The sequence below is a fragment of the Myotis daubentonii genome, chromosome 4, assembly GCF_963259705.1.
Source record: "Myotis daubentonii chromosome 4, mMyoDau2.1, whole genome shotgun sequence".
In the NCBI taxonomy this organism is placed as follows: Eukaryota; Metazoa; Chordata; class Mammalia; order Chiroptera; family Vespertilionidae; genus Myotis; species Myotis daubentonii.
The window spans coordinates 81746299-81990091 of record NC_081843.1 but is presented as its reverse complement, the minus strand read 5'-3'; the positions used below and the strand labels follow the sequence as shown (position 1 = coordinate 81990091).

At 42.6% G+C, this 243793-nt stretch overlaps 1 protein-coding gene, 1 long non-coding RNA gene and 1 other non-coding gene across 6 annotated transcripts; all 3 read left to right on the top strand.

Moving 5' to 3' along the window:
- The first annotated feature begins 8270 nt into the window (after positions 1 to 8270).
- SREK1 (splicing regulatory glutamic acid and lysine rich protein 1) lies at positions 8271 to 56633 on the top strand. Of its 4 annotated transcripts, XM_059694470.1 has the most exons (14): positions 8470 to 8554; positions 18612 to 18639; positions 18717 to 18745; positions 21441 to 24474; positions 24761 to 24876; positions 30242 to 30406; positions 30525 to 30703; positions 31871 to 32001; positions 32871 to 32985; positions 38995 to 39114; positions 39775 to 40161; positions 47407 to 47502; positions 50588 to 50732; positions 51837 to 56633. In XM_059694470.1, exons 5-14 carry the CDS (start codon positions 24814 to 24816, stop codon positions 51984 to 51986), a joined length of 1551 nt encoding a protein of 516 aa, XP_059550453.1. In that variant the 5' UTR covers positions 8470 to 8554; positions 18612 to 18639; positions 18717 to 18745; positions 21441 to 24474; positions 24761 to 24813; the 3' UTR covers positions 51987 to 56633. The 4 variants fall into 4 exon arrangements, with proteins under 4 accessions (XP_059550451.1, XP_059550450.1, XP_059550453.1 ...); XM_059694468.1 differs by lacking the exon at positions 21441 to 24474 and having other exon boundaries at positions 8271 to 8554; positions 18612 to 18745; positions 50591 to 50732; XM_059694467.1 differs by lacking the exon at positions 21441 to 24474 and having other exon boundaries at positions 8272 to 8554; positions 18612 to 18745.
- Positions 56634 to 73050: 16417 nt separating this feature from the next.
- Positions 73051 to 180690, top strand: LOC132232438 (uncharacterized). The gene is made up of 4 exons (XR_009452427.1): positions 73051 to 73340; positions 174978 to 175048; positions 179959 to 180080; positions 180289 to 180690. It is a non-coding gene; the product is annotated as an uncharacterized LOC132232438 (long non-coding RNA).
- Positions 155681 to 155817, top strand: LOC132233964 (small nucleolar RNA SNORA8). The gene has a single exon (XR_009452804.1). It is a non-coding gene; the product is annotated as a small nucleolar RNA SNORA8 (small nucleolar RNA).
- Positions 180691 to 243793: the final 63103 nt, after the last annotated feature.

The window sequence follows — 243793 nt, the reverse complement described above, 5'->3', positions numbered from 1 at the left end:
AACATTGTGCTTTTCTCATTGGAGAGGAATGCTGAAATATCAAGGATGACGTGTCAGAGTATCAAATGGTTCAGCAAAAAAAAAAAAGAAGTCTGAAGATAAAGCACATGTAATAAAACTATGACAATGGGGAATCTAGGTCAAGAATAAATAGGTGTTGCTTCTCCCCTACCCCCAAGTAAACAAAAATAAAATTATCTCAGAGGTCCAGGGTGGAGCAGTCTGACATTTGCCAGAGTGGCAGTTCTAGGACAGGCCCAGGCTTGGGAAATTCTGCTGGGAGATTCATAAAGGATGTAACACTATGGCTTTTGCTTCTCTAAACTGGTTCATGTAGCTTTTTCTGCGGGGGGGGGGGGGGGAGAGGGGTCTAAATAGTCACATTATATCTATCAATTGACACATTTTATCCCTGATTTTGTCATCTTTGCAGAATTTGACACTTTTCGTCATTCTCTTCTGACCACTTCACTTCTTCTTTAAACTTTGCCTCCCAGAATAATCAATGGAAAACTCACAGGAGAGAACCCTGATATCCAAGGACCAAAGGTGGAGACCGCACAGAGACTGGTAGGAGGGGTGGAGTCATGAAAGGGCTGCCCAGGCACCCACAGATGGTAACCGCAGTCCCGAAGAGATGTCTCAGCTGTGGGGGGTGGGATGCCATGAAGAACTCTGGGATCTAATCCTGAAGCTGGGCTCCCGGGCAGAGAGCACCAAACTGAGGAGGGTACCCACATAACATCTAGCTGTGAAAAGCAGTGGGGTGCTGTCTGCCAGGGAGTGGCAGCTGAAAGTTCGGGCACCCTCTGAAAGGGCCAACACACAAAATTTCCCGTGGAGCCACCCACTTTGTGCTCTCGCAGAAGGAGGGTGAAGTGGACTGGAGCTGTGAGAGCAGAACTCAGGACCGGAGACTCAGGGGACAGAGCTCAGAAGGCAGACACCCCAAGTTTCCTGGGCTGAGTCATTCCCTAACACAGCAAGGCTATTATTAAAAATAAACGGTCAAATAAAGAGCTTCCCAGATGAAAAAAAAGGCTAAAGGAGTTCATCACCACCAAGCCAGCATTACAAGAAATGCTAAAGGGATTTCTGTAGGGATTGCTGAGAAGAAACAGAGAAACCTAGCCATATGGAATTAAAATGGCTATAAATAAGTACCTCTTAATAATAACCCTAAATGTAAATGGATTAAATGCTCCAATCAAAGGGCATAGGGTAGCTGAATGGATATAAAAACATGACCCAACTATATGGTGCCTACAAGAGACCCATCTCAAAACAAAAGACACACAGGATGAAAGGGAAGGGATGGAAAAAAGTTTTCCATGCAAATGGAAAAGAAAAAAAAAGCTGGAGTAGCAATGCTCATATCCAACAAAATACACTTTAAAAGCATCATGCTAAGTGAAATAAGCCAGTTGGAGAAAGATAAATAGCATATGCTCTCACTGATTTGTGGAATATAATGAACAATATAAACTGATGAACAAAAATAGAGCCAGTGGGAAAAAATATTCTAAAATATAATGGAAGTAATCCTGTTATTTGCAGATTTTTAATATTTCCTGCAACTTTTGTGATATCATTCTATGTTAGTACAGTTTTGGTAATATTATTATACTTACAATCCTTTTATTCATGAAATATTAATGTTTATTGCATGTAACATTATTATATGTAAGATAATTTTTCTTGAATAATTGGTGTTTATTGCATGTAACATTGTTATATTTAAGATCATTTTTCTTGAAATATTAAGGTTTATTGCATGTAACATATTTAAAATTGTTTTTCTTGAAATAAAAAAACTTGAAAAAATCCTATCTAATAAAGAAGGAATATGCTAATTGACCTTCACACCATTGCAAAGATGGCGGTGCCCACAGCCAATAAGGAGGGTATATGCTAATTGACTGCCATGCCCTCAAAGATGGCAGCGCCAACAGCCACAAGATGGAGGTGCCCAGTCCCCTCAGCCCCATCAGGGTGGCAGGCGGGCAGCAAGCCAGGCCTGCCCCCAGGCGGGCCTGGTAGCTCTGTGTTCCTACCTCTGGAGTCCCCCAGTCCCCTCAGCCCTCCAGCCGCCCAGGGCTGCCTGAGGCGCAGGTAACCAGGGCCACCCAAGGTGCAGGTAACCAGGGCCGCCTGAGGCTCAGGTAACCAGGGCCGGCCGAGGCTTGCGCTGCGGCAGTGGCAGCAGCAGAGGTGTGATGGGGTGTCGCCTTCCCCTGATCTCCGGGTTGCCTCCTGCCCCTGAGGGCTCCCGGAGTGTGAGAGGAGGCTGGCTGGGCTGAGGGATTTTCATACATTGGGCCTCTAGTAAATAAATAAAAATGCAAAAAAAACCAAAAAAAAACCCCAAAAACTTTTCCTCCCCTTACTTTTGTGACTGTCCTCCCTCCTTGTTTGGTTTTACTTGTATTTGACGATTTGTTTCTTTAATATTACCCACTGCACTTCTGCTTATGTGTGCCTGAAATAGCTGTGTCTACCCTCAAGCTTAAATCACTGTATCTTAGTGCTAGACACTTTCCTGACATTTCTTTCCCAGAATGTGTCCATAATGGATCTCAGTAGTTTCTGCTCCTTCCTCACAAAGCTGCTCTTCTTATTTTTAGGCCTAAATTATAGCACTATTATGCAGTCCTCCAGGGCCAGAAACATAAATTCCTTCTTCTGCTTTAGCATCAATAGTAGATTACTAAATTTACTAAGTACTGCTTTTAGAACCAGTGGTTCTCAAAGTGGGGTTCTCAGATCACCACCAGTAGCAGCAATATGTGGGAACTTGTTAGAAATTAAAATTCTCAGTCCCGCTCCAGACCTAATACGAAACTCTGGGGATGGAGACAGCAATCTGTGTTAACATGCCAATGAGGTGATTTTGATTCACCGTAAAGTCTGAGGGCCAGTATTCTAAAATAGAAGTTTTTAATCCTAGGAATCCATTTAGGAGGAACAAAAAGCATTTGTAAGTGTGTCTAAAACTGAATGTGTATCTGTATATACTTCTCTGAATGAATAGCTTCTACTCCTTCTATTTTCAAACTAGAGGCCCGGTGCATAAAATTTGTGTGCGGGGGGTGGGGGGCGGGAGGAGGTGTCCCTCAGCCCAGCCTGCACCCTCTCCAATCTGGGACCCCTCGAGGGATGTCCGGCTGCCCGTTTAGGCCCAATCATAGTGGATGGGATCGGGCCTAAACAGGCAGCTGGACTTCCCTCTCACAATCCAGGACTGCTGGCTCCCAACCGCTTGCCTGCCTGCCTGATTGCCCCTAACCACTCAGCTGCCAGCCTGATCAATGCCTAACTGCTCCCCTGCTGGTCTGGTCGCCTCTAACTGCCCTCCCCTGCCAGCCTGGGCGCCCCTAACTGCCCTCCCCTGCAGGCCTGGTCCCCCCCAACTGCCTTCCCTTTCAGGCCTGGTCCCTCCCAACTGTCCTCTCCTGCTGGTTTGATTGCCCACAACTGCCCTCCCCTGCCAGCCATCTTGTGCCCACATGGGGTGGCCATCTTGTGTGTTGGAGTGATGGTCAATTTGCATATTATTATTTTATTAGATAGGATGATCAAGTAATCCATATTTAGGACTGTCCCTTGCTTTCCATTACCATGATCCAGTCCCTTCACTTCTGATTTGCACCCTTTTCAATGTATTTCCATGCTGCAGAGACAGTAATTCTAACACATGATTTTGATCATGGTTACTCTGCTGCTCCAGGGACTTCAATAGCTCCCAACAGATTATGATTAAGTGATCTATTAGTATGACAAACACCACCTTTTACCAAGGCTTATTATTTTTATCCATTTCTAGTCATTCTCAGCCTTTGGTCTAGCAATAGTAAATCTGAATATTCTGGAACTCATTTAGGCTCTCAGACCTCTCTCTCTTTGTATATTCTGCATGCTTATTCTGGAAGGCCCCTCACTACTCCTCCCTCCTTGCCTGGCTAATTCCTATTTATTCCAGATTCAGTGCAACATCTCTCCTGGGAAGTTTTCCAGTAAGACTAAGTTTAAGTGGCCCTCTTAGGTGCTCCCGTGACCTGTGCTTATCCCCCTGGTAGTAGTTCTCAAACATCTTTATACTCTTGAAAAATATTGAAGACCCTAAGAGATTTATGGGTTCCAGAGATCTTCCCAATATTCACATACTTATACTAATAAAAGGGTAATATGCTAATTAGACCGGGTCAACTGGTCATCTTCTGGATATCTGCCTTCCTTCCGGACAAAGCTATGGTGGCGGGGGCCGAGGCAGAGATGGTTATGGGCAATCAGGCCAGCAGGGGAGCAAGCAGTTAAGGATGCAATCAGGCCAGCGCAGGAGAGCAAGCAGGTAGGGTCGATCAGGCCAGCAGGGGAGGGCAGTTAGGGGCAATCAGGTCGGCAGGGGAGGAGAGGGCAGTTGGGGGTGATCAGGCAGGCAGGCAGAGGTGGTTAGGGGAGATCAAGCAGGCAGGCGAGCAGTTAGAAGCCAACAATCCTGGATTGTGAGAGGGATGTCTGACTGCATCCTGCGGGATAGGGTCTAAACTGGCAGTTGGACATCCCCTGAGGGGCCCCAGACTGGAGAGGATGCAGGCTGGGCTTAGGGACACCCCCTTCATCACCATGCATGAATTTTGTACACCAGGCCTCAAGTCTATAATAATAAAAGGATAATATGCTAATTAGACTAGACGTCTTCCGGACATCCTTCCTGGCAAAGCTGGGACCAGAAGGAAGCCAGCAAGTCCTGGTGCCTGCCGGCAGCCAGAGGAGGGAAGCCCGGGTCCCAGGTGCCAGAGGGAAGCCCGGTGCTGGCAGCTGGGGGAAGGAAGGTCTATTCTTGCATGAATTTTCATGCATCGGGCCTCTAGTCTACACTAATATAAGAGAAAAATGGTAATTGGCGTACGGCGATACCCTTTTCATTGGCTAATCAGGGCTATATGCAAATTAACTGCCAACTAAGATTGGCAGTTAACTGCCAACAAGATGGTGGTTAATTTGCATATGTAGGCACAATGCAGGGAGGCGAAAGGGAAAGCAGGAAGAAGCCCCCTGCCACTGACAGTGATCGGAAACCCAGGGGGGAGCTAAGAGCTGGGGGGCAGGGCAAAGGCGGCCCTGGGGCTGCCTTTGCCCTGCCCCCCAGCCATGATCGGAGAATCAGGTGCCCTGGCCAGTGATAGCAGGAAGTAGGGGTGGAACCAGCGATGGGACCTGGGCACGGTCGAAGCTGGCAGTCCCAGGAGCTAGGGGTCCCTTGCCTGGGCCTAAAGCAAAGCCCACGATCACGGGGCCGCTGCAGCTGCGGGTCCCCGCTGCCCGGGCCGGACGCCTCAGCCAGAGGCATCCTGCAGGGGCAGGGGCGGAGCCCGCGTGATTGCAGCACCCCCCGCTGCCACTACAGGTCCCCGCTGCCCGGGCCGGACGCCTAGGCCAGAGGCATCAGGCCTGGGCTGGGGGCAGAACCAGTGATGGGGGGAAATGAGGGTCCCCTGCCCAGGCCTGACGCCTCTGTCAGAGGCGTCAGGCCTGGGCAAGGGGCCGATCCTGCGATTGGAGGGTGATGGGGGTCAACACCTGAGGGCTCCCAGTATGTGAGAGGGGGCAGGCTGGGCTGAGGGACACTCCCCCCCGCCCCACACCCAGTGCACGAATTTCGTGCACCGGGCCCCTAGTATTATTATAAAACTAGAGGCCTGGAGCATGAATTCATGCACCAGTGAAGTCCTTCGGCCTGGCCTGTGGGATCGAGCCTAAACCAGCTCTCTGATATCCCCCCAGGGGTCCCGGATTGCAAGAGGGTGCAGGCCAGGCCAAGGGACCCCACTTGTGCAGGATTGGGGCCGGGGAGGGATGTGGGAGGTTGGCCAGCTGGGGAGGGACCATGGGAGAGCTCCAGGGCGTGTCTGGGCTGTCTCGTTCAGTCCTGATCGGCCGGACCCCAGCAGTAAGCTAACCTGCCAGTTGGAGTGTCTGCCTCCTGGTGGTCAGTGCACATCACAGCAAGCAGTTGAGTGACCTTAGCATATCATTAGCATATTATGCTTTGACTAGAGGCCCGGTGCACAAAAATTTGTGCACTGGGGGGGAAAGGGGGGTCCCTCAGCCTGGCCTGTGCCCTCTCGCAGTCTGGGACCCCTCGGGAGATAACGACCTGCTGGCTTAGGCCTGCTCCCGGGTGGCAGAGGGCAGGCCCAATCCCTAGGTGCAACCCCTGGTCAGGCTCAGAGCAGGGCCGATTGGGGAGTTGGGGCACCGCCCCCTGTCACGCACAGAGCAGGGTCGATCAGGGCGGTGGGGACTTCCCCCTTGTCACACACAGAGCAGGGCCCATCAGGGGGGTTGGGGCGCTCCCCCCTGTCACGCACAGAGCAGGGCCCATCAGGAGGTTGGGGAGCTCCCCCCTGTCACTCACAGAGTAGGACCGATAGGGGAGTTGGGGCACCGCCCCCTGTCACACACAGAGCAGGGCGGATCAGGGGGTTGGGGCACCACACCCTGTCACACTCAGGGCAGGACTGATGGGGAGGTTATGGCTCTACCCCATCACACACAAACAGGGCCTGTGGGGGCGGGGGTAGGGGCGCCGCCCTCTATCACCCACAGAGCAGGGCGGATCAGGGGGTTGGGGCGCCGCCACTCTCACATTCAGGGCAGAGCCGATGGGGAGGTTATGGCTCTACCCCGTCACACACAGAGCAGGGTCCGTGGGGGGAGTTGGGGTGCTGCACCCTGTCACACACAGAGCCGCAGGGCGATCAGGGGGTCTGGGCGCTGCCCCCTGTCACGCTGATCCCGGTGCCGGGAGGTCTTGCGGCTCCGCTGATCCCGGTGCTGGGAGGCATATTACCCTTTTACTATATAGGAAAGAGGCCTGGTGCATGGGTGGGGGCTGGCTGGTTTGCCCTGAAGGGTGTCCTGGATCAGGGTGGGGGTCCCCACTGGGGTGCCTGGCCAGCCTGGGTGAAGGGATGATGGCTGTTTGCAGCTGGTCACACACCCTTCAGGGTGGGGGTCCCCACTGGGGTGCCTGGCCAGTCTGGGTTAGGGGCTGAGGGCTGTTTTCAGGCTGGCGGGTGACTGAAGCTCCCAACCGCTCCTTTTTTCTTTTTTTTTTTTAAATTCTGGGCCAGCTTTAGCTCTGGCTCCAGCTCTGAGGCCTCTGCTGCTGAAAGTAGGTATCTGGTTTGTTTCGGTTCTATAATCGAGACACTGTATCAACTCCAGCTCTGAGATCCTGGCTAGCTGAAAGCAGGTTTATGGGGTTTTGTTTAGCTTCTATATTTGTTACATAGTTGCTTAGAGTTGCAGCTCAGAGGCCTGCAGCGGCAGGTGGGGAACGTTGGAGTCCTCTGTCACTGAAGCAAGCAAGCCTCATGTTCGCTTCCAGCTGCCTGGCTGCCGGCCGCCATCTTGGCTGGCAGTTAATTTGCATATCGCCCTGATTAGCCAATGGGAAGGGTAGCGGTCATATGCCAATTAGCATGTTTCTCTTTTATTAGATAGTATTGGTTGAATGGACAGCTGGACAAACGGACACTTAGCATTTTAGGCTTTTATTATAAAGAATGGTTTGACCTTGTGGACCCACTATAAGTTGCCTCTAGGACCCTCAGAGCTCTGGGGATAGCATTTTCACATACTACTATTTCACATACTACTGTCACTTTCTCTCATTAGGTTGCAAGTTTTCTGTGGACCATCTGTAACTGTTTTCTTTGTGCCCCTAAGTGGTGCATAAAACAATAAATATTAATACCTGCGGAATGAGCGCATAAATGACATTATAAACAATGACCGCACAGCCTTGATCTTACTACCTCTGTCCTTAATTTACACGTTTTGTAAAACTTTTCACATTTTTTCCTTTACAATTATGAGGCCGGCCAATTTTTTTAAATAGTTGGGGTGAGGGAGCCACCTGTATATTAAAATGTCGCGTTTATGGTTTGGTCAAGTGTTTATGTGCGATGTCAGCGTCATTCCTCTCCAGCGACAGCAGGCCGGGCTTTCCGTTCCCTAGTCCTATCTAAAGGCCGGAAAGAGCTGAGTTTCCTACGTTTATAGGAGCACAAGTGCTTGGCCCAGTGGCATCCGGGTAAACAAAGGCGACTAACCCCTTGGGGGAGAAGAGGAGCAAGGGCCACTGCCTCGCAGACAGTGAGCCAGGCCGTCGCCTCGCGAGATCTGCCGCGTTGCCCGAGCGACGCTTCCGGCGGCGCGCGCAGCCCCGGGAGCAGGCGAGTTGGGAAATGAGCGGCTAGACCTGCCCGCCGCCGGGAACTCGCCGGCGGGAGCGCGCTCGCGGCCGCGCGTGCTCCGCTTTCCCGGCTCCGTCGCTGACGCGTCGCAGACGTTGGGGAACTGAAGGGAGCAGCCGTGGGAGCGGGATGAACAGCGGCGGCGGCTTCGGTCTGGGCTTAGGCTTCGGCCTCAGCCCTACGACAGTGATTCAGGTGACGAACCTGTCGTCGGCGGTGACCAGCGAGCAGATGCGGACGCTTTTTTCCTTCCTAGGAGAAATCGAGGAGCTGCGGCTCTACCCCCCCGAGTAAGTGCTCGAGCTCGGCGGGGGGAGGGGCGCGGGCGCCATGGGGACCTGGGGACTGGCGCGGGGGAGCGCGGCCGGGGGCGCGCGGTGCCCGTCACGTGACCGCCCGGCCTTACCTGGGTGCCCACGTTTGATTAGGGCGGCGCGGGGCACCGCGATCCCACCTTTTTTGTGAGCCGGGCTTTGGGGGCTTAACCTCTGCACCGAGCTCTTAGAAAGGCTGCCTTTTTTCCGTGCCTCCAGGACTATTGCTCGCCGCCGAATCCTGCAATTCGGGGTCTCCCCCTCCCCTTTTTTCCAGAACTTAAGATGGCCGCAGGTGGGCCCCGAACTGCCCTCCCGGCGGACGCCTGGTGCGCGATGCGAAAATCGCGGGGATGCGCCTGCGAACTGTCTGGTTCTTAGGGCCCGGTGCCAGGCCGCTGTTGCCGCCGGGAAGCCTGGGATTGCAGGGAATTGGGCTGTTTGTTCTCGGGGCGGTGCTCGCGAATTCAGCATCTTCTCGGTCCGCTCGGCCGAGCCCCTCCGGGTGGTTAAACATCACGTCCCGTCACCCGCTCGGCCGCAGATGAGTGTTTCCTCCTGGAAGGTCACGCTGTCCCGACGCCTCCAGAAGAAGTATTAGTTGGTGCGGGATTCTCTCTGCTGCTTGTTCTTCCAAGTCCAGATAGGCCAGGTCGCGGACACTCCTGAGTAGTTAGTGTGTTTTGAAGTAAGATTTCCCTTTTACAGTAATACTCTCTACTCAGAATTTGTCAGGGGTTTGTGGGTGGTTCAAATTCTTATACGCATAACGTGTTTTGTTTTTTTAAACGATAGAGCTTAGAATCTTAAAATCCTCAATATTTTGTTTATTCTGTCGAAATCCTGTGAAAGAAGGGAGAGGAGTTGTCGAGTATTTTTCTTTTGAAAAATATTTGTGCCTTTTTGATTTATTTCACTTAAGTCTTTCTTTAGGTTTTCTGTCTGTCTATCGCATTGCTACTTCCTAGGTATTGATAAAAGCTGGCCCCAAAAGCCCTCTGCTTGTTGTTGTGGGGTAATTCATGCGTACAGGAAAGTTGAGAGAACGCCCAGGTCTCCTTCACCTGCGTTCATCGCTTGCCTCGGTGGATTTCTTTCCGCCTGTCTCCCCTTCTCATCGCCCCCTCTCCTCTCCCACCTCCCGGTCCTTGGGAAAGTGCGTGCAGTAGTTGTAGACACTGTAGCCATTCATCCCTCAACATGTCAGTATGTATCTCTGAAGACAAGCACAGCCTCCTACAATGCCACACTGTTTACATGCCCAAGGAATTTAACATTGATAAAGGTAATACATGTTTATAGTAAAAGTCCCCCAGATATTCTAATGTTTTTTTTTTCTTTTTTTGACCTAGATTGTCAGACTCTACCCATTGCATTTGGTTATCTCCTTTAATCTAGAACAGCCCCCTGTCATCGTTTTAAGAGTCATGACATTGATACTATGTCTTGTAGTTTGTTTTTGTAGAATGACTCATAATCTGGATTTATATAGATTACTTCTGCATGAAAACATTCAGGTAATATTTTATCGAGCGTACTTCATAAGTGTACGTACACTCACATCTTTGACTAGCTGTGACATACATAGCTTTGAACATCTTATTTAACTTTCGAAAATGCTTTCTGCTATCCATTTAAGCATTGGAAACTTCTTAATAATTGAGAAGTGCTTGGAGGAGTGCTGTATCCTGCAAGAATTGGAATCATGCAGTAAAAATATTTTGTATTTAAATCTTCGTAAACTGACCTTGCTTGTAAGGTTGTGGTAATAAAGTTTCTTGTAGGTAGAACTACATCACAGGACAGTCTTCATTGGCAACATAGTACCACTTATGTGGTACCACTTATGTAGTTGAAATGTGGACTTGGGTGGCAACACGCTGCCAGTAATTATCTGACACTTGGTAATGAACTGTTTTTTGAAATCAAGTGTTAATTACTTGCCCTTTAAAAGTCAAAGAGAATTAAGAGCTCTTTATTTAAACATTGTACATTAATATGAAGTGAGTGTGTCACAAACTGTAATATGTTTAATGAAACTGTAACATAAATATAACACATATGGGCCAGGCAAAATCCTTAACCAGTTTTTCCATAAGTGCAATCCCTTATTCCTGTTTTTAAAAAATATTGATATACTTTTGTTCTGCTCTGTAATGAAGTTGTTATATAATATGGTCGATATATTACAGATGTGTTTGCAGGTTTGGGCTGAAATGGATAAAAATGCAATAGTAGTAGTTGTATGGAAGATATACATTTCAGTGTTAATGACAGTGTGAAATTTTTGCAGCAAGCTTTTTATAATATACTTTTTATAATATGAGGTATAATGTGCAATAGAAGAGTGCATGGATAAGTCTATTTATCCCAAGTGAACATTTCTGTGTAACCAGCACCCAGATCAGAATTGTCTACACCCTAGAATTGTGCTTCCCTTCAAAGGGTGATCCTGTCCCTGATTTCTAATACCATTTCTAACATCAACACTGTTGATTTTTTGCTTGCTGGTTTTCTTTTTCTCTCTGGTCTTCAAAAGTACTAATAAGGCAAAATCTGTCAACTACTTAAGTTTATTTAGTTAAAAAAATATAACTAATATAGTCACTTTATGAACATTAGAGAAAGAGAAATACCACCTCTCCCACCACCCTAACAAAACCTCTCTCCATTTCCATGTCTTTTCTTCAAGTCCTTTTTATATGTGTTTATTTTAATATGGTGTGATTAAAGGATTTATACAAATAAGCAAAGCATTTTTCAGTGCTTTACTTATAGCAGTGGTTCTCAACCTTCCTAATGCCACGACTCTTTAATACAGTTCCTCATGTTGTGGTGACCCCCGATTTCATTGTTGCAAATTGAACATAATTAAAGCATAGTGATTCATCACAAAAACAATATGTAATTATATATGTGTTTTCCGATGGTCTTAGGCGACCCCTGTGAAAGGGTCGTTCGACCCCCAAAGGGGTCACGACCCACAGGTTGAGAACCGCTGACTTATAGTAATATTTACAGACTAATCTATCCTTAGTGTTTGTGTCATTGAAATTATATCATTGGAGATGTATTGGCTGCCTGTTTTGCTTTGGGGTGTGTGTGTGTAAGTGGATTTTAGGGAGAAGCAAGCATTTGAAATGTGTACTTTTGATTGTCAATAATGATTGGAGGGCCTTCTGGCATTTATTGGGTAAGTGTCAGTCATTCATATTAGAAAGGCTTATACAAGGAAGAATTGTGCCATACAGAGTATCACTGGAGTCCTACTGAGAAACCCTATTATAATTCATGTGTCAGTATTTTCATACATAAAACTATGTACTTTGTCCATGCTTTGGTGATAGATCCTCAAAGGGTATGTAGTAATATAATAAAATATTAGATATATTATTACCAACTTGTCTTTTAAAAAATTGTGCAGTGTCATCACCATGTTTAGTGAAAGACAAAATAACCAGTTAGGGCTCAGGAAATTTAAATTATGCTCAAAAAGTTGGTTTGTGATTTCTGCATAAATCCTCAGAAATTCTGACTTAAAAACAACAACAATTGTAGAAAGTCTTATATTTTAAAAAACAAAATTCAGCAAATGAGGTCAAAGTATAATTTGCTATTTGGATACTGTTACTTTCTTTAGAGGCATACATTTAGACCAAATGAAAAATGTAACCCCCTTTCAAAAAGTAAAAATTTCATTATAAAATGATAATCCTATTAAATTAAAGAAAATCTATTTAATAGCTTAGAAAGCTTTACTTTTTTATTTTTTTATTTAATTTAGTAATGAACTGTTTTTTGAAAGCTTTACTTTTTTATTTAATTTTATTTTTTCCGTCACCATTAATTCTCTCTTCCACCTAGAGAGAAAACTTTAAATATAAGATTTGGAAACATCCTGATTTATAAGTAAATATAAATACACATTTGTTTACTGAGATACTAATTATCTGTACATAAGCTTGCTACTGTATCATAATTTAGCCTATCATATTCAAAATAAAAGTGTTACTACCTCTTCTGAAAAGCTCACATGTTTACATTTGTATAAATAACTATAAATTGGTCTTTACTCTCTGTTTTAAGGAAGGTAATTGGAGATAAAAGTGAAGAAAATGCTTAAAGCAGTGGTGTAGCCATGTCGACTATCCATGCTCCTGTGATAATGCTGTTCAGAATAGACCAGAATTTTTTCATTTGTTCCTGGACTTAATCTTGGTGGCAGTTTTAACATGTAGTTGCTTTACTGACCAGGCTCACATTTTCTAGTGACATGGGCTTTTGAAGTGATATGGGTTTCAAACAGAGTATATATTTTAGTTTTCAACAGTGATTATTTAGGTTTTCATTCTTTCCCCAAAAGATCTGTCAATTTGGAAAATGTTTCAGTGGTGGTTTGTCAGATTGTAAATTTCAGTCCTAAAAGAGAGTATACTGGTACTTGTTGCAGTTGCTAGGACTTTAGTAGCTGATTGTAATCAGGTTTTTTTGTTGTTGTTGTTGCAAAAGACAGAAACAGTGCTATGCAACCTACCTCAAGAAAGAGACATTGAAAAAAATGGAGGTTTCATTAAATTGAATAAAGACTAGAGTACAGCCAGGCCTCATGAGACCTGGGGCTGGGAATCAAAAAGGTTTCAGCATAAGGTTTAAAGCCTCCTCTTAGAGTCTGTGAGCTCAGTTTGTTTCTGTGTATTTGCTCAGTTTCTTTACAGACCTATTCTCTAGTCATCTGGCATCTGATTCAAGCCCTGACTCAAAGTGACTTTCCAGGCAAAAGAAAGGGAATCTGATTGTTGCCAGTTAATTGGTCAAGCCACCCAAATTATAGGTTGCTGGCTAGCCAGTGAAATGTGGCTAATCAGTTGTGGCTTAAAATTTACATCTGTTGAGGGTTTCACATCGGAAAGGCCTGTGCTGAAAGTATGTAGAATGTTTTTTGGTAGCACATATAAGATGGGTATCTAGCCCTGGCCGGTTTGGCTCACTGGATAGAGCATCGGCCTGGGGACTCAAGGGTCCCAGGTTTGATTCCGGTCAAGGGCATGTACCTTGGTTGTGGGCACAACCCCAGTGGGGAGTGTGCAGGAGGCAGCTGATCGAAGCTTCTCTCTCATCGATGTTTCTAACTCTATTCTTCTCCCTTCCTCTCTGTAAAAAATCAATAAAATATATTAAAAAAAAAAAAGATGGGTATCTAATCACTTCGATATCTTAAAAAGGCTTTCCAGGAAACTTGAGCCTTGAAGAAAAGTGGAATTACCATTCAAAAAGGGAGTTACAGAGACATCATAAACAAATGGAACAATATGTACAAAGATGGCCCAGATGTTCTGGATGTGTGCTGGGAACCACAAGTAATTTTATGCCTGGATTTCTGGGCGCATTTAGATGATAAACAAGAACAGAGGGTGTCTTTGAAGAAATTTAAGCAGTGGAGTGACACGATGAAATTTAGGGTTTAGAATGATCACTGGAAGCTTTTGTGAAAGACCATTAATTAGGAGTTAAGATGTAGGCAGTATGATTGGTTAGGAGTCATTGTAGTAATACAGATGAGAAATGATGAAGCCTGAATTAATGCGACACAGGATTTAATGAACAATTGTATGAAGAAGAGGGAAAGGTCAAGGAGGGAAACAATCCCCAAATCTCAGGAGTTTGATTAAAAAAAGATTATACTACCCTGGCCAGTTTGGCTCAGTGGATAGAGCGTCAGCCTGCGAACTGAAGGGTCCCGGGTTCGATTCCAGCCAAGGGCACATGCCTGGGCTGCAGGCTCGATCCCCAGTGGGGGGTGTGCAGGTGACAGCTAATCAGTGATTCTCTGTCATCATTGATGTTTCTATCTATCCCTCTCCCTTCCTCTCTGAAATCAATAAAAAAAAGTTAAAAAAAAGATTATTTCTTACACTAAACTGGTAAGTGGGGAACTCATTGTGGTCACTCCTTCTGGGATGAAGCTGATGTATCAGCCACTCATCTCTCCTTTTTTTTTTTTTTTTTAATATAGTTTATTGATTTTTTACAGAGAGGAAGGAAGAGGTATAGAGAGCTCGAAACATCGATGAGAGAGAAACATTGATAAGCTGCCTCCTGCATACTCCCTACTGGGGATGTGCCTGCAATCAAGGTACATGCCCTTGACTGGAATCGAACCTGGGACCTTTCAGTCCACAGGCTGACGCTATATCCACTGAGCCAAACCGGTTAGGGCAGCCACTCATCTCTTGAATGTTGTTGATCACTGTGGCAGAAGAAAAGAGCTGAGCAATGGCCCTTAAACTACTGAATAGTGACATGGCAGTTATGCTTGAATTTAACTGGCCAAAGCAATTTGCATGGCTACATTTAACTTCAAGGAACAGAGAAATAGAATGTTACCATGTAGCCAGAAACAGATTTGGAAATATTTGGTGAATAGTGCTAATGGTGTTCACATTAGTGACTCCCAGATTTCTGATTTGGGTAATGTATCTTTAACTGAGTTGTGAAGTACAGGACAATGGGCAGGACTGGTGAGGAAGGAGAAGGATGAGTTTTAAGACTGAATAAGGGTAGGCCCAGTGACTATCTAGGTGTAGTATTTCAGCAGGCTCTTGGATCTGGGAGTCTAGGGCTAAGAGAGACCTAAGTTGGAGACTTGGTAATGTAAAGGAATTAATTGTGGATGTGTGTATTTAACCTCAGTGACAAATACATGAAGTGATTGGCTTAGCTGTTGAGTTGGGGGCTGGAGGAGGGCGAATTGGGAGTGGGCTGGCCTGAAACCTGAATTGGATGGCGTTAGGCAGGAGTGAGTTAAGTTAGGTGGGGTGAGAAAGAGGTAGCTCTATTTTTATTTTTGCAACTTCAATTAGCCTAGTTATGTTAATAATATGAATAGTTTCAAGTTCCAAGTACAAATATGTTTTATCACATTTTATATTATTTTAAAAAATATTTTTATTGATTTGAGAAGAAGAGAGAGGGAAAGAGATGGAAACATCAGTGATGAGAGAGAATCATTGATTGGCTGCTTCCTGCACACTCCACACTGGGGATTGAGCCCGAAACCCAGGCATGTGCCATGACCGGGAATTGCACTGTGATCTCTTGGTTCATAGATCCACGCTCAACCTCTGAGCCACACCAGCTGGGCTATCACAGTTTTTGATCAACAGCATAAATATGTATATTTAACCAGTATCAAGGGATTTGTTGCTATATCTGAAAGACTTTTTAAATTTAAAAAATGATGAATATTTACTAATAGTATGTTAAGATTGTTTTAAAATTATTGATTAACTGAATGGTAAAGGTTGCTTGAAATTTGGAATTAGATGATTAGACTTTTAAGTTCTGTCTTGCCATTTACTAGATTTAGGATTATGTTAAATGTCCTTGACCTGTTTTATAACTAAATTACTGTTATTGCACAAGGGATATCTGATATTTTCAAATAATCTCTTCTTTTTGAGTCTGAAAAACCTTCATGTTTTAAAGTATTGTACATTTATGTTATATACTAGGTATACCAGGTGTACCAGGTAATAATGCGGATTTCGTAATCAAAGAAAACACGGTAATTTCAAGAGAAACATCAAAAATGCTTTATTCAAAGTAATGTCTATCACTAGCTACACATTTCCCCCATCTTTCAGGTAATTTGTGGATTCCATCCCAATAGAACTTTTTTTGTTTTGAGGCAAACCATTCAGAGACCCAATTTTCCACTTCTTCATACGTTTTGAAGTGCTGCTCAGAAAGTGCGTGTGCCATCGATTGGAACAAGTGGTAATCTGAAGGAGCAAGGTCTGGTGAATACGGCGGGTGGGTTAATACTTCCCAGGCAAGATCTTTTAACGTGTCTTTAACTGGTTTTGAAGTGTGTGATGGTGCGTTATCAAAGCAAAATTACTTTGCCTTGTCTACTGGCACATTCTGGTCATTTTATGATCAAAGTGTGGTTCAAATTGATTATTTGTTGTCAGTAGCGATCAGTATTAATGGTTTCACCTGGTTTTAGAAGCTCATAATACACCACACCTTCCTGATCCCACCGAACGCAGAGCATTGTCTTCTTTCCGAAGCAATTTGGCCTTGCAGGCGATGTAGATGGTTGACCTGGATCAACCCATGAGTTTGTGCATTTGGGATTCTCAAAATAAATCCACTTTTCACCACCAGCCACAATTGGATGCAAAAAAGACTTTCTTTCGTGCCCTTGAAGCAACATTTTCTGATGACTTTGTGGTGGTTTTCCATTTGTCTTTTGTTCAGTTGATGTGGCACCCATTTTCCTTCCATTAAAGTCTTTCCCACTGCTTGTAAATGATCGGAAATTGTTTGCTGATCAACGTTTAATCTTTCTGCAAGTTGTTTTTGAGTTTGACAGGCATCTTCATCCAAAATGCTTGTAATTGTTGGTCTTCAAACTTTTTTGGTTGACCTGGACGTTCTTTGTCTTTCACATTGAAATCATCATTTTTAAAGCGTTTAGACCAGTGTTCACAAGTATCTTGAGATGGAGCATGATCACCATAAGCTTCTCAAAGTATATGATAACTTTCAGCATTACTTTTCTTCAAAATAATGAATTAAAATTTCCCACAAATACTCTTTTTTTGGCACAAAATTCGACATTTTTAAGTGTAAAAATACCTATGATGTTAACACCCTCAGCAAATTTACCTTATGAAGTTTTGAAGCTTGCTGTCAATGCAACAAAATAGCATACATATCAAATCACATGTATATCAACATATGTGTAACTCCATCTATTGAAAAAAATCTGCATTATTAACCGGTACACCTGGTATATATTTTGTTGGGGTAATTTTTTTCCTTGTTAAAGATAATAATTAAACACTTTAATTAAACATAATTATGGGCAGGTTGATAAAATGATCATCCATGAGTATAGTGTATTTTGCAAACTAACAAGAGTCATAATATTAAAAAAATGCTTTAATCTGTGCCGTTTCCTTTTTACTATAAGCTTGCCTAGATTGAACTAAATCTAGTAGGACTTGTAAGAGCCTTTGCTCTTTTGCATATAGTAATATGTAACATTTTGTTTGTGACATCTTTTGTCTGGAAAATCACAATGCCTAGCCTGAAGTAGTCTACTGTATACAAAAGACTTTAATTCCATGTTATCTCATTGTTTCTAAGATTGTTAATGAAGTTTTTAGAAATTTAAATGTGCCAGGGAAGGCTTAGATGTAGTTACAAAATTTTAAGTTTTGCAGATTGGCGCTTTTATAAAGGTATTTTATAAAGGTATTTATGTGGTTCAACATCTTTGGATTAAGTAGTTGTTTTCACATTTTGCTCAGATTAATAATTTAATGTAAAGTTTTTTCAGACTTTTAAAAAAATTTATTGATTTTTTTACAGAGAGGAAGGGAGAGGGATAGAGAGTTAGAAACATTGATGAGAGAGAAACATCGATCAGCTGCTTCTTGCACACCCCCTACTGGGGATGTGCCCGCAACCAAGGTACATGCCCTTGACCGGCATCGAACCTGGGACCCTTCAGTCCACAGGCCGACGCTTTATCCACTGAGCCAATCCGGTTAGGGCAAGTTTTTAAATTTAAAGTTTTTTTTTTATTTTTTATTTTATTGATTTTAGAGAGGAAGGGAGAGAGAGAGAGAGATAGAAACATCAATGATGAGAGAGAATCATTGATTGGCTGCCTCCTGCTCGCCCCCTACCGGGGATCAAGCCTGCAACCCAGGCAGGTGCCCATGGCTGGAATCGAACCCGGCGACCCTTCAGTTTGCAGGCTGACGCTCTATTCATTGAGCCATACCAGCTAGGGCAAATTTAAAGTTTTTAGAAGTAAGGCTAATGGCCTGCTTAGTTATCACTAGTCTTTGCAGACAGATCATCACTAAAAGAGTAAGTTTTGCTATTTGATGTCTTAATGATCTTTAGCATTAAAACTTTGTAAGTCTTGATTCTGTAAAGTTCTCAGAAAATTTTTTAGTGAAAACGACAGAACCAGCCAAATGTTTGTCTAATTGTTTTTCTTTTTATCTTGCAGCAACGCACCTCTTGCTTTTTCTTCCAAAGTATGTTATGTTAAGTTTCGTGACCGATCAAGTGTTGGCGTGGCCCAGCATCTAACTAACACGGTTTTTATTGACAGAGCTCTGATAGTTGTTCCTTGTGCAGAAGGTTGGTACTTCACATGTTTTCTTCTATTTTAATCTCTGTTCTGTCTATTAATTACCTTTGACTTTCTTAGAAATTGGCAAGTAGATAGTGCTCTGGCATGTGTGTATGTATGTGAGAATGAAATTTGGAGAGGGAAAGCATTTTTACTAATAAAACATATTAAAATGGTTAATTTGTTACTTAATGTAAGTTTAAAAAATAGTTAAACATTAAACAATTTTATAAATTATTTGGCTTCTCTAGTTTACTTTGGCTTTCTATAGTTAATTTGCAAGCTGTAAAGAAAGCTTCCAGAAATAAAAAAAATATATAAAAAAGGTTGTTTGGGGAAATTATTTTAAATGTGTAAATGAGTAGCCTCTGTGTATACAATATTAGTGATATTACATCAATAAAAAAATGTGCACATTTTGCCAATTTGGGGTTAAGTGATATTTATGGTTATAAGAAAACATTTGTAATTGAAGCTTTAAAATATTCTCTTAAGGTTGCTATGCAACTGGAATTTACTTTTCTCTTCTGGCTTTTTTTGTGGCGGGGGAAGGACTAATTGAAGAAAAATCATGACAAGTAAATTTCCTTCATCAAAGAAATAGTTGTTGAAGATGGGAACAAGGCTGAAGCCTTATAGTTACTCGTTAAATTTTATGACTTAACCTGCTTTAAGAGCAAATTATTACTAATATTTTTTAGTAACTTCTATTTACAGAGCCACTCATATAATAAGCTGTGCCGAATTTGACAGTTCTGGTGTGTAATTAACTTTTATCTAGAGCACTGACTATGGCATGTATACATGGATTTTAGAATTGGGTTACTTAAATGTCTTTAAAACGTATTTTTACTGGTGGGTGGTGGTAATTTTGCAACATAATAATTTTACCTGAAACAATTTAATGTACTTTCATATGTAATATTTTAAAACCTCTTTTAAATACCAGACCAACATTAAAATAATGTATACTAAACAATTTGCCATACTTTTAAGGTTTTATGCTTACTTCAAAATGCTATTCTGAGATGTCAAAAACATTAGTCAGATACTGCAAGTATCATTCTTTTATTTTTGAAGTCCCAGAATAAAACATTCTGGATTTTTTCAGATAAATTTGAAAGTATTTTTCCTATGCCTTGGGGTTAGAGTGGGGTGGAGAGAATAAAAATGGATTAAAGTTATTTAATTATTTGCTAACTCTGTCCTTATCTACTGTAAGGAGATAGTGAGCCTAAAATTGGAGAGCCAGGTGAGGAAAGAGCTGGTAATGGTTTAGTTCTGCAAAACAAGTTCATACCAATTTCACAGGAAAGAAGGTTTATTAAACGGGAATGTTAATTATATCATAAAAACGAGTCATTAGCAGCACCAGGTATTGTATCATGTTGGCTCATTACTGAATTAGAAAGAATTTTACCAGTTGCTGCTTTGTTGGAACCTTACTGTAGTCCCATAAAACCTTTTTTTTTTTTTAATAATATTATATTTTATTGATTTTTTACAGAGAGGAAGGGAGAGGGATAGAGAGAAACATTGATGAGAGAGAAACATCGATCAGCTGCCTCCTGCACACCCCCTACTGGGGATGTGCCTGCAACCTAGGTACATGCCCTTGACCGGAATTGAACCCAGGACCCTTCAGTCCGCAGGCCGACGCTCTATCCAGTGAGCCAAACTGGTTAGGGCCCATAAAACCTTTTAATATAGTATTTGAGAAACCCTGGCTCTAATTTGTCATAAATGTTCAAAGTTATGGGCAGGTATAGGTTTCTTATTTTGTTTGTTTTATTTGATAGAGATGAATAAATGCATTTTTAATATCATTTTGAGGCAAAGTTTCACCTTTTTGAACATGAAAATTTAAATATTTTTATTCAATTTAGTTACGTGTTTTAGAACAGTGGTCGCCAACCAGTGGTCTGCAGACCACTGGTGGTCCGTGGGGTCCGAAAGGTTGGCGATCGCTGGTTTAGAATACTTACCTATAAAGAATTGGTAGTAGGAAAACATTCAGACACACATTTTTCATTAAATAAAATACAACTGAGATAAATTTATAGAACCTAAAGAATGTCATAGTGAGCCTTTAAATATCTGATTATGCACTGCAAGCAAAGTAATAAAGTATTATATATATATTGTATCAAAAAAAGATAGCAAAGTGAGTTTGAAATAAACCAAAGAAGGAGTTCCAATGGGATAAGTTCTATAAGAGAGATGTACTGTGGTGCTGTAAGTAGTGTTCTATTTATTTCATATTGCATTCTTTCCTTGATGTTATAGAAATAGCATTATGAAAGAAATGAGAAAACCATAGAAAAAAATTTTAGTTTCTTTCAATTTGCTGGGTTTAAAAAAAATAGACATTATTGTAAGGAGATTCTAAGCTGTATATGTAATGTTTGATGTGTAATAGTTTCATACATATTAAGCATTAGCTATTGTCAATGAAACATGCCATTTCAAAATAAATATACTTTCATTATGCTTGTCCAAATATGACCTCTTTTTGTTGTTGTGTGCATCTCAGATTTATTTTTATAAATGTTAACACTTAGAAAAAAAAGAAAAGGTCAGACATAACAAGATTGTCAGCCTAATCATCAGTCATAACTTTATGTCCACATTTTCTGGTAGATGGATTTTGACTATTAATTTGGTTTTGTATGTTTTCTCTATGTGATATTTGTGCATTATTAGATGACTAGACTGGCCAAGGCAGACCTGTTACACTTGCCTGACACTTGCCTGAGTTAGGCATTGTTTGCCATGCCACTAAACCTGCCGTCAAGTGAAACCTTCATTGGGGAAATGAGATCGGAGTCTGAACCGCAGAAGATGGACGCCCTGTCTCTGTTTTTTATTGTTTTACTTTACTTTAATTTCTTTTTCTTTATTTTGTCCCTTTTTTGTTTTTGTTTTGTTAAATCTCTTTCACTTTAACTTGTGAGCTGGTTTTCCAGTTCTTTGTAAATGGTATTCCATTAAGGATTCATAACATTGCATTGCAAAATATATGGGGAGATGATCAGAGCTCAATTTTAAGATAAAATAAATTTTCACAGTAAATTAGGATGTAGTGAGTATTAGGAGGCTCAGTGGGAATGTTAATTGGTGTTTATAGACTGATCAGGTACATTTGTTCTTGAAACACTGATATGATTATTAGAAACATTTTCTGACCATAGTGCAACATTTTGCAGTTTTTCTCCCAAATGTATATGTCTTATAAAAATCAACTGAATGCATCTCCCTGCTAGAATTTTAGCCATACAGAATCATGGAAAATAAGTATATTTCTTATAACAATCTGGGGTAGAGGACACAAAGAGACTTTCACTTTAATGATAGTTATTCATTATAGAAAGTAACATTTCCTTATAAAGACCTTGTTGCCTGTGAGGGGAATGGATATTTGAGAAGCTATTAAATACTTATGTGTGTGTGTTTTTCTGTTTTCTTGAATTTTTTGTTGAGAAATACTCAGAGTTTACTAGCTTCTAAATGGATTCTGAGATTTAGGACTATTTCATACAGTGAGAAACATTGTTCTCTCAGTTGTCATTGAGTATAATTTGGGAAAAATGCTAAATGTTCATTTGTTTTATACTTTTATATGCTGTTAGTATTTAGAGGGTAAGTTTGATAAAATTCTGTCTTGGAAGTTAACTAATGGAACTTTCTTTAAGTATCTTTAATAATAATTAGGATAAGAAAAAATTAGTGTGCTTACAGTTAGACTTTATAATAGTTTTTTACTACTATGAAAAGCAGTGGGAGTCAATCTACTGATGCTTTTTTTTTTTTTTTTTTGAAGCCCACAGTGAAAGGCTTTATAATATTAAGTATTCAACTTTTGGCCTGTGTTGAATACTCTTATTGTTTGTGTATCTTTTTACATCTCTTGTATGGATAATTTGGCTTATTTAATTGACAAATAATATATTAAATTGGGACTTTAGATTGGAACATTAGGGTAGCAGAGCACAGAGTTTATAACCGTAGGACTTAAGTTGATTTATCAAGATGTATTTAGGTTTTACAAACATTTAAAAATAATTCCTATTTATAACAAAACATACCTAATAGCAATATAAATAGTATAGTATATTTGTGGGTATACAGATATATGTATTAATACTAGTAACTATTAAATATAAAATATTGTTATTTGATATTTTCAGTAAGGCCTACCTTTCATTTATCTTTATGCATGTTAAAAAATTTATGCTTATGCAGAATTTACACTAATAAAATAGCTGTTTTTGAAATTAGTAGATTAAAGTAATATAGACTTAGATGTTTCAAAGATTAGAAAAAAGTAGGCATTTATTGAAGCTAATGTAATTTTTTTGTTCCTGTAAATAAGGTGTAACCATTATTAAAAGCAAGTTTTAAAATCCATCTTGAATTCCATTCATATTTAGAGATATGTTTAAATAGTATTGTTTAGAGGTTTATCTCTGCATATCTGGTTGCTTTAAATAAGAGTTTTTACCACTAAAACCTAGCATGGTGCTTTTGAAAAATTTACTCCATGTGCTATTTTCAGTTTAGCATGATTTATAAACTGTTTTAAATTATTTTTGAACTCATAATGGAAATGTGTAGCTAACTAATTATGAGCACTTCTTCCAAAATAGCTACATGTAGTCAACTTTTTGTTGTTGTTAATCCTCACCCAAGGATATTTTTTCATTAATTTTTAGAGAGAGTGGAAGGAAGGGTTGATACAGAGAGAGAGAGAGGAAAAAAACACACCCATCTTTTGGTTGCCTCCTGCACCCACCAGGGATCAAGCCCGTAACCTATCATGTGCCCTTGACCAGAATTGAACCTGGGACCCTTCAGTCCTCAGGCCGATGCTCTATCCACTGAGCAAAACTGGCTAGGGCACTGTAGTCAACTTTTTTAGAAGTAAATTTTTTGGCGGGATGAGAGAGGACCAGGAAAAATGCATGGAGGTTGAAGTCCTTATTAAAATTAATTGATTAGAATTCAGTAATTAAATATCACAAATTGATGGACTTATGTCAGAGTAAATTTTTAGTTTTAGTCAGGAATTTTTTTCTTAGCATCTAAGGTTATTTCAGTGTTATTAGGAGATGTTTATAAGCAACACATTTAGGGATCAGCTACTCTTCAGATAAGTATACATAAATTGGTTCTAAAAGTCAATGATTTAAAAAGTTTCCTGAGATTAGGGAAGTTATTTTGTTAGTTATTCTAAAAAGTTTTAGCAGTTTCCCAAGGCATATTCTTTGGACCTGGGTTCTTTTGAGCATTCCTGACGTTGGGAGGTGACTTACTAACTGAATGGGTGTAAGCTTTTTTTTAAATTGAAGCTGATTTCATGCAGTAGGTTTTTGTTTTTTTCTGTCTACTTGAAATTAAATGGAATTTATTGGAAGGGTTATCAAAATTGTTTGCATCACAAGTAGGTAGTTTCAATAACAGGATAGGGGCACTCAGTAAGGAACAAATTTCAATTCGCACATACTTGTTTTTTCTTTTTCTTTTTTTTGACTAATTTGGTTATTTGCCATTTCTGGGGATTAAACTTTAAAAAATGTTCTTCTTTTCTGTATCTGATGTTCTGTGTGCTATTAGTGATGCAGCCAACACGAACGGTTGTCATGTGTAACACAACTTTCGATCACCGCGAAAACACCGTCCTGGGAAAGCGTCCATGCTTGATATCGTTTGGTTCATGAACATTAAGTTTCCAGTACAGGTGACCCATAGCTCAAAGTGTTAAATAATTGTCTACATTATTCAATTTTTAAAATAATATTCCATTAATGAGATTGTTAGTCTTTGAAATTTTGCTCACTTTTATTTTTCCTAGTAGAGCAGGATAAAAGGAAAGACTTAAGTTGTAATTTATTTCTTTATATGGATCTGATAGATAGATTCATTTATTATTATTATTTTTTAAGTACAAGGGTAATTGTAAAATCATAGTGTAAAGTTTGTGTGGTGTTTCTGCTTTCTGTAATGTTTGAAACTTGCCTCTGCAGGTAAAATTCCAGAGGAATCGAAAGCCCTCTCTTTATTGGTTCCTGCTCCAACCATGACAAGCCTGATGCCTGGTGCAGGCTTGCTTCCCATACCGACCCCAAATCCCTTGACTACAGTAAGTATTATATACCTTCTTCTAAAAGGGATGAATGTTCAACTGTTTAATCAGTTGAATAAAGAGCTTAGAAAATTTTTATCTTGAATCTTTTTTATTTTAATGGAGTGATCCGAAAAATCGACTTAATTTTTCCCCCTCAATTGTCAATTACTGTACTTAAACTACTTTTGGAATTCTGAAGTAATTGAAGAGTCATTTAAATTTAGAACTTAAATTAATTATTCATTAGCAAATCAGTTATTGAAATTCAGCATTTTAGACAGCATGGTGAATTGAAGAATCTAGGTAACAATATTTCCCAATTCATGAGTACTACACTTATTTAAAAAATATGAACTGATTTACAACCTGATAATGGGAAAAAATATCTCAGAGAAGGATTTATCTAATTGAGAAAATGTAATAAGGTAAAAACATGACAAAATATTTTTTTATGAATTCTGTAGAAATAATAGTAATTTAATATCTCCTTTGTGATTTCTGAGTGGGGTTAAAAAAAGATACTGTTGTTACTGTACTCTTGGTTTTTATGTAAAAGATTCAGGTCATAATTATTTTACAAGAGTGGTCCTGGGTTCTATTCCAATCAGGGGCTCGTGCCCAGGTTGCGAGCCCCGTCCCCAGTGAGGGGCATGCAGAGGGCAGTCAGTCAATGATTCCCTCTCATTGATGTTTCTCTCTCTCCTTTCTTCCTCTCTGAAAGCAATAAAAAAAATACATTTTTTATAAAAGGGTCATTTTTCTACGAAAACAAACCCAAGACAAAATATAAATCTCACCTTAAATTGAAAGTTTTATCTAGCTTTGTGGTACTGGATTTTTAGGGAGTGAACTCATGTTTTATGATTATAATTAATGTGTCCAAGTTAGAAAAGTGGGTTCTGAAACTGAAGTGCAAAATTTTAGGTCTTTTAATTTTACATGACATAGTTCTGATGGAGATCTTCATTGTGATTTATAGTGGGAAATGCTTTTTAAATTCAATAGTTGATCATTTGTATTGAGCTTTCTAGAAATTTTATTTTGGGTACATTTTGGTATGTTTTAATTCCTTAAATCCCCCCCCCCCCCCCCCCGCCACCCTCAAGTATTTTCTTGCTAGTTTGAAAACCATTAGGGTTTATTTATCAACAATATAAAGTTTTTATTGTTTAATTTGTTGCCCTTAGGGAGAATAGTTTCTTCTTAATTCATCTGTAGAGAATCTGTTGTTATAGAACTTAGTTTATGAAGAATAATTTTAGTTAGAAAATAGAAAGGTGGCCCATTGTGTTTTAGCTCCTGGTTACCTCTCTGACTTTTTTTCCTGGCTCACTCTACTTCACCTTTGCCATTTCTTAGACATGTCAAGTACATTTCTGCCTTCGGGTTTTTGTACTTATTTATCCTCTGCCTAGAACTTTATTTTCCAGACATTAGAAAGGTTTACTTTTAAACTTTTTCATAACAGTGAAACTGTTCATCAGGTTTCTATTTAAAAGGGAGGCTAAAGTTTCTGAATAAGAAGGCAAAATGTATTACATCTGGAGACCAGATCATCTTTAACCCATCAAAGACCAAAGGGCAACTAAATATTTAGGTTCCTTAGCCCAGGGCTAGAAAGTAGATTAAGCTAAAGAAGGGCAACTTTAATATTACAGAGCAGGCACATCCAATAGAACTTCCTGCCATGATGGCAATGCCTGTTTGTATCTGTACTATTGAGTGTGGTAGCCACCAGCAGCCGAGCTGTTAGGCCCTTGAAATGTGGCTAGTGTGACTGAGGCACTGAATTTTAATTAAAAATCAAAATCAAACTTTATATTCAACAATATAGAAAATATTTAATTAAGGTATTTTCTACAACTTTATGATAACTTGAAATGGTGATGGTGAGCTACAAATCTAAGATCTGTTAGTAGCAAGATACCACAGATTATAATAAACTAGAGGCCCGATGCACGAGTTCATGCATGGGTGGGGTCCCTCTGCATGGCCTTTCGGGATTGGGCCAAAACCCGCAGCTCCTGCTCATCCTGATCCCACTATGCCTGCCTCAGGCTCATGCCCAATCAGTCCCAATCGGGAGAGGTTCGCGCTGCTGCAGCAGCGCTTGCCAGCCATGAGCCCTGCTCACCAGCCATGAGCCCTGCATCTGGTGCCCTCCCAAGGGGAGTGGCCTGCGGGATCGGGCTGAAACCAGCTCTCTGACATCCCCCAAGGGGTCCTGGATTGCAAGAAGGTGCAGGCCAGGCCGAGGGGCCCCACTGGTGCACCATCGGGCAGGGAGGGACTGCGGAAGGGCTCCAGGGCATGTCTGGCCCATCTCGCTCAGTCCTGATCAGCCAGACCCCAGCAGCAAGCTAACCTACCCATTGGAGCATCTTCCCCCTGGTGGTCAGTGCATGTCATAGTGACTTGTTGACCAGTTGACTTTCTGCCCCCCTGGTGGTTAGTGCACGTTGTCCTAGCTAGTGGTTGAGCAGCCTTAGCATATCATTAGCATATTACGCTTTGATTAGTTGTTCAATTGTTCTGCCGTTCGATCTATTTGCATATTACCCTTGTATTATATAGGATACTATGAAGGGAAAAAACCAGTCATGTGGTAGAGAGTAAATGAAGCTTCATATAATAAGGTCAGGGAAACTGACTTGGAGCAGATGATTAAACTGATACTGGAAGAATTCATCTGGCAGAAGCGGGGAGAAGAGCTTTCAGGGCAGGAGGAAGGAGCACTATGTGAAAAGCCCTAAGGTGGACCCGGGCTGGGTGGCTCAGTTGAGTGGTGCATTATCCCGTACTCCAAAAGGTTGTGGGTTTGATTTCAGGTCAGGGCACATAGGTTGTGGGTTCAATCCACATTTGGGCCAAGTATGGGAGGAGCCAATCGATGTTTCTCATATGGATGTTTCTCTCCCATTCTCTAAAAATCAATGAACAAACATATCCTCCGGTGAGGATTTTTTAAAAACCCTAAGATTTGAAAAACTTGTGTGTTCAAGGTACAGAATTGCAATCAGTGTGGTTGAAGCATAGTGAGTGAAGGGAGGGATAGTTAGGGCTTTTTAGGTCATGGAAAGGAATTTACCAGTAATTTTTATTCAAAGGTAATGAGAAGTCATGGATGAGTTTTAGACAGGGGTAAGACATGATTTGACATGCTTTTAAAAGATCGCAAGCTGGCTGTTTTGACAAGCATAAGTGATACTTTTTTTCATCAACTTGTATTTTCACTTTTAAGAAGTGTTATTAACGGTTGTTAAGTCTTAGTAATTTTGCAATAATATATCCGTATGTAGTCAGTGCTCAAAATTTTCTTAAATTGTATAAGTGGAAATGGAAGTGGTAGTGTTTTTGTCCTTGAAAGGGTTTTTTGTTAATTCTGCAAAACTTTTTCATTTTCAGATTCTGAGATTTCCATCTTTTCTAGTTTAAGTATACATTAAAAATATGTTCTTTAATGCTTGAACTAAAAACTGAGTGTACTAGTGTTATTAAAGATCACTCAAAGGTTGTTGTCCTTTTCCTGCAATAGTATAAATAAGGGTTTAATATTTTAGGGGTTTTTTCCTTAGGTAAACTTTGCCCCTGTTTTAATTTTAGTCTGTAAATGATGGGACCCTGCTTTAATCATGTGTTAGCTGAGTATCTTTGGGAAAATTATTTAATTTCTCTCAGTCTTATCTGTGATAATAGTAATAATAACGGTCTCCTAGGGTTGATATGAGGATTAATAACCCAGGAAAAATTAAGTACTATGATATTGTTAACTAGTGCACAGTCGGTGTTGGTGAATGCCCAAGATCCAGTCAGTTCTTATTGTTTGTAAATTCACCCACTAGCTAAAATTTAGAAGACTCAAAATCAATACTTGTGCTTTTGCAGTCATTCATTGACACACACAGAATCATGATAAATTTGAGTTTTTGATATGTACATTCCCAGATGAAGTCAAACAGAGGAGTGCTCTTTTTTTAGATTTAATGCTGTTCAAGTGTACCTCTTTTTTGTTTTGCTTTGTTTTGTTAATTCTCACCTGAGGATATTTTCCCATTGGTTTTCAGAGACAGTGGAAGGGAGGGGGAGAGACAGGGTGAGAGAAACATCGGTGTGAAAGAGACACACTGATTGGTTGCCTCCCACACACGCCCTGACCAGACTGGGGATCAAGCCTGCAACTGAGGTACATGTCCTTGCCCGTAATTGAACCCTTGACCCTTCAGTCCACGAGCTGATGCTCTATCCACTGAGCCAAACTGGCTAGGGCCAGATGTACCTGATTTTATTGCACTGTGCTTATGTCCTTACATGTGTTTTTTTTTTTTTTTTTTTTTACAAATTGAAAGCAATACCCTGCACCAGCAAAAAGATTACAACTCGCCCTGTTGCGGTGGTGCAGTGGTCTGTAATTGAAACGGCAATATCTCCAGGGTATGCCTATAAATAAGAGTCCTTGTTGTGGTCTGTTTAGTGCCATGTTTTTCACATTTTTTACTTTTTGTGAATGATTTCACCATTTTAATAAGCTCCCAAGTGTAGTATTAAAGTGCCGTCTAGTGTTTCTAAGGGCTGGAAGGCTGTGATATGTCTTACAGGGAAAATATGTGTTAGGGTTCCTTCAGGAATGAGTTGATAGTGCTTCTGACTATGAGTTCAATGATAATGAATCAAAAATAAATGTTAAATAAGGTGTCTTTAAACAGAAACACAACATAAAACAAGGTTATGTGTTGGTTGATGAAAATATTATGACCAGAGACTTGTTAGGAACCTAGCCTTCTATTTTCCCTAGGAACAGTGATTCAGTATTCAACAGTTCAGTGTTTGTGGCAACTTGGTAGTACATAACTACTGCAGATAATGAGAATTCAGTAGGACATAACTACTGCAAATAATGAGAATTGAGTGTTTTTAGTGTTAAGATTAAGAGTAGATAAAACATCCAGATAGTCGCCCTAACCGGGTTGGCTGAGTGGATAGAGCGTTAGCCTGTGGACTCAAGGGTCCCGGGTTCGATTCTGCCAAGGGCATGTACCTTGGTTGCGTGCACATACCCAGTAGGGAGTGTGCAGGAGGCAGCTGATCGATGTTTCTCTCTCATTGATGTTTCTAACTCTCTATCCCACTCCCTTCCTCTCTGTAAAAAATCAATAAAATATATTTAAAAAAATCCAGATAGTCAAGAAATATGTGGCATTTCGAATTACATTAAAAACTTCTGTGACCTCCCTCTTAATAATTCAGACATATCCCTGGCTTAAAGCTAGGAGCCCCTAGTTTCTTCCCATTCTTGTTGAGTTGATCAATTCTTTTCAAGATTAGATAATGGTAATTTTTGATACTAACCAAAAATGTGCTTTTTCCCCCTTCTTCTTAATAGCTGGGTGTTTCCCTTAGCAGTTTGGGAGCTATACCAGCAGCAGCACTAGACCCCAATATTGCAACACTTGGAGAGATACCACAGCCACCACTTATGGGAAATGTGGATCCTTCCAAAATTGATGAAATCAGGAGAACAGTCTATGTTGGCAATTTGAATTCCCAGGTAATGAAGACACTGATTCTTTCCCCCTTCTTAAAAATCATATAGATTGATAAAGTAATATTTACCTGATTTAAAAAAAAAGAATATACTTTATTAAAATGTTACTTTGTTTCTTTAGACAACAACAGCTGACCAGCTACTCGAATTTTTTAAACAAGTTGGAGAAGTGAAGTTTGTACGGATGGCAGGTGATGAGACTCAGCCAACTCGGTTTGCTTTTGTGGAATTTGCAGACCAAAATTCTGTACCAAGGGCCCTTGCTTTTAATGGAGTTATGTTTGGAGACAGGCCATTGAAGTAAGAAACCCTAAACAAAGAAATTTTAATGATTTTGGAAAACTTTAAAGTATTTTTGATGTAATTAAGGCTTTTTGTTTTTTCTTTTTAATAGTAATTGGCAATTTGTGGAAAGGAAGACTTTGTGTTAAGTATACTAAATGAATACCTGAGATACCATTTTAGCCTTTATGGTTGTATTTGAAGACATCTTATTTTCTATTTTATAAAGTTTAATTTAATGTTAGTGTTGGTTAAATATCCTATATAATGATCATAGGTATTTTTCCATAAGTTTTAACAGGTCATGTGGGTTTTGCATTATGACGGGACTAATGGACAATTTAACATATGGGTTGAACTTCTTTAATAATACAGTAGTAAGAATTTTGGTAAATCCAAAATCCCAGGAAGAAAATAATATTAAGCACTCAGAAATGATCTGAATCATACATTTTGAGTTTTAAGGTTGGCTCCTATCTTTGTTTGCAAAATGAGAAATTGATGTAGCCTATCAGATACTCTCTTTTATGCAGAGTATTGAGGTAATTACCTTAGTTATACAGTTTGATAAGGATTCTGCTATTAAAGGATAAATAACTGTTCCTAATGAAAGCTTGTCTTGTATTGTGGAAGGGGTGAGACTGAAGAAATTCTTCTATGTGCATCAGAGAAACCACTGTTGCCTGGCAGATAAAGAGTTTTATCAAATGCCTCCCACATTCAAAGCTGTGTTTGACTCAGCTGTGGTCCAGGGGTGATTAAAATAGTGTACAGAATATACAGCTTCCCTTGCTCTTCCTAGGGTGAGAGGTTACCAACAAAATCTTATAATCTAAGAATAGAAGTGATTGATTTTAATATTGTTGTCAACATTTTAATTTATTATAATTCTAAGGTGTGCAAGGGAAGTAGTTGTCCTGGCCTATTAAAGTTGTTAAAGATGTCAACTAACATCAGAGTTTTTTTCTCCTCTTGCTTTTGGCTTTGTTAGCAAGAGATGATGGCAGGTGGAAATGAGATTCATTATGGTTTTTGAGGTTGGTTGTGGTTATTCTGTATTTAGCTATATTACTCTCAATGTGCTTTCAAGGCGTCGATTCATAAATATATGTATCATGTAAGCAATTGTTTTATGTTTTGTAAAAGATGGTGTGTATTTGTGATATGCTAATGTTTTTAATTTAGAATAAATCACTCCAACAATGCAATAGTAAAACCCCCTGAGATGACACCTCAGGCTGCAGCTAAGGAGTTAGAAGAAGTCATGAAGCGAGTACGAGAGGCTCAGTCATTTATCTCAGCTGCTATTGAACCAGGTAAGGTCATAGTGTTGTTACACAGGTAATAGTTTAAGATCATAGAATTTTAGAACTGCAAGGAATTTTAGAAATTAATCTTGTTCAATTCCTTCATTTTACAAACAAGAAGACTGAAACTCAAGAAAGAGTAAGTGACTTACTAATGTCAAAGGTCAAAGAAGTACTTAGCACATTCTTTTCCCGTGATACTGAATTGAGGCACATTAGCCTGAGTTAATCAGTTTTATACTTTAAGAGCAAAATTAGTGCTCAAAACTGACTTGCTTAAAGCAACGTATAAATGTTATTGTGAGACCAAAAACAAGAATAAATATATTTAAAATGTGATGATTAGGCAGACTTACTTTTCATCAAAGTTTTAATTGTAAATATAAAAAAGATTCTGTGAGTTAGGGAAAATACAGACACTGTTTTAGCAAGGTAAAAGAACACTTCAAACTTTTGTGTTGCTAACTAAAATTTAAGAATCCAATTTAAAACTGTCTAGATGGTTTACATTTGAGCAAGTTTTCTAAATTAGCACTCAGAATTTAAGCCTCAATTCTAGCAAAATAAATGGAGAAAGATTTAAAATCACTGTTATAGGAATTAGAGACATGTTATAATCGTACATTATGGCAGCAACAAAATATTACGAACAGCTGTTTATAATCATCTGGTTTATATGTACTGCTGCAGGGTGGCTGCACTCAACGAGTTTATGCAATGACTTTCTTGGATGTTTCTGAAGGATAATTGCACAGGAGGAGGATGTACAGAGAGTAGGCCCCTTGCACTATATGTGGTACATTCCACTTGTGCCTGATTATTAACTGGGATCTTTAATTGTTCTGAGCTTACACTGCAAAGTGGTTTTTTCCTCCCAGAGTCTGGAAAGAACAATGAAAGAAAAGGCGGTCGATCTCGTTCCCACACTCGTTCCAAATCCAGGTCTAGCTCAAAATCCCATTCTAGAAGGAAAAGATCACAGTCGAAACACAGGTGAGAATTTCTGCTATCACTTTAAATTTTTTTGGTTTTGTATTAAAAATAGTTAAGATTTCTGAGTTTTTGTCCAAATGTCAGAATTTAGAAATTTCATAGAGTTCACCAGAAAGTATGGTTACCATGAAATATTGCTTTAATTATAATTAACTGTAGTTAAAAATGTAATTTTTAATAATACATCATTTTTATTTCAATGAATTTTTAGTTTTAGAAGTTGGTTTTCTATCTTAAGATGCAATGTTTCTGATTTTTCTAAGCGTAAACGAGTGTTTATACAGACTGGCAGAAACTTTGCATATTGAGAAAAGGGAACCGTGTATGTGGTGATGCTCATGGCTGATTGCTGAAGTTGCTGCCCCCTCCCTCTTCCCAGTCCACTCAGGTGTTGGAAGTACCATCCCAAATCTTGCTTTCAAGTCCTTCTTCTCTTCAGTACTTTGGTACCTGAAACAGGAGTGACTTCCAGCTTTAGTTCCAACTATTGTATTGTGCTTAAGCTCTGTTTGTGTTTTGTTTTATTTTTGAGCATAGCTCTGTTGTTTTAACTTTCTTTTTAAATCTGTTGTGTTTGACTCAAAGGGGATCTCAGTTGTCTTCTTTAAGATGTAGAGGGACTGTTACTGAAATGTGGAAATGTATATAGTGGATTCTAACTGTATGCTGTATGCACACACATACCTAGGCCTGAAGAGAAGAGGTAGATAACAGTGTGTGCATGTTTATTTGTGTGAGATGTGAGGGCATTAGAAAAGGAGGGGAGAGTTTTAGGGGAGGGAACCAGTATGCTGCAGTATGTTGAACCTCACCAGCAAACTCAGTTTAGTCTGTTTTTCTGTGTTGTTCAAGGAGATTGAAACAATGAGATAGGAAAATATTTCTTTGACTCTAATAGGGTATACTTCTTGCTATTTACTGGTTTATACTTCTCTGTTATTCTTAGTTTGCAAAATCTCCTTTGGCATGTGGTTTTACTGTATTCTTCCATCCAAGGTCTTACAATAAAGCAAGTTCAGATCCAAGTGAAGGAAGTTGTTTCATGTAAAAGGAATGACCAGTGCAGCAGAAGCCAGAACTGGAGAAGGAAAAGGGTATGGAAGCAGTGGTGCTAGATTGTTGACATTAGTATAGGTTGACAGGATGTGGTGAACATAAAGGAGGTCAAGGAAATACAGAATTGAATTGAAGAGTTCATTTTGTGTTGATTACAAGAGCCAGGCTCCAAAGCCAGGCTTAGTGGTTTTCTAGGCTAGAATAAAACCAAACTTAATGATTGACATCATTGTTTCCTTGATAATCTCTGGGAAGCTTTATCTGTTGGGGCAAGTAATTTAACTATCCTCTTTAAGGTTTTTGCTCTCATCATTTTAACTATATTTGGGTATTTTCCCTTTGTAAGGGTTAGTGGGGAGGAGGATTATTCAGTCTAAACTGAAATTTGTTAATTGTTTCTCATTCATGGGACTGCTTTCATGTAGGCCTAACTGTGTAGTGTTATAAATTACTTATTCTTGGCATGCATACAATTGACCCTTGAACAACATGGGTTTGAACTGCATGGGTCCACCTATATGTGGATTCTTTTCAGTAAATATATAGCTCTCCATATCTGTGGGTTTAGGGTTCATGAATTCAATCAACCACATATCGAAGACAGTACATATTGTCGATCTGCATTTAGGAATCCACAAAAGTGAGAGGCCTACCATATGCATTGTTCCACGCCATCCTATATAATAAAACCCTAATATGCAAATTTACCAATGGCGGAACGACCTGCCGCTATGACGCACACTGACCACCAGGGGGCAGACGCTCAATACAGGAGCTGCCCCCTGGTGGTCAGTGTGCTCCCATGGAGAGCGCTACTCAGCCAGAAGCCGGGCTTCCAGCTGGCGAGCACAATGGCGATGGTGTGAGCCTCTCCTGCCTCCGTGGCAGCGCTAAGGAGCAGTGAGCAGACGGGTGGTAAGGACGAGGGGTCCCAGACTGTAAGAGGGCGCAGGTCAGGCTGAGCGCACCTCTCCCCCCCCCCCCCCCCCCCCCCAATTCCATGAGTGTCGTGCACTGGGTCTCTAGTTTTGTATAAGGGACTGGAACGTTTGCAGAATTTGGTATCTGTGGTGGGAGGGGTTAGTTCTGGAATCAATCTTTTTTGGATTCTGAGGGATTACTGAAGTTTTGGGGGAGTTAGAAGATTTTTGACTGTCTGGTGGGTCAGCACTCCAACCCCTGCATTGTTCAAGGTTCCACTGTATATATACACACATACACATATCTACATATATACACACACATATACATGAATACACACACACATTTTTGGTAAGCATATACTATTTTTATACATGGTTTATAGAAACATATAGCTTTTACTAAGTTCTTAAATACATAAGAGGATAAGTTATGTTTAAAGGGGGTGGGGGGAAAAACCCCTTACCCAGAAAACTTAAGGATTGCTAGCTCTGACCTGCTAGACTTAGCAGGAGTGTGGGTTGTAGGAGCCCTTTCTCTTGAAAGCCACCTTTCTATGTTCTCACTGTCCTCAGGTGCTTCTATGTCCCTACCCTTCTTATTCCTTCCTCTTAGGAGGGAGGAAGGGGTTTTTTGTCACTGTGACCTTGGTTAGGACTGGGATGATTTGTTCCCACTTTTTGTTTCCAAATTTTTATGTGTTCTCATCCAGATAGTGTTAGGAAAGATGGGTGGCACTCTAATTATTATATTTTAAAGACCAGCATAGGACTATAAGACATTTAATAACATTTTATGGGAAACAACTGACTTAAATTTTTGCAACATGATGGTAAATTGCCCTTTATTCACTTTAATTTATAAATGCAATTTTGCACATTACTCTAAAGTGAGAACAGCTAACAATAATTCAAATCTTATCTTTGCTTGGATTAGATTTACTCTTGATTTGAAGCTTTTAGCATTCCTAGTTAAAAAAACTTGTAGGTGACTAGAAGGTGATGTAGAGACACGAAAATATTTAATGTCAAAATTAAAATACAATTATAATTCTTGGGCAGTAACTTTCAAACTTAAGGAGACCTACAAGGTAAGGTAGGAAGCCAAGTAACTTGTATCTATCAGGGGTCTGGTTAAATATTTTAAAGGGTTTTCTTTGCTTAATTAAGGTGGAAAGCACTGTTTGATTAAAACAAATTATTTACATTTTTAGTAAAGTTAAGAAGTCTTAAGATTTTTTATTAAGTACAAAAAGCAAAGGCCCTTTATCCTATGTGGATGTCTGTAAATGGACTAAAAATGTTCTCAGTTTTGCATTTTTGCCTTAATACCTATTAGCTGATCCTTGTATCTCTTAGGCTATTATTGATAAAAATTTCAACAAACTCTGACTTATCTTCTTATATTAAAAACGTGGTATGAAGATAAATGTATAATTTTTAAAGACATAATAGATGAGTGGTTCAGTTGAAAATTAGCTGTTGAAAAACAAATTTTGACTTAAAAAGGTGTTTAAAAAACAAGATTTCATTATTAATCGAGGGTTGTCTGATTTGATAGTATACCACAAGCATTTAACTATATGTATTTCTTTTATAGATATTTGTTTTAATTCATGAAAACATGACTCTCGAAATGAGTTTTAATTATATAAAGCATACTTATGAAAGCTCATTTGACCTCTTTGGAATAAATAAAGATAGAATGTAAAGTTTTCATATATATTGTTGATGGTGATGACAGTGACAGTTAGGAATTTTAAGCATTTACTCTGTGCCAGAGACTGCTAGGCAGTTAATTTTCCATACATCATCTGATTTAATCCTCACGACAGCCCTATAATTCTTACTCCATTTACAAATGAAGAAACTCAGGATAGAGAGGTTGACTAGTCAAAGTTCTCACAGCTAGTGTGTGGCAGAGCTGAGTGTTAGGCTCAGATTGTCTGACTCCAAAGCCAGTTACTCATCAGTTTATTATTAAGGTTGTGTGCATTCAGTATTGTTACATTTTAATAGTTCCTAGGATATTTCATTATAAAAAACACTAGAGGCCTGGTGCACAGATTCGTGCACCTGTCGGGTCCTGCAGCTAGGCCTGCGGGCATTGAGCTGAAACTGGCAGTCCGACATCCCTCGAGGGGTCCTGGAGTGCAAGAGGGCACTCTGCAAAGTTGCTGTCACTTGGCAGCTCCAGTGTTGAGCATCTGCCCCCTGGTGGTCAGTGCGTGTCGTAGGTACCAGCCAGTTGGCTGGTCGTTTAGGCCTTTATATATATAGATATTACATAAACAGTTATTTCAGTGGGAAAAGAAGCCTAGAGAATTTCACAATTGGAAAAACTATTGTTTTTTTCCTTCTAGAATTTCAGTAATAAGGGTTTCTTTTAATAGCTACCTTTATCTATATATATAAAAGGCTAATATGCTAAGTGTATGTCCAACCGGTTCAGTTGAAAATAAGACGCACACTGACCATCATGGGGCAGACGCTCAATGCAGGAGCTGCCATGACATGCACTGGCCATTACAAAGAAACGGTACCGTGGACCTGGCACCAACAAAGCAACACTCGGCTTCCCCCAAGTGGGAAACAGGCCTTGCCACCTTCCCAGAGCGACACCCCACCAAATCGCAGCCAATGCTGCTGAGACCCCATGGCGCAAAATGTGGCCCACAGCCCAGCTTGGAAACAGTCGCTGTGGGTGCCACATAATGACGTCACGTAGGAACGCCCGGCTTCCTCTCCCTAGCATCTAGCCTCCTTGGAGTTTCTTCAGCCCAGGAACATGACTTGCTTTATAGCCACATGCAAACATTTCACACTGTAACCAAATGTCTGTGAAGCGTTTTCCTATGCCTCATCTCATTTGATCCTCACAGAATCCCTGGAGTAGGTAGATAGGAGACTTGAGAAAATCCTGTTTTCTTTTCATTAGCCGGAAAACAGAGAGTTAGAAAGTTTAGAAACTTGACCTGACTGAAAAGAATAAACGGTAGACTTTGAAATGACTTTAGGTTTTCTCATTGTACAGAATATAGTCAACACTGCTGCAGTTAAATATTTTACCCTTTGTTCTCCCTTCGTGATCAACAATAATAATCAGCGTTGTGTTGATATTTACTGCTGTGTTGCTGACAAGAGAAGTTGGGGTGCTTCACTAGGCTGGGAAAAACTTAGCTAAATCAGAAAGCAGGTCTAATTAAGCAAGTTTATTCTATATATATAAAAGGCTAAGTTGACTCGCACATGCACAATACATATAAAGCTCTCACTGGCACCAATCACTAGTATAGTTATAAAATCAGGGCCTTACAAATCCAACGTTTGGTTATGTCTAGCTTTAACTCAAGTGATGATGCTTATTTTTCTGTCACACTAGTACTGTCACTAGTACTGTCACTAGTGCTATGCTGCTTATATCTTCATAATATGTATTTTGATAAACAGCACACAGACATTTATAGAAACTATTGAACTGTGTAATCACTACTCAAGATTACAACTTGTCAAGATAAGTTGTAGTTCCAAGTAGTCATTACATGCAAGTCAAGAGTTAAAGACAATTTGTGATATGGAAACTTGGATCATAGGAGAAGTCATCTATATTAAGGCACGTAAAAATTAGCAAAAGAGATTCGCATGAGAAGAAGAGATAATGCACAGAACTAGCATTATTTTGTCTTCTGTTTTCACAGAGGTATATTCCGTTTTGTGAGATATTCTGGAGGGGGGAAAAAGGGAAAATAAGTTAGCAAAAGAAAGCCACACCTGAGAAATGTTAACTTAAATCTGACACAGGAAATAACTTAAATTCTTTCTCTGTTTTTATCTTGGTGTTCTGAATAATGATCAATCTGATAAAGTTTCCATAAATAAAGTATTTTAGATAATCTAACTAAAGCACTACATATTTTAAAATATTGATACATATTTTGGGATAGTTTTTAAAATTCTCTTATTTGAAAGACATCACTAAAAGTTGAAATTCTAAGAAAAAGATTTGACATTCTAACAATTTGTTTTTCTTTAGGAGTAGATCCCATAATAGATCACGTTCAAGACAAAAAGATAGACGTAGATCTAAGAGCCCACATAAAAAACGCTCTAAATCCAGGGAAAGACGAAAGTCAAGGAGTCGTTCACATTCACGGTGAGTTTGGGGTGAAAAAAAAAGGCTTTGTTAAAAATCTGTTGTGAGGTAAAGTAAACTTTTTTTCTGATTGTTTTAGTAATGATTAATATTGATTGCCGTTGATTTGGATCTGATTGCCATTATGACTCATGAGGTTTCTGTACTTAATTCCAACTGGTATTTGTTTTTATTTTACTAATTAATCAATTATTTTAATCCTCACCTGAGGTCATTTTTTTCATCAATTTCTAGAGAGAGTGGAAAGGAGGTAGGCAGGGGAAAAGAGAGAGAGAGAGAGAGAGAGAGAGAGAGAGAGAGAGAGAGAGAGAAAGAGAAACATTGGTGTGAGAGAGGTGAGAGAGACACATTGGCCACTTCCCGCACACACCACAACTGGTCCAGGGATTAAACCTGCAACCCAGGTAAGTGCCCTTGACTGGGAATCAAACCTGCAACCCTTTGGTGCATGGGCTCTAATGATTTAGTAATACTGGACAGAGTGATATTTGTTTTATTTAGTAGCTTCAGTTACAACTGAGTTATGTAGAAACTTGTTATGTCTTATAGCTATTATAAATTGTTTTGTATTGATAATTATTGAAGAAAGAGAGGAAGGTCCTTTTGGGGAGTAGAATTATTTCAGTTGTGAATTTACTTTCTTATTTTTCTTTTTTAAAGGGACAAGAGAAAAGACACCCGAGAAAAGATCAAGGAAAAGGAAAGAGTGAAAGAAAAAGATAAAGAAAAGGAAAGGGAAAAAGAGAGAGACAGGGAAAAGGAACGTGAAAAAGAAAAGGAACGGGGTAAAAACAAAGATAAAGACCGGGATAAAGAACGGGAAAAGGACCGGGATAAGGATAAAGACAAGGAAAAGGACAGAGAAAGAGAGCGGGAAAAAGAGCATGAAAAGGAGCGAGACAAAGAGAAGGAAAAGGAACAGGATAAAGAAAAGGAACGAGAAAAGGACAGATCCAAAGAGATAGATGAGAAAAGAAAGAAGGATAAAAAATCCAGAACACCGCCCAGAAGTTACAATGCATCAAGAAGATCTCGAAGTTCCAGCAGGTTTGATATGCTTAAAATTTTTACCAAGGTTTTTACTGATGACAAATGAAAATAAGAATTTTAACTTAGGGGGATAAGATTTTCTTTACAAGTGGAATCAGTACAGTAATATCAAAACATTTTCCTTTTCAGAGTAAGCATTTCTCTAAGAGGGCTTGCCACAGGATTGAATCTGTGAGAAGGATGGATGGTATTGGGCAAAATTATTTGAAAAGTTTTACTTCTCTTTTGTGATCCATTATTTTAACGTGGTGGCAGCACTAGCAGATGGTGCTGCTGTGATTTTCTTGGAGGGTGGGATGGCAAGGGCAAGTTTTTATTTTTTTAATTGGGGTGACATTGGTTAGTAAAATAATACAGGTTTCAAGTGTACAATTTTATAATATAGTAGAGGCCTGGTGCATGAATTTGTGCACCAATGGGGTCCCCCGGCCTGGCCTGCGGGATTGGGCTGAACCGGCTATCCAACATCCCTCAAGGGGTCCTGGATTGTGAGAGGGCGCAGGGCAGGCTGAGGGACCCCACCAGTGCACAATCAAGGCTGGGAAGGGACGCAGGAGGTTGGCCAGCTGGGGCGGGACCACGGGAGTGCTCCAGGGCGTGTCCGGCCCCTCTCGCTCAGTCCCGATTGGCTGGACCCCAGCAGCAAGCTAAGCTACTGGTCAGAGCGTCTGCCTCTGGTGGTCAGTGCATGTCATAGTGACTGGTCGAGCGGTTGACTGCCCCCTGGTGGTCAGTGCACGTCATAGCGAGCGGGTTGAGTGGCCTTAGCAGATCATTAGCATATTACGCTTTGATTGGTTGAATGGACGATTGGACACTTAGCATTATTAGGCTTTTATTATATAGGACCACCTGGATATTGCATTGTGTGTTCACCACCCAAGTTCAAATCTCGTTTCACCACCATATATTTACCACTCTTTACCTTTGTATCACCCAGTCTCCTTTCCCTCTGGTAACCACCATACTGTTGTGTGTCTGAGTTTTTGTTTGTTCATTTTTTGCTTTCAGTTTTATATCCCACATATGAGTGAAATCATAGGTTCTTGACTTTTTCTGTCTGACTTATTTCGCTTATCATGATATTGTCAAGGTCCATCATGTTGTCGCAAATGGCAGTATTGCATTTTATGGCTGAGTAGTATCCCATTGTATATTTGTACCACATCTTCTTTGTCCAGTCATCTAGCAAAGGACAGTTGGACATCATAGCACACCTATTAGGTTGGGTATTATCAACAAGATAAGTAATAACAAGTGTTAGAGAGGTTGTGGAGAAAAGGAATCCTCATTCACTGCTGGTGGGAGTGTAAACTGAAAGTTTCTCAAAAAATGGAGCATAGACCCAGTAACTCTTCTGGATTTCTACCACCAAAATGTGAAAACATTTATTCCCAAAGATATATGTACCCCTATGTTCACTGCAGCATTATTCACAGTAGCCAAGATATGGAAACAGTGGAAGGGCCTTTTTAAAATTTAAATATAGAAGAATTGACCTCTTAGACTTCCGTATTTCTTTGGAGTGGTGTGGTTAGTTTTATGTGAAATGATTTCTGAAATTGAAGTGTTAGTGCTTTTTCATCTAAGTTAGTTTTTACTGCACTATTTTGTTGAACGTATGAACGTTTACATTTTTGTTTCGTCATTTTTAAGATTTTGCTTTTTTCTTAGGACTGTTCCCTTAATCTATTAATAAGTGCTCTGCCACCAGGTGGAGTAGGTTGCCATAGTAACTGCAGCAAAATGAGGACCTTCATTGATTGAAGATTATGTAAACCTACATTTCATTATTCCGGATGATACCGTGGCTATAAATAAATAGAAGTTCTTGTGTTAAGCTATATATTAAAATATATATTTTAAGCAAGTTTTAAAGGTATGTTAAGCATAATTTTTCATAGAAAATAATTTCAGAAACAGGAATGTCTTTTTTTAAAATTCTTTTAAAAAATATTATTTTATTGATTTTAGAGAGGGAAAGAGAGAAACATCAATGATGAGAGAAGAAGCATCGATCAGCCATCTTTTGCATGCCCCCTTAGGGACCAAGTACACAACCTGGGCATGTGTGCTGACTGGGAATCAAATGGTGACCTCTCCTGGTTTTATTCTTTTTTTTTTTTTTTTTTTCCTTTTTTGGGTTTTATTCTTAATGCTAGTCTTTGTTTAGATAATACAAGATAATTCAAGCATTTTAGTGCCTTTACTATATGACAGATTTTATGTGTCAGCAATTTTTCATGCCTAACCTTATTTAATCTTTAAAAAAGTCTATGTGCCCTAACCAGTTTTGCTTAGTGAATAGAGCGTTGGCCTGAAGACTCGAGGGTCCCAGGTTCGATTCTGGTCAAGGGCATGTACCTTGGTTGCAGGCACATCCCCAGTAGGGAGTGTGCAGGAGGTGGCTGATTGATGTTTCTCTCTCATCAATGTTTCTAACTCTCTATCCCTCTCCCTTCCTCTCTGTAAAAAATCAATAAAATATATTTTAAAAGGAAATAAGTTTATGAGAAGACTATTATCATGGTTGTAAAACATGAGGAAACTGAAGGTTAGAGGAAATTTTCCATCTAGTATCAGAAGTACAGTAGCCCTTTCTCTTTTTAGAAATTGTTTACTTGAGAATTCTCTAACTAGTTCTTGGTTACTTGCTTTAAGAAAACTTGATTCAGCAGCATAGAGTTGAAAGCAATACTTTATGTTAAAACTAGAGGCCCGGTGTATGAAAATTCATGCATGGCGGGGGGGGGGGTCCCCTCAGGCCAGCCAGCCTCCTCTCACACTCCAGGAACACTCGGGGGCGGCTGGCAACCCGGCGATCAGGGGAAGGCGACGCCCCATCACACCTCTGCTGCTGCCACTGCTGGCAGCGCAAGCCTCGGCCGGCCCTGGTTACCTGAGCCTCGGGCGACCCTGGGCAGCTGGGTGGCTGAGAGGACTGGGGGACTCCGGAGGCAGGCACACAGAGTGGCTGGGCCCGACCTTGCCACACACCTGCTGCCCAGCGGGGCTGAGGGAACTGGGCGCCACCATCTTGTGGCTGTGAGTGCCACCATCTTTGAGGGCGGGCCAGTCAATTAGCATATTCCCTCCTTATTGGCTGTGGGTGCTGCCATCTTTGCAATGGCGTGAGAGTTAATTAGCATATTCCCTCTTTATTAGATAGGATGCGCTTAAAATAAGCTGGTAATATTTTAGCACATTGAACCAAAACCTGAAGAATTAATTTAACCTCATTTACTGTGGGTATCATTGAGCTCTGTGACTGCATGTTTATGGCACAGTGATTTTAATGATTCTGTGTTACATATTCTTTTGTGTTTATGTAATTGTTTAGATACCGCTCTTCATAACACCAAATAATGTTTTTGATGCCATTTAGTTGAATTTGCTTTTTCTGATGACTGTGAATGAAATGTTTAATTTTTTCTTGGCCCATTTTAAAGTCGCTTGATATTTAAGAAAGTTCAGATATTCACATTCAGTGCTAAATATATTCTTAAATAACCTCTGGGGTCTGGAAAATAAATGCCCAGAATGTTTCATACTTTCAGAGGAGCTTGGTGAAGAGATACAATTTCTCACTTTTTAGCATGTTTCTGCTTTTCAGTTGCTCTGATTTGTTTAGTAAATGGGGGAAACATTTCAATTGCTCAGAAAAATAGTCTACTTAATATTTTTATTTCCAATATTCTCCTAATCTACTTTTTAAAATAAAATTTTTATATATATAAAAACTTATTTTTTAAACCCTCACCCAAGGATAAGTTGGTTTTTTTTAAAAATATATTTTATTAATTTTTTATAGAGAAGAAGGGAGAGGGATGGAGAGTTAGAAACATCGATGAGAGAGACAGGGATGGAGAGTTAGAAACATCAATGAGAGAGAAACATCGACCAGTTGCCTCCTGTACACCCCCTACTGGGGATGTGCCTGCAACCAAGGTACATGCCCTTGACTGGAATCGAACCTGGGACCCTTCAGTCCGCAGGCCGACGCTCTATCCACTGAGCCAAACTGGTTAGGGCCAAGGATAAGTTTTTATTGCTTTAAGAGAGGGAAAGAGAAACATCTATTAGTTGCCTCTCCTACAACGCCTTCCCCCCACCCCCTCCCAACCAGGAATTGTACCCACAACCTACATATGTGCCCCTACCGGGAATCAGACCTGCAACCTTTTTGGTGCAGGGATGAAGCTCCAACCAACTGAGCCATCCGGCAGGGGCAATGTTTAAAAACCTTTTAATGTTTAAAAGTTACTATCAGCCGAAACCGGTTTGGCTCAGTGGATAGAGCGTCGGCTTGCGGACTGGGGGGTCCCAGGTTCGATTCCGGTCAAGGGCATGTACCTGGGTTACAGGCACATCCCCAGTGGGAGATGTGCAGGAGGCAGCTGATCGATGTTTCTCTCTCATCGATGTTTCTAACTCTCTATCTCTCTCCCTTCCTCTCTGTAAAAAAATCAATAAAATATCTTTAAAAAAAATAAAATAAATAAAAGTTACTATCAATAAATAGACCAAGAAAGGGAAGGAGAAAATATTTATTGAGTACCTATTATGTGCCAGGCTCTATGCTTGGTACTTTATTGGTATTCTAAATCCTCATCATAACACTGCAAGGCTTGAGTTATTTTCATTTTCCAGTTGTAAAAACAGGTTCAAGTTTAAAGCAACATGGCTCCAGTTGTGTGGCTGGTAAGGTGTGGAACTAAAATTTAAATCTAATTCTAACCAACTGCAGTTCTTCCTACTAGAGCTGCCCTCTTCTTTCTCAACTAATTGGTATTCTGAATTGCTGTCTATTCAGCCTTAGCTGTTACCATCAATTGGTAGTTATTAGATATCTACCTGTACATAGTACTTCCCGAACAAAGAGTTACACTGATCAAGGGCTAGCCCGTTTTGTGTATACTTAAAGTCTGGAATTCACAGATGTTCTCATGCTCTGGAAAAAGTGCTTTGGGTTCTTGTGCTGAGCTGTTAACCGAATAGCATTGATTTAATGGAATATTGTTACCTAATTTCTTCATCAGTCAGAAGTGTAATTTTGGGGTATCCTGGAAATAAAGTTGGGTAATGGAGGAAAGAGCTTCAGGTAGAGTTGGAATTGATTTATTTGTGTTCTCAAAATTCTTTTTTTTTTTTTAAATATATTTTATTGATTTTTTACAGAGAGGAAGGGAGAGAGAGAGTTAGAAACATCGATGAGAGAGAAACATCCATCAGCTGCCTCCTGCACATCTCCCACTGGGGATGTGCCCGCAACCAAGGTACATGCCCTTGACCGAAATCGAACCCGGGACCCTTCAGTCTGCAGGCCGATGCTCTATCCACTGAGCCAAACCGGTTTCAGCTGTGTTCTCAAAATTCTTAAGCTCTTTTGGTCTTAATATCTATTATATATACCACATCTAAAATATTATTTAGATTTTTATTTTATAAATGAAAACATAGAATGTTTCCTTAACCTAGAATCAATTTACTGAGGTGGTAAGAACAACTTGAATTACTAGAAATTGATTCTTTCGGCTATATGGCCAATGGCCACTAATTATCAGAATGCCTTGTGAGATAGTTGGATACATTAGTCATTTAATAACTATATCCTCATACCTCATTCTTGAATTATGAAATATTGAAATTTATTGTTTTTAAGTTGACCACCTTACTAATGAATTAGAGTATTTATTTGCTAATATGTTAAGCAAAATAATTCTAATAACAATAAACACTTAATCTTAGTAATTGTTTTTTACTTTGTCATATTTAAATCCATGGTTTTAAGTATTTTACTTATCTCTAAGCAACTCTGCACTCAATTTTAAATGAACAGAACAACAGTAATGAAATGGTAGGAGATGGGAAAGCATAAGATGAGTTAATGTAAATACTTTTAGAGATACTCTGAATACTTAGGTCTGGAAAGTTCACATTTTTCAAGCCAACTTATTTTTCATTTCTTGAAAAAGGCATGTTAGTGACCTTATTACAAAATAATCCACAGTGGGGCAGCAAGGAGCTAGATGCATGATAGTGGATCTGATAGACAAAACATGTTTTTAGATGCTAAGGAAGAACATATATAACTTGAGAGAATCTGAAACATCCATTAATATTTTTTTCAACTCAAGAAATTATTGTTTAAATAAACAAGATGAGTTGGAGGTCCTCTACTCTTTCTAAGAGGAAATGTTAGGAGAGCTTTTTATTAATCTGTAAGATTTACGGTTCATAATTTGACCTGCACTAAAATTGGGTAATAGAACGTGCTCATAAAGGACATGCGCTTAAACTGGCTTCCAAAGAATACCGGTCACTTGAAAGCATTAAGGACTCTTCTGCTTTTGCGTATTTGAATTGTCATTTCTGTATTTACTAGAGGCCCGGTGCATGAAATTTGTGCATTGGCAGGGGGTGGGGGTCCCTCAGCCCGGCCTGTGCCCTCTTGCAGTCTGGGAGCCCTTAGGGGATGTCCGACTGATGGCTTAGGCCTGCTTCCTTAGCTCTGTCATGGACATCCTTAGCTCTGCTGTGGAGGCAGGAGAGGCTCCCACCACTGCCGCTGCACTCGCCAGCTGTGCGCCCAGCTTCTGGCTGAGTGGCGCTCCCTCTGTAGGAGTGCACTGACCACCAGGGGGCAGCTCCTGCATTGAGCATCTGCCCCCTGGTGGTCAGTGCGATCATAGGGACCGGTCATTCGACGTTCAGTCGATTTGCATATTTGCCTTTTTATTATATAGGATTTTTTAAATCTTTATTGTTGAAAGTATTACATATGTCCCTTTTCCCCCCTATTAATCCTCTCCAGCTTGCCCCCACTCCAGGCCTTCACCACCCAATTGTCTGTGTCCATGGGTTATGCATATATGCATACAAGTTCTTTGGTTGATTATCTCCCACCCACCCACTTCTCCAGCTTTCTCTCTGAGATTTTGCACCATGTTCCATGCTTCCATGTCTCTGGATCCACTCTGTTCATCAGTTTATTTTGTTAATTAGGTTCCACATATTAGTGAGATCATGTGATACTTGTCTTTCTCTGACTGGCTTATTTCACTTAGCATGATACTAGATGCCTCCATGCTGTTTCAAAGGGTAAGAGATCCTTCTCTTTTCCTGCTGCATAGTATTCCATGGTATAAATGAACCACAGCTTTTTTATCCACTCGTCTACTGATATGAATTGCACTTTATTTAAATTGCTGTTGTAATATATGGCATATCGTTGACTTTCAGGGAAAGGCGAAGGAGGCGGAGCAGGAGTTCTTCTAGATCCCCAAGAACATCAAAAACCATAAAAAGGAAATCTTCGAGGTCTCCATCCCCTAGGAGGTAGGTTGAAAGTATGTGCCCATACTAAGAAGGAAGCAGGAGGGACAATTTTCTCTTCAGTTTAGTTTTAAAACTTTATATATATATATTTTAAATTAAATCTTTATTGTTCAGATTATTACATTTGTTCCTCTTTTCCCCCCCCATAACTCCCCTCCTCCCAGTTCCCACCCCACCCTCCACCCTCACTCCCCACCCACTGTCCATCCATAGGTACACGATTTTTGTCCAGTCTCTTCCCGCATCTCCCACACCCCTTTTCCCCCCAAGAATAGTCAGTCCACTCCATTTCTATGTCCCTGATTTTATTATAATCACCAGTTCATTCTGTTCATCAGATGATTTATTCACTTGATTCTTAGATTCACTTGTTTTTTTGTTTTTTTTTTAATTAAATCTTTATTGTTCAGATTATTACATTTGTTCCTCTTTTTCCCCCCATAACTCCCCTCCTCCCAGTTCCCACCCCACCCTCCACCCTCACTCCCCACCCACTGTCCATCCATAGGTGCACGATTTTTGTCCAGTCTCTTCCCGCATCTCTCACACCCCTTTCCCCCCCAAGAATAGTCCATTCCCTTTCTATGTCCCTGATTCTATTATGATCACCAGATTATTTATTCACTTGATTCTTAGATTCACTTGTTGATAGATGCATGTTTGTTGTTCATAATTTGTATCTTTACCTTTTTCTTCTTCTTCCTCTTCTTAAAGGATACCTTTCAGCATTTCATATAATACTGGTTTGGTGGTGATGAACTCCTTTAGCTTTTCCTTATCTGTGAAGCTCTTTATCTGACCTTCAGTTCTGAATGAAAGCTTTGCTGGATAAAGTAATCTTGGTTGTAGGTTCTTGGTATTCATCACTTTGAATATTTCTTGCCATTCCCTTCTGGCCTGCAAAGTTTCTGTTGAGAAATCAGCTGACAGTCGTATGGGTATTCCCTTGTAGGTAACTGAGTTTCTTTCTCTTGCTGCTTTTAGGATTTTCTCTTTGTCTTTTGCTCTTGGCATTTTAATTATGATGTGTCTTGGTGGGGTCCTCTTTGAATTCCTTTTGTTTGGGGTTCTCTGCGCTTCCTGGACCTGTAAGTCCATTTCTTTCACCAGGTGGGGGAAGTTTTCTGTCATTATTTCTTCAAATAGGTTTTCAATATTTTGCTCTCTCTCATCTTCTGGCACCCCTATAATTCTGATGTTGGTACGCTTGAAGCTGTCCCAGAGGCTCCTTACACTATCTTCGTATTTTCGGATTCTTTTTTCATTTTGCTTTTCCGGTTGGGTGTTTTTTGCTTCTTCGCATTTCAAATCTTTGCCTTGATTCTTGCGCTCCTCTGGTCTCCTGTTGGGAGTCTGTATAGTATTCGTTATTTCAGTCCATGTATGCTTAATTTCTAGTTGGTTCTTTATCATAACATCGAGGGTCTCATTAGTTTTCTTGAGGATCTCACTACATTTATCGACGGCTTCTAGACAGTTCTTAAGAGACCTTAAAAGTGTGGTTCTGAACTCAATATCCTCCATTGACAGTTTTGTCCTGCTTCTTTGTCTCCGCATTTTTTATGCTTTCTTGGCGCACCCCCTAGTGGTTTTTGTGTGCAGTCTTGTTGTAGTTAAGCCTTGATTGTTGATGGCAATACCGGGGGTGATTTGACCTCCAGGCTAACTGGCTATGAGAGTCCGCTGTGTCTCTGTATTTTCTAAATTCTTATACATATTTTACTTTTATTGCTTTTGTTAATGAGTTCCTTTCTTTTCATTACATTATCTAATTGGAGGTTGGGTTTGTACATAGGAAGGTATTGATTTTTGTTTGTTTTTTCATTCCTTTATTGGTAATTCATTGTTTTTATAAAAAGCTTTGCCAGAGTGTAAGGAGCATGTTTCCCAGAAGGGTTGTTTTGTTTATTTGCTTGTGGGCTGTTGTTTTTAGGTGAGAATAATGAAAGACATAGGATATGATAGAGGTAGCCATATTTTTATTGAAAAAAAAAAGCTTTGTTTATGAAAGCCAAGACTTCTCTCAGTTTTAAATTCGGATTAGACAAAAAGATATATTTACAAAGTGTCACTGTCTTCCCTATTCCTTTAACCTTACTCCCCTCCACCCTCTGTAAGAGATTGTTTATTTTATCCTTCCTTTCTTTTTGCAAAATTGAGCAGATACATATATTTGATTTTCTCTCTTTTTTCACAAAGGACAGTCTATAATATATACAGAGAGAGAGAGAGAGAGAGAGAGAGAGTGTGTGTGTGTGTGTGTGTGTGTGTATGTATGTATGGTCAGTTACTACCCAACCCCACCTTCACCCAAGTTATTTTTAAAAAAATGAGAAATAATTCATTTACAATAAAATTCATCCTTTTATATGTGCAATTGTTTTTTTAAATATGCTTACAATGTTCTGTAACCATCACTACTACTTAATTCTAGAACATTTTTTGTCATTTTTAAGAAAGCCCATACCCATTAGGAGTTTCTTTCTCTCTCTCTCTCTCTCTCTCTCTCTCTCTCTCTATATATATATATATATATATATATATATATATATATATATATATATATATACACACACACACACACACACACACACACACACACACACACACATATTTGGTTTCATTTTATCCTAATTATAGTAGCTAGGTAAATTCTCAAATGTTTCAGAACTAATAAATTGACAGTACTAAATTTTGTTTTATGTGAACACCTGGCTGGTGTGATTCAGTTGGTTGGGCATTATCCCATGCACTGAAAGGTTGCTGTTTCAATTCCTGGTCAGGGGCATGCAGGAGGCAGCCGATTAATGTTTGCACGCTTACATTGATGTTTCTCTCTTCCTTCTTTCTCTCTCTCTAAAATCAGTAAAAACTCTTCTTAAAAAAATAAAAGTTAAATTAAAAGTTAATTGGAGTGTGGGTAGAGTAGGTGGCATCATAGGTCTCATTTATGTTACTTGATCAAACTAGATTACTGATAGGCTTATTTACTGTTATGCTTTAGTGTTAGGTAACATTTTGTCAACAATAGATCAGGTCTTTCATTTCTTAGAAGTTAACTGACATATTATTAATATTCTTATAGCAGAAATAAGAAAGATAAAAAGAGAGAAAAAGAAAGGGACCATATTAGTGAAAGAAGAGAGAGAGAACGTTCAACCTCTACAAGAAAGAACTCTAATGACAGAGATGGGAAAGAAAAATTGGAGAAGAACAATACTTCACTTAAAGTAAGCAATGGTCATTCAGTGTTTCGACTTTTAATAATTAATAACTGAGATTGTTCTTTATTGCGTAGAAGTAGTTTTAGGCTAAAAGGTCCTTGAGGGCAACAGTGTCTTGTATGTTTTTGGTATTCTTTTGTATTTGTTAAATTGACAGTCTTTTTAAAACTAAATTTTGAAGGGATAGATAGATAAGAGCTAATTAAAAGTTAAACAACCACATTCTCTATTTTAGAGAATCATGGGATGGCATATAGTAAGAAAAATTTTAGACTATTTACGGTACATGTAACAAATGTATTTGATATTTATATTCAGATTTCTACTTGATGCCATTTTCCTCAGTATTTTGTTTCAACAAATTTGACAGATGTTCTGTCATTATTGGTTTTGTAATATATACTGAAATTAGGTTTGTTGAATTAGATAAGTAATGGAAAACCAAATTCTAGCAATTAAGGGTTTTGGGATGAATATTTTAAGAATTTATGAATTATGTTATATTGGTATAATTTGTATTTGAACATCATTATGAGTTCTGGAGCTTTTATCATACAGTTTTATTTACTCATACTGATAGAAGTTTGTCATTGTCAATAACATGCATTTCTTGAGCACTTACTATGTGTCAATCACTATTTCTCATGTTCTCATTTAATCCTCACTTAAGCTGAGGGCAAAACATGGACGTTCTCGAACAGTCTTTGTTAGGAGGAATAGTGACTGGCTTTTCTCCATTCCTTTACTTTTGCTTCCTTGGTTTCCAGATTACAAATCTATCCCGGTGTCTTTGGCAACTATTTTACTCTTTCCACAGATCTGTCACATTTTTTGAAGTCAGTGAACAACACTTACTGAACACTTCCTTAAAATTTCTGTTGATCCATTTTTTTGTAATTTAATTTCCATGGGTTGCCCATCTTTTATGAGAAGTGCAAAACACACATGGATACATATTTGTTTAACCTATTTATATGAAATGGTAATGGGAGAAAACCCAGTTTTATTAATTCTCAAAAAAATAAAGTTACATATTTTAGCCATAAGCAGATGTAGTAACAGGCAACTCTTGAGAAAAATATTAAATGTATCCCTTAATATTCATTGTAGGAGAAGGAGCACAATAAAGAACCAGAATCAGGTGTGGGGAAAGAAGCAGATGACAAGGATGCACCAAGGACTGAGGAAAACCAAGTACAGCAAAATGGGAATTGTCAGCCAAATGAAGAAAACCTTTCTACCAAAACAGAAGCTGTGTAAGACTGACAAGTGCACCTCTAAATGCACGCTGGAATAAAATCCAAAGCTTTTAATTACTCTTAACAAGATGTTAAATAATGAAGAATCCATTTGAGCATAAAGAGATAAGCTAACAGCTTTTCTAGTTGTTAGGTGGCTTTGTGGCCATCTTGTTAGTGAGTAAGAAAAGAAAGCATGGACATCATGAAGATAACTGATGTTACCCAAACTCATCTTTAAAATCTGTGTATTTCCATGGTGGCTGGCACACTTGTCCTGTGGTTTGTTAGTGTTTGCCAAGAACCATTACAAATAAATGGGACATCAAAGATCCAAATTTGTATTCTCCTCAAAGACTGGAGATAAACATTGAAGGCTCTTTTAAAAAGTGTTAGTTACTGAATTTTGTATTGTTTTACTTTTTTTTTTAAATTTCAACATATACAGATTGATGATGTGCTTGAAATCGGTGCAAATATATACCCACCCTTGTAAGTGCAGAATATGTAAGAAGTTTTAACACTTAACTCCACAGGATTTATAGTGATTGTGTTAAGTTCTCACTATTGTGTTTCTTTTTCTCACTGTTTAGGACAAGTTTTTCTTTACAATACTTTTACAGATTCAAATTCCTTAAATAAGTGGATTAAAAAAACTGACAATGCATGCTACTACTATTCTCTTTCAAAAGGAAGAACAACTGTGTTGAATACTAATAATAATGTATTAGTATTCAGTGTTTAGAATCATTGGGTTTCCCTACAAAGTAAGCACTTCTTTTTTAACTTTCTTGACATTTCCAAGCTTATTATGAATAATATTGTAGTGTGTATTGTCAGCAGTAGATGGCAAAGGTATCATTATAAAAAGAAAACTTGGGTTTTCAAAGCGGGCTATGGGAGCACAAGCTGAAGCTTTAGTGCCTTCTACAATGTGGTATACTGTTTTCTAGAATTTTATATGTACTAGTCATTCTCAGCTCGTACGGAATTTAGATGGATATTCCATTCACTCCCATAGAGAAGTGTGCAAGTGATATGTCAAGAGAGCCTCTTACTTAGTTCACCTAATATGAGAGGGAAGTCCTGTTTTCAAGAATGACTTTAGAGCTTAAAACAACAGTGCAGTTTTGGGACCATCAGTTTTATACTGTGATCATTGAAAATGAAGCATGTTCTTAATTTACTTAAAGCAAATCCTTTAGTTGTCTATATGGGATGGCCTTAATTATTACCTCTCAATCATCTTCTCATAAATGATGTGCAGAAATTGAACTTAAAGGAGAATACATGAGGTTGTTTTATTTCTAAGGATTTGTTTACTTGATTTAAAATATAGGTCATCCATCATTCTTAGGTTCACTTTTTGTAGAAAGTATGCAAGCAGTAAAATGACAACATTGCTAATATTTCCCCACCACCCTAAACCATAACTCATAGTTTCAGAACTCATTTCATTATTGTTATATTTCCAAAAAAGATATACCTTTTAATTAGCATATTATTAAAAAATCAAGTATAATTATTTTAATACAATATAATACAATCAGATTACTCAGTTGCCTTACCTCACGGGAAGAGTTACTTATAGAGTTCAAAGCTGGGTAGCACATCAGTTATTTGGTTTCAACTTGAGTTTTCTTTTAAGGTTAATATTATTGAAACTGAAGTATTGGGTGGGGAATGGAAAGAATTGCCCTTATTGCAAATAATGAAGCCTGGTTTGATTATAAAGCTGCTTAATTCCACCTCATGTGTCCAGAATTACTGTGGTATTTTTTCCCTTTTTGTCACTGTGTACATTAAATTTTTTGAAAATGCTTTACTATGTAAAGTATAGATGGTCATTTTAATCCTTCAACCACATACGGTTGGCTGGTAAACAGCTTATTCTGATACAAGAATGCTTGTATGGTGACTATGGAAAGATCGTGAAGGAGTACGTATGTTTTGCATCAACAGCTGTCTTATTTATGATATGTAAGTAGAATAGAGCAAATGTTTGACTCTGTTATTTTTAGTACCATTTCTTAATAAAGCTAAGTATTTTAGAGGAAAGTATTTGTTATGCATTTCAAAACAGCATCTTAGTTTTATTTTGTTATTTTTTTAGTTTCCATAGAAGTTGTTTTGACATGGAGTGTGCATGTTTGGTGTGGTGTCTATAAAACAATCATTTAAAGTTTGAGTGTTTTCTTATGTTCTGGGCTCTATTAAATGTTTGTTATGTTATAATTAGCATATTTAATTTGGGTCCTGCTACTGATTATTTTTCTTGCCTATATTTATTTAGCTTTAAAATAATGAAAGAATGATTTGTAAAAATTAGGCATAAGTAGGAATACAAGAGATTTGGAGAAAGTGAAATAATTTTCTTAAATTAGAGCTTATGTAAGGAAAGCTGTCTAGGTCTATATATAATTGGGGTGTGTGTGTGCATGAGAGAGAGAGAGAGAGAGAGAGAGAGAGAAAGAGAAAGAGAAAGAGAAAGGGGGGGGTTCTCCTTGTTCATGTATGAGAGCTGAAATGTTTCCATTTGTTTATTATTTTTTCAAGGAATTTGTTTTTTTTCTTTAAGATTATTCTTGTTCATCCCAGGTAGATATTGTCAGAAAAACTTGAGGTAAGGCCAAGATGATAGTCATTTTATACTTGAAAGCTCCTGTAAATATCTTTTTTTGTTTGATCATATGGAGAGTACATACACTCTGTTCCTTAAATTGTAATTGCTCTTCATCATTCTGGACAAATTCTGTTGGTCCTCTTGTTCTTTCTGTCCAGCACTGCACACTGAAAAGGTAATAATATAAGATGGCTCTTCATAAGATAGCCAGTTTCATGTGAGAAAACAAGTATAAATCTTCACTTCTGTAACCATCTCCTTAATTATTTTCCATCTAATCTAACTTATAATTGCAAACACTAGTCAGCTTGTGATTTTCTGTTTAGAATTACTTTTTCAAGAGGTAAAATGCATGTTATGTTGATCTTCAGAAGTGTCAGAGGCTTAAATTTTGGCATACTCAAAAATAACACATTTAGAATTAATATTTTGTCAAAATATCTTGTGATATTAGTCATTTTCATGACCCCATTTATTCCTATATATGTCGCTATTTTTATTTAAAACTTAAAAAAAAACAAAAATGACCCAAATTTTTCAACTGAAGATAATGTTCAAATTTAAGGGATATATATATGTATATGTATATATATATATAGTACATACATATAGTAATATATATGTATTTAGTACATATATATAGTAATAGGCTTTTAAAAGTTTAAAAATTTATTAGAGATGGTTTGATTTAAGTCTTTAGTAGTTGGAATAGCAATTAGAGTGAATCCTTTTGGAGGGATGCATTGAAAAACTTAACATTTCAATTAGTCATTTTTTATATTTTCACAAAATAGTATCTGAATTTAACTTGGCCATGAAATAGAGTCATTTCAACAAAGTAATTATGTTTCCTACATGTTTAATTTCTTTTAAATCTTTGCTACTTAATATACTTAGTACTTTCTTATGTTTATTTGCTAATGTAATATTCATTTAAATTGAATTGTTTATTTTCAGATTTCAAAAGTTAGTGCCCCTAAAAGGGCTAAATTGTACTTCTGGAAGCAAGAGTCCAGTATAAATGTAATAAATTAATACTTTAAAATATAATGGACTTCCCTACTTAATCTTGGATTTGTGGGTTAATTTGTTTCTCTTAGTACATTTTTATTGGTGATTCTGCTTAAAGACTGATACATTATTTTAAAAATAAAAGCTAAAGCTATTAATGACTTTTGGTCCATATTCTGTTAAATTGGATTTAATAAAGAATAGGGTTTTTTTTCATTTCACTTTTGGGTAATTTTATGGTTTCTGGCAATTAATTTATAATTATTAGTTTATATCTAATACAATATTCCTTAATATATTATTTTTAAAAGCAGATTTGTAGCCTATTGCCTGATTGTTAAATTTACTTGTATCTAGCTAACATTTTAACTTGGAAAATTGCCACCTTTTGGGAAGCTTCACATATTTTACAGTAAATATTTATTTTCCCAGGACTGGAATGAATAGTTCCCTTCATTCTTGATTAACATTTATTTGCTAGATAGATATTTTCTTAACTACAGGGTATTCCCCAAAAATGTATGCACAGCTTAATAGCTGATAGCTCAATTAATGTTTCTTTTCAGATTTAACCCATTGGAATTAATAATTATTCAAAGTGTGTACACATTTGGGAGGTGGGACACCCTGTATATTAAGTTCAAATTCGTGAAAATCACACTGAAAGAATTACAGTTGAGATTTAGTTCTACCAACTTAAGGTTACGGGTAGGCAGAAAAATGTTGGGGAACAATCTACAGAATTCCCTGATTTCCACAGGAGATTCACATTTTGGAATACTGTGTAATTGTATAGATAGTTCAGTTTAATGGTTAAATAGTACTCTCCTTAATCTTAATTAGGTTAATACATAGTGTTCTTTACATAACGCTATGAATTATCAAGGGAAGAGTTTAAAATGTAAGCAGGAAGATGCTGCATAGGTGGTGTGTGTTTATGTGAGTAGGACCACTAAATGGTACTAGAAAAGATTTATCAAATGATGCTGCTATTGTGTTACTATATTTTTAATAAAATGGAAATCTTAAAACCTTTCCAGTCTTGAGTAGTACTTTCACTTATTTCTGAGACATTTATTTGTATATTTACATATTAAACTTTACTGTCTTTATAGTAAATCCATTTTGGATCTTAAGAGGAAGGACAAGATTTGGCAGGATTCTAGAGACTTCAGTCTGATCAGACTCCAAGTGCCAGGAACAACCAACAATAGAGGTAGTGTTTACAAGGACTGATTTCTTGCCAGATCATAAGAATTCATTTTCTTAGAGATTCACGGAATTCACTCAGCCAGTAGCTTGGACCCAATGGGTCTGGTCTGCTTATGGCCTGGAGTCCAGGTGGCTCAGGAGCAGATTGAGGTGGGGACCATCCACCCTAGAAGTTGCCCATCTATCTGCACAGGAGCTGGATCTTGCCTGCCTTTTATCTTTGTTGTTTTAACTTCAAGCTCCTACTAATTGCATAGTGTGGGAGCAAGCAAATTTCAGAAACCTGAGCTGAGGTTGAACTGATATGCACCCTAATCAGAATGATATGATTATAGAACAAATTATAACCATTTAAGCCAAATAATTTAAACTTCAACTAGCAACTTAGACTGTTGTCATGTTTGGAGTATGGTGATATAAGACCAAGTAGAATTTTGAAATCATATAGCCAGTGTGTTTGGTCTGAGAGCTCCCTAGATTCTTGTGCATGAAGGCTCTTCACTCATTTTTAAAAACTGATGATAAACTAATAAAGTGATAGCAATAATGCAGAATATATTCTTTAACTGCTTTCTCTGAACCTCTGGCAACCTCCCAAAGGAACTATTAAATCCAGTAAGTAGGAACAGGGCTGTCACAAGCCTCTGGTGCCTTTGTGTGAGTTAGGAAAAGGTGCTGCCTCTGGGTGGTGCAACCTCATGGGTGCGCAGCTTGACAAATGGAGCTCAGTTTGGAGTTCAGGCTTCCTTGTCTCCTGGTCTGGGCATCTTTGTGCAAAGAACAGTCTTTGCCAGCTGTCTGTGCGCACCAATGGCAGGAAGCTGCTTCAACAAGCCGCCTTTCTCCAGCCCCAAACTGCCTGGCCTGTTTGGCAGGTAGAGGGACTGAGCGATCAGTGAGACATTTATTAGCTTAAAAAAGGATGAAAGCCCAACTCTGAAATTCTGTGCCAATAAAAACATGCAAAGGAATAAATAAAATGTACACAGACAACGGTAGTTTAGAGTTTGAAAGGATTTTGGAAATGAACTAGTTTTTCCCTTCTGCTCTTTAACAGACTTGGAACCCCAAAGCTCAAAGAGGAAGCAAGTAGTAGCCCCATGTCTCACCACGTGTAAGTAGCAGGGTCTGTTCAGGGCCTGAATGCTGTGGTGCTGGGATGTGTTCTTCCCATGCATGTCCCAGGACTTGGCTATCAGCAATTTCCTTAGAATATTTGACTGCTATTTTTATAAATTAAAATTTGGATGGATTTTTTTCTGCTAAATGCCACTAATATTATAATCCATCTCAAAAATACAGATAAAAAGGTAATTTCTCTGATTCAATTATTACAGGACTTCCAAGCATCATTCTTTATAGTATTAGGAAGAATATAATTTTCATGTCCATGGAATTGTGGCTCTGGCAGTAATAATTTTATTACACTTGATGAGCTAACTGAGATATCTGGGTTAATGCAATTTGTATTTAAAGATGTCCTAAAAGGCTAACGTAACTTCATTATCAGTACGTGACTTTTAAAAGTGTAATAGTTATTAAACAGTAAGACATCTAACCACTCTAATATGATTTTCTGTTTTTTTCAGGTCAGGTGGCAAAAGTTTAATGAGCAATTAATTATTTGATGAATCAAATATGTCTTATTTTTTGCTCCAAGGGTTTGGCTAGCATTGATGAAATACTAGAGTTTTTCTTAGAGTATTTTACCTTTAAGGAATAAAACCTGCCTTAGGAATTATCTCCAGGTTCTCCAAATCCTATATTATACCTAACTTCACTCCCTTGCTAATTACTGTTCATAAAATCCACAAATCTTAGAGCTAAATTTTATTTTAGAAATCATTTAGAACCTCATTTTACTCAAGTGTCAGACAACAGGGCTGCCATAACAAAGTAAGCTAAACTGGGTGCTTAACCAACAGAAATTCATTCTCAAGGACATCAGTCTTTGGATTAAGGGCTCTTGGTCCAGCATGACCTCATCTTTATTTTTTAATTTTTTATAGTCAGGTCTTTATTTAAAGATCTGATCTGCCAACTTAATCTTTTCCATCAACACAGGAAGCAGAAAGCTTTACAAGCTTCATAGGCTTTTGGTTAGGTGCTGCCTTTGTGGGAGCCTTAGCAGCAACCATTGCTGTCTTTTTAGACACTTGCTTAGTCTTTTTTGCTTCCTTGGCAGCCCTGAAAGCTTGTTCTTGTTGAGCCTTCCTAACTTCAAATTTCTGATTCCTCTTAGCCATTATATCAACAAGAGATGCACTGGTCATGACCCTCTGGAATTCGACCGCATGGCAGGGTCTTTTCTTTTGAATTTCTTCCAACTGTCCCTTTTTGTGTTTTCTTCTGTAGAGGACACTCCAGTTTTATCTGCAAAGACTCCTCTTGGAAAGGAATGCCCACTTGCATTTTGCGTTAAGAAATTGGTTCAGGTCAGCATGGCTCAGTGGTTGACCATTTACCTATGAACCAGGATATCACTGTTCAATTCCTGGTCAGGGCACATGCTGGGGTTGGGGGATTGATCCTCTGTGAGGGGGCATGCAGGGGACGGCCAATCGGTGATTCTCTCATCATTGATGTTTCTGTCTCTCCCTTCCTCTCTGAAACCAATAAATATATATTAAAGAAAAAAAGAAATCGGAAAACCTTCCCATCAGTCCTGGTGCACGCAGTACCTCCTGTGTAGCTTCACCATCATGGCTGCGGCTGCCAGCGAGGAAGAAAGATGGTGAAGAGAACCAGCATGACCTCCCCTTAACTAATGCTACCTGCAAATGCTGTTTCTAAGTAAGGTTACATGCATAGGCACCAGGGTTTAGAACTTGAACATGTCTTTTTGGGGGACACAAGTCTACCTTCTACAGTGTGCAACCCTACTATGATGAATACGACACTCCTGTAGTCGTTAGGCACCTGCCTTCCTATGGGCTCTGGGAGTGAGGTGGAAGTGGCATACAGGGAATCAGCACTTACACAAACCATTTTTAAAAAAATACATACAGAGAGGAAGGGAGAGAGATAGTTAGAAACATCGATTAGAGAGAAACACCGACCAGCTGCCTCCTGCACACCCCTCACTGGGGATGTACCCGCAACCAAGGTACATGCCCTTGACTGGAATTGAACCTGGGACCCTTGAGTCCGCAGGCCGACGCTCTATCCACTGAGCCAAACCAGTTAGGGCCACAAACCATTCTTTTTTAAAAAATACATTTTTATTGATTTCAGAGAGGAAGGGAGAGGGGGAGAGAGAGAAACATCAGTGATGAGAGAATCATTGGTCAGCTGCCTCCTGCACACCCCCCAATGGGGAACCCACAACCCAGGCATGTGCCCTTGACCAGAATTGAAACCGGGACCCTTCAGTCCACAGGCTGGCACTCTATTCACTGAGCCTAACCAGCCAGGGCCAGAAACCATTCTTGTCCTTGCAAAGCTTATCGTCTCATGGAAAAACATAAGTCAACCAATAGGTGTTCGTTAGGAAAAATGAATATGTGTAGGACATGGTTTATGTAGTGTGGTTAGAGGAGGCCTCAGAGGATATGACATTTAATCTGGGTCTTATAGGATGACAATGAGCCAGATATGGGACAGATAAGGAGAAGAATCTTCCAGGTGGAGGCCACAGCAGAAGCAAAGCCTCCAAGGTGGGAAAGAGCTCAACACTTTCTTAGGACTGAAGGAACAAAGAGGGGAAACAATAGAAGATGAGAACAAAGATCTAGGCAGGAGCCATACCTGATGGGCAGTGAGTGGCTGCCAAACATTTTTACAGCAACCCTGCAGCTAAGAAACAGGTACGTATGTGCACAGATATGCAACTGGATGGTAAAGAGTAGATAGAAGCAGTTAGATTTTCAGTCTTATTTTGGAGGGAGCACCGCCAGTGTGTGGGAGGGTGAAAGAATTCAGGATGATGCTCAGCATTTTGAACAGTTGGGTCAAGGGCAGTGAAATGGTGAAGCCTGGGGGAAGAAAGATTTTGTTGGTAGCGGGGGCGGCTGTAAACAGTTCAGTGTTTGACATGTTCCATTTTAGACACCTAGTAAATATGTTTCTGAAGCTCAGAGATAAGGTCTGTCTGATGATATAAATTTAGGCATTGGTGACTATATGAATATAGGGTGTCCCCAAAAATGTGTACGCTCACTTTGAATAATTATAAAGGCAGTGTTTATTATAATACATTTCATTTTTAAAAATATTTGTATTGATTTCAGAGAGGAAGGGAGGAGGGGGAGAGGGATAGAAACATCAATAATGATAGAGAATCATTGGTCAGCTGCCTCCTGCACACCCCCCACTGGGTATTGAGCCTGCAACCTGGGCATGTCCCCTGACCGAGAACTGAACTGTGATCTCCTGGTTCATAGGTCGACACTCAGCCACTGAGCCATGCCGCCTGGGCAAAATACGTTTTATTTTCAAAATTGAGCTCTCAGCTGTTAAAGTGTGAACATATTTTTTGGGGGACAGCCTGTAGATAGATTTAAAGCCATGAAATGGGTGAGGTTTGAAGAAAGGGCGTAGAGGGAAGAAAAGGGGGTAAGCCTCAAGAAACTGAAAACAAACCCCTAGCACATTAGTTACCATTATTGTGTGCATAGCATAGTGCAGAGCAAGGTGTGGTTAGTGAAGACTTGGGATCCCAGAGCCCAGCGTGTGAGTTCTGGCCCTGATGTGTCCTAGCCCTGGACTCCAAGTTATTTAACCTCTGAGCTTCTGTTCCTACATCTGTGAAATGGGAACAAGACGCCCTGCTTCCCAGGGCCTTAGTAAGTGTTGTTTCCTACCTCTTACCTCTGGGGCATGCGTTTCTGGGCTGCTGCAATGGGGAAGAGAAGAGAGGACAAAAGAAAAAAATATTTAGTGCTTTGCTTAAAGGCATCCAAACAGAAAATGCATTGCATAGGTATTTAATTTAATACCTAACTCCTCTGTTGAGGGGATGTATGTTCCTTTATCCCTCGGTTGGTGTGAATCGGGAGAGCCCAATCTGAGTCAGTCTCATTTTCTGTGCGCCGTATGCTTACTGGGATTCCGTTTAATGATATTTATTTCTCATTTTCAAAAGCTCCTAAATGCCATTCAATATCTTCATCTGGGGCCCAATTGAGGAAACAGCCATCCAAAGCAATTTTGACTATTTCTGGACTTTAGCTGTAACCACTTCAGGTACCTACCTGATGGAGCCACGAGGTTTTTGCATATTTACTTAAAAGCCACTGGCAAAACAATAGACCACTGTTATTGTTCCTGTTTGGCAGGTCACTGTTGAGTTCACACTGGAGAGTAAGCTCACAGGGAAACTGCATCCTGGCTCACCTGAATCAGAAGGGGATGGAAGGAGTGGGAATCTGCTGATTCTTAAGCAAATTAGACTTTGTGAGCATTTCAGCATGCTGAAAAGCAAGCTGTTGCCCACACTAGATCACTAAAATGATGCTTTATTCAATCACCCGTTGTCACTAAGTGAAGCTGACAGATAGAGCACGTTCCTCGTGAAGCGTGTCTTAGGAAAGGAATTGCCTCTGCTCTTTCACCTCTAAGGGTCCTTCAGCCATGAGTGTCTAACATTTTTTGAGCCATGAGAAATTGGGCACAAATTAAATCTCAAGGAATAGTAAAATATAGAAATAACATAGTAAGCCCTAACTGGTTTGGCTCAGTGGATAGAGCGTCGGCCTGCGGACTCAAGGGTCCCAGGTTCGATTCTGGTCAAGGGCATGTACCTTGGTTGTAGGCACATTCCCAGGAGGGGGTGTGCAGGAGGCAGCTGATCGATGTTTCTCTCTCATCGATGTTTCAAACTCTATTCTTCTCCCTTCCTCTCTGTAAAAAATCAATAAAAAATATATTTAAAAAAGAAAGAAATAACAGTAATAAATCACATTTTCAACCTAAAAATCCAGCTTATTTTTTAAAAATAATTTTTTATTGATTTCTGAGAGGAAGGGAGAGAGAAACATCAATGATGAGAGAGAATAATTGATTGGCTGCCCCCTGCATGCTCTCCCCCCCCCCCCCCCCCAGCTGGGGGTTGAGCCTGCAACCCAGGCATGTTCCCTGTCCAGGAATCAAACCATGATTTTCTGGTTCATAGCTCGATACTCAACCACTGAGCCATGCCAGCTGGGAAAACCAGCTTATTCTTTTTTTTTTTTTTTTTTTTTTAACCAGCTTATTCTTTAGTCTTTTTCATAAAATAGTTTTTTGAAAAGTGAGTTACCCATTAAAGTTTTGTTCTCTAAAAGCGGAAGAAGGTTGTGTGTATGTGTGTGTGTGTGTGTGTGTGTGTGTGTGTTTCACTAGGCTTTCTAGAGCAGCGATCGCCAACCAGTGGTCCGTGAGGTCTGAAAGGTTGGCGACCGCTGTTTAGAGGACAGGACAGGCAATCCTGCCTCCCTTTGAGAGTCACAAACGGTCCCTGCCGGCTCCCTGTCACTACCGGGGACTTGTCCTCTACAGCCACAGTGTGGACTGCACAGCCCCAGGGGGGCCATTCTCAGGGCAGGCCTCATGGATGGACATTTCCTGGCAGATGTCAGGACAGTGTTCCGAGTGTCATTTCCTCCATCACACGAATGCTCTGTAGGGTCGGCAGTGGAGCTGCCCCACAGGCCTCTAGCATGTGAGTCTCAGAAGCGATTTTCCTTCAAGGATAACCTTGGTCTCAGTGAAAGCAGGAACTCGTAAACTTCTGTATTGGGTTTGGCATGTTCTGGGTGTGTGTGGGGGTGGGACTTGGCTCAAATCCCTGATCTGTGTACCCGTACCTTCCTTGTGACTTCTTTGAATTGTTGACCTTCTTGCTCAAGGTCTCCCCAAATCAGCTTCTCTGTTCAAGAGAGCTGCTCAGGTGGCCCCATACTAGCCAGCTCCTTAGCCTGGTACCTGTCCCCATTTTGTTTAAGGAGCCCAGTTACTTAAGATTTTGTAAGTTCAGAAATGTCACTGAAAGTCTGAGTTACAGTTCTATGCTGTCACTGTAACCATTTGGCACCACACTGGTCTCCTTACTTCTCTTGAGTCCACTTGTTTCCCAAAGGTCCACGGTTCTGACCTTTGACCCTCTGCTGTGGTTTCTAGACCAAGACTTTCCCCCACAAGTTCACTTGTACCAGGCCTATGTTGGTTAGTCTACCTTGAAATTCTGGTGAATAAAAATGTTTTTAAAATAAATGTATTTTAAATTGTGTTTTAATTCATTTTGAATAGGTATTACATTCATATGGTTTCCCTCCTCAGTGACAATGTAATTCATGTCTTCTGGATCCTTCCAGAGGTATTTTGTCTACAACCAAATTAATTCATATTCATCTTCTCCCCTTTTTATATAATCAGTAGCTTACCATACACAGGGCTCTGAACTTAGCCTTTTTCACTTAATTTACAGTGAGGATTTTCTTCACCTCATTTCTGTCATGGGTGAAAGGGGAGGGAGAAACCTGCACCAGGGAAAGCATCCATGCTGCGGGTGGACACCAGGGGTCGCTGTGCCTCGGGGCAGGGAGGGGGAGGTGCAGGGACTCAAACCCAAGAGGGCTGGGTGGTTTCTCCGAAGGTTAGGAGGAGAAGGTAGAAGGCTGGGATCTTAGAACTGGGAGACATGCCTTTCGTGGCCTTCCTCCCATGGCCCGGTGACCTCCCTCCGACCTTCCCAAGGAGCAGGCCAGCTCTTACTTTCGGGAGGTTCAGACTCATGCACTCTCATGTAAGCTCTGGGTTTGGACACTTTACATATTTTAGGGTTTCAAATCCTCCATTCCCAGGCTTGGAAAAATAAAGGGGTGGAGAGATGAAGTGTTTTCCGGACAAGTGGCTAGTGTGAACACGGGCACCAGGAGCAGCTTCTGGAATTTTCACTTTTCTCCTGAGGGTCAGTAACCCAAAGAATCTCCAAAAAATCAATTTCTCAGGCCCAGGGTTGCTGGGCAGCTAGTTCCACCCACAACTTGTTCAAAAGATGTTAAACCTCTGAGGTCAGAACCACAGGGATGGTTACTCCTACTGAGGAGCTCTGGGGCCCAGCCTGCCTTCTGTAGTGTGGGCATGCATGTGCCTGTGCTGATGTGTGTGTGTGTGTGTGTGTGTGTGTGTATGGGTGTGTGTACGTGCGCGCTTTGCGGAAGGGCTTTTCTGAGGTAAAGCGAAGTTCATGAGCCGAGACGGAGCTGAGCTGTCCAAATTGGTTTCAGCTGACAGCCTTTGTTAGTGGCGGCTGCACTCTTGCTATATCTCTTGTTATTTTTTCATTTTCTCTCTGAACCCATTTCTTGAGCTTGGGGCCTCAAAAATAACAAGCTTTTAAATGACTGAGTATGCTCTCAGGCTCCAAGCAGCCCAACATCCCACTTCTGTTCTGAGCAGTACTCTGAGTCTTCGTTTTCCAAATCCGATAGAACAGTGGCAGGAGCCTTGGGAGGAGGGAAATGAAGGCCTGGAGGGCAAGTAAAGGGAGGTGAAAGAGTGGGTCCAAGACACAGAAAATGCTCACCAAAGGCAGCAACCTTCTAGAGCAGGGATGGGCAAACTTTTTGACTTGAGGGCCACAATGGGGCAAACTTTTTGACTCGAGGGCCACAATGGGTTCTTAAACTGGACCTGGCCGGAACAAAAGCATGGATGGAGTGTTTGTGTGAACTAATATAAATTCAAAGTAAACATCATTACATAAAAGGGTACGGTCTTTTTTTTTTTAGTTTTATTCATTTCAAATGGGCCGTAGTTTGCCCACGGCTGTTCTAGAGCATTCTTTAGCAATCTTAAGATTGCACTTCAGTTTGGATTGCTGAGCAAATGCCTTTTGGAAACAGATGCCTCTTAGGCTCAGGCTCACAGTCTCCTGACCCATGGCAGGGCACCTGTAGGAAGCTGTGGGCATGTCCTCAGATGTGGCCTCGCAGGGGGCCCACGAAGGTCTGCCTCTAGACAGAACCAGAGTTGGAGTGAAGCACAGCCCAGGTGCACAGGGAAATAGCACAGACACTGGGAGATCTGCAAGTCCAAGGTCACAGTGACGCGGGGCCTTGGGGTGTGTGGGATGGGTCACTAAGGGAGGACGTGGGGCTGGGAAATATGAGGATGGCAGTGGGAAGCTGACTGACATCTGGGCTGGTCCTGCCAGGCTGCTGGCCTGCCCTTTGAGACTGGGACAAGAGGGGTGACCTGCAGCTAGCCAGGCAGATAATAGAGCCACCTAGGCACAGTGCTGAGGAGGGTGCAGGTGCTGAGGGAGGCAGGAATGTTAGAATGTTCTCTTTACTTGAGAAAACCAGAGATACTTCCTTAAGTATAAGGCAAGGAGGGCTGGGTATTTTCATGAGGCTCAAGGTGGCTGTTGGTTGCAGGAGGGATGCTGCTACCGAACTGGCCTCCCTGGTACGAATGGGATGGTCAAATCCCATAATGGCAGACACAGTGGATGGAACTAACCTAACTGGTGGGGGAAAGTCAACACTGGTTATAGAGCCCCTATAGCTTAAGCCTTGACCTCAAGAAGGCTCTCCTCCTCCCGTAGCCTCTCCTCCAGCCCAGAGCACCAATCAGCAGCCCCGACTTGCACTCCCACTCTCACTAAGTCCTGCTCCGTGGGAACACTCCTCCCCTGTGAGAAACCCTCTCCACCCTCATGCCACTGCCTGGGTTCAGGCCCCATCTGTACTTGTTCAGGTTATGCTAGGAGCCTCCTGACTTCCTCCCTCTCTCGAAACTTGGCGCACTGGTCTTTCTCAACTCAAGGCTGCTCATGCCATTTCTCTGCATATACTTTCAGTGGCTTTCCACTGCCCTCAGAGTGAACCCCCCCCCCCCCCCAAGGGGTGTGCATGCCAGCGGGTGACTGAGCTGGCCTTGCCTGCCCTTCTCCGTCTCTGCACTCCTGCTGTCCAGACCAGCCAGGCTGCTGCTGGCCCATCCATTCATCGGCCCGATTCCCAGCCTCAGTGCCTCTTCCTCTTGGTCTTGGTCTGGTCAGCACTTGCTCCCCCTTCAAGTCTCAGCACTAGCAACATCTCTGTTGTGCCCCCACTGTACCCAAGTCATCTCCCTGTCATAGTAAATCTGTTGTGTCCCAAGTTACCAGCTCCAGGTGCAGAACCTCACAGTTCCTTTCCTGGTGCATAGCCGTGCCTTTTCACTGTGCCCTACAAGGTGGAGGGGGCCAGGGAGCACTCTGAAACCTCTTTTATAGGAACACTGATCCCATTCACGAAGCCTCACCCCTAGGACTTCAGCACCTCCCAAAGGCCCACCTCCTAATACCACCATGGCTGGGGGTTGGATTTTAACATGACTCTTGGGGGGATACATTCAGACCCTAGCAAGTATTATAATCAAGCGGTGAGATACTGTTTCTTTCCGTGGGCATGCAGCCCAGTCCCAAACATTCCAAGGCAACAAGCACTTTTGGCTTCAGAAAGAGAGCTGTGGCCTTTCAGGAGTGGGTATGCTGTACTCTGAGGGGGCTGCCCACACAGCCCCAGGACAAGGCAAGCATCGCACCATTTATCATAGAAATTGATTTTTCTCCAGCATGTATTACTAAGATATATCCATCTTACTTTGAACTTGGAATGTGCCGCAGCACAAAAATCACAATAAGCATTCAGCAGCAAGGTCAGCCAAAGGTATTGATGCTCAGAGACCTAAGTTGTTTCATTCTGATCTCAGCGAGAATCACGAATGGCTCTGCAGTTTGCACAAAACTCCCTCCAGCCATCTCAGCCTTGTCTTGCGTGTCCTAAGAGCCAGAGTCAAGACCTACCAGCTCACAACCTTTTTATGGCCATCAGTCAGATTACTACACTTGTTAGAGGCCCTTAGAAATGTGGGTTGTAGCATAGCGCTCATTCCCACTTGCAGTACTTGCACATTCACCTGTAAAGGCCTGTTTTTGAGCCTGTGTTTTTGAGCCTGTCTTCCCTCTGAGCTGAGCTTCCCAAGGCCTGGGACTGTGTCTTACCAGCATTCACTGCTTTCCTCACCCCTAGCACAGTTTGCAGCTCACAGCTCATGGCCAGGGCACACTCACTGGTGAACAAATGAAGATTCGCAAGGCAGAGTTTGTAAACTATGTGCTGTGGAGATTTAATCCCATGAAAATTAAAATAAGATTGGGTTTCTCAGACATCTGCACTGTGGCTTTTCCATTTCTTTCCTGTTTTCTTTCCATGTCCAGCCCTTGTATTAGACAATCTCCATGACATAAACCTGCTCAAGCTGGCCTTGGACCCAGTCATAGCCCTTGATAGACATAGCTGTAGTCGGATAGAAGAAACTATGTTTTCTTTAGCTGGTATATAGAATCTAGAACTTAGTATCTTTGAGGCTATCTGGGGTGCTAAGGAGGTTGATCATGCCGCCTATTTGGGACATCAGACTCCTCTGGATTATAAACGAGGGAGCGGGACATCCTGATAACGATCCTTCCTTTGTTATGTGGGTGTTGTGTCTGGAGGTGGGTGGGATCACCAGGGGGTTACTTGGAAGTTACTGTGACTTTGGCCTATACGAAGTTGTGCCGCCCGGTCGGCATGGCTCAGTGGTTGAGCGTCGACCTATGAACCAGGAGGTCAGGGTTTGATTCTGGTCAAGGGCACATGCCTGGATTGTGGGCTCAATCCCTAGTGGGGGGCATGCAGGAGGCAGCTGATCAATGATTCCCTCTCATCATTGATGTTTTTCTCTCCCTCTCCCTTCTTCTCTGAAATCAATAAAAAAAATACTGGGGAAAAAAAGTTGTGTGCCATCCCTATCAATTTGGGTTAGAATTTAGCTGGGGCATTGCTTGGTTCACATGGTGTGGGACACAATGAAGTCAAAATAACCTCCCAAGATCCTACTTACCAAATGGTTCCTGATTTTCTTTACTTTATCCTCCGACTTAGCATGGCTATACGGAGAATAGGTTCTTGTGGCTGAAAAGCAAATCTGTGTCCTTGCGCAGCAGGCTTTATCAGTCCAGAGAAGGCACGGCATTTGATGTTCACCTGGAAAAGTAGTTTCCTATCATTTAATCTTTATGTTCCTTTGATTATTGAGAGCAATATTTGCAGACAACAGTGCTCCACTTTGTTATATTGAATAATTCAAGTTTATTAATAACCAGCTAGATAGAAACCAGACACTCAAACATTACACTGGTTAAAATCATATGAATTTTAAGACCCTTATAGGGAAAACTGTGGAACATTTTAAAAATTCTTGAGCAAAGTGTGTGTAAATGGAATGATAAATTTCCCCAGCTGTTATGGAAATGCAGTGATTTGTATTAATAATCTGCCTGAATGCAGAATCCTGAATGAGCTCTGTGTTTTTACTTATATCCTTCCTTGTATATTGGCAGCTTGTCCCGAATATCCATTAGGCAGCCTTAAGCTTAGGGAACATGGATCTTTTTTTTATCCACGACAAAATCCTGGGTGTGTTGACAATGAGGGATTAGATGGAGAAAATTAGAGTTGAAAAGGAGAGGGAAGATAGAAGAGAGCTCTAAAGAAGACCTTTCAGCCGGTACCTCTGGGTCCCTTCAGACTTGCTGTGGCTTCCCTTGACGTTTTGGCAGCACTCTCACTAAAACAGGCGTTATTATGGACTCTGCTCTGCTGTGTGCTGCTGATTTAAAGGGCCAGGAGGAGCAGGAAAGCTGAGCAGGGTGCTTAGTCAGAGAAGGGGAGCCGGGTAGCAAGGGATCTGAGTAACAAAGAGGCTGTCTAAAGCCAAAAGCACTGGTTTTGCTAGAAATGAAGGCCTGCTGTTTGCAGTATATTCACTGGGGCCCTGTGCTGTTGCTGCCACATCCCACGGAGGAGGCCAGGGCTCTCAGAACAGCCAATTCTGCAGGCTCTTACCTAGATCACAGCCCGCACCAGCCAGTTCCTCTTCAGGGGCTCTGAGGTGAGTTTAAATGAGGCATCTTCCTGAGAGGCATTTGGATTTTAATTGGGAACACTTTAAAAGAAATAGAACTCTTACTATTATTTTGTAAATACTGTTTTGTAAGTATAACATAGATACAGAAAAGTGCCTTGAATTTTCACCAGGCCATGTCAAACCCAGATCAAGACTAAGCACCTTGTGCCACACCTGGATCACCCTGTTGTCAAAGGTAATGGCTTTTCTGATTTCTATAACCACAGGTTCGTTTTCTGTGTGTTCAATGGCTTTGTAAGGTATATACCTTTTTAAAAAATCTGGTTTTGTTTGCTCAACATTATGTCTGTTAGAGTTATCAATGTTGTTGCTAGTAGCAGTGTTTATTTTTTTCATTGCTGTATAGTATTCCATTTAAAACCCCCTCTCAATTTACCCATTCTATTATTGATGAACATTTTGGTGAGTATTCTTAAACATGTTCTTTCATTTACATATGAGCATTTCTTTTGTTTATATACGTAGGAGTGGAATTGGTGGGTCATAGAGTGTACGTATGTTTAATTGAGTAGATATGGACAAGTTCCAAAGTAGTTCCACCAATTTATATTCCTCCCAGCAGTGTAAGCACCAGTAACTCCATACCTCACCAAATGGTGGTATTGTCAAATTTTTAATATTTGTTTGTTTTAATTTAGCCATTCTGATGGGTGGGTGATGGTGTTTCATTATGGCTTTATTTGCATTTCCAGGTGACTGAGCATCTTTACATAGATTATTTGGGTATGATCTTCTGTGTAGTGACTATTCAATTGAGAATAGATGTCTATGGATGGTCTATTTATCTGCATTTCACATATGTATATTATAGATTGATACACATAATTTTTAAAAGCATAATTGGGATAATGTAGGGCATAATTTTGCTTTTCTTCCCAATGATGGGAGTGACTGCCTCCCATTTATCTAAACAAGATCTGAGCCACCTGGACATCCTTACCGTAGCCCTAAAACGCCACACATACCATGGGAATGTGTCATGCACGGACTACCTGTACACAAAGGCAGTGTGCCCCTCTGGTGTTTTCAGAGGCATTTGAATATTTCTCCCATCCTTGTGTTTTCCTGGGAGGGGAGTGTCTTTGATTTTAATGAGGTAACTCCTGATGGCAGGTCTGTGCGGGGTGGGAGGGCAAACAGCGCTACTACCTCCTGAGTCTCACTGGACTGTAGGAACAAAGTGTCTTTGTGAGGAGGTTCATTGGCTAATCAGATGGTGTTGAAGATCTAGATGCAGCCAGCTTGACCCCCATAACGCAATGCATCTGAGTTCGGCCTGTGGCCTGCACAGTTGACCTCATCATGTGAGCTCTGGGATGAAAGTGAGCGTTGGATTCATGCTTGTTTTGTCTCTGAAATGCCCAGAGGGCCCTCCCTTGGCTGGGTGGTATTCTGCCTGGGCAGTAGCTTTGCAGACCGCACATTTCTGGGAGTACCTGACACCATGGAGTGGTGTCTCCAGCCTGGTGCTAGAGGGGGCTCCATCCGAGTGGGGTCCAGCCCTCTGCCTGTCCACCGGGTCAGCAGGGTGAAAATTGGCAGCGCCGTTGAGAAGACAGCCTGACATGGCTGCAGAAATGTGCTAAGCTGGGAGTTCCCTGCTACATGTCACTGGGGGGCTGTGGCCGAGGTCTCTCCTGTAGTGGACGGGCCTCCTTCCTCTTACCCCGGTTCCCCAGGCCAGTGAGAAGACGCTGTCCTGCCTCAGCAGCGTGGGGCCGGGGCCCGGAGGGGAGCTCCAGGGGGGCTCTGTGCCCGGTGGAAACATCTCCCGTGCTTGGCTCAGAGCCTCGGGCGTCTGGAGGAGGGCTCTGCAGCCCACATGCACGCACACCCGGGCTCTTGTTAGCAGGTGCAGTAGGTGTGGGGAAGCCCACGATTCTGAATTTTAACAATTCCCAAGTGAGGCTAATGCTGCTGGGTCTGGGACACAGGCTGAGCCGTGAGGGCTAGCGTAGAGGGTCTCAGTGTTGTGTGGGCCACCCAGCAGCAGCAGCAGCAGCCCGGGGGCTTTCTCAAAATGCACACTCTTGGGCTTAACCCTGGATGTATTGCCACAGGAACTGTGGAGGTGAACCCCCATCCCCCCGGCCCCCCCCCCCCCCCCCCGCAATCTGTGGTCTGACAAGCTGTGAAGAAAGAGGAGGCAGGAAGATTTTTATTCTATTCCAAAAGAAGTTCACGTTCACGTCTTAAACCTCACACGACACTGAATGTTATACCCGAAGAAGTGAAGGTTCCTATGCTCCGACTCCCCCCATTTCTTGGAGGAAGTAACCATTGCTCTCAATTTGACATGGAACATCAGACCTTTTTCTAAATGTTTTTTTTAATTGATTTTTTAGAGAGAGAGGGAGAGGGAGAGGGAGATAGAAACATCAATGATGAGAATTATCTATCTGCTGCCTCCTGCATGTGCCCTACTGGGGATCTAGCGCACAACCTGGGCATGTGCCCTGACCAGGAATCGAACCTGGGACCTCTTGGTTCCTGGGTGGACACTCAACCACTGAGCCACACCAGTGGGCTGCACTGTATTTTTGTTTTTGCACAAGTAAAGGATTATACACAGACACACTAGAGAATCCACTTTTAACTACAAAAATTATCGTGCCCTGCATATTGTTCTCCAATTTATTCATCGTATCTCACCGTCTTCCACCGGGATGTGGAAGTTTCTGAAAACCTCAGGGCCACAGGGGAGCCAGCTCTGTGATCACCCATGTTGGTGGGAGGTGCCCTGTCAGGGCTCTGCTCCACGGTGAGCTCCCAGTGGGGAGCAGGGCACGAGGGCTCCCTGCCTTGGCTGGGCCACACTCCATCTGATACACCAGCTCCCTCTGATGTTGCCCGGGAGAGGGGCAGTTAGCATACCACGTCTCATCACCTGCTTCTCCTCCCTCTGTCCTTCTTTCTACACCCGGCTTGTTGGGAAGGACTGACCTGTCTCTCCTGTTAATAGGAATGCGTCTGGGGTCATCCTGAGTGCATTCTGCCCGATGGAAGGAGCCTGGTGATCTGAACTGGCTCCCAGTGAAGGAAGTGAGTGCATCAGGCCCAGCTGGCAGCAACCCCTCTGGGCAGTTTTAACACCAACAGGTGGAGTGCATTTGGTTGGATAGACAGAGGAGGAGGCTCTAGGCCAGTGGTTCTCAACCTTGGCTGCACATTAGAATCACCTGGGAATCTTTTTAAACTCCTGATTTCTGGGCCTTGTCCTCCAGAAATTCTGTTTCTTTGTCACTAATGTTGTGGCCCCACCCCATAACAAAGAAACAGAATTTCCGGAGGATGAGGCCCAGAAATCAGGATTTTAAAGAGATTCCCAGGTGATTCTAATGTGCAGCCAAGGTTGAGAACGACTGCTCTAGGCTGAGCTTCCAGGGTGACTCCTGGAACAACTCTGCAGAATTAGCTCACTGAGGGTGCTGGGGGCTGCTGGGAAGTCAGGAAACCTCTGTCTCGAGCCCAGGGCCCCCGGCCCAGCCAGCACCCAAGCCAGCGCAGTGTGTGCCCCGTGTTCTGCCAGCGGAAAAGCCACTGCACCGGGGATCTGCAAACCTGTGGTGTCTGCTGGGTGGAAGCCAGGTAACGGGGAGCCTGAGCTCTAAGGGGATCGGGAAAATGCCATCTTGTTTTGCAGTCTCTCTGTGAGCAGCGGGGCTACCTGGGGTGGGGGTAGGGTGGGGTGGGGTGGGGTTGTGGAATAGAGATGTGAGACACCATGTACACACAGAAAACCAAGGGCTAGAACGAAGATAAAACCATGCTGTTTAAAATTCCCCCAGTACTCTGGCAATTCCACAGCCTTAGCATTTAAACTCTTCCAGAGCCCTCCGGGGCTCAGAAGTTTCCCAGGCATTATGGAGAGTGATGCATCCTTTATGTGTCCTCCACCAAATGCTCAGTGCCACATCTCCAGGCCAGATCAAGGTACTGAAGGGACCCCTGGATAAAAAAGGAGAGTTGCCCGGATTTTGGGGGCTGAATGGTCTAGGGGGGACTCATAGGAGCCACCCAATAAGAACAATCACTGTTAAGCCACGGCGCTGTACAATTTTGTGGTTGCTGTACACACATCATCTTATTCTTGCCTCATAATAGCCCGACAGGTGAGGGTTATTTGTCCTTTTGACAGGTGAGCCATCTGAATTTCAAAGGGGTCACAGCTAGCACATGGCAAGGCTGGGATTCGAACCCAGAACTGGTTCCCGTCAAAGTTAATGCTTTTTTCACCTTATCTCACTGATTCCCATAACTGCCTACGCTTTGGGACACAAGCACACATTCAGCCTAATTGCATTTTTACAGACTTAAACCAGGGATTAGAAGTGGTGGCGTGTGGTTCAAATCGAGTCTGTCGCCTGGTGTTTTGTAAGCACAGTGTTACTGGAGCAGAGCCAGGCCTGTTTGTTTACTTGTTGTCTACACAGGTTTGTGCCACCGCAGCAGCACCTGAAAAGCAGGAAATATTTATTATCTGGCCTTGTACCAAGTGTGCCCCGATTTAAACAATTTCAAGCAAATTCCTTTTCATTCCTTATCTTTCAAATAAGAGCACAACAAACTGATTATCTGAGGACTTACTCTCTGGCGGTGCCTACTTGGGAGCTGTCCCAGGCATGTTCAATTAACGTGAAGAGGAACGTTTGCAGCGAAGAGCACATGGTCTTAGGGAAATGTGTGCTCGAGTCCTGGTCCCGCCACGTACTAGTTCTATGGACTGTGAGAAATTGCTTAATCTGTTGGTTCTCATTTATTCATGCATTAATTCAAAACTATTTATTGAGTACCTACTATGTGCCAGTTACTATTCTATTTGCTGGGGACAAAGTAGTGAACTGAACACAAAAATCCTTGGTGCAGTTGGCATTCCACCAGGTGGAGGCAGACACTAAAAAAAGAATGAAAAACGTATAACACGAAGATGACAATCGGTGTCATGAAGAAAAATAAAATAAGAAAGAGGGACAGGAAATTTCAGGGCAGGGAGCGAGGGTGTAGACAGGCTGCAATTTTAATTTGGGTGGTCAGAGAAGCCCTCAGCGAGGAGGTTTGATATTTGAGTAAAGACCAGAAGGAGAAGGAGTAAAATCTCTAAGAAAGAAGAGTCAGGTGAGGTGAGAGGAAGAGCAGGGCCTGAGGCAGAAGTGTGTCCAGCATGTGGAAGGGATAGCAAGGAGGCCGGAGGGGCTGGAGAAGAATGAACAAAGGGGTGCATCAGGAGAGGAGGCCTGTGTGGTGCCGGGAGACCCTCCCATCTAAGGTCTAATGAGTTACTGTAAAGATGTTGGCTTTCACTTTTAATGTGATGGAAAGCCAGTGCAGAGCTTTTGAGGAGAGAAGGACATAACCTGGTTTATGTTTTAAATGAGAGGATGGGGAACGTCTGGCTCGTGGGCCATGTAAGACCTGTGAAATCATTTGGTCTGGCCCTGCCAAGACATTAAGGGTGTTCATTAAATATTTGACTAAATATAGCAGGCTAATTTTTAGATAATTTTGTATGGCCCTCAAATGATATAAATATCCAAATGGCCCTTGGCAGAGAAAAGGTGCCCACCCCTGTTTTAAATGGTCCACTTGGGGTACTTAGTTGGGAAGAGGCCAGGGTGGAGGCAGCGCCACCTGTGAGGAGGCTACCGCAGTGATGCAGGGCAGAGATAACAGGGGTTTAGATCAGGGCGGCAGTGGTGAGTTGGTGAGATGTGGTTTGACTCTGGAAATATTTTGAAGGTAAATCCAACAGGATTTCTTGACAGACTAGATGTGGGGCATAAGAAAAATCAAAGTTTATGGTCTACACACCTAGGAGGATGGGGTTGCCCGTAGCTAAGATGGAGAGACAGCAGGTGCGGGAAAGAGTGGGGTTTGGTTTTTGGATGTGCTGAGTTTGAGATGCCCATTAGTCATGTGGGGAATAACGAGGCAAATGGATGGATGAATGAAGTACTTGGGATCATGTTATGGAGGGTATGCTGTCCAGAGTGTGACCATAGGAGTGAGTGGCTGAGGCAGAGTGGGGGGTAAGATTATAAGCCCCTGAAAAGACAGAATATTGGCAAGATTATCCATGTGGATATTAAAATCACCAAGGATTTCTGTAAGAGTACAGTTGGAGAGAGTGGCAGTGAGCCAAGAGCGAACTCTTAGAGGAATGAGGGGAGTAATGATGGGCAGGGGGCCAGTAGATGACAGGTGGGGGAATGGTGTAATGATCTAAGGTATAAAGCCCAGAGGTGCAAGGTCAGGAAGAAGAAAGGCCTAGAAATGGCAGCGAGCAGCAGCCCCGCCTGCAGTTCAGGGCGTGAGGGTGTGGGGGAGAACATGGCCACCAGCCTGAAAGGGCTGCTGGAGAAGCCGTGCTCTCAGGTTTCAGTTGAGTGAGAGGTGAGGGCTATGGTCCCACAGGAGGCCGGGCTCGCAGGGATTTGGCTGAGCTGGTGGTGCCATCTGGCAGGTGCAGTGGAGGATTTCAGGAGTTGGGGTAGGTGATGGTAGGAAATGGGGGATCAGAAAAGGGAATGGACAGATACTTCGGAGCCCTTGTGGTGATGATGTAGGGGGCATAAAGTACCTGGTGGTCACCAGGCCAAGGGTGGTATCCAAGTGTGAGTATGGGAAGAAGGGCGGGCCAGGCGGCCTGGCCAAGGCATGCTGAGTTCTGGCTCCTACCAAGGATGGTGCTGAAGTTGGAGGAGAAAGGTCTTGTTTGGGGTGTAGAGCTCCCTCTCAGTGCCTGGAGACAGGGGGCTCCCTCTGCTCTCCTGCTCTCAGAGGCATGGAGGCTACAGCAAGGAACAGAAAGGACTCAACTCGCCCGGGAAAAGGGAGCCTGCTGAGATGTCCTTCCTGGGCTTGGAGGGCAGCCTGGATGTCAGCAGTTCGTGGCAGTTCACGGCTCCTCTTCAGTCTTAGCAACTTGAATTGCAAACACTTTTCAACCAACTTGCAGTCCTTCTTGCTCTCTGTTCAAATTTTGGATTTGGAATGGCTGACCTGACAGAATCAGGTGGCACAAACGTGTTTCCTGGGAGCCACCTTTCTAGATTGTGGGGCAAAGATGGGGGAGTTTGGGAAGATGAGAAAGTGATTGTGAGTTGGACAGACCTTGGTGAAGTGACTAATTCACTGAACTTAAGATTCTCATCCATTGCTTGGCTGGAGTGGCTCAGTGGTTGAGCATCAACCTATGAACCAGGAGGTCATGGTTTGATTCCCAGTCAGGGCAGATGCCTGGGTTGTGGGTTCGATCCCCAGTGTGTGGTGTGCAGGAGGCAGCTGATCAATGATTCTCTCTCATCATTGATGTTTCTGTCTCTCTCTCTCTCCCTCTCCCTTGTTCTCTTTGAAATCAATAAAAAAAAACACACCCACAAACCCACATATTTAAATCTTAAAAACAAGATTTCCATCCATTAAATGAAGAGCAATGATAATATTTGCCTCATTCAGTTGAAGTGTAGATTAAATGAGATTACATATAGGCAAACACTTAGCATAGTGCCTGGTACCTGTTGGCACTTCATACATATTAGCATTGCTTTTAGGTTCATGGCATGGAGTAATTTGTCATCAAGCTGAGGCACAGATTAGAGTTGCTCCTGCTGTGTGTGAGTCACTCAGCTAGTGAGGAAGCTGGGAGAGGCACATGTGCTGGACCGGCTGGGGCACTGGGCTCTGCCAGGTGCCCACCAGGACTCCCAGCAACGGGCACTGACATTTCAGTGTGGCTTTGTTGTACTTTACTGGGTCTGAAGGGGCACTGCATTTCTATTTGTATTGTATTGCTTTTATTGGGGAATGCTATCCTATAAAGAATGGCTTGAAAGGGGGACCCCTGATGGTCTGGTGACTCGTGCTCAGCTAATGCCAAGGGTCTCCGTTGGCCTTTTGGTGCTGTCTGTTGTGGCAGCCCCTTCATCTCCCTGACCTTCTCCACTGACCTCTACTAGCCTGCTTTTGTCTGGTTACCCACTCAGTTTCTATTAGGACAGATCTTGAATGCGAGCAGCCATGCATTCACTTCTTGGATAAGAATTTTAGTTCTTTTATTTAGAATTTATTGGCTTATGTATCTATCTGAGCACTCGTGGATAAATGTGGGCATGATGCAAAGGTGTGCCCTCTATTGCATGCTTTAAAGAGATCATAATTATACTATTGGTAAGAAAATGTGATGTGTGCTGGAATAATTTTGGTTCGTACTGAGAAATCCTGAGGACGCTGTGTACGTTACTGAGTCTGTAATGTATTATTGAAGAGGAGACTCTTGTAATTCAGATCACACTAAATTGCAGCGACCGCAAGGTCGCCAAGACCCCTCCCACGATCTCCTCCGCACTGTTCAGGTAGCAGAGAGTGCTGAACTGTGGTGTCAAATACTGATTTTCCTGATTCCTTGCTTTATTGCTGTAAAACGTGGGCACAGTTTGGGGGAAATAAACTGCTATGGAGCTGAGGAGCAAAAGCCCTAAGGCAGTTTTGACATGAGTCATAAATAACACACAATTTTAACTTGGGAAATATATGACTTTAGAAATTCTTGGGGTATGTTACTGATGATATTATTTGATCAGTTTCTTCCAGTTTTTCCTATCAGATGTTGAAAAGAGTAGATAAGTGACAGTAGACAGGTGTTTTAAAACAGATTATTAAAAAATATTGGAATTTGTATGCCTACCCTCCAGTGACAGACCAGGTTTCTGAAGCCAGGTGACATTTCCTTATTACAGTATTAGGAATCACAAATGATGAGCCTACCATTAAAACTCTTATCAGGATTCGTGTTCAATTGCTATTGCTCTTGAAAGGGGCATGGAATATACTGGTTGCTCCTCTTTAGAATATCATGGTGTTTTGTCACTTTACTCACTCTTAAAGGATTTCATGGCAAGATACATACCATATTACTGTAAGTGCATTTTAAAGATACATTGTGAAATATTGCCTGGTTACTATGAAATGAAATATATTGATTCAATTCACCCGATTCTTAGAACAGGAAAATGTAAGAAGTTATCGTAAGTTATCAACTTGAATTGCAAAGAACCATCTTTTCATTGTGAAGAGCAGTCCATTAGGGTAAACATGTTAGAAGCATTGAATTTTGTGTAGGGGAAAGATTGCATCGTCACAGACTGTAAGATGTAGAGTCTCCATTTAACTCTACACTGAAAAATAAAGAGTGAGCCTGCTTTGTTCCCTGCCCTCTTGCCCTGTGTTGGATCGCGTTTCTCAGCCATGCTGGGTCATGGCCATTCAGACAGCTCCTGGGCCCCAGTGGGGTGCCTTGCTCATCAGCTTTCTCACAAGCCGTCGAAAGAGAATAGACAGTGTTTATAAATGTACTAGGTGTATTGGTTAATAATGCGGATTTTGTAATGAAAGAAAACACGATAATTTCAAGAGAAACATCAAAAGTAATGTCCATCGCTAGCTACACATTCCCCCATCTTTCAGGTAATTTGTGGATACCGTCCCAATAGAAATTCTCTTGTTTTGAGGCAAACCATTCAGAGACCCAATTTTCCACTTCTTCATACATTTTGAAGTGCTGCTCAGAAAGTGCGTGTGCCATCGATTGGAACAAGTGGTAATCTGAAGGGGCAAGGTCTGGTGAATACGGCAGGTGGGTTAATACTTCCCAGGCAAGATCTTTTAACGTGTCTTTAACTGGTTTTGAAGTGTGTGATGGTGCGTTATCATGAAGCAAAATTACTTTGCCGTGTCTTCTGGTACATTCTGGTCATTTCATGATCAAAGCGTGATTCAAGTTGATTATTTGTTGACGGTAGTGATCAGTATTAACGTTTCACTTGGTTTTAGAAGCTCATAATACACCACACCTTCCTGATCCCACCAAACGCAGAGCATTGTTTTATTTCCGAAGCAATTTGGCCTTGCAGTCCATATTGATGGTTGAGCTGGATCAACCATGACTTTGTGCATTTGGGATTCTCAAAATAAATCCACTTTTCATCGCCAGTCACAATTGGATGCAAAAAAGACTTTCTGTCGTGCCATTGAAGCAACATTTTACTGATGACTTTTCGGTTTTCCATTTGTCTTTTGTTCAGTTGATGTGGCACCTATTTTCTGTCCTTTAAAATCTTTTCCACTGCTTGTAAATGATCGGAAATTGTTTGCTGAGCAACATTTAATCTTTCTGCAAGTTGTTTTTGAGTTTGACACGCATCTTCACCCAATAATCTTGTAATTGTTGGTCTTCAAACTTTTTTGGTTGACCTGGATGTTCTTTGTCTTTCACATCGAAATAATCACTTTTAAAGCATTTAAACCAGCATTCACAAGTATCTTGAGATGGAGCTTGTTCACCATAAGCTTCCCGAAGTATTCAGCAGCGCTTTTCTTCAAAATAAAGCAATGAATTAAAACTTCGCGCAAATGCTCTTTTTTTGGGCACAAAATTTGACATTTTTAAGTGTAAAAATATCTATGATGTAACACCTTCAGCAAATTTGACATATGAAGTTTTGAAGCTTGTTGTCAATACAACAAAATAGCACACATATCAAATCGCATATATATCAACATGTGTAACTCCATCTATTGAAAAAAATCCACATATTAACGGGTACACCTGGTATATCTGGCGCAGGATCCAGCCGGAATTGGGATGCCCATTCACGGGTGGGCCAGACCAGTTTTCCTATGGGTTTATCAAAGCTGGTGCCAGTGTGAAGACTAAAGCTACAGCAATCCCAGGGGTTTAGCCACCATTTGGCTCCACACAGAGGTCCGTCTACCCCTAAGAAGACAGCATGAATTCCAAGTCTAATTCTGAGTTCCTGTCCCAAGAAAACAGCTGCCATTTATGTGAGATTTGACATTCTTTCTTCAAAACCAGGCTATTATAATCCCCATGGATTAGTTGGGATGTACACTGAGAGCTTTAAGATAATTGCTTTCATTTCCTTCATTGGATTCTCTCTCACCTCCATGCCTTTGCACAGGCTCTTCCCTCTGCCTCGATCACCCCTCTCACTAGTCTTTCTCCTGGTTCATTTCTACTTGTCTTTAGGACTCAACAAGAGGTAGCTTCTCTCAGGAGCCTCCCTTAGATGCTCTTCTAGACCCCATGCTTCTGCTAGTGCAGCCTTTCCCACTCTCCACTGGAATTTGGCTTGTAGAACTGCCGCTACCAACTAGATCAGGGGTCCTCAAACTACGGCCCGCGGGCCACATGCAAATACAAATATTGTATTTGTTCCCGTTTTGTTTTTTTACTTCAAAATAAGATATGTGCAGTGTGCATAGGAATTTGTTCATAGTTTTTTTTTTTAAACTATAGTCCGGCCCTCCAACGGTCTGAGGGACAGTGAACTGGCCCCCTGTTTAAAAAGTTTGAGGACCCCTGAACTAGATTATAAATGATCTTTTCAACAGTTTAAATATTGTTTCTTTTTTTACATTTAAATCCTTAATTCATATTTATTTTGTTTTGGTGTGAGGCAGGGCTCTAACTTTATTGTCCTAACATTTACAGAAGAATCCTTCCCTGAACCTTTTCCTTACCGATGCTGAGAAGATCAATCACTACATACACCCATTCAATTTTTATTATACTGCCTGCAGTGGTTGATGCTGGGGAAGAGAAATGAATGAGATACTGTTTCTGACCTCAAGAACCTTGCATTCTGTTGTAAAAGACCTAAATACCACCAATCATTAGTCAGATAATATGAAATAGCCATTTTTGTAGGTCAAGAATGTCAAATATTGACAATTTCATACAGTTTAATTCAATCCAATACAAAATAAACATAGTATGTTAACTTGTATTTCTCTAAAAATGGAGCCCAAGACAAGCACATGCACAGAGGTACTTTGTTTGGAAATGATTCCAGGGAGCAGTGGTAAGGGGGGAATGGGGGAGTAAAACAGGGAGGGAGAGAAAAACAATATGGGAGGATGGTTTGGAGTTGGCCACTGCTCAAGCCATTGGTGTTCGGTTTGCTGGAACTTCTGAGGAGCTTTATGACAAAAGGGGAAATTTTACCCGTGAGTGGCCCCAGAGGTGCTTCTTCCAGTTGGCCCAAGCATATGTCCACTGGGTGCCTATGGCTGTTCCAGTCTTGGATTCAGAGAAGGGCTGGGCCAGCAAGTGAGAGGCAAGTCATGCAGGCTGAGGAGAGGGGCCGCCAGATCACACCTGCATGAAGCTGGTTGACGTGAGCTGGGACTAGTTGCATCAGTGGCTGGAGTAAGTCAGGGGGTTGAGAGGATGTGTTGGATGCAAACATCGGTAGGTCTAAGGAGGAATGGTTAATTCTGTGGAATCTTGGCTGGGAAGGAATAGGGGTAGGGACTAGGGAAACAGAAGAAGGGAGGATTGAGTTGAGTCTTCAAGGATTCCTTGGTCTCCTTTAGGCGGAAGGTTGATGGGAGTGGGTCTTCCAAGCAGAGAGAGCAGCCTAGGCACAAGAGGCAGGAGAGAACATTTCACATTTGGGAAACTTGAAGTATGTGGGAAGTGGGTGTGGCTGGAGAGAAAGACAGAAGGTGTATCTCTAGAACATTGTTATATACAAAACTAAGTTTATCAGCACTACTCTAGATGTCCACGTGTAGAAGAAAGGGTTGGACCACAAACTATGGCCTCCATCATCTTCCTATGATACTATCTCACTCACATTAGTGTCCTGCTCAGAAACCTTCAGAGATTTACCAATGTTTTATAATAAGTTTTCAGTTCTTTGCCTGGAATTCAAGACTCAATGCTTGCACCCATGCCCTAAATAAACCCACTGTTCAGTCAACCTATTTTGTATGGGTTTTAGAATATTTCATTACAATAATTGGTATCAACATTGGTTGTGTGATATGCAATGTTCTAGGCACTTAATGCGACATTCTTTCTAGTTCTCATAAGAACACAGCATGGTTGGCTATATTATCATTCTTACATATAAAAAAATTTAGGCTCAGTAGTGTTACGTAGCTCTCCTAACTTTGCACAGCTAGTAAATAGCAGAACTAGGATTTGAACCCGTTTAGTCTACATTATCCCCCCACCACACCATACTATCCCTGTCAATATGAACATTTCAGCCTCTGCCGGTTTTGCACATGCTGCTATTCCTCCAGTGGTATGGTGGTGAATGTTTCACAATTGGCTTTCTCTTTGTAGCTCTGACATGAATGTTGGTTGATATTTTTATTTACATTAATCAACATGTCAGAATTTCACTGTTTATTGATGACATGAGGGGACTTCTTTGCTGAATCAACAATAATTTTCAAGTGCTGAAAGGAGATGTCTTCAACTGTTTGGTGTCATTTACAATGTAATAACTACCAACATGATATATTTCAATGTTCAATCTGCATTATTAATATTTTCCTTACGTCTAAACAACCAACAAAACAACAAATTCAGCCCTGATTCCTAGCATTTGCATATTTCTGTTGTGTAAGTGCTCCTAGCATGAGTTAGGAAGAGATGCGCAGCAGCACATGATATTATATAGTATTTCCATCACACAGATGCAATAGATGTAAACGACCTCAAGAGCATAGATAACAGTGATATGCAGTAAAATAGTAGGAAATGATCAGTCCTGAGTATTTACTTATATAATAGCATACAATATTAAATGATTTATTATATGTATAAATTAATTTATAAATAAAATGTAAGTCACTTAATTGTAAGCTTTTATAATTTAACTAGAGGCCCGGTGCACGAAATTTGTGCACTTGGGGGGAGGTCCCTCAGCCTGGCCTGCACCCTCTCGCAGTCCAGGAGCCCTCATGGGATGTCCGACTGATGGCGTAGGCCCGCTCCCCATGGGCCGTCAGTCAGGCATTTTTAGCACTGCTGCGGAGGTAGGAGCGGCTCCCACCATCGCCACTGTGCTTGCCAGTCATGAGCCCAGCTTTTGGCTGAGCGGCACTCCCCCTGCAGGAGTGCACTGACCACCAGGGGGCAGCTTCTGCATTGAGTGTCTGCCCCCTGGTGGTTAGTGTGCATGGTAGCGACTGGTTCTGCCATTGGGCTGAAACCGGCTCTCTGACATCCCCCAAGGGGTCCCAAATTGTGAGAGGGCGCAGGACAAGCTGAAGAATCCCACCAGTGCATGAATGGGGCCAGGGAGGGATGCGGGAGGTGGGCCAGCTGGGGAGGGACCATGGGAGGGCTCCAGCGCGTGTCTGGCCTGTCTCACTCAGTCCCAATCGGCCAGACCCCAGCAGCAAGCTAACGTACCAGTTGGAGCATCTGCCCCCTGGTGGTCAGTGCATGTCATAGCAATTGGTCAACCGGTCGACTGTCTGCCCCCTGGTGGCCAGTGCACATTACAGCGAGCAGTTGAGCGGCTTTAGCATATCATTAGCATATTACACTTTGATTGGTTGAATGGCCAACCAGACACTTAGCATATTAGGGTTTTATTATATAGGATTTCTAGTAATGGTTGCATTTATTTTTTACTTTTTAAAAATATTTTTGTTAATCCTCACCCGAAGATATTTTCCCATTGATTTTTAGGGAGAGTAGAAAAGAGAGGGAAAGACAGAGAGAAACACATCAATTGGTTGCCTCCTGCACAAACCCCTACAAGGTCCACAGGCTGATGCTATATCCACTGAGCCAAACTGGCTAGAGTAGTGGTTGGCAAACCACGGCTCATGAGCCACATGCGGCTCTTTGGCCCCGTGGCATGGGCCACGAAGTTTCAATCGCACTGTACGTGTGTGCCCGCACATGGTATTTTGTGGAAGAGCCACACTCAAGGGGCCAGTTTGCCAACCACTGGGCTAGGGCATTTAACAACTGGCTGGCAATATTTCTGAAAAATGTAACTACCAGCTCCCACACAGTGCGAGCTGGCTCCCGCACACACCTCTGCTTTTCCCCTCTCCACTGACCCAAATTCAACCCAATCTTCAAGGTCCAACCAAAATTCAACTTGCTACAAAACCTTCCAAGTACACCCAAGCCTTCTTTCCCACAAACCCTTCAATCTTTTAAACTGATACAGTCCTTAACACCTGTTATAATATTGTTCTGTCTTTTGTTTTTAGTTAATGTCTTTCATCAACAATATGGTCAATTCTGTGAGGGTAGGGAACTTGCTTAGCAGCCTTTGCATTTTCTGACAATACTTAGCATCATCCTTACTCCTGAGGTACTGGACCTTCTGCTGTTGATTTAGTTGCTTTTTGGATAAATTACCCATATGCAGTTGTACAAGCTCCATTTGTTCCCATCTCATAAAGATGAGCACAAAACTACAAATCAGGTTCCAGGCTAATGGGAGTTCATTGTGTTTGCATAGCTCATACTCCACTGACTTTGGGGGTTGCAAACTCACTCAGCGTGACCTTGGCATGCACTGCTCACATCTCCTGACTCAATTTCTTTGAAAAGATCACCCTTTGGCCCTCAGAGACCTGCTGGCCCACATCCGCGCATCATTACTGCATGGCATGACTTGCCTCCCCTGAGTCACCTCGTCCTTTTCGTATGCGGGAGTTGTGTCTACCTGTTGAATTTTGCATGAAAACCCAATGGACAGAAGCTCTGTGCTGAATTCTATATCTTGTTCCTTGCTGAGCTTCCATGAATATAAAACACCAGCACAAAGGGGAGAGTCAGCAGGTAGAGATCAACACTATCCATATTTAATGGAAAGGGAGTCTGAGTTCATAGATGGGAAAACCATGTTAGAAGGTCAAGTTCAATAACGTGCCCATCTTGCTGAGTGAGCTTCTAGCAGAAAAGAAATAAATATGGCAAATTTTCATGGGTTGTGTTTTAAAGTAGTACCATCATTTTATTTTTATTATTCTTTTGAAATATATTTTTATTGATTTTCTACAGAGAGGAAGGGGGAGAGATAGAGAGTTAGAAACATCGATGAGAGAGAAACATTGATTAGCTGCCTCCTGCACACCCCCTACTGGGGATGTGCCTGCATGTACCTTGGTTGTACCTTGGAATCGAATCTGGGACCCTTTGGTCCGCAGGTCGACGCTCCATCCACTGAGCCAAACCAGTTAGGGCTGCCATCACTTTAATTCCTAAGGGGAAAAACGCAAGCAAGTAAGGGATTTAATAGCAATGGATAATAAGGAAATTTCCCTTACCTACAAAAGCAGGGACAGGGACACACATCCTTCACAAGAATCTGAGCTCTCCTTTGAAGTAATGTTTTGGATTTCTTTGGATGTATTCCCCAAAGAGGAATTGCTGGGTCATAAGGCAGTTCCATTTTTTTTTTTTGAGGTAAATCCATACTGCTTTCCACAGTGGCTGCACCAGTCTGCATGAGGGTTCTCTTTTCTCCACATCCTCGCCAACACTGGTTGTTTGTTGATTTATTGATGGTAGCCATTCTGACAGGTGTGAGGTGATATCTCATTGTGGTTTTAATTTGCATTTCTCTGATGGTTAGTGATGTTGAGCATCTTTTCATATGTCTATTGGCTGTCTGTATGTTCTCTTTGGAGAGAGTCTATTCATTGCAGTATTACTTACAATAGCCAAGATTTGGAAGCAGCCCAAGTGCCCATCAGTAGATGAGTGGATAAAAAAGCTGTGGTGCCTTTACTACTCAGCCATAAAAAAGAAGAAAATCTTACTTTTTGGGACAGCATGGATGAACCTGGAGAGTACTATGCTAAGTGAAATAAGCCAGTGGGAGGAAGACAAGACCAGATGATTTATTTCACTCATATGTGGGATCTAATGAACAAAATAAACAAAATAGAAACAGACTCATAGATACAGAGAACAGACTGAGAGCTGTCAGGGGAGTTAGGTAAAAAAGGTGAAGGGATTAAGCAAAAACAAAACAAAACTCATAGACACAGATAACAGTATGGTGATTACCAGATGAAAAGGGGGTTGAGGGAGGTAGGAGAGGATAAGGGGAATAAATGGTGATGGAAGGAGATTTGACTTAGGGGGTGTGAACACACAATACAATATATAGATGATATATTATAGAATTGTACACCTGAAACCTATATAATTTTATTAACCAATGTCACCCCAATAAATTTAATTTAAAATATCTGAGCTCTCAGACTGGGCTGATGAAGATCCCCACCGTTCTTTCTTGGTAAGAGGAAGACACTGAAATACCCACAGTGTCTACCCTCTGCCAGAAAGTCAAGGGCTACAAGGGAGAGAGGCCTGAAGCCAGAGGCCCAGCGGTCTCCTTACCCGTCACTGAGTGTGTGGCTCCCTCTGTGAAACCCACAGTTGCACTTAGCAAGGTCTCCCAGTGACAGCATGTCCCAGAACAGTTTCTTCCCTGGTCCCAGTGGTTTCTGACATCTTTCTGAGGAAACTACTCCAGTGGCAACATGATCAGTGGCAATAGCCTCAGTTACAGCACCTGCAGCTCTCGGTAGCTATTGTTTGCAGAATCCTTTCTGGGGTTCCAGGGATCTCCCCTGTGTCTCCAGGCTTCTCCAACAGGTGCCAGACCTCTGGAGCGGGGCAGCCATCGTCACGCTCTCAGTATCAGATTCACAAATAAAAACACTGGTAGAATAACTCTATCAACAGATAAAACATGGAGTCCCACCATCACCCCCTGTTTCTAGTCACACACACTTCCTTTGCATTGGACTTAGAAGCACCAATGAGTATCTTGCCAGAAAGATCTAGCAAGTTCCCAACTTGCACTCAGTGTGGCTATGGGTTGCATTCTTGTGCTCATAGCTGCTTGCTCTTTAAAATAGTGGTTCACCCTAACCGGTTTGGCTCAGTGGATAGAGCGTCGGCCTGGGTATTGAAGGGTCCCAGGTTCGATTCCGGTCAAGGCCATGTACCTTGGTTGCAGGCACATCCCCAGTAGGAGGAGTGCAGGAGGCAGCTGATCGATGTTTCTCTCTCATCGATGTTTCTAACTCTCTATCCCTCTCCCTTCCTCTCTGTAAAAAAATCAATAAAATATATTTTAAAAAAATAAAATAGTGGTCCATTTACTCATTCATTCAACCGCTGCCCAATACTTACTGAGCACCTACTCTATACCAGGCATCATGGCATGGAGGATAGGTTCTTGCAGGCCAGCAACGACGATAAGAACCACAACAAGAGAAAATACAGATGCCTAGTGGGTGCCATTCCTCAGTACCAAGAGGTAAATACTACTATTCTTCCCCACTTTACAGGTGAGAGAGCCATGGCACAGAGAGGTTTGGCCGCCCGTGTTCACACAGCTCGGCCAGTAAACAGACAATTGCGGCTTCATTAGTGGCAGGTGATGCAGAGAAGCCCCAAGTGCAGGGCATACACTCGGGTCAGGTGTGGCAAAAACCTAACCATGCACTTGTACCCACCGAATTCTAGGATTTTCCAGAGGTCTTGAAATTTAAAAACAAAAAAATTATTGCTTTCAAGCAAAACTAACAAGAAGGCAGTAACAATAAAATGAAGACATGTTCATTTGAAATAGAAAAAAATGTTCAGTGTTAGGGTTAGCGTGACCTTTACAATAGACTTCAGTGCTTCTGGCAAAACTCACTCCTATTTCTGGAGAAACGGCCTTTGCAGTGATGGGTTAGGAAGGGTGGAAAGATGAGTGATTGCTGAAGAGCTCTCAGGGAACCTTCTCAAGGTAGACGTGACCAGACGCAGGGAGCCCGTTTCCTCACACGTGGAAGCAGGCCCTGCAGACACAGCAGGGAGAGACCCGAGGCGGCCGAGCTGCTCTGACCGGTACTAACGTGGAATTGCACCTCCCACCGTTGCGCTAACTCTGCTAACTCTGGCAGTCGAATGTGAAGCCGTGCCAGGTTTTTTACACTGATTTTTAGAACTGAGAGGGGGCATTTGAATCTGAGTCATGTGACCAATAGTTTGAGACACTTGCAAATACACACTTTGGCTATAGCCATATGATCCCAAATCCCTCATCAGCTCTATCAATTCAGAGAGAAAAAATGAACACAATGTAATACCCTCCCACCCCTCCAGGTTTCATGAGGTCAAAAGAAGTCCTTTCCCCATTTTGTTTGTTAATTTTTTTTTTTTTTAGATTCCACATATAAATGAAATCGTATCTTATTTGTCTTTCCCTGTCTGACTGGTTGCCAGATGGGAGGGGGGGTTGGGGGACTGGGTGAAAAAGGTGAAGGGATTAAGAAGTACAGATTGGTGGTTACAGAATAGCCACTGTGATGTAAAGCACAGCATAGGGAATGTAGTCAATAATATTGCAATAACGATGCATGGGGCCAGTGGGTACCCGATTTATTGGGGGATCACTTTGTAAGTTATATGAATGTCTGACCACGATGCCATACACCTGACACTAATGCACTAGTAATGTCCATGCCAACTGTAATGGACAGAAAAAGAAAGAAGTCCTTGACAGCTGTACTCAGCCGCTTATCTTGTTGTCATGTAGAGTCAGCTTGTGGTTGGGGTTCTGTCTTTTTGTTGATGTTCTGCTGTGGTGATCAGCTGAGAACACAGGCTCTGACGAGAGCTGAATCCTCTGGTGGTATTTTCCACACCAATTCGGGGCATGACAGAAGTTCCGCTGTCAGCAAGAGCAGAAGATGGTGCCCAAAGGAAGCAGCTTGCCGAGCTGTTGGCAATGGTTCTACACTTACCTCTAGAAGAAAGGCTTAGGCTCCAGTGTGGTTTTGCAGACCTGACTTCTTCCCAACCTTGAAGACACAGTCACAGTTAACTCTTTAAGTGACAAAGGGCATTTCATGAAAATATTCGATACTAAGAAATTGGGGGGCAGTGCTTTGCCAATTATTTTTTGCCATTATTTTATTTATTTTTAATCCTCACCTGAGGATATGTTTTTTTGATTGATTGATTGAGAGAGAGAGAGAGAGAGAGAGAGAGAGAGAGAGAAAGAGAAATACCAACTGGCTGCTTCCCACATGCACCCCCACTGGGGATTAATCCCACAACCTAGGCATGTGTCCTGACAGGGAATCAAACCTGCAACCAACTGAGCCACACTGGCCAGGGCTGGGGGCTGTTACTTTTAAGGCCACCGTCAGGCTGAGGAACAGGTAATGGGTCTAAGGTAAATTAACACGCCACAGAGCTCGCTGTTCCTGCGAAGATTCACCACTTTCTCCTGATTGAGCTTCCTGTTTGTGGTAAGCTTTTGTTTCCCCCGGAGTCCCCCAAAGCCCCTTCTGACAGTTTTGCCAGTGTTTCAGTTGCTTTTATGGAGGAGTGGACTCTTGCAGTCTCGTGCTCTGCTGCTGTCACTGACATCTCCTAGGCGGTTTTCCTTACACGATTGCTGGCCTCTAGCCTTGCATCCTTAGGAGTTCTTTACATATGAGCGATAGTAACGCTTTGTGTTCTTAGTTACAAGTAGTTTTGCCCAGTTCATCATTTGGTATTTTACTTCGTTCATGGTGTTTTGACCTATCCAAAAATTTTTGATTATTATGTTGTCAGATTTATTAATCTTTTATCTTACACTGGATTTTCAGCCATAGTAAGAAAAATTTCTCTTCTCTCTAATTCTGGAACAATTTACCTGTGTTTTCTTATGGTATTTGTATAGCTTTATGTTTAAACTTCTAGTCCATTTGAAATGAATTCAAGTTTATCTTTTTTCCTATAGCTAGCCAGCTACTAGTATACTCTCAGCACTCATTATCATTTCTCACTGGGTTGGGATGCCTCCTCTGGTGTGTCCTAAATGTCCACATGCAGTTAGGTCTGTGTCTGAATTTTCTCTTCTGGTCCATTGGTTTCTCTAGTCACGTGCCAGTACCACACTGTTCCTAACTACACAGGCTTATCTTAGATAAGCTAGTCTCATGGACTCCCCACATTGTGTTTTTTTAGGTTCCCTGCGCCCCTCCCCCCCATCATTCTTGCTTATTTGTTCTTCTAACTAAATTTTATAGTAAACTGGCTTTGTGCCAAGAAAGTTCAGATGGTATTTTATATTGAGGTTGTGTTAGATTTATATATTACCTTCATGAGAACTGAGATGCCAAAACATAGTGTGTCTTTATATTTCTTGAAGTCTACATTTGGGATGTAAAGAAATGCTTCCCAGTTTTTCTCATATAGGCTTTGGAAGTTCTTATTAAGTTTGTACCTAGGTATTTTATTTTATATTTTGATGTCATAAATGGACATTCCCTCTCATTCTAACTGGGTCTTGTTTGTATATATAACACCTAATAATTTTTTTACATACATTTTGTAATCTGTTATTTTACTATTATTTATAGTAGTCGTCACCCCCCCCCCCCCCACTTGGGTTCCATTGGGTGTTCCAGATATAAAATAACATTAGCTTCTGGGGTATTATTCTTGGTGGCTTTGGCAAGGACTGTGAAAGCCCCATGCTAATGAAGTCTGGACATTAGTATTCAGCAAGAAGATCCATAAACCAAGTTATTCTCGCACACACTTCAGCATTTTTTATGATGTTACTTTGATTTTCGGCCAAAACCAGCCTCTAAAAGAAAATTCAGAAAGTGACAGTATCAGGACCCTTTGTGTCTTCAAATATACATATGTACACACTCACAAACTGAATCTGTTTGGCTTTTTTCCCCTGTTTTTCATTTGAGAAAGAAGAGTATGTACAAGGCTGAATATATTCAAAAATGACATCAGACACCTCACCTATTGTTCTTCAAAGCTGAGATAATAATTTCTTAAATTTTGCCAACACTCCTCACTCTTAAATGTCATTTTGTGCCTCTTCTTGCTTCTCACAGTAACCCTGCAGCATTCGGGGGTCGGGGGGGGGGGGGTGGGGGGCTGGGGGGCTGGGGGAGGTGGGAGGCGGCCATCCCATTCTAACTTTCCAGAAAACAGCGGTACCCAGGCTAGTCAGCTGGCTGAAAGGGCAGGGATCGGAACTGAGATTTTCTAAGTCTTCGTGTCTTTTCTTCCCAGCACACTCAAGTATCTTTCAACCCTTTTGTTGCTATTAAAGCCCATTTCTTCCTTGTCCTCAGAGGAGTGAGAACAGCTGCTCAGCACCCCTATTATAATATCCCTTCATATGTATGAATCTTGCAATGTGTTCCCTTCCAGCTCCCCTCCGGCGGGTTCAATTGCCCTGATTCTGTGCCTCAGAGTTGATCCCCCACCTCTTTTGTCGGTTTTAACAAAGAGGCTGTGGCTCTTGGGTCCCTGCTCCGCAGAGCTCGTCCTCATTATTCCGCGACCTGCACGCCTCCTTCCGGAGAGTTCAGTGAAGCCTGTGGCTTTCTGATACGACTGCCTGGCAGGCGGGCGCGCACACAGCTTTCCGACGGCTCGCCGATGAAAGCCTCGGCCCAGCAGCCACTCACTCACGGCAGATGCCAGGCGGCCGCGCCTCTGCTCATTCCAAAACCCGCACATGGGGGCGGGACCGTGCGAAGGGCCAACTTCCACAGCAAGCCCAGGTTGGCAGGAAGAGAGAGAGGCTGTCATGAGAATATTTGGAAACTGGGCACCTCTGGCCAAACACGCCAGGTGAACAGTTCATTTCGTGGCGAGGCGCCGTCCTTTCAGCTTGTTATTCATGTGCAAACATGAGCCCGACCGAGAATTCATTATCGCACCTGAGCCAGCTTGGAAATTAGAGGAGTTAGATACCATTAAATATAAGCGGCGAGGAGAATAAACCTGGAGAGTTAACAGCTATGCATGTTCCATGTTAAAGCGTGGGCACGTCAAGCATGCTTCGGTGGTTTTAAAGAAATGAGAGCAGGTGCCGCTTCTCGCTCAGCAGCCTTGCTTTCTTCCCGCCTCTTCTCTCTGCACTCACAGACAGGTGCGGAGTTGGGTGATGGGAAGGCGCTTCATCCACCCACCACGCTACTTGCTTTTCCTTTTTCTGGGATGATACTTGGCTGAGGTCACTGTCCTTAGAGAACATTGTTCCAAGAGTCAGAGAAATGGGTTCATGTCCTTGTTTATGAGCAAAGTCCCTGTGCAACTGAGCACCCAGGCCTCTTAGGGCGCCTGGTGATTCTGTCACTAAGCCCTTTAGGGAAATGTAAGAACCCCGGCTTCTGAAAAGCAGACTCTATTCAAGCTTAGTGTCATTTCAAGGCAAGAAGAGAAAGTGGGAGGGGTTTGAAGAAGCCCTTTTGTATGGTCTTAGTCTTGGAATGAAGAACTGAGACTATTATGTGTTTGCAAAGGATTTGGATAATGAGTGGGGAGAACTTTCTAGAGGGGAGAAATGTGGTGAATAAAGGCTAATTATGAGGCTAGGTGAGCAACAGGAGTCTACCTACCCTAGTCCGAGGCATTCTGGTCTGGGTTAAGCGGGGCCTGGTTAGAGAGGTTATTGTATAACGAAGCAGGAGAGACCCCTGTTCCTTCTTCAGCAGGGAAGGGACATTGTAAAGGGGTGTTTTAGAGCAAGAGCCCGATGATGGTTTGTGTGGAGCATGGCCTGAGGGGCAGCACTGAGGACAATGGGAAATAATGACACCGACATCTATTACAAAGGGAATTTGCTCTGACCTTTGTCAAAAAGAAGCTGTGGTATAGTGGATAAAACACTGATCTGAGAATTAAAAGGCCTAAGTGTGAATTCTTATTCTGCCTCTAACTTGCTTGATAACCTCAGGAAGGACTTCTCTGAGTCTCTAAGTCAGAGCTGCAAACCAGATCTGGCCCTCGCATCGTTTTCACCTGCACCCATGGCTAGCAAAATGTCTTTGTTTTCCACAGTCCCCACCACCCCCTGTTGCCTCAGGCATAACATGCTTCACACTTGTGTATCACCAGCCTGGCCTCTTTAGGTGTCGGATCTCTGATACACATCTTGTTAAAATAAGTATATTTATGTTTGCCTCGTTTGCTGTTGCCCACTTTAGGTTATAAGTTCTTCGAGTCAGGAAACTAACTTGTTTTCTCCTAGTAGAATGTTAAAGGCAAGTTAGTGGTTAATAATTACTAGTTGACTATATTCAGTATATTCAGGTATGCAGACATAGACCCTTTTCCCTCTCATTGCTTCTTCCCTAATTTCTGGGAAAACCTCCAGCAGTTAGAATGCATGTTTGGGGAATTACCATCAGGTTAAGGTTTTCTTAAACCTCTACTTTCTCTGACCCAATTTGGACCTTTCATATATTTAGAGCCACAGATGCACAAGTACCTGTGTTTGGAAAGAAATTGGATCTGGCCCCTGTACTTAGTTTATACCAGTGCCTTGGGGATTGGGAGGAAGAGAGACTTGATGGAAAAGTAGTGCAGGAAAGAATGCTAGAGCTTCTCAGCTCAACACCTGTATTTTGCAGAGGGGGCCACTGAGCCCCAGATCAGGGAGGAGACTTGCTGAGAGCGCCCTCATCTCCAGGCCTGGAGCCCAGCACTCCACTGGGGGGCGCCTGGCTTCTCTGGCGCAGTGGTCACGGGATGTTTGTAAGAGGCTGCATTCTGTCTGCTTGGGTCGTGTCTCAAGACATTCATTAAAGTTAATCAAATCTTTTAGATTGACTGCCCATACCGAGTTGCTAAATTTGCTTTTCAAAAACGAGGGTAGTGATGTGACGTTATAGAGCTGAAGACCTGTAGACTAGGTTTATTTTCCCAAAAGATTTGAGAGTCAAGTCACAGAAACCAGATGATTAAAAAATGTAAAGTTTAATCCAATTATCATAGAATTCCAAGTGTTTAATCACATTTTGAGATAATTGTTTAGTTATGGTAAATGCTTTTTGCTTTCATTTTCCTTTCTTTATTTTATTTAATTATTTTATTGTCCTCAAGGGGGTATAACTTTAAAATGAGTTAAACTGTTATAGTGCATTTTCCTTTATAACATAAAATTTAATTACATTGCATTTAATTCACTTAAGTGTTCATCTAAAGACTGAATTTTTAAGTGTTTTTTTTAAGTTACTAGAAATAGAACTTTTCCCTTCCATATTTCTCTTTTCCTTTCTTTTTGTACCTCTTCTTCCTTTTTCCTCCTAAAGTGAATTCTTTTTTTTTTTTTTTTTTTGTAATATCCTTATTTATTTCAGAGAGGAAGGGAGAGGGAGAGATAGAAACATCAGTGGTGAGAGGTCATCACTGATTGGCTGGCTCCTGCATGCCCCCTACTGGGGATTGAGCCCACAACCCAGATATGTGCCCTTGATCAGAATTGAACATGGGACCCTTCAGTTCTCGGGCCAATGCTCTATCCACTGAGCCAAACTGGCTAGGGCGTAAAGTGACTTCTTCAGCATTATTTCCTGTTCATAGGTTTAGAAAGTTGTAACTTGTTGGAGCTGGCCAAGGCTGCAGAGATCCTCTTGTCTAGGAGCTTCTGGCCTGTGGTTCACTTGTACACGTTCACTTGTAAGGGGGGCTTGAAATTGTGTGCAAAATTCTGGTCCATGTGTATTTCTCTGGCATGAGGGTCTGTAGGTTTCATCAGATCCTCAGAGAGTCCTTGACTCCCAGAGGTTAGATAAGTGTCACTGATGAGAAAAACAATACCCAAGATGTCAAAATAATTCATCCAGGATCATATGACTGTGTAGTGCAGACCCAGGAGTAGAAGCTGGGTCTTTGGCTGCTAGTACAAGGCTTTTTTTCTGCTCCACTAAGGAAGGAGGCTTAGTTTCCATTTTAATGGAGTTGTTTATATACGGTTGTTAAGTCTTCTTAAATCTGTATTCCATGGATGGCTAAGGAATTAGAAATAAATTACTAATAAAATATGATGAATTAAAACATATTAACCAACCCAAACCAAAATGCCCTCTAAATTCCAAGTGCTCTAATTCCTTTTATATAAATTTCACAAACTCTGAGTATGTCTGATAGATGTATCTGAAGACCAAACAGAAGAGGGAGGGAGAGAGATAGGTCGCATGTGTTAGGGGTACGCAGCGGGGGTAAGCGAGGGAAAGATTCATAACTTCCAGATTAGCCGTCATTTTTCCTCCCTAAATCGGATGTGTGATGGGGGCACCTCCCTTGGGACCACCCAGGATTTCTTAAAATCACCAGAGTATCAGCTCTGCCCTCACTTTCTCTCACATTCAAGGAAGCACATCAGAAGGGAGAATCGCAACAAGCCTGACATCCTCCTGTGAAGCCCTAAGGATGCCGGCCTCTCCTGTAAGAGGCACCATGCCCCGGTCCACTCTCAGAAAGCCTACAGGCACCAACTCCCCATCTAAATCCAGCCAGGAGACTGCTCCCCACAGTACTCACCTTGCCTCCCGCCGACTCCTCGCCGACTCCCCATCCTGTCAGGAGCTGCGAGTGGTTCTGTGGGCTTCATGACCTAGGAAAGCTCTCTTATCCCCATCCCCCATTTCAGGTTAGGGGTTTTGTCAGGGAGCGGAGATGTCTAGCTTTATTGTTCACATTAATGTAAATTATCATCTTTTCAGCCACAATATCAACTCCTTCCCAATATTCTGATTGCGGCCAGCTCATTGATTGTGAACAGCCGTGAATGGATTTTAAATTCCTCTCCGAGCCGAGGTGCTGGCTTCAGTATGCACATAGGGAGAGGCTTATTATTTATTTTTTCAATGGTGACAAAGATGACGGTTTAATCTTTCTCATGCTCTACTATAATAGAGATGAATCATGCCCAGGCAGTTTAATCATACCTGTCAGAATGGAGGCTGTAATCCTTTGGATTCTGTTTTATTAGCAGCTTTTAAGGATCTGCAGCAACTCAGATTGCTCAGTTGGCCAAACAGCTTGACATCTCTTTCAAAAGAATTAAATAAAATAAAGGAAGGAAGACCAAGTGAGCCGAGTCTGTGACACAGGCCGCTTGCAGCCCTGGGCCGGGCCGTGTTGCTGCCTGGGGCTGGAGAGGGAGGCAGGAGAGCCAAGAACCCAGAGAAGAGCTGCGGAGGGGACAGGAAACGCTGTTTCCCAGCCTGGGCCACCCACTGGCCATACCCTCCTCCCCAGTGAAGGGATTGCCAGACCGTAGATGGGTTCCCACGAGGACATTAAGGTTGGGCTGGTTCTGGGTTTTTCCTGCTCCTACACCCCCACTTCCTCTCCTGAGCCCAGGTGGGCCTCAGGGTGACTAGGACCCCCATGCATGGTGATGTCTCTTGTGGGGTTTGGCTTTGATGGGTTCTAAGATGCCTTTCCCGCAGCAATCAGAAGGGCAGGTGACTCTGCTCACCCCTCCACTGGATTTACCATTGTTCTCTGGGCTTTGGGGGGCAGACTAAGACCTCAGCAGCTAGCAGGGCATCGCTTTCAATTGTCTGGGTTTTACTAACATTTCCTCAGCCTCTGGCTATAGTGGCAACCATATGGCATCATATTCTGGAGCACACAGTGTTTAGTTGCCGGGAGCCGGTCCATCCTTGCTGTTTCAAGGGACCTGGCATATATGGCATACGGTTCTTAATATGTTTGCTCACCTTCTTGGCACTATGTGTTTTAACCAAGGTCTCTGAGAAAGGTTGTTTCCCCAGGTAGGGATCTTCCCCTGAAGTTAGGGAGGGAATAAAACCCCTCAACTAAGTGCCAGGCGGGTAATTAATCACTTTAACTACGAACAATCATGCTTAAACTACATAATCTTTTCTCCCTGGAATGGAGATAAGAAACGCCCTAACCTTTGTAATAGAGATTGATAGGATTGAATCAACTGGTATAAATACAGTTGTAACAAGACAGAAAGAGACAGAACTCAGAACACAGAACTTAGAACACAGAACTCATGAGACAGAATTCAGAAGACAGAACCTACACGGAGCCTGGAGACAGAAGAACTTCGCTGGAGAAAACATGGCAATAGACCCTGGACTGAACCTGACTATAGAACATGGCAAGAGAACCTGACTAGAACCTGGTGACTGAACCTGGCTGGAGATCTGAAGCAGAACCTCTCTGGAGATCCAGACCAGAACTTGGCTGGAGACCCTGGCTAGAGATCCTGGCTAGGCTGCTGATCAACTGAACACTGTCTCCGTGTCATTCCTTCTTCGCCGACTCCGTCCACACCTTTGGGGAACCCCTGGACCCGCTGGGGCAGGACCCCGGCATTTAGTGGCAGCCTACTATCCTCAGAGGGGAGTTGAGGAAGAGTTTTTAACACACCAAGACCATTATCTGGCCCATGGGAAAGACCATCTGCCAGCCTCCATTACCTAGGCAGAGGGAGGGAGCAGGATGGAACAGGCAGGCAGGCTTAAGCAATTGTGTTTTTTGGCCTCTGGACTTAGGGTCTGAGGTTAAAAGTTAGGTATTAAATAATAATCAAAATAAAAAAAGAGTTGGGTATCACCTTGTAAACTTCCTAACATATGGGTTGCCTCTGTGATATATGAATAAATCCAGGCATCTGATGGCAGAAACTTCTTTGATTGACTTCCAGGGATTTTTTGGCAGTAGTGTCTTTGATTGATTTCTAGAGATTTTTTGCACCATTGACATCAAAATTAGATGGAAGGGATTCTTAAAACAGCCTGTCAGCAATGGTGTGTGTGTGTGTGTGTGTGTGTGTGTGTGTGTGTGTGTGTGTGTGAAGAGCCTTACCAGTGCATCTTTTATCTCTTCTTGAAATATACATAGAGATCCAGGACAATATGACCCTTCATACCACCATCCAAAACTAGACAACCCATTTACAGAATCTGGGAGGGGCTGGTGATAACTGTAAAGCAAGTGGGGCAAGACTAGAAAAAACTACTCAAGCTTTAGATAGTTTCCAAAGCAGATGCCTAAAAAAAGTCAAGATATTGCCTATCTCACCACCATTTGTCCACTCTGTGTGAGAACTTAGGTCCTATGTAACTTGAAAGTGATTAGTTACACTCTTTGGGTCCCCCTCTTTGAGGATAGAAGAGTACATTCTTTTTTTCCCAAGAGCCTGCCTCCCTTACCTACTTTCTATATCTCGACAGAGACTAAAAATCTCAGAATCACCCAAGCATGAAGCTTGTGTATGCATGCGCACAGGCACACCACAGCACCCTATGTGCTGGGAGATGCAATGTCTGTGAATAAAGCAGCAACAGGCAGTCCTTGCAGCCCTGCACACTGGGAGTTTCACTCTCTCATACTCCACTGACTCAAGTCTGAGAGAACAAGAAAGAAGAGGTATAAAGTAGATACCTTTGCAGAGAATCAAAGATCAATTGATAAGAACCGCACAAAAGGGAGAATTGGCAGAGAAAGTGGCATATCACGCTGTCTGTTGACAAACTGAGTTGAGACAAATGTTCCAGGAACAGGAAACAGTACCAGGGGGCACATGAAAATTTGTGCAGAGCCAAGGAAAGGATATAGTAACTGGGCAACTCAGACGAGAAGCATGCCTTTAAAAATCATCTCCCACAGAATACAGACTGGGGCAGCCACTGTGGAAAGCAGTATGGGGTTACCTCAACAAATTAAAACTAGAATTCAGCGATTCCACTTCTGGGAATTTATCTGAAGGAACCTGAAACAGTGATTCGAAAGAATATACGCACCCCTATGTTCAGTGCAGCGTTGTTTACAATAGCCAAGATCTGGAAACAGTCCAAGTGCCCATCAGTAGATGAGTGGGTAAAAAAGCTATATAGTACATTTACACAATAGAATACTACTTGGCAATAAAAAAGAAGGAAATATTACCCTTGGTGACAGCATGGATGGACCTGGAAAGTATTATGCTAAGTGAAATAAGCCAGTCACAGAAAGACAAGTCCTATATGATTTCACTCATTTGTGAAATCAAATAAGCAAAATGAAATAATAAGCAAAATACAGACAGACTCTGTAGGCTGTTGGGGGTGAGTGGGGGAATAGGTACAGAGGGGATTGAGCAAAAAAAGAAAAAGAAAAAAGAAGAGAAAAAAACTCATGGTCATGGACATCAGTGATTGCCAGGGGGAGGGTGTGGGAGGAGGTGGATGAGGGTATAGGTGAGATAAATGGTGATGGAAGACTTGACTTGGGGTGGTGAACACACACAATACAGTGTATAGATGATGTGTTGTAGAATTGTGCACCTGAAGCATGTATAATTTTGTAACCAGTATCACACCAATAAATTCAATAAAAAGGGAAAATAAAAAAATAAAAATCCACCCCACATAACAATAAAAATCATCTCCCACAGAACCCAGGAGAAAATTTCACAAGCCTCACAGCAGTTGAAGAAGACTTGACCTCTGTGAATCCGAAGAGAAAGCCAGAAGCAAAATGAGCTGTAATGAAAAGACAGTCAGATAAGATAAAAAAGGAAGTTAGAGGAATCAGGAGAGGATTGCTCACAGCTAGAATGCAATTGCAGAATTAACAATGATATCGAAGGCAGCAAGAGCAGAATTGAGGTGAAAAAAAGCTGAAGGCCAATGCCACATAATCTTCTTTAGAGCAAGTATATAATATGAAATTAATGATAATCTGAATTTTGAGGTTCAGATTGTGTTAATAAAAAAAACTGGTAATGGGTAAAAGAGATGAGGGAATGTGCTTAATTTTCTACTTCAAATAGGGGCAAGTGGAAAAGCAAAGCATTTACTTAGTTATGACAGAGAAATGTAGGCTAGAGAATTATTTACAGTGCTCTCGCTCTCACTCCCCCCAGCCCCTCAGAGCATGCCTGCTTGTTTGAGTGTACCTTCTTTTTGAGTGTACTTTTCTGAACTACAAGGGCCCTTCTTTGGCCTCCATAACTCATTTCCTGAGCCTATTTCTTCTACGGCTCACTTTTACTACCTCTGTAACTTTCTAAATACAATTTCTCTTAAACTTTGAAAGAAAAGATGGAATTATTTACAGAGGCATTAAGTTAGTGATGTAAAAAACAAATTTATAGAACCCTGAAAAATATAAATTAAAACCAACTAAAAAAATACAAAGCTAAAAAGGGGAAGAGTCTAGAAGTCATAAAACTAAATTAGCACCAAGAAAGCATAGAATACTGTGATAAAAACAAGAACAACCCGATCAAATATAACTGGGATAAAATATCACTAATAAAAGAAGTAGAGTCTCATATTGAGTCAGAAAACAGAATCCAATCTTATGCTGTTGTAAAACAATATACCTAAAACAAAACTAAGCAAATGTTTCACTGTAAAAGGATGGGTGTAGGTATATCAAGATAATGGAGAGAACACTCACACCGAATTGACGAAATTGCTCAGCTGGTGAGAGGGTTTACAGCCGGGAAGAGCAGAACTCCCCTGGTAAGGTAAAAAAAAAACCAGGGATTTGGGCAGGAAAGTTTGCCAGACCTCTGAGCCCAGAGAGTCCGAGGGAGACCGAGTGGCAGACAGCCGCATCCCGTGGGACAGGCACAGCCCCTGACGGGGGAAAGGAGAACCGCGGGATTCCTGGTGCTGCCAGGGAAATTGAGAGCTGGGTTCTGTGATCACGGAGGACTGAGCCTAAAGGGGGCAGCCTGAAGAGCTGACCTGACCATGCAGTCCCGGTAAGAGAAGAAGCTTACAGAAACCAAGCCTTCCCCGTTTCCGCGGCCGGCATTTGTTTGTTTGTTTTCACTGAATCCTGTTCATGGGACATTTCGGATACAGACACTCACCTGTGCTGAAGAGAGGGAGAGTGTGCTGGGGAGTGGAATCTGGGGAGAGACTGGGGAAAGAGGGGGAGCCGGGAGAGGTGGTAGTGAATTGAGTGCTGAGACACCCCAGAGCCCGGGACTGGGGCAGCCACCCGCTCCTGAGAGGGAGTCTCCTCCCCCCAGCCCCCAGGCAAGGAGCACAGCCACACCCAGATTCCACCCGGTACGAGATCAAGGATTAAGATAACCTGATCAGTCCCTGGGAGTTAACAGGGTCTGGCCTATAGGGGGATTTTCAATCCCAGCAACAACATAGCGCCGGTAACTAACTATTACGCAGTCAGCTCTGGGCAGTGAACTTCCACTGGACAGAGAGGCCCTATAGCCTCAGAGGCCAACCCCAGAACACTGCCACCCAGAGGCTGACCCACAAACTGACTCTTTGCTAAACACAAAATAAGGCAGTCTGGGAAATAAATGCGGCATGCTTTAAAATAAGGACTGTGGTTTACAACACAGAGGAACAGTATATCGCAGGGAAACTCAACACTCTCCTGAATACCTGGAAGGTCTAAGGCGAGCCACACTGAAGAATAGAAGAAACGAAGGACCTTCACTACTGCAATTTTTTTTCTTTTTTCACTTTTTAACTAAGAAACCAATTTTTTTTTCATTCTTTTTTTTCCTGTTCTCTTTTTTTTTCTTTTTCTTTTTCTTTCTTTTCTTCTTTTTCCATCACCTGATTTTACCCTTTTAATTACTACCTTCTTATTTTTAACCAGTATTATTACTGCTACCATTTTACCATTTTTTAAAGTGCCATTTTATTTTTTCTTATTTTATTTTGGGATTAGTGTTCACCATTCTATTTTCATCGTTATATTATTGGTTGTTTCTAGTTTGCATTCATATCCAGGGAGCTGTTGCTGGAATTTGTTGGGATTAATGGCTGTTCTATAGGAGTATTCTCCTCATATAAAAAGTCTCTTCCCTCTTCCACTTCATTCTCTCTTTTTGCTCTTTTTTTTTTTTTCTTTTCTTTTCTCGCTTTTATTTTCCCCCTTCCTTTTTCCCAATTTCATTTTTGCACTCCCTTTTTTTGGTCCCTACTTTTCTTTTCCTTTTTCTCTTTTATCTTTTTCTCTTCCTTCTTCTTTATCCCCTAATTCTCTTAATTCAGGTGGTCACCTTTAATTGGGGTTATTAATATAGTGAATATATTTGTGTATAGTGCCTGGTACGTGGTGCCTTGTTGTGTTGTATTTTGTGCCTTTAAATCAACGCAGCAGATCCAAGCAACAGCAACCTCCTGAGCACCTATCCTCTGCTGAGGAACAGCAGCTGTACGTGAAACCTCGCCCCACCAGCCGGAAGAGCCACCACAGCTGTGAACAGCACCCACCAGAGGAGCTGCTGCCAACTGAAGAGCAGCTGCTACCACAACCGCCCAAAGAGCAACCACAGACCAAGGAGTCACTGCCACCAAGGGAGCAACCACTGAACAACTCAACGTCTAGATATGTCAGTGAGATCAAACATGGGTAGACAAAGAAACCCCCAAAGGAAAGAGAAGGAGGACTCTCCAGAAAAGCAGCTAAGTAATACAGAGGCATGCAACATGACAGATAAAGAATTCAGAATAAGGATCCTAGAGTGCATAAACCGGATGGAGGAAAAAATCGACAACCTCTGCAAGAAGCAAGAAGAAACAGATGAAAAAATCGATAACATATGGAAGAAGCTAGAAGAAACAGATGAAAAAATCGATAACATATGGAAGAAGCTAGAAGAAACAGATGAAAAAATCAACAACCTAAGTAAGACCCAAGAAGAAATGAAGAGTGATATAGCTGCAATGAAAAACTCCATTGAAAGTATCAACAGTAGACTAGGAGAAGCGGAGGACCGAATAAGTGAATTAGAAGACAAGGAAGCAAAACACACCCAAAATGTACTGCAATTGGAGAAAAAAATTAAAAGACAGGAGGAGAGCCTAAGGGAGCTTTGGGACAACATGAAACGAAACAACATACGAATAATAGGAGTACCAGAACAACAGAAAGATGAACAAGGATTAGAAAACCTACTCGAAGAAATAATATCAGAAAACTTTCCTGAGGTGGGGAAGAAAAAAGTCACACAAGCCCAGAGAGTCCCAAACAAGGTGAACCCGAAAAGACCCACACCAAGACACATCATAATCACCATGGCAAATGTTCAGGACAAAGAGAGAATCTTACAGGCTGCAAGAGAGAGACGGAAAGTTACATACAAGGGATCTCCCATTAGATTGTCAAATGACTTCTCAACAGAAACACATCAGGCCAGAAAAGAATGGACTGAAATTTACAAAGTGATGCAAAGCAAAGGACTGAATCCAAGAATACTCTATCCAGCAAGGCTATCATTCAAACTTGAAGGGGAAATAAGAAGCTTCACAGACAAAAAAAGACTAAGGGAGTTTGTCACCACCAAGCCAGCAATGCAAGGAATGCTAAAGGGACTGGTATAAAAAGAAGAAATAAAAAGCTCAGAAAGAAAACAGCCACACACACACACAAAAAGAAATGGCTACAAACAAGTACCTTTCAATAATAACTTTAAACGTAAACGGACTAAATGCTCCAACCAAAAGACATCAAGTGGCTGAATGGATAAAAAAACATGACCCATACATCTGCTGTCTACAAGAAACCCACCTCATTAGAAGGGACTCACACAGACTGAAAGTGAAAGGATGGAAAAATATCTTTCAGGCAAATGGAAAGGAAAAGAAAGCTCGGGTAGCAATACTTATATCGGACAAAATAGACCTCAAAGTGAAGGCCTTAACAAGAGATAAGGAAGGCCACTTCATAATACTAAAGGGATCAATACAACAAGAAGATATAACCCTGGTAAACATATATGCACCCAATGTAGGAGCACCCAAATTCATAAAAAAACTCCTGGAAAATATCAAAGGAGAGATCGACAACAATACAATCATAGTAGGGGACTTTAATACACCATTGACAGCACTGGATAAGTCCTACAGACAAACAATCAGCAAAGATACAGCAATCCTAAATGACTCACTAGATCAGATGGACTTAATAGACATCTTCAGAACACTTCACCCCAAAGCCAGAGAATATACGTTCTTCTCAGGTGCTCATGGGACATATTCAAAAATAGACCACATATTGGGTCACAAGCAAAGTATCCCCAAATTCAAGAAGATTGGAATCATAAAAAGCATCTTCGCAGACCACGACGGCATAATATTAGAAATAAACTACAATAAAAACAACCCAAAATACTCAAACACCTGGAAGCTGAATAGCATGCTATTAAATATTGATTGGGTTACCAATGAGATCAAAGAAGAAATTAAAAACATCCTGGAAACTAATGACAATGAAAACACAACAATCCAAAACCTATGGGACACATTGAAAGCAGTCCTGAGAGGGAAGTTTATAGCTCTACAGGCCTATCTCAAAAAACAAGAAAAAATGGTAGTAAATCATCTAACTCTACAACTCAAAGAATTAGAAAGAGAGCAACAAGAAAACCCCAGAGTGAGCAGAAGGAAGGAGATAATAAAGATTAGAGCAGAAATAAATGACATAGAGACCAAAAAAACAATACAGAAAATCAATGAAACCAAGAGCTGGTTCTTTGAAAGGATAAACAAGATTGATAAACCTCTAGCCAGACTCACCAAGAAGCAGAGAGAGAAGACCCAAATAAATAAAATCAGAAACGATAGAGGCGAAATAACAACAGACCCCACAGAAATACAAATGATTGTTAAAAAATACTATGGACAGCTTTACTCCAACAAACTAGACAACCTGGAGGAAATGGACAAATTCCTAGAAAAATACAGCATTCCAAAACTCAATCAGGAAGAATCTAAAAATCTCAACAGGCCAATAACTATGGAAGAAATTGAAGCAGTCATCAAAAAGCTTCCATCAAACAAAAGCCCAGGACCAGACGGCTTCACAGGGGAGTTTTACCAAACATTCAAGGAAGAACTAAAACCTATCCTCCTCAGACTACTACAAAAAATTCAAGAGGAAGGAACACTTCCAAGCTCATTCTATGAAGCCAGCATCACCCTAATACCAAAACCAGGTAAAGACAACACAATGAAAGAGAATTACAGGCCAATATCCCTCATGAACATAGATGCCAAAATCCTCAACAAAATCTTAGCAAATCGGATCCAGCAGTACATCAGAAAGATCATACACCATGACCAAGTAGGATTTATCCCAGGGATGCAAGGATGGTACAATATCCGCAAATCAATAAACGTGATACATCACATAAACAAATTGAAAGAAAAAAACCACATGGTCATATCAATTGATGCAGAAAAAGCATTTGACAAAATTCAACACCCATTTTTGATAAAAACTCTCAGCAAGGTGGGAGTAGAAGGATCATACCTCAACATAATAAAAGCCATATATGACAGGCCCACAGCCAACATCATACTCAACGGACAAAAACTAACACCATTTCCCCTAAGAACAGGAACAAGACAGGGATGCCCCCTCTCACCACTCCTGTTCAACATAGTACTGGAAGTGTTAGCCATTGCAATTCGGCAAGAAGAAGAAATAAAAGGCATCCAAATTGGAAAAGAGGAAGTAAAACTGTCCTTATTTGCAGACGACATGATATTATACATACAAAACCCTAGAGATTCCATCAAAAAGCTACTAGACTTAATACATGAATTTGGCAATGTAGCAGGATATAAAATTAACCCCAAGAAATCTGAGGCATTTCTATACACCAATAGTGAACTTTCAGAAAGAGAGATTATAAAAACAATCCCGTTTACCATTGCACCGAAAAAACTAAGCTACCTAGGAATAAACTTAACTAAAGAGGTAAAAGACCTCTACTCAGAAAACTACAGGACGTTGAAAAAAGACATAGAGGAAGACATAAACAGATGGAAGAACATACCGTGTTCATGGATTGGTAGAATCAACATCATCAAAATGTCCATACTACCCAAAGCAATCTATAAATTCAACGCACTTCCCATTAAAGTACCAACAGCATACTTCAGAGATCTAGAACGAACTTTCCAAAAATTCATCTGGAATAAAAAAAGACCCCGAATAGCTGCAGCAATCCTGAAAAAGAACAAAGTAGGTGGGATCTCAATACCAGATATCAAGTTGTATTACAAAGCCACTGTTCTCAAAACTGCCTGGTACTGGCACAAGAATAGGCATATAGATCAATGGAATAGAATAGAGAGCCCAGAAATCGGCCCGAACCAATATGCTCAATTAATATTTGACAAAGGAGGCAAGAACATACAATGGAGCCAAGATAGTCTCTTCAATAAATGGTGTTGGGAAAATTGGACAGATATATGCAAGAAAATGAAACTAGACCACCAACTTACACCATACACAAAAATAAACTCAAAATGGATAAAGGACTTAAATGTACGACAGGATACCATAAAAATTCTAGAAGAATCCAAAGGCAAGAAAATCTCAGACATATGCCGAAGCAATTTCTTCACTGATACAGCTCCTAGGGCACTTGAAACTAAAGAAAAAATGAACAAATGGGACTACATCAAAATAAAAAGCTTCTGCACAGCAAAAGAAACCATCAACAAAACAACGAGAAAACCCACTGTGTGGGAAAACATATTTGCCAATGACATATCTGATAAGGGCCTAATCTCCAAAATTTATAGGGAACTCATACAACTTAACAAAAGAAAGATAAACAATCCAATCAAAAAATGGGCAAAGGACCTAAATAGACACCTTTCAAAAGAGGACATTCAGAAAGCCAAGAGACATATGAAAACATGCTCAAAGTCACTAATCATCCGAGAGATGCAAATCAAAACAGCAATGAGGTACCATCTCACACCTGTCAGACTGGCTATCATCAACAAATCAACAAACAACAAGTGCTGGAGAGGATGTGGAGAAAAAGGAACACTTGTGCACTGCTGGTGGGAATGCAGACTGGTGCAGCCACTATGGAAGACAGTATGGAGTTTCCTTAAAAAACTGAAAATGGAACCCCCATTTGACCCTGTGATCCCACTTCTAGGAATATATCCCAAGAAACCAGAAACACCAATCAGAAAGGATATATGCACCCCTATGTTCATAGCAGCACAATTCACCATAGCTAAGATCTGGAAACAGCCTAAGTGCCCATCAGTAGATGAATGGATTAGAAAACTGTGGTACATCTACACGATGGAATACTATGCTGCTGTAAAAAGGAAGGAACTCTTACCATTTGCAACGTCATGGATGGAACTGGAGAGCATTATGCTAAGTGAAATAAGCCAGTCAATAAAGGAAAAATACCACATGATCTCACTCATTCGTGGACAATAGAGACCATTATAAACTTTTGAACAATAATAGATACAGAGGCAGAGCTGCCTCAAACAGATTGTCGAGCTGCAGCGGGAAGGCCGGGGAGGGTTGGGGGGCAGGAGGTAGGGGGGTAAGAGATCAACTAAAGGACTTGTATGCATGCATATAAGCATAACCAATGGACATAAGACACTGGGTGATAGGGGAGGCTAGGGGACTGTCTAGGGCGGGGGGATAAAATGGATACATATGTAATACCCTTTGTAATACTTTAAGCAATAAAAAAAAAAAAAAAGACTCAGAAAAAAAAAAAAAAAGATAATGGAGAAAAAAAAAAAAGCAGGGGATAATGCAAATGTGATAAGGCAGAATTTAGGAATAAATTAAGATTATGGGATACTTTATATTGATAAAAGAAATTGTCGTCAAAGATATATAATTGTCATGAAACCTTATGAAACAAATAATATTGCTTCAAAAATATACAAAGCAAATAATGTTAGTAGAGGGTCTGAACAACATCAATAATAAGGGCTGCTCTGATATGTATACCTTCTTTTCCAGCACCCATGGAAATAGTATTAAAATGACCAAAAATCGATCTTTCAAAAGGTAAAATAGGTATTACAAAAACTAAAAGTTAATAAAACAGAAACTCCAACCAACAATAGGATTTATAAAACACTTTGCTACACAACTTACAAGTCCAAGTGGAAATAAATACTGCAAGTAAAGGTGGAGTAAGCGTTGTCCCAAAGCCTCATTATATTCTTGGTTAGGATGTTCCACTTTAGAAAATTGAGGGGAGTTTTTTTCTTTCTTTCTGAATATCAGTAAGAAAATACTAGAGCAACCACATTCTTAGAATGGTTTGAATAAGATTTCTTATGTGCAAGGATGTTCTGAGGTTTTTAAATGTATCTTCTAACTTTATAAGGATGCAGTTTTGTCCTTTTCTCTAATTGAAAAAAATTACTTCTTTCAATGCAAACCCAAAATAGAACAGACAAGACTCAATTTCCAAGCAAAAAAAGCAAACAAAACAAAAAACCCAACCAAGCAAATGCCAGTCTTCGGAAAAGCACTGAGACACAACACAGTGGCACCTGCCCCCTCCCTATCCAACCTCCAGAATGCCCCTGAGACCTGGCATGGTGCACGAGCTCTTTGGCATGTACATCCTTCCTGAGTCTCTGGTGTGAGTGGTCTCACCCATCCCCAGCAGTTTTACTTATTTGCACCACTTGCCTGGCCCTGTCCATTTGAATTTGTAATCCTTAATCAGCTCTAAAAGTTTAATAAGAGATTCTTATCTGCTTTTGGGTTAAAAGCATTACCCAGGAGTTTGCCCTCACGGAATCTGTCGGTGGCCTGCTGGGGCCGTCTCCGAGTGTACAGGAAGTTCAGCTGACACCTGCCCTGGAAAGGCTGCCGGCTCTGGGCTCTGCCAAAACTCTAAGGGTAGCACTTCAGTCTCGATTGAGAGGTGAGTTAACTACATCTTCCTGAAGCAAAACAGAGAAATGGAAAGATTAAGCAATGCTTGATAACAATTGTAGATTTATTAGAAGGTTTTAGTAAGATTTCCTATAGGCAGTGGTATTCTGAAGTTTCTAAATATCCCTCTTAGGTATATTTAGCTCCTAGCTATATTTGTGTTCATTCTTCTATACTCATCTCCTTCTAAAAAGGATTTGAGGTAATTACTAAGACTGTGGCATGCAAATGGGTCTACCTCAGAGAAAAGCAAAAGAAAAGTTTAAGATCAATATGAAAACTGACTAAAAGCCAGTCTGCGTTTTAAAAAAATTATCTTTATTGTTGAAAGTATTACAGATGTCCCGTTTTTCCTCTCATTGACCCCTCCACACTACCTCTGCTCTTCCGCCAGCCTGCTTTTTATGAGCACCTGGACCAGTAATTCTAAACAATATCAGTGACAAGATTCTCCTCCTTGCCATGATGGGCCACTCCATCATTATTTTAAATACAAACTATATTTGAATCTATTTAAAGTAGGTGTTTTTTTTATTTATTTTGACATTGCTTGAAAGTTGTATATAATTTTTTTAAATTTTCTTTAAGATTTTTTATTTTTCATTTGCATTTGACATACAGTATTATATTAATTTCAGGTATACAACACAGTGATTACATTTACATAATTTACAAAGTGACCACCCCAATATGTCTACTACCCATCTGACACCATATTTAGTTATCACAATATTACTGACTATATTCCCTGTGTTAGACACTATTTTCTTTGAATTTTACAAAACAACCAATTTCAGTAACTTGTTTCATTGTACAATATAACTGGATGTTTTTCCTGAATTGACCGGTTATTTTGGCATATAAGAATACTTTCAAATGTAGTAATTATTACATGGCAATGTCAGACAACCTGTTTGTTTGTTTTTGTTTGTTTGTTTGTTTATTTTTAATTAAATCTTTATTGTTCAGATTATTACATTCGTTCCTCTTTTTTCCCCCCATAACTCCCCTCCTCCCAGTTCCCACCCCACTCTCCGCCCTCACTCCCCACCCACTGTCCTCATCCATAGGTGCACGATTTTTGTCCAGTCTCTTCCCGCATCTCCCAAACCCCTTTCCCCCCCAAGAATAGTCAGTCCATTCCCTTTCTATGTCCCTGATTCTATTATGATCACCAGATTATTTATTCACTTGATTCTTAGATTCACTTGTTGATAGATGCATGTTTGTTGTTCATAATTTGTATCTTTACCTTTTTCTTCTTCTTCCTCTTCTTAAAGGATACCTTTCAGCATTTCATATAATACTGGTTTGGTGGTGATGAACTCCTTTAGCTTTTCCTTATCTGTGAAGCTCTTTATCTGACCTTCAGTTCTGAATGATAGCTTTGCTGGATAAAGTAATCTTGGTTGTAGGTTCTTGCTATTCATCACTTTGAATATTTCTTGCCATTCCCTTCTGGCCTGCAAAATTTCTGTTGAGAAATCAGCTGACAGTCGTATGGGTATTCCCTTGTAGGTAACTGAGTTTCTTTCTCTTGCTGCTTTTAAGATTCTCTCTTTGTCTTTTGCTCTTGGCATTTTAATTATGATGTGTCTTGGTGTGGTCCTCTTTGGATTCCTTTTGTTTGGGGTTCTCTGCGCTTCCTGGACCTGTAAGTCTATTTCTTTCACCAGGTGGGGGAAGTTTTCTGTAAAGTTGTATATAATTTTTATATAAATTGGAATATAGTTAGCATCAGTGCTTCATTTGTCATAAAAATTTATTTTTAGTAAAAATGTGTGATATAAAAAATGGGATCGAATTGTCACAGGACTCGGCCCGTGATTTGCTTAGATAAATTGCCCGGGCAAGCTGTCTTTCTCTGCAGATTATTGATCAGACATTGCCATTAGCCTAGTCCAGTGGTCGGCAAACTGCGGCTCGCGAGCCACATGCGGCTCTTTGGCCCCTTCAGTGTGGCTCTTCCACAAAATACCACGTGCAGGCGCACACATACAGTGTGATTGAAACTTCATGGCCATGCGCAGAAGTCGGTTTTTGTGGAAGAGTCACATTCAAGGGGCCAAAGAGCCGCATGTGGCTCGCGAGCCGCAGTTTGCCGACCACTGGCCTAGTCCAACTTGCTCAGGTGAACACAGAGGAACTAGAAAAAGTACAATTCTTGGCATGTGCTCATTTTTCAAGCCCACATTTAAAAAAATGACAGGAAGCATCACCCTAATTTATGTTTTTAGAAAAACTGTCATGTGCTTCTAGTGACTAGCAGAGCGGACATCGTGCCACATTTAGACTCATAGGAAAAGATTTGTTGGATGAATTTTTCCTAAAATGGTGTATATCTGTAATTTACCATCTGTATACTGGTGGTGCACTTGAAATTAGACCTCAAAGCAAGTCCACGCATCTTGTCATGAGTTCTAATCAGAGTGGGACTTTTATCTTCCCTGGAGATAAGCAGATGTCACCTTCTCTGTAATACTCTTTGGTGTCTTGTGATTTCCAAAAGGCAGGAGACAGGCTCCGGGAAGGCAGGCTAATGCAGCCACGTGACAGGGAAGTCCAAGTCACCTGTCTGTGCGACTCTCTCAGGAAGGTGTTAAACTCTTCCCTAGTTTTTGGGAAAATTAGGATAAGGTAGACATTTTAACGAAATGCAGCGCATTCTGCACACCATTCTCTTCACGTGGAGCCACCAGCCCCAGCGATATCTTATTTCTGAAGAAAATTGAGTCTATTTACTTGAGTTCCCGTACAAAAGGACCCTCCCCTTCTAGGTGGAGTGTCTGCCTCGTCCTGTGGGCAGTGGTGTGTACCAGATCGATGGGACCATGAAGAGGGGAATCTGTGCCGCAAAGAGTGAACGTTTCAGGACCGACTGAGACCCCACGAGCTGAAGTGTGGAAGAGAGGCTTAGCCCTTTGCTGTCCATTCAGTGCCCTCTTGTGAGCTGGTCAGTCACCATCAGGCGATGAAGGGGACCGAGAGGAAGCAGAAAGCAGATCGAAGCACTCAGGGGTTTTCTCTGTGGCATAACTCCAGCTAGGGAGAGGGAAGGTGTTGGCTTGGCTCAGACTCAGCCTGAGGACAAGGGTGGCCCAGGCTCAGCACCGCAGCCCTGGAGGAAACAGGGAGGGGGCGGGTATGCGGGTGCCCCTCCTTGTGCTGCGGTGGACTTATCTCACTTGCCACAGGTGAGGGGTTTGACATCTGAGCTCGGTTGTTAATGCATAACCTGTACAGAGTGTTCAAAAAGGCTTTGGAAATCTTCAAACAGAAGTGCTCCGAGGAGCATGATCCATCTGGGAAAAGAGGGAGATGCCACAATCTCCTATTCTGCAGGCTTTCCTGTTTCCTTCATTTTGAGGGCGGGTGGGGGGCGGGGGGAAGGCATAAAAAGCAGCCATTTTATAGCTTGTGGAGGTTTGACTTTGACAAGTTTTGGAAGGACCACAAAGGATTGGCATCGGGGTATAGAAATGGCTAATTCTCAAAAGGAGAAGCAGGTCTAAAGGTTTTTAAACACCTCTTTAGGGGGCAGTTATGAATGTGACTTGGTATATCTAATGCATTCTTGAGGGTATACTCCAATCCACATACAGTTTCTTTGGTCACCCCTCCTCTCTTAGTGCTCATGTCAGAGCCCTTGGAGAACTGGTTCCCCAGTGTTACCTCACAGCCAAGTGCTCAGGCAAATGGTGCAACTAGAGTTATGTTAAAGCCGCTTAACAGTTGGCAGCACAAACACTCACCAGTCAAAACGGTGGATCAATACAGATGCCACTGGCACAGCTGTACCTGTGTGTGCTGGCTGAGGGTCAGCCCTGGGAGAAAGAGGCATGAGCTAACCTTGGAACTTCAGAATGTCTTCATTAGCTACCCCACCCCCACAGAAAACACGTGTGTGGGTACAGACACACACGCGCACTCACACACACACACGCACATGCACATGCACACGCACACGCACATACACATTCTAGCAGGAGAGAAGTGAGATTTCTCAGAACCAGAGTAAGGGCCAGGCAAGCCAAGGCAAGACTCTATAAAAGGCACTAAAACATCACTGTAATAAAAGGGAAATATTGTACCAGTTAATCAGGACTCCTTGCATAACTAAAGTATAAGTCAATTCCTTGTTGAAATAAACAGCACGTTAGTGGAGGCATAAGGCACTGATCTGCTGTATGTCTACCGAGTACTTCTGTCTGGGGCGAGATTCATGGTCTAGATGCAGATTGCACTACCAACTCTGAGACCTGCCAGCTGAGGCTGCCTGAAGACTAGGTCAAATTCAACAGAGAAATTAGAAGTAAATCATGGTGTATTTCTCTGTACCAGACAGTAGCCACAGAAGTCAGAGATTTCTACCAGGTTGTCACCAGAGCACTGAGCTGTCACAAATGGGTACACGTGTGCTGTAAGGTTTCGCTCCTTTCAGGCCTGACGCGGGCAGGAGCTCCTCAACAGCCTCGTCTGGGGCTCCTGGGAGGCAGCCTGAGTGGAGCAGGACCTCAAGGCTGCTCTGTGGTCCTTGATGAGTGTGCATGCTTTTGGCTGATGTGCTGTGTGAGGTCAGGATGCTCGACCACCCAGAGACCCGCTGCACTCCTGCTGCCTGTGCGGACAGGCCCGTGGAGCTGCTGGGGAGTTTGTGTCTTGGGGCCCAAGGACTGTGTGGTTGAAGTGGGGCAGGTGCAGAGGTTGGATAGTGGTCCTTGCAGGTCTGGCTCCAGGTCCTGGCTCAGTCTTGAGCTAAGTGTCTGTATTCTTTTTCTTCTGATGTCGTAACTCGAGCCACAGGCTTAGTGGCTTGAAATAACACAGATTTATTATCTTAAAGTTCTAGAGGTCAGAAGTCTGCATTGGGTTTTATTGGACCAAAATCAAGATGTTGGCAGGGTGTGTCCCTCCTGGAGGCTCTCGGGGAGGATTCGATCCCTAAGCCTCCCAGCATCTAGAGCCACGTGCATTCCTTGGCTCCTGACCCCTCCCTCCGCCTTCAAACCAAAACGATAGCATCTTCAAATCTCTGACTCTGCCCTCGGCTCTGATGTTGTCACTTTGATGTATATGTGTATATATGTATTATATGTGTACGTGTGTGTGTATGTATATATATGTATACACACACGAATAGATATTTAGAAGATTCTTAAATTTCAGAGTCCCAAACTCTGGCCCCTCTCTGGCTCACCTGAGGCATGGGACAGACAGACTGGGAATATGTAGGCCTGTCTCCTTTGAGGCCCCGAATGAATGAGTTATCTCACTCAAGTGCCATTTTCTACCTCACACCTTTGTCTACCTCAAAGGTTATTGTGAAGGTTACAGGAGATAAGATGCACAAAAGCATTTGTCACAACTTCAGATGCTATAGGATCACTCAATAAATGTTAATTCCTTTCTCCTTTGAACTCTTTGTTAAGAAAATGATTCATGCCTCTAAGTTAGGCCTCCTGGTGTGTGTGTGTGTGTTTTAAGTGAAAAGATCCATTTTACAAATAGGTGAACTGAATTACCGATATTCTAACAGTTACAACAGAAAGCGGGGTGCGAGGGCTCCCCACAGAACCTTCGGGGTTTGTATGAACGACTGTGATGCCCGGCCAGCAGGGGTGAGCTCAGCGCGGCAGCGAGGCGGTGTGCCCCGCCTTGATCCCTTTCTTCTCTCTTTAATGTGCACAGTCAGTCAGTTCCAAACACATCATTTTCCAATAGGAAGGTCAGCAAACAGCAACTGCGGAAAAGCAGAAGCTGCTGAGTGAGCTCCGCCTTCAGCTTCCCTCAGGTGAAAGGCAGGGGGCTGTGTGGGGCAGGAAGCCTGGCACAAACACCAAGGGCACGGGCCTCCTGGGAGACCCAGCGGTGCCAGTTCTCCCAGCATCCCATGGGGATTCAGACTGAAGCCACCATCACCGGGGAAAACATTTCGTGAGCCCCACTCTGCATTTGGTTTCCAGGTATAATAAATGAGGCGGCGCAAGGTTTCAGGTTAAAAGGCCTGAAATCCATTTAATGCCTGGATGGACATCAGGATCAGGCGACAGATGAATCATGCGAAAGCCAAGGCAAGCAATGGTCTCTTGCTGACGTACTATCAGCACTGAGGTGCCAGTTTCCCGATCATCTCTTACGCTTCAGAGTCCTCGCAGTTTGGGGGACACTGTGGGTACCCGCTGAGTAAGGGCTTGTTGACTTACTATGTTGTGGACTTTGGAATTACACAAACTGTTCTCTACTTTAGAAATGGGCAAAACAGGTTATAAATGTTGATAGTGTATTAGGATGTCTGAGTTTGCAGGTAGGGCAGGCATTTAGAGGATTAAAGACACATGTGTGTGAGCCCCTCAGCCCCGTTGGGTGAGGTAGCCACTCCTCACCTGTGGACAGGGGTGTCCGTCCTGGGGCCCTGGTGGCTCGGTATTCTCTGGGTGTGTCCATGCCCAGGAGCCCAGGAGATTGCAGAGGGTCAGTTTGGGTATAAATGAGCAGAAGCAAAGAGGCCTGGGCTTTGGCATAAGTTTGCTAAAGGAGTGGAACCTGGTGTCAGGATTTCTAGACTTTTGCTTCCTGGGGGGCAGTGGGAAAGGGGAGAGGAGGCAAGGAGTCAAGAGTGATGCACCTGTCAATAAACTCTAGTAATTAAGCCAGGGAAGAGAGCCCAGGGCAGGGAACAGCGACAGGAACTTGAACCTGAACTCAGTCTGACATACTCTGTCCTTATAACCAGGAGGTTAGCCATTAGACAAGCTTCGTCAAAATGTGACCGGATCTGTCAGATGACTTTCTTGTGTAGTGAACTTGAGCCGACACCGGTTGCTCTACCAATTTTCCTTAATCTATACTCTATTTCAAAGTCAGAAGGGACCAATGATTATGAATATGGTTTACTGTTGAAGAATCAAGCAGGGCATGAGTGATAATGTGGTATTTTTCAAATGCACATGTATATATATTATTCTGAGTACATGTTTCAGGTGAGATGATTTTTATTATGGGTAAGAACAACAACATAAAGACCTCAAGAGGACTTAAGCAGGAAAGATGTTTTGGGGGTCACATGACTGGATGCCCAGCGTTGGCTTAATTGAGGGCTCTTTCCCCATTTTTCTGAGACCTTCTTGGCTTTGCTGGCCTCTGTGAGTGGCTTTCTTCCCGGGCTTGTAGCTTCTGGCCATGTCTAGAGAAAGAGAGCAAGGGTTGCTTCTGAAAGTTCGAGATGCTCACGGAAAATCTTTTCTCACGTCTCCTAGGTCCCAATTGAGCCCTTCTGGAGCCACTCCCTGGGAAGGGATGGGATGACATTACTTTGGACCTTTCTGGAGCTGGGAATGAGACCAGCTTTCCGACAGGGGCTGCGTGGAGGAAGGGTGTTTCCCTGAAAGAAGTTGGGGTTCTGTGAGGGAGGAAGAAGAGCGGGGAAGAGATACTTGAATAATGAAGACTGTGGGACAGCAGAGTGTTCAGTCTTTTCCTGCCCTGACTCTGAAAAACCTCCCCATGCTGTTGATTTAATGAATGCCTTGTAATTTTTATTTCGTCAACAAACACTTATTGAACCATTACATCTGAGCTTGGTACCATGCCAAATGCTGGAGACACCAAGAATAATAAAAACATTGTCCTGTCCCTTGAGGATTTTGCAGTCTAGTGGAGGAGGCATATGGGTGAACAAAACTATTATGAGAAATATAGGAGAAAGTTGTTGACTAGAGATAAGGAGACTTGGTATGAAAACTCAGAGAAATGGGCAACTTAACCTATGTAGAAGGAATTTGCGGAAGAGCGCAGAAGTCTGGGAAGATGGGGGAGGTCATCCCCATCCGAGGGGACAGCATGCGCAATGGCACCGAGGCATGGAAGAGGGAGGGTGTTCCAAAAAGTATGACTTCTTGTGTGGGCATGAAACATGCTGAGCATGAGGGCGATGACAAGGGATGACGCCCTAGGATGCAGGTTGTGCAGAGACTTGGACCTGATCCTGTACATCATGGGGACTCAGGAAATCAAGGAGGTAGGAGAGCTGTGGAATAACACTACAGACTGTCCCAGTAACGAGAGCCTGAACTAAGGCAAGGGTCAAAGCACTGGGCAGAGGGGACAACTCAGAGGGAGATTCAGAAGGAAGAGTCAGCGGGTTCTGGTGATTGCCTGGCCATGGAGGGAGTGAGAGGCGAGAGGGGGAGGCTGGGAGGGAGGTGAGAGGGAAGACAGGGCTAAAGGGAAGATGAGCCCAGAACCTCTGTTTGTGTCCAGGTGATGGTGTCAGTGATCGAGGAGGGAGCCAGCCCGGGGGGAGGAGCAGCAGGTCTAGGGGAAAGAGGACTAGTTCTGTTAGGGTACGTCGAGGAGGAAATGCCTGCAACACATCCAAGTGGCAATTCCAATGGCAGCCAGAAATATGAGTCTGAAAATCAGGAGAGGGCTTTCTGAGGAAGAAACATTTAAACAGCTGCTTGAATGAAATCATGGAGCAAACCATGCAAATATTTTACACAAGGAGCTGGCCCGTGCTGCTGCAGCTTTTCCTAAGAGCTGTAGAGCTATGGAGCCAAGGTCGGGAGGACGGTGCTCACTGTCAGGTAAAGGCATACCTCCTCTCTCCTCCCTCGGGTCTGTGGGTAGCAGTCTGTCCATCTGTGAACTCCGCTGTGGCTGCTGGCCCTGATGTTGAGTGTTCTGGAGACAGCAGGACCCCCCAGCCTTCAGCTGTGCTGCCGCCGCCGCCGCCTCCTCCTCCTCCTCCTCCTCCTCCTCCTCCTCCTCCTCCTCCTCCTCCTCCTCCACCACCACCCCTGATTTCAGCACCAGGTCTTCCCTAGGGCTTGGCTGTCCACAGTGAGCTCCACTTGCAGATACTGCTCTTGAACACTAGGGGGCTCTCCCAAGAGCAAGCTTCAGCCTGAATGACATCCTAGGAAAAGGTGTCCTCTGAGGATGGCTTCTTGTAGGAAGTGGTGCGAGGGATTGAAGCATTATACAGCCAATGCCAGCTAAAATTATACTTTTGATTTGGGCTCAAAAGTCACCTCGTCCAAACTGAATGACTTAGATGAGAAAATATCACAAAAGTCTCATGTCTCCACTCATCTTGGTCTTGAATTACATATTTGTTGAGAGAGGGAATAAATGAACGAGTAAATGAGTACTTTTGTAAAATTCCAAGAGAATTTTCACAAAGGGGTGAGAGTGGGAAATAAAGCAATTGCTGTTCTCCTACACTCGAGGCAAGTCCCCTCTGAGTGCTGTTCTCTGTCTACATGAAACAACCCTTGATCCTGTCACTGCTCATTTATTCAGGGGCCTTCACTGGTGTCTTGATGAGAAAGAGTGTCTGAGAAACTAGAGCTTGTGGCATTTGAACACTTTGGGTATTTATAGACACATTGGCAAGGTACCTCACTCTCAAGGAACATGCTGAACCATAAGATGGAGTTTAAGCTTAGCCAGATGTGGAGGACGTAATATTAAAGAACAGCAAACCAATGGGTGCAATGGAGAATGGCTGATATTTTTGGATAAAAAGCATCTTAGAAAGTCTTAATATTTTAAAGGGGACCATGCTGTTCATTCCTTGAACAAGGTTGTCATTTGATGCCGCTGTCACTTTAACATACTGTCTGCTAAGGCAGGCTTGTACCAGGGAATGTCTTGGATTAAATGCCATATTCATGCTACAATTACTCATTGCGTCTTAAGAAAGCAGGCTTATGTTAGGTACCAATTTAAATAAAATAAAAAACACAAGAAGCTTGATGAGGGCCTATTCTTTTCTATTAGTGCTGTTAGCATATTCTGCCATTGGATGTGATTTCTATAGTTCTGGCCCATGGGGATGGGCAAGTGAAGATGAGAAGTGCAAACCGCCCCCCCGCCCCCAAACCCCACTATACTCTGACCAGTAGGCCAGTTTGGTGAATTTATTTTTTTGCCATTCTACAAAGGACACCCATGAAGGCTTTCATATCTAATACCACTAGATGTCACTAAATATCAAGATTCTTAGAGTAACCAAATTGGAGGCTTTCACCACCACGGTTCCCCCTCATTCTAGTAATATTTCAAACCTGTATTTGTACTGTATACATTTTCCACATCATTATTTTTCTCTGGATCTTTTACATTTAATGTGACATTTATTCCTGGGGACACAGCTTCCTCCCACTTAAGCCAGCTTATTCTTCCGATGGCGATAACTCCTCTATGTGGCAAGCGAATCCGCATTTCATTTGCTATTACAGTTATTATGGTAATAATTGTCCATGATTCTGTGTTGGACATTGTGGAATACTTGTTCTCTGACATGTTTTGGCTGATCAAGAGCAATGTGGAAACTGGGAAACTGGATTGCCTGGCTTGTAATTTGGGTTCCTCAGGAAGGGTGGTGGTCTCACTGCAGCCATCTGTGGCTTTCACAGGGCCACCAGGTCAACCGTCTGGGGAGAGCGGAAGCCCACTCTGGTTTAAAAACCTGCATAAAGAAGGTCTTTGCGAAAACAAAACCCCTTGCTTTGATGCCCCTTCGTCCCTTTATCTTTCTCGAAGGCGTCCTTGTCACATTTTCTGTGACAGTCTCAGGGGACCAAGGCCAGAAGAATTTTCTGTGCCTTGGGACTATCTATCCACTTCAGTAATTCAGACGGTGGGAAGGAGAACTCGTGGTGTGTCCCAGAGGGACCCTTCAACCGTGCATTTGATGCTGATGGCTTTCTTCGTATGGAGAATGGAATTCAGGGGTGCCTGGATCACACAGTCTAATGATAAAACTTGGGAGTTAAAACAGACTTTACCAATTACAGAGCGGTCCACATCTGTCACTGCACTTCATTCTCACAACAAGCTATTAAGGATAACAGGGTGGGTGTTTCTGTGTCTGTTTCACAGAAGAGGAAGTGGAGGCTCAGAGAGGTTTCGTGGCTTGCCCAAGGTCGGCCAGATGTAAGGGGCGGGGTGGGGGGTGGGGTGGGGTTGGGGGTGGGTGGGTGGGTGGGTGTAACACTCACTTGCCTCTCTAGGAGGCAGGGCTCTGACAACCCCTCCCCTGGCACCAAGCTGCTCCCTGCAGTGAATTGTTGGGGGAAATAAATGGGCTTCTAGCAGGGCCACATCCACAAAGTCAGTAAAGAATCTACTGCTGGAGAACTCAGGGCAGGCGCGAAGAGTCCCTGGTCTGTCTGCTGCCAAATGCCCACCTTCCCAAGGCACCTCCCCAAGGCTCATCATCCTCTGGATGCCGCTGATGGGCACTGCTTGCGGAAACTGCTATTTAAGAGGTGTGGACAAGATGGAGAGCGCAGAAGCAGCCTGCAAAAACACCTCCACAAGGGCAGGTTCAAGATACGGAACTAATCACTAGAATAATCTGTAAATCTGTTGAGTGGGATTCCTTTTCTGATGAATAGAGACCTTGAAAAATACTGCTTAATCAATGACGACAACTGAGCTAATTTTCAATGGCAACTGATACTGGACTGAGAATGGAGCTGAAGTTTCTTACTTATTAGCCATCGGATGTCAGAACTGAAGACCTGCCTGGTGTTACTTCGTAGAGAGGTCCTACCTGCAGAATCCACATTTGTGAATTTCACAACAGCTTGCCTTCAGGGTACATTCTGAAATACCGGACTTTCCGCCAGATGCCTGGTTATTTCATAGCTCGGGCGTGAGTGACATTTGAGAAATAGGCAATAATGTTTGCCTTCACTTTCCAGGGCTGGTTTGTAAGACTAGCCCTTTAGTTCTCATCAGAGCTGGTGGTTCTCGACCTTGGCTGCACAAAAACTGCTCGGTGAACTTTTAAAAATTGCTGATACCTGGGCTTCCCCTCCATGTACTTGGTTTTGGGTGGAGCCTGGATGCTGGTGTTTTAAGTAAGCACCCCACATGATTCTACTGTGGCACCAGGTTTGAGAACAACCCCCATGTCAGAGCATCCAAACCGGAGGACTTTTATAGAACACCCTTCTCACATTATGGGTCACCCAGAATTCTAATTAGCATAGCTTTCCATTCTGTGTGTGTGTGTTTTTTTTTGCATGTTTTAGAGACAAAAGTTTTTTTTATCTTTAAATATATTTTTATTGATTTCAAAGAGGAAGGGAGAAGGAGAGAGAGAGAGAAGCATCAGTGATAACAGAGAATCATTGATTGGCTGCCTCCTGTATGCTTCCTAGTGGGGATTGAGCCCCCAGTCTGGGCATATGCTCTGACCAGAATGGAACCTTGACCTCCTGGTTCGTAGGTTGACACTCAACCGCTGAGCACACTGGCTGGGCCAGAGACAAAAGTTTTATTCAATAGCTAAGTGCAAATGTCCCCTAATAATAATTATTTTATGTAAAAGCTCAGTCACATTTTAGAACTAAATTAAAATCCCTGCTCTGGCCGAAACCGGTTTGGCTCAGTGGATAGAGCGTCGGCCTGTGGACTGAAGGGTCCCAGGTTCGATTCCGGTCAAGGGCATGTGCCTGGGTTGAGGGAGATGTGCAGGAGGCAGCTGATCAATGTTTCTCTCTCATCGATGTTTCTGACTCTCTATCTCTCTCCCTTCCTCTCTGTAAAAAATCAATAAAATATATTTAAAAAAAAAAATCCCTGCTCTGCTGTTGTCACTCTCCTGGTTCTGGCCTTTCTGACAGTAAACATATTCTGGGTGCCTTCCTCCTACACCTAGTATAATGTGTCACCCAGTTTAATCCAATGGTTCTCAAAGGTTTCTTTTTCTTTTCTTTTCTTCTTTGCCATTCATATGAGAATCATGTGGGGTGCTTGCTACCAGGCGGGGTTCTGGGCCCCATTCCAGACCTACCTGATGGAGCCTCTGGCGGAAGCCCAGGAATCTGCACTGTGGCCACTGCTCAGGAGTTGTGGTGGGAGTCAGTGCCAGTGCTCACCTGGTTTTAATGAGCACTAACCCCGTTTGTCCGAGGGCATTAGCAAATCTGAGTACATACAGTATTTTTGGTTGGTTTGTTTTGCAACTGCAAGCTTCTCGCCTTTGCAGCCTCCATCACTTCTCCATCAGACCATCAACTGTTCTCTGTACAGGCTGTTTGCTAATGATTTAACCCCTCCAGCATTCCTGACGAACTAAAAGGTCCCTCAATTCTGTCACAAAGCAGAAAGAGAAAGAAAAATGAAGTAGCAGCATGATGTCACTACTCTGCTTGAAAAGCCCCATGATTGTCTATTTCCAATTAGCAGTTTCCCTGCCAGTTGGCCTCTGAGTCTCTCCAAGCTTGCCCTGGTATCAGGTATCCAGCGGCTTAGTGTTTGCTGATTTATTGGCATCAAATAGTCCCTTAATAACTATCTCTCACAGGATCAAACACCTCTGCTTTTTGGCATAATTTTCTCTCAAAAGAGTTAGGAGTTGCAAAGCCAAGCTCTACCCATGATGCTGAAAACTGATTATTAGGGAGCACAGTGTCATTGTAAAGTAGCTATGGATGGTTTCTCCATGCAGACGAAGTCTTTCTGATCCCTGCTCTGCTGTTGTCACTCTCCTGGTTCTGGCCTTTCTGACAGTAAACAGATTCTGGGCACTCTCCTCCTACTTCTACTGTCACACTTTTCTAAAAATCAAGATGCCTTGGATCCATTTCCCAATTTCACTGAAGAATTAACGTGATGAGTTTTGAGTTAAAAGGGCCAACTGAACATTGAGCACACACACCAAGAGACTCTATTTCCACTACAAACATGTGAAAATGCCATAAAAATAATAAATTATTCAAAGTTAAATTAAAAGAAACCAAGCAGAAATTTTAAAAATGAGGGAGTCATTGCAATAAAAAGCTGAGATGGGCCAAACCGGTTTGGCTCAGTGGATAGAGCGTTGGCCTGCAGACTGAAAGGTCCCGGGTTCGATTCCGGTTAAGGGCATGTACCTTGGTTGCGGGCACATCCCCAGTGGGAGGTGTGCAGGAGGCAGCTGATCGATGTTTCTCTCTCATCGATGTTTCTAACTCTCTATCCCTCTCCCTTCCTCTCTGTAAAAAATCAATAAAAACCTACACTAATAAAAAAAGAGAAAAATGGTAATTGGCGTACGACGCTACTCTTTAAAAAAATAAAAAAATAAAAATAAAAAGCTGAGATGGGTTATAGAATAGGTTAGACACAGATAAAGAATTAGTCAATTGAAAGATAGAAATGACAACTTTCCATATGTAGTACAGAGAGATCAAGAGCCAGAAATATGATAGAAATTAGGAGACATGGAGGATATGATGAGAAACTCTAACTTAGATCTACTAGGAACTCCACAAGTAAAGAATCTATACTAATAAAAGGGTAATATGCTAATTAGATCGGGTCGACTAGGCCATCTTCCGGAGGTCTGACTTCCTTCCGGACAAAGTCATGGTGGTGGGGGCTGAGGCAGAGGCAGTTAGGAGTGATCAGGCCGGCAGGGGAGGGCCGTTGGGGGTGAGATCAGGCTGGCAGGGGAGGACAGTTGGGGGTGAGATCAGGTCGGCAGGGGAGGGCAGTTAGGAGCGATCAGGCAGGCAGGCAGAGGCAGTTAGGGGCAATCAGGCAGGCAGGTAGGTGAGCAGTTAGGAGCCAGCGTTCCCAGATTGCGAGAGGGATGTCTGACTGAGAGGGTGCAGGCTGGGCTGAGGGAACCCCTCCTCATGCACAAATTTTGTGCACCTGGACACTAGTAGAGATAATAAAAGAAACCAAAGATTCAAAGAAGCAATGACTAAATGATTTCTAAATATGAAGACATAATGTTCCAGAAACAAAAAGTCAGAATGCCAAGAAGGATTTAAAAGAAATATGTCTTTCAGTAGATTCCATTGTGATAGCATAGCAGAATATAAAATCCTAAAATCCACCAGAATTACCTCCATGGCAGTGACCATCAGGCTGACAGGAGACTTCTCAGAAATAGATGCCAGGAGACAAGGGCTGTTACTCTGGAACACTCTGAACCTAGAGTTTCACATCCAGCTCTGAGAGCGAACCTAAGCCTATTCAATCACTGCCCTATTCTTGTGGCACATTTTGGTGGCCTTCAGTGATTAGTGGTGAGTAAGGTCCCTTCTGTACAATATTACCACTGGGTCAGATGTTACAGTGAAAGCTAGTCTCAGGCCAAATTCTGTTTCATGCACAAATGTTTTTGGTAAGAAGGCACAAATAGTCTGATACTTATCAAGTCAAGGAATTTCCAGTTCTGCACCCTTTATATATTTCTACCAGTGCCTGGCATAAACTATTCCCTTAGAGGCAGATATAACAATATTTTAGAAGCAGGATCAGCTGATTTTCCTGTTGGATCATATGACAGGGTCTCCATTTAAATGGTAGAATACAGGTCAAAAGGAAGCCCAGTGCTCCATAGGGAGGTGAGCTGATGGGCTGGCCCAGTTATGCACCTTATTCATGGAGGAGCAAAGGAGGTGTCTGTACAATATTTCTAACAATCCTGTAGTTTGACCACCAATTATGTATAGAAAAATATTTCTATAGAATTATGCTAATTAACATGCTCTCTATGTGGTTTCAGATGGCAGTATTAATAGGGCTGGCGGAAGTTGCCTCTGTGGAGTGAGTCTTAAATGGGATTTTTCAAATTCTAATTAACTACTCTTGGAGTGTTTATTATTGATTAGGGTACTTCTAACTTAACCAACCACGACCATATTAAAACAAGTGTATACTCATAGATATATGTCATGCTCTCTCTGCTGATATTTTAAAGTAAGTTATAGACTTTACAACACCAGTCAGATGAAATTTTAGGAGTGAGGGCAAAATAAGGACTTAAAAAACATTGCTCTTTTTCATTTCTTTTAAAAAATATATATATTTTTATTAATTTCAGAGAGGAAGGAAGAGGGAGAGAGAGATAGAAACATCAATGATGAGAGAGAATCATTGATTGGCTGCCTCCTGCATGCTCCCCACTGGGAATTGAGCCTATAACCTGGGCATGTGCCCTTGGCCAGAATCAAACCTTGGATTCTTTAGTCTGCAGGTCGACACTATCCACTGAGCAAAACTGGCTAGGGCTCTTTTTTCATTTCATTTTTTTTAAAAATATTTTTATTGATTTCAGAGAGGAATGGGAAGGGAGAGAGAGATAGAAACACCAATGATGAGAGAGAATCATTGATCAGCTGCTTCCTGCATGCCCCACACTGGGGATCAAGCCTATAACCCGTGCCCCGGCCGGGAATCGAATTGTAACCTCCTGGTTCATAGGATGACACTCAACCACGGAGCTATACTAGCTGGGCACAAAATAAGGACATTTATTTCTTTATCATAAAAGCAAAAAATTTATTCATGTTTGAAACTACATAAAACTATGACGAGGAAGACTTTTTCAATCCAGGGTGTAATCCAGTTAGAAAGGAACAAGAAAAAATTTTAATACATTAGAATCACCACCAAAATTATTTTCAGGACTCAATCAGTTTCAGAATTGCAGACAATACAAAAAGAGAGAAAGGAGAGGGGCCCCATCACACAGGGTGACATATACAGTACTGAATACTAAAATCCGAATGCATCACAATTAGTTGCCGCTTTTTTTTTGGGGGGGGGGGGCATGAATTAGTAACCAGATGAACATTCAAAATGTTTAGGACATTTTTTTTTTTTGGCTATTTTTAAACTTTATTTGTCCTTGGGTGTGGACACTAAATGACACTAACTGAATTTTTGCTCTCAGTCTTTGAATATATCCACATAAGCTTTGTTAGGGAGACAAAATGCAAATTATTTACTTTTCTATTTGAGGCCTAATATATTGACTTTTAACTACACTTTCCCAGACATTTGAAGGAAACCTCCCTTTATTTCTTCCTAGAGTAATTTCCAGACCACATTTAGAGAGTTTATTTTTTAAAACATTTTTCTTTCTTTTAACCAAAGCAACAAGCATGATTGCTTTTTTTTTAATTAAATCTTTATTGTTCAGATTATTACATTTGTTCCTTTTTTTTCCCCCCATAACTCCCCTCCTCCCAGTTCCCGCCCCACCCTCCGCCCTCACTCCCCACCCACTGTCCTCATCCATAGGTGCATGATTTTTGTCCAGTCTCTTCCCACATCTCCCACACCCCTTTCCCCCCCAAGAATAGTCAGTCCATTCCCTTTCTATGTCCCTGATTCTATTATAATCAACAGTTCATTCTGTTCATCAGATTATTTATTCACTTGATTCTTAGATTCACTTGTTGATAGATGCATATTTGTTGTTCATAATTTGTATCTTTACCTTTTTCTTCCTCTTCCTCTTCTTAAAGGATACCTTTCAGCATTTCATAGAATCCTGGTTTGGTGGTGATGAACTCCTTTAGCTTTTCCTTATCTGTGAAGCTCTTTATCTGACCTTCAATTCTGAATGATAGCTTTGCTGGATAAAGTAATCTTGGTTGTAGGTTCTTGGTATTCATCACTTTGAATATTTCTTGCCATTCCCTTCTGGCCTGCAAAGTTTCTGTTGAGAAATCAGCTGACAGTCGTATGGGTATTCCCTTGTAGGTAACTGAGTTTCTTTCTCTTGCTGTTTTTAAGATTCTCTCTTTATCTTTTGCTCTTGGCATTTTAATTATGATGTGTCTTGGTGTGGTCCTCTTTGGATTCCTTTTGTTTGGGGTTCTCTGAGCTTCTTGGACCTGTAAGTCCATTTCTTTCACCAGGTGGGGGAAGTTTTCTATCATTATTTCTTCAAATAGGTTTTCAATATCTTGCTCTCTCTCATCTTCTGGCACCCCTATAATTCTGATGTTGGTATGCTTGAAGCTGTCCCAGAGGCTCCTTACACTATCCTCGCATTTTTGGATTCTTTTTTCATTTTGCTTTTCCGGTTGGATGTTTTTTGCTTCCTCGCATTTCAAATCATTGACTTGATTCTTGCGCTCCTCTGGTCTGCTGTCGGGCGTCTGTATAATATTCGTTATTTCAGTCTGTGTGTGCTTAATTTCTAGTTGGTTCCCCAATATAAGATCGAGGGTCTTATTAGTTTTCGTGTAGATCTCATTAAGTTTATTGGCAGCTTCTAAACAGTTCTTGAGAGACCTTAAAAGTGTGGTTCTGAACTCTATTTCTTCCATTGACAATTTTGTCCTGTTTCTTTGTCTCCGCATTTTGTTATGCTTCCTTGGTGCACCCCCTAGTGGTCTTTGTTCGCAGTCTTATAGTTAAACCTTGATTGTTGTAGCTAATTCCAGGGAGGGTTTGACCTCCAGGCCAAGTGGCTATGAGAATCAGCTGTGTCAGCAGTGAGAGAACTTCTGTCCTCTAGGGAGGTGCTAATCTAGCCTTTGCCTGAGGCTATCCGGCAAATGCCTCTGTGCAGGGCTTGGGCAGGGCGGGTCGCACAGGATCAACAGGGTGGGCCGGAGAGAGCAGTTATGGCGGCTCTCAGTCCTGTCCCCAGGGGCTCTGCCTCTCTGAGTCCCAGCACCCGCTGCAAAGCTGGGAGAGAAAGCTGCACTCGCTCTGACCGAAGCCAGACAGTCCCGCTTCTCCCGTTTGAGTCTGGGTCCCCAAAGACTCGCCCGGATCTGGTGCTCAGAGTCTGCGACTCCCTCCCGATTGAAAACGCCAACCGCGCCCTCCGCCGCCAGCCTGCTCCGCGCACTCCACACCTCAGAATTTGACTTCAGCACTGCGCCTCCTCTGAGTGTCCCTATGCGTTTCTCTTTCCTCCTAGTTGTAGGACTTCCACTCAGCCAGCGTTCCTGTGGTTCTGGGTGATGTCCCTTCCGTTTTTTGGTTTCACTTTTGAAATAGTTGTTCAAAGCAGCAAACTCCGGCGTTAACCTATGCCGCCATCTTGGTTCCCATGATTGCTTTTTGAATTCTCTGTTTAGGACATTTTTAAGCACAGAAGAACTTGGAGCTTCCTACCACAGATAGGAAGAACTAATAAAGGATGTTTGAAAGTAGGAATGCAAATGAACCTGGAAGGAAGGTATGGGATGCAAGAGCAAAATAATAATTTATATATGTGTTTAAAAGAAAAATGTAGCTAAAATTCTGATCATAAAAACAACAAAGGCTTGAGACTGGGTTAATTTGGGAGGGAAGTTAAGGCAAGCTAAGATTGGGGAGGTGGAATACAATATCAAATAACTACATTTAGTGTAAAAAGTATGAAGTTAAGTTACGTATTTTAAAATCTAAAGGGTAACCACTAGGGGAGCATGCAGGAGGCAGCCAATCAATGATTCTCTCATCATTGATGTTTCTATCTTTCTCTCCCTTTTTGAAATCAATAAAAATATTTTTTAAAAAGAAAGGTCCAAATTTGCTCTTGTCATTCTTTGCGGTTGCCTTTCCGGACGCTTCTCCTTGCATGCAGAGATGACTGGGACTCCTCTGGTGGAAAGCTGCCTGTTTCCTCAGAGCCACTCCTCTCGGTGCTGACCTGTGCCAGGCTGAGGGCACACACTCTCCACCTTCATCCTCCTGGGGGTAAATGTTCTGTCTTCCTTAGTCTTAAGGTGGCCTTCATTTCTTGTAAAAGTGTTGTCATCTGACTGACCAGGGTTCCCAAAGTGCCTTTCTCCATTCCTCCTTCACTGATGGAGTAAGACTTTTCTATCACTTAGGCCAGTGGTCGGCAAACTCATTAGTCAACAGAGCCAAATATCAACAGTACGACGATTGAAATTTCTTTTGAGAGCCAAATTTTGTAAACTTAAACTATAAAGGTAGGTACATTGTTATTAACTTAATTAGGGTACTCCTAAGGCTTAGGAAGAGCCACACTCAAGGGGCCAAAGAGCCGCAGTTTGCCGACCACGGACTTAGGCTATCCCACAAAGAAATGAGATACTGCAGAAAATGAGCTTCAGGTTGCTGGAGATGGCCATGCTGGATGACCACCTGTGGCAGATGTGGTTAGGCTGGAAGTTCTGGAAACTTCCTTTCTAGCTCTGAGATGCAAGGATTCTGGGATTATTGGCGCTAGCCCCTAAAATCAGGTTAATTCCTAGAAGCACGTTTGTGTATTAATAGGACATCTCTAATGAACTCAGACATGCTTCATGCAAAGGAGTCTGGGGTTTGATACTGTGTAGATTGGTGAGGTATTTTCTGATTCCTCTGAGAGGCATGCATTATAGGCAACTGTGTATTCTCTCCGAATGCAGCCCCGCGGCTGATGCGTCTCCTTGCATTGCAGAAATGACGGGACTCCTTTGATGGAAAGCTGTTTGCTTTGCAGTTAGCAAAAGGAATGAAATCCTTACTGAACCCTTTCATGATTTATCCAGAAATTAAACGTATTCCGTTGTTCCTTGAAATCTAAACTCATATGGCATCCTACTGGCATTTATTACATGCCACCTTGTTTTATGAGTTATTCTTGGGTGCACAGATTTTGGTTCTTCAATTCATGTATGAACTTCTATAGACAGGAAGTGTGTCTCGTGCTCTGTATCATCCACAGGGTCTAGCAGAGCATTCTACACAGGTGCTCGGTGGTCATTCATTGACTCAATAGCAAGAACCAATATGGAACTTGGTAGAAATGATCAAGGTTAGGCGTATTTTGTAAAGGTGATAGGGTTTTCTGTTAGTGTGTTTTGTTTTTTTTTAAATCCTCACCTGAGGATATGTGTGTGTTTTTTTAAAATTGATTTTTAGAGAGAGAGGAAGGTCTGTAGTGATGTCAGCGTTGCCTGTTCCCATGGGCATTTGGTCAGGAAAGGTGACTGTTCTGTGATACAAAATCTAGGAGCTGGACACATGCCCCTCCTCACACAGGATGCCTCCAACAGGCCTTTGTAGCCATTTTGAAATTCATCCATTACTTCTCCCATTTAATTGTCACGACGACCCTGAGAGTTGATGTTTCTGTTCATTTTCGAGATGAGAAAACTGAAGCCTAGAGAGAGGTCTTGGGGCTTGCTCTAGGTCTCATGTGGAGGTGGTGCTGTCTGATCTAAAATCTCTCATTGCTGTCCTAGCCAGTTTGGCTCAGTGGATAGAGTGGAGGCCTGTGGACCGGAGAATTCTGGTCTAAGGCACATACCTCGGTTGCAGCTCCTGGCCCTGGTTAGGGGCATTTGGGAGGCAGCCAATCGATGTGAAATAAAAAAACACACCAAACAAACAAACAAAATCCCTTGTTGCCTTCCCTGAGATTCACAGTTCCTGTGTGACAGGCTCCTAGTGTTGGAATTGTCTACAATGGCAGTTCTATCACTCTAATTCATTTTTCTTTATCACTGGAAATGTAGACCTCAGTCCATAAATAATGCATAAATTAGTATGTTGAGCTGATCCCCACCCTTTCCCAACAAGCCTTCAGTTCTTCCCGAGATCAATAAAGCTTAAAGAAAAGAAGAAGCCCTCTCAGCTTGTGTGTGGATGGGGGGGCCCTGCACTGCCACAGACCCCCTCCCTGGAGTGGAAGCTGTGCTTGAAGGCCCAGCTTTCTTGTCACTAATGAGCTGGGATGTGATCAGACATCCAAAACCTAGCAAGGACCGAGTTGGTGCACTGGGATCCACACCGCGGATTCAATGCAGATGGAAAGAAACAGCTTTTTGAGGGCTTGTGTAAGGGGAGAGGCAGAGGGAGGCAGGGTTCCTCTGAACCGTGGCTATGCCAGGGGCTGCTGAACCTACCATAGGGGACAGCAGAGATGAAATCACACAGATGAAAGTAAAGGAGAAACAACCAGAGAAGAAAACAGCAACAATTCAACACGATCAGAAACCACTACTCATTGGTTCAACTCAACATCCGGAAAAAACTACCCGCTAGGGAAGCCAGAGCTGCTGCCAACCCAGTTGGCGCAAAGGGGGGAATGGCACCCTCACTGGGCACGCAGCTCTAGATCTCAGGCCCCTTCACCCCTCGCCCAGCAAGACCCTCCCAGCTGGACACGGGGGCCTATGGATCCACAGGCCATCCTGTCATGTTTCTGGCCTTTCCTTTTCTTAAGTTTTTCTTTTTTTAAAGGCTCAATAGCTACATTTTTTTTTAAGGACTGTGAAGCTGTAGCCTCTGAGATGATACGCAGATAAAAGATACCACGGGAATAAGAGCAGAAAAAGCTTTAACGAGAAGAGCTTCGATCCTGTTCAAAGCTCCTCCGCAGCCCACCGAGGGACCGAGCTGGCGAACGCTGGGTGACATGCCGTGGGTGACACGCCGTGTCAGTGGGCGTGTGCTCGAGCTAAGGCCTTGTCTGATGAGCTGGGCAATTGGGGGACTGTTTGAACAGACCAAAGGAAAGTATCAAAAGGCAAATTGGAGTCAGGGAGAGAATGAAGAGCCCGTGATCTCCGAGGGAGATTGCAGAGGTAATGACAAAGCAGTCGGGTTTTTAAAGGGAGCTGTTATTCCAAGAAAGGTAATTTTGTTCAACTTTTTTTTTTAATGGAAAAAAGGATGAAGAGATCAGCACCAGCTAAACCATCACTGTCAGATAAAAGCTAAATCTTTCATTAGGAACCATTTCTCTGCGCGCCCTTTTGACACTGAAGAATATATTTGATGTAAAGATTTGGGACTTTATAAAATAAACAAAACCACAATGTCATGTTTTATGGGAGAAGAGCAGCCATAAAACATGGGAGAACTTTCAAGATTAATAGTGCATTTTCCCTATAGGAGCTTTGCTCTTTTTAATCATTTTTAAGATCCATACTTGTGAGTGAGTGCACATTCAGCAAGCATAGGTTCGGATAATGAGAGGGACTGCCTTGAACCCCTAGCGATTCAGGTACAAACTGTCACCCAGAGTCTTCTAGTACCCACAAAACTTGGTTCCCTGAACAGGCTTCTTGTACCAGACCACTACTGAGACCTGGTCTCTGTGCTCAGGGGGCCCACTGACCTCCCTCCCTTCTCTCCCTCCGCCCTTCCCATCTCCCTGCTCCACCCAGCCACCTGTAGGTTCAGCAGGCTCTTCATTCTGGGACCAGTGAGAAGGGATAAGAGAAACCCTCACCAAGAAGTCAACCCGCAGTTAGTCCTGCTGGAACGTGGTGCTTCTACCAGGTTCCTGCCTGCCTTCTGCCATCACACCTCTCCTTGGTCCCTCTTCCACCGTTAGGACTGTGACCTGCCAAGTTTGCCTGTGATTGGCATTGGGTCCCACGTCATGACTCCTGTCTGCTGACTTCCCTAAGACTGTTCCGAATCCCCATGTTCCCACCCCCCTGGCGAGAGCTGTCCCACTTAGCTGGATTCCTGGGCCATGATTCTCTCTTCACCAGCCTTTCTCAGCCCCCAGCCTCTCTGCTGGCTGCTGGGTGTCCTCCTCCTGCCTGAAGCTGTGTTCATTCCATTCTCATGGACACATATGTTCCACAGGTTACCAAACTACTGGTCTTGCTTATAAAACTCTACCTCAGTAAGAAGAGTCCATGGATCTTCATTGTAGAGCGCTGCCATTAATACAACACAGACACACCCTCTGTTCTGTAGCTTAGACTCCTCATTCTCCACTCAATGTTTTTTTTTTCTTAGAGTCCCCATTACTCATAGTGTATGTTCCTTATAATTCCAATGTCTCCATTGGAAGTGTGGCAAGCACTTTCTAAGTGTTCCCCAAGCGACTCTCACAGAAACCTTTGGAAATAATTATGATCTCTCATTGTTTACTAAGATCATTCAAGCGCATGAGTGTTGAACACATGAGTGTAGCCCTATAATGCTAACAAGACGAAGTCAGTAGGAGAGAGAGCCCGTGAGTTCAGATCTTGAGTTCTAGACCAAAAAACACATGGTTAGTAGTTTAATTAAATAAGGTTCCCTAAATGAAATTAACTCATGGCTATTTGACAATAGTCATGTGATAAAGTTCTGGCAACTCTTGTTAACTTTTAAGAATGAAAAGGGAGATATTGGTTGGTTAGAGTAGTCACACGGGAGGAGCTGTGTTGTAAAAATTTTAATTTTGGGGGTGGGGAATTCTGTCACAGGGTTGTTTGTGCCATTCACTTTGATGATCTAATTCACCTTCAGTTTTTCTATGACCCAAACCAAGACTGAAAGTGGTCAGTAATGTGCCCTAGCTGGTTTGGCTCAATGGATAGAGCGTCGGCCTGCAGACTGAAGGGTCCCAGGTTCGATTCCAGCTAAGGGCACATGCCTGGGTTGTGGGCTCGATCCCCAGTAGCAGCGTGCAAGATACAGCCAATCAATGATTCTCTCTCATCATTGCTGTTTCTATCTCTCTCTCCCTCTCCCTTCCTCTCTAAAATCAATAAAATATATATTAAAAAAGAAAAAAAAAAGAAAGTGGTCAATAATGCAACCAAGTGCAACTAACATTTTCTAGATACAAATAATTTGGAACATAGCCTGCCCATTGTTTTGAGTGACTTACAAATTGTTTTATGTGAAGAACATCGTGTGAGACTTCCCAATGTCTGTGTAGGTGTCACGAGGTATCAAGTCAGACTGATAGAAGTGAAGGAGCTGGCACTCTGAATTGTCTTCATGGCTCAGCAAGTCAAGGACTTTGTGTGCACATAATACACCCTGCTGATGAAATCGCTCACCTGAACAGATGAGTCATGGAAAAGACCTTAAATCACCTGGCCCCACCTCCCTTCTACCACAGAAACCTCCCATGACAGCCCAGACAGATGATATCACAGCCCCGGTTTCAATTCTTCCATTGAAAGGAAACTTACTCACCATGCCTTTGAACAACCATAGACTTGAACATTCCATTGTAGAACAGCCTTAATTGTCAGAAACTGCTTCCTTGCAAGAAATTAAATATGCCTTCCCTTGGTCATATTTTTTTGTTCCCCACATCTAAACTTTCAGGTGCATTCACTTCATTTACACAACTCTAATAGGAGTGAGAGGTTTTCCCATTTATTGCCAGGGGCCATGGATTTTTAAAAAATGCCCCAAATCCCTGGCTTAGAGCTGATTTGGAAGGGGTAGGCCCTTCCCTCACTATTCCTGTTCTCCCGTCCTCCTGAGATGGATGTAGCTATTTTTACTACCCCTGCTCATGGCTTGTCGTTCACTGATGCTGATGAATGGGAGTCTTTTCTCGGCACACTTCGTAGTCCGTGGTCGGCAAACTGCGGCTCGCGAGCCACACGTGGCTCTTTGGCCCCTTGAGTGTGTCTTCCTAAGTCTTAGGAGTACCCTAGTTAGTTAATAACAGTGTACCTACCTATATAGTGTAAGTTTAAAAATTTTGACTCTCAAAAGAAATTTCAATCGTTGTACTGTTGATATTTGGCTCTGTTGACTAATGAGTTTGCCGACCACTGTCATAGATCAGTTTCTGGGACCTTCTCACCCTGTGCTCTCTACCCACTATTCGGCCCCTCTGCAGACCACTTTCTTTAAGATATCTTCCAATTCTTGCTGCTCCTGTGCCTTCAAATGACCAGGGCTCTTGGTCACCCCAAACCGTTTCCCTCAGGGAAGTAAGTCATTGCTGTCCCTATTCCCCCAGCAGCTGAGTCGGCACCTCCGCGATGCATTCCCTTTTTACTCTCTCCCTGGCCCATCTTTGGTCTGGTTCCTGATCTGCTATGTTTGCTCGGTCTGATTCCCTTGCTCCGCCGGTAGCTGCTTACAAGTCTGAGGTTGTCCGCAGCTGATCATGCTGGTTCTGTTTATCTAGGTCTCCTGTGCCCCTGGCAGAAGTGCTTCATATACATTATCTCTAATTCTTTCAGAAACACTGGGTGGGAAGTGTTTTTACCCTCATTTTATAGACACAAAGTGATTTGGCTAAGGCCACACAATTTATAGATGATAGAGTTGAGAATTAGATTGGTTCAAAACCCCATGCTCTTCCCATCCACCACCTGGTCTTTGAGGGCACAATTGTGTCTTGTTAATTGTTGTGTCATCTGCAGGGCCTTGTACACAGCAGGCCTGCAATGTAAGCATATATCTTAATGGCAGGGTTTATGCTGGGAGAAGAGGCAGAGGTGACACTGGAGGGAATGAGGGGCTCGACTCTAGGCAGTGCTCTGCTTCCTGCAGGACCCCCGTGCTGTCCACTTCTGAGCAGCCTCCAGAAGGAAGGCTGCCGCCGCCAGGGCTTCCTGATTCCTGGGCTCCCTTGATGTTAGGGGTCCCCTGACTCAGGCCTGATTTGCATGCCTTCCTGCCTCTCATAGACACTGAGCTCCTGCATTCTCCTAGGTGGTCATCTGCCTAAACCTTATCTCTTCTTCTTTGGCCAGGGATCTGGCTGACTATGTAGAAACTAAGAAATTTGCTCTCCTCTCTTTTTCCAAAGACCCAGCCAGAGCAGGTCTGGCTCAGCCATCTCTCTGCTCCTTTCCCTCGGGTTTCACCCTGACCCCTCTCAGCCTTCCAGAGGGTGTCTCCCCAGCAGAAGAGAAGCCCCATTTCTGTCTCCAGGAAGGAGAGGGAACAGCAAGTAAACACACACGCAAGAAGACGGTTTTTTCAATGATGTCAGTGATTCCACTTCCCACTCTTGTAAGGCGGGAGGGGCCTGGGAGGTGAGCCGGGTTCTAGGTGAGGCCATCGTGTGTGGCCGAGGCCCCGTTTCATGCGGACTCAGAGCCCCTTCCTCTGGGAGCCTGCAGGAAATGGGAAGGGCAGGTTTGGGCAACACTGCAGAATTCATGTCAAACAAAGCCTCACTGCTCTCCTGCTTCCCCAAGCAGGACAGACACACACCCTTCACTGTGCTTAACACACGTGCTCCGCGTGGACAGCCACGTGGCCCAAAACCTCTGCCTTGGAACACTGCTGTGGCCTCCCGGGCCCCACAGCCTGGACACTTCATGAGACGGGCTCTTTGTGACTTGGATCTCACGGTTGCCTGCCTAGCCATGCTCCCCCGAGTCTCTGAGCCTGCCCACTCCTTTAGGAGCCCCTGGTTTGCAGTCACACTCGTGTTCCTCTGGACGGGATTAGGTTAGTGCCATTGTGCAGCGTGGGCTCTCACTTAGCGGAGCTCCTCCCCCCGGCTCCTAATGAAGAATGAATTGAGAGGACTCACAGGAATATTCTGCTGATTCTTGCTGTTTGGGGGAAAGGAGGTTGTGTTGGCAAATCTCATTTTGAAACCATCACTTCTACGTCCAGAATATTCAGCAAGACAGGTTTTTACATAAGTAATGTGGACAACGGATTGGATGGGCCTGCGGGGCCACGGGGGATTACCTCTTTGGAATCACAATTTCAGCGATGAGATGCCAAGAACACGGCAGCTAACTGGAGTTCCCATTTGGAATATCCGATTCTCTCGAGTCTGTCTGCGTGAGCTGGTTCAGGTTTCATTGCCGTTTTGCTCATCTCTGTTCCCGTATTTAGTAGCAGCTGAGGAAGGAAAAAGACTGCTCTGCTGGTGTTTATTTGACTATTGAGGCTAATTGTTCATTTGCTGAAAAGAACAAAATCAAAGACCAAGGGTCTCTAAAACATTGCTCGGTGTGTGCATGTGTGCGTGCGTGCACTTATTTCTGTATGTGTTAGAAAATGAGATGCTATCACCAAGCTAAAAATAAAGACAAGAACATTTTATAAAGAATATTTCCCCGATTTCTTTTCAGCTGTAATTACACCTTTTATTCACCGCTTGTTGGGAATCAGTTACATACCGTATGTCCACACACCATGTTGCATCGTCATGTTTATCTTTCAATATATAATTGTGTTTGAAAGACAAAAGGGATGATCAGATTCTGGGAGCAAGCAGACAGACAGAATGAAGCTGAAATTTGAGATCACAGCTCTGTAAATGTCTGACTGGGAAGAGAGAATTCTATCTACTGGACTTGGTGCTCAGACAATGTCTCCAAACACAGGCAGGCATCCACAGGCCATCAGAAAAGCCATTTCCCGGGCATATGTCCATGTAGGGAGTACGAGGGAAAGGTGGGAAAAGACGGCCCGAGACTGTAGCTACGGAGACTGCTGATGAGAATTGTGCATAGCCGAGAGAGCAAATCGCTCTCGTTTTTCAGTGATTGCACTGGATTCTGAAATTAAACCCAGCAGGGAGAGCATACCTGCCTGAGCTACCACAGAACCGTTGGGTTTGTGGGCTTATGAGCCGAGAGCTCTATTTTTCAAGCTCTGGAGCTCTGAGCCTGCCCTGCGGTCGCTTCCCTCTTGTTCTAGCCCTACCTGAGACAGGTTACCTGGTGGTGGTGGGGCTGGGGTGGGGGTCGGGGAGCGGGAGAGGGGGGAGAAGGAGAAGGGGTGGCGCCTCAGGTGGGAAACCACAGCCCCTCTTGTGGGTTTTCTGAGTCTGGGAGGCATCACTCCCACTCCTCAGGCTATGCTCAGGGGTGATGGAAACTGTTCAGAGTGAAGAGCAGCTCTCGGAAAGTCTTAAAGATTTCTGATTTGATTAACAAGGGTTGGGTTCCAAAGTCAGCGTGGAGGGTGAAAATTGCGTGTAGTCAAAATTATGCTGGAGAATCCCCGAATCTGCCTGCAAAGTGTGCTTCAAGGTGCACCAGGGGAGGCCGGGGAGCCGCCTCATGGCAGGGGCCAGCACATCCCGCCCTCGCTGCTGGGCTTGTTCTGGGGCCTGTGCTCCTCAGTAGACAGGTGGGAAGACTGTGGTTCTCCTTCCAGTCTCATTAGCCAGGTGAGCGTTCATACATTTCCTTAAGGTAAATCCAAATAGTGTGCAGTTTCATTGCACCAATGGGTGGTCCAGAAGATATGCATTTGCCTAGTGTGGAGGAGAGAGGAGGAGAGGGCAGGGGAGAGGAGGTGAAAGGCAGAAAACCTGGGTCCTATTATCCCCAGCCTGACCTCAGGGACCCTCTGTTTCACTGTGACACATTAACAGGGCCTCTAGCCCATAATAACAGCTAACATACTGCACTGAAAATGTGCTAGGCCCTTTGTATGTATTAATCTATTGAATACTCAGAATAACTCCATAAGGTGAAACTTTATCATCCCATTTTATAGATGAGGAAACAAAGTCTCAAGCCCACTCACACTCAGTTTGTCCCTGCAGCAGCTTAAGATGATGATGGCTGTGGGGGCAGAGTTACCGAGAGGAAATGGAATTTCAGCTCCTTTCACAGGGTGCGGAGGGGGCGTTGCAACGGGAGGACCTGCTCTGCTTGACCTGTGGGCTCAATGATGCAACCCGAGTGAGCAGCCTTGCTCTCTGGGCTTTGGGCTCTGGCACAGGCTGTTCCTCTGCTTGGCACTCTTTCCTCCTCTCACCTTGGGAACTTTTACTCATCGCTCTCTGGCTCCTGAAGCTGGGTTAGGGTCCCTACCCCGCACCCTTCCCCCCACAGTCCCCACTCACTCTGTCTCATCCTCTGACCCATATCCAGAGGCTCTTCAGGGCAAGGATACTGGCCTCTTCCCGTGTCCCCATTGCCCTCAGCACAGGGCCTGGCCCACTGTGCTCAGTGTGTGCTGGGTGGATGTTGAGAAAGTAAAGAGCTACGGAGCATCACTTCCTATCCAGGCTCCAAAGCACAGGCACCTCCCCTTCAGCTCCGTAACCTGTTTCTATAAATCAGATGTTCTGTATGAAAATGCTCACCAGAGCCTATTTCCTATTATTTGAGAGGGGGAAAATTACATTGTGTTACACATCAATTCCAAATCTTGAATCAATTTCTTAAAACATAACAGAAACATAGCTAAACACCTCTATGTAATCGAAAGACTCATATTAGGCCGTAAAGTGCTTAAAACATCCCTTCCTGATCCCAGAGCATTCATGTGGTCATTGTAAACAGCTGCTCTGGGTGCAGCAACATCTCCTCTTCCCGTGTCATGCTTTCTCTCCCCGGCTTTACTTTCTTTTCCAAGTTTTTCTTCAAAACTTTCTCAAATGTTGGGGAACTTGACCAACACTAAGCAAAAATCAGGCAAATTGTCCAAGGCTTATCGGAGGGAGTATGTTCAAGGCAAGGGCACAACAGGCAGAGAATGGCTTACACATTGTTTGTTTAAAACGATGCATTGAGTTTGAGGATATAGATGTAATTTTTTTTCTAAAACGCATACATTGCCTGAAAAATATTTGATCTTCTTTCCTTTCTCCTTTCCCTTTCCCCTTCCTTCTGGTTTCTTTCAAAGTAATTGATTCTATAAAATGTGGGTATGACTTATGATGGGGTCTAGAATATGCCACTGTAGCATAAGGATTATTTTGAGCTGAAAGCATTTGAAAATCAACAGATGCAGGAAAAGGCTTTCTCTGTGTTCCCCTTGTCTGCCTAAACGCAGAGCCTTATAAAAGATCCAACTGTCATAAAACCTCCTTTAAGGGAGACTTCCCAAACAAGGGGAAGGGGTGACTCCTGTCACTGGAGATGAGAAGTTGGCGCTGGATTCATAAACACTCCTTGTGAAACAAACCTCATCTTCCATTAGCATCCCCAAGTATTTCTCAGCCATTCCTCCATATTTATTGTCCCTTGAAAACCCAAGCCATTGCTCTTGTTAAGATGTATATAAGCTCCAAATTCTAACCCTTACTTTGAGCCACCTTCTTTGTGAGCTCTGCATACATTTATGGATAAATTTTGTCTTTTGTTAATTTGACTTGAGTCAATTTAATTTGCAGGTCCTCAAATACTGAACCCAAGAGGGCAGAGGAAAGTTTTGCCTTCCTGATATACAGGAATTTTCCAGTAGGAAGTGTAAATTAGGGATCATTCTGCAGTGTATGCCTTTATTTTAATACTTTAAAAAGGTCCACATTTGCCTGTGTGAACAGTGAGGCCACCATGGCTCACTTGTCAGTCCTCTAGGGGCCTGGGACCAGCACCAACTCTGAGGCCTTGAAGTGGAGTTGAATCCCAGTTGAAAAATGGCTCTTGACTCCTGGCCATCCCTCCATCCCTCTGATCGATGGAGATGTCCACAATTCTTGCCTCATTAGTTTGATTAGGACAATAAAGCCTTTGTTATAAAAGCAACTATCTTACTATAGCCGAGCCACTAATACTGACTTTCCCTTTCTTTTAGCTAGTAATGGAACCCCTGAATTTTAGCTGGGCAGAGAATGAAGACTACATTTCCCAGCCTCCCTTGCAGATAGGGATGGTCATATAACTAATTCTCACCAATGGAATGTGAATGGAAATGAGTGTCATTTCCAGGGTGATGCTCACTTTTGGAAGCCAGAAGGTCAACAGAGATTCCCAACTTTCTCAAACAAGCAGTTTGTCCAGGATGGGCCCTGTGCAAAGTAGCAGGAGCTCAAAGTTGCACAGCTCACTTTCAGCGAAAACAGGAACATGTTTAGTACAGTGCCTGGCATGAAGGAGGTGTTCAACAAATTCATACATGCTGAGTGAAAGAAGGGGTACATAGATGGCTGGATTACATAGAGATCTAGATGCTCATGCTGAATGGACAGACAACTTACAGCTGAAGATGGTCTTAGTTCAGCTTTCAGTGGCCCGAAGGTTGGTTACTACTGTCACCCACATCTCTCCATTACCTGCACGAGATCCCTCTAGCGCGTCATGGTAGCCCCTCCTTATTTTATGTGTCCATGAATGGTACCAATCTTACCTCCCTGTAATGTTTTGAGGGCCTTATAAAAAAACAAGGTTGAAACCGAGGCATGCTATTTTGTGGAATTTTCCAACCTGTTCTATATCATAGCCAGTTTCCTTCTGTTAAAAATTTATTTCCTGGACTCAAGTGTAAATTATCAAATAAAGGAACAGAAGAAACTCATTCCTTGCATAGCAAGAGGAGAGCACAGTGTCTTGAGGGTAACAGTCTTTTCCTGCACAAGATGAAAAGACAGGGCTCCGTGGCTTGAATTTTGCTCTCAATAGGATCAAGCCTTAGGGTGAAGCGACCATCCGCACAGGGGCTCCAGCCACCCATGGAGGGAGATAAGCCTGACGCTAGTTAAAGGAGGCATTCTGAGCAGCTTGCCTATATCCTTAGATCGCCTGCCCTTGGATTTTTATCTTTTTTAGTTGGGAAAAAACATCACAAGGACATGGGCCTAACGGCATTGATTGTCTTGATAGTTTGTTGATTAAGTCCAGGAGATGCTGGCATCTGCAAAAACATCTTATTAGGTGTGATCAGGCAAGTAAATTGTCCCTGCCCTCCGGCATGCTGCAATAATTAACCCTAATACTAACGAGGAAAAGCTAATCACAGCAGGAGCAAAGCCGGGCTCCCTTTGTCTGCATGCGAACCTCCTTCCCACCGTGGCTTCAAGGGGTTAGCTGTGAGCCGGGAGCAGGCTCTTTGAAAAAGAGCCTTTCCTTCCAGTAAAACTGTTCCACATATTATTATTTTAATTTAATTAGGTTTTAAAAAGGTTAGCCATGACATTTTAATAGCTTAAGCTCACATTAATATTCTGAGAACACTGTTTAGCCCAGCCATTTGCCATTCAAAATATGTTTTTCCAGAAAAGGAATTGGCTGTTAGGACCATTACTGAAAAAATAGCTTTCATTGGATTAAGATGGGTATTTTGCTACTAAAGGGCAGTTATTGAAATAAAACACATACACGAGATTGAAAAATGTTAAAGCCTTAGCTTGACAGTGTTTATCTAGGAGGAAGGGAGAGTGGGCAGCGTGTTTATGAAGACGATCCCAAAGGTGGCTAATGTCCTTCAGTGTGCTGTGTGTCCTCAACCCAATGTTTTATTTCTTTTCCCAAGTGCTGCTATCTTCATTAGGGAGTTTAGAGAGCAAAGCAAGATGATATTTACTAGCTTGGCAAACTAATAAACTCTGCTCATGTTTCTTCTTTTGCTATCATGGCTACTTTAGACATAGCCATTTGATATGCTAATGGATGCTGTGGGAGGGAGTAAAACACACTTCCTGTAGGGGGAGGCGCCAGGAGTCACCCAGTCTTACAAGTGTGTATGGCTCCTCGTGCCCAGCATTGTGCTAGCTTTGCGGGCACAGAGATGCCGAAGCTGTGGCCCAGCCCTCTGGATACCCACAATTAGCAGGGAGCTGGCACTGATGATACAGCTGACTTCTCACTGTACCGTGTACTAAGAGTTACGCTCTCCCCAAAGCAGCACGGGGGACAAGTCATCCTTTAGCTTGGTGGGACTGGAGATGGCTGCAAAAGGCAGGGAGGAGCTGGGGCTGGGAGAACTAGAAAGATTTTGCCAGGAGGAGAGAAATCCTGTGGGCAGATGACTGCTGAGGCCACTGGCTCAGCAAGTGTGGTCTCCGACCAGCAGCATAACCACCACAGGAAACTTGTTGGAAATGCACATCCCCAGGCCTCACCCAGGACCAGCTGAATCGGAAAGTCTCAGGGGCAGGGTGTGTGTGTGTGTGTCACAGTCGTGTTTAACCAGCTTTCCAGGTGATTCTGAGGCTCCTGAAAGTTAACATGTGTACTCATGGCCCCTCTGGTCAACTGGGAGAAGTTAGACTTGACCAGGGCTTTGAGTTTGGTGGTTGGGGTGGAAACATGGGGTAACAGGTGGTGAGGTTGGAAAGGTCAATGGGGATCAATTTTGAAGGAAGGGAGGGAGGATATTAATATTGATATTAGCTATCTTTGTGGGTGAGTGTTTATAATAATGACGGCCCTGGAGCCCGGCAACAGGAACCGATGTGAACCAGCTTAAGCAAAAGACATTTATTGAAAAGTTACCATGATATCTCATTGCTACCCAAGGGAGAATTCAATCACCAGGTCTCAGGAAGATATTTATTTTTCTTCCCCTATTTCATATTATTTCCCTAGGATAGATTCCCAGGTGTAAGATTATTGGTTCAAAGGGTGTGAACAATTTCATGGCTTCTGATATGTGTGGCCAAACAACTTCTAAATGGTGTATCCATATATGAGGCCACCAGCGTTGAACATAAACACTGTATCCTTACCGACATTAATTCTATAATTTCTAACCTGATGGGGGGAATGGCACACCATTGTTGGTGTTGGCAAATAATTGATTGTTAATGAAGTCAAATATTTAAAACAGTTTGTTTACCGATTTTACATTTTACTTGAAAAGGAGTTTTTGTCCTTATGTTAGCAGGCGAGGCTCTCTTCTCTCCAGGAATTTAAGACCAAAGTAATTCTAGAAAAATAGAGAGGAAATCATATTAGCTTTGGTAGCTCCAGAGGCTGCCACTGTGTCACGGTGCACACCCTCAGTACTGTCCTCACTGGTACTGTCCAAGTCCCAGCACTGCCACTTACTGGCCTGTGATTTGCTGTAAGTTTCTGCTCTCCTGTGAGGCCCAGTTTCCTCATCTGGAAATTAGGAACAATCAGTCCTACCTATCTACATGATAGTTTGAAGATCAGAATGAGGTCGAGTACTTGAAAATGTTTGATAAACTATAAAGCACCATGAAGATGTAAGATAGAGCCATCGTGACACTGGCTTTCCTAAATGACCAATCTCCATGAGGCCACTCCAGGTCAGGACTTCCGCTGTTGACCTATAAGAACAAACATCCCTGGCCTCGTTCTACTTTTCATTCAATTCATAGATGCAAATTCAAGAAAGACCTGATGGTGGTTCAGGCATTCTTACTCCCACCAGCAGGTAATGGACTTGCCAGGTATGTGGAAGGCCCTATATTTCATACTTCTTGGATGCCCTCCCTCTCCCCCACTCCCTGCCTCCCTCCCTCCCTTCCATGGGCCAAGGACTAGGAGTAGACAGTGAGCAAGAGCCAACTGAGCCCTCGCTTTGGTGGCGCTCACATGTTAATTCAGAAAGATACACTGTCCGTGCGGCCCCAGGTGTGACAGGGGTCTTTAGTAGACGGGACAGAGCTGAACAGTTTATGAGGTATGTTTCTAGCAATCATGCATTTAATTCTGTCACCTGCATCATGAGGAAGGCCGAGGGGCGCAATCTTTTGAAGTCAGAGGGGTTAGGCAAGCATGTAGCAGAACAGGTTGTGGGCCAGGCCTTGTGCGGGGCCCCCGGAGCCTGGTTTAGTGCCTTTTCCCAGGTACCACATTCATCCGCCCTTTTCATTGTCACATTTACAATGGGTTAAACTTAGCTCCGCTTTGATGAGGGACTGGAAATGATGAGATTCCCCTACAGAATCCCAAGTCACCTGAAAACTGGGTTGGCTTTTGTGTGAAATGCAATTCCACACATAATTAAGAAAAGAAAACCCGGCAGCCAGAAATGCCAGAAAAAGGAAAAGGAAAAAAGAGGTGCCGTCGGGAAAGTCCCCACTGGCCCAGAAAGCCAGGCAGTGAGTCCCCTGGGGTCAGAGAGACAGCCAAGCAGAGGGGGCGGTGGCTCAGCTCTGCCTCTGACGGAAAATGTCCCCGCCAGTCACTGGAATCACGGGAGCTGGTTCTGAGGGCTGAAGGGAGATAAGGGAGCCAGGTAGAAGAGCTTGCAGAAAATGGAACAAAACCAGAGGATGAGATGGGCTAAAAAAGGAAGCAGGGGCAACCTGGGGAAGAGAGGCAGCCTGGGTCCCTTAGCCTCTCCTCACTGCAGAGGGAGAGAAAGGTGAGTGTTGGCCACAGTCCACACAGTGGGCCAGGGGGAAGGGTCAGTCTGAGACTCAGGCCGGGATGGCACTTTGAGTCCCTCTCCCGAGATCCTCTGGCCATCGTGGCTGTGCAGTGGGTGAGTTACCCACCCGCCGATCCCCTCCACTGGACTGTGACCCTCCGAGGGGTGAACTGCTGGTCAGCTTTTACCTCCAGCACATAGCAGGGCGCCCCTGGCACACCCAGGTGAGCCAACACGCACCTGGGCTTGTGCTAAGCAATGCCTGCTACATTTCTGTTTAATATGATAAGGTCTTTAAGCCATTGATATTTTTCTCACACAGAATTAGAAATGCTATTCCGTACCAAATATTCTCTCCCTCCCATTAGGGAAGGGACTTGGGATGGGATCTGGGGAATTGTTCTGTAGCATGAATCCACAGGTGAAACAGAGATGTGGGCTATTACCCTCTAATTCAGGCCGAGTTAATTTAAAAATAAGTCCAAATCTCTGGGAAATTGCTTTACTCTCTGCCTTAATGGGAAGAAGGACTTGAATGTTGGTCCCTGAACCCAACATCCTGCTTTCCAGTAGGCTGGGAAAGTGGTAGAACTGGAACTCAAAACCAGCCCATTTAACTCCAAATGCCAAGCTTTTCCAATAGGCAGCATGTATGGTATTTCACAACCCTTCCAGAAACATCATTCTTTTTTTTTTTTTTATTGCTTAAAGTATTACAAAGGGTATTACATATGTGTCCATTTTTTCCCCCCGTCCTAGACAGTCCCCTAGCCTCCCCTATCCCCCGGTGTCTTATGTCCATTGGTTATGCTTATATGCATGCATACAAGTCCTTTGGTTGATCTCTTACCCCCCTACCTCCTGCACCCCCACCCTCCCCGGCCTTCCCGCTGCAGTTTGACAATCTGTTTGAGGCAGCTCTGCCTCTGTATCTATTATTGTTCAAAAGTTTATAATGGTCTCTATTATCCATGAATGAGTGAGATCATGTGGTATTTTTCCTTCATTGACTGACTTATTTCACTTAGCATAATGCTCTCCAGTTCCATCCATGACGTTGCAAATGGTAAGAGTTCCTTCCTTTTTAGAGCAGCATAGTATTCCATCGTGTAGACGTACCACAGTTTTCTAATCCATTCATCTACTGATGGGCACTTAGGCTGTTTCCAGATCTTAGCTATGGTGAATTGTGCTGCTATGAACATAGGGGTGCATATATCCTTTCTGATTGGTGTCAGAAACATCATTCTTTATTAAAATATCAGCACTTAAGATCCATTCATCATTCCTACTGGTAAACAGAATACCATACAAGGCTAGATCTTACTCCCTTCCTGGTCTCTGACATCCTCAATCCATTACTTATGCCCTCTCTCCCTTGCATATTCTACCTCGGTCTCTTCTAGGTTCCTTTTATTAACGACTGTCCTTCAGTCTTGAATTTGCTTGGAAATGCTTGCATCTTTGTACCTTGATAGAAGAAGCACAAAACTTCCTTTGATCACTTCCATGTCCCCTCTTAGCGCTCGACATATCTTGTCATAGTTCTCACTTGTTTGTGCACAGTAAGCTCTGTAGGAGCCGGGTCAGCTGCCTGGCTCACTGTTGTACTTGGTATCTAGCACAGTGACTCACACATAGTAGGCCCTCTATAGGTAGAGGTCAAATGAATGAAGATAGGTGATATACTTACACACTTGCAATTTGCTACTTCTACTTGCTGCCTTCCCCGGGCTCTTGCACAAGTTCTGTTTTGCGGTGAGGGAATTTGGGTTTAATAAGCCAGCATTGTTGCCAGGCACATTGTGACCGTGTGCTTCAGTTCCAGTAACGGGGTTCTGGCTTCAATCCTGGTTAACAAGCTTCTGCCTCTTTTCTCAGTCCTAGCAAATAGGTCCCTGCTCAGTCCTCCTCCAGGGAATGAGCCCTTCAGTGAGCCCGGGTCCTCTTTTTTTTTTTTTTTTTTTTTTTTTATTACATTTGTTCCTTTTTTTCCCCCCCCATAACTCCCCTCCTCCCAGTTCCCGCCCCACCCTCCGCCCTCACTCCCCACCCACTGTCCTCATCCATAGGTGCACGATTTTTGTCCAGTCTCTTCCCACATCTCCCACACCCCTTTCCCCCCCAGGAATAGTCAGTCCATTCCCTTTCTATGTCCCTGATTCTATTATAATCAACAGTTCATTCTGATCATCAGATTATTTATTCACTTGATTCTTAGATTCACTTGTTGATAGATGCATATTTGTTGTTCATAATTTGTATCTTTACCTTTTTCTTCCTCTTCCTCTTCTTAAAGGATACCTTTCAGCATTTCATATAATCCTGGTTTGGTGGTGATGAACTCCTTTAGCTTTTCCTTATCTGTGAAGCTCTTTATCTGACCTTCCGTTCTGAATGATAGCTTTGCTGGATAAAGTAATCTTGGTTGTAGGTTCTTGGTATTCATCACTTTGAATATTTCTTGCCACTCCCTTCTGGCCTGCAAAGTTTCTGTTGAGAAATCAGCTGACAGTCGTATGGGTATTCCCTTGTAGGTAACTGAGTTTCTTTCTCTTGCTGTTTTTAAGATTCTCTCTTTATCTTTTGCTCTTGGCATTTTAATGATGATGTGTCTTGGTGTGGTCCTCTTTGGATTCCTTTTGTTTGGGGTTCTCCGCGCTTCTTGGACCTGTAAGTCCATTTCTTTCACCAGGTGGGGGAAGTTTTCTGTTATTATTTCTTCAAATAGGTTTTCAATATCTTGCTCTCTCTCATCTTCTGGCACCCCTATAATTCTGATGTTGGTACGCTTGAAGCTGTCCCAGAGGCTCCTTACACTATCCTCGCATTTTTGGATTCTTTTTTCATTTTGCTTTTCCGGTTGGATGTTTTTTGCTTCCTCGCATTTCAAATCATTGACTTGATTCTTGTGCTCCTCTGGTCTGCTGTCGGGCGTCTGTATAATATTCGTTATTTCAGTCCGTGTGTGCTTAATTTCTAGTTGGTTCCCCAATATAAGATCGAGGGTCTTATTAGTTTTCGTGTAGATCTCATTAAGTTTATCGGCAGCTTCTAAACAGTTCTTGAGAGACCTTAAAAGTGTGGTTCTGAACTCTATTTCTTCCATTGACAATTTTGTCCTGTTTCTTTGTCTCCGCATTTTGTTATGCTTCCTTGGTGCACCCCGGGTCCTCTTGACTGAGTCAATGCCACCCTCACCACATGCCCCTGATGCAGTTCTGCCTCCAGCCTTCAACCCAGGGACTTCTCCACGCAGCCCGAACCCAGACTCCCTGAAACATGATACCATTCTTTTCTTTTTTATATAATTCTTTATTGTTGAAAGTATTACATATGTCCCCCCCCCCCCCGCATCTACCCCCTCCAGCCCACCCCCACCCCTCCTCCCCCAGCCCCAGGCCTTCAGCACCCTATTGTCTGTGTCCATGGTTATGCATACAAGGATTTTGGTTGATTACCTCTGCCCCCACCCCTTCCCTCTGAGATTCTGCACTCTGTTCCATGCTTTCATGTCTCTGGATCAACTCCGTTCAGCAGTTTATCTTGTTACTTAGATTCCACATATGAGTGCAATTGTGTGATACCTGTCTTTCTCTGACTGACATATTTCACTTAGCATGATACTCTTCAGACCCTCCATGCTGTCTCAAAGGGTAAGAGATTCTTCTTTTTTTCCTGCTGCACAGTATTCCATGGTATAAATATACCACAGCTTTTTTATCCACTCGTCTACTGATGGGCACTTGAGCTGTTTCCAGATCTTTGCTATTGTAAATTGTGCTGCTATGACACAACACCATTCTTATTCCTTCCTTCTATTGGGGGCCTCTAGAGAGCCACCCTATCCCACAAGTCTCTGGAGTCTGAGTCCCCCTCGCTCTTGTCCTTGCAAGTGCCCATTCTAACATGCTGCCACACCCAGAGGGACTCAGCCAAGTCCAGGATGTCTTTAGAATCACCTCAGACAAAGTTACTGAGCCTCTGGGTCCTGTGTCCCATGAGGGGTGAGGGGCGCGGGGTGAAGGGTGAGGGGTGAGACAGGAGGCAGGAGAGTAGTGGAGAGGAGAGCCCCAGGAAACTGACAGGAGCCACAGTGTTGCTCCAGGTCCCACACCCTGAAGGAAGAGAAGATTCTATCATATTGGGAGTGGGTGACCCAAGCTTAGGAGGGTGTGTGTATGTGTTAGGGGAGGTGTAATCTTATTTCTCTTCTCATCCCCAACACCTGCCATACAGCCTGACATAAACAGGGCATCAGTCAGTAGGTGTTATGGAATGGCATGAACACATTTCAGCCCAAGCTTTGCCCCAATACCCTGTGAGACATTGAACTAGTCAATATACAGCTGGGTCTCCATTTTCCCATCTGTTAGGTGTGAATCATGACTCTCATATTGTTTCAAAGACGAAATAATTTAATGCATTTGGGGATGTGACATTAATAGCCTCCAATATTTTTTCAGCATGTGCTCCTATTAGTAGGAAGTTTCATACATGCATATGATTACATGTTCTATATATATTTACACAGTATATATATTTACACAGTATTAATATATATATTAATCCTCACCTGAGGACATTTTACCATTGATTTTTAGGGAGAGTGGAAGAGAGAGGGAAAGACAGAGAGAAACATCGATGTGAGAGAAACACATTGATTGGTTGCCTCCTACATGAGCCCCGAACACGGTCCGAGCAGGGGAGGAGCCTGCAACCAAGGTACGTGCCCTTGACTAGAATCAAACCCAGACCCTTTGGTCCACAGGCCGATGCTCTATCCACTGAGCCAAACCGGCTAGGGCTACACAGTATATATTTCTAATGGATGAGGCAAAGATAGATATCCTGTAATCCAATAAATAATCTTGTGCACCTTTGGGGTGTCCTGATCCTACTTGGGAGATTATGACTTTAAAGTCTGATAAACACTTACGGGGAAAAGATAAGACGTTGAGCTGCTTTTACTGGCAATACTTCTGATACCCAGTGCTTTGTGTCTTTTCTAACACCACTTCAGCTCTCTGACACCAGCTGGGAATCCCACAATTCCATTCCATTTTGACACTAGATGCTTGACATTAGTGTCAGATCCTACAAGTTAAGGGCGTAGGCCCATAAGAGCACCCTCATTTCAGAAGCTGTTCACAAGTCCCAGAGGTTCCCATACCCCCTCCTTAGGTGGGATAGTTTTCTAGAACAGTCCACAGAGCTCAGGAAACTGCTTTACTGACTCTTTCTGGTTTATTATAAAGGATGTAACTCAGGAACAATGATGGAAAGGATACACAGGACAGGGTGTGAGGGAGGAACGCGGAGCGTCCTGCCCTCTCCAGCTCAGCACCTTCCCAGCACCTTGATGTAGTCACCAACCTGGAAACTCTCCAAACCACATTGTTCGGGATTGTTATGGAGGCTTCATTACACAGGCATGAATCATTAAACCATCGCCCATTGGTAGCTGAACTCAATCTGCAGCCCCATTCCCCTTCCCAGAGATGGTGGTGGTGGTGGTGGGGGTCTGAGAGTTCCAGCTCTCTGATCACATGGTTGGTTCTTCTGGCAGCTAGGGGCTCATCAAGAGTCACCTCATTAGCATAAACTCAGCTAAGGTTGACAGGGGCTTACTATGATTAACAAAAGATGCTCCTATTACCTTGACCACTCAGGAAGTTCTAAAGGTTTTAGAAGCCCTGTGTCAGGAGTCAGGACGAAGACCAAATATATGTTTTTTATTATATTAGTTGTCTATGAATTGCTGTTCATACGAGCATTTTAGTGGCTGAGAAGTAATGTGTGTCCCCACTGATATTTGTTTGATCAATAAATAAAGTATATCATCTCCATTGTAAAAGTACACCCCCCCATCCCATAGGATCCAATAAAGTTCCTTTCATATTCAATGTTAAAATGCTGATCATAAACATTTGTATTTTTTTCTGAGTTGCCTTTCAAGCAGAAAAGGTTGCTCACCACCAGTTTAATGTCACTAGTAACCACATGTGTTTCTTGGGGATGTAAATTCTTGGTCTTGTTAAAGCAAAATGCTCCCTTGTGTACTATGAACAGATGTTGTGGAGACATTACCCACATCAACAGAGAAAACTTCACTCTTCTTGCTCGTCAGAGAAGTTACAGTGGCAATAAGCTGGAGTCCATGTATTCCTTCATTGAACAAACACCTACTGAGTGCTAGGTTCCTGGCTAGTCCCTGGAAACAAAAGATTAAACATGAGTGATGTGGTCTTTGTCTTCACGGAGTTTACAGGCTAACTGTAAGGCAACAGCAAAGGAAACAATGGCAGGTAGGGTGAATTTATGCAGAAAGGCTCCCTGTGCTGAGAGGGAGAACTGTGGGGGTGGGGAGGCAGGGGGCCTCCTGAGAGCCAAGGAAGTTTCTCCAAGTGCCATGTCAGCCCTCTCTGAAGGCTGAGAAGCCTTGGGGAGAGAGTCTAAGCAGGTCTGGTGTTTGCCTCAATTCCAACAGCTCCACCAGAAAGACAGGACGCCAGCACAAGCGCACACACAGCCAAACCACAGGGTGACCGCAGGCACAGAGAGGGCCTGACGCGGGACTCCCGAGGGAAGTGCCCACCTCTGTCCTCTGACACGGCTGTGTCTCTTCTCCATGTTCAGATGGGAGAAAACTCCTTTCTCCATTCTAAGGCAGGCTGTTGGTATTCTTACTCTAAGTCTGGTTAATATGGAAGAACTAACATTTATACATCTGTTCATCTCCCCATTATAGACTTAGTGAGAATGATGGAATCTATTGCCAAAAACAGATTTCAATTTGTCCATCCTTTTCTCAAGCCAGGTCCCTAACTTTGTATGGGGCCCTGACTGTAGGTCTGAGGAAGCGGCGAACCATTAAAGCTAGTGTCACAGGTGAACTACAGGTGCCAAGCCAGCAGGCGGGCCCGGGCCGCTCAGAGCCACTTGAGCGTCTACAGTGCCTCAATGATCCTTCCTTTCATACTGGAAATGCAAAGTCTTGCTTAGAAAGATAGATACTGAATATGGCTTCAGGATCAGGGTCCCTGGCAGTCCCTCCAGCCTCAAGTCCTCTTCTTATAAAGACACTAGTTGTATGGGGTAAAGGGCCCACTCACTCCAGTATGACCTCATTTTAATGAATGAATCTGCCATGATTCTATTTCCAAGTAAGGTGCATTCTGAGGTGTTGAGATTAGAATTTTAGCAGAACACAGTTCCCAAATCCTGTCTGTGAAGTAAGACTTAAAGCACCCACTCTCCCCAGCTCCCCTTCTACTCCTTAGTCCGGGCTGCTGTCAGCACTCACTCAAACTGCTGCTCTAGCCCAGTGGTCGGCAAACTCATTAGTCAACAGAGCCAAATATCAACAGTACAACGATTGAAATTTCTTTTGAGAGCCAAATTTTTTAAACTTAAACTATATAGGTAGGTACATTGTTATTAACTTAATTAAGGTACTCCTAAGGCTTAGGAAGAGCCACACTCAAGGGGCCAAAGAGCCGCATGTGGCTCGTGAGCCGCAGTTTGCCGACCACGGCTCTAGCTCATGAAGTTGGATTCACACGTCTCATGTGCAGAAATGTAGCTTTTCAAATGTTCCTTTAGCTCCACTGGATTTCTACCTCCAGTCACCATGGTGACTGATGCAGGAAGCTCAATCTTGTCATACCCAGGTCAGCTCAGTGAAATTCATTGATTTCTCAGTTGACTTGGGTTTAAGCTCAGTCATGTCCGAGTATTTCTGCCTCCCTTCCTGTCCCTGGCAAGGCAAGGCTATCACTGTCGAGGGCACAGCATGGTGCAGTGGCACTGAGGAGGCATCTGGATTTTTAGTCACTCTGGGCTGGCATCCGTATTCCCCAGCGAGGTCTGGTCTTGATCGTGGGCTTGTAGTGATGACCCCCCACTGGTATTTGCTGAAGCAAACTGGGTGCACATCTCAGGACCATGCTGCCATCTAGTCTGCATCTTAATACTCACCAAGCTCTTGCCCTGGAATCAGGGAGAATTTGGTTACTTTTCCCATAGCTGCTGGTATCTCCAAGGCCCTGGAAGGCTGTGCCCCCTGGCCCTGGGGCCTGGACACCTTGAAGAGAGATTGGTCCTCTGTGGTTGATCTGTAAGGATTGCGTGTCCCAGAGCTCCAGGTGAAAAGTCAGCACCTGCCTTTTTTATCCCTGGATTTCCTGAAACATATTTGAGAGATCAATTTTTTTTTCACAGGACACACTGTTGATTGACTATCATTTCTTTGTCTGTAAGATCTTGAATATCAAGCTTCCTGTTCACTTTTGTATCCCGGGTACTTAGCGCAGTGGCTGACATGTCCTAGGTGCTCAATGAAGTATCTGTTGAATGAAGGAGATTCTCCAGCTGTCTTCTGGAGAGAGTATGTGGCATCTATTGGAGGATATGCTTTAGGAGTGCCACCATCATGGGTAAACCATGGGCTCTGGAGGCAGAGCAGACCTCCCTCAGATCCCAGCCCTGCCATTTGCTGGCTGTGCTGTGTTGGGCAAGTGCCCTTTGCTCTATAAGCCTAGCTCTCTCAGGTGTAGACAGAAAACCACTTGATAGGTTGTGTTGGGTGTAAATTGGATAATGCACAGGAAGCACTTAGCATGCCTCCTGCTGCTTAAGAAAGTGCACTGGCAATAGCTGCTTTGGTTATCACTGTGCTTTCTGTAGCTTCTGTGAACCTCACAGAACTTGCAGATCGAATGGTCTCTGTGAGCTCTGAAGGAGGGACCAGTGCTGCAGGGCCTCAAGTCCATAGTTGGCTGATCACGGAGTTGGGTTCATCAAACTGAGCTTTTGCAGACTCTGGAAAGGCAGATATGAGAGCAGCCAGAGCTGACACCTCCACCCCTGGATGAGAGAGACTGTCATCCTGGGTTTGGTGCCCACCTGTCGGCTGGAAGGATGCATGATTCCGGCAGCTGGTCAGACATTCAAATAGAGGGCGAAAAAGTTACTCTGGTTGAATGCAGAACCACTCCTTTTCCTTAGAAGGTACCAGACAATGGATCTGAACTTCATTTTAATTCCCAGAAGCAGCAGAGATAGCTCCAGAGGTGTAGGCTGTGGGGGAGGGAAGAGGTGTATTTTCCTGGCAGGAGTTCCTTTTGGGATTTAGGGTGTAAGCTGCTCTGTGAACACGGGTCATGTGCTCTAATTACTGTATTAAAATGGTGAGATCTTGCTACCTTCTCTCCTCTCTGTCTTGTTCCTCGCCAGTATGGGGTGGGGAAGTGGTGACATCATTATGTTCTAGATCAAGTGGGTGCCAACTTGAAGACCTGCTCCTATTTTCCACAATTAGGTCTCACTTCGTTGGGGAAATTTTCCAATGTGCCACTCTATTCTGAGAACAGCGCTTTTATTTTTATGGAGGAAACCGAGAGGAGTCTAGCAAGTCTGAAATGGAAGGCAAGTTGGCAAGGAATACTGACCTCCTTGTTTCTAAAATGCACCAGGGGAAAATAAAATCACACACGGGTCGGACCCACACACTGAAAATCAATCTTACTTTCAGAGTGGAATTTAATGGAATGAGCAGTGAAACAGGAGGCTGAGCCCCAGGGCGGCTCCAGAGCAACGGTCACCGCGGTTCGCTATTTGTAAAATGGGGCAACAAGGATCCCAATGAAATCAAAGTTAGTTAAGTAAGCTCCCAATAGCAGTAATTGACAGCATTATTTCGAGCATGTTGTGCCAGGCGCTGTTCTTCACAGCAACCTTCGGAGGTAGGTTTATTATTCCCATTTTACAGGTAGAGAAAACTGAGGCAAAAGGAAGTTCAAAACATTGCTCAACTTTGCGCAGCCTGGCATAGGTGGTCTGGGACCCGGACCGAGGTGGTGTGACCCATGTCAGCCTGGCCCTCACCATCCTCCCATCTGGCCGTACAGGCCGCTGGTGAGGAGGACGAGGCTGCCCTCTGCTGGCAGTGAAATGAAGTGGTTCTGGAAAAGTGCATCTTCCTGGGAAGATTTACTCTGTAAGTGTCCAAATCTAATGTCAGTCACTTGATGAATTCTTTCTACACGCATCTCTCCTTTCCTCTAATCTTAAGCAGAGAGTCCAGAAAATGACATAACTGTTATGCCCCAACAAATTTAACCTAACACGCATACTCTCTGCCACAGCTGTCCAAGTGTCTTGCCTGCATGATTGTCCTCGAGCCTCCTATCAAGCAGAGAGACAGGCACTGATATTGACACCCCCTTTTTTAATAATAAAACTGGGGCACAGTGAGGCTCAGTGACTGGCCCTGGGTCTAAGAGTAGGGGCCAAGTTTGGATTTGAGCTCAGGCTCTGGTTTCAGGGCCTGTACTGGCCCAGAGTTCTGAATTATGACCTAGGGGAACACTCAGGGTGGCATGACGGCCCGGTGTCTTTACTGTGTACTGCCCCCTTGAGTCTGTGCCAAGCCCTGTGCTCACTCAGTCCTTTCCACCAGCCTGGGGCTTAGGTGCTACTGTAATTCCGTTTTGTTGCTTAGGGAACAAAGACTTAGGTCAAGTAACTTGCTCAACATCAATTAGCTAATAAGTGGCAAGAGCTGAGGTTCAAATTCATGTCTGTAGCACCGAAACTCATGCTCCTTCAGTTACACAGTCCTACCTTTCAACACGGGCCTCAGTTAAAAAGGCCTTCCTTCAAAGGTTGCTGGTGATTGGTACGAGGCTGCCTTCCTGGGGGACTGGGCGCGAGCTCCTTGGCTGTCGTTGTCCTGTTCCACAGATTCTGCTTCCCCCAGAGTCACAAGTCTAGGTCTCTCTCTCTGTGGTTCCCTGGCTGGGTCGGATGAGCGGAGGCCCAGAGGGCTGGCTGGTGTATATCCATTTCAACATCAGGCTGAGCCTGTCATCTGGGACATGATGCCATAGCAGGGAGCAGAGAGATTGATTTGGGGAGGATACAGACACAAAGGACCAGTCCAAAGGGAGTCAGCCGGCTAAAGTCCAAGCTCAAGGCAGGTGAGGACCCACTGGCGCCAATAATCATCGGAGGCAGGAGTGGGGCTCAACATTGCTTATTATTCCACAGACATTCTATCTTGCTTCCTTCATGATGGCAATGCCCTCTCCAACAGTAAAGTCTGAAAATGCCAGCGGATCACTTTTTCAGACTCTTTTGCAGCTAAAGGCAACTCTAGAACACAGTCGCAGTTAGTGAGAGGTTTGGGGAAGTCTGTTTTCTTTCTTGATGAAAAGAGGAAGAATTGACTCCATGGTATCTGCATTCAGCAGTTATTCCTGCTGGGTGTTCAAAGGACAGTGTGATATAAATTCAGTATCTGGCATTGTTGGTTTTCTTGGCTTTGTGTATGTTAAAACTGGTATTTTTATTGGTACACTATTCTTATAGTTTCTTACTGTTCAGTTAGACTAATCTTCAATAGGAACTAATGCTTCTCTTCTAAGTCTATTCTCTTAGCAACTTTCAAATATACAAGACAATTTTGTTCACTGTAGTCCCAGAACTTATCATCTTCTCACTGGAAGTCTGTCCCTTTGACTGCCTTTGCCCATTCCCATCTCTTCCCCTCCTGGAAGCCACTAATCTGCTCTCTGAAGAAACACAACTTTAAATTTTATAATATAACTTAATTTCTATTTCTGACCTTCCCTCCCACAACACACACCCACACACTCCTGGCTCAGCTGGAACACTGTCTTCCCAAGGTGAGGACTCAGTCGGTCCTTGGAGATGGGCCCACCAGGTGTGGCTGGTGAACACCATTGTCCTGGTTCTCATGGCGCTGGGATGTGGTGATTCTTGATGCTTCCGTGCTGTGCTCAACACATGAACATCTTGGCGGAGGCCGTCCTTTTCTCTAGAGTCTTTCTGCTTCTCATTGTTGCTTCCAGGACGTGGCTTCAGTTTGCTCTTAGAACCCACAGGCCCTCCCTCCTTTTCTCTCTCTCTTTCTCTCTCTCTCTCTCTCTCTCTCTCTCTCTCTCTCTCTCTCTCTCTCTCTCTCTCTCTCTCTCCTTCCACATTTCAAACCAAACCTGAATAAAAATGTTTTCTAAAATGAAGGCAATTCTCCCTTCCCATTTTGTCCAGAAACCCTAGCTATGCTTAACAAATACCCCGTCCCTAAGGGCTTAAGCTTTTAAAATAAAAGCAAGAAATATGTGCAGGCCACTTTTGTTTCCATCTTGCCAGGTTCCTACCAACAATGTAAATGCAAGGACTGGGGCGTGGAGGATAGGAAAAAAGATACAAAGTGGGAAAAAAAAAAATAGAGTAATATCCTCAAATACTATAGAGCAACAATCCCTTTGCTTAGAGGTGGCACACTGGTGTACTGCAAGAACTTTTAAAACATGCAATACCTGACTATTTAGTCAGGGGCACTGACCTCTTTTCCCTTAGATTGTAAAAAAAAAAAAAAAAAAAAGGAAGAAAGGAATAAATAAATAAATAAATAAATAAATTACAACAACCAACACAACAATAGCTGTCCAGTGTGAATGAATCAAAATTATATCTTTTTTTGTCAGGTCGACAAAAGATATATTTTTTGGTGTGCCGCAGAAATTTAGTAATTAGTTTAGGTGTGACATGAGAGGCAAAAGGTTGAACATTGCTGCTCTAGACTAGTCTATTGGAGGGAGTAATGTGTTAACATGAAGACCACCCCAAACGGCCTGCCCCTTCTCTTTTAAAGCCTCCCCTACAGGTGAGCAGGCATGCTCTCTCTGTGTGCTAAGAGAGCTGCTCTGTCCAGGGAGGCCTGCAGTTCTCCAGCTGCTCAGTGTGGCCGAGTGGCTGGGCCAGGCCCATTGGGGCGAGTGTGTATGGATGTGTGTGTGGCGAATCAGGAAGCTCATTTGGCTGCAGGCCCACTGCTTTCTCCCATCGAGCTTCAACTGATATATAGTGAAGCAGATACTGTAAGCGCCACCTCTTCAACTCATGTGTATAGTTCTCAATTCAAAACCAGAGGCGAGGGGTGTCGTGTATGTTTCCCTTAAGTCCTCACACAGGATGAGCGCCGCAGCAGAAATGTAAACAAAGAGCTGTAGAGTTAGAGATGAAGAGAGGAGTCAGGAACTCCTGCCCCGAGGAAGTGGCACGAGCTGGGACTTGAATGGAGGAGCATTTGCCAGGTGGAGACCCACAGGCTTGCCAGCCTGCTTCTGATTGGTCTTTGCCCCCACCTCACCTTGGCACAGCCAGGGCACCTGGCAGGGGCTCCAGTAACTGTCTGTCGATGGAGAGAGGTTGACCCGGAGGATGTTCCCTGGGGCAGATGGATGACCCTTCAGAAACATGGCAGGCCTGTTTTCCTCATCTCCCACCCGCCACAGCACAAGGCCACGTGCATGGTGCAGGGCGAGAAACACTGGCCTGGCCCACGAGGGACTGCGGGGTGAGCCCAGGGTGTGCAAATGCTGGGTGGAAACTCAGGCAGCGATAAGAGAGCAGGGCGTGAGGAAACTCCAGAAAGTCAAGAAAACTCAGGAGCTTAAAGCAAGTGGTTTGCCAAGTGTGTACTTATATGGAGGAGAAGCCAAGGAGGCAATTCAGTTCAACGACACGCAGTTCAGACTTTTAATACTGAATGCCAACTTGGAGAGAGGATTTTTACTGCGAATTGACAGTGAGTGAAAGCACTGAAGGACTCTGGGAAATCACAGCGTACGGGCAGAAAATAAGGGACGGGTTCATTATTATTGGAAAGCAGTTTTTCTGTGTTTAATCATTCTATACCTGAGAGCTGGATTTTCCCACTGATGCAATTAGAGATTACGTTTTCTAGAGGATGTTTTTCATGTTGAGCAGACAATGGCTCGAAAGAAGAGGGAGGGTGGAGCCTCCTGGGAAGAGAAAGAAGTGTCGCGCTGATGCAGCGAAGGGAAGGGTGAAACTGGATTCAGCAAGGCCCTTCTTTGCACCACAAGTTCCTTCCAAAGCATCAGCCAGCTTGAGTTAGTTTTTGAAATGTAGTTGAAACCCTGTGGTTGATACCCCTTGGGATCTCCAAGTGATTTGGCTATGGTGAAAGTTTGCCAATTTAGTTCAAGTCTACTTAATATCTCTCTCTCTCTCTCTCTCTCTCTCTCCCTCTCTCTCTCTCTCTCTCCCTCCCTCCCTCCCTCCCTCCCTCCCTCCCTCTCTGTAGTAGAGTTACTCAGATGAAAGACACACAGTCTTTGTCCTTACAAGGAGGGAGGAGAGTAAGTCAACAATGACAATACAGTGTGCTAAATGTTGTGAAAGATAAGAACAGGAAACTGCAGAGCACACAGGATGGGCACCTAATCAAACCCGGGACGAAGGTCCCCAAAGGCTGCCAGAGAGGCCATCATGTCTGAGATGAGCTTCGTGAGAGCAGTTATCCCACTTAAGTACTTGGTTGTGGTTGTTGAAGTCCCCTTGGAGCTGATGCTTCAAATCTGTCCCTCTATTTTGCTCTCTCCTTGGGGACCTCCTAGCCCTTAACTTTTGATCACCTGCCTGACTCATCCATCACAACTATTGTCAATATCAGCAGAATCCTGGCTCCAACCCACTTCCTCATCCCTGATGGTTCCAGCTGTGACAATTGACCATAGCTATCTGCTTCGCTCCACAGCCTGGGGATGTTTCCATTCTATTCCACGCCCCAGTCCCCAACCATCCAGCTCTCTGATCTCAGCTCCTGGAGTTGACCTGGTACTAGGATGCTTACAGGACCCGCCCGCCCCGTGCTCCCAGTCATGGTTCCATCCTCAGTCTGTCATCATAGCTCACTGCCATTAGCCTTTCATTTTCTCCAACTAATATTGCTTTAGAACAACATGGTTGTGCCTCAGGATGGACCACAAGTGCCGTATTTTCTCACGTCGGGAGTGACCAGCCCTGCAGCGAAGGCTCATGTCTGCGGCTCACTGCCCTGCTTTGCCTCCTCAGGTGCTCAGGGTGCTGACTGGCTGCTTCGTGGGTTCTTTTGCCTTAGCCGACTTCATTTTACTCCTATCATTCTACTCATTACAGTTCTAGATTATACTCCTTTAAAAAATATGTCTTTTGCGTCATATCACATCAGTTCCCAATTTTGGGGAAACAGAAAGCCCCAGGTTGGGGGTCCAGCCGAGAATCAAACAAGGCAGGTCAGCTCCACAGAGGCCCTGGCCCCCCAACATCTCCCCACCAATTCCTGGGAAGCCTCCTGGGTCAAAAGTCCACAATTCCCCACCCAGTGGCCCTCCTCTGGTCACTGCAGAGCTGAAGAAGGAAGATTCCATCTAGAGAGCAGTGAGTTCAGTCTCAACAGCGACCCAGCAGAGCTACTGGACATTGGTGACTTTTAAAAGGCCGTTCAGGGTACGTGCCAGTGTATTATCGACCAGCATGGGTCTCCGGCCTCTGCTATTGGCCAGGTCTCCAAGCTGCACATATTGCGAACCGAGAGGGATGTGGCCAGAGTTTCTCTAATATCAGTCCTCCATATACTCATCTTCGTTATTGGCTTTATATACCTAGACCAGTGACGGTGAACCTATGACACGCGTGTCAGAGGTGACACACGAACTCATTTTTTTGGTTGATTTTTCTTTGTTAAATGGCATTTAAAATAAATATAAAAAATAAATAAATATCAAAAATATAAGTCTTTGTTTTACTATGGTTGCAAATATCAAAAAATTTCTATATGTGGCACGGCACCAGAGTTAAGTTAGGGTTTTTCAAAATGCTGACACGCCGAGCTCAAAAGGTTCGCCATCACTGACCTAGGCTATTATTGATTTCACTTTTTCTTTAAATCTGTGCAAAAAATGATAAAGACAAGGACCTTCACCTTGTCCTAATCAATAGTACTTGTAAAATTATACTTTGGGTATGTTACTTACATTTTTTCTAAGGAACATTAAATATATTCAGAATAAGTATAATAAAATATTTGCTTGTGTACAAATGAAATCATCTTGCATAGCTCCAGGGGCACACACCCCACACTTTGTAAAACACAGACACGGAGGAGCTTTAAGTAGCTAGAATCCTGTTCACATCACCAGAAGCCTCCTATGTAACAGACTCACCTCCACTCACGATGGGGCTCTCGGAGAGCTCTCCGTGATGCAGCTGTTCCTGATGCTGGGTCGCTGTGGAAGCCTCAGGCCTCACACTGTAATTCTTCACAAATGACTGAGACTCGAGCCCTCTCAATCGACTCGATGTTTGAGTGCTTCCTGGTGCCTGGTGCCCGGTGAGGCACAGTGGCCGGGGCACTTGCGGCCCTCCCTTTAAGCATCTCTCTTTCCCTGAAAAGTTACAGAGGACAACAGCTAAAGAACATAGGATACAAGTTCTGTCTGCTGCCTGTGCTGTTAGTGTCAGACACCCCAGGGAGGAGGTCCGGGGCTCAGGGTGGGGTCTAAAAGGGACCTCTCTTTTCCCCGAAACCCAAACTGTTTGACCACTCATCAGCCACATCAGAGGATAGAAAATGAAGCAGATGAGAGAGCTTGGGAGAAGAGGAGAGAGAGAGCTGGGTGGCCAGACTTCCTCACGTCCATTCACACCTGCCACGCAGACAGAAACGCTCCCGTGCAGGAACTTGAACACGCCGTGACCGCCTCCCTTAGCGAGCAAGGACCAGTCATGCCTGGAATCTTCAGTGCAGAGCAACCCCGCAACCCTGCCTGGGGAACACGAAGAAGGGACACCGGAGAGGCCGATCTGGAGAAAGTGGCGTCGAGGAAAACCCCTGAAGGGCGAGAATGCTTCTAAATGCATGAATAGATTTACAGTTTCATTTTGGGACAGAAATAGTGGTTCTTTCTGCCATCCCCCCTATGGCCAGCCTCCATTCTGTATCCCAGTAGAAATTAAGTCCATAAATATCCTCCATAGAACAGTAGTATGGTATGATCCCTGCAATAATCGCCCCCAGGGCCCAGGTTCCTCCAAGAAAATGCCACGGTGAGATGAGACTCTGATCAACAATCTGCTATAGAGCAAGGAAAGTGTGAGGCCTTAGATAAGCTGGTCGATGGGCATGGACTGCGGTTTGAGGTGAAGTGCCATCTCTCCGATGGACGTAGTGCTGTGTGATTGTCTCCCGGCTGCGTGTATGCCCCGTAAGCCTGTATTTGGCAGTGTCCCTCGGCAAGAGTCAGGATCAAGCTCATCTGGTCCCATTTGAGGAGCCCAACGCCCGTCCCACAGGTCAGCCTGAGGAACGGAAGCGCAGTGGGTGCCTGCCGCGACTCTGCCACCTGCTGGGCTACTCTAAAATGTGGACACGGCACCACTGCCTCTTCTACCGTCAGCAAGAGCGCAATTCTGCCTGAGCTGGTCAGAGATTGTGACCCCAAACTCCCCACTTCAGCTCGGACCCTCCCTCTCCTCTCACCGGGTCTGGGGAGCGCAGGAGGCGCAGAGGAAAGCGGCCTTGGGTCCTATCCCCATGGCGAGTCTGGTTCACGGCGCAAACCCCCATTAGAGTAGAAGAAAAGGACCCACTGTATTTCTACCACAGGGTGGACTACTAGTAAATCCCTCCTTAAACAGGTGAAGGCAACATGGGCTCTGCCGCTAATGGATAACGTTTCAGACCACAGCAATAACGAATGGTGCTTCATACACTCGTGGGAGACACACATGGAAGTAGACTGCAGGCTAGCGATTGCTGAAGGCCGCTTGAGACGTCTGTCACTTGGCAGACACAGTCTGAGGGACATGCTCCACCTCACGTCACGACATCCTCGAAGCAGCAGCTGCATGTAAATTCAGGCGTCTGGGAACCAGCCTGCTGATGCTTCCAGCTCCCAAAGAAAGGTCTTCTAGCACCAGGGAAGGCGGGGTGTTAGGCTTTTGAAAGTCCTGAGAGTTGATGCAGCAAAAGGTCATTTTTGCAACTGTTTCTGTATCTTTTGCATTTCTGTTTTTGAAATTGTCGCTCATTATGCAAGTCAAGGAACATTTCCTGAATTCATTGCTGGGGAAAGTTTCTTTGACTGAATTAATTTATTAATTTTCCCAACAAATTTTTATTGATTATTTATTGTGTGCCAGGCACTGGGCTAGGTGTGGGAACAGGGGTGATCTAGTATGTTTTCTTTTATTTGACATAAGCACTATGTAACCCAATGTGTATTCCGTTTTTGCTATATCTGGCAGGAGCACCAAACTAAATTGAGCGTTCAATTTAAATCAATGGCCTCTTTCCAGGTACAATTCTTTTATACCCTCCTTATTTTTACTATTGGTTAAAACTATATTATGGCCAAGCTGGTGTGTCTCAGTGGTTGAGCATCAATCTATGAACCAAGAGGTCATGGGTTCAATTCCCGGTCGGGGCACATGCTCAGGTTGCAGGCTTGATCCCCAGTAGGGGGTGTGCAGAAGGCAGCCAATCAATGACTCTTTCATCATTGATGTTTCTATCACTCTCTCCCTCTCACTTCCTTTCTAAAATCAATAAAAATATATTTAAAAAACAAACAAACAAAACTATATTATGAAGAGATACATTTCAATTTAAAAATTTTCATATGGTAGAGAAAACTTTATAAGGGGTGCGCAAAAGTAGGTTTGCAGTTGTGAGTACATGAGACAGTTTATTCTTTTTTAAAAAAATTCTTTATTGTTTAAAGTATCACATATAGTATTACATATGTCTCCTTTTTCCCCCATTGGCCACCCCAACCCCCCAGCACATGCCCTCACCCCCCTACTGTCTGTGGCTAGTGGTTATGCTTATATGCATGCATACAAATCCTTTGGTTGATAAATTTACAATAGCCAAGATTGGGAGACATTTTTTTCTTGTATTATTTATTAATTGTTATATTATTTTCCATATGAACAATGGTAAAACTACTTTTGCCTACCCCTGTATAATCTCTGTTCTCAAATAGCCTCCAATTTTAGTTGTATATAGGTGTGACCACTATTAACTATGTGTTGTGTATCATCCCAGCTAATACACACACACACACACACACACACACACACACACACTTGTCTTCCATTCCAGACACCTTCCTTACACACACACTGACATATCAAGGGTGAGGAAAGTGGAGTGGTCCACTCCAGATGTAGACATTAAGAAGGTATATTGTGGAGGAGAACCAAGATGGCGGCATAGGTTAACGCCGGAGTTTGCTGCTTTGAACAACTACTTCAAAAGTGAAACCAAAAAACGGAAGGGACATCACCCAGAACCACAGGAACGCTGGCTGAGTGGAAGTCCTACAACTAGGAGGAAAGAGAAACGCATACGGACACTCAGAGGAGGCGCAGTGCTGAAGTCAAATTCTGAGGTGCGGAGTGCTCGGAGCGGGCTGGCGGCGGAGGGCGCGGTTGTTGTTTTCAATCGGGAGGGAGTCGCAGACTCTGAGCACCAGATCCGGGCGAGTCTTTAGGGACCCAGACTCAAACGGGAGAAGCGGGACTGTCTGGCTTCGGTCAGAGTGAGTGCAGCTTTCTCTCCCAGCTTTGCAGCGGGTGCTGGGACTCAGAGAGGCAGAGCCCCTGGGGACAGGACTGAGAGCCGCCATAACTGCTCTCTCTGGCCCACCCTGTTGATCCTGTGCGACCCGCCCCGCCCAAGCCCTGCACAGAGGCATTTGCCAGATAGCCTCAGGCAAAGGCTAGATTAGCACCTCCCTAGAGGACAGAAGTTCTCTCACTGCCGACACAGCTGATTCTCATAGCCACTTGGCCTGGAGGTCAAACCCTCCCTGGAATTAGCTAAAACAATCAAGATTTATCTATAAGACTGCGAACAAAGACCACTAGGGGGTGCACCAAGGAAGCATAACAAAATGCGGAGACAAAGAAACAGGACAAAATTGTCAATGGAAGAAATAGAGTTCAGAACCACACTTTTAAGGTCTCTCAAGAACTGTTTAGAAGCTGCCGATAAACTTAATGAGATCTACACGAAAACTAATAAGACCCTCGATCTTATGTTGGGGAACCAACTAGAAATTAAGCACACACGCACTGAAATAACGAATATTATACAGACGCCCAACAGCAGACCAGAGGAGCGCAAGAATCAAGTCAATGATTTGAAATGCGAGGAAGCAAAAAACATCCAACCGGAAAATCAAAATGAAAAAAGAATCCAAAAATGCGAGGATAGTGTAAGGAGCCTCTGGGACAGCTTCAAGCGTACCAACATCAGAATTATAGGGGTGCCAGAAGATGAGAGAGAGCAAGATATTGAAAACCTATTTGAAGAAATAATGACAGAAAACTTCCCCCACCTGGTGAAAGAAATGGACTTACAGGTCCAAGAAGCGCAGAGAACCCCAAACAAAAGGAATCCAAAGAGGACCACACCAAGACACATCATAATTAAAATGCCAAGAGCAAAAGATAAAGAGAGAATCTTAAAAACAGCAAGAGAAAGAAACTCAGTTACCTACAAGGGAATACCCATACGACTGTCAGCTGATTTCTCAACAGAAACTTTGCAGGCCAGAAGGGAGTGGCAAGAAATATTCAAAGTGATGAATACCAAGAACCTACAACCAAGATTACTTTATCCAGCAAAGCTATCATTCAGAACGGAAGGTCAGATAAAGAGCTTCACAGATAAGGAAAAGCTAAAGGAGTTCATCACCACCAAACCAGGATTATATGAAATGCTGAAAGGTATCCTTTAAGAAGAGGAAGAGGAAGAAAAAGGTAAAGATACAAATTATGAACAACAAATATGCATCTATCAACAAGTGAATCTAAGAATCAAGTGAATAAATAATCTGATGATCAGAATGAACTGTTGATTATAATAGAATCAGGGACATAGAAAGGGAATGGACTGACTATTCCTGGGCGGGAAAGGGGTGTGGGAGATACGGGAAGAGACTGGACAAAAATCGTGCACCTATGGATGAGGACAGTGGGTGGGGAGTGAGGGCGGAGGGTGGGGCGGGAACTGGGAGGAGGGGAGTTATGGGGGAGGGGGGAAGGAACAAATGTAATAATCTGAACAATAAAGATTTAATTAAAAAAAAAAAAGAAGGTATATTGTTAGAAAAATTGTAGAAAATAATAAAATATTGTAAAGGTCAGTCTGCTTTTTATTAGCACCATGCACCAGCAATTCTAAACAATGTCAGGGATAGAATACTCCCCCTATGGGTAGATCCTTCTCACTGGCCTGGTTTCCCCATTGCTGTAACACTGAAAATACACACACAGGCAACTGCATACATATATGTATATACATATGGAGGCAAATGTATAAATATGAGTGTGTATAATATATATCCTTGCAAAATACAAATGGAATAACATTATGCATTATTCTTAGACTATTTTTGTATTAATTTATATTGAACTTCATTCACATCATATCTTATATATTTGGTTCTTTCTTAATGATTGTCAGATATTCTATTATCTGAATATACAATAAATTTATTACCCAGGCCTCCTATGTTTTCACTATTAGCATTATAAATAGATGGGTTTTGCAATCCAGACTGAGAGTCTATTTCTTTTATTATGCAGATTGATCTCATTAACATCTATTTTCTATAACATATATTTGTTGCACATAATTTTATCACTATTTGGTCATAGTATATCTACATTCTCTGTTTATACTGTTGCCTTAAATAGAATTTTTATTTAAAATATTTAAAACTTTGATAAGTTTAACCTCTGATTCTTGTGTTATCAATGTTGTACAGTTTTATTCCTCATCATGAAAGAGGAGGAAAATTTATATTTCACATTTCCTTCCAGCTTCTTCTCCTCTCTCACTTATTATTATTATTTTTTGTATTACCAAGATTTACAACATACAGATCTGAGCTCTGGAAATGTAACTACTTACCCAGTGGTCACCAACAATCCCTTCATCCATGGCTTTCCTGTTCATGTGACTTCAAACATTTTTACTTATCTTTGGGTTGGCTTGATTTTATCTTTTTTTTTTTAAAAGAAGGGTTCATAAGTGCTATGTTATAACTTTGCATCATTAAAACTATCTGTTACCTTTAGACATAAAGCAAGTATTTTTTTCTTCTTTATTGATTTCAGAGAGGAAGGGAGTGGGAGAGAGATAGAAATATTAGTGATGAGAGAGAATCATTAATTGGCTGCCTCCAGCATGCCCTGGACTAGGGGATTGAGCCCACAACCCAGGCATGTGCTCTGACCGGGAATTGAACCGTGACCTCCTGGTTTATAGGTCGACGCTCAACCACTGAGCCACACTGGCCGGGCAAGCAAATATTTCTTGGGCCACACATTTTCTCCATCAGAATTCTCAAGATATTGTTTCACCAACTTCTTGCATTGAATGTTGCCGCGGAGAAGGCTGAGGTCAGTCATTTTCTCCTTTTGGGGAACATGCTTTTAATTCCTGAATGTCCTTAAGATTCTGTTTTGATTCTTTTTTTTAAAAGTTATCTTTATTGTTGAAAGTATTACAGATGACCCCCTTCCCCCCTCCCATTGACCCCCTCCACCCTGAACCCTCCCCCCTCTCCACCCCAGAACTTCACCACAGTATTGCCTGTGTCCATGGACTATGCACATATGGATATATGTTCTTTGGTTAATCTCCATTCCCTCTTCTCCCTCCCCCTCCCCTCTGAAATCTGTCAGTCTGTTCCATGCGTCCATGCCCCTGGACCTGTTTTGTTTGTCAGTGTATTTCGTTCATTAGATTCCACACAGAAGTGAGGTCGTGTGATATTTGTCTCTCTCTGTCTACAACCAGTAATTCTTGCTTACAACCTATGTCTGTTCAATCTTAAAGTGCAGGACTAGGAGAACTTGACTGTGGTAATTTGATAAAACAGGATTAAAATAGGAAAGAAAATTATGTGAGTGAAATGGTATCTAGATAGCTTTGCTCTCTCTCTAGTTCCCTTCCTACAACATGGAATTAAAATCCAGAAGATACCAAAGTGTGTTTTGCTTCAGTTTGTCAGAAGGTTGGCTTATCCAGCAGGTTTCACTCTGTATTTAATATGTTTTCATAAAAACATGATTGTTGCATCTAAGACAAAATATAAAGTTAGAATATCATATAGATTAAACAGTTTCAAGAAGGGTTTCGGTAAACCTTTGAAAGTTTTAACCTCAAAGGGAGAGGTTTTAAAAACACCAATCTTGGATCTGATCTCCCAACCTTATATTTATTAGCTTCCATTCACGAAGATAAGTAGAAATTTCTCCAGGGGGTTATTTGGAATGCTTTTCCTGGTGAGGTGAGATTCCTTCCCGTGGTGCTTTCAACTGGAGTAGAATTCAGTGTAAACAGAGTCCCCACACAAAGCACCTACATGGCCTCTCCGTGTTGCAGATCTGTTGGTAGTGGGAGTGAGGGATGGAGGACACTCTTATTTAAAGAGATCCATGCCTGGCACTGTGCTGGACATTTTCCATGCATTATCTCGCTTAACTTTGACAAACAAAAGGATGAGGAAGTTAGAGCCAGATGCCTAGGATCGAATTCTGACTCTGCCAACTCAAATTCTAGGCAAGATTGTTTAACTTCTCTCTGCCTCTACTTTCTGGTGCAGAAGATGGGGACGACAGCAGCCACTTGAAGGACAGTTGTGAGGAGTAAATGAGGCGATGTGTGGAGAACTCCCAGCAGGGGGCCAGGAGTCTCACCAGCATCCATAACATGTCTGGTTATGTCCATGTTATTGCTCTTATTACTTCTGCTTTATAAATAAGGAAACTGGGACCTACGGAGGGAGTGCCTTTTGCCATGTCACCCAGCCAATAAAGGGAGCCGGACCTAGACCCTGGTCTGACCGATTGCAGAGGCTAAGCTTTAACAGGATATTCTCTAACCGTTTCACCACACCCAACATCGAAGTTCAAATTTGGGGCTCCAAGTTCTTTGGGGATACCGTGTGCTGTAACAAGACAAAATGCCTTTGAACTTCCACATACAATAGATGCATTCCTAGGAATGGTATTCCTGGCTTTCCTTGGCTTTCATTCTGTGAATAATTTTGTGACTGAGCCTTTCTTTCTTGCTCAGTATCTTCATTTAAAAAGACTCATAAACACATTTGAATCCCATTTTACTCTCTGGAATCTCTATTATTCTTTCAGAGTTTTCATCCATTTACTACAGAATTAAGCCTCAGCTAGAGTTACTCATAGGAGAAGCTCAGTACCATTTGCCAAATGTCACCAGGAATTGCGCTAATATGGTCCCTTTACCACCTAGTTGGTGCACTCTGAAAATGTTTTGCTTAGAAGAAAAGATTGTTTTATGTAAGCCCGCATAGGTGTTTATGTGAAAGAGTTGGTTTTGTTTTGCTTTTTAGAAGTGTGCAATAATAATATAGTGATGAGCATATAACTTTTGCTCTTTAAACATTTTTAAGAATTATTATGCTCAAAATAAATGGGAGCACAGTTGATTCTCATTATTTGAGGCAATTATGTTCTATATTGTTGCTGCAGACACTGAATTAGTGAATATTGAACCATATTGAAATACGGGGTTAGGTTCCTGTGAGGCTTCGATCACATTTTCATCCATCAATAAATGCATAACTTTGCTTTAGGTGTCTGTATAAAGACACCTAATTTAATAGTGTTGACTCATTAACATTGAGCTCATGGCCATCAGCTCTGTAACTCATGCCTGAACCAAGCATAGCTCATGTGTAGTATATCTTTTTAAGGCACGTCACAGCCTACTTGTGCTCAGGAATGCCAGTTAGCACTTCAGCACTACACGTGGGGACCACTTTACACAGCGCAGTCACCAATAAACAGCACAAACATGCAAAAACGTGGCACTAAGCATCCCGCGAAAAGGACGCTTGCCTGCAGTATGCGAGCTGACACAGAGCGTCATCTTGTTCGCCCTCAGCACAGGAAACATGTGCGCTGGGCCATTCAACATTGTCACTGCTTTGAGCACGCACAGGAACGACTGTGGAAGGACCCCCACATTGATTTTGTGGTTACAAACAAATTCTAACAAGTAGGCCAATTTTCAAATAGGGAATCTGCAAATAATGAGGGTTGACTGTATTTTGCTTGCAAAATGTCCCTTTTTGCCCAGTTTCAAGTTTTAATTGGGAACTCTCACAGCTTAGTTGCATGAATGGCCTACATACTGGTCTTTCTGTATTAGGCTCTCTGCCCTGTAACTCTTGGTCCCCTCCTACTTTCATCCCAGGCTTGGCCATGTGACTTGGCTTGGCCAATGGGATGTTAACAAACCCGTTGAAGTGGGAGCTTGAAAAGTACATGCTCACTTCCTCTTTCCCTCTTGGAGCCCTGGGCCAGCCTGCAAAGGGTGTGAGAGACACGTGGAGGAGAGCTGAGTGGTCTCAGAAAAGGGCATTTAGCCCAGCTGGCCCTCTAGCTGACAACATATGGGTGACAGAGCCCCACTGAAATCAGGCAAACCTGCCTCCAATCAGCTAGCCCCTCCACCCAATCCATAGACCATGAGACATAACCAGCAGTTTCTGTTTTAAGCCGTTAAATTTGGGGCGGTCTGTTCTGCATCATTAACTAACTGATGCAGGAACTGCAGCACCTCTGGTTTTAGTTTGGGGACTTTGGCCTTCTAGGTCCTCTGGAAGGGCATCAGGCAGCTACTTCAGCTGAAGGTCAGTGCCGGCCTCTCCATCATGTGGGAGGCTGAAAAGGAGATCAATTATTTCAATATAGACCAGGGAAGAAGGAAGAAAAAGAATGGTTAGGAGGGAAGGGCATGAGATTGGGGTAGAACCGGGAGTACAGTTTTCCACATCTTCCTACCCAGGTCTTAAGGATTAGCTTCCCATCCTTTTAACTTAACGTTGGCTTGGTTAAAACAGGACCTAGTTTTTAAAACATTTCTTTCACTGGCAATGGTGGTTATTTTATGTATTTCACATGGAAAGAAAAAAAGGCAGCCAGGGAAAAGGAGGGGTAGAGGTGGAAAGAAGGGAGTGAATTATGTACAGAAAATAATTTCTCTCGTTTCAGCCTCAGAACACGAAGGGAAATTCACAAGGGGTACAAGACATCCATAACTACAGTATATTCTTCGAGAAAAGCTGCTGGCCCCAAGGCATAATAAAAGTTACACTTAAAGAATACCATAAACCTTTTAAAAGTCACATTTTGAATCAAAATAATTTTCTTATGAAATATTAATTCTCACAATGAGTCGTAAAATATGAACACAAAATAGCTTAGGCTATTTTTATTTCAGGCAATAAAGCCAAAATTTCTTAGAGAAAACGACAGCTACTCCGAGGTAGCTCTCAGAGTCCGTGAGTGAAAATGTGAGTCTAAACTGCCCTCGGATTCTGTCCCAGCTTTTCACCCCCAGCTCCTGCGCAGCGCCAGGCTCTGTAGAGGGCGCCGCGGGGGGCCCAGCCCAGGCTGTCAGAGGGGAGGCCCACAGAGGGGGGGCCAGAATGCAACTTCAAGGTAACTCGCCGTTCTTTGGTGCCTCTGAGCTTTTCTCCTGGACACTGGCTTTTAAAAATAAAAAGGTGGACCTGAGCTAAAGACACAAATCAAAGGCAATTATTTTAAAATGTTGGGAAAAATTTAACTCACTTATAAAAGGATGGCCCTGAGTAGAATTGAATATTGTATAATTAACTCTGAAAATTACCTTGTGGAAATGTATGCTAATGTAGCACTTTATAGTTAATGTTAAAACGATTATCCATTTTACTGTTGGGAGTTTTGGTATGACAAATATAGGTTGTAGGATGTATTCCTGCGATAACATGGGTCTCCGGAGTCAGACTCCTCAGGTTCAAATCTTAACTTTACCGCTTACAAAATCTATAACTTTAGGTAAATTTCCTAATCTCTTTGTGCCTCAATTTCCTCATCTGTCAAGTGGTGGTAATAATATTACCTGCTTCACATGTTTGCTGTGTGAATTAATGAGATGATGTATGTAAGTAGTTATTATTGTCAGTTGTTATTAAGTACTAGAGGTCCAATGCATGAAATTCATGCAAGAGTAGGCCTTTGCAGCTGCAGTGGCTGCCTCGATTTCTCCCTTGCAGCCGTGGGCAGCTGCCTCGATCCCGCAGCTATAGTCCTGGCTGCGTCCTGGAAGGACGTCTGACCTAATTAGCATATATGCTTTTATTATTATAGACTAGAGGCCCAGTGCAGGAATTCATGCCTGGGTGGGCTCTGGCTGGCCTGGCCCCAATTGGGGTGGGTCAGGGCTGGGCCTATTGGGAGGAGGAGACAGCGGGAGGTTAGCTGGCTGGCCCGCCTAGATTGGAGGCCTGATCAGGGCCGGGCGGCTTGGGGGAGGGGCCTAGGGAGATTGGCTGGTGGGTCCCATCCCTGATTGGGGTGGGGGGGATGATTGGGGGTGGAGCTGGCTGGGTGGGAGGGGCTGCAGGCAGTTGGCCAGCTGGCCCTGCCCCTGTTTGGGGTGGGGGGGCCAATCATGGTGTGTGTGGGGTGATCAGGGGCGGGCTGGCCAGGGGGAGGGGCTGCAGGAGGTTGGCCAGCTGCCCCACCCCCTGTTGGGGTAGGGGGACAATCAGGTGTAGGGCCGGCTGGGGGAGGGGTTGCTGGCTGATTGGGGTGGGAGAGGCCGATCAGGTTGGCTGACTGGCCCCACCCCCAATTCATTGGCCACAGTGGGCGTCATAGCAACCAGTCCTTCCTGTCTTTACAGCATTCTGGTCGCTGGCTTTTTATATATATAGATTCAACTAGGAATTTATATATATATTCAACTAGGAAGCCAAGGCCTTCATCTGGTATTTCCCAAATCCATTCCCTGACTTGTCCCTAATGTTGGTTCCAGTTCCACCAACATTCACGCCCTCCTCTTGTTTTCTCCCAGAGTAGAGGAATTTCAGGCATCACCAGGAGAGTCTTTTCCTACCAGACACACTGCCCTCTGTGAAATGTGAAACTGACAGGGATCCTTCCAGGCCTGGCTAACCATGCCTCATGCAGCTTCTTTGTCTGGGAGACTAGAGGCAACAGATCTGCCTGAAGACTTGAGAGCCCCACTCCGGGCTGCTGGGGACCCCTCAGCAACTCTCCTCAGTTCCCTCAACCTTTCTGCTCCTCTCTGTTCCTCAGGAATCCCCCTGGTTGCTGGTGGAGACACCCCTGGCTGGGCAGGGCTGAGCCCTGCGGGGACATTTCCTGAGGCTGTTTAGAGTATTTGTTTACATTTTTGTTGGATGTCAGTGTGTTGTACTTGAAAGTATCTGAACTATGTTTCTCTACAAATTGGCTCATTCATATTTTCCTACTTTACAGCGGCCTACTCGATTGCAGCCCCACATCTCTGGGGGTTTCCTTCTCAACCCGAGGAAACCCCATGCAGCTGGTGGGCGCTGAGGCCCAAAGGCACCAGAGCAAACAGTGTTCGCCTCATTTTCCTCCGGACGCTTTTTCAAATCTATTTCAGTGCAATTACAGTGCAGGGCCTCTGGCAACTCCCTCTCAGACCCACCAGGCCACCCCCCTGATTGACTGTCAATAGATCAATTCTCATCTTGCCTTACTTAACTCACATGCTCTCTTGAGCTGCCATTACAGAAGGAACACGAAGTGTGGGGGTCACCGGGCTAGGAAATCATTTGGAGCCGCACAATGAGGTGCAGTATGGAAAGGCCTGACTTCAGCTGACCCAGCCTCCAGCCGTAATTCCACATCGCCATCCACACTGACCTTCATCAATCTTTCCTCTTCCAATTAGCCCCCTCCCCCGGAGAACGGTGGCGGGCTCAGTGCCACGGCTTCCAGGAACAAAGTAAATTAGGAGTCAGGTCTCTGAGTCGTTCCTCCTTTCCTCAGGAAAGAAAAGGTCCCCACTTCCAGAAAATGGGGTTCAAAACAGAGCAAAACAGAAAATGCTGTGGAGAAACATAATGCCATTTCTGCGAGACGGAGCCGTGCACACAGCATGTTCGTCTGGGGGAGACCAAAAAAATGAGTGAAGACTGAGGCAGACTGTGCGATGCTATTTAAATGAAAGCATAACAGTAATGGCCAATGTTGGCTAAGCATGTACAGCATGCCACACATTGGGACAAGAGATTGCCATGTTTTAGCTTATTTGATTCCCGTGACAACCCTATTCTTCATTAGAAGGCCTATTTGCTTACCATGTGCTCAATAAATAAGAAGGAATGTAGGTGTGCCAGGGGTAATATGTTCAAAATGTTAAGCCTGTGCATTTTATTTTTCTCCCCCATAATGCCCAGCAGCCATTCCCTCCCACACTGCATCTGGGGAAGGGAGGCAGGGTTGTGGGATGTGATACAGGAAGGTCAAGGATAGAAAGGAAAAGGAGGAGGGAATCCTATCCTTCCCATCCCCGAGGGTTGTGGAAGAGAAGGGGATAGGACAGGGGAAAGACGTGGTGGCAACGTGCAGATCCTGACTCGCTTCCTCTGGCCGGAGTCCAGGGAATATATGAACGTGTGTTAATGGTGGGGTGAGGGAGCACTATTAGGTCCAGGTGACAGAGAGATCCTGCTGAAACACCTTGTGTGGGTCTCATGAATAGTGCCTTGAAGAATAAACCACACCCTGGGCTGCCGGGCCGCAAGGCAGAGAGAAACCCTGAGTGAGAACTCTGGAGCCTGGAATAGGTTGAAATGGATGTAGAGGTTTCTGCTGGTCAGCAGGGATGACTGGCTTTCTCCCTACTATCCATTCTTTTCTCTTTCTAAGTATCAGAATCCAAATTTAGGAGCAGAAAGACTACGTTGCAACTAGATATGCCCAAAGAACTGAATTATAGATGATGAAATGTAAGCAAAAGTGTGAGTGGAACTTCTGATATGGATCCTTAAAGGAAGCTGACCCATCAGAGATATACTCCCCATACTTTTTCGTATTGCTTGGAGTTGGACACAATGGCAGGAGCTTCAGCTGCCATCCTGTACCATGAGGTGATCCTGGGTGTAGAAACATACCCACCAAAGCACAAACATAGGCAATCTGGATCCTTGATGACTCCATGGATCCACCTCTAGATCCTATATATTTTTTAAGTGAGAGAAATGTGACCCTAAAATATATCCAGTCTGCTTAGAGTTAGACTGGAGAGATTGAGGGAGCAGGTGGGAGTGAGAAGGTGGACTCATGAGGAGATGGATTCACAGTGATTGGGGTCAAGTGAAACTGTAACTAAGGACTATGAGGCCGGCTTCTTAGTCCAGGAATTGAATGGGAGCCACAGATTTTAGGGGTTCACAGTTCCAGTAAGGGCCCAAACTAAGTCCATGTCAGCAGAGGTGGTCCACCAGGCTCTGATTTAGCCAAGAGAATAGACAGAAATATGAGAGGTAGATATCACAGTTAGATGGCAGGAGGCCACCCTGCCACCGGGCAGAAAGAAGAGACCAGAGGAGTCAGGCGATAGTACAGGGAACGCCCAGATGTATCTTAATGCCACAGGAAGCTCCCCAAAGGCCCGCCATCTGGAAAGGAGAAATGGGAGGGAGCGGAACTGCAAGATTGGGTGTTTATGTAAGAGCCGGCATGAACTAAAGAAACTGTTGTGTTGGGTTGGGCTGATTGCCAGGGCGTTGAATTACATTTTATTCCCCTCTTATGTCCAGTTGGCAGCGGAGGATATGAAGAGGATCAGACCAGACACTGGAAGAAAAGATGCTAGCTACATGTGTTTTACGTGAGTGTAGTATCTGCATTGGCTTTACCATGACAAGGACATTTTATCCCCATTTCACAGATGAGGGAACTGAAGCTCGGAGAAACCTACTCACTTCAAGTCACATAACTATCAACTATATTCATTTTTAATATTTCTAACAAACGAGATTTGCAGCTCAATCTCCTTTGTTCCAAGAGAAAAAGGACTGGTAGTCGCCACAGCCACAGTTCACTTGGTCTCTGTGTTCAGTGTTGGGTGGTAGGTCAAACCAGAACCCATTTTCAGAGCCTCTCCACGTCCAAACTCCTTTCTGCTACATCATGCAGCATTTAGGAACTGAATGATCTTGATTTGACTCCAAAATACATCAGCATATGGATATTAACCTATTATTCTTGGCTCCTGAGACTATCAACATATACTTGATTTTTGAAATGATAACCAAAAGCCTGTAGATCCACATATAAAGTGGCTAAACTGAGTCTCATAGACTTACAGGCTACTGATTCACCAGGGTGCCACTGAAACGAGATGATAGTGGCCAAATCTAAACACTGACCTTGGATCCTTGAGCAGTCTTCATAGTTATATTATTCATTCATTCATTCACACACTCTTTTATTCATCAAATATTTTTTGAGTGCTTATATCAAGCCAGGCACAGACTGAGCGGGAAGAAAATAACTGGGAATAGCTAGTTAGAGGCTGATCTCTCAAGGCACTATTGTCCATTTATTAGTCTGCAAACTTTCCTACATCAAATATTCCAATTATTCCAGAAAATTCTATTTAATCTCCCAAATAGAGGCCATCTAAATAGAAATAAATGGCTTGTAAACTAAAATGTCTAGGGAAAGTAAAAAGATGTGAGAGAGGGTATATGTATCTCTTCTCCTTTATTAATTTCTAGGGTTTACTTTCGCAAACTATCGATAAGATTTATATTTATGATTTATACTCTATCCAGCTATATTTATCTATAAAAATGTTAAATGAGCATATCCTTTGACCCAACAATTCCACTGTTTCACTTTTAGGAATTTATGCTGTGGATATGCTTGCACATATGCTGAAACATACATACATACATACATGTTTATGTATATATGTATATATTCACTGTATATTGTCTAAAATACCAAAAGTCTGAAAATGACCTCAATGCCCATGAATATGGAAGTGATAGAATAAATTAGAGCAGATAGTAGGATACTCTGCAGCCATTAATGGGAGTGAAGTAGAACCATAGCTCTCCTTCTGCAGATCTAACATGGAGCAATTCCAGCACACAGTGCTACGTGGGAAATTCAAGGGACAGAAGTATGAATACATTGCTGCTATTTCAGCAATAGACTATTGGGTGGAAAATTTTAGAGAGAAACCAAAAATGAAAGAGAATATTTCTTTCTCATGATTATTATAAAAGCATGTGTTAGGAGAGAAAACCCAAAATTTGTGCAGTGTGTCCTGAGCATGAATCTAAAAGACAAATTAGCTCCTTGTAATAATATCGATATTTACATTCCACTCAAAGTCTCCATGCTCATGACGTGGCTCAGGTAAGTGAGGCTTTAAATCAGGAGGCCGAGAGAATGAGGAGTGGCTGCCACACGCTGTCCTCACTCTCCCTCGGATGAGGTAAGAAGAGGTCTGGGGAAAGTAAAGGGACTTCACAGTTTGGAACTGAAGTGGGGAAGGGGACGGAGAGGTGGAAAGCTGTGGGCCAGAGGCCCTAGACTCTGTGGGGAGATGGAAAGCAGCCTTTCTTGCTCCTTTCCTGTTTTTTTCCCTGGTTCTGTCAGTGCGGAAACCTCACAGTTGGGAAGTGCTGCCCACCACCCACATTTGGAGAGGATGAGCTGAAGGAGGAAGAGGAGGAGGAAGGCAAGTCCTCCAGGAGCAGGTCCCCCAGGTGTCCCATCGTCCCCGGCATCTTTATGCTCCTGAAGCTGAGGATTCATTAATCATTCCGTTGGACAGATTTGTGGTGGGCAAACAGCTCTGTACCACCATTTCCCTTGTGAATAGAATGTGAGCACAATAAAAATATTTGCAAAAGTGGGTGACAGGTGGGCTGATTACAGAACACTCTCATTTGTGGTCATGAAATGGGCCTTTGAAGCTGGGCACCTGGAATGCTGGCAATCCCTTTCCATGACGGAGTTGTCAACTCCACACAGTCCAGCGTCTGGTTCCACAGGCTCTTCCAGAACCCCATGCGAGTTTCCCACAGCTTCCCCACGATCCCGGTCTCTCCTCCCCTCCATGGATGAATCCACCATGGATTCTGCTTTCTTCATCTCCCTGTCTCAGTATCATCTAAAACTCATCCCATCTGGCTACAGCCCTTCACTGCAGAGGAGCAGTTCACGTCTGGGGGAAGAGATATGGGAGGAGATGGCCCTCACTTAGCATAGAATGAGGCATGGCACCTGCCCCTTCACCTGACCCATTCCTGAATCTTCTCCTTTTCCTAATTCCATTTAGAAAGTGAAGTATGAAAGTGGAAATATCGACATATATTTCATTTGCAGGAACAATAAGCAATTCTGATGGAGGCTGACATGTGTTAGCTTCTGTGGGTGCACGGATGGCCCAGAATCCTGGAATCTGCAGGTCACCACTGCAATGGGTGATGGAGGCCTGCCCTTCCCCCTGCACATCTGGGCTTTGAATAGCAGTGTTGTAGAGTGCCTTCCAAGGTTGCACAGCTCCCCCCCCCCCCCCCCGCCCCACACACACAGCTGAACTTGAAGCCAGTGCAAGATTCTGCAGGGGAGGTTGTGCCCACATGGCTTAGACACAGTGATTTGGTGCATTTGGAGGTTGGTCTTCAAAGAAGAAGGGGAGGCTCTATGGTGCCATTTCTCCCATGCGGTGGTGACATCAGAGCTCTGCAGGGGTCAGGACCAAGGATGTGAAGTTCGTACACACTTTCAGGGCTTGTGCATTCCTTCACCCTCTCACCCTAGGGTGCCCACTCCCCAGAGCCTCTGGCCACAAATGTCACACTAGCACCCTCCTCACTCCTCCCCCCTCACATCACTCATTCCTCCTATGGGCCCACACCTCCCTCTCCCAGCAGTCCCTCCAACGACCCCCTCCAGCCCCCACCGCACCACTTCTAAGGCACCTTTCACACTCTAACTGGGCAGATCTGGGTAGATCTGTCCTCTTTCCCCAACCTCGTGAGCTCTCAGGATAGTGGGGAGCTGGGCTGATGCACTAGCCGTGGGCCCCAGTGAGTGAAGATGAGCAGACCAGGGATGGGGCATCTCCAAGGGACACATGTTGGTGATGAGCTTTGGCTGTTCTTGGTGAGCAGAACCATGGAACATGGAACCAGAAACCAGACAAGGTTCAGAGGTTCTGCCAAATTCCTGCCTTAGCATTATAGAATGTTAGCAGAGGGAAAGACTGCAGAGAGCGAGACCCCGTCTTCTACTCAGTGTTCCACATTCCTGACCTGCTCGCTCAGCATCTGCTTGCACACTTCTAGTGGTGGATATCTCACTGCCTAGGAAGGAAGTCAATTTCATTTTGGGTCCCTCTACTACTGTCACCTAAATTTATCTCCTTGTGACTTCTAGTTAATCCAGCGTCTACTCATGGATAACACAGAATACTTTATTTTTCCAGATGGTAAACCTTTAAATATTAAAAAGGAGAAACCAGGTTCCTCCCTGTCTTCCACAGTCTCCTATAGGCTCTGCATCTTTAGTCTCCTAGACACTCTCATTTGGACACACTCTGTTTTATCAAGAGAGTATTAAAAAGTGGACAAAGCATATGTTTTGGAGTCAAACAATGGTTCATACCTAGGCTCTGCTTGTACATTCACCTTGGAACCTCAGCACCATCATCTGAAAATGGGGATGAAACACTATAATGAGACAGTCATTACTGTGTAAACTCAGGCATTCTTGACTGGTTCAGATTAATCCCCATCTGTACAGGCATATGTGGGCTCAATGGTTCCAGTATGAATCAGAAGAAAACAAAGAATGATCTTGATCACATGTTGGGTGGCTTCCAGTGAAGTGAAGTTCCCCTTGGCCAGCATAGTCTCTCAGGATAGTGATGGGTATGCTTTCTTGAGTGGAGGTTCCCACTCTGAATGCTCAAATGGTCCTTTTCACAATGCTCTGTCCCCCCACTCTTCCTGGGTAGAGATCCCTTTGTTTCCTTGGACAACTCCTCTTTGCTCAGCTCCCAGGCTCCTGGGCACAAGAGTTCAAGTCAATGGAAAGATAGGTTACCTCCTCTCAGTTGGTGGAATGGGATGGGCTTAAACTTCAAATCTAGCTGGTGTAGTAAAGAAAGGAAAGAAAAGCAAAAGTTATGTTTCTATATTAAAATAGTCTGAAGTTTCATCACCACCACAGCAGCAACCTTAGCAGGTTATTAGGAGGGTCAGCGATGTGGTGCCAGAAATGCCCAGCACATGCCCTGGCCTGGCCATGGAGGATGCTCAGTGAGTGACAGCCATTATCCTCCCTAGCAGTAGTTCTTTGCCTGGGCAAAGTGAGGTGGAAATATAATTTCCCTTAATTAGAGCACCCTTCTTTCACTGAATCATGTCGAGGCTGCAAAACCATTGTTGGGACCTGCATCAAGCTATTAACTGACAGTGAGCTGTCATAAACTAAACTCCCTAGAGTTATATTTGTATATGAACCAGATGCAGTTTAGTCAGGTCTCTCCTGTTCATACTTCTATGATTACATTTAAAACTTGTGGTGCATAATTTTATTTTTAACCCTTATGTAATTTTGTTTCAGAACTCTCTAACCCTTAGCTTTCTTATCTGAAAAATCTGGGCTTAATGATTCTGAAGGCCTTGTCCAGCTCATATTTCAAAAGTTTGTGTTCATCCTTCAACTCTTCCAGAAATTTAACAAATCTCTCACATTCAAATTGTTTTTCAGGTCTGCCTCCTCAGTGAAGCTGGGACTTTATGCTTATCTGGCAACTTCCAGCCCTAGGATCAAGACAGAACTTGGCCAGAGGTGACAATTAATTTTATGTGTCAACTTGATTGGGCAACAAGGTACCCAGATATTTGGTCAAATACTATTCTGGGTATTTCTGTGAGGGTGTTTGGGGAAGAGATTAACATTTAAATCTATAGATTGAGAAAAGCAGATTGCCCTCTCATTGTGGGTGGGCCTCATCCAATCAGTTGAAGGCCTGAATAGAAAAAAAAAAGGCTGGCCCTCCCTGAGTAAGAAACTTTTTTTTGCCTTAATTGCCTTTAGGTTGGGATGTTGGCTTTTTCCTGCCTTTGGACTCCAATTGGAATATTGGCGTTTTGGGGTTGCAAGCCTGTGAAGTTATAGACTGAAACCACACCAATGGTCCTCTTGGTTTTCAGGCCTTCAGACTTCGATGAAGCTAACTCATCAGTTCTCCTGGGTCTCCAGCTTGCTGATTCACCCTGAAGATCTTGGGGCTTGTTACTTCCACAATGACATGTGCCAATTCCTCATAATAAATCTGTGTGTGTATGTCTGTGTATGTGTGTGTGCAGGCAGAGTGATAAAAAGTAGGTTTACAGCTGTATGTGAAACACATAATTTATTCTTGTATTAGAATTTATTAATTACTGTATTTTCCATACCAACAACTGTAACCTACTTTTGCCCACCCCTGTATACATATATCTCCCATTGGCTCTGTTACTCTGGAGAATCCTGACTAACACACCAGGTGAGTTTGTCATCTATATTGACTGAATCTCATCAATCAACACACTAAAACAGGGTCAGCAAACTATACCCCTCTGGCCTGCTTTTGTAAATAAGTTTTACTGGAACACAGGTAGCTATGCCCATATGCTTATGTCCTGTCTGTGCTGCTTTCACAACCTTCACACTCTAATGAAGGCATGAGTAGTTATGGCAGAGACCATCCATCCTGCAAAGCCTGAAATATTTACTATCTGTTTTCTTTTTGTTGTTGTTCTCCAGAAAAATGCTGGCTGACTTCTGCTCTACAATATAGTTGTTCGCTCTATCTCATCCACTCATGCTTCTTTTCTTCTTGATTTCCTTTTTTCTTTATTGTCTGTGTAGCAAATGTGGGCTGTGTCCATCTCTGAACTGGGAGCCTTTTGCTTCAAGCTGGTTCCTGAGATGCTACCTAGAAATTGCTGTAGTAGAAGAGAGGGACTATTTCTAGAACCATTCACTGAGCCAGCTAGATTTCCTACTTCTGCCACTATCAACTACAGATCAAAATATAAGGAAACAGACCTAGCGTAAGTGAGAGATTGAAGTGAGATGTCAGAAAGAACTTCTCAATGATACTGGTACCCACAGACATTGTTCCCCTTAGAATTTTTGGAACTTTACCCGGAGCACCTTGGGAATGGCACAGGAGCAACCTATGGCATGCAGTTTAGGTGTGACTCTGTTCTGAGCTGGGAGGATACATGAGGTCTGTGTTTTCTAAAACATAGTATGGTTTGCATTCAACAAAGAGCGTATGACATTTTCAGGTGCTATGTGAATCAACATTTCTTATTTTAATGTTAATTTCTTAATTTTAACGAATGAAATAAATATTCCAATTTCAATATTTATTAGAAAAAATAATAACTAGCACACCTAAGCTCTAATTTTCTGGTCATGATTACCTAGAATAGGGTCACACAAAAGTGAATCAATAGACAGTTAATTTAAACTATTAAATGAATAAAAATTACAGGTATTGCACAGAAATGGCAAAAATCTCAAAGGTAGAGCAAGACCACGGAGGCTGGGGAAACGCGGGACGCAATTACAGGGCTTCTGCCCTTGCCTCTTGCTCCCATGACCTTTGTAAGGGATCTAACACAATTTAGATCTTTGAGGTCTCTTTCTCTCACCCACTGTCAGTGTGACAGGAGCCTTCGGCCTGGCTAATGTGATTTCAGGTATGCGGTGAGGAGGCCCCGTGGCCCGCCTGCGTAATGAAGAGTTCATCTCCCCGCAGCGGTGCAGCGAGAGGCGCGTGCCCCTGATGAAGATGGAATGGCCAGGCCTGCGGCGTTATTAATGCCAGCGCCAGGTCTGTGAGCATCTGCAAGTGAAACAAAGTGGGATGCCCTTCACTTAAGCCCACGAGGACAATGAAAGCCAGCGTGCCGCTTGGATGGGAGCCAGAATTGGGCCTGTTGTCAGAGGAAAGAAATTCATTAGAGGAGATCTCAGACCAAGGACTGAAGAGAGAAAGCAAGCGAGGGCGGGGTTGGTCGGGCGACGGCAAATTAAAACTTTGCCTCTTGCTCCAGGGTGCACTGAGGTCCCTGCTTCTCGAGCGGATTTATCGCACAGAGGTCTGAGATCATCGGGCCACACCATGGGCGCATCTGCTTTCTGGAGGCAGAAGAAAGGGCTGTCCTGACGTCTGAGTGCAGATGGTGGAATTATGGATGGGAGGATGCGCTGCCAACAGAAGGTCTCTAAAGTCCAGGGACAGAGAGCAAAACGAGAGTTTGGGATCCAGATGTTGCTAAGATACTTGGTATACTGGCACATTTTGCAAATTTAAAGGGGGCAAGGCAGGTCACCTTGAAGAGGGCCAGGAGTCTGTGGTAAGAGAATGTGGTGGAGCCCATGGCACCCTTTTAAAGGGGGAAGCCATGCTTGGCACCAGCCCATGTTTAGATGAGGAAATCAGGCTCTTCGATCTCCTGAGGTTTCCAGAGAAGCTATATTAAAAATATATAAAATCTCCCAATTTAAAAACATGTAACTTAGTTAAAAATTTTTAAATATTCTTTTAAAAAAAGAGGAAAGAAAACACCAGGCTGATGAAACAAAACATGTCCACGGCCTGGGGTTGGTCTGTGGGTCTCTATAGTAAGCAGAATAATGGCCTCCCAAAGATGTCCATTCCCAGGACCCGGGACTGTTATGTTACATGGCAAAGGAGGGTTAAGTTGCAGATGGAATTGAGTGGCTGACCTGTAGACGGGGAGATGGTCTTGTATTATCTCCTCTCAGTGTAAGCACCGTGGTCCTTAAAAGTGGACAAGGGAGATAGAAGTGTCAGTGTCAAAGTGATAAGATGTGAGAAAGAATCAGTGCAACACTGCTGGCTTTGCAGGGAGGCCATGAGCGAGGGAAGGTGGGCAGCCTCCGGAAGCTGGAAATGGCGGGGAAACGGATTGTCTCCGAGAGTCTCCAGAAAGAAAAACAGCCATGCTGATATTTTGTTTTTAGTCCCAAAAGACCTATTTTGGACTTCTCAACTACAGAATTGTGAGATGATACATTTACGTTGTTTAAGCCATTATATTTGTGGTAATTTATTACAGCAGCAAAAGGAAACTAATAGAGTCTCTAGTTTCAAACTTCAATCTAGACATAGAACTGGGATAAGTTATATACATACAGTGAAAGTAGAAAACACTGGAGAACTCTATTTACCCGTTATAATAATGGGGGACACATGGAGAGAATGAATACAAGGCTTGGCTGCTTGAATTCCTTAGAGACCATTTTGATAAAAATACTTGCCCAGTTAAGCAGATGCATCTGATCTTTTAATTCTGAGATACCCAGCCCTGTCTCAGGGGCAGTTTTGGAGCAACGTCCTAGGGGGTCTGTAGGTCATTAATGCCTAGTGCAGGGGTGGACAACCTTTTTGTGAGTGCATGCCAAAACCAGCAAAGTCTCTGACTCAAAATTCTTCTGCGCGCCAACCCTAATTTTTTGAGAACATGTTATGCCTACTTGATATCTCTTAAGGTGTACGTATGTGAAGAACCTTGAAGAAATAATAAAATTCATTCGAGCGACAAAAACACAGTATATGATGATGAAAAATACATTTATTTTTTAATGTATACATGTACACTGATAATCCGACAGAAAACTTTATGACTCTGTATGATATTATCAGCGGGACTTTTGCTGCTGCATCATTGATGACAGAGATTTTACATCAGGTTTATATTTCATGACCTTCAGAGATATGCACGAGCTACTACTTTCATTCGCCAGGCTACTCCTATTACAAGGCTTAACAAAATTCATCACGAGAACAAAGATTCACAAGCGTATGTGGATGAAAACATGGAGAGTAATGCTGTTGCAAAGTTTTTTAAACAGAAAAAATTTTCTGGAATGGCATTCCAAGTCCTCAATAGTTTGTTTTCGACACTTCTCTCTGGTACTCCTGTCTCTAATCGCTTTTTTTACATGTTTTCCAAGTCAACTCTAAGGTCAATAAATTTCTGCTTCCAAATTGAGCTACTCTGAAATTCAATCAACTGCATTTCAAAGTCAGCCATGTCTATCCATGAAAACATTTGTAAGTTTAGTTCCTCCAGTTTCATGTTGTCTGGAAACCTCATGAATTTTGCTGTCTCTTCCAGTTCTCTGAATTTTGCAAATCTTGAGAAGAAATGCTCAATAGTTGACTCGATGATGTTTAAAAACAGTTTTTGAAGGCTTTGACAGTCCGTTCTATCATCTTTTGGGAAGTCTTTGATGTGCTTCTTGAGGTTTGGAAAATATCTAAAGCTCTCACCATCCACATCCCTCTTAAAGACTTCCAGTTTCTTTTCAAAAGCCTTTATGTAACCAAACATAACATCAAGTGTCTTGCCATTTCCTTGTAATTTAACATTTAAGCCATTCAAATGTTCACAAAAATTGTAAATGGAAGATTATAAGAGAGGGTTTCGCGTGCCAGCAAAAGTTATTGGCGTGCCATGTTTGGCACGTGTGCCAGGGGTTGCCTACCCCTGGCCTAGTGTATCATGATGGAGACCCTCAATGCTTACCACTATCTATGGGATTGGCTGTATTTCTCAACCTCCCTTGCATTTGGGTTGGTGCTACTTGGCCAATGGAGTGTGAGCAGAAGTGACATAGGCTACTTCCAGGCCTAGCCCTTCAAGAGGCCCATATGATCTCCAGCTCTTTTCTCTTTGCCCACCATGGTGACTCTGGAGACCTTGAGTTCCATATGATTTAGATACAAGAGGAGGAGGGCTGTCCCAGCTGTGCACGAGCAGGAAATAAACTTTATTTTGTTGAGATATTTAGACTTGTTTGTGGCAGCATTACTTACTCATCAGTTACTGAGTCCAAAAAAGGACAAAACAAGATTTGGAAGTGATTGTGAAAAGATCAGTGAGTTGGGAACCCAGGAAAGAAGATATCTCTGAAGTTCAGAGTAGGACCATGTTTTTTTCCAAGTGTTATCGGTAAACCACTAATGGGAATAGACAGAAGAACACTTTAAACATTTTATAGGCATGCATTGATTTGACTACATATTAGAAAAAATTTTACCCTGCATGTATGACTACCCTCTAATTTCACAGATTTTTTTGGCTTAGAAGTCAATTGGGAATAGACTTAAAGAAAAATATTAAAGAAGTATACAAGTAGTACATAGAAATGGAATAAAATGTGAATAACTAAAATTTAGGGGGCATGAAAGTAGGCCACAAGGAAATAAAGAAGGTTTGGAGTATATCTCTAAAAGGAACAGATAGCTGATATGGGTAAGCTACATATTTAGTTCTAAAATTATATAACTTAAGGGAGACCTAAAATTACCAACTTTTGTTGCCTTTATAAAGATGACCGATTTCCTCAGCCTGGCATTTAAGACCTTCTAGATGTCTAGCATGTAAGAGTAATTCACCCGGCCAGTTTGATTTCTGTTGGCCTCTGTACATGGTTCTACCACTAATTCTACCCAACTTATAAGCCACAGCTCAAATCTTGTTTCCTTTATGAAACTTTACCTTATTGCCCCCCAGATAAAAATAATCTCACTCTCTTTAAAAATCTTAAGAGTACCTATTCCTGGTATCAACCAGACGTACAGTCTTGAAGTTGAAGTTATTTGTATAAGCACATTGCCTTCCCATTTAACAAATTCCCTTTTCTTGTCTGGAAGCTCTTTATTTCTCCTTCAATTTTAAATGATAGCCTTGCTGGGTGAAGAAACCTTGGATGTAGGCTGCCTTCCCATATAAGGTGTACAAGACCGATCTTATATTTACAATATTCCTTTAAACCTTTCATGCCTCCTGAGAATTTTCAGTGACATACAATCAACATATTTGTTGTAGCTTTTCATTGTAGAACATCTGTGTCTCATGCTTCAGAGCTTTTTAAAGCATAGGACAAGAATTGCTGGATATCGCAGAATTGAACTGTCCTAAGACCAGAGGGTAATTGAATAAGCTTTTTGAAGAAACTTCTAGGCTGTAATGAAGATGTCTGTTAGAAGTCTCATGAGGTTTGCCATTACCTGGTTTATTAAAATGAACATATTGGTGAAATGTTTTCAGGCAGGATGCTGGAACAAATCTCAAAATTTAATAATAAAACTTTATTTCTTATTTATATAATAGTCAAGGCAAGTTAGCTTTCTTCAACATGGTTATCTGTCCACTGGATGGCTCAGCTCTTCTCTAAGCCATGCCACCATCTGCATCCAGCTGGAAGAAGATAAAACAGAATGTGAAGCAGATACTCCCACTTTTAAAAAAAACTCTGGTCAGGAAATGACAGACATGATTCCAACTCAAAGTCTATGGGTGAAAACTGGTCACATGGTCACATCTGGATGTCAAGGAGCCCGGTAATGTGATCCCTAAGTGCTTCCCATCACAATGTTTAATTATAAATTGAGAGTGTGGACTGTGTGTGGGTGCATGGCTAACCAGCTCCGGTGCACAGCTAGGGTCAGCCCACCAGCTGTCTTCCAAATTTAGCCACCACTTAATTTGATTCATAAGGAAATGTGGAAGAGTTCTGGAAGTAATTGGAACAACAGAGGAAAACAGTGGAATAAGATAATCTGAGATATAAGTGAAACATAAACAAAGCCCATCTGACTCCCTAAATTACTGTTTTAATCTTCCAGGAGATGAAGAAAGGCCTCGCATAGGTCCTGGAGCCTAGGTATGCTGAATTCTGGAATGGGGAAGCATGGTTGGAGTGTGGCTCTTCTAATCTGTGCTTCTAAGAGTTGTTTTCAAATTCCAGCAGGTGGAGGAGTAAATTTGCCAGGCACTTCCACCAGGACTGCTGGCCAGGTTGTGCAGCTTCTGTGAGGACTGGATATGGGAGAGAAGAAGCATGAGCACTGCCTTTTAGGTAGAACATTATCTTTTTTCTTATTGCATGTGTACCTGTTCTCTAATTTGAACTTTAGAATAATTTTGTGTAATAGGGAATGTCACCACCTAACAGACTGGAAGAGTGAGGCATGGAAATGACTGAAGAACTCACATGAGTGTCTGAGTCGGGAATAGACCCTAAGTCCCCTGAGTCTACGTTCAAGGCCCATTCCATTACAATGCAATCTCCCCTCTGGGAAATAGTTGGCTTTAGGTAAAAATGAAAAGCTGGTCAATTCTGTCCTAAAATCTTCCAGGGTCTCTCTTCTATAACCTTTTGCCCCTCAGATAGCAGTTCCTTGATTTCAATCAAAACTTACTCTTATATATGGTAGTGCTAACTTGTGCCTCTCCTAGAGATGTTGGCATTTTCTCCTAGGCTAAGTACGGGGCGGGACAAAGGGAGGTTTACAGTTGTTTGAAAATAATCCAATAATCCTATATAATGAAAGGCTAATATGCAAATTGACTGAAAGGTGGAACAACCTGTTACTATGATGCACACTGACCACCAGGGGGCAGACGCTCAACACAGGAACTTCCCCCTGGTGGTCAGTGTGTTCCCACAAGGGGAGCGCCGCTCAGCCAGAAGCCAGGCTCATCGCTGGCATATGCAGTGGCTGTGGCCGCAGTGCTAAGGATGTCCGACTGCTGGCTTAGGCCCATTCCCTGTCAGTCAGACATCCTCCGAGGGCTCCCGGACTGTGAGAGGGTGCAGGCCGGGTTGAGGGACATGCCCCCCACCAATTGCACGAATCTTGTGCACCGGGCCTCTAATCTATAATAATAGAAGCGTAATATGCTAATTAGACCGGACGTCCTTTCGGATGAAGCAGGGGCTTCGAGGGAAGCCCGGGTCCTGGGTGCCAGAGGGAAGCTGGTGCTGGCAGCGGGGGAAGGAAGGCCTACTCTTGCATGAATTTCATACATTGGGCCTCTAGTTAATAAATAATAGTAGGAGAATAAACTCTGTGGTTTGCATGCGAGTCCATTCCAGCACCTGTGAAACATAATGAAACAATCACATGCTCCACATGCCAGTTCTGACTTCAGGCAGCATTGTGGTAACCATCACTTCTTGCCAGAGCATAAACCACACAAGTCAAATTTATAGCTACAAAGGATTTTAGAAATCATATGTTTGCATAATAAATATATGAGCACTTGAAAAGATGCTCACTCTCACTAGTGATCAGAGAAATTCAAATAAAACAAGAAGACAGAGTTCTCCCCTGTCAGACTGGCAAACACAAAAACATATCCAGGTTTGCAGGGATGTGAGAAATCTGTTATCTCACACTCTTGTAGGATTGCAGGTTAGTAACAACCTTTTGGGGCCACTTTGGCAAATTTCAAAGCAAAACTGGAGACAGCAAAAAATTAAACAGTAATTTAATCAGCAAATATTTAAATAGCAAAAAAATTTAAAAAGTGAAAAAATAAATTGACATAGCAATTTCACATGGAAGAATCCTTATACCTATGGAGGGGTACAAAATTAGGTGTTCATGAATGATCATGACGAATTGTGATCATGAAAAAATGGAGACAACCTAAACATGTTCAATAGAGAAAGTGTTAAGTTAATGATAGGACATCCATATTGCTATATTGTGGAATTTTGTGTAGCCATTAAGAAGAGTGAATTAGAAAGTTAAATGGCACAGCTCCTTGTAAAACACTTCACAGTTGCTCAAAAAATTAAATAAGGAGTTACCATATGACCCAGCAGGATATAACTGAGAGTAGTGAAAATATATGTCCCCAGAAACAATTGCACACAAATGTTCATAGCAGGATTTTTCATAATAGTCAAAAAGTGAAAATAGACCAAATGCCCATTTGAATGGATAAGCAGAAAGTGGCATATTCATATGATGGAATATTATTTAGCCATAATCTTTATAACGTTGATGAGAAAAAGAAATTGATTCCCAGTGAGGGCCACTGTCTGTGTGGAGTTTGCAGGTTCTTCCCATGTCTGCGTGGGTTTTCTCCTGGAACCCCGGTTTCCTCCCACACCTCAAAGATGTGCACATGAATTGGCGTGTCTACATTGTCCCAGTCTGAGTGAGTGGGGGTGTGTGTGGGACAGTGCCCTGTGATGGAATAGCGTTCTGTAGAGGGTTGGTTCCCAGAGCTGCTGGGATAGGTTCCAGCCACTTGCGACCCTGACCTGCAATAAGCAGGTTGCAAAAAACTTATCTTACTTGTTTATCTTGCTTGTAGCTCGCATTATTTCAAGGTTTAATATTAGACGTGTTTTGGGTCTTTATTTAGAAGTTTGATGATATTTTTGTGATCATGTTCAAAAAGCTTAACGTTTGTTTATATCAATTAGGCCATGGTAAAATTGGTTTCATTATACATTGTTTCATTAAAGTTGCTGTTTCCAAGAACCATCAATGACGTTAAGTGAGGACTTACTGTGTATAAAGTGTCCAGAAGAGGCAAATCCATAAAAACAAAAAGTATATTGATAGCTTCCGGGAACTGGGGGAAAGGGAAAGAATGGGGAGTGATTGCTAATGAATACAGGCTTTCTTAGGGCAGAAATGAACATATTCTGGAATTAGATGGCGGTGATGGTGCCACAACTTTGTGAACAATATACTAACACCCATTGAATTGTAAACTTCAACAGGGTGAAATTTGTGGTATGTGAATTAGATCTAAAAAAGGAGAGAGATCTGTCTGGCTGAAATAGCAAGGCGTCCTTGACACAATGTAGGGTTAAAGAACAAGTTGTTGAACAATATATAGCCAATTTTTATATCATAACAGAACAAATTGTATTAGTGATGGTCTAACCAGAAAAATAAAAAGCCCTAGAAATATTTAAACGAGAGGGAATTTAACACAGGGACCTGATTACAAAGGTGAGAAGCAGCCCTGCACTGGAGAAAGTGAGGAGACCGTGTTACCAGCGCCCAGTTGGGAGTTCACTTACTTGCATGGAGGGCCTGCCCCATGGGAGCTGAAGCCTGGAGGCATTGCAGCCACCATAGAGATGCCAGAAGAAGAGGGTGAGGAAAAGAGGAGAAATACCCGTCTTCTCCCTTCTTGCCACCCTCCTATCTTCCCCCATCATAGCCTATTGGCCATATCTATTCAGAAGCTCCGGGTACGAGAAGCTGAGAAATGTAGTTCCCTGAGTAGAGAATAGAGCAAAAGAGGAGCAGAGTGAATATTGGAACAAACAGGCAGTTGACCTACACAGTGTATCATCCCCTTTGCAGCCTGGTATTTATTCTCCTCTGCCTGACGTGAGGCATGTGTCATCTAAGCCCAAACTGTTCTCACCTCCTCAACAAGAGGAGACCCAAAGTCCCATCAGTTGTCATTATCCATTTTAGCACATAATTTCCAGTTGATATGATCCTTCCCAAAGGTATGGATGTGGCTTCTCATAATCTTGTGGTCTATTGACTTAATTATAAAGTCAAACACCACTGATACTTATAAAAAATAAGGGAAGAGGAAAGAAACAAGCAAGAATTAGCAAGTGGCATATGACCCACATTATGGGTCATAATATGCACATAGCAAAATAATGTATTCACGAGAGCACAGTTGATATTTATCACTTCCTCCTTCCACCATCCATTTCCTGTCACTTTCCTAGCCAGCTCTCCACTTGGTTGGGTTCTCCATCATGTGAGGTGACTGAAATCACAATTCCTAGAGGCTCTGAGTCTTCAGTGGCCATGTCTTTATTGGATTGTTATATTATTCTACTGATTTTTATTTGGAGGTAATGAGAGACACCTGAGATTATCCCCTAAGCTCCAGTGATGGCCTCAGCCTCCACCATGTGGTAGTAACCCAATTTCCCCTTGATTATTAAAATCAACATTCTCTGTCTGTTTTTCCAGTGACACAAGGAAATCCAGATAACTAGCTGGCAGCCTCCCTTTCATCTTCCCCATGGAAGCAGTCATTTCTTGGGAACAACTCCAAGATTGTAGGGACAGAAAGCAAACCTCTGAGAATGGAGCCAGTCCTTACCCTTTGTTTCCCAGATACTATGTCTACAGGATAAAGAGCACCAACCATTTTTTGCAGTTAAAATCATATATTGCATCCTATAGGACAGTACCCAATCTGGCAGGGTGTTGTCTCTCATCTGGCACTGTGACTGGGGCTGTAACAAGCCATTCTATCAGGCTAGCTTCTGGGCAATTGAGATATATGGTAAGGTCAGTGAATTCCATAGTGTGAAGCCACTGCTGTACCTCTGTATTATAAAATGTATCATCTGCTTAGAATGTTGTGATAGATCCATCTAGACCCTCTAGATCCATCAGCAGTGGATGACAGAAGTATGCAAAGCTCATTATACCCAGGAAGTTTTGGCACCTTGATGTAATTGATTGTAGGCAGTTGAATCCAAGGTTCAGTCAGCCAATCAAGGAAACTCTTGGAATGATTTCCAACTGCATGAGCTAGAACATTGTCTGGAGTCTTGAGTAAGTGTACCCTTAGTGACATATGCAGCCTAACTTAATGTAATCTTCTATTCTTGGCCTGCCACCCTTGGGCTTGCCCAGCTGCTCTCCAGGCTCATGCCCATTCGAAGAGCAAGATCTTACATTTCCTTTGGGGTAGAAGATACCTTTTCCTAGAGCACACTTTGCATCCCCCTGCTCCCCCGCCCTCCCCCCCCCCCCGCCCCGAGTATAGTGGGATTGGATTCTATTTATGGGTCCAGAGACAATAAGAACTAGTAACAGTGGGTCTTGAGGATAATAGTATTCTATTGCAAGAAGCTGCCTAGGGTAAGATTATGACATTACAGAGACTTAAGCTGGGGAAGGCTAGTTTACTGAGAGAAGGGAAGATGGATTGCTCCATGGGAAAGGGGGGCTCGAGAGTTTGTGGGTTTAAGATTCTGAACATTGTCAAACCACCCAAATGTCTCCCTTTCCAGGCTCAAGATCCCACTCCTTCTCAACATATAAAACATAGCTAGGTTTTGTATTCAGCTCATGATGTTATTCTGTAAAGGACACCATTAGACTTTGGGCCAAATCTTCAGACGTGTTTATCCAGGGCTACTAGAAATAAGAGATTCTTTAAAGACACCGAAACAGCTCAGTGGTTCTGTACCTGTGTCCAAGCATATAGTTTCCTGTCTGTAAGATCTCAGCCAGCATGATTAGAAGCAGTTGGCCACATAACAGCTTATACTAGCTGCGTGCAGGAGGTGTATGAGTTCCCAATGCCTTGTCTGAGCTGGCACATTGTGCTGGACAACCTTCAGGTAATAATTAAAGATGTGGCCACTGCATGCCACCTATTACTTCCATTTGTGAGGAGATCGCCACGCTATTCATGAGCAACCAAAACCAGAATTCTGTTTTGAGACTCTGTTTTGTAAGACCACTCCAAGAGCCACATCAACCCGAAGAACAGACATTTCTCTAGTTTTAAAGTACATAGAATGAATCTATAATAAGGTGAATGTACTCAACACCACTGAACTGTGCACTTAGAAATGGTTAAGATTATTTTATGAGTGAATCAAGTACAGAGAATTGGTTTCATTAGATGGAAGAAGAGGGAAGCAAAGAGAAGAGCTGAGGTCACCTAGTGATTAGCAAAGTGGGAAGCTGCTACCATCCTTCTGAGAGGGACAGAGAAGACCATATTGACAAGCCTTCAGAATCAAGGTCATAGCCTTGGAACTGAACCTGGTGGGCCTGTCACATGGGTCCTGAAGCTGTGGAGAAGATGCCATAGGAAGCAGAGAAAGGCTTCTTTCCTTATACCTTCCAATCTTCCACCAGTGCCTTCCATGGGCAGAGCTGACCAGGAGCCCATAGCTACGGAAATAGATATGTAGAAGTGCACAGAAAGGAGTCTGGACGCATACTCCCCGTAAACAACCCAGGCTGCATCTCTCAGGAAGGCCCAGAGACTTCCGGGCAGCCCCTCAGTGGAGCAACTCATGCCCTTGAAGAGAGCGCCAGAGGCCAGAGCAGAGGCAGCTCTGGGCAGGCCGATGGGCCCAGCAAGAGGAAGTGGTGAGGGGCCACTGGACTCTCCAGCCCAAGCGGTCATGACACCCTGTCTCCTGCCCCAGGAGGAGCAGAGGGCAGTGCTGGCAAGGCTGAAGGCAGAGGAGGAAGGCGGCTGTGCTGCGTGGGCGGAAGCGGCTCCCCAGGAACAGAGGTGGGGAGGGGGAGGGGGAGGGAAGTAGGGAACAGCCGGACACAGACCCACCACTGGCTGGGTGTCAGATCCCACCCCACCTGCACCCCTCAGGAGAAGGCAGGAGGGGGAGGTGGGCGGGATGCAAGCCTCAGACTCTTTTGGCCATCCTTGTATTTGACTATGTCAGGCAGGCAGTGCCTTTACAGCCACACAAATCAAATATTCCATCGGGTCGATGCAGAGCAGTCATTAAGCGGCCTGCCCGGGGGAACTGGCGTCAAACGCGTGCTTTCCTGTCAAGCAGGCACAAGTCCGGCCAGGAAGGCACGGTGAGGTCATGACGCAGACTCCACCAGGGGAGCAGTGGCGGGCGGAGGCCCCTGTGAACCCCAGGCTTCATCCTGCCGCCATCAGCGCTCTGCCCTCATGGAATTATGTAAATACTCAGATTTTAATGTAACAATGAGGCAATTGCTTAAACAGAATACATATATTTGTGTGTGTGTGGCTCTTTCTCCCCAGTATTTAAGGTGTCAGGGCAAGGCAGTCCTCAGCACTTTGCAATCCTGGGAGTGCCGGCAGAGCAGGGAGGAGTCCCAGCTTCCACAGGCCTGAGATCCCCCCGGGGCTTGCTTACCCCCGTCCTGGGTCCCTCTGCTGCCGGCCAGGAGCCAGCGGGGGTGGGGGGGGGGTGGGGGGGGTGGGGGAGTGGGAAGTGGGGGGGTGGGGGGGTGGGGGGGGTGGGGAGGCATGGACAGCCGCTTGCATCGTCTGAGCGTGCTCCTTCCCATCCTGGCCCCAGCTCCAAGGGGGAGCGGCTGGCTCCTGGGCCCCAGGAGGATCAGGGGAGGCATGGTCCAGCCTTCCCCACACCAATGTTGGTGGCCACTGAGGCGGGTCACTGAGGCCTGCCATCTGCCACGCTGCCTTGGTCTTAAGGAAAACTCCACGTGCTGCTGCTCATTCCTAATTATCGGCACTGGCCTGGCTGGCTGATGTGTTTATTCTGTGGCTGCCAGGCTGGTGGAGGTGTTTTTTCATAAAGAATCACACCCCAGTAAAATAAAATTATAGTTCTCCCAGCTCAAAAAAAGAAAAAAAAAGAAAAAAGAATCACACCCCTTTTAAGTGGGGTTTTCCTTTTGCCCATCTTTGGTTTTGCAAACATTTCAGGATTAATTGAACACTCTTCCCCTTTCCAACCAAAACACGTGCTCGCCTTCCCTGCGCAATCTGGCAATCTGGGCATCTGGGTGTCTCGGCACCCTCATCTCTGAGTCCCGCTGCTGACAAAGGGCTGGTCTCCAGTCACCTCAGGCTGCTGCGGTGGAGAAAATTGAGTTTCATTTCTGATTAGCCTCTTCAGCTTCTGTCTCTGAAAAGCTCATTTTCTGTAAATCTAGGTTTGGATATCTTTAGGCCCACCTGGAGCATGTGACTGCATATCTTTTGCTCATCTTTTTAATTACAACCACGGTTTGGAAGCTTCATACGATGTGTCATGTTTTGAGTACGGGGATAAGGGGAAAAGAGGCAGCTCCAGGCAGGCTTTAGAAAGTGCCAACTAAAAATTGTTCTTCTCTAACATAATCTCACCAGTTAGACTCCCCTGGAAAAAAGAGAGGGAACTGAAATGATTGTCTTCCTTATTTCTACTATTGCCCACCTCATTTTAGAGAGCAAAACAAAACCAAAAACCTCTCTGTCAACTCCATTATCATTCTTTTTCTCTTTTTGGGTAGCCTAATTCTGGCTGCTCAGAAGAATCACGTGGGGTGTTTAACCCGTAACCCTGTGGAGTCATCAGAATAACGACCTCCTAATGATGTCCATGTCCTAATCCGGCGTACCTGTTCCCTTCCCTGGGATTAAGTTAGCAGTGGCTCTCAACCTTGGCTGCACATTAGAATCACCTGGAAATCTTTTTAAAATCCTGATTTCTGGGCCTCATCCTCCGGAAATTCTGTTTCTTTGTTACTAATGTTGTGGCCCCACCCCAAAACAAAGAAACAGAATTTCCAGAGGATGAGGCCCAGAAACCAGGATTTTAAAAAGTGATTCTAATGTGCAGCCAAGGTTGAGAACTACTGAGTCAGAGGGCTTGAGGTTTGGAGATTGTCCTGGATTATCCAAGTGGAGCCTAAATGTAATCACCAGGATCCTTAAAAGTGGAAGAGGGAGGCAGGAGAGAACAGGGGGAGATGTAATCACGGGAGAAAGGAATGCAAAGATTAAACATTGCTGATTTTGAAGATGGACACAGGGGGCCTCTAGACAGTGAGAAAGACAAGAAGACAGATTTTCCCCTGGAGTCTCTAGAAAGGAGCAGAACTCTGCTGACACCTCCCATTCACTCAGTATTGTCCTGGTTCAGGCTACTTTCACATCTCCCTGAATTACTGTGATGGCCAAAGCCATCTCAAAAATAATACTGTTATAACTGTGTAAAACACTGACATCTCCCTCAGCCTCAGGAGTGAACTCCAAGCTTTTCACCATGTTCCAGACACAGTGTCACCTTGTTTCTGTTTTCTGTTTAACATCGTCTCCTCCCATTGTTGGCCTCTTTATCCCCACCGCACCCTCTCCCCAACTCTATGCCCCAGCCATAAGGAACTACGTTACTCTCAATTCACCACGCTTCCTCTTGCTATTTGCAACATCATGAATGGATCTTGAAGGCGTAATGCTAAGGGAAATAAGTCAAAGAAAGACAAATACTGTATTTGTCTCACTTAGTTATAAAATCTGAAAAACCAAGTTCATAGAAATAGAAATCAGATTTGTGGTTGCCCAGTTTGGGGGGTGGGGTAGTTGGAAGGTTGTCAAAAGGTAGAACCTTCCAGTTATAAGATAAATTCTAGGGAAATAATGTACAATCGAATGACTATAGTTAACCAGAAAAAGATATATAGTTAAAGAGTATTCTCTATTTGGAAGTTATGGAGAGAATAAATCTTAAAAATCCTTATCACAAGGAAAATGAATTTGTAAATATAGGAAGTGATTGATGTTAACTGGACTTATTATATAGTAATCATTTCACAACATATACATATAACAAATCATTACATTGTGCACCCTAAAATTATAGCATGTTATATGCTAATTATATCCCCATAGAACTGGAAAAAAGAAAATTATAAACTAATTTTTGGATTATGAAATAACCATAAAAATATAAGAGTTTACATTAAAAATAATGTGTAATTAGTCATCAGGGAAGTGCAAAACCACAGTGCAACACTGCTACACACCCACCACAACGGCCAGAAGGGAACAGTGCTGGTGAGGAACTAACTCGCATGCATTTCTGGTGAGTGTAAATTCGGACAACCACCATGGAAAACAGCTGAGCTTTTACATACACTGTGACTCTAGTCTAGATAAATGGAGGGGTTTACTGTGTTTGTGGATTGGAAAAGTCAACATAATAAAGATGTCAATTATCCTCAAATTGATATATAGGTTCCACACAATTCCTATCAAAATTCCAGAAGAACATTTGGAGATATAGACAAAATCATTCTAAAATTTATATGTCAAGGGAAAGAGTCTAGAATAGGAAAACATGATCTCAAGATTTAGATAACTACAGTAAGCAAGATTGTGGTATTGGTGGGAGGTTTGACCCGTAGATCTATGGAACAGAGTAATAGAGAACCCAGAATTAGGCTCGTAAATATGCTTACAGACTTGACAAAGTTTCAGTAGTAATTTACCAAAGGAGATATAGCTTTTCCAAAAAAAAAAAAAAATGACATTGGCGCCTGGATATTCATACCCTTTCCCCCTCCCCCCACCCCCCTCTAAGGAAGGAAGGAAGAAAGAAAGAAAAGCCTTGATTTAACCCTCATAACTTAATATCAAACTTAAGTCAAAATGGATCATGGATGTAAATGTAATATGTAAAACTGTAAAACATTTAGAAAACAATATACCCCAAAGCCAATATATAAATTAAAATGGAATATTAAAAATATTGAAATAACCCAAAGAAGATTGGAAAGGAAGAACAGAGCAGCAAAATAAAATGAGGGACCTAAATTCAAACATATCAATAATTAGATAAAGTAAAAATTTTCTGAACACATGAAGAGACCCACTTGAACTATAAAGACATAAATACACGAAAAGTGAAAGAATATAAAAAGATATATTGTGCAGACAGTATCAAAAGAGAGCTGGTGGCTATATTACTACCAGACAAAGCAGATCTGAGAACAAGAAATATTACCAGCAGTAAAGGGATATTATACCATGATAAAAGTATCAATTCACCAAGAAGATATAACAATTCTAAATGTGTGTTCAGAATTTGTTGTAGTTTGACAAAATAATAGTTGGTTAATTTTTTATTATTATTTTTAACAGCTTTGGGATTGTAGGCAGAGCCTTAAAAAAATTAGATACTCATTATTATCAGAAATAAAAAGTCACATTTTTTTTGTATCCTGTAATAGCTTTCAAAACAAACTCCTAGTTGTTTCTGTCACAAAACAGCCCTTGGAAATGTGTGTCCTCTGCCATTATACAGGGTAGGAATTTTGAGCAAATATGGCCAATGGCTTCTGATAGGCTGGCTTCTGATTTCTGACCAGAAAATGTGAGTGTCTGAAGTTGTAACTGAGGCCTGGAGTGAGCAATTCTAGATGACCTCGCACTTATTGCCCGTAGTCCCAGTTTGCAGCACGCTTTCTGCCCTCTTTTTTAATTTTAAAAAGACACCCTTGGAAACCAAAACAATAGCCGTAGAGATTCTCTCAGGTCCTGGTTTCCACAGCCCCCTCCTTATTGGCTGCAGGAGGCTTTGGTGGGCGGTTCTTCACCTGACATTTCACTAGGAAGTATTTCTTCGGTGTTCTTCCTTCATGGCACGGAGGGTCATTACCTGATTCTGAATTCTATATCTTCTTACAAGGTAAGGCGAGGATATAGGCTACTGGCTTTTGACACATCTGCCAACTGTTTTTCTTTTTTAAATATCTCCCTTAAGTTTATTTTCCCTATATTCTTTTTAAAAAACCCAAGGATACATTTTTTAAAAAATTGATTTTAGAGAAGGAAGGGGTGGGGCGGGGGGTGGGGAAAGAGAGAGAAATGTGAAAGACATCCATTGATTGCCTCTTGCACATGTCCCAACCAGGGTCAGGGATCAAACCTGCAACCCGGGAATGTACCCTTGACTGGGAATTGAACCTGAGACCCTTTGGTGTGCAGGTTGACACACTAACCACTGAGCACACTGGCCAGAGCCCCTGTATTATTTTTTGAAAATTATTTTGAAAAAATTTTCAATTACAGTTTACATTCAATATTATTTTCATTAGTTTCAGGTGTATAGCATAGTGGCTGGATAATCAGATACTTTACCAAGTGTTCCCCCTTATATTTTCAGTACCCACCAAGCACCGCATAGTTATTACAACTGCCAACTGTTTTTCAAATTGCAGAGTAGAATATATGGAGGGAAGTGAGGAATCAAAAAGATGTTGGTAGATTGCTGCAATAAAATCAAACCGTAAGATGAACTTATCGAGGAATAAACATCAAGTCCAATACTTATGTTTAAAAAATCAATTTTATTGAAATCAACCTCTAGGTGGCCACCGAAAGGAACCCCAATGACACTGGAACAAGGTCACTCTCTGAGAGTGAAGCTAGTAAAATCACCTTAAAATGGTTGAGGACAGAAAGCGCATATGTGCCCACAGGTACACACAAATCTACAGGCCAGTTTCACTCATGACAATCAGGGCAACAACACTAAATAAAAGATAGCATATTAAAAGATTAATATTACATGACCAAAGGGATTTATTCTATGAATGCAAGGATATTTCAATATTTGTTAATTTGGTAATATACTTCACATTAATAGATATAAATAGAAAAATAATATTATTTCTATAAATGTTATAAAGGCTTTTGAGAAAATTCAACACGTATTCTTGATTTTTATGAAGAGTTTCAATAAAATTGGAATCAAGAGGTATTACTTTATTATGCAAAACCCTAGAATTATGTGTAAGTGGAAGAGTGGAAGATTCCTATTAAAATCAGAACAAGGGAAGACACACTCTCATGAGTGTTATTTATCATGGTCTGGTGGTGTTCTTCAGCCAAGTAGAGGAGAAAAACGAGTGGTTTAAAGCTGAAATAGAGGACATAAAGTTATAGTTATTAGCAGATGACTATTTGCCTTAAGAAACCAAGGGAGGGTAAATTGAAATACTGTTTCAATCAGGGAATTCAATGAGACGAGTAAACAAAGATCATATATTGAAATCAATAGCTGTCATATATGTGGGGGATAATTAGAACAAGAGGCCCCCAGAGCAATTACAAAATACATGAAATACTTATGAATAAACAAGAAATGTGCAAGATCTGTAGAAAAAAAAATTTGAAATACTAGTGAGGATCACAAAAGGAGAATTGAACAAGTGCATTATATACTGAATTAATATATAGGAAAGTGTAATACCATAGAGATATTAATTCTCTTTAAGATATGCTAAATTATAATATACCTTCAAATAAAATACAAACTGGAGCTTTTAGAATTAAGCAAAATTTATTTGGAAAAACAAACAATCTGGGAAAGCTATAATAATTCCAATAATGAAAGGTAGTGAGAGGAGACTGTCTCTACTAGATATAAAAATGTAATATTCAAAACAGTGCAACACTGAACTTTAAATAGACTAATAGAAAAAACCCCCAGAAAGTCTAGAAATAGAGCCTCATGCATAGAGAAATTTACTGTGTGATAACCATTGCTTTTCAGATCAGTGGGTGGGCTGACTGTGTTAGCACTCAGCTGCACGCTTAGCCTTCCAGGCTCTCCTGTGTTAGGAAAGTGCTGGCTGGAAGACTGCACTACATTTTCAGGTTCCTGCACCAGCGTCCTTTGCTTAGGTTCTGTGAATGGGAGGCATTGGTTGGAATTGAGGGGCAATTCCTATCACCTGTAAGAAGAAGCCATTCTATGCGTCCGGTGCCTCTTCTGGCAGCAGTAGTAGCATTCATGGCAGGAAATTTGGGCTCTGCCAGCATTAAGGAGAGTGGTAGTAGTTTCCACAGAATCATTAAAGTTTGAGTTCCTGGGACCCTGCTCAGTGTCCGCAGAGAGATTCCACGGGAATCAATGACCAGGCTACCAGCAGGTAAGCACCAACTGGTGGTTTCTAGCCGGGGGACTAGCAGCTTCATGATCACTGAGTAGTAAGTAATATCCCTTTCTTCCTTTGCTTATTTTGCCCATCAGTGTCTTTGTCACTAATTCATTGCATTCAATCCCCTCTGCTTACAATAGCTAAAGTGCTTTCAGATTTTCTGATAGGACACTAACTGATACAAGGAGAAAATAACAATTATTCAATAAATGGTACTGGTAAGTCTAGTAGTCAGCCTTTGGGGGAAAAATATGGGTTCTCCACATCACACCTTATACCAAAACACATTTTAGATAAATCAAAGATTTGAATGTAGAAAACATAATAAAAACAGAAGGAACCATAGCATATTTAAAAATATCTCAGAGGGAAGGTGTTTCTGAGATGTTCTAGATAAGTAACATTTGAACAGTTTAATTCCATAAAAAGTGTTGACATGACAAAAAAAAAAGTGCCAGCACAAAGGAAATCAACAAACAGAAAGATATTTGCAATGCATATCCGTGAACACCAAAACCCCGGTAGAATAATCAACAAAGTTTATAGAAAGGATAAATAAATGATTCTTTTAAAAAATACTCAGAATTCAGTAGTGAAACATCCGGTCCTGGGCTTTTCATTGCTGCGAGGTTTTGATAACGGATTCAGTCTCCTTGCTCGTTATCGGTCTGTTGAGATCTTCTGTTTCTTCATGATCCAGTTTTGGTAGGTTGTATGTATCTAGGAATTTATCCATTTCTCCTAGGTCAGTGGTCGGCAAACTGCGGCTCGCAAGCCACATGCGGCTCTTTGGCCCCTTGAGTGTGGCTCTTCCACAAAATACCATGTGCAGGCGTGCACGTACAGTGCGATTGAAACTTCGTGGCCCATGCGCAGAAGTTGGTATTTTGTGGAAGAGCCACACTCAAGGGGCCAAAGAGCCGCATGTGGCTCGTGAGCCGCAGTTTGCCGACCACTGTCCTAGGTTATCCAGTTTGTTGGCATATAATTGTTCATAGTAGTTTCTTATAATTCTTTTTATTTCTCTGGTATCGGTTGTAATGTGTTATCTTTCATTTCTGGTTTTATTGATTTGAGTCTTCTTTTTTTCTTAGTTATTCTAGCTAAAGGTTTGTCAATTTTGTTCATCTTGGAAAGTGTTGGGTATGTCTATTACCTTGATTGTGGTAATGATATCATGGGTGTTTGCCTGTGTCCAAACTCATCAAATTGTACACATTAAATATGTGCCGTCTCTTTATATATTAATTATACTTCAATTAAGTTGTTAAAAATACTTAGTCTTACTCATAATAAGGAAACGCACATTAAAATCACAATAGATACCATTTCTACCTATCAGAATGGCAAGAAAAAGTTTGATTAATACTGTGGTTTGAAAATATATCCACAAATTCTTTGATATTCCTCTTCTTCAAGAGAGAGAACGTAATCTCCCTCTGAGTGTGGGCCAGACTAGTAACTCACTTTTAATGAATGAAAATAGTAGACATGATGGTTTGTGACATCTGAGACAAGATCATGGAAGTTCGTGAATGGCATCACTGTTTCCTCACTTGCTCTGGGGAAAGCCAATTGCTATGTCATGAAGACACTCAAGGAGTCCTATGGAGAAGTCCACACAGCGAGAAACTGAGGCATCCTGCCAGCAGCCAGCAAGGAAGTGAGGCTTTCTGCTAACAGTCATGTGAGCGAGACGCTGTGGAAGTGGATCACCAGCCCCACGTAAGACTCGTGAGACGGTCAGGCAGAACCACCTACCTACACTCTAAAATCGCTGTCTCACAGCAACTATGAGACAGCACATGCTGGTTTTAGCTATGAAGTGTGGTGCTAACTTGTTACTCAGCAATAGATAACAAGAACTTGCTCTGTGCTGAGTGTGTGGGACTACTAGGCACTGCATAAATTCCTGGTGGGAATATAAATTGGACTGATGCTTTGGAGACATATTAGGCAATACCTATTACAGTAAAAATGTAATTCCACACGTGGAAATACATCCAAAGATATACTTGCACTGGTGTGAAATATTAATTAAACGATTTTGTTTATTGCAGCATTGTTTATTATGGCAGACTAGAAACAATCTAAATGTGCTACTGGGACTAGTTAAATAAATATACATTCATTTAATGGAATTCTATGCAGCTGTTAAAAAGAATAATGTAATGCTATAAACAAGGAACAAAGCAATGTTCATAGTATACTACCATTTGTGTAACACAAAATGAGAGAGTATATATAGATGATCTTTTTAACAAATATATTTTTATTGATTTCAGAGAGGAAGGGAGAGGGAAAGAGAGAGAAACATCAGTGACAGAGAATCATTGATCAGCTGGCTCCTGCATGCCCCCTACTGGGGGCTGAGCCCATGCCCGGGTGTGCGTCCTGACCAGGGATCAAACCATGACCTCCTGGTTTATGGGTCGATGTTCAACCACTGAGCCAGGCTGTAAAGATTATCTTTAGATGGATACATAAGACACCGGTGACAGTGGAGGAGAATGGAGATCAGCAGAGGGAGAAAACTTTTTATTATATATCCTTTTTTGATATCTTCTGAAAAAAATGTCTTTTACCAAGTGCAATTTAAAAAAATTAAACAATTGGAAAACTAAAATAGATGCAAAGTCATCTGTGTTAAAAGATAGTTTCTAAGTGTGTAGCTAATGTGTGGGAAACTTCCTAGTACAACTGTGATAGCAAGGAGAATATCTTCATGCCTGGAATATAACTTAGGAAAGTTATAAGTCATTGTATTTTCTTCTGCATAGAGAAAGAATAGGTTTCTAGGAGGTGAGTGGTCTGTTTAGAGCCGGGATAAAGTGAAATTAGTAAGGGTTTGTCAGTGTTTACCCGAACCAAGGAGAAAGGCAGCAGCTAGCAGACGTGAGCACTTTAATACTAGGAGTATTTATATGACTCAAGAACATTCAGTTTCCTTGGGTTAGATTCTGTGCTCAATTGAGCAAGCTTTTAATGACTAATTAAGCTTCTGTACATTTTTACTAGCAATCTCTTTCATATTAGAAACAGTATTGTAGTCACTGTAATACTGGAGACCCCATTAGAAATTTAAAAAGGGCATTTCAGTTTGCAGATCAGCCTTTCAGGAGGTAGATTTCTGTGAATCGAGTCTGAGAGCCTGACTGCACTGATGCCACGGAGTTTCTCTACACAAAACTGAGGAACAGTGTCTACTAGTAGGTCCCACCCCCTGGGACGCCAGCAGAGCAGCCAGCCAGTCTCTCTCCCTTAGGCAGCTGAGCCTCCTTTTTTAAATGTGATAAGCATAAGCAAAGCAAAAGGGGGAGCATGCTGAGCCAAAGTTCCTATGAAAAATTCCGGTGTGATCTGATGGTGTCACCCAACGAAGAAAAGAAGGCTAATGAAAGCACGGGTTCCACAGTTATCGTGGGAACTCATCAGCGCATGGATTTTTTTTGTTACTTTCCACTTGGAAAATCTTTCACCTTCATAATTCAAGAAGAATATGACCGAAGACCCTTGCCAATTCCTAGCATTTCGGATGCCATGTTAGACTATCATTTGTACTATAAGACACATACATAATACAAGTGAGATTGAGGTTTGGATGTTGGAGCATCAGCTAGGTTCACTCACTAGCAGAGTGATTCAAATGACAGATGTCACACCAACCTGGTGGTAGCCATTCAAAATATTTTTTTTTTTTGCCATAACCAAATGACAAATTACTACAAGGCATAGGCCTTCGAAGTCAGTCACTCACGAAGAGTTAAAACAGCAAATGTTAACTTGGTGATTGTGATAAGTCAGGTGTACTGAGCCCGGGTCTGGGCACCCCACTTAAAGAGGACAGCCTGAAAGGGTGGGAAGGTTAATATCTGTGATCACCAGGGCATTTTCTACCTATGCACTTATTCATTTATTTCACTGACATTTATTGAATGTCTCCTATGTGCCAATAGCTATAGTGTGTTTGGGGGTAATCTGCTATGAGAAACAGCTGAGGGAATGTCTGACATGCTTCTAAAAGAGAAGATTTAAAAGGACAGGACAGCTGTTTTCAAGTGTGTGAAGAGGGAGGAGGCTTATCTGTGTTTTTCCAGAGGGCACAGCTAGGGAAAGTGAATAGATGATAAAGGGCGTCAGATGTGGGTGTAAATTACGGAAGACTCTTTTGACTTTGGGATGAGCTGACCAACAGTGGAACCCACTGCCTTGCAGAACTGTGATCTTTTGGCCAGTCGGGGGAACTGCAAAGCACAGATAAGGGAGACGAGGTGCAGAAAGGTGAAATGGAGTGCAGAAAGGTGAAAAGAGTGCGTGGCCAGATAGTGTGGGGTCTGGCTTGGCACCCCGAATGCGAATCAGCCTATCACCCCTTGGCATGTAATGATTTAACTTTTGTTCTGTCAACCTTAAGGCATCATGCTACGTTGTAATTTATAATTTTGGTGAAACACATGCTACAAGGCTAGGGTGTGGGAGCAAATCCCTGAGCTAGCGAGCAAATACCCACATCTCAAACAGATTCTGACTTTCTATACCTGTGGAATACAGTCCTTCTTGTGATGTATTACAACTTTTTTTTCTATTATGAAAAGTAATTAATGTTTAGGGTCATGAGCAAAAATAGTAAAGATACAATATTTAAGAAAGTGAAGGTTCCTATCAGAAATATAGTTTCAGATAAATTATAGTGGCATGTTAAATTCAGTAGCAATGTAGATCTGTGACATGAAGATTCCACAGTTATTTTATTTATTTATTTATTTATTTATTTATTTATTTATTTATTTATTTATGTAACTTTGTTTTGATCTTTGTTGTTGAAAGTATTACATATGTCCCCCCTTTTCCCCCAATGATCCCTTCTAGTCCACCCCTACCACTACCCTAGGCCTTCACCACCCTATTGTCTGTGTCCATGGGTTATGTGTATATGCATACAAGTTCCTTACTGATCTCTTCCCTCCTACCCACCCACCTCCACCTTCCCTTTGAGATTTGACAGTCCGTTTCACAGTTTTGACAATCTGCCACCAAGGTTAAGGGAAATGTTCAAGAAGAGCAAGCAGATTCTGTACTCAGACAACTATATTCCACCCTCTCCCTTGATCTTTGCTCTAAACAATTTGAACAACATTGGTTCTGAGGAAGGAGAAAAGATTCCTAGTCAAATCTTAGTGTTTGTAAGAAGTGTAGGGAAAGGAATTGAGGAGTGTCTCTTGGTCTGTGGTTTCCCCGTTGGTCTATGCAGGTAATGGGAGAACCTGGCTCTACAGAACTTGTGTTCCAGGTTGGTGTGATACCAAAAACAATCCCACAAGTCCGAGATGTTTCTGCCTTTCCCTTTAAGGAATGATGTGCCTGTCAGCGCTAGGCCCGAGGGCCCGTTTCAGAGGCAACCACTCTTTCCCCTTTCCCCGGGATACCACAGACAGTTCAGACTTAACTACTGAAGACAGAGCAGGACTTTCAGGGGACAATCCCAGCTCCCCAGGTTTCCCTGAGGTAGAAGTTTTCAGGGTGCAATCCCTGGACTGGTGAATCCGCACCACTTGAGAACCTGTTAGAAATGTAAATTTCCAATCTCCCCTCCCCCGGAGGCACTGAATGGAAAACTCTGGGAGGTGGAAGGGGTCTGTGCAACTAGTGGACAAGCCCTGCCAGTGATACCCATGCCTGCTGAGTCAGGAAAGATAGAAGACATCAGGAGCAGGAGAGCGAATTGGGTCTTACGGTTGGTTTCATGTCCAACCTTGACTCTTCTCCCCTGAAGAGAGTGCCCAGGAAGCCAACAGTGGTCTCTTTCTGCGTCCAGAACCAACAGGGAGCCTGGGAGTTCCTGGAACACAGTGGTAAGTGAAAATGCTGTTAGATGCTTTCTGTCTGGCTCCCAGTGGCCTTGCCAAGGCCTAAGTGGCACCCAGGTTTTCATAAACGGAAAACAGAGATGTCAGCACACCCATGATAGGCCACGAACAGTGAGTCCGTTTGCAGAAATCGTGCAGAGACCCCCAAACCAGCTGCTTTTTGCATCTTCCTACCTGCCAAGCTGTCAACACAGCACATTTGCCAGCTCCGGTTTTACGTGAGAAAACTACAGCCCTACCATTTATGAGTCATGCCTGTTACCACTAGAACTTTGCCAGATGAAATGTTTAATAACTAAACTCACAAATTCTCTGCGCGTGTATGTGTGTATGCTGATCGCCTAGTAAATATTTCAGTCTCAGTCACTTCCCCCCTCCCTTCACCAGTCGGCTCTTGTTTGTGTTCTTTATGGCGGGCTGTTCATGTGACAGCTGTTTTATACTGATATAAGCAAGCACCCCACTCAGACTGAATAAACGTCAGGAGAGCAGCAGGAAGCCCACTGCTTCCTGTTACCACCTACCCATGCTTCCGATGTGTGCGCTCACTAATGACAAGCAACATCCACAGAGCCCACACCTGGAGGCTGAGAGGTTGTCCACGGTCCAGGAGGAGCCACGCGGTGGGAGGTCTGGGTTAGAAGCCATGGCGGGTAAACACAGGCTGCTGGAGGGAGGGGAGACGCAAGGAGAGGTGTGGGAGAAGAGTTCACATGAACAGCCTGGTAGCCACCTCCCTCATGGAGCAGTTTGTGATTCTGGGGGAAGTCGCTAGCACAGCGGTTCTCAACCTGTGGGTCGGACCCCTTTGGGGGTTGAACGACCCTTTCACAAGGGTCGCCTAAGACCATCGGAAAACACATATATAATTACCTATTGTTTTTGTGATTAATCACTATGCTTTAATTATGTTCAATTTGTAACAATGAAATTGGGGGTCACTACAACATGAGGAACTGTATGAAAGGGTCGCGGCATTAGGAAGGTTGAGAACCACTGCTCTAGCAGTTGTGGATCTCACCTGCATAAAAACCTATCCATCAGCTCTGACGCGTGGATCCCAGGTGGTGCCCTGGTTAGCAGATGGTTAACCAGTTAATGAAGTTTGTTTCTCTCCTCATGAATGGCAGCTGATGGCCGACCTTCACCCTGAGATCTCTGCTCGTTTTCCCGTGGCCTGCAGGAAGGAAAGAGGGAAGGAAAGGGGAAAAATACCACCATTTAGATGTTATGTTGAGGAATTCTACTCATGGGGTCTTGAATATAGGTTCTCCTTGGAAAATGAAATGTGAAAGTTGGAGATGTGGTTCCCTCTGGCTGGAAAGGGGTAAGGGAGGCTCCTGGCGTGCTCCCCTCTTTGCTCCTGGCCAGAGGCCTGGGGGCCAGATGAGGACCTGCCCTTGTCTGCTGGAAGTAATTCTGGGATTGTGGACGGAAGTAGGCCTCTTCCTATAACCCTCCCTTAGTGGTTAAAGAAAGGGCAGCCTTTTGTGAGCCGGCCAATCGGGGCTGGCCTTCGCCTGGCTGGCAGAATTCAGTCTGGTGGCATGTGTGTTTTTATACAAAACCTCTGTGTGCTCAAGAAAGGTCAGCGAACAGCGGGCAGCCGACTGCATCGCATTATTCCTTGTCTCGTCACAACCCGGCCTAGCTTCCAAACCTTCCTGACAATACGAGGCTTTGACGGGGGCGGGGCTGTCCCACTGTTCTATTGACAGCCATTTTCCTGAACAGCATTCAGGATCCTGGTGGGAGCTGGGGCGGGTGAGATTGTAGCTAAATCATGGGGCAGGAACCGACTGAAGTTCTTGGAGGGTCTTGTGCCCCCGCAGGTATCCCTGATGTGGAAACTGCCCCCTCCCATGCAAAATGTCAGGGGGAGGGGAGTTGGCAGGAAGTTGGCTGGAGGAAAGTTCCACGAGGGTATCTGGGTTATGAAACAGACATTCCTAAAGAAATGGGGGCCGCAGGCAAATCAGCATGTTACTGTCCAACCATCTCACCATGTAAAGTCACATGAGAATGAATTACAGGAGCTGCCTGAAGGTAACAGGTAATGAGCGCTTGCTACTCGGTAGGCACTGTTCATGATATATTGTGTGAAGTGTCTCTCCTTCTGCTTAATCCTCCTAATAATCCTCCGATGCAGACCGTCTTATTGTCTCTAATTCCCCGGATGAGTGAAGGAACGTGCCTGGGGTCACATGGTGCTTTGTGTGGCGGACCAGGGAGTCTAATTCATGTGCTAGAAATCCAGCTTTAAACTTAACCATGTCAGGGTGAGTCTCAAATTTAATGTGCATACAAGTCGCCTAGAGATCTTGTTAACGGCAGAAGCTGATTCTGTGGATCTCAGGTGGGGCCCGGGAGTCTGTATTTCTACCAGGCTCCCAGGTGCGGCTGGAGCTGGTGGGCTGCTCCCGGCCCCTGGCTGCCTCTGGGCAGGAGGTAAACGGTTTGCCCAGGGCCTGGCTTCCCCACTCTGATCGGAGCTGCTGCTTCTCATTGTGTTACCCTGGCCACCCCCCTGCCTGTTTACCCAGGAGGGGGACAGAGGAAGGGGCTTCCAGGATTTCCACTGTGACTCCCACGTGGGGAGCAGGCCTTTGCATCCAGGACTGTGCAGTCACCAGCTTCCTGTCTTCACGACCCAGGGGCCCCCGTATGCAGGAGCAAGAAGATAACGGCCATGCTGCTTAGCATGTAGGTGCACACCCTGCATCCCTCCCTCCCCGGCTCTGTCCTCAGAGTCTCAACCCCATCTCACAGCCACAGAGACATTTTTGTACATTTTCCACTTGTCCTAGTGAAATAGAAACAGCCCTGGAGTGGAAGGCAGGGGCCGTGAGTTCCATCCCCAATTTCCATCTTCATTTGCTTGGTGACTGGAGGCTAGAAACTTGGACTTTCTAAGCCCTCATTTTCTCTGTCTCCAAACGGAGCTAATAAAACGAATCCCCGTTTTGTAGTTTAGGAATACTTCCAAGATGAAGGAACTCGCATTTACAAAACAATTTGAGCTCCTTTGGAAATAAGTTCTTATTATGGAAATGTATAAATAATAATATAATTATGGCTCAAGTCCGTGAATGCCTCCTATGGCACTCAGCCACTCGTTAGGGTTAATGACCAACTCTCCTTTTTGGTTTTAAAAAGCTCTCCTTATTACAGCGTTTCCCTGAAGTAGTCAAAGGAAATGGCCTGCTTGAAATTCACACTCGATTTCGCCATCAGTCAAACCCCACTTAAGTGCCAAGATAGTTGTGGGGAGAGAACGCCACATCAAACCCAGGCTGGAGCAGTGAGTGGCTGGGAGGCAGTCAAAGATGGGACAGTTCCACCAGATGCACTCCTTGCAAATGCGCTGCAGTGGAACCCAAAGTATTTCTTTGTTTTTCTAAGAATCGTCAGTCTTTTGGCGACTGCCAGGCAGGTTCATTTTTGCATCACCAGTTTGGGGGGACTGGGTCAGTTGGAACAAGAAGAGAGAATCTGGAAAGACAGCAGGCAGCGCGAAGATGTCTGACATCCCTGATCCAAAGCGCCACTTCTCGCTTCCTCGGCAATATGCAGGGAAATTGTTCTTGTCTTAGGGCAAGATTGCTCTATTCGGAGAGGGAGAAGTTTGCCTGGAGTATTGTCTGCTAGGGAATCAGGCAATCGCATTGTTGAAACCATGATTTATCTTGTACACGGGATGTCTTAACAATCTTTCAATCACTTCATTGCAAGGTTATGTTTTTGCTTCCCCTGGCTCTTGACACGCAGCATGGAGTTCTCCTGCCTTTTCCCATTTGATTTTCATTTGTTCCCCTGCCGCCTGCGAGGGGTTCACATTGCACGCGACAAGGCTGAGGGCTCAGAAATCATTTATAAGGAGCTGGGGCAGGGCTGCCCAAATCCAAGTGCACTCACAGACCCAGAGGATTGGTTTCTTTGTTTCCTGCCAAAGAGATTATCAGTCACTCTCTCATAAAGAGAGAAAATGGTAAATGGAGTCCACAATTCTCCAAACAGCCCTCAATCTAATTAGGTGCCCCTCACACACACCATCTCCTGAGGCTGGCTGCTCAGTCCATTTTCTCATTTGCAGTTTTAGTCACTCTGGGTCCCCTCTGCTTCCCCTTTTCCCCACTTTCCTCTTTTGTTCTTCTTCCAGACCTTATTTTGTATCTGGGACAGCCTCGCATTTTCCCTGTCACCTTAAAATTCTTGTTTCCAATTTTCCCCCCCTCCAATCTTACAAATAAATCTAGATGTAATCCACTCTGCAATCTTAGCATGATCACCTCAATTTCCCTTTCCCCTTTAGTTTCCAAAATTACCTTTAAAAGTCAGCATTGACTATTACTTTTCTTGGTAAGTTTGAATCCATCACAGTGCCTGAAATATGAAAAGATGGCTACGGATGCTGTGAAAACAAAACGGCCCCCTTATAAAGTGCACACGTCTCCTCTGCACCTGATTGCGTTCTGGTTCTGCCTGAATGGACCAGTGCTCTTTTCTAGGAGCAGGACAATCAAGGGCCCGGGGAACTGCCTTACTCCAAAGTTAGGGATGGCCCATTTTTTAAAAGCTTTGACGTACAATTATTTGACATGTTACCTATTTATTAAACTAGATTAGCAAAATATGCCATATTTTTTTATTACAGTTGACATACATTATATTAGTTTCAGGTGTACAACATAGCAGTTAGACATTCATAAAACTTACAAAGTGATCACCTCAAGAAGTCCAGTACGCATCTGATACCATAGTTGTTATAATATTATCTATCCTATATATTAAAAGCCCAGCAACCAAATGGCAGAATGACTGGAACGACCGGAACAACTGCACCCCCTCACTCCAGCCAGCCCTGCCCCCAATCGGCCCCCATCAGGGCAGGCCAACTGGACCCCACCAGTGCATGAATTCATGCACTGGGTCTCTAGTATATATATAAAAGCCTAAGTGACCGTTCGACCATTTGACTGGTAGCTATCCTATATAATAAAAGGCTAATATGCAAATTATCCCCTCGGCTGGGAATTCAACCCCCTGGCCAGCCAAGCTGGATCAGCCCCAATCCGTGCGGGCCAGCGGGACTCTACCCGTGCACGAATTCGTGCACCAGGCCTCTAGTCTCTATATATAAAAGCCTAAGCGACCGTTTGACCATTCAACTGGTAGCTATGATGCGCACTGACCACCAGGGGGCAGATGCTCAATGCACAGGCATGGAAACATGAAACAGACTGATGAATCTCAGAGGGAAGTGGGGAGGGAGCAGGGTGGGAAGAGATTAACCAAAGATCTTATATGCATACTAGAGGCCCGGTGCATCCGTGCACCGGTGGGGTCCCTCGGCCTGGCCTGTGGGGATCAGGCCAAAACTGGCCTAGTGCATGGATTTGTGCACCGGTGGGGTTCCTTGGCCTGGCCTGTGGGGATCGGGCTGAAACCGGCAGTCCGACATCCCCCTAGGAGTTCCGTATTGTGAGAGGGAAGAGGAAGATACAGATAAATGGAAGGCTATATTATTTACAATATCTTGGCTATTGTAAATAATGCTGCAATGAACACAGGGGTGCATGTATCTTTTTGAACTCGTGTTTTGGATTTCTTTGGCTGACTACCTAGAAGTGGGATAACAGGGTCATTTGGTGGCTCTATTTTTAATGTTTTGAAGAACCTCCATACTGTTTTCCATAGTGACTGTACCAATTTATAATCCCACCAGCACTTGTTGCTGTTTACTGATGATAGCCATTGTGACAAGTGTGAGGCGATATCTCATTGTGGTTTTAATTTGCATTTCTCTGATGATTAAACATCTTTTCATATGCCTATTATATATTTTGGATATTAACCCTTTACAGGATGTATCATTGGCAAATATCTTCTCCCGTTCAGTAGGTTGTCTTTTTGTTTTTGTTGATGGTTTCCTTCACTGTGCAAAACCTTTTTTAGTTTGATGTAGTCCCATTTGTTTTTCTTTTGTTTTCCTTGCTCAAGGAGACATAAAAAAAATATTGCTAAAAGCTATGTCAGAATTTATTACCTATGTTTTCCTCTAGGAGTTTTATGGTTTCAGGTGATATATTTAAGTCTTTAATCCATTTTGAGTTTATTCTGGTATATATGTAAAAAAGTGGTCTGGTTTCATTTTTTTTTTTTTGCATGTATCTGTCCAGTATTCTCAGCACTATCTATTGAAGAGACTGACTTTACCCCATTGTATATTCTTGCCTCCTTTGTCATAGATTAATTGACCATATAGATGTGGATTTATTTCTGTGCTCTATTCTGTTCCATTGAGCTATGTGCCTGTTTTTATACCAGTACCATGCTATTTTGATTACTTGTAATATAGTTTGATATCAGGTAGTATGATACCTCCAACTTTGTTCTTCTTTCTTACGATTGCTGTGGCTATTTGGGATCTTTTGTGGTTCCATACAAATTTTATGCTTATTTGTTCTAGTTCTGCGAAAAATGCCATCGGTATTTTGATAGGCATCGTGTGGAATCTGTAATTGCTTTGGGCGGCGTGGACATTTTAATGATGTTAATTCTTCGTATCTGAGCATGGTATAGCCGTCCATTTATTTGTATCTTCCTCAGTTTCTTTCTTCAATGCCTTATCGTTTTTTGAGTACAAGTCTTTTACCTCCTTGGATAAATTAATTCCTAGGTATTTTATTCTTTTTGATGCTGTTTTAAATGGGATTGTTTCATAACATCTCTTTCTGATAGTTTGTTACTGCTGTACGAAAGCACAACCAATTTATGAATATTTATTTTGTATTCTGCTACTTTACTGAATTCATTCATTACTTCTACTAGTTTTTGGTGGAATCTTTAGGGTTCTCTCTACATAGTATCATAAAATCTGCAAACAATGACAGTTTTACATCTTTTTTTTCTAATTCAGATGCCTTTTATTTCTTCTTCTTGTCTGATTGCTGTGACTAGGACTTCTAATACTATGTTGAATAGAAGTGGTAAAAGGGGGCACCGTTGTCTTATTGCTAATCTTTAAAAAAAAAAAAAGCTTTCAGCTTTTCACCGTTGAGTGTGATGCTAACTGCAGGTTTGTCATATGTGGCCTTTATTATGTTGAAGTATGTTCCTTCTATCACTCTTGGCTGAGAGTTTTTATCATAAATGGGTGCTGGATTTTGTCAGATGCTTTTTCTGCATCTAATGATATGATTATATGATTTTTATCCTTTCTTTTGTTTATGTGGTATATCATGTCCATTGATTTGCAGGTTTTGTACTAACTTTTCATCCCTGAAATAAATCCCACTTGATCATGGTGTATGATCTTTTTAATCCTGGATTTGTTATGCTGATATTTTGTTGAGGATTTTTGCATCAATGTTTATCAGGAATATTGGCCCATAACTTTCTTTTTCTGTAATGTCTTTGTCTGGTTTTGGTATCAGGGTAACACTGGCCTGATAAAATGAGCTCGGGAGCCTCCGGATAGTCCATGCTTGATGGTAGGCCAGCATCTGCCTCTTTCTGGAGAAATCTTCTTGAGGTACTGGCTATGCATGGGAACATGAGTGTCACCATCAGCTGCCTCTATTCGTAATGATTTTGAGCTTAGTATCCCTATCTGTAGCACAGGAATAATACATACCATGTGGGGTTGTTGTGAGACTAAAACAAAATAATTTATGTAAGATAGTTAATACAAAGCCGGGCATATATTATGAAAATGATAATATATTAATGCTTTCAGTCACCAAAATACCTATAAAGTATGGAAAGGAGTTCCATTTATGGCATAAAAGTACCCCCACCCCCACCCCAGTCTTTCATCACTCTATACTGAACCATTTGAACTAATCAATTCACAAGTCAATTCTCCCTTCTCCACCTCCAGCTTTTGTTTTTGACCCTGGATGCTCATCATTTTTAGCAACCTGGAGAGAGCTGGCATTGACTCTATACAACCTAACCCCTAGAAGAAAATACCTTTTTCCTCAACAGAATTTTTTTCTGACAGTGCAGAACCATAATAATCATCATCTTTATGAAATGAACAAAAGCCCCCACAGGGCTTTTGGGGAGGGCTTTGTTTATGGGGCTTTGGAATGCTCCGTTTTCACATTTATAACCACAAAGGCATCAAGCAAACAAAATAGGTCACATTTCTTATTATTAAGAAACCTCTCTCACCTAATTCAATGCATTTGGTAAAATATATTTTCGAGATAAAGTTTTCCTCTGGTGGAGCCAGCTGCTACATCATTTATATTTCTTCCTAATAACTCAGGAAACTGGCCTGGTCCTCATTTATATGTTTCTGCTGGTAATATACTTAGAGGCACCATTTCATTTTCATTTTAAGTGCTTTGGATTTTAGGGAATTGAATTTTGTTTTGTTTTGCTTTGTTTTAGATGTGGAGTGTGTGTGTGTTTTGCTGCCCTCGTTCGTCCCTCCCTCCTTCCCTTCTTTCTCTCTGTCTTTTCCTAAAGCTTCTTTTCCCAAACGAGTGAATGGTACCTACATGCTTCTCAAACACTCAGTAAGATTCAGCACTGAACAAACTCTAGAAAGTCCTTATTTACTTAAAATAAGGATGCAGAGAGCATGGTCTAGTCACTAGTGTCATGAGCCCTGTCCAAACTCTAAATTAGGTGATTCAGCGGTCAATATACTGACTGCATACAGGTCAATTGCTCCACAATCACTAAGCCCTTGATTTGATCTGACTTGCCTGCATCAGCCATTTTGCCTCAACAACTTAATTGTTCTGCATTTTAACATATTGTTTGTTTTTCTGTTATTAGTTATGTCTGTGGAAGCAACCGATTAGAGAATAAAATTGAGTAAGTCTACCAGGAGGACACTGTTAAACCTCTGTCACCATCTGAACAGGTCTAAACTAAGGCTGGAAGTGAAATTCCTGAGTTGGTTGGTCATTCTTTGATTCATTTGACTGCTTAATTTGACAAAAATGTCTATCAAAATGATCACATGACCAATTTGACTGATAATGTATAAAAGGCACTGAATTGATGCAACAGTTTATTCAAAATGGTTACCATAGCAACTACAATCATTCATTCATTTTCACATTCATTCATCACAAACAATTGAGCATCCTGCTGTGTTCTGGGAACTGGGGATAAACAGTCCCTGCCCTCATGGAGTTACATTCTACTGGACAGACAGACAATTAGCAAGAAAGCAAATAAGCTGTTTAGTCATTTAAACAGAGAGCAATGCTCTACAGAGAAAGGAAGTGATTGGGAAACAATAAAGGGGATCATTAGTATAGAGTGATAAGAGTGAGCCAGCTTGCAAAGGTGATGTTTGAGCTACTTGCCTTTATGGTGAACCCCCTGTGCTGTTCTCCCTCTCTCAGTCTGCCTTGATGCTTCCCAGTGTTCCAGTCTCAACCTACTTCTCTACTCAAAGAATACATTCAAATACATTCTTCTAGCTAGTTTTCAACTGACTTCACTTCATTTACCACTGACACATCAATGATCTATATCTGTTTCCCCCCCAAAAATATTGACCTTTATTTCAAGCTGTTTATTGCCTCAATGGCTCAAGCTCAACATATCCAAAAATAAAACCCATTATCTTCCCCCCAGATCTAATCTTCCTCCAGTATCCTTCCTCCATAAGCCCTGTCTTGGTTACTGCCAGCATTATCAACCCAGCATTTCAAATACCATGACTCCTGTCTCTCTTGCTCATGTTCTATTACTTATAAAGCCTTGTTGATTTTCTTTTGAAACCTCTCAAATCTGACTTCTCTGTGCCCCAATGTTAATGTACATTTCCTTATCGCTCTCTTGGATTTTTTAAAACACCGAGTTGCAGTATAATGAGCATACAGGAAAGCGCACACATCATTAGTGCACAACTGAACTCACCCATGTGACCATCACCCGGGTCAAGAAGCATCGTGTTACTTGGAGCCTCGTCTTCTCCATGACTGGGTCTAAATTCCACTGCTGATGGTTTGTGACGTTAAGGCTCTAATACTTACCAAAATTCAAGTATCCAAGGAGGCCTATCATTTTAAGCCATAGTCAGTGTGTCTAGCTAAGTGTGTGTGAATGATTTAAGAACAAGGTGTAGTAAATGTGGGAGGAAGGGCATGGGCCACTGAGCAACTGAGAGATGGAAATTTACCAAACGGGGTGGAGAGTTCTGAGAGACATGGTTGGGGATGTTGACCTTTGACTGCCAAAGACAAACTGCCTGCAGCACAGCTTTGTAGAGGACAGGCTGCCATGGGAACTAGATAGGGTCATAAGCCCTCTTTTCTGGAATGTTCTGCTCCCTATTTGGATTCAGTTATTTGTTATAAATAATAATAATAATGGGAACAAAAGTCAGGGTGAAACTCATGAGGCTTTCAAGGTTAGAGTAGGTGACACCAAGGAATTGAACACCCACTTATGTGAATTTGCCTAATTCATGTTATATGACATTCATTCTCAGCCTTATAATAAATCAAAGTAAAAATTCTCTGAATGGAACTATATTGGAGGAGAGATTCTGAATAGCACATTCCTTACCCATAATTAGGTCTACTGGGAAGAAACTGTCTCAGAGCAGCCTCTGTAGTTCCTCCTTCCTCTTCTGGAGGGCCTCCTCCTCCTCCTCCGCCTTAGGATTGCCATTTGCACCCTCAACTAGATGTATGCTTTTGGCAACTACTATTTAAATAACTATTTGTTTAAAAAACCCTGTTTAGCTTTCTTTATAGCCATTAAAAGAATATTCTGATTTATTTTTGATGACTAGAAAATAGATTAATATTAGTGGTCAAAATATTGTTTAGAAGGGCCTCCCCTAGGCTGGCTTTCATGCAGAGAACACTGTTACAAGTGTTACATGTTATGGAGTTATGCCATAATAATTTTTAAGCTCAATTGAACAGTGAGAAGAAATTTTCAAATGCAATTGGGTTGCTCCCAACTCTATCAGACACCGTTCAGCTGCCTCTGAAGAGATCGACAAGCAACTCAGTTGCATCCATTTTCTTCAGGAACAATTGGATTGCTTCTGAGAACCCAGATGACTTTCACCTTACCTGGGTAGAGCTCGGTTGTATAAAAAATGAAGGGTATGTGGTTGAAGGAATACTCAGTGGATGTGAGCTAAGAATTCATCAGATGCCTTTTGCACTGTGAAAGCTGTTGGGCCAGAGCAAGGAAAGGAAACTCTAAGGATGCTGCAACACTTATGTACCTCACATTATTCTTTCCTCAAACAGTTTACACTATGCCAGACACTGTACTAGGTGTTAGAACTATAGACACTAGGTAAAAAGACCCTAGTCACCTCCCCAGCTCAATTCTTTTTCTGCATATGAGTCTCTGAGTGTAGGAGCAGGGAATTCACCCTCCATACTGGATCTACACAGTCTGAGAGGCCTTCACCCCAAGATTTAGGGGTGCAAACATGATTGTGCTTTAAGCCAATTACTAGATCACATTCCCACTACATCACAATGGTTGATTTAAGAGATGTGAGTGGCTTAACCTGGTCCAATCAGCATGAACCTCCGACTTTTAAGAGAGCTTTTCAAAAAGACTCTTGCTTTTTCTGCTTTCTAAGAAGACTCTTGCTCTTTTGTCCACCTGAGTGGTTTTAGTTGCTACATGCATTTAGCTTCCACGATGAGAGAGCCCAAGCTGTCAGGGTCACCGTGGACTTTGAGCACTAAGTCTGTGTAGCAGGAGGCTCAGCCAAGGAATAATGAAAAGACAGTTACAGCGAATTACTTTATCTCTGACTCTAATTGCACCTGGATCCAGCCCTCTACCCCATATATCTTCTAGGCCCATATGCAAGTTTTCAGTTTAATAGATATGGGTAAAATGCTCAGTGTATTTATATGGAAAGAAAGGCTGAGCTGAGTGTGACTTCAATATGAATTAGCTCAGGATCAAGAAAATGGAGGCTGGTAGAAAGAAAGCAATGAAATAGAACAATATTTATGGATAAAGAGTGGTTGGATTCTTTTGTTTCTATATGTGCTCTCCACCTTCAGGTTGGTACTGACCCAACTGGATGAAAAGTAAAGAAAACAAAAAATAGTCAAGATTTTCGGATTGCATTGACCCCTAGTGACCAATGCAGCTTCTGTGTTTTTTTGTTTTTTTTTCTTCAGTGAATTGATTTTCTGTGAGAGTGACCTGGCCAAACCAAGTAGAAATAGCCCTAGGATAAGCCTAAAGAACGCAAAATACATAGAAGGTAACCAACAATAACATATCGAGGATTTTCATGTAAAGCTATAAAACAGAATGGAATAGAGAACCCTCTTGACTTTTTCCAAACTGCTTTCTTGTCCTAACAAAAAATTAGAGCAGGAACTCTTACATACAACTTGAAGCAGAACCGCAAAGGACTTGGCTTCTCAGATCAGCCTGGAGAGACCGTGAGGGGTGGATGTGATTTGAGGGCCTCAGAGAAAGCCACTTCTTTGACCTTAGGATTTATTCCAGTGGGAACCTTGTGAGTCTTCACCTTCCTGGCTGAGACAGGACTAGCAACTCCCCTTGATGCCTGGGACTACAACATTCTCGGAGGTCCAGCACCTACACCTCTAGTCCAGCTTTTCTTGTAAATTTGCAAACATCTATGCCCTCTATTAAACCTGTCTCCACTGAAAATAGCTAGAGACAATTCTGTTTGCTGCTACTGAAATTTGATTGATGTAATCACCATGAACAAAAGTGTTTATAAAGAAGGCTCTAGTTTTCAGTATTACAAGAAGAGAAACAAAACCTTTTGTCCTTCCTTTGTGAAGCTTATGCTCTAAGACAACAAATGTATGCAGATTTATCTAGGATGAAGAGCAAATTGAAATATTATGTGCAGATCAAGGAAGTAGAGAATCAGTGAGGCGGGCAGGGAGAGAATGCAGAAAGTGTGACTGAGTTTGGTGCCCAGACTGAGTGGAGTGAGAAGTAAGTAAAACCAGGAAATCCACAGGAAAAAAAAATGAAGTAGGATTCTTCTTACCTTATAGTATAAAAAAGTTAAATGGATCAAAATTCCACACATAAGACTAAAACTATAAAATTCTTAGGGAAAAAACAGGTGAAAAATTTCACAACATTGGATTGGGCAAGGATTTGTTACATATAACACCAAAAGACAGATAACAAAAATAAAAATAGATAAGTTGGATTTCATCAAAATTAAACACTATTGTGTATTAATGGACAATATCAATGGAGTGAAAAGGCAACCTACAGAATGGGAGAAAATATCTGCAAACCATATATCTTAGATGGGATTGGTGCCCATAATATATATATATATATATCCTAAAACTCAACTACAAAGAAAACCATTTAAAAATAGGTAAAGAACTTGACATTTCTCCAGAGAAGATATATAGATAGCTAATAACTACATGAAATTGATGCTCAACATCACTAGTCATTAGGAAAATATGAATCAAAACAATAATGAGACACTATTTTTTTACCCATTACAATGACTATTATAAAGAACAAACAAACAGAAATAAGTATTGAGATGGATATGGAAAATTGGAACTTTGGGGCATTGTTGGTGGGAATGTAAAATGGTGCAAACCCTGTGGAAAACAGTATGGTGATTACTCAAAACATTTAACAAAGAATTCCCATATAATCCAGCAATTCCACTTCTGGGTAATACTCAAAATATAGTGAAAGAAGCAGATGTTGGGGTATTATGTGGAGAAAGGAAGAATTAAAGGCAAAATAACCCAAAATAATGGGAGAGATTCTTGGGTAATTTAGAGAATGGTTTCATTATTTGAGTCGCCTTATTTGAGAGTTAACTCTAAACTTAAAAAGAGCAATATGTGTATATACTTAAGTTAGTATTTCTTTTTAAAATGAGAATACATATGCACAATGTTGATGTATGCTACACTCAAGGCAGAGTTTCACAGATCCCATATATCCATGTTTAAGTCTCAGGCCTAATTCCACAGTAGGACATTTCAAATTCAACTTTACAATAAGAAAAAGGGTAAGAATAGCATTTGAAAACTGGCATGGAGTAATCGTCCAGGTTGATTTGTGGTGCTTTGCCATGTATTTTTATTGCTCTAATTCTTCTCTCTGATATCACGGTGAAAATTTGATTCAATTATGGAAGATAATCTGTTGGGAAGAAGTGCCAATGATGTTTTTAAAAAGAACTGTGAGTTCAGGAATACTTTGATTTCAAAGTAATTAAGTCCAAGGGGAACCTTTCTGAGATGAAATAGTGAGGTTATTTGGTCATGAGAGCTTTCACAGTCATGAAGAAAAAAGGAAGCACAATTCTTTTATTAAATTGACATTGCATCATGAAAAAGAGCTAAAAATGATTGATTGCAAATATAATGTAAAGGATAGAAGCATCTGGTTCAGGCATAAATAACAAAGGCTCTTCAACATATGGCACTAATTTGCGTTTATGCCTCTATAATCTCACCTTTTCAAATTGCAATGCCTTTCGCAAGATGAACCGTCCTGGGTATCAGTGTGGAATGTCACCACAGGGGAGAGTATCTTCTGGCCCGTTTCTGTAAGGAAAAGGTGTACAGTATGAATATAGGGACTGGGCAGGTGTGTGTTTCTGGCTCTAATTCACCCACCATTACAGCTGCAAACCCAAGGATGGGCTGGCATTAAGTCTAGAGGCCTTGATTAGAAACCAGACTCAAAGTGCTGAGAGCAGAAGCGCTTCAAAGGTTTAACTGAGACTTAAATTCTCCTCATTTCTAATGCGAAATCTTAAACTGGGTTTTGGCAAAGCACGAAAAGATGAGATTGTTTAGGCTGCCTCTCCATACCAAGGGGTGTTTGACTGTAGTTAGCTCTCAGGATGCAGCAGAGGACTAAACAGCTCCTTCAGATGGTGGCCTGAGGTGAATTTTCCTTTCCCTGGAGGCTCATAAAGAAGAGGGCAGCCAGGTTCCTTCTCCCCTCCTCTGGTTGTTGGCTGGTCATTAGGCATTCCTAACCCCCAGGCAGGCACTCAGGCCTTGCGCCTCTGCACTCTGCTCCTCACTGAATAAGAAGCCAGGAGAAATATATTCGCAGAGAGGACTGTGCGTATCCAGTATAGCTGAGATAACAGAGGATAATATTTCCGTTAGATTGAACTATTGAGAAATACGTCCCCTCCCTCTTTTAGGAAATGCCACTATTAAACCCGCCTTCTCTCAATTTTCTAAGGGCAGTTCTCTAACCCACAGCAAGGTCTAGAGAGCTTCAGCCTGACCCTGACTCAAGGTAGCTCAGTTACTCAGCCCTTGCCGGCGGCAGCCGTGACCTTGGCCATGATTTCAGGTTGCATCCTTGAGAATAACAGTCTTTTGAAAATAACAAGTCCTGTTCTTGTACATAGCTGTTCTGTCTTGTCCTTGGAGAAACTGCTCACATTTTCATGACCCTTTCTTATAAATCTAATTTTTAAATTAAAAAAATTTTTTTAAAACAGAACAATAAAAAAAGAGTTGCTCTCTGTGCTTACTGGTTTCTGCTTCCCGCTGGCCAGCTACCCACGATTCCCTGGAGCAGAAGTCTGACTCAGTGTCCCTGGTGCCAAGTAAACTCCTTTACATAGATTACTTCTAAGTTTTAAAATGAATATTTGTTTTTAGTTTTATAGCTTTATTGCTGACACATCCAAATTTTCCTGACAAAAATACTTCGTCTTATCTCTTTGCTGGGGCAGAAACTTCTGTTTCATGTTCTGATCTAAGGAAACACAGCAAATGATTTAAATAGAATTTTCTCTCTCAGATACAGCTTAAGTGGGTGGTTTAAGGTTGTGTAGACATAGCATATAGTTCCTCCACTTTTTTCATCCTTGAGAAGCCTCACTTTTCTGTCTAATAAACTTTAAAATACTGCGTTCAGGTTAGCTTTTTCTAATTATGAAACTCATCTCATATTTTAAACTTATCTTCCAAAGATTTATAATTTCCATGAATATCCATCAGCTGAATAGTAAATGAAAATATGTTTTGACCCATAATAATTTTCTACTGCAGGGAAAATAAACAACCAACTGAAATATAAACAACTTTATTAGGCCCAATTAATTTTTTCCTGTTAGTGTGATGGTTGCCAAAACACTTTTATTCCTCCAGGAAATGCCCTTCTCAAAGAGCTGCACCCAATCGAGTGAGAAGGACGGTGGATAATTTAGCGGACCAAAGATGAATTAAGGAGTAGCTATGTTCGCCCTGGCCAGTTTGGCTCAGTGGATAGAGTATCAGCCTGCAGACTGAAGGGTCCTGGGTTCAATTCTTGGTTTCAGGCTCGATCCCTGGCCCTGGTAGGGGAGAGCGCAACTTTGTGTGACTGGTCTTACTCTGGAAACTGAATGATATTTACACAAATTATAGAAACTGATTGTTTACACACATTTCTGGCAAAGCGTTGGAAATGCCAAATTACAGCAGCAAGGACTTGTAGGCTGAAAATACAGTCACATGTATTTGGTAAACATAAAGCCACCGTTGTCTCTGAGGCAGCAAAGGCTCTGGCGAAATCTGCCAGGAGAAGAGGGCCAAAGGCTCTGGGCACCGAGTGCCTTCGGAATGGAGTCAGGCTCTGTGTCACAGTCCAGAAAGTCGGCAGGGCAAGGGGGAAAGTACATGAAATACACTCAGTCTGAGCTGCTTTCATTGTGATGCTTCATCGTGGTGGGTGCTAAACCTTTGATTAAACCTAATGGAAGGAATTTAAAAAAATCTCTGCCCTGGCCGGTGTGGCTCAGTTGGTTGGGCATTGTGCCATGCACAGAAAGGTTGCCGGTTCAATTACCAGTCAGAGCACATGGCTGGGTTGCAAACTCCATCCTTGGTAGGGGGCGTGCAGGAGGCAGCTGATCAATGCTTCTTTCTCTCCCTCTTCCTTCCTCTCTCTGTAAAAATCAACAAAAAAATCTTAAAAATAAATCTCTATGTGTGTTAGCAGAAGTTGTTATAAAGGATATCTATACCAATGGTGGTTACTCATTCATTTAGTATTTTGAGGGACATTACATGTGTGCTAGGAGACAGAGAAAGCACCCTTATTTCCCAAAGCATCCCACTCTACAACTTTTCTCCCAAGCTTTCTGTTTCATCTATCATTTGCTCCAACTGTTATTCATTACATTGGGTAGTAAGGACTAAAACATTTGCCTATCAGTGTTTTTGACAAGGAGTCCTTGTTCCCACATAGCTTAGCACAGATGAGTTCCAACCAGGTGAGAGGAAGACAAGCCTTATGGAAAGTTCCTCCAGGGAGCCACGGGACAGATCAGCTGGGAACAGTGTGTAGGTGATATCTGTTCTGCTCTCTGCTCTTCCTACATCAGGAGTAAAGGCTGTTATTTCCCAGGCTACTGGTGAGCTGGGAAATGGGGAATGGGATTACTGTACCTTTAAGAGGCCACAACGCTCACTGTTTTTACTGATGTTCGGCCAGTTTTCTTAAATAAACACTCCTCAGGTTGCTGCCAGCTTTGGGTTAGTTTTAAAAGTTCAAAAAAAAAAAAGTCAATTCTTACCGTTTTTGGAGTTTCTTATCCCACGTTTTGTCTCAGCAATGAACTTTTTAAGAGCACACATTATGTTTAGTAAAAAAAAAATAAGACTGACTTTTTAATTTCTCAGTACAATCAGTGGTGAATGTATACTCTGAGCAAATATTTTTTTTCAATTTTACTATTCACCATAGAGTCAGTGGTGACATCTCTGACCACTTGAAATAGGAGATAAAAATTTGCCGAAGAACTATCAACATCTGCTTGAAAAGGTGGTAGTCATTCTAAGAATACTTGCTGTGTTTAAACACAATTTAGCATGTAAGGCGGGACAAAGTGTGCTTACACATCACTCTGTGAAGTATGACTTTTCTTTGGATAAAAAGAACAGTGTTTTAAATTATTTTCACTCATTTTAAATCCCAAGTTCTCTTGTGCTTGCACAAAAAATGAAGTGATAACTGTCCATGTGCCATCTCCATTAGCAAAGGAAGACTTTGCAAAAGATAACTGATGTCTGTTTTATGTCTGTGACTTCAGACGCTTCAGACAGCTATCAGTCGAGTTCATATCAATAATGGTTTATTTAAAAAAAAATCAAATTCATGGAGTCAAAGTAAAGCTTTCGGAAGTTCATTGTGTTGAATTTGAAATATATGACATTACAGTGAATTTCACGGTACATATAGTTCAAAAGTTTAACATTAAAGATAAAATGATTTGTTTTTGTATTCATAATACAAATACAAATTGTGGTAAGGCACAGAATCAGAGCAATAACAATGTTCTTACTAAATTAGGAAACTATGAAGCAGAACTGTATTTGGAATTGGTTGTGTGCATGCATAATTCACAATGGTGTGTTCAAATAAGCTGCAGCTCCACCAATCAAAGTAGAGTTGTACTTGCTAAGATTTACTAATGTTTTTATATGTGCATAGAGTAACTGAACTACAGAATTCTAATGCTGAATTCAGAAAGATATTCCAGCCTGGCCAGATGTGTATTCTCTTTTTATTGTCCATCATTAGTTGGAATTTAGAAAAATTTGAGCCTTTGAAGAACTACGAATCCACCTAACTGACCTGCAATTGTATATGATTTTGTAAATGAGCTCTTTAAATCTTGGTTGCATTTTTTTTTTTTTTTGAGAAAATAGCATCCTATATAATAAAAGGCTAATATACAAATTGACTGAACGGCAGAACGACCAGTCTCTATGACATGCACTGACCAACAGGGAGCAGACGCTCAATGCAGGAGCTGCCCCCTGGTGGTCAGTGCACTCCCACAGGGGGAGCACCGCTCAGCCAGAAGCCGGGCCCATGGCTGGCAAGCACAGCGGCGGTGGTGGGAGCCTCTCCCGCCTCCGTGGCAGTCAGACATCCTCCGAGGGCTCCTGGACTGTGAGAGGATGCAGGCTGCCTTGAGTGCACGAATTTTGTGCACCAGGCCTCTAGTTTAATAATAGACTGAGACAACATATTGACAAATTTTATTCTATAAATTTAGTTGCCAAAGAATATTACTTTGAATAGAGGCCAAAGACAGTACTTGTAAAAATATTAGGCTCAAAAATATACACACATTTCAATTTGAAAATGTAAAATGGAGAATATCTTCCATTTATTAGGATTTGCTCCAAGCTTTCCATGTACCTCAGCCCCTTTCCAGAGTGTATTTTCTTGTGTAAATATTATGGTCTACAGAGAGAAATTATTTGAAGGTGTCAGCAGTTTCAAATTTAGTAACTGTAAATAGAACATTGAAAATATTATAGTAAATTTTATGAAATATTAAGAATAATTAACTAAATAATTATGCTTATAAACGTATGTTATTCAGAAAAGTAACAGTGACATGCTGTTAGAAACAGGTACAACCAAAAAACTCATTAAAATATATGAATATATTCCAGGAATGATTATTCTGTTTTATAATGTTTAGATAATTTTTGAAATTTTTAGTGTTTAAGGAATTTTTGAAATTTTTACTTTCATCTATGGATGTCATTTTAGTTGTAAATACATTAATATAATTTTCTAGAAAGGTTTTATATCTAAAAATAGTTTGAGTACAACTTTTTTTGTAGATCCACTAGTATCATAATACCAATTTTTTAGTTAATAGAAAAAAGTTTGTAAAATTATATAATTGTAATTATTTTAAGTGCCCCTTTTACTCTCAGCGATGTCCTCATTTGGCTGCTCAATTACATAACCCTACTTAAAAGTATTAGTCATGTATCCAAATAACTGGACATCTGGGTTATCGTGGTAAATTGATACACTTCTATAAATCCTACCAAAATGACTGTAAGGGAATAAAATGCTTTAAACTCATAAAGCTGGAGTAGAAGCATGGAGACAAAGAATGCGCAGTGGCAACAAATTGCTATAATGTCTAAGGCAGATGGATGGTGGTAACTGATGAAACAGAGTCCGGAGGCTTCAACCTAAGTGCCTGCAGAGGGCAAGCCCATCAGCTGCAGAACACCAACAGCTTCAGGACTCATAGGAAGATGGGGTGAGGTATGGGCTGAAATCAAGGGGAGAGTCTGAGAGTCTGGACATGCAGCCATCACCAGCCTTTCTCAACCAGGATTCTGCAGAGTGAAGCCCTACAGACAATGGTTTAAGTGACTGTCCTCTCAATTCTCCCAAGAATGGCACAACGTCAGTGCTACTCTCAAAGCATAAGAGCGAAATTCCTTTATCACTTGCAGTGGATGCCTTAGTGCATTAGAACTGAACCCCTTTGCAGGCTCCAGCAGAGAAGGAACAGCTGGACACACCAGGGCATCTGTAACCTTCAACCACTATTGAAAATACTGATTTCTGAGACCCTCCGGCCCTTTCCCCCACGGGCCAAACATATTTATACCCTTGGAAGCACAAGATTAGGAGATGCTTCCTTGGGGAGATTGAAACGCTTAAAAAAAAAAAAAAAAAAAAAAAAAAAAGGCCTACAGGCATTGTCAGAGAAACCCTCTAGTCAACAAGCCCTGCCCAGATCCAGCGTTTTCAAATCAACCTTGTACTGCCTCTCTCTCACAAATAAAAAATTGTATTGGCCAGGGTTCTCCAGAGAAACAGAACCAGTAGAATGTGTATGTGTATTAATTTTAAAATTAATTATTTCAAAGGATTGGCTCGCACCATCGTAGAGGTGGGCAAGTCCCAGGATCTGCAGGGTGAGTTGGAGCTGGACACCCAGGAAAGGCCATGGGTTAGTTCCATGCTGAGTCTGAAGGCCTGAGCACTAGGAGATCCAGGTATAGTTCCCACCCAGAGGCCAGCAAGACCTGGGAAGAACCCATGTTTCTGTTTCAGTCCAAAGGCGGGAAAAATTTCCCTCTTGCTTGGGGGAGGGACAGTCATTTTGTTCCCATTCAAGCTTTCACCTGGTGATGGGGCCCACCCACATTGGGAGGGCCACTGCTTTACTCCGCCTACCCATTCAGACGCCTATCTCCCCCAGAAACACCCTCACAGACACACCCAGAGTAATGTTTGACCACATGCCTGGGCACCTCCTGGCTCAGGTAAATTGACACAAAAGTTACCCATCACAACAGACAACAAGCCTTGTGTATGAAAGACAAAGGCCAATATAAACAAATAGAAGAAGGAACTCTGAGGAAACAGAGGCAAATTTAACTCTTAATTGATAGCCTCAGAGAGGTAAGAGAAAATACTGCATTCACAAAACCCAAGGAGCCATAAATATGGCAGAACTTGAGACATAATAGCAGACATCATTTGAGAAGAACATTTGGAAGATAAAGTTGATGAAATCTCCTAGGAAGTAGTAAAGAAGAAAGAAAGAAAAATAAGAGAAAAATAAGAAAGGCAATGAATTAGGAGATCTTATACCTAGCTAAGAAGAATTATAGAAAGATAGAACAGCTAAAACGGAGAGGAAATTGTTAAAGCATATAATAATTTCCGGGGCTGAAGAACCTCACATCTCCAGACATAAAATTCCTTGCCCAAAGAATAATAATGTGTTGTTGTTTTTTAAATTCACATTAATGCACATTAAAGAGAGGGAAAAGCACATGTCAAATGATAAAACTAAAAGCATTTAATAAGGAGTTTGCTGTCCTGATTCAAGGGAAACCAGCCCGGAATTGGGGAGGGAGTAGCTCACAAGCAGGGGACACTGTTCCCCAGGGATTTGGGCAAGAGCGAGTTTTATAGAGAAGAGGCAGCAGAAACAGAGCAGGGTTGGCTGGGAGAGCAGGGGTTTCCTCATGAGGCCAGCAGGTCCTGTTTTCTTGGGAAAGGTAGTCTAAGTAAAGGTGAGCTGAAGGACGGGGATTGCTGTTAGGTTTCCTTGACAGTGAGGCCTTTCCCTTAAGTGCAGGCTAAGTCGGGTTTGGACTTGTGACATGGGCTAGGACATGGGGTGGCCTCCATTTTTGGGTCCCAGTATATGAGTTAAGTCACATACGAAAGATCCGAAATCAAATGACATCAGGCTTCTTATCAGCACCTAGAGAGCTTGAAGACAGTGGAGCAAGGCCTTCAAAATCTGAGTCCAAGTGATTGCCAACCTAAATCCTAAACCAGCCGAAGCAGGAATCAAATGTGAGGGGAGAATAATTTTCAGACACTTAACATCTCATGCACCTTTTCTTAAAAAACAACAGCGACAAAGAAAAAACCTAGAAAATGTTCTCCAGCAAAACAAGGGAGTAAATCAAGACAGGAGAGGACAAGAGTCCAGGAAGTGGGTCCCAGGGGAGCAGCTAAAGAGAAACCCGAGGACAGCATCACAGCAGCCTCATGTGAACCAGGTCCAATTAGAACAGGGCCGCCGGGGCCAGGAGGGAGGGATCCTGGAGAGAAATGGCCCAATAGAAGGCACAAAGTTGGACCTAATGAAGAAGAGTACGGGACCTGCAGAGGTGTTAGAACTGTAGAAAGGGTCAGTGAAAGGTACATGGAAAATAAAGACATGGGAAGACAGTGAGGTCAGTGAAAGTAAGTCATACACATTACTTGGCTCAGCAACACACAATGTTTGTACAACCATAATCATGTAAACCTTCGTATTAATTAAGCCAAAACCTGGGGTTTAATTATGTTGGGAAGATGACAGCAGAGAGGAACCATGGATATAAATGAATCTGTTTGTGAAAACTTTCCTGGCTCCTGTGCTGTGTCCGGCTCCAGATGGCCAGTGATGAAGACGTGGCTGCAAGGCTTGCGCAGTCTGAAGGCAGAGATTGAGAAGTAATTTGTGTTCATGGGATGCTTCCAGCAAACTCCCTGAGGCCTTGCTTACAAGGTGTGCCCTGTTCCTTCCCGAAAGCCTTGATCCTTAAATTTGTGATCTTTTCACCCCATGATTTTTTTAAAACTGTGAACTTTCGTTCTTTATCTATTTGTTTATGCTCCATTAAGTGAGGTTTATGCTTAAAGTGAGGTTTCTTGAGGAATTCTAAGTTTCTTCTAATGAGAGAGCAGTCATGCCTTGTTTAAGGAAGGGTATATGTTCTGAGAAATGTGCTGTTAGGCAGTTACATCATTTCCTGTGAACATGATAGAGTGCATGCACACAAACCTAGATGGTCCAGCCTACTACATGCCTAGGCTACAAGCCTGCACAGCATGATACTGTACCAAATACTGTAGGCAATTATAACATAATGCTAAGTATTTGTGTATCTAAACATACCTAAAACATAGAAAAGGTACAGTAAAAATATGGTATAAAAGATAAAAAATGGCACACCTGTATAGGGCACTTACATGAACGAAATTTCTAGGACTGGGAGTTGCTCTGGGGGAGTCAGTAAGTGAATGCCACGTGACTGTAGACTTTATAAACTGTCCCACAAGCCCTTTCCCTGCTTCCTTCTGACAGGGTCAGAAATAGAACATCGAAGCTGTCAGTGCTGCTCCATCAACAGGGATATGGGCTGACTGATTAGAAATATGGAGGAGAAACTGGCTGGGTAAGGAGTGGGTCATCATGATAGTGACCGCAGGAGGGAGGAAGAGGGGGCCAGAGGACCAGTAGAAATAAGAAATTGAGATGGAAACATAAAGAACATAGGGGTTGTCATGGCAATGTGGTTTTGGCTATGGCATGCTGGAGCAGAAGGCAGATTAAGGAACTCTGTGGTATTTGTTTTTAAAAGGTGTTTAACATAGAGAGGATCGGGAACTGATGATTCAATATTTTGACCTTGGAAATTTGTGTTTGGTTGCCTTTACCCTGTCTGGCACAGAGGGCTCTCTCTGGCATTGAACTGATGGAAGAAATAGAAGTTACCTGTGTTTTATATCATTATGGCCTGAAAATATTTCCAAAGTACGGGGACAGGCTGGCTCCACCCTGCACAAAAAGCTTTTACTCAGTGGTACTTATACTTGTTAAGGGAGCTCCTGAGGACCTGTGTCCTTGTACGGGGTCTTGGGTTCTCAGAATTTACAGCAATGTTCTTTGAAGACCATCAAGCTCGATCTGGGGGGCTGTAGCATCCTCTGAACATGTTTGCTGGGGCCTGGCAAGCCCCTCTGTTGAAGCAGGTCGGTGGCTGGCTGGGATGTAACCTGCGCCCTCAATATTGAGGTGCTGTGAGTGAGGGAATCTATGGCCAACCCCACAGATATTGCTCCCATCAGAGGAAAAAGAAATTCCTCCTGAGCCACATATCCTTTCATTTCTTACAGGAAATTCAGCTCCATTAAATCTAAAGGGATCAGGGTCATACCTGTGGTCTGTTGTTGACTGAAATGTCATGCGGTGTATGACTGTACTGTACCTTTGGATCTTAAATATGCTCCCTGAATTGCTTCACTGTCTCTTCCCTGCTCTATTCATATCTTCTGGAAATCATATCTTCTTGCTGATTTCCTAGGGGCTCTCTGGGCACTAGAGTTTCCATACGATTCATTCCTATGGAGCGCCTATGATGGCCTCTCACCGAAGCATCTGCAATCCACTTGATTCAGAAAGAGAATGACTGTCCTGCTTGAGCAGGAGGAGGTCTGGCGAGGCCTGAAGGTGTGTGACCTCCTCAACAAGAGAGAGGGCATTGGCTGAGAGGTAAAATGATCGAACAAAAGCACTTGGCCTCTCCTTCAGAGAAGGTGATCTTGATAATACCCTGTCCAATAGAACTTTCTATGATGATGGAAATAGTTTGTGTCATCCAGTATTTTAGCTGTGGCTGCTGAATACTTGAGATGTGGTCAGTGAGACCAAGGAACTGGCATTTTAATTTCATTTAATTTTAATTTATTTAAATTGACATTTAAATGGCCACATGTGACTACTGGCTACCATTTTGGATGAATCGGGTTTAGAAAGAAGCTGTAAATGTTTCTTGCTCAATAATTTATGGATATAGCTTTTGAATATTTTCTGAACCCATTATTTCCTTCCATTTAGGGACTAATAACAAGAACATAGAATTACAAGAGATAGATTAATTATTTTAGGGAGAATGAAGAGAAGAATAGAAATAGGCTTAGGGAATAAAATAACCCAGGGGGAAGCTATAATCGCAGCTAGAAATAAGGAAGGTAGAAGTACTAACTATCTTTGGAAAAAGAGAGAGGGCAGAAGGAAGGATGGGAATTTGGAAAATCTGTCAGGGATAAATGACAGAGCCTGGGGGCTGCAGGCTGCCCATGGCGTGGGAGCCCAGCTACTGAGAGATCACACTGCAAATGGAAGGAAGTCAATTCTTCTATTCATTTTATTAAAGTTAACCACTCATTTATTTTAAGTAATATCTTCCCATTTAAATATTTAAGTTACCATGATTAAATACAATGTGTTTCACCTTGCTTAGTATATCAAGGCTGTGATTCTTCTTTTTATTTTTTTTAAAATATATTTTGTTAATTTTATTTATTTTTTTTTTACAGAGAGGAAGGGAGAGGGATAGAAAGTTAGAAACATCGATGAGAGAGAAACATTGATCAGCTGCCTCCTGCACACCCCCTCCTGGGGATGTACCCGCAACCAAGGTACATGCCCTTGACCGGAATCGAACCTGGGACCTTTCAGTCCGCAGGCCAACGCTCTATCCACCGAGCCAAACCAGTTACAGCAAGGCTGCAATTGTTTTTAAAATTAAAAGGTAAAGTCTAATGCATGCATTTACTAATTAATGATTTGAACACTAAAACATGTGCACAATGGCACATTTGTGCACACATATGGGCAGTCTTAACTGACGTTTTTTGGGTAAATTATTTGGATCCTTCTTTAATTTATTGACTGAACAAATAAGAAGATTTCAAGGAAACTGCTGTCATTTCCCTGGAATGCATGATGTCCTTTCCTCAGGTTGGCAGTAAGGGGCCCTGACCTGCAGTGTACAACTTGGACATATTTTACACACACACACACACACACACACACACACACACACACGTGCTGCTCAGTTTTTTCATAAACCTTGAATAACTTGAGTCTTCTGGGAGCTTACTTTCATTCAGAAGAAATATCACATTTCTTTGGTCCAGATTCAGCCAAATGACTTTTGTCTTCAGAAAAGTATCAACATGTACTGTAAACTATCATAGATCTGTAATTCCAGGACCTGAAGGATACTCCCTTTGGAAAGTAAACGTTAATAAAAATGTAAACAATTCCAATTTGACTCACAACATTATTACCAGGGCTCATTGCCTCAGAGAAACCATTACGATATCACAGGGGACTGTGGTAAGAATGCGTAACAACTCTACAGGTTGATGAAATGGTGTTTGCTTACAAAAAACAAACAAAAAACCCCCACAAATAGCTACAGCCATACTCAAAGTAATATACTTTATTACATTTAGGACTGTAATTGGGTTCTGAAAAGTCAAAACTCCCTCCACAAGTCTTTATTTAAACAGCTCAAAGATTGGCAGGTTAGCAAATTTCTGCAGATTAGGGAGGAAAAACAAAAAAAGAGCACCATTCAGGGGAAAAAAACCCCGACCCTTGGGATAAAATGTTCTTCAGAGAGGCTAGACATGTTAGCATCTTTCCTTCCTCAGCTCTTTCAGTTCTCATACTAGAAAATTACAGGAGTCCAGGCACACACAGTCTCAGATGTTTGTCAGTGACATGTATTGGGTCTGTCCTCTGCGCAGAAGTGGGAACGGATGGTGGGAGAGATTCAAAAGAATGGCAAGGTCAGCTCTTCCTCTCAGACTATTGATGAAGAGAAATAAACATCCTCATAGAATAACATAGCAAGAGCACATGATAGAGTAAAATCTCTAGGTACATAATTAATGAGGGCTCATTGAGTAGAGGAATTAAGAGAACTGGGCCAAGTTAATCAGGGAACGATCCTATGAAGTGATTTTGAAGACAGACTTGAAAGGTGAGCGAGAGTTTAATGGATCCGTGTGAGCAAACACGTCCCTCATTGCTTGCCCATCCTGCTGGAGGACAGGTGTGATATGGGCTGTGTGTATATCCAATGTTACTTGTATTGGCTAATGGTCTGACTGAAGGGAGATGGCATTATACTGCAGATGCTGTTGAAATATCCGCAGTCTTAGGGGACAGGGGGTACTCTCTGATCCTCCTCTTCGAAAGCCAAATTCCAAGCCAAATGCAGATCCCATGATGGTGCAGATCCTTCTCAAGAAGAGGCAGCCGAGAGCAGCAAAGTTTGCTGGGCAATTGGAAACAGGAGTTTCTTAAGAGAAACCTTGGAGGCACCAGGAAAGGAAGAAAGGCTCTTTAGGGGAGCACCCGCTGTGGACTGTGAAGGAGAGGGAGTGATAGGAACCAGGTGTTCCCTACAAGGTGGGATGGAAGGACATTGCCCACACCTGCATCCACTCAGATACTATGGTCACTGCTAAGGAGCAGGGACGTGGTGGAAAAGCTGGGTGCTGGGAAAAGCCCTGAGTTCAGGTAAATGTGATAGGCTGTAGCAAGTGCTGTGACAGCGAGGACTGAGAACACGATGGGGACCCGGCGGCGTAATCTGCCTAGGAGACCTATGAAGATGTCACAGACTTGGTGAGTGACCTTTGATTTCGAATTGGGTCCTGAAGACCGAGTAGTCGTTTTGTAGGTAGAGAAAGCAGGGTGGGCGTTTCAGGTGGTGGGACAAGCTGGTAAGAAAATATAGAGGCACGAAATGGGGGAGGTGCCCCAAAAGGCTGAATCTGCACCTTGGAGGGAGGGCCCCTGCCTTCTGGGTAGGGGAGAGAGAAGGAAGAAAATTTGGCTCCCAGACTTGTTAAAGCCAAGCAATAGAATGAATCCAGCTTCTAATTTGTGGACAATCCCACGGGCAGGAGGACATGTTGGATGCACCATCAATGTGCCATCAGCAAAATCCAGACTGTTCAAGCTATTGACCCACCTTCCCGAGGAAAAGAAAAGGGCCAAGGGGGTATTTGCAGGTTTAATGAGACATAAAACACATATTTTAAATAGGCAAGAGTAACCTATAGTTTTTATCACTTGGGTAAAAAACTGTAAAGGAGCATAAGAAAGACTTCTATACAATTCAGAATGATAATCACTTCGAGAGGAAGGAAAGGACTCCTGGGGTTGCTGGCAAAATCATTATTGACCTGAATGATAGTTATAATGGTGTTTGCCTTAATCATTCATTAAGCTATAAATTTATTTTATGAGGTTTTTTGCATTTCTGTATAAAAAGTTTTTAAAATCAGGTATCGACTGATACTTTTCTAAGAGTGAACTGACTTTCATGCAGAGATGGGTAGTACATATGGAAGAAATCTTACTAGAGCCAAACTGAGCACCAGGTTCTTTTTTTAAAAAAATAGAATTTATTGAGGTGATATTGGTTCACAAAACCATACAGGTTTCAACACAACATCATCTCCACACTGCTTTGTGCACCCATCGCCCCAAGCAAAGTCTCTTTCCATCCCATTTCCGCGCCCCACCCCCCCTTTGCCCACCTCCACCTACTCTCACCTCCTTTCCCTCTGGCTATCACCACACTGTTGTTTGTGTCTATATGTTGTATATATATGTGTTTTGCTTAATCCCTTAATCTAGCCCCCAAATCCTCTTCCCCTCTTACAACTGTCAGGCTGTTCCATGTATCCATGCCTCTGTTTCTTTTTTGTTCATCAGTTTATTTTGTTCATTAGATTCCACATATAAGTGAGATCATATGGTATTTGTCTTTCTCTGAATGGCTTATTTCACTTGGCATAATAATCTCCAGGTCTTTCCATGTTGTCACAAAAGTTATCTTTTTTTTAGTAGCCAAGTAGTATTCCACTGTGTAAATGTACCACAGCTTTTTACCCACTCATCTACTGATGGGCACCTGGGCTGTTTCCAGATCTAGGCTATTGTACCAAACAGGGCTGCCAGAATCATCTTAACTGAGCCAGAGTGACAGTGGCAGGAAAGACCAAACACAGAAGGCAGAGACCAGTTCTGCCTCTTCCTGGCTGCTTGGAGCTCCAGCGCTGAGGGTACAGTGTGCTCTGCCTACTGAACCATCCAGCTTCCTCACTTGCCGTTTCAAAAGCAGAAAATTGTATTAAAAAACAAATGTATAACAAACAATATCTTTGGCCCCAGGTTCCCCTGACCAGAAAGCCTCAGATCTTTACATCCTTCTGTGGTCCAGTAAGTTAATTTTAGGTAACTGAGCGGAAAGTATATTCATTAACTCTTCAGTTTGCCTAAGATGAGGATCAGGGTCTAGGGCAGAAAACAAGCAGGTGCAGGGAAACCCCATGTCTTTCTCACTAACCATCATCTCGGCGTTGAGTTGCAGATCACATCTCCCAGTTCCTCAGACAGTCACGCATGTTTGTTCTGTAGTAAGGAGTTAAGTATCTCAAACTGTGGATGACAGAGCTGAATGTACATGAGTGCAGTCAGATGTCAAGCAGGAATAATAAGAAAGCAATAAGTAATGTGGTTAAATAAATACGTTCCCAGCTCCCTTCGTCTTCTTCAAACATTGAATGCAGGTGTCTCTGTCCTTATTAGCCAAGCATTTGCTCCTCTCTCGCGCCTCCCCGGCACTGACGGAAGGAGCAGCATGTCTTGAAGAGTGCTTTCCCATGAACAGGCTGTCAGACTCTCTTAAATATAAACAAGTAAAAGTAACTAAGGACTGCTTGCGTACGTTTATGCTTTTGATACTGGTCTCTGTAGAAATTCTGGTGCGCTCATTTTAATGAATAGGGTGTGGGCCTTGCTGTCCTTTACTCCTCACGCAAAGGCAGGAGGATATGGTGTGAATAACAAATCTAGGATCGGATGCTTGCAGTCAACAGAGCCTTTACAATGAACACTGTTCAATGTCATAGACAAGGTCAATTTGAAATTGTAATACCACTTGGCAGAGAAAGAAGAGACTGAGAAAGAGCCTTCAAACTTTGAAGGGGATTAGCCATCAAGAGTTAACCAGCATGTGTTAACTATTTTTATAAAAGAAGGCTCACTTTGAATGGTTCTCATGCTGAAAATCTGGGCAAGCAAAATCTCAGCTTTCTAGTACCCTTTTGAAATGAACAGGCCATTCCAAATAGCCAGACATTCTGGATAGCCAGAAATTCATCTAATTCAACACAAAATATTTTTAAAACAATGTTGAGTGAAAAACTTTCTGGAAAATGTTTTACACACTCCCCTGAATGGCCAATAGATTCCAGAGTTTGGAGGGCAAGAGGGCGGGAATACCTACAGCCCTATTTACTAGTTGAGTGCCCTTTCTTATTATCTTTATTGAGCCTCAGTTTCTTAATTTGTAAATTGGGCATAATTGCAGTTTATAATAAGTCTTGGTTAATTGTAACAAACAGTAAGTACTCCTCACTATTGGGTTTTCTTAGGCCACCAGTCTGTTCCCACCTTCCATATGTTAGACATGGTCTGGGGAAACACCAATACCTGGAAGGATCATAGAAAGGATAGAAGGATACACTTGACTAAGTTGGAGGGTCCCTGGTTTGAGAGGAGAGGGAATCAGGGGGATTGGGTAGGGCTGGCTCTGAGGGCTGAGTAGGCAGCATTATGTGTGTGATTGAGAAGGTTCTCCTGGCCCCACTCTTTCCCATCTACCTACCATAATCAGGATGCCTCCCTTGAGGTCAGACCTTAATTCTTTAGAAATTCCCTCTTAAACAGGGTCTTGGAAGATGTGGCAGATACCAATACAGATCCCCCTTTGAGGAAGGTCTCACTGCCCAGCTTCAAGTAGTGTTGCAGACTCCAGTTCTTTCCTCGGGGTCAGCTGCAGCTTTGGAGCCAAGATCATAGTCTTTCCGGGGCCAATGCCTGAGCAAGTGGATGGTAGTTGAGGGCATACTGTTTTCGAGGTGGCCCCCAGCCAATGACCGAGGAAGACGATGTAGCCAGGGCCTGGGGATTTCTGCCCAAGGTTATTCTGCCCAAGGTTGTAGTTCTTTAACAGCAGTTTCCTGCTGGGATGCAGAGAGCTGGCCATGTCTGCATCACAGCCTGAGAGTTCTCTTTGCCTAATCCTGTTTCTTTCCTTTCCCTTTCATAGGTGTTACTCCCTAGTAAACCTTTTGTACTTACTCCTCTTTCTCAGAATCTGTCTCCTTCCTGGTACAGAGGGAAGTCACACATCATCTGGGAAAGGGAGGGACTAGCACAGCATAGACTAGTGAGTCAATGACCAAGTGCTATGATCTGAATGTTTGTGTCTCCCCCACATTCATATATTGAAATCCTCACCCTCAATGTGATGGTATTAGGAGGTGAGGGCTGTGGGGTCTTTGCCCTTATGAATGACATTAGCGTCCTACAAAAGAGGCCCACGAGAGCTCTCTTGTCCCTTCTACTGTGTGAGGATACCACCAGAAGTTGATAGTCTGCAACCCGGAAGAGGGCCTTCAGCCTCTGGAAATGGTCAGTCAATCATGTAGTCCTGCCTTTCCCATCATGGGGGTGGGGATAGGAAGGAGGTTGCATGATTCAGGCTGGCCAATCAGATTTCTCAGAATCCCTGGGTTTAGTGAATTCTCTGGGAAAGCATGTAACCCAAGGTGTGTGTGTGTGGGGGGGGCGGGGGGGGCGGGGGTGTGTGTGGGGGGGGTGGGGGGTGGGAAGGGAGTATATTCAGGGATAAATATGGATGCTGGGGGAGATGGTTATCTTTTTTCTTACTGGGATTGGAAGCCAAAGGGTGGTGTAAACCCAAAGCCTCTGAGGGCATCTTTCCTACAATTTAGAGAGAGCCTGTCTGAGGATGAAGCCACTGTGATGATATAATTTGAGGACACTTTAGATCCATAGGAAAACTGAATTCTTATGTATCTGAAATGTGTAAGGGAGGTGTAAGGACAAGTCTTTTATGTTTCTTTGAGCTATTTGGACTTGTGTCCCTGCTATTTATTATCTATGTGTAATTTAACTCAAACGATACCCAAATTTATTCTGGTGCTAAAACTGATATTGCATCTGAAAAGTGTTCAGCTGCTAATCAAAACCTAATGTGATTCTTTTGAAAAATAAAACATTTTGTTTTTAATAGGGATGGCCTAATACTGTATACTCAACATTTCTTAACAAGAAACCAATTATAATCTTGTATATGAATAAAAAATAACAACTTTCCTTAGATTTGTCAAGTTCTATAATACCTTATTCTGACATAGAGTTAAGATATCCTGTCTGGGAAATATCTAAATTTTATAAAGAGTTGAGCATGAAAAGAAAATAACTAAAATATGGCCATTGGGTAGCAACACTGAACTGGGTTTCTCAGGGTCTGAAAGAAATGGTGAATGAAGATGTTTTAGATCGTAACCCTCTGTCTAAAATGATGGACTTCTTTCTGTCAAGGTAAAAGAATGTCCCCCGTTGAAATTGCTCATTAAAGGTAGGTCCGAGTGGACATTTGAAAAAGCATCCCAGGAGTTAGTTCAACTGTGAAGTAATTTGTTAGTGCAATGCTGCTGAGATGAGAATGTTTACGAAATGTCCAGAAAAGGGTTTTAGGTGACTCGCTTAAAAGAAAACCATCAACTTAAGCACAATTACTGTAGTCCACAGATACTCTATATTCTTGGAAACAGGGAGGTGCAGGGACAAGTCTTAATGAGTCAATATAGAATATTGAAAAAGGAAGATTGTTGAGTAGTAATCCAGACTTGTTTGTGGGATAAGGACACTGTCTCAGCCTGAAATCCCAGACTCGAATAACTGGCTTACCACACCTCTCCCGGCTTCTTTAGGCTCCACTGAGCCGCTGCTGCATTTTTCGTTGGCTTGATAAGACAGTTTGTATTAGCTGGTGGTTAAGGTGGCTTCACTCTCCCAAAGTGTGGCTTCATCCTCCCTGGTTCTACGTTAATATGTCCAAAAGCGTCCTTGGAAGGGCCTTCTAGCACTTCCTGTTGAAAGATTGTGGTTTCTACTGTAAACAGCTCCTCCCTTCCCCCAACCTTGCCACCACCGAGGTTTGATTCGAGAGATGCAGTCAGCCCTTGAGCTCACTTGTAAAGTCCCATTACCTGATTGTTAACTTCCTTAAGCTCTCTGTTCCACTGTCACCCACTCTCCGTCACATCACAGCATTCAACAGCTCAGTTAACACATTAACAAGTAATTACTGTACATTTACATGTACCTGATACTGTTTTAGATACTGAGGATATAATGGTGATAAAATAGGCAATTATCTGATTTTTTAGAGTTCATACTCTCTGGATAACTTAAAAGCAAATATAGATGACAGGGGAATCCCCTCAACTAATTGCCCCACCCTATTCCATAAATAAACACCTCTATATTCACATGTATCCTTCCCCACTTCTTAGTGGAGAAGCTGTCCCTCTACCTGCGTAAGGCTAATCTCACTACCATAGATATTTCCTATTGTTTCCTGGTCCCTTAATCAATTTCTCACTCATAAACCTTTGCCTTTTCTACTTTACTCCCTAGTTTCCCTTTGCATATAAATATATTGCAATTATAAGTAAAGGCCTCATACAGTTCTGTCTTTGGGTGGTGGTAGACTATAAAAACAGGTAAGGCAATACAGGTGGTGATTGCAATAATAGCAAATACAATGGTACTAACCACTGTACGCGAAGGCCTGTTATTTGTGCTTGTGCATTATTAATCAGTTTCATAGCACCCTTCTTGAACCGAAAAAAATTAAATTCTTGACCAACAGTGATCCCATGAAGACACTATCAATTGGTCAAGTTTTTCTGAAATAATTAGCTCTTTCCAGCTATCTTAGTTTAGGCTGCTATGATAAAATACCAGACTGGGTGGCTTAACCGATAGTTAATTTTATTTCACAGTTCTGGAGGGGAGGAGCCCACGATTGAGATGCTACTTTTTACTGGTTTTGAAAGTTAAACATTTTATTTTCATTGTCATTTATTAATTTTTAAATTTTAGACATGTACACCTGACTTAACAAAATCTAAATTGTTGTTGCCTAGTATTATAGTCTCATTTTATTTTTATGACTGTCAACATCAGTTATTGTTATTAAAGCATATTTAATTTACCCACAGGAAATGGGTCTCTTTGCTCAGCAGTGCATTCAACTCCTTCCTTTGGGTTGAATTTCCTTCTTTGTGAAGTATGTGAAGTATATGAGTTGAATCTTTCAGTATTTGTTTCAAAATGTCTTTATTTTGGCCTCACTCTTGAATGATAATTTTTCAGGGTATAGAATTATGGGCTGCCTGTTATTTTCCTTCAGCCCTGTGAAAATTTGATTGCATCATTTCTTCTTTTTTTTTTTTGCATTCTATTTGTTGCCAATGAGAGATGTGCTATCAGCTATTCCTTTATAGATACTCTGTTCTCTCTGATTGTTTATAAAATTTTTCTCTTGATTTTGGCATTCTGAAATTTCATTAAAATGTGACTCAATGTGCTGTATTTATAATTATCTTGCTTGAGATTCAGTATGCTTCTTCAACCTAAGGATTAAATATTTAAAAATTCTCTTCTCTTTTCTCAAATATTGACTTCTATTATCTCTGGACCAGGGGTCAGTTAACTATGGCCAGTGTCTGGTTTTGCAAATAAAGTTTTATTGAACATAGCCATGTCCATTTGTTTATGTACCTGTCTATGGTTGCTTCTGCACTACAACTGCAGAGCTGAGTACTTGTGAAAGATTATATGTCCCACAAAACCTAATAGATTTACTATTTGTTTCTTTTCAGATAAAACTTGCCAATCTCTGTCCTAGACTTTCATTCTGGAACTTCTTTTAAACATAAGTGGGCCCTAATCGGTTTGGCTCAGTGGATAGAGCGTCGGCCTGCGGACTGGAGGGTCCCAGGTTCGATTCTGGTCAGGGGCATGTACCTTGGTTGCGGACACATCCTCAGTGGGGGAAGTGCCGGAGAGAGCTGATCGATGTTTCTCTCTCATCGATGTTTCTGGCTCTCTGTCCTCTCTAAAAAATCAATAAAATATATTTTAAACAAAACAAAACAAAGCAAACATAAGTGGATTTTCATTCTATCCCTTGTGTCTATTAATCTCTAGTTCTAGTTTTCTATAATTTTATTTCTCTGTGCGGCGTTCTTGGTAAATTTTTTAAGTTCAGCATTTTTCTGTTATGTTTTGTGTAGCATTTTTATACAGATTTATCAGAAGTGGGGGGTGGGGTGGTTAACTCAGTTTGTCATGTTTTTCAGAACCAGAGGTCTGATCTGTCTATTCCTTTCATACATCATCCTAACCAAAACACTTATCGTAGCTATTAACACGTGATCTGATCATCTGTTAGTTGGAGTTCTCCTGATAAACAGAACCAATAGGATATCCATGTTTACTTTAAGGAATTGGCTCCCACAATTATGGAGGTTGGTAAGTCCAAACTCTGCAGGTTGGAGTCTGGATACCTAGGAAAGAGCTAATGTTGCAGCTCAAGTCCAAAGGCAATCTGCGACAGAATTTCCTCTTGCTCAAGGGACATCAGTATTTTGTTCTGTTCAGGCTTTTAACTGGTATGATAAGGCCCACCCATATTATGGTGGGCAATTTGCTTTCCTCAAAGTTCACTAATTTAAATATTAATTTTGTCCCAAAACGCCCCCTCACAGAAGCATTCAGTATAATGTTGACCAGATATCTGGGCACTGTAGTACAACCAGTTGCCACATAAACTTAACCATCACAAGTTCACCCCCTGTCAACTTGACACCTATATTCACCTTCTTAAATCATGCTTAATTTCCAAATAAAGATAACAAGGTCATACTTATGCTTAACATGATACAACTATCCCCCAAACAACCAAAGTGCACTAATGCTTTCCACAGAAAAAGATGTAAAGTCCTTGGTGATGTTTTTTCTTCTTGATATCCTGTAACTGAAATATTATGATGTAAATTTTTTTAAATATATTTTTTATTGATTAAGATATTACATATGTGTCCTTATCCCCACGTTGCCCCCTACACCTCCCCCCGCCGCTCATGCCCTCCCCCCCCCCCCGCTCATCCCCTCCCCCCCCCCACCCCGTTGTCCGTGTCCATTGGTTAGGCCTATATGCTTGATTATGATGTAAATTTAACAATACTTAAAATGATATAATATGATATTATATAATGTCAATACATCTTATGCTACATTATTAGGGAATAAGAGGAAGAAGAAAACAAGACATTTGCTGTATACATGCAAACATATTCATAACAAAATAAGGAAGAAATACTCATGACAATTACATTGCTTGTTCTTATAACTGGACATGTGGTTGTAGCTAGTATTTATAACTATTGTTTTCCACTGTCTATTCCATATTCCTTTCTCTCTCAGCAAGCACCTCATATGGTCATGGTTCTTTCTTTGCCTTGTGGGTTTACCTAAACCTTCTTTCTTGAGGAGCTGGGCCACTAGTAGTACTTCTTGAATTGGGCTATAGTAGTTTTTTAATTGACTTTAATCATAGGACCTGGTAATACTAAGAAATGTCCTAAGAGATTTCCTGTATTGCAGACACTCTTCCTTACCTTCAGTGTGGCCTAGCAGTCCAATTTCTCCTTGGTGGTCAGGATTAATTACCCCAGCCAACATGGTTACTCCTTTTTGCCTATTGATTTAGAGGTATCAGGAGCCCAGAGTGACTAGGTGGCAGACTTCACTCCTCCTTCAATGGAATCATTGTTGTGTCTCCTGGTAGAGGTATTCCTCATTTTGGAGCTAAGACCTCTAGGCCACCAGAGGATAAGGTCTCAGGGATAGGAAACAAACATTTTGCTAGTCAGTCACTAAGGGTAATAGTGAGTGGTGCCAATCCCATTTCCACCCCTTGATTTCTGGACCCCTGAGTGCTGGCTGGAGGAGAAAAGGGGCCATATATTGGACACTGATTCAGAGCATATACCATCTCCTGGAGAACTCTGCCCACCCCCACTAGACATTGCCATCTAGCTGGTGCTGCAACTGAGTCTTCAAAAGACCATTCCATTGTCCTATCAAGCCAGTTGTTTCAGGAAGGTGAGGAACATGGTAAGACCAGTAAATTCCATGAGTATGGGCCCATTGCTGCACTTCATTGGCTGTGAAGTGATTTCCTTGATCAGTAGCAAGTCTGTGTAGACCAACACGACCATGGATAAGGCATTCTATAAGTGCCCGGATGATAGTTTTGGCAAAAAAAAAAAAAAAAAAAAAAAAAGGAAAAAAAAGGACTGCATTCAGGGAAGGCAAATCTGTACCCAGAGTGTTTTTATTTTTTTCTGGCACACAATGTACTAAGTCAGTTCTCTTTTCTAACGCGGTATATAATCATAAACATAGCTAATTAACTTGTTGCAGTTACCAGAAATAAACTGAAACTGTAGAAAGCCTATGAAAGAATTAACAGTGTTTAAAACCAGGAAAAATGTAATAAATAACACTATTGAGTCCACAGGAGTATTGGAGCATTCATATTCCAGAAATCAACCGGAGCACAGAAATGATTGAGTTAAACATCTACAA

Excerpts from the sequence above, each read along its gene's own strand:
- SREK1 (XM_059694467.1), top strand. The coding sequence starts at position 8,394 with ATGAACAGCGGCGGCGGCTTCGGTCTGGGCTTAGGCTTCGGCCTCAGC. Across the intron at positions 39,115-39,774 it reads AGGAGTCGTTCACATTCACG|GGACAAGAGAAAAGACACCC; the intron begins GTGAGTTTGGGG and ends TCTTTTTTAAAG. Across the intron at positions 47,503-50,587 it reads AGGTCTCCATCCCCTAGGAG|CAGAAATAAGAAAGATAAAA; the intron begins GTAGGTTGAAAG and ends ATATTCTTATAG.